Raw genomic sequence first — 285968 nt, 5'->3', positions numbered from 1 at the left:
TCTGCACAGGCTGGGGACAGGCAGCTGGGAAAGGACACACCCTGCTGCTCCCACTGGAGCTTCATCTGATGGGACATCCCCTGCCTGGTGCCCACGTCACCTCACATGGGGTAAGGAGAGTTCAAGGGACATCATCAAACATCACTCAAACCCAGACAGCTGTCCTGTGAATTCCAAGCTGCAGAAAACACATGGATGTGGGATGTCCTGCTTGATTTTCCCTTTCCAGGTTAAGGGATGCACCACAGGAAAGTGGAAGAGCAGGCAGAAGGCAGTGCCCCTGGTTCTCAGGGCAGGGTGTCCTTCTCATTCCCAGTGCTGCTCAGGTGTTATCATCTCATGCTTTCTTTTTGTAGTTCCACCCACCCAGAGGGTTCTGAAAACATCATCCTCGGACAGCCTGGACCCAAGAGAGAAATGCCCTTTTTTTTTTTTTTAAACTATTTTAAAATTCCATTATATTTTTAACCCACTCATCTGGAGCATGAGCCATGATCACTAGGTGCTGACAGAACCAGGAATGAGCACACTGGCTGTGCTTTGGGAATTGTCCCTGCAGCTGAGCTGTGGGGAAGAGGGCACAGCTTCAAGGGAAAAGAGGAAAGAAAGAAGGAAAGCAGACAGCAGGGCCATGCCAGTATCCTTGGAGGAACAGAGGATACCTGTGAGTCCACAAAGAAAAGGAAATTATAGGACTTTCAAGGATGGAGTTCCATTCCACACAGATTAAGACACAAGAATGCTGTTCCAGGTGCCCAGTCCTATTTCAAGAGAATCACGATGGAGGAAGCACTGGGAGAGAGAAAACAACAAGATGAAGGGAATTCTCCATCCAGTGGCGTTCCCATTCTGGGCAGGGTTGTTCTACATGGCACCAACTCCTTCCTGCAGTGCCAGATCTGCAGAGGGAGTTTGAGGAGGCCAGCAGAGAGCAGGCATGGCAAAGGGGACAGGGTGGCACGGGTGACAGCACCGTCAGGATGTGCTGAAAGGTCTCACACAGTGGCAGTAGTGTCCCATCTGCAGGAGGAGCTCTGTCAGGGTGTGAGGTCAGCCTGCCTGAGTGAGCTCTGCCCACCCAAGAGGAGTGACTGCACAGCTCAGCAGCCTCTCACCACTTGGGGACTGTCCCAGAACCAGTGGTGGGTGGTGACAGCCTTGCCTTGGCTTCCAGATGCTGCTGTGTCACTGAGGCAACCTTTCCTCACTCACTGGGGTTTTGGTTTCAGGCTGGTGAGTCAGGAGGAGATGCTGATCATCATCATCACTGCAAAATGAGTTCTCAGTTGTAAGTCAGCCAAGTGTGATTGTGCCTGGTCAAGGACACCTTACAAAAATGGAAGCACACCCTTGAATGGATGAAGCAATGCCTGGTAGAAGGGTTTGGGCTGGTTGGTCAGACTTGGTTCACAGGTGATATTTTACCCTCACCAAGTCCTTGTTGTGATGTTGTTGTCCTTCTGCTCACAGTAATTTTCCCCTCTTCAAAAATAAGGATAAAAATAATTCTGGATGACCTCAGGTCTGGAGTTCTGGCTCCAGAGGATCTTCAGAAATGACTTGGGATCACATAGTGTGCAGTTTTGATCCAAACTTGACATAATCATAATTTGAATGTCTCCATTAGCTTTGTTGTTTGCTAAGAGCAGTCTCCTGACACTCCTGTCTTCCCATCCTCTTTGTGCACCTTCAATCCCCTTTGGATCTAAACACTCAGCTTCACATTCCTCCTTATTTTTTTTAGCTTAAGATCATGCCCACTTGGCTTTTCTTTGGGTAACTGAGTTAAAAATTAAAGCCACAAGAGGTCCAGTCAAAAGTGCATAAATCTCTCCTATATTAAAGTTTCTAAGGTCATTCCAAGGTGATTATATTGAACCTCTTAAAATTCTACCTATTAGTAACAAAATATCATCGTGTTTGGTAAATGTAGTAAACCAAATATTCTTTTTTTTTTTCTGTACCTCCACTATGTGACTAGAGCTAAAGGCAGAGCTGACGGGACCAAAACATTTCCAACCTTGGAAAAAATAAAAAATAAAAAAAAAAACAATCAGAACATTCCATTTCAACAAGTATCTCAGTGACAGATGGGGCTTCCCATTCCAGGCCACTTCCTCCGTGAGAGGGAATCCACAAGAATCGGAAGCACAACGCACGGCCTGTGCAGCCTCTTGTGCTCATCTGGTCCCCTTCATGTGTGGAATGCGCAATTCCATCTGGCAGCCATGAGCACTCCGAGCACATTTGTGGGGAGAGGGATTGCAGAGCTGTGGGAGGCACTGCAGAAGCTCCTGGTGCCACCAGGGGAACGGGCACAGAAAATAGAACAACACCAGGTGCACGCTGGTATTTATGGGGCTGTGAGAGGTGGAGGTGGGGAAGGAATAAGGTTTTGGTTGCTGTGTTCTGTCGCTGAGCGTGGTTACGTCCTGCCCAGCAAAGGGCAGCTGTCTGCAGGCTCCTGAGAGCGGAGGTTGTGGCACAGGGCTGGAACTCCAGGAGGGACTGCACTGGTACAGAACTCTGAGCTCACCCCTCTTTGATCTGCTGCACTAAACGTGATCCCTTTGGTTGAGCTCCGTGCTTTGATTACAGGCTAAAAGCCGCGTGTGTACTTAAACGCCCGAGCAAATAGAGTGAGCTGTTCTTGGAAAGCGAGCGCTCGCAGTTTAATTTATCTCACTTATCCCTCCAGTCTGGCAGCTTATAAGTAACTGCTATGATCAGAGACAAGTTGTTTCCCATTCTATCTGGAGGCAAATAATAGTTTCACAGAAAGGGATCTGACACTCTCTGTACCTAAGTGTTTCTCACACAAGGAACATTTGAAAATCACGATTCAAGTGCCGGCTGTCAGGCGAGGAGTCAGCCCTGGCTTTTTGTGGGGAAGCTTCTCCCTGGACCTGAGCCAGCCCGATGTGCCATGGATCAGGTACATCCTGAGGGTAATGAGGCAGCAGCAACACAACTACCACTGTGTTCTTCATAATAGGGACTAATGGGGCATTGCTGGAGAGTGACTGATGCCACGTGTGTAATTGTGAGACGGATGTGTGAATTTAATAGGGCACAGATTAGAAAGTAATCAATAAGTCTGGGCCAGAGCCTTAATGGAGCTGATACAGTGAGGAAATGCTGCATGGCAGATCTTTGGAAAACAGCTAAAATTCCTAAATGTGGCCTTCAGGAGTGGTGGAGGAGGATGCTGTACCCCCGAGGATGCAGCCCCCAGGGGAGGGATTTCTGGATGTTCCTGAAATGCTGGCTCTCCCCTCAGATAAGACACGCACTTTTTACTCAGAGACCAACATCTTTGGTGATGCTGCAGCTCAAAGCTGAGCCCCTATCTTCATACCAACTAGTCTGGTGCTTGCTGGGCTCCTGACAGACCCACCTGCTCCTTTGGGACTTCCTCAAGAGCTGACACCAGAGCAAGAAACATTGCGTGGGTTAAAGCCCAAGCTCTGTTTTTACAGATGGATCCATTGGCTACAAAATTATGTGGGTTTTGAGTGAAAGCCCAGCCCAAAGGGTTTAACAAACCATGACTCAGTGATGCCCCAGGGCTGGGGGAGGGTTGTACCACGGGAGGGTATCTCCATCTTCTGAGAACACCAAGCTAGAGTGGATCTGTCCCACTGTGCACGAAGGATTCTTTATAAAACAAAATGGAAAGAGGCACGTTACATCCTTTTATCTGAATGACACCAGCTTAGGTAATAGTGTTTTACTCCCTGTGGTGCTAAGCAAGGCATAAATCCTCTGAGAATTGAAGTAATAGGCATAAACCCTCCCCTCTCTTCTTCCCCCTGTGACTCCACTCTTCTCCACTCCTGTATTAATGGATATTTTATATCTGGAAGGAATTCAAGAGTCTGTAGTAGGTAGTTAAACATCCAGATGTATCAGTAATAATTATGCTCAGCTTGGGGAGGCGAGGCACTTGAATAACAGGCATGGTTTCCATGGATGGCTACAAGATTATAAACATAAAATTTATAAGTGGAATGGGAACATTTGGTTTATTTTCTCTTCTCTTTACAATCACTGCAGTTTAAATTGAAAACAGTGAAGGGTAGCAGAGCCAGGCAACAACCTGAAGACTGTAAACAAAATAATTCATGTCTTACTGATGGGATATGGTCATATAATCAGTAAATTAATTTAGCCTACTCTAGTTTCACCATTAACTTTCTATTTTCTCATTTCAATGGCATTTCCATGCCCAGTTTATGTCTCTCCTCAATACATATTGTGCTATAAACCAGAAGCAAATATCTTGAAGGGTAAATAAAGAGGTAACGAGTCTACAAAAAAGATGTTATTGAAGTACATTAATTTCTACTTACTATCTTTTAAAATTTTCTTCATCCAAGATTCATTTTTACTATTTGATAGGTTTCCAATATAAAAGTAAAATGCCAAGATATTTGATTTTTACACTGTGTCCTTAGTACCTAACAGCACCAAATGTTTCCCTGAGACAAGACAAGTATTTATGACCTGGGAAGGAAGGAAAGAAAGGCTTGGTATGAAATCAGGATGACTCAGAACAGGAGCTGGAAAATCACTTCAAAAGGTCTTCCTAGCCCTGACTGGGACAGTGGTTGATCTAAGCCATGGTCTGGCAAGAGAGGAACCAATAATTCATATTGATTTAAAGCTGTCTTTGCTACAAAACAAAGCATCCATGATATCCATGTGCAAACCCTGTCTGTGCAATAGCGCATCTGTGAACGTGTGCAATTAGTGCAATTAGACAGCAATTTATATGTAAATGCCCATCCAGTCAAATGTGCCTTCACTTAACTTGTGAATGCACTGGAATATCATTTCAGAGGGGTTTTCTGCATTTTCAAAACCGGCCATTGATAACTGAATTCAAGAATCCCACAGTGCCAGGGCTCTGCCATGGCAGGAGCTGTAGCCAGAGAGGTGCCAGGACACGGCTCTGTCCTGGGCATGACATTCCCTGGGTGGTGCCAGGGAAGAATCCTGGAAGAGTGGCCTGCACTCTGCACGAGCTGCTTTCTCTCCTTGCATGGCAGAGCTGCTGTCTCATCCCCTGGAGGACCTGAGGGGCTGGAGCACCTCCAACTGCTGCCTCATGTGTGAGCTCAGGCTCGTTTCAGGAACCCCCTGATGTGGGTAAAACCCACTTGGTGGAAGTGTGATCTTCCATCAGCCAAAACCTGGGGCAGATCTGGGCTCTGGTCTTGCACAAGAACAACAATTGGGTGTTAAATCTGGGAGCTGTGCACAGGGATGTGGCTCATTGGCCATGATTGTCCTGAGAAAGATTAGGCTGTCACTCAAACCTCAGCTCTCACCCACTGTCCTCAGGTGACCATCAATTCCTCTTAGGCCAAAAACCCCATGGTAACAGTTCTTTGTGCCCTTGACATGGCCCTGAGCACAGGAGGGTCTCAGCCTGTCCAGCTGCCAGAAAACCACAACCTCTCCCCTCACCTCTGCCTTGAGCTGGGGAATTTCCATGGGTGGGACCTGTAGCTCCACGAGAATTGAGAGTGCATCTCAAGAGTCTGTTGGATGAGGTAAATAAAGCACAACCTCTGCCCCTGACACAGGTTAGAGGAGGCCGCTCAAGTCTGTGCTCACACAGCAGCACAATATGCAATGTGTACGTACAGGTTTACCAAGGGGAGGATAAATTTTAATAGCAGGAATATTTTAACTGTTCAACATGCAAACAGGCTGCTGTGCTGATCTGATCAATGCTGCTTTGCAGACCACATTCGCCATGGTGCTATATATAGTGTTCCTGGAGTTTTATTTAATAGGATGCTACATTTGATCCTAATGTGCCATCTCAGAAATAATGAAGCAGAAAAGATCTTTATCTTCTGTGAAAGTTGCAGTTATTGGCAGCCATTCAGAAAAAAAATAAAAGTAATTGCACAATCTTTGGAGATATTGTATTGCTAACTGATTTCAGTGTGAAGCTTGGGTGGTTTTCATTCTGAGTTAATCAGGCAATGGACCATATATGTTGCAAATACATCACATTCAGACACTCTCCACATATTGACAAATACAATTGCTGGGGCTGCTGCCTGAACCAAAGCTTTCTGTATCTTTGGATCCTCCTTTTGGGGCAAAATAAATAAATAAGTGAGCAGAAGAAGGAGGACTCTTTACAGCGTGCCAAAGCACTCCTCTCTCCGGAGCACAGCATCGTTTGCCACTCAGTTGCATTATTTTGGAGCAACTGATGCAGATGGCTCAGGAACTGGTGTGTTTGGGATTGCTCAACATGCTAAATATAGAGCTGGGAGTGGAGACAGGGCCCTAAATTCAGCAGGACTCAGTGATGCAGTGATTACATTTTAGTGCTGCTACCGGGGCACCTTGTGAGGAGCCCCCAAGGGGCAAGCAAAGAGCAAACCAGGAGTGCTGAAGTGGCAGGAGGTACTGGGGAGAGCTCTGCAGGGATAGCAGACCCTCTGAAGATGTGTCTCCACCACTCCAGCATCATGAAGGCTTCTCCACTGAGTGGTGAAGTCCATTCCCCAAGGACCTAAGGCATGGGGCTGTCTCCATGTGAGAGGAGGAGGCAGCCCCAGGGCCTCCAGTGAGTTCCCACTGCACCCTCAGTCTCCAGCTCAGCGAGCATGTGGGGGGAAATGCAAGGAATTTGAGGATTTGAGAAGCTATATTTTGAGTTTGTGCCTCAGAATGCAATTGAAGCTGCTTGAAACCTTGTGAATCTAGTTCCACAAAACCTTTGAACACCAGGCTTTCCTGAGGGCTGGATGAGCTCACCCTTCTCTCCCTGAGGACTTTTCATTTTCTGAACAGCAGAAGCCCAGGATTCTGTACCCACATCCATGTGAAATTAGGTACTGTGCACACAGATGTGTGACAGATGTGGGCATGGAAAAGCAGGAGCAGGACACCCCCAAGTGATTCCTGGCCCTGGAGTCCCAGGGGCAGCTGTGGGGACAGCTGCATTTGTCACAGAATCAGCTGGGAAACAATCAGAGGTACCAGTGGATGGGTGGTTCCCTTATTGCTGGCAGTGATGCCTTAGGATTTTAGCTTTTATATTTCTCAAATCTTGCTCTGCATTATTGCATAACTCAGAGCTCCATGTAGAGCACCAGCTACTGTCCTCACATTTTGGTCAGACAAAACAATCCCTGTAGGCCTGAAATTCAAGGACACTGCCTCAGGCGTTGAAAACAAAACAAAAGTGAGGGGGGGGAGGAAACTGGGGGTAAATTACTTCATTACCTGCAGCTGTAATTGGAGCATTAACCCCTGATATGTAAATGGACCAAACTTATGTCTGTCTGAAAAACTCCTGACCATCACCCACCTCGAGTGTAGCCCCTCGGAGGCTTTTGGCTGCCCAGGGTGTACCTGTTTGAAGGCCTTTAATAAATACCCACTTTTTAGTCTCTTAATCTTGCCTAACCTCTGTCCTAGGTAGGCACTCCAGGGCATCAGTAGCAGCTGCAGAGCCTCTGTCTCCTCTGTGTTCTGGCAGGGCTGGTTTTGCCACCATTCCTTCTGTTTGTGCAGGAACCTAGGAACGTTACCAATAATCCATTGGTACATTGGTACATTGAACAGGAGGATTTGTCACACTTTCTCCCAGGGTCATGGTAGAAAGCCCATCTGTTTCCAGCAATATTCCCTAAAGGGTATTTGGAACCAACCTGGATCCCTTTGTGTACCTATAACTCATTTGAAAGCTTCCTGAAAGCTTTCTGTGTCGCTCACAGCTCAGAGCAGTTCCCACCTGAAAGCTGGGTGAAGTTGCTCATGGTCATATCCAGTCAAGTTTGGAAATGTTTTAAACATGGAGATGCTGGGGGTGTGTTCTCCTGTGCACACACGACATATGTAACATGAAATCTTTGTGTCTTTACGTGTCCTGATTTACACAGCCCAGAATTCCACCAAGAAGTTGGTAATTTGGGTTGATTACAGGCTTTGCTGATGCTGTAAAGCCAGTGGAAATAAGACAGAAACTGCCCCAAAAAACATTACAAAGGCTGCATGCAGGAAGCCAAGCAAACACTGCAGCAGCATCCTGAAAGCAGGGACAGCCAGCACTGGCACCAAGAACAAGGGCCCAGCTCAGAACATGAGGCCATGGCCTTCAGGGCAGGAACCTGCAGAGCCTTGCCCCTCCCCAGGCTCTATCACAAGCTGGAAATATGGGGTTTGTGACTCTGCTCCACCGTCTTTATAAAGAGTTCATCATGGGCTGCAGGTTTTTCTGTGAGTGCCCGTGAGCTGCAGCGGAGATAGAAAATAATTTGTTTTACAATGGAAACTTTCTGTAATGAGAATGGTGAGGCTGGGCTGTTTCTTAGCAGCCTCCAGGTGATGAGTTAACTTCCCTGACTCTGTCTCTTCAAGAGATGTCCATCCAGTGGCGTTACCTGCCTTCATGTACGGTCCTGAAATGGTAAGTGAAAAACATCCTAAAAGGAGAAATGACATCTCACATGTTAAACCCTCTTTTATGATCTTTCACATCCCATTAGCAGCTTGGTGTTCATGGTCCTGGACACCAGGTACCTGCACTCAGCACCCAACAAAAAGGAGAGTTCAGGATGGGCATGGAGCTCATCCTCCAGAGAGCTGCCAGGGGATGTAGCTCTCTACTGCCTGCTCAAGATCTCCTGCCTTTGTGAGGGTGTTTCCTGGGAGCTCTGGGGGCTCTGCTGGCTTGAATCCTGTTACTGTGAAGAGTTCCACAGGCTCAGTGATGTGTTCAGCAGCTTCCCCTCCTCTGCTTGGTCATGTAAATGTCAACCTGAATCATCAGGACAGAAGCAAGAGTATCAACAGCTGAGTTTCCTGTCCCAGCAGTGACATTTAGAGCATTACTCAAGCCAGTGATGGTGATAGGGAGGACTTGCAGGCGCTTATCAGAAGATCCAAATCACTCATGAGGAACCTCATCAGAAGATGTGTGGTAAAAGGCACCAAATAAACAAAGCTGTGCCAAAATCTGAGGTGTTTCAGCCTCAGTCACAGCACACACATCCTCCCTGGGCTGTTCCCAGAGATCTCTCACCATTTCCCTGCCTTGGGCTGCCTCAGTGCTTTGGGACAGCTTGGCTGTACCTCCAGACACTTTGGGCTGCTCATGGATGCTCCATCCCTGGGAGTGTTCAAGGCCAGGTTGGACAGGGCTTGGAGCAGCCTGGGACAGTGGGAGGTTGGACAAGATGGTCTTTAATGTCCCTTCCCAACCAAACCATTCTGGGATTCTCTGATTCTGTGGAGAACTTTGTGAATACTTGTGGAGGGTGGGCAGAAGCCACCCTTTTCATTGTACTCTCACCCCAGGGGCTCCAGACACCACCCCAGCCTCAGTCTGTGCTCCCCAGCACTGAGGTGGGCAGGGATTCCCCTTGCAGTCTTGATTTTCCATTGGGAGAACATTTGTCCCAGTTAATCCTCATATTTAGCAGGAAGGATGCTGCTGAACTGGTAGAGCTGTTTCCTGTTTTCTTTGAGTGAATAATGTACAGGAGCCTCTGTGCTCCTGCTCCCTGATTCCAGCACTCAAGCTTTGATTCCCATCTCAGTGGTCCCAGTGAAACTTGTTTTTCAGGGATTTATTATAAAAAACACTGAAATTCCCTTTGGGGCAGTAGCTTGGCGAACACTTAATCAACACAAAAATGGGAGCTAAGCTCTAAGTGATCCATTTTCAATCAGCTTCTCCCTCAGATACACTCCTGCTTCCAAGATTTAAATGAAGAAAGACTTTTTAGGGAAAATAATTAAAAATAAAAAATCCTCCCTCCAGCCCCCATGCTGGCAATTATTTCTTCCATCCTAAAAAACCTGGTACAGACACTCACTGGAGCGAACTGATCTGAGCAACACAGTCTAAAATCAGTAAAAGCCCCCTTAGGCAATATCTTTTAGGTTCCCTATTTTCTTCTCTGAAACTTCTCACTGTGATTTGTGGCGAAGGAATCTTTCTCTATTTTTAATCACCTTCATCACAATCCCTGCTCTCTCCTCCTCCTGGCTCCTTGCTGGGAGCTGCCTGGCTGTCTGTCTGTCGGTCACGTTTGGAAGAGTGACAGATTGCCAGCTGGAAGGGAGGCACAGTCTGGGAGTGCAGTCTTTAGCTGATAATAACTATTTCATCAACATCAGTTCTCCTGTTTTACAAAGCGTAATTCATAAGAAGAAAACCCTCTCAGAGGTTCTCACAATACATAAAAGCATATAAATAAAATATAAATGAAGAAAACAAGACACATTAATTACATACAGCAGAACAGGCTCATCTAAAAAGCTTGCTTGTCAGTTTTGATCTCAAGTTTGCTGGTGATATACTGCTTTTTATGGCTGGTGGAAGAGAGCTGGAGAATAATCCTGTCCAGGGATGAAAGGCCAGTGTGGCTGGAGCCTGGACAAGAGGGCCACACACAGGCCCCAGGCTTGGGTGAACAAGAGAGCCAAGGGGAGCAGAACTGAGCACACTGAACTGCAGGGCAAGAGAAATGATGGATCCATTTCAAGGTGGGGTGGAGACTTTTGAAATTTGCTGGGGTCTGAGCACAGAGGAGGAACAAAGCAGGGGAGGTGGGCACATCCCCAGCCCTCCCAAAGATGATCAGCCACCTTTGTGCACACCAAGAAGAATGTCAGGAGGGGAGCAGGAGTTTAATTAAGCCTGGGAACATTCATGGGTGTATGAATCAATGTCTCTGTGAGACAGGGGGAAGCGCTGACAAGAGCCACAGGGGCCAGCAATAATTCATAAGCAGAACAAAATGAAGCTGGTCGTGCAATTGATCCAGAGGCACAGCACGTGTTTGCTCTGGGAGAACACGATGCCAGGGAAAGCAGAGCTCCTGGGGGCTCTTCCCCAGCTCCAGCCCTGCTGGCAGGGTGCTGGGATGGGCAGTTCTGCAAAAGGATATGGGAAGAAGATAAAGAGAGAGTGAAAGCAATGAGAGGGACTGAAGTTTGAGTGGCAGAGGGCTCACTGCAGCCAGTGCCACCACTCCTGGGGAGATGGGAGAAGTTCCTCTCAACACACAAGGTTGCTGCTGGCTTGTTTTCATGCCCTGGGACTGAAGGAACACTGTGATGGGGCTGCTTTGGACTGAGAGCTCTCAGCCAGGAGGGTTTGAAGACTGTCTGGGTAAAAAATGTCTGGTCAAGCAGGCAGAAATGCTGTGGGGCAGATCTGGACTAGGGAGTCACAAAGTACAGACTTGACACCATTTCTTTCACAGCAAGACAAAACCTGTTGTGTAAGCTCCATGTCTTGGGTGCCAGCAACATTTGGAAAGTTCCTAGAGCAGGCAGAGAGGCCTTTGAAAAGCGTGGTGCCATCATTTGTAAACCTTGCGTGCAGCACAGAAATTCAGCTGCTCGTGCTTTGTGAGGGCAGACCCAGGGGCTATCGCTGTGCCTATCAGTATGTGAGGGACATGTGGATAAACATATGATCAAATGAGTGTCACGGCTCCCTGGTGCCGTGCCAGGCAGCATCTGTGTCAGCTGCTGGCAGGGACTTCTGCAAACTTGCGTCTCTCTGCATCCCGGAGTTTATCAAAGATCACACAGCAGCCAGCAGCCTCTCGCAGCTGAAAGACCAAATAAATCTGTGCCTTGTCTCCCAAGGTCCTTCCTCGGGGTCTGTGCCAAGAGGAGCAGGGATGTGGGAAGGCAGAGGGTTCACACACACTGTCCGCCCGGCTCCAGGCTGTGGAGGTGCTGGAGACACCTGGGGAGGGCTGGGGAGGCTCTGCTTCTCCATAACAGCCACGGGAGCCTCTGGGAGGGAGTTTTCCGTGGAAAAGTGGGCTGGAGTATTGCTGGAGTGGAGGGAATGAGGGCAGGTATTGCCCTACAAGCTTTGCTGCCTTGAGGGCTGCTAAATGCAGGCTCAGTGCTGCTTTGGCTTCATTCCTTTGGGTGTTCAGGATGTCACCACCCTGCTCATGGAGCTTGCAGGTGGATTTAGTGCATTTTCTCTCAACAGGAACACTACTGTGTTGGCAGCCCCACTGGGGAGCAGGTTTTGAGAAAGCCTAATTTGGGTGAAAAAATTGCAGGCATCTAAAAACACGGAATGCGTTCAGGCTCATTATGGTTATGTAACCATCTTTAAATTCTGCAGAATATAAAATGCATCCCTTTCATGATTTGAAGTTAATGTAGTTTTACTGAAAACATTGTTAAAAACAAAAAATAAGAAAAAATTTGAAGCGAACAGCTCTATTTTGGTTCAAAAAAAAGCATTCATTTTTCCCCACAAAGAATTTTTTTTTCCCTGATGTTTACTGGTTTCATTACCTCTGGGTGGCTTCAGTCGTGGATCCCTGTGCCATGGGGGCCTGCTGGCACAGGCACTTTCTGTGTGCTCAGGATGTCAGTGCAAGGCTGGGGCAGCTGGGGAAGGACAGGGTTGATGTGCTGCTGGCTGTGGGTGTCTCTGCTGGGCCACCAGGGCCCAAAGCTGGGCAGTGCTTGTTCAGTGGGGTCCCCAACAGGAGAAAGGCGTGAACCCATTGGAGTCAGTCCAGAAGGGGCCACAAACATCATCCAAGGGCTGGAGAAGCACTGCTCTGGAGCCAGGCTGGAGAGCTGGGGGTGTTCAGCCTGGAGAGGGGAAGGTGAAGGGAAAACCTCAGAGCTCCTTGCAGGGCCTAAAGGGGCTCCAGGAGAGCTGGAAAGGGGCTGGGGACAAGGGCATGGAGTGACAGACAAGGAGTCATGGCTTTACACTGCCAGAGGGCAGGGTTAGATGGGATATTGGGGAGGAAAATCTTCCCTGTGAGGGTGGGCAGGCCCTGGCACAGGGTGCCCAGAGCAGCTGTGGCTGCCCCTGGATCCCTGGAAGTGTCCAAGGCCAGGCTGGACAGGGCTTGGAGCAGCCTGGGACAGTGGAAGGTGTCCCTGCCCATGGCAGAGGAGGGATTGAAATGAGCTTTAAGATCCCTTCCCACACAAACCACTCTGTGATCCAAGGATTCTGTGATCAGCTGCTTTTATTCCCCCAATGCCCCACAATCTCTGCTCTGAAGGACAAGCCCAAGATGGGAAGCTCAGCTGAGCTGGGGATGGCACAAGCCATCCTGGGCCAGCAGCAGTCCCCAGCTGGGCTGCATGTGGCAAAAGCTTGTTTAAATGCTGTTAAACTACTGCTGGTTTGAGAAACCCCTCTGGGTCTCAGGTTGTGAGTGCAAAGCCTCCCTCAGCACTGCCTGCTGTCAAATATTAATGCAGTTCCCCTTCCAGCTCTTATTCACAACAATTTTCACTGCAGCAGGAAATGTTGCTACCCACAGCTAGTCTGAATAGCAAAAATGTGGGATTAATTGACAGCTGTAAGACTAAACAAGGAAGCTCACAACTAAGATATCATTCCCTGCCATGGAAAATGCCGTCAGTCCTGGCACCAACAGCAGTGGGGGACAGGGAAGATGCCTCCAAGGAGAGAGCCTTCAGTGGGATGGAAAGGAGGCTTCTGTTAAAAAATCCCATGGCCTGTTGACAAAACTGAACCTCTCCTGCCCGGGTCAGAGGTGACAAGACACGTGCCCCATGCTGGATGACATGGTGCTGCCCACACTGCAGCATCTCTTCCCTCCCTTCTGCTCCTCCTGCCTCCCACTGAGGTTGCCCTGAAAAGTGCAGGGCTGCAAGGAGCATGAAGAGCTGATCAAAACAAATCCCAGGGTTACTCTTGCTCCTGGGCACCCCAAACCTCTGGTCTGGTGTCCCTCTGGCTTGGCAGGCTGCTCTTGTTCTCCAGCGCAGGCACTGAGCCTGGCAAGGTGCTTGGGGAAGTAAAGCCTCACCAGGAGCCAGATCCAGGCACGGTGGCAGCTCCTTGGATCAGGACCTGGTCTCATCTGAGTGCACATCTGAGCCTGCCTTGCTACTTTGCTCTGGAGCTGAGGGGCAACAGGCATTTGTCACCAGCATGGCTCTGCCCCCGAGGATTCAGCCCTTCCTGCCTGGCCTTGTCCTCTGTGTGTGCTGGCTCTGCTTGGCCACTGCCACGTCCCCTTCTCCAGCCCTGTGGAGGGATGGGGATGTTAAAAAGGTGTTACTTTGCCAAAGGGAGAACAAATTGTGCTGAAGTCCTGCCTCCACCAAAGAGGAGCAGCAGCAGATTCTGAGCTGAAATGCTGCCACAGGACACGGGCCAAGGCTGGGCAGATGGAGATGCTGCACAGACAGACCTTTTCTGCAAAGAAGCAAGCCTGAAATAACAGAGTGCATGAGTCCATCCTCCCTCTTTGCACCAGCCTTCATTTCCTTCTGACTCATTCAGTCTGGGTAATGAATTTTCTTTATTAGTCAGAAATCAATTCCTCCTACTCCTGACCAGTAGACGAAGCACTGTGCCACTCCATGTTATCTGCACTTGTGTCTGGCCTGCCCCAGAATGTGGCAGGGACTGGAAATTTCAAGCTGAGGGGGCTTGGGAGGCAGTGAGAGCAGGATGGCCTGTGCTCCACAAGCACCAGAATTCCCCAGTTCAGACTTTGACTGTAAATTTCAGATTTAATCCCACCTGGTTTTGTAGAGTGAAGCACCATTAGTGGGAAGGAGACAGAATCTCAGAATCCCAGAATGGTTTGGGCTGGAAGGGACCTTAAAGATCATCTCAATCCCTCCTCTGCCATGGGCAGGGACACCTTCCACTAACCCATTGGATAATATATTTTATCCTTGCTCCAAGTCTCATCCAACTTGGCCTTGGACACTTGCAGGGATCCACAGGCAATCACAGCTTCTCTGGGCACCCTGTTCCAGGGCCTCCCCACCTCTTGGTGGAAATTGGGAAGAATTTCCACCCCAATATCCAATCTAACCCTGCCCTCTGGCAGTGGGAAGCCATTCCTCATGTCCTGTCACTCCATGTCCTTGTCCAAAGTCCCTCTTCAAAGCATTTTTTTTAATATCTCCTGGAAAATGCACACAAAACTTTTACATTTTCAGTGGCTGTAATTGCATATAACCAGTGAATATCTTTGCCAAGCATGACTTCACTCCTTTTGCAACAGTCAAAAAAAAAAATAAAATTCTGGTGTTACAATTCTCCATATAATGTGCATTTGCACTTTTCCCTGAGCGTGTGTGTGACTCAGAACGCCAGAGATATTCACAGTTTCCCTGTATGTGTAAATGCTGAAATGTAGGAATGATATAAAATCCCAGGGAGTATCACAGGGGTTTGTTGAACACACACAACTGTCCTGGGGAGGATCTAACCGAGCCCTGGAGAACATCTGACACCACAATTGCCCTGGGAGTGATTCCTGCAGCGCTTCCTTCTTTTTCCCAGCAAACTGCTCCTGGTTCCTGCTGCTGGGTGTCAGCAAGGTTGGGAAAATACTGCAAAAATTGAGTGTAATGTGGGTCTGCAAGGCCAGCAAGCCTCTGCTTTTTGGAAAAACACAAACTGGTTCAAGGTTTTCTTTTGACCACAGTGGAAACAGGGCTCAGGAAAACAAATGATAATGACAGAGAGAGAAATGATAAATTCAGCTAGTCCTACTCAGTGCTTTGCACTTCTTCACAGTAAGAGCTATGAACTTGCACAGTTTTCACGTTCAAGGTACCCAAAATTCTTGCAGAAAGCAGGAAATGAAAGGAAGGGTCCTAAATACATATTGAGTGCTCATTAGAAGGTTACAGCTTGGGACCTAAATACTGCAGCAGCTCTGCTGGAAAACTCTGGTGACCTGGGCCACTGCAGTCTGCTTTGGGAAGCCAATCCAAGCAGAAGCAGCAGCAAGAATAAGTTCAGCCCTTCTTTCCCAGGAAGGTGTTGTTAGGAATGTAAAAGGGGGTTATTTGTACTAAATTTTTGCTGGTTTCAAAGGAATGCACCTGAAAAGCCTCGTGAAGGATGAATATGGACAGAGCAGCAGAATGGAGAAATGCAAAGCTCTTTTCTGCAAAAGAGGCAATTTTGGAAAGGAGGGGGAAAAAAGAAACAAAATAGAAGTTCTAAAGAGTTGGACTGACTGAGGGAATGTTTTTTTTTTTGCAGGCAGTAGTGAGGGGTCTGTAAGCCTTTGCAGTAAGGAAGAAAGAAATCCCACTGCTCTACAAACAGCAGCAAAGGTTTCCCAGGAAGCCCAGAAGACTGATAATCCTGGATGGCACATGGATCCAGCAGTGCCCTGCTGTGCTGGGATAACCAGGTGCCATTAAGGCATTAACAGGGCTGCAGATTATGAGGTCGGGGGGAACACTCTGATCAGAACGAGATACTCGAGGAAACGTTCGCTGCTCAAGGGGAATCGCTCTCAAAAAGAGAATTAATGCTAAGGAAGCACTGAAGACCTCTGGCAGAAATCATCTCCAGCAGCCTGGTATACGAGGATAGTAGGAAGATTTTATTTCCAGAGCTCAGCAGAGCAGCTTTGCCTGTGATTGATAATATTGTCTTCATGGATGAACCTGGGTGAAGAATCTCCTCCTGCTTCTGGGCTGACCAGGGGAAGTGCAGAGCCTTGCTGGGAGCAGTGAGAGCCAGGGAACAGGAGCTGTTCCTCCCACACACCATCCTGCTGCTTGTGCTTGGTGCATCTCCCATGTCCCAGCTTCTTGTAGGTCCTGTTGCTCCTTGTCCCTGTCCCAGCTCCCTGGAGCTGTGGGAATACAGAGACCCTCACACCCTGTGCACCTTCCCACTTGGAGAATGTGACACCCTGTGACTTCCCCTTCATCCTGGAGGTGACAGCTCTGAACCAGTCAAATCCCAAGCCTGGAAGAAGAGCTCCCAACTCATCCCAGGCCATGTGGAACGTGGTCCTGACAATGAGGAAAGGACATTGAGCTGAGCACAACAAAGCCATTCACCAGGGGAAAAAGGGCTGCCAGGATATTTGGAAGCTGGCAGTCTGAACTCTGCTGTAGATGTTCACCTACCAGGCAGCCCCACGGCTAGGCAAGGCATTAAAACATGACCCTGAGAGGTGTCTGGTGGGCTGGGGAGATGAAAGCAGGTCCAGCTGCAGTGAAGTCCATGCAGGTGCATTCACACAGGCGGTAGGAGGTTCTACACCTGGTAAAGATTTTCAGTACTCACTTCCATCTCTGTGGCATTATTTCATTCCATCTCATCAGAGCTGCTGCTATAAATTTCCCAGTCTCTGATACAAATCTGAGAGATACACACAGACAGCTGACAGTGAATTCAGTTTTGAGTCTTTAAAGATTTACTTCTTTCTTTCTGTAAGCTGGTTTTCTTATGGACAATCCAGGAAAGGTGGGACATGGACACACACCAGAGTTTTCAGCAAAGGCAGGATGTAGCAGCATTTGAGTCACAAGCTACCCCTAAAACCAAAGAATAACAACATTTTCTGAAAGACACATCTGTAGGAATGTTCTAAAAACATTTCAAAATAATTTAGTTTTATTGACACCTTGATGACAGCATAGAAGCTGAGTTTCCAGATCAGATGAAATTTAAGGTGAGATGGTGAGATCTCAGCCATTCTTTATTCTGGCTTTCTGAGGCTCTTGATTCAATGGGCATCTCTTGGACAATTAATTTGGGGATATTTTTCAGAGGTCATCAGAGATGAAAACAGTGTTGGCCAGTGAATGGCAGCATTCAGAACAGCTGAACCCTGGCACCAGGATGGTTTTGGTGGCTAACAGGCCTTGAGAAATCTGTGGCAATGTTAGAAATCACTAACAAGCCAAGTGGCTTTATATTTACATATTTAGATCTCTGACCTGACCAGGGCTTGCTCCCAAGTCCCCATTCCTTGGCAGAAAATTAAATCTGGGTTGATTTTTTTTTTTGCTTTGACTGGAGCTGGGGGAGCAGAGCCAGCATCCCAGAGAAGGCAGCTCCAGGCAGGGCACTGCTCATGAAGACATTTTGTTTTTCCTTCACAAACACAGTTCCTGGTGCAGGTATTTAGGGAACAAACAGTCCTTTTGTAGACCAAATATAAGTGGTTTGTCATTATCTTGAGAACAAACTGTTTGTCTCTCCAGCTGTAAACACACTGAGGACAGCTATTTAGTCAGGACTACAATTAATAGTAATTTAGGTCACTTTTGCAGTGTATACTGGCTGCAGATGTAGTCTCCCAGAGTTTCTTGCTGTCCTGGTAGAAAAGATAGAAGGAAAAGAATTATCTACCATTTCCTCTCTACAACCCACAAGTCATAATGCAGAGAAAATGCAGCAAACAAGCAGCTCCTTTGTGTCCATGTGTGTGTGACAGAGGCAGAAAACACATCTGTGCCTTCCTGACAGAACATTTCTTGTCAGGCACCAAAGGGGCCAAGAGCTGATTTAACTGAACATGAGAGGAATTTGCAAACCACGTGGGTTTGCCAGCACTCCCAGCAGCCTCACAAATGCAAACTCTTCCTTCTCCCAGACCCTTCCCTCTCTGAGATCAGACAGTGCCATGCATAATGTCCTGTGCTAATTTTTCTCATATTATTTTCCAGCAGGAGCCATGTGTTTGTGGGAGAGAAGAACTCCTAAGTGGCAGCATTCTTACTGTCTCTTGCTGTGTTTCTGGGTCATCTGATTTGATCTAAGGAAGAAAATAAGTCAAATTGGGACTGGAATTGAACTCCTAGGCTTTCTTGGCTGCCCCATTATAAAATCATGGAATATCCTCAGAGGGAAAGGACCCACAGGCATAATTCACTCCAGCTCCTGGCCCTGCACAGACACCCCAAAATCCCAGCCCGTGTCAGAGAGAGTTGTCCAAATGCTCCTGGAGCTCTGTCAGCCTTGGAGCTGTGATTGCTTCATACCCACCCCCAAATTTCCTGTGAGGAAAGGCCCCTTCTAGGCGAATGTGTTTGTACCAAAAAAAGAAAAATCCCAGGGTTTCAATACCATAAGGCTGCAACATTGACCCTGGCCCTCACTGACAACACAGACTCAGCACTTCCATTCATCCATCTGTCAAAGTTTTGGGGCTGCTTCTCTTCCAATCAATCAGCTCCAAAAGACTGGGGAGAAAAGTGGTGACACCCTGACCTTTTAGGTAGGAGAAGAGGCAAAATATCTTTTTTTGCAGACTGCAAAAAGCAAAGTTTGGCTTTTCCAGTACCCCTTAGCCCCATATTTTATGCCAAATGAGAGGTAACAGGAAAGAGCTAAAGAAATAGCAGATTTCAAGGGGGAAGAGGTTTAGTGCTGGTGCAAACAAACAGAAACAGAAAGGATGTACAACAGGAGTGTACCTGGGAAAAGCAAGAAGAGTTTCCCAGTGCTGGTGGATCCCCAGGTGTCCTTTGTTGTCCAGAAAGGTCCAGGAGAGAAGGGACTTAAAAGAGAGCTCAGATTGAAGCCCTAGAATGGACAGATTAAAAAAACTCTGGGAAAAGTGTAAAAAACAGAGATTATTTGCTCTGCACCTCTATCCCCTCGCCTGTTGCTAGCAAAAGATCACCCAAGCCTTTTGAGAGAAATCCAAGGGCTGTTGCTTGTACTCAGACTAATATTTGACAGTTGGAGAATAATAAATACTCAGCTTTCAGACAAGCAAAATGTTATTGTTTTACAAAATCATAACTTGAGTGTGGTAATTAAAAGCATTTTCATTAGGCATTGCCAATTCCGCCTACATGTCAGCGCTCACAACAACTTGTCATCCGCGTGGGAATGGATCCCAAACAAGAAAAGGGCTTTTACAAGTGGTTTTTCCCTATTATTTTTAGACTGTTTCCTACAGTTTTCTGGACTGATGGGGAGCCACAAACCTACATTTGATCAAACCTGTCTGAGGAGGGGAAAAATGGGGAAAATGTCCTCAAGTAAAGAGTTGTAAAGAGGAACATAACCGACCCTGGTGGTGGAGAGGCCAGAATTTAACTTCTGTCGTGGTGGGAAGGGTCAGGAATGCTGACAAGAATTAAGGAGAAATGGCTTTTGACTCCAAGGATAGTGAAGCACTGGGATGGATCAGCCAGCAGGGCTGGGCAGAGAGGAGGAGGATGTGAAAGGGAGGGTCCATTACTGAACTTTAAAAGAAATAGTTTTTTTTAGGTTCCTGTCAGAAAGAACACATATGAAGGTGATATTGTTTGGGATTAACTCTGTGAGGTCCCTTCTAGCCTTACTCTTTGGGGTTTTTGCTAAAAGGTAAATCTGTGGGACAGGTGCCTGATGCAGGGCCAGCTCACACAGCCCACTGCTCCTCTTACACCTTCAGCTCACTCCGTGGCATCCAACAGGCAAGCCCTGGATTCTGGGATAATAAAACCTGCAGGAGACTCCACAACCTGCACTGGGGCCTGGTCCCTCACCTTTAAAATGCAGGGAAATTGCAGCTGGCAGGGCTGGCATGTCCTGTGCAGCTCTGTGAGGGAGCAGCAGGCAGCTGAAGTGCAGAAATCCCCGAGGGCTGGCTCAGTGTGTCACTCAGTGCTCACAGAAACATTTGCCATTTGAGTCTAGTTTATGATTATCCCACTCACTTCAGAAAATCCTGTTTCTTTTTCCAAGACATTAATTCTTCTGAGCACACAATAATTTTTAACCCAGTTTGTAGTCGGATGCCTGGAGTGCTGCTGCTGCTCCTGGTGAGCACTTGGCACTCGTGGGACACGGGAGGATGAGGACACAAGGACAAGCTCCCACCAAGCCACCTGCTCCCCTCTGCTCTGCCTGATCCATCCCTGTCTCGGGCTCTCCATCCCAAGAACCTCCTGTGCTTTTAGTGGGAAAGTTTCCCATAATATCAAAACTTCGCGTTGAAGTGGTGCCTCATAGAGGAGAGAGAAGCAGGACAGATCACTTTGCTGGCCACTGTCCCTTGTCACAGAAGCTCTGGTGGCACCACTCTGGGCTAACCCTGCCTGACTGAGGGCTTTGCCTTCCAGAGCACTACAGGGCATTACATCCATAATGATATTCCAGTGGGCATTGTCTTGTTCCCAAATTCCTGTCTTCATCCTCAGAGCAAGGCTGGAGTCCCCACGAGCCTTTCCATGCCAGCCTGAGGAAGTTTTAAACTTCCTGGTGTGGTACATTTTGCTATGAATAAATTTATTATTTTTTTTGTGTGTGTGAAGACTTTAATAGTCGGCCCAGGCTGTTCTCCCCTCTGTGAGGAGATCACCATTACAACCTTTGTATAATTTACATTTTCATACCAGGAGGTGATGAGTGAAAGAGGTGACATGTAGGTGACCACCACTGCCACTTCCACACTGCAGCCTCAGCACTGGAAAGCAGTTGCAGCCAGCTCTGGGCATTCCCTGATAATCAATTTATCCCACTTTAATTAAAGCAGAAAATGGATCATCAAGCACCCATAACCTGCTACAATTAAAAGATCCCTTCCAGTCACTTTTTTTTGGCAACAGATGAGCTGATAAACTTAAAACTTTTAGGCTGGGAAGATGAAATTCCACAGTTCCACACCACCTGTGGGGTCAGGTTGGGATTTTAACAAGAGCTTCAGTGCTCTCTGTGTGCCATGATTTCTGTGCCAGTTTGCATTGCTGGCATAACTGAAGGCAATGGCATTTCTTTCAAGAAATGTTTTCTGCAGCTGAATATTTTATTTTGAAAAGTCAGTTATTGTTGTTAATACCAGTTTTTAGCTGCAGAGAGCAGGCTTATTATTCCATCTCAGGGGAGATGAAGAAACAGCCTTTGGGTGCAGTTTTGGAAATGCTGTTGTTTGCCCTCACCACTTCTGGCTCTTGAAGATCTGTGACCTCTGTAGCAGATATCCCAATATCCAGTTTTCAGAACATTTTATTAGGCTGGAAAACACCCAGCACTGGATCCTGCAGGGAGCTGCAAGGAAGCCAGTTATTCCACACTGGGCTAAGGAGCTAAGGACATCCTAGGACATTAGTTTAATCCATGGATTGTAATCCAATCCTTCTGGGCTGGTTTGAGGACAGGACTCCTCCTCCACTGGGGTGGGGGAAAGAGATACCACTGGCCTCCCCTCCTGGGGCTGCAGGTCTGGATGCTGGGCACTGCCCAGAGCTTCTTTCCCTGCCAGAAGAGAGAAAAATCTCCTAATTCCAGAGAGAGATAATTATCCCTGACCAAGTCCTTGGTCTCTAATCTGCAAACAGCTGCCAGTACATAATCACCCTGCTCATTAAAAGTGACAGTGCTCCAGCTCCTTGCTTCCCCCACGCCCTCTCCTCCTGCACTTGCCTGACATTCCCTCTCATCTCCTCCTGCTCCTGCCTAGGGGAGCTGAGCCCTCTCCAGCAGCACCACGGACAAGGAGAAGCACTGATGGCTCTTCCTTCTCTTGCCCTTTCTGGAAAATAAATCCAGAGCTGCACCCATGAGCCCCAGATCATCTCTGGCTGCCTTTTGCTGCTGTTTGGACCCGATCCTAAGCCAGGCCCAACTGCATCCAACTGCTCCCCCCATACACAAATGCTCCTCACTTGATCCCAGTGCCAGAGCTGGTATCAAGGCCATCATGGCAAAAAGGATGGATTGTTTCTGTGGATAATGAGAAAAGTCACTACAGGGGAGTGAAGTTCTCCTGGTGTTGGGACTGAAGCAGAGTGCTTGGAACAGAAGTTTCTCATCAGGGAGCCACTGGTGTCTCAGTGGCATTGGGATTGTCTCAGCTCTTCCTCCTTTGAGCCTGCTCCTGACAGACACTGCCCAGACACAGCACATCTGGGCACCTCTCCTCTTTTACTCAGCAATACCTAAAAGAGTTGTTCATCTGGGGTGTGTCCCAGCCTCTTCTGTCAGCACAGTTCCTGTCTGGCACAGGCTGAAGCTGCAGCCAGCACTGATGTCTCCCAAAAAGCATTTGCCTGTCTAAATTGCCCTGTTTATTTTGCAGATATTCTCGTGTTATTCTGAATTAAATGGGACACCAATTTTCTATTTGGAGCAGGTTGATCTCTCAAGCTGCCTGCTCCTTTTGGAGGAGAAACTAGGAAAAAAACCAAACCACCTGCTGAGTGGCAAAAAACCTCACTCTGTCTGTCTCAGGTAGAACCCTGTGTGCACATGTGTGTGTTTGTGTGTGTAAAGCTATGTGAACTCCACCTGCCAAGGTGGAAATGATAACAGAAAAACAGAGAAAGGTCTTATTGGCTCTAAAACTTAAGGCACCTGCAGGACTCTTGCGTGAATTCCCATGGGAAGTGGGTTTTGAAGTCTCTGAGGTCAATTTTAGTCTGACTTTGAAGCAGCTCCAGGCTGTGTGGAAAAGGCTCCTGGAGAGCTTCTGTTGGAGCTGTCTGTGCCTGCTCTCCCTCACCCCTTCTGGGGCCAGCGCTGGGCCTGACATCCTAACAGCTGCAAGATCCAGCTAATCCCATTGCAAAATGGCCCTAAATCATCCCTGTCTGATTCTTGACTCCAAAGAGACATTTCATGGGTGACTGTGAGTGATACAGTGTGTGGTAATGGATGTATTTAAAGGGGATTTATGGGTGACACCTGTCACATAGACCCTTCCATCAGTGACAGGCTGCAGAGATTTACGCAGTGACACTGAGATGTGAGTGGCTGCAAGAGCTCCCTCGGCAGTGTTGGAGCCTCACAGGGCTTGTCAGGAGCGCAAACCGGGCTCCTTTGGCCACTGGATGATACAGCATCACAAAAAACCAGTGGCAAAGGCTTCAGTGCATCTTGGCAATCCTCCATAGAGGATTTCCTTAGCCCCAGAGCTCTCTTTGCCTTTTCCTCAAACATTGTGGGAGGTGTTTCAGTGAGACCTTGGTCACAAGAGCTTCACAGGAGCAAGCAGCGTCCCAGAAGAGCCAGACCACGCGATTTCTCTTCGCTCCCATGTGCTTCCCACAGTTCACAGTGTCCTAGAATAGATTTCAAAGCTCATCCAGTCCCACCCCCTGCCATGGCAGGGACACCTTCCACCATCCCAGGCTGCTCCAAGCCCTGTCCAGCCTGGCCTTGGACACTCCCAGGGATCCAGGGGCAGCCCCAGCTGCTCTGGGCACCCTGTGCCAGGGCCTGCCCACCCTCACAGGGAACAATTCCTTCCCAATATCCAGGGTGAATCTACCCTCTTTCACCTTAAACCATTCTCTCTTGTCCTATCACTGCTTGCCCTTGAAAAAAGTCCCTCTCCAGCTTTCCCATAGGTTCCCTTCAGGCTGCTCCTACTTGCTAATGACCCTGGCTAAGGTGTGGACACTGCCCAGCTGTGCCACCAGTCTCCTCCATTCCTGCACAGACCTCTCAACCCAGATTCCTTTCTCCAGGTTCCCCTCTTCTCCCTGGATCTCCAAGCTGTGGTTCCAAACATTCTCCTCCACCTCCTGATTTCCTCCACCTCCAGCAGACATCTCTGCCAGCATCCAGAAGATCCTTCCTGTCCTTCCTGTGGAGGATTAGTGAGGATCTCTGCAATGAGATTATTTCCAGGAGACGGCTGGCACTGGTCTGATGTTAACTCACGGTGTCAGCTCCGCTCAGGCACGGCCAGGCTGTGCCGAGGTTCCAGGCGGGATTTCTATTGTTTCACATTTTATTTGGGGGGTGGGGAGGGCTGGGAGACTGATTTGGTTTTTCCTCATTGCTTTTTCCCCAAGATCTGTCCTTGGCTGTTTACATGAGGCAGTTCCTATCACAGACACACACACAGGCACGGATCAAACAGCTGAAGTCACCAATCAGTCTAAACATGCCTGATATTCACAATATTTTGCTCCCTGAGCTATCAAAGGCAGCTGGATACTACCTTGAATTGACCTGTGGGAGTTGACTGTGCAAGAACATTTTCTCAGCAGCAACATGATACATTTCTTGCTTCTTGGGACTTTGTTTTTTTTTAATATATATCTTTATAATTCTGCCGTAAGGCAGCCTTGGATTTGTAAAATTAGCCTGTCATAACAAATTCACGTCCTCATCAAAGGCTGCTGTTATACTTCCTCCCAGACTGGAGCATTCACAGACTAAAGCTGCATTATCACAGTAATTTCAAAGTTCAATAGTGTATTTTCAAAAGCAATTGCTTTTAAATGCAGTTTGTTACATAACAGCAAATTTAGACTTACACTTTTCCTCAAAACGAAAATTAAATTCTTTAAATAGTAAGTCAGCTCCTGTTCACTCTTGTCTTTGCTTTTCTTATTCTAAAATGATCCAGCTACACTTGGTGCCCCTGAAAGTGCAAGGTTAGAAGGACTACATAAAGCCTTTTTATTACAAAAAAAATGGAATTTTTAAGCCCAGAGAAAAGTGGATTCCACATCTTAAATCTCTCAAAATTCTCAAAAGTCTTTCACACTACTCTGTGGCCTGAATGAGAACTTTTTGTGCAGAGAGGTACAAGGCTGACTGGGATTGAGATTTATGGATGGCTGTGCTGGAGGCTGGGGTTGTTGAGAGGGGAATATTGATGGAAACAATTCTGCTCAGAAAAAAAAAAACACTCAGCAACCCCAAACCCTTCTCCTTCTGATGCAGGACACCACCTTTATTCTTCTGGATGAGTCACAGCCCTCTCTTGGCAGGGTGGAACAAGTTCATCTCCTTCAAATCTTGTCTGCTCGCGTTTCCTTGTTGGGATTTTTCTCCTAGCTCCACAGCTCCTCTTTCATTACACTGGTCAGGACACTGCCTCCTCCACAGGGTATCCATGGGAATGCCCACTTGGGCCATTTTTTGCCCACTAAGAGCAGCCCAGCCTTTCTTTCCACGGCCACACAGCACATCCATCTCTGCCTTGGATGGTCTTGCCTGAGATCCATCTCATTTTTTGGTGAGGTGCAGGGTTTGGACACACCCAAACCACTGAGCCACTGAGAGCATCCTAGGCTGGCAAGAGAAAGGAATACCTTGAGAGCCACAATTAACTTGACGTCTCTATTTTATGTAATTGTGTTCAGAAATATCCTCAAAACCACCTCGATATCATTCTGCAGACCCATCCTGAGGACTTTCCTTTCCCCAGGCAGGCACCCACAGGTCCTAGCTGCATTAAAAGCGCCATCAATCACATTCACCAATACAATCAGGCTGTTTGATTGTATTCCATCCTCTTTCTGTACTTCCTATTTTATTTTCCTTTGGTTTATGGTTAAATTGTAAGTCTTGGAGGTGCTGTCTTTTGATCAAATTCTTTAAAATTATAATAATAACAATGATAGTAATAATTTGGTGCTACACATTTCTAATTAGTTGGGACAGATTTTGATTGGTGAATGTACACAGGAGGATGCTGGCTAATAAATGTTTAGGTTACATCCCACTGGAATCTCAAGGAGATTTTCCTTTCTTTTCCACAGGTGCTGCCTTGTCTTGTAATACAATTTGGGGACACAAGCGCTGAGCTCAGTTACTGCAGAATCAACACTGCCACATCCATCGTTTTTTCTGAGAGCTGTGGCCTAAATTGTCAGCTTTGGGAGCCTAAATACTCCTTAACTCAAGATGCTGATCATCCCAAATCACCATCCATGTGCAAAGACATATTATAATTTATATGAATGTGAGCTGAAAAGCTGCAGGAATTTGAGCCCGTAAGTCCAGTGCTTACTCTGCCATTAATTAATATTATCTCTGTATTAGTCATTTCCCTTGGGAGGACTCAGCATCAGTCCTAGTGAATAGAAGATGCTCTTAACCTTGCTTTTTTGGCAGTCTGGGAAATTAAGAGTTTATTGATTGCAAAGGAGTTCTAACCAACTGGTGCTCTGAGTTCCATGGGTAAAGAGATGAACTGCAGCAGATCTGGAGCTCTCAGGTCTATCTGTGTGCTGGGGACAGATTTTATCCAGCCCTTTGCCATAAAACATGCTCAGTAATCAGCAGAGATAATGTGAGAAGTAGCAGGTGGGCTTTCCCAAGGAGCAGGCATGATTGATGTGGGGTTTGGGAAGGGTGGGTGTGGAGCAGCAAGGAAATGAATAGTAACATGCTCACTTCTGAACAGTGATTTCTGGGCTTGAATGATCAGAGGTGTCAAGGTGCTCCTGGCTCAACCCAGCTGTGAGAAGTGGGAAAAGTGTAAAGAAATGGGGGCAAAAAGGGTAAAATTGGTTCCTGAGGTCACTGTCACCCAACACTGCTGGACTCTTGTGTAATGGTGACTGTCACCCAAAAATGTGCTTGCAAATACAAGGAAGTTGCCCAAGAGGCTTCCATGTCCAAGGAGGACCTGGCTGCTGTGGTTTGGAAACAGAGAAGGCTGAGAGCACCCGTGGATTTGCCACCAGAGTCATCAAGTTGGCTTCTCGTGACAAAAAGGCAACTTGGCCATTCAAAGAAAGTTCAAGGGCCTCTCAAGGTTTATGTCTTTGTTAAAGGCTGATTTGATTACAGAAGAAATAAAATTTTGGTTCTTGGCTGCATGTCATTCCTTGCTTAGTCATCTCAGCATCCAGATACGTTGGAGCAACCATGTTACAACAGAGGTGAACCAAGACCAAGTGAGTAATGAAGAGCAAAGAGTGAAAGCAAAAGGCTGAGATAAAGGATAAAGTTCACAGGATGAATTAATGAATGATTTTCATAGAGAAATAGGATCTATGCTCTCCAAGGAGATAAGGAGATTACTCACCATGAACAATTTGATCAGCTCCAGCCTGAAGAAAGGAAAAGGGGAAGAATAAATAGTCCTTCTCCAAAAGGAAAGGCTATTAATACTGCAGTGTCTTAATGGCTCACACGAGGACCATTGTTATCAAGTGTATTTATTAATAGCCTGGATGCCTGAGCATTCATCTCAGTGCATGAGCAGTGGAAAGAAAATTTGTGGATAGATATAAAACTACATGAAATGGTCAAGTCTTGAAAGCTTGGGTAGGAAATTCCACAAGTTCCACGATGGGGCAGCGCAGTGGCTGAACGAATTTGCATGAAAGGCAAAGTAATGGGAATTGGAAGGGACAATCTGGACTATTTATGCCCATTAATGGGCTCCAAATTGACTGTAACTGCCCAATAGAAGCTTGTCATCAATGTGAAATGCGATGGGAACATCTGCCTGGTGTGGTGTGCAGAAGCCGTCGAAGAGCAAACAAAATTTGTGAGCAAAGAAAGGGAACAGGGAAGAAATTAAATCAAGCAAAGTTCTGGAGGGTCACACTGCCAGAGATCTCTGTGCTTGGATGCTTATCCCCTGGTCCCTCAGCACTGTAAACCCACTGCTGTCACCTCCCCAGCTCAGAACAGCAGGAGCTTGGGGGAGACAGCCCCAAGGGAAAACTTTCCAAACCTCAGTCCACCAGTGTCTGGGAGAAGTCCCTGTTTTCTAGCATGTAATCACTGCCCTAAGGTCAGACTCCCTCCTACAAAGGAGGATTATTCATACAATCATTTAGGCTGGAAAAGACTTCCAAAATCATTGAGTCCAGCCATTAACCAGCACTGCCAAGCCCACCACTATCCCACGACCCCAGGTGCCACACCTGCTCCTGGTGTTTCCCACCCTGACTTTCCATAAATGAGCTCAGGACAGCAGCCATCAGCCCTGTGCACTGTTAGTACCAAAACAACATCCAACATAAAGGGAACTGCCCCAAGACCTCTTCCAGACTTGGAGATTCTTCCCTCCCTCTTGCCACTGGCCCCAGGACCCAGCAATGTCCTACAGCAATCCAGTTTTCTTGTCTTCCTTTAACAGCACTAATTACCTGCTCACGCACTGGGCTGAACCATTTTAATGTTTTAATCCCACTTCCCCATGCTCCTTCCTTTGGAAAATGAGTATCTGTTGTGGGGAGGGAATTTTGTGATTCTTGCATAAAATCCCTCCCTGTGCAGCAGCAAATCCCAGGCTGTAGCATGGATCTTGTGTCTCACCCCTTTCCACATGGATTCCTCCAGCACCTTGTCTGCTTCTGTCGCTGCCTTCAGTGTTTTCACAAGTCTTTTCTTCCCCTCACCTCAGCCAACAATAAACTTCACATTTTCTGTAGGAGAAGAGGCTCTTCCCTCACCTGCCCTGACCCCTGATTGCCCTGGGGTTGCCTCCACACCCATGAGATGTGTTTGATTTGTGTGTTTGCAGGTGTTGGGTGATTTGGATTATAAAACTTTACATACGATTTCATCCAACCCTGAACTCAACTGTTTGAGCACCTGTCAGCTCAGAAACTTCTCCAAGCTTCCTGATTCAAAATTTTCCCTTTTCCTAAGCCTACCACGGTGGACACGGATGTTTGGCAGAGCATTTTCCTCGGAGTACATCTTGTCTTCAAACACCTTCCACATAGTGCAGCACTTAGTACACGTCATGCAGCTCTCTTCAGCTGCTCCATGCACCAAGTTAAAATCCAATCTTATGCCAGTTCCATAAACAAGCTTCCAGCTAGCATTTTCTCCCTAATGTCCTCTACTCCCTGCCTGGGCACTTAAAATCTTCCATTATTCTGCTCTTTCTACATATTTTATTGTTTGCACAAATCGTCTTACAGTCCACTCTTTTTCTCCTGTAGAGGAAAGGAGAGATGGTTTTCCCATCTTCCCATTTATTGCATTTTTATCTCATAAAGTTTGTGGCTAAGCAAATACTCATGGTCAGATCCTTCAAGTAAAACTGATGTATATAAAATATTGTACAAGCAGCAGTGATAACTCCATTAAGGAAGGCCCCAAATCTGCATAATTCCATTGGCTTCTCTGGAGTAGGTCTTCATAGGAACCAGGGTAGAGGGAAAGTGTTTCCAGCACTGGCCGCATTAGAAATTGTTATTTTCAGGTCCTATTAATAAGCTTGCAAAATGTTGTCCTTTGGGCTGAAATTGTCCATAATCAGCACCTATCCCACAGTGATTTCTCCCTTGTTTGGAAAGTTTGTGCAGAATTAGGAGATCTGCTTTTGAATACAGTTAAGAGGAAAATTCTTTTTTTTTTTTTTTAAGTCTTTCTGACCTTTTTTTCTTGGCAGCTTTACAGCTGAATTGGCTGTGGTTTGAAAGATGCAATTTGGCAGGAAAATAGCCCTCATTGGGGAGCAGTGCAGGGCTTTGTATTGCAGGAAATTGGGTTTGATTTGCCCATGCTACAAGTATTCAAAAATTGCAATCCAACCATATGCAGTGGAGGGCTTTTGCTAAGCTGATTAGAGGACATGGAGACCAGGGAATAGGAGTCTGCATGAGCCAGAGGAAAAGGGAGTTCCTGAGGGATGGACATGGGGACCCCAGCGTGGTGGAGAGGGATGCTCAACTCCTTCCACCTTCAGCACAGAATCCCAGAATGGGTCAGGCTGGAAGGGACCACGGTGGGGTCATCTGGTGCCACCTCCCTGCTCAGGCAGGGCCATCCCAGAGCCCAGGGCACAGGATTGAGTCCAGATGGCTCTGGAATATCCCCAGGAGGAGACTCCACAGCCTCTCTGGGCACTGCCCAGGGCAGAAGTTGTGCTCCTGTGCAGGGGGAATTGCTGGGCTCAGCCCCTGCCCGGGGCTCTGGTGCCATTGCTGGGCCTGGGGCAGAGCCTGGGGCAGAGCCTGGGCCTGGGGCAGAGCCTGGGCCTGGGGAAGAGCCTGGGGCAGAACCTGGGCCTGGAGCAGAGCCTGGGGCAGAACCTGGGCCTGGGGCAGAGCCTGGGCCTGGAGCAGAGCCTGGGCCTGGGGCAGAGCCTGGGCCTGGAGCAGAGCCTGGGGGAGAGCCTGGGCCTGGAGCAGAGCCTGGGCCTGGGGCAGAGCCTGGGGCAGAGCCTGGGGCAGAGCCTGGGCCTGCTCTGCCCCTCCCTGTGCCCAGGGATGGACAGGGACAGACAGAGATGGACAGGGACAGACAGAGATGGACAGGGACAGACAGAGATGGACAGGGACGGACAGGGATGGACAGGGACCCACAGGAACACCCAGAGACACGCAGGGACACCCAGGGACACGCAGGGACACCCAGGGACATCCAGGGCCAAGGGCCCCTCTCAGCTGGGGCTCCTCTCCAGGCTGAACAGCCCCAGCTCCCTCAACCTTTCCTGAGCACCGAGATGCTCCAGGCCCTTCCTCAGCTCCAGCAGCTCCTGTCCCTGCTGTGCTGAGGAGCCAGGGCAGGACACAGCACCCAGAGGTGCCTCCAAGAGTGGACACAGCACCCAGAGGTGCCTCCAGGGCTGGACACAGCACCCAGAGGTGCCTCCAGGGCAGAACACAGGGCAGGATCACATCCCTTAAAGCACAGCAAAAGCAGTGGCCCTCCAGGGCTCCAGAGTAGCCAGGGGTTCTGAGCCCAGGGGGACACAGGCAGCAGCAGAGACGTCTTTTCCTGTGCTGGACACAGAGGGATGTCCAAGATGCAGTCACAGTGGTGGGGCTGTGTGTCACAGCCCTGACAGAGGGACAGAGGGACAGAGCTCTCTGGGCACACAGAGCAGGCGCTCTACAGAGGGCAGGAGCTGCTCCTTCGTGTGAGGCCGGGCTGGAGATGGGCACGAGGCAAAAAAGTAGCACAAGCTGCCTTTAGGTCCTGATGCCCCAGCTCATAGCTGTGGTTTGATTTTTTGTGTTGAACAGTCCAGTCTCTGCACCCCAATTCCTGTACAACCATGTTATTGCCATGCACAGGAGCCATCCTGCTATTTTCAGTGGCTTTTTCCTGCTTATTTGAGACCTTGTAGGATTAGATCCATACTGCATGATGAAATAAAATTTCTCCCTAGGCTGCCTTGAACACTGGGAAAACTGAGTCTGCAGCAATAAACAGAATCCATATTTCTAATCCATTTTAAACCGGAAAGGAGATTTTTCACAAACTTCCTCAGCTATGAAGATTCTTCAAATCCTCTTCAGTCCCTTTAAATATTAAATCATTCTCATGCACACACCAGGCACAGCCCATCTCAAAAAGCAGGAATACCAGCAAATCATATTCACATGCACATTCTTCGGAGCAGTTGTTAAACTTGTGGGTGAGCTGACTGAATTAGTGGAACAGAATATTTGACTAAAATAAAAATATCTTTGGATATTGGAAAACTGGAAATCAGTTTGCAACAGTGATTTCTGATAGACAGTTGTACTGCATGGGCAAATTCCATGCTTTGGGAAAAAGAATCAAGAGGGGGGATGAATAAGAGGTACAGTTAATAATAACCAAACATTGAAAAAATTATCCTTCTGAAACATGGTGCTGGCCATCCTGGACTGCTCTGCTGTCTTTGACCCAGAACTGTGTTTTCCTAGCAGAAGTAATTATGTTTTAATTCAGATGTAGTTTCAACAGCCTTCTTTCAAGCTGGCTTGTAGCTTACTCTGAAAATTTCCCAGCTGAAACCAAAGTGTGGGGATAAACTAATGAGTGACCATATAAATATATCCACATAGAGGGAGGATTTGATTAAATTGAGTTCTTTGCATTACAAACACCTTCTACAGTGATTTGCCAGGGAGATGAGGATGAGTTGTTGCAGGACGAGTTTATCTGATCCATGCCCTGCCCATGGAGTTCATCATTCATGGCCACTCACTGAGATGTGCAATTCATACTTTTTTTCATTCTGCTTACCAATACTTTCCTCCTTCTTCACAGCAGGAGACCACACAAAGCACAAAGAGGGAGGCAGTGCTATTCCTGCCCCGCACTGCAGCACAAAACCCATTAATTGCACTTTTGGCAGTGAAGCCCAATGAGGTACGTGCATATAGGGCTCAGAGCTCTTTAAATATGCAGGAAATGTTCCCCTAACAAGCCTTCACTACTTGGGAGCTGCTCTGCGAAGTTCCAGTGACAGAGGAGTGGCTTTTCTGAATTCAGTGTCATTGGGATGGGTGATTGTGCTTGGGGCAAAGGTGGCAGCAGCTGCTTCAGCCATGTGAGGGCTGCTTTTTAATCCAGTTCTGAGGAAATCCTGCACCTCCAGGAGTACTGAATATAGTGGCAAGGAGGACACAATGCAAGGAGGATAATGTTATGCAGCTTGATATAACTCAATGAAAAACCCACTCCAGGACCCTCTGAGATTACACAGGTGGTCATTGAGGCCCTCCTGTTAGTGCCCCGTGGCTTTGCCGTGTGGCTGCACTGCTACCATCTCACAGTGAATCATATCCATGGTTCTCTTCCTTGGCAACCTCCTCCCCCATGACAGTGGACACGTGGAGATAAAGCTACAGCATCATTTCCTGCCTCTCCACCTATATCCTTTAGTGTGGACCTAAAGTTGTCTTTTACTACTTGTCCTCAGTCCTTGGGGCACAGATGAAGAGCCCCAGGCTGGGATTCTGAGAGGAGGTAACTGGTGCTCACAGCAAGCAGGGGAAGAGGAGCTCAGATCACCCAGCCCAGCTTCCCATGGCCACGCTGTGCTTTGGGATCCAGATGTATTAAACAGAAGGTGGGCTCAGGAATGAAACAGCAGCTCTCAGGACCAGCTAATCCAGGTTATATCAAATTCAGAAATGGCTGCTGATCCAGAGGAACTGAAAGAAGAGCCCTCAAGAGAGTGAATTTATATTCTGAGCTTTTGCTTCTCACTCACAGCTGTCTGAAAAACATCACTCCCCCCCACCCTGAGCTACTCAATGAGGGGAGCACCAGGAGAAGGAACAGCTCAGATCTGGATGGGCTGTTTGTCAGGTATGAATTCTCTCATCCAGCCACTCTCACTTCTATTCAGCACATGTAATGAATGTCTGAAAAATCTGGAAATTTATGTTCAGATCAATGGGAGCTGATTAATTACCTAAGATGTATTCAGATAACAGAGTTGAGAGGAAAAGCAAAGGCAATGCTTTCAAAAATGCTCAATGAAGTAAACCAAGTACATTGCGAATATGTTTAAAGGATAAGTGCAAAGACGACCCAGGCAAGCGAGGAATCAAAGAAAGGAGACATCCAAAAGCCAGTCTTACAATCAACAACATAGACATGAAGAGAAAAGAAATCTCTAAAGCTATTAAAAATCTGGAAACCTATTAAAAATGGATTAAAAAAGGTACAAGGAAATCAAATCAAGAGACATGGAGTGGCACTTGCGAAAGGAACCTTTAACAGAGTGGAAAAATTACTCTGTGATCCAAGTGAATTTAAATAGTGGCTCCAGTCACGATGGAGAACAGCACTTTCTGATTTCACAGGCCAACAACTAACAGATGGAATGTGGCTGTGCCTCCAGCCCATGGGAGCACTCCAGGGGGTTCATCCTGCCTGTCCAGCTATGGTGTCCCCACTTCAGCTGATCAGTGATTCCAGTGATATTTAAAAATCCAGGCTCTGCTCTGCCTCCTGCTCCGGCAGCAGCAGCAGCCAGCCCTGCCCGTCTCAGAGGTGTGTTTGGAGTGGGAAGAGCACCAGACAGCCAGAGCAAGGGAAGGACAAGTTAGAACTGCACCTGTCTCCCAACTCCTCCCTGCACAATTAACCCTCTCAACACCAGGAGCTGCCAGGGGCCCTGCAGAGATGTTGTGCCCAGCCTGCACTGCTGGACACAGCTCTGCACCATGAGGATTTAAGCTCTTTGTCAATGGAGCAGACTCTGAGCCATGCACATGGCAGAAAGCCGAGTCAATATTCACACAGAGAAAGCTCATGGGTTGATGTCCAGTCTCAAAGCACAGCCCTTCTGCAAAGAACTAAATTTTTATCCAAGATGTGATGGGGAATCTCTTCTGCTCCAGCATCGGCTGCCTTCTAGAAACGCCACAGCCAAGCACCAGTTCCTGGAGTGAAAGCAGATCCTTGTGGAGGTTAGAATGGACTTTACCAGCTCTGCCCCTTCCAGGTAAATATTGCCCAGATCTGGCTTTCTTGCCTCTCCCAGATGAAAATCTACTGGCAGCTGTAATTTTCCCCACTTTCTCACAGTTTTATTTTGTCTGTACAAATATGAACACTAACACCCAAAACATTACTTCAGTGGCAAAGGAATAATAAAGTTCCCACAAACCAGGTGATTTTCCTAAGAGAATCATGTGAAAGGTTGAACATTCAGAGATACCAGGGGCACATGAGTGGTGACCATCATTGCTGAACCTCCAGAAGAAGCAACCAGGCAAGTCTGGCTGTGCTGCAGGAATGCTGAGCCACATCTTTCACCTCCTGCCCATCCCCTTCTTTCACATCCCCCTTCCCAAGCAGAGGATGAGAAAAGACCTCGAGCACCCACACCCCACAGCTCACCAGGAATGTCTCCACCTCTTATCCAAGCCAAGGTTTAGTTTCCTCCTTCCCCTCATCTTCAGAAGACTTTCCCAGATCATTACTGCTCTTCTATTAAAAATCCTCTCATAACTTCCCAAATGCTTTCATGGCCTGCATGCTACATTTGTTCTTGTTCCAAGACAGTCCTTTAGCTTAAGTAGTTTTCTTCCTCCTCTGTTTATTCCCCCTTCTCTCATTGCACTCAGGTCTCTTTTGGTCATTGTTCCTCCCTCTCTCTGGGCAGATGAACTCAACCCCTTCCAGAGCCTTTCCCATTGCTGTCCCTCAAGGGGGGAGAGGTGTGCAGAGCTCCTGGCCACACCTGGGCAGGGATGCACTACTCACACTCTCCCATTCCTACTGGGAAAACATTGCCTGGGATAAGCCTTTCCCAGAGCTGCACCATCCCCTGCCACAGATGAGTGGAAACAACTTTCTCTCCTGCTCTGTCATTTCCAAGTGATGAGGCCCAAGCTCCAAGCAGAAGTTGTGTTATTACTCACAGCTCTGCACTTTGTACTATTACATTTCATTCTGCTCCTATTACTTCCCTCATCAGGATCATCCAAGTGTTTTATTTGTTATATTTGATCCGATTTTCCATTTACCTTCGGGTCTTTAATTATTCTTTCCTTGCAAATTTATTCTGAGCTTTGCATACCGTTGATGTCTCTAGTTGCCTGGATCATTTATTTCTTTTTTAAAATAGGAGAACTGGGCTTGTCATTTTCTCTGCTCAACTTATGTATTAAAAATCCTGGAGAGTGGACTCATGATTTCATGTGCCAGTTCTTTTAGGAGTCTGGGTTGGATTATTTGTTCCCCCTGGCTTCAGTGCATTAAAGCTCTTTCAGTTTTGCTTTCACCTTGGATGCTGAAATTTCCATTTTTATAAGTCTCATGCCCATTACTGATTGTCCCTCTGCCCTTGTGTCTTGCAGCAGCCTCTTTACTAAAAATTTAATCAAAGTATGCATTTAGGAATTTTTTTTTTCTGCAACTGCTTTTGTTTTTTTATTTCATCCATCTTGCTTTCTTTATTTGTCTGTGTTACTTAAGTTGTTTTTTTTAATTTAAAATATATTTGTGATTTGTAACTCAGCTTGAGTTTTGGCAAGCCTCATTTTAGTCTTGCAGGCTCTGCACTCTGAGGGAGTTTTTTGATTCATCTCTTCCTCTATCCCTTTCAGGTTCTCATCCCACCCCCTGCCATGGCAGGGACACTTCCCACTGTCCCAGGCTGCTCCAAGCCCTGTCCAGCCTGGCCTTGGACATTTCCAGGGATCCAGGGGCAGCCCCAGCTGCTCTGGGCACCCTGTGCCAGGGCCTCAGCACCTCTGAATAAAGAATTTATTCCCAATATCCCATCTATCCCTGCCCTCTGGCAGTGGGAACTCATTCCCGCTTGTCCTGTCACTCCAGACCCTTGTCCCAAGTCCCTCTGCAGCTCTCCTGGAGCCCTGTGAGGCTCTGGAAGGTCTAAGGTGTCCCTGGAACTTTCTCTTCTCCAGTGTCAGGAACATTTGCCATAAATTTGATGGAAGAACCTCTGTTCCCAGGGTCTGCAGGTGACCACGGCCCCTCTCCCCTGGGAATACTCTAAATTCTATTTTTAACATCACTGGGTAGCTGAAGAAAAAGCAGACAGATTCCCTTCTTCTGTTCTTATTTTGTAACAATAAGAACAACCTTGTTCCCCCCCTCACCCAACAGCAAAATCTTAGGGCAACATTAAAATAAAAACCAAAACAAGAAACTTTTCTGAGAAATCAGCAACCTTTTCCCCTCCACACGTGGTTCCTGTGGTTGGAGTATTATTTAAAAGAGCTTAGGTTACTGATATTGCAATTTAGATTTGACAAAAAAAAAATCCTTCTGCCAAAAGCTGAGGTTTGTTTTCTGCATTTCTTCTAGCTGAAGATTCCTCAGGTGCCTGCAAGTGCAGTATCTCTGGATGGGCTCTAAATAGCCCAACCAAAGAAAGAAAAAGCAGTTTTAAGTAAGTTTTAAGAGGACCAGTGTCAGGGAAGAGAGCCTGGAGAGTCTTGTTCCACACAAAGATTTTCTGCAGCAAAATGGGGCATCCTACACCAGCCATCCTCATCCTCAGTTTTGTTTGAGAGATGTTTCTCCTCTGGTTTAGGTTGTTTGTTGGGGTTTTTTTTTGGTTTTGTTTTTGGTTGGTTGGTTTGATTTGGTTTGGTTTTAATGGGATTCAATATTTCACTGAAATATTAAGGCTGGGAGAGACAGCAGGGCCCACTCATTCTTAGTGTCCAGTGGAAAGCATTTCTCATCCCAGTGAAAAGTGTTGACATGTCAAAGACTTTCCCAATTTATACTGAGATGAAACCATTTTAAAAAACACTCTTTTTAAAAAGAAGAAAGCATTATATCCCTGAGTTTAGGGCCACACAAACCTGGACCCAGCTCTGGCTTCTCCTTGAGCTAATCCAGCACCTCATGTCCATCCCAATCCCATGCTCCCTCAGGATTCTGCTGTCCCCAATGATTTTTAGATGTTCCAGGAGGGGCAGGAGTCTCCTCGTGTCACACAGAGCCAGGGGAGCAGAGCTGGGGGTGGCACCAAGGAAAGAGTGAATTGCAGAGGGTGTGGGACAGGGATGGGTGGGAACAGGCAGCTCAGGGAGAAGGGGAGACTGTGGGAGCAGCAGAAAGAGGTTGCTGAAAGGCAGGGGAGGATCCTATCAATAGAGAAACACATGAACTTGCCATCTCTGGTGCCCAGAGATTCCCCAGCTCTTCATTTTCCATATGGGGGACCCTCACTGAGGATCTGGGGGTCCAGTCCAACCCCAGCACTGCTGATGGTCCTCAGGGTCCCCTGCTGCTGCCTCCTGCCAGATCCATCCTGCAGATCCCTCTGTGGATTTCCCAAAGGCTGAGCCCAGCCCATGGCACAAAGCTGCCAGGACAACCTCATAAATCTCTGTCTTTGGAACAACGAGTCAGCTCTGCTGCAAAAGGGAGCAGAAATGAGTTCTTTAAATGCATTTGGTTGAGAAAAGAGTTCTAGTTTTTGTTTGAACTGTTAACTTCCTTCACAGTGAAATAATTCCTTTACTAATGAGGTCCAGCCCAACTTAAGAAAAGAAAGTGAGTTCATTCAGCATTTGTTATTCTTCTGATTAACCAAAAATGTGATTTTAGGCAGCGATTTTTCCCTATCACACCTCCCAGATGTGATTATTTGCCACTCAATACAAGCTTTTTCTGATGAAATCCATCGTGCACTAATAAAGACTGGATTGGCCTTGACAACACCAACTTTTGCTCCAATTCATGCAGAAGCTAGCAGAGAATGATCTTAGGAGCACAGGGAAGTTTTGTGGGCGCTGTTGGTGGAGCCTGTGGCGCCCCTTTGTGTGGGATTTTCCGCAGGCTGCATTAGTGCCAACGCAAGGCTCCATCTGAGAACTCATCACTCTCTAATTTACTGCAGGTCCTGCCATAAATAATGCATCCAGTGGGGAGCTGAGCAGCCCTTAGTGGAGTAATGCACTCAGGCTTCTTCCTCCCACAGAGGGCAAACCTCGTGTCTGTGCAGGAGAACTTTTCCAAACCACCTCAGTGACTTAGGCTAGGATAGGAAAGACTCTGGGATTTAGATCTTACATCTCAGTCAAGATATTTATATCTCTGTCAGGCTATTCCTTCCTCTATTTTCCGGAAATGCTGGCTGAAAAGCAGAAAGCAGGCAAAAGATTTGTTTAGATTTTCCATGGGTGTGAGACGTGGGGTTTTCCAGTCACTCCAGTGAGGACCAGCAGTGGAGGGGAGGACAAGAATGGTCACAGCTGCTCTGTCCCCAGAGAGCCTCAGGGCAGCAGCAGGCTGCTCTTGGCAGGGATGGGGATGAGGACTCATCACAACCTTAGTCTGACACCTGCAAGACGTCAAAGTCAAAACTGGCTTGGAGAAATGGGGCCAGAAGATTTGCTAAAAATCCATTTGAACGCCTTCTTTTCCCATCCAAGAGGATCCAGGTGATCCAGTCTTCCTGTGTAGTGAGGATGAAACCTGGAGCTCCTCCCACAGAGCTGAGCAGTCTGTGCCTCTCCAGGTTTGCAGCACAGGGGCGGTTTTAGTGACAGACTGGATATTTTTGGTGTCTGTTCCACCTCTTCTCTCTCAAGAATCTGAAGAGATCTTGACTGACACCTTCCCTGCCTTGGGTGTTGTTTTGCTTTATTTTTTCCATCCTTATTCTTTCAGTTAACCCCCTCTTGTGTCCCCTTACAAAACCCTGATGGAGCTTTGGCCTTTGTACCCACAAACAGGCCACAGCTGTGTGGGGTTTGTACAGTTCAAGATGAATAATGGAGATTCCTTGGAGTTTTCACGCCTTTCCTTCCCTTCACTGGCATTTCAACGCTGCCACAAATTTCTTGCAGCCTTCCAGTCTCTGACACAACAAGCTCTCTTGCTGCCTGTTTCACTGGGGGCTGTTTTGGCCTTGAGTCCCCTCACATCCTTCACAAGGGTGGTTTGTTCTTTCTGTTCACGAAGTTTCCATGGGGAAGAAGAGGTATTTCCCCAGGCCAGGGACCAGCTGTGGATGTGAGGACCCTGACACCTTCAGAGTGTCCCCAAGGTGCGGAGGCTTCTTCTGCGGAGTGAGCTGAAAAAGCAAATCAAGCGAGTTCTGTTGCATGCTCTACTTTGCCTTCACCCTGGAAGGTGCTGTGCCCATGCCTGGGTGTGGAGCAGGGATGTGCTGCTGAAGGCTCCACGTGCCCAGGGATGATGTTGGTGGCATTCTTGGGCAGAGATCCTCAAACCAGAATAATTTTTGCCCAGCATGGGCTGTAGGGGTGAAACAAGGCCATGCCCACACCCAGTGAGGCAGAGCCTGAAGGCTAGTCAGACATTCAGAAGCTGATTTTTGACAGCTGCTCCGACAAAAACCCTTGAAACTCTCCTAAAAACTACCATAAAGTTGGTGTAGCTCCTTGGGACCCTTGAGATGTGTTCTCCTGTTTGTATGACAGCGAGTTCAACAACAACATCTCCACAGGCCCTGAGAGCCAGCCCCTGGAGGTTGCCCTTGGGGTCTAGTTTGAGATCATCAAACATCAGGGGCACCCTCAGCTTCCCCCTCCAGGCTCCACACTCTCTCCCACCTTGCCCATGGCTCTGCTGCCCCACAGATCCCCCATCCCCAAGGCTGAGCCCTCCAGCTGGGGCTGTGGGGCAGGGTCCCACTCTGGGACCAACTGGTATCAAAATTCAGCCACTGGAAACTTGGGTTGGGATCAAATCCCTGGTTACACCATGAGAGCCTCCAGCTTATTAAGCAATGAAGGAGCAGCCCAGCTTTGTTTGAGAGGGGATTTAGGAAATGTAACAAGCTGTTTTGCTGTTAGATGCTGAAAGGGGAAGAACAGAGCTGTAGTAGTTGTGTTGGTTGTTTTTTTATTTTTTCCTGCGTCCCTTTTTATCTTTTGGCAGCCCTTTGTACAATTAAATAGCTCCATGGGGATGCCATATGTTGCCAATAGTTTTACACTTCTCAGTAGTGGGAGGCTGGAACACTTTCCAAATTGACATGATAGGAACCCATTACAAAATCCTTCCCTAACAGGAACGGCTAAATGTTCTGTCAAGGAACTGAATTAAAAATAGACCAAGTGCTATTGTTATCTCTCCTAAAGAATGCACTTGGCATCACCCACGACGTGGTACATCTGGTGGTACATCTCTGTTCCTGGGAGCCCCAGCAGGAGCCTGGAGGGCTGTAAGGGGTGAGGGGCAGGGCTGGGGCCATAGCCCAGGGGCAGAGGGTGGGTTTGGGACCTGCCTGCCCTCCCCCACAGCAGCTGAACCTGCCAGACCCGCTGCCCTGGGCAACGTGCTGTCCCTGAGATGTCCCTGCCTGCCACCATGGGGGACACCACAGCAGGACCTCGTGGGACTGTCTGCACTTGCCTAAGCTCCAGGACTCTCCACATAAGCTTTTTCCTGGTGTGCTGGAGCACAGTGTCACCCAAGTGCTCTTTGGCTCAAAGCTGGGAAGTGGCAAATCTACTTCAGTGCTGTCTGCTGGTCCAGCACACAAAATCTGCTCCAGATGGAGTTTACTTCCCTGTGAGGGTGGGAAGGCCCTGGCACAGGGTGCCCAGAGCAGCTGTGGCTGCCCCTGGATCCCTGGAAGTGTCCAAGGCCAGGCTGGACAGGACTTGGAGCAACCTGGGTGTCCCTGCCCATGGTATTTAAGGTCCTTTCCAACCCAAACCACTCTGTGGTTCTACAATTCTATTAATTTATTTCCTCACAATTTGATGCCTTCATGAAAATAGACATTTTTGCCCTCCCCCATCTCCCCCTTATCTCTGACTGCCTTGTTCTTTATTTGTTTGCTCAGTGACTCCTCTCTGCAGGGCTGGCTCTGCTGTGGGACCCGTGGTGACACATCCAGCACACAGCTGTGGGCGGTGCAAGGAGGATCTCTTAATAACTTGATAACAGCTATTAAGTAAATACCACATACTGGAACAAAATGCTTCACTTCAACCTCAAACAGGGTGGGGTTAACTACCAGAACTGAGTTGTTTACCTTGGGCTGAAACGCCTGAGTAGGGGGACTTTGAAAATCTGCTCCCATGAATTACTGGTTTCCACAAGGGCTTCTGTTCCATGGAAGTGACAGATTAAATAAGCAGAAGGATTTTCTTTTTGTCTCAGTTATGACTCTCCTACAATCACAGAGCATCATTCACACAATCAAAAATTGCCAGTGTGCCAGGTACTACAATTGCAGTCAGAGCTGCCCCTTTATTTACTCTGGTGCTGTGCTGATATTGAGTTAGATTAAAAAAAACACAGATTAAAAAAAAAAAACCTCTGTGATTTTTACTTGAAGTTTGTACCGAGAAACAATAAATCAGCAGTAAAATAACCAGGTGGCAATGTTGGGTCAGGGTGAATTGATCTGGTTTTGTTGCCTGTTGCCTGGCAGTGAGCCATGCCAAGGGATGAACCTGCTCTGGGGCTGTGTTTGTGGAGCCTGTGCTGGGCACAGGGGAGCTCTGCTGAGAGGAAAGGTGTGTTAACCTGACTGCACATCTTAATGGGGTTTGGACACCTCTGTGAGCCCAGTGAACAGGTGTCTGTGCTTCCAGACCTCTGTAGGTCTCTCTGGAGCCGTGGCCAGGGGCCAGATGCACGGGTGTGAAATACAACCAGTGGCCTCCATGTGATCCAGACACTTGGGCTATTAGAGGGTCAGCTGCCAAAACAAGGGATTTCTCATGAAAAATCCCCCAGAGTTCAGTACCTGGTGGGGTAGAGCATCTCCAGAACTATGCTGTAGCAATGCTAGTTGGATAAATTAAAAGTTAGAGGATAATATGCTCCATTTTTTTTTTTTCCTTTTTTCCCTTGGAGTCACTTGATCAGACGCCACCTCAGCTCCTTCTCCTCCATGCATCCCACCACGACAGCCCACAGCTACAGGGAGGGCTGGTCCCCAACCTGTCCCCCTACTGCAGCTCCCCACGGAGCCTCTGAGGGCTGAGGAGGCCTTTGGGTCACCCATTTCTGGGGGGTGCCTTGGGTGGGAGCAGGTATGGACCCACCTGGCCCTGAGCCAAGTCTAAGCCAACATTTTGCCTTCCAGACAGGAGTAAGTGTCTGTAGGCTGGAGTAAATCAGCATTTCAGCCCCTGAGGCCAAATCCAGCCTCAGGCAGTTGGAGGATTTCAGGTCCCCTTGCGGAGGAGCCTGGACCTGGCTGCTCTGGCTCCCTCTGTGATGCTGCCAAATTTGAGCTGGGCAGAACCGAGCTCTTGAAGGGCTGCACAGAATTGGAGTTACTTCCCCCTCTTCTTTCTGGGCCCTGAGTGAGGCCAAACATGGGAGATCGAGCTGCCCCTGGAGGAGGGAGACCCATTGTACCTTTCCTGGGATGTGCAGAGCTGCTGGGATCTTGGAGGGGCTGTGGGGGAAACCTGAGCTGTCTCATGCAGGAGCTCAGGCTGGATCATCGAGTCCTGTCTCCTGTGAAGCTCAATGAATCTAGAAAACCATCTCCCCTTGTCATCTGTGCTAAGAGATTCACAGCACCTGCACAAAAGTGCTTTTATGTCTGCTTCATGCATATTGAGAGTTGACATTAGAAGAGGGGGGAAGAAAGAACAATCCATTAGGCTCTGTGCACTAAATCCTAGATTTCAAACTGACACATCTAAAAATACCCATGATATGAAAGCAGATACAGCATGATAATTATATACTGCAGGTCTATTGTACCACGGTGTTCTATATGGGATTCCAGGAGCAAACCAGCCTGGTTCAAATGAGGAACCTTGCCGCTGGATGGATTAATATCAGCAGCAGCTAAAAAGCTCCAGACCCTGGACCAGGGCTCTTCAGTGCTGGGAGCTGGCACTGGGTGCCTCTTCCTTGCCTAGGTTCGATTAATTTCTTTCAAGAATCCTTTGGTGGTTGGCCTGAAACCACCAATCATTTTCTTGGGAGAAGTGGGGAGCATCTGTGCCTTCCCACTTTCTGGAGAGATTTCTTATGTCCTTGGATGTGGTAGAAAGAATGTGTCATGGAACTACTGACCTCAGGTTGGCATGGGGGAGCCACCCAGGCTCTGAATCATATAACCATGGCAAAGGATGAATTTTGTGTGTTTCTGGCAATTTCCTTGTTAGTTAAAAACATCAGTGAAAATTAAGATTAAATTGTAGTCTCATTAGTTAATGATTTAATTTTATATAAATAGAACCAGTAAATCATGTTCATTATTGCATAATAACAAAATAATGTGTTTGTTTGTGTTGAAAATGATCTCCCATCCGTATCTCTGCATATGAAGCATCTCCCAGCTCTCCCACTCTGACTCAGTGACAACACGGGACAGATTTGCCTAAAAATCAAGTCTGCTGCTAGAAGTCTGCTGTCTGCCTGAGGAAACATGGAATATCCTTTTCATCCAGGCAAAACAGCAAAGGATTGGTTTGGAACCAACTATTGAGGGAGCAGGAAGGAGGACAGACCCATGCTGCAAAGTCCCTGGTGTCACCCGAGTGTCCCTGGTGCTGGGACCTGTGCTGGCATTTTGCAGTTTGCAATGATTCTGAAAGCCAAATCCTGGTCAAGTGGGGTTGAAGAAGGTCCCATTCCCTTTGCAAAGGTTTTTTGGGAACCTCTGGCTAGCTCTGCCAGCCTCACCTTCCACTTCCAAGTGGCCTGGTCACTGTGATGATAGCTGTGGGTTTAGCTGGTGGAGCTGGCTGGGATCCCCCAGATGAAAGACTCTATAAAAAGGCAAGTTATTCCCTGTAATTTAAAAGTATTGCCAACCCCAAATGTTAAAAACTTCTGAGGTTCCCAAACCATGAAACCAACCAAACTGTCATGAGGTTTTCACTTTTAATTGGAAATCCTTCTTATTTTCCTTCTGGCTTTTGAGTCAGGGTTTGGGACCTGTTCTCATTTGCAGTGAAAAGTCACAACGAAGCACAAAATCTCTGGGTTTCAGAAGCGAAACCCAAATATCTCTCCATCACGTGTCCCATTTAGAGATGGGGTTTCTAAAATGTCAAAAGAGGGGGGAGCATCCTGACAACAGCCCCAGAGTGGAGCAGGTGCCCCTTTGCTTCCCGTGCGTGTCTCACACGGCTCCTCGCAGCTCTGCCCCCCTTCCAGAGGGGAACACGGACCCCCAAGGCAGCCTTGTCCTTTCCCAGGGAGAGCCAGGGCAGCTCTGTGGGAGGAAATCACTCCTCCTGCTCTCTGAGAAAACCACGTGTGTTGAAGTGGGTCGGAGAGAGCTGTGAAGTTCACACGTCCCTGCTGTGAGAGCAGGGCATGTGTGACAGGGAAGGTGCAGATCTCACCTCTGGTGCTGAGCTCTGCTGCCAGCGGAGGTGTCAGGACAGGGGATGTGATTGATACTGGTGCTCAATGCCAGAATTGCTAGAAACCCCTCAGGAAGAGCCTCAGAGGGAGCTGATTGGTTTTTGGAATTGCTTGTTGCTTAGCAGGGATGGTCTCTCCCGTGTCCATCCCTCTCCTGGCAGTCACTTCTCCGTGTTTTAGGGGCACTAAAAGCAAACACCACCCAACCATGGTGTTTCAGAACTGAGCTTTGAGCCTCTTTGTGTCTCTTCCTGTGCTCAAACCACAGGTCAGGCTCTCAGCTGTGCTTCAGGAGACAAGCAGATCTTTGCTCCCACAGACCCACCAGCTGGGACGTACAAGCAAGGGTTACGGTCCCCTGCCAGGGAACTGAGCCTGGCTCACGTCCCTTTCCTCAGGAAATGTGGGAAAGCAGGTCCCAGCTCTCCTGAATCCTTGTTTCTAGCAGTAACTCCTGCATGAGGCATGGCCACGTGGCTGGGATGAATATGTGGTGGGAGCATGAGTTGAAAATGGAACCTTCAGGCACTGAGATGGGCAGTGCCACATTCCCAACGATGAAAGGGCTGGAATGGGATCCCCCAACGTGCTGTGGGACAAGCTGCACCTCCGTGCCTCATCTTCCCCCTCTGCTGCTTCTGGAGACAGGGCTCTGACAGGCATTCCTGGGAAAGGCTGGATGAAAGGCAGGAGTAGCAAACCTGAGAGGACAAAGCAAGCCCAGATTAGCTCAGGAACCCCCCTGGCAGCACCAGGACCTGCAGACAGCTCTCTGAGGTAGGCAGCGATGGCCCTGGGGATGGGATGCCTCGGCCTTTGGGGCTGCTTTACCATTACAGCTCTTTCTGTCAGGCTGCTTCAGCATCTGCCCAGAGCAATGAGGATTTTTCCCCAACAGAGACCCTTTCTCTGAGCACTGACAAGTCCCAGGCCTTGAAGGAGGAGTTAGGGAACAAAAGGCTATGAGGTGGGTGAAGGCAAAACACAATTTCAGTGACTGTATAGCCCTAGCTCTCTCCATATGTGCTTTCTCTTGCTTTTCCTCCCAGGTTTCAAGAATCTGTTACAACAGTTTTTCCACTGAAACATCTATCCTGGCAGAAACCTGACTTTAGATACCATTATTTGTACAATTTCCTAAGAATACACACTGCTGTAAGGACTTCCCCACTTGTTTAAGGTCACTGACTCTGCAGTGCATCTCCCTGCCAGTACCAGGTGCATGTGTAACACAGAGAGAGAATTTCTCAGGAACAGGAGCTTTAAAATCAGTCCTACCAGGAAATTAGGACAAAGGGAGATTCTTCACCTTCCACGTTATTTTGCAGAGAGAAGAAAGAAGTTGCAAAGCAGGAAGAGAAAAGGAGTGGTGTGAGTAGCAGAAAAGGAAAAATAAAAAGGGGGAAAAAAATAAAAAGTGCATAGAGAAGGAAGAGAAGAAGGGGTAGAGGTGGGGGAAAGCAAAGCCACCTGTCCCCGTGGGTGGTGTTGGGGCTCTGTTACTCGATGGCTCTGCAGCAGGTGCTGCTTTGATCCCACATCCTGCCCTGCTCCGCAATAACGGCCCGGGGACCCCTGCCAAGGCCTCATCCCGGAGTTTATGGCCCCTTCCTACCTCCAAAGGATCTCTGGGTGTGCAGCCCCAGGTACACCTTGTTTGTAAACCACCTGTGAGGACAGAGGTGTGCCGTTCTCCTGTGCTTGGGCTGGGAAAGGAGGGAAATGTGGGAGATAAATGGAATAAAAATACCCTGTGGGTAAACTCCAGAAATCCCATGTAGCTTGGCTTGCTTTTTATAGGATTAGCTATTCCTCTGCATCATCACACAGGGATAGATGTGTCAAACGAGCACAGATTACTGTCGCTATTAAGGTCACCTGCAGGAGCTACTCCGGATTCCCTCTGATAGCACAAACCCCGAGTCTATTCAAGCAACATAAAGTAAGGACAGGCTGTGACAAATTTCTAAGCTACTTCCCCAGCGTTTATCCCACCTCAGCCATGAATCCCCTCTGTCAGTGTGCTGAGCACATGGAGCAGGGGCTGCCAGGGTGGGCATGGCCAACATTCGGGAAAATCTGGCGTCTCCGGTGTTTGCCGACGGCAATGGAAATTATATTTGTTTTCTGATAAAAAGGTTGGTACTTTGCTCTTTCATGAGGTACTTTTAAAAGCAGGTACTCTGGGGAGGGATTTAACTCCTTCCAATAAGGTCTGTGTCTGCCCACAGAGATGACATAAAACCTTGTGAAGCTCCTGAATACTCAAAGACATCCAGATGCCCTGGCTGAGGGGAAGGAAGGTCCATCCCAAATTAAAGTCCATTCCAAATGAAAGTCAGTACAGCTGAAGCTTTTAGGAATCTGGCAATGACTGTGTCTCACAAAGCATCTCAACCCTGAGAAAAGTGCTGATGGGCCTGGTGGCTCTCTCTGTTCTCACATCTCCACAGTGGCAGAAGGATCCTGGAAAGACCATTTGGGATGCAAAGCCCAGCCCCACGTGGGGACTGGTTCCCTGGTGATTCACATGCTACAGGGGGAGTGGTGGTCCCCAAACCACTTCCTTTGGCTGTGGCACCAACGAGTTAATCAGAGAAAATCGACTAGGAAAGGATTATATTGGTGAGCAGTCTTTGCCAAATGACAGAAAAGAGATGGTGATTCATTTCAGGGGGTAACTGTAGTTCAGAGCTCCTCAGAAAAGGTTAACTACTTGTGACAATATGCCCAGAAATAATTTATTTGGCAGTGGATGAGAAAAGATTGAAAAAAAAAGTTGAATAAACTATTTTTGGATAGTGCTGGTGAGCCAGGACCAAGGAGCAGAACATACAGATGGGTCCATGCAGCCAAACCCTGATGGGGTGGTGGGTCCCACACGCACCTGCACACACAGAACATTGCAGGGACAAGCAGGAGCTGGCCCTGCCTGGATCCTTGTCCCTGGAGTGCCCAGCCCTGTCTCCCTCCCACCCTCAGTCTCCCCGAGTTTCCATGCTCCGTGGTGGGCACGGGGCCAGTTTGCTGGAGGAGCCTTGGAGAAAAAACCCTTTGGTCAAGGGGTAAAATTCCTTGGGAAGTGAGAGCTGTCATGCCAAGCAGCAGCAGAGCCGGAGCAAGAACCCCCTGATTAGTATTCCTAGAGCTCTGCACTTCTTCAGGAGAGAAGCACCTACATTTAGCAGCCAGAGTAAATATCAGGCCTTAATATTGTGTGTTAATAGACTCGCTTCTGCAGCTACTGATGACTGTAGTTTTGGAAAATTTATTGTTGCTATAAAACGAGTCTCTCTCTCTCTCTCTTCCCTCTCCCTCTCTCTTCTGCTAATTGACAAAGAGGCCCAGTAATTAAAGGACAATAAAAGTTTTCCAGTAATTAGTTTCTGTTGTTTGGTTACAGGCCATCAATTGTTCTTTAATAATACCAATCGTTAGCATGCAGTAGTCAGTGGGCTCTCAAAGGCTTCTGGGGCACAACCACTTACCAACACTACACATTCCATTCCCATGAGGGCATCCTGCATCCAGCAGGAGATTAACCCTCTCCTAGGATGAAGCACTCCTACCCTGCCTTCGTGTTTTGGGGTAAACAGCTCACATAGCTAATGACCAGGAGATGGCAATTAGGGGAAGGGAATTATCTGTACCTGGGGAGGAGCAGGGGGTAGAGCAGCTCACATGGCTGTGGGGCAGGGCTCTGGCAGCCTGGGGTTCTGCCTCTGGTGGGAGGCTGCCCTTCAGCATGCCCTGCCCTGCTAAAATTGGTGGCAAAATATTCTTTTCAAGGTCTGATTTTGCAGAGGGGCGTTCCCACTTCATTTCAGCGGGATTAAAGGATGAGGTACTTGTGGGGGTTCTATAAGGAAGATGGGCACAAACTTTTTGGCAGGTGCTGTTGAAGTAGGACAAGGGACAGTGGTTTTAAAGTAAAAGAGGATCAATTTGAACTGGATATAAGGAAGGGATTTTTTTACAGTGAGAGTGGTAAAACTCAGACACAGGGTGCCCAGAGAAGCTGTGGCTGCCCCTGGATCCCTGGCAGTGTCCAAGGCCAGGCTGGACAGGACTTGGAGCACCCTGGGACAGTGGAAGGTGTCCCTGCCATGGCAGGAGGTGGAATGAGATGAGTTTTAAGGACCCTTCCAAGCCAAACCACTCTGGGATTAAGTGACCATATAGGCAATAAACAAATCCCAGCTTCATATCTGCCTCTCTGAATGTTGCATTTTAAGCTTGAGGCTGAGCTTGTTTGTGAGATTTGGCACCCATCTAGTGTGGGCTGGAGACAGCATTCCCTGTTGGCCTCTTTCCCCTTGCTGGACCCAGCTGAAGCTGAAATGAGAGCAGGTCCAGAGAGGCAGTTTCCAGGAGAGACCTCAGCCTGCAAAGATGTCAGGCTCTGACCATCCTACATCAAACTTTACCATAAGATGAGATGCTAGTATAGAATAGGTGCTGAGGATTCCCTGATGGTGGAAGATCCCACATCCAGGAGATATTGCCCCTGACAGCTCCTCCTCTCTACGGATGGTGCAGGTTCCTCAGCAGACCTGGGTGTCCAGCCTGGACTGAGATCCCAGCCAAGCTCCTACCACTCACCTGCCTAATTTTGGGACAGATGAATTTGAGAGAAGTATTTAACAGGCAAAGAAGAAAGTAAATCCTTCCCTTCCACAAGGTTTTTCACAGGCACTCTATTTATACACCTGACTCACAGTTCATTTGGAAGCTGTCTCTCAAATTAAATCCTTCTTTGGTTCTGTGAATGCTGACAATCTCCACTGGTGTTGCTGTTTTTTTCATCACAAGAATCCTTTGGAAGCTGTGGTTCCTGGAGCTGGGCCCTGCCCAGCAGCATCAGCCACCAATCAAAAAATAAACCTCAGCATTGCAGAGCAAAGGTTTAAAATATGATCCTCAAAATTCAGAAAGAAAACTTAAAGCCCCTTCCCATCCTTTATTCACACTGAGATACAGATAAATACTCATGGATTGTTTTTGTAAGGCAGAGACCCAGTTTGGGGAGATAGAACTCCCAATTTCTGAATCCTCAGGGCTTCTGTAGAGGAGAATTTTGCATCACCTCCTCAAGCTGCAGCTTTTCCCTAACATTCACAGCAAGCTGGATTTATTAGTTTGTTCTCATATTTCATTTTCTTCTCCTTGCCTCCAGCAGCAGGTCCAGTGGGAGCTGGAGAAGTTCTCCAATGGTGTGATCCTCAAACACACCTCCCTGATGGAGCCTGTATGGACAGCTGCTCTCAGGGATGGGGTTGAACATCAATGGAATCCAGTGGAAGCTGTTCCCAGGGGGTAAAAAGGATCCCTGCTCCCAAGCTGGAGTGCTCCCTGGCCTGGAGGAGCTCCTCTTGTGCAGGCAGCTCCTGCCCTGCCTCTGCCTGTCTCTGCTTTCCATCAGAGATTCCTCACGTGCCGCAGCTGAACCGCCCCGTAGGCTCCCGTGAATAAAACCTTGATTTTGCCTAATCAGAATTTTCTGACATTTCCTGGAAGACTCCCAAAGAGCCCTCAAACCCTTGAGGAGCCTGGATCCTGGATATGATTCCTGTCCATAAATAGCCAGGCTGAAGTTCAGTTAAATAATCATGGCATCCAACCGTGTGGCCCCTGCCAGAGCTTGGCACTGGATTGTCACCCTGAGCCAAGCACAGCGGGTTGTGCTGGGGCATCTCAGCCTTCCCTTGGTCTCTCTGGCCACCATTTCTGCCCAGCACCTCTTCTTCATTGTCTCCTTTGGCTCCACTTCCTCCTCCTGGGCACACTCTTGGCCCAGGAGGTGCTAAGGGACACCGGCCCAGATTTCCCTCAGCACTCCAAGGCTTGGGGAGGAGCTGTGGAGCTGCTGGGGAGGCTCCAGGGTCTGCAGAGACGTGGATGAAATGTAGGCAAGTGCCATGAAAGTGCCATGAACCCAAGGCTGGTTCACCTTGCTGCAGGGCAGGAGGGAGATGCTGCTGGTGCTCACAGGGCATTGCCTTGGGTCACGGGCACTGGGCTCTGCAGGCCCCTCTAGTGCAAATGAATACTCAGCAAAACCCATCTCCCACACAGACCCCAAAACCTTTTCCACACAGTCCTTGGCAATGGATTTGCCTGCAGCAATTCCAGGTGAAGCTGCAGGACTACACCAAGAGACCTTGTCCATAAAAGCTTGTTTCAAATTTAGTTACAACTTCTCCCCTCCTCGTTTCAGGCTTCCCTTGGCCCCACCTTGGCACAATCTTCTGAGGGAGCTGCTGGTGTCCCCAGGGCTCTGGGCACCTGTCCCAGCCTGGAGAGCACTCGCAGGTGGACACCAGGAGCTCTCTGGAAGGACTACTCAGAAATGAGCCCAGGGCCACTGCAGGGGACCCTCCGTCCTCCCTTCCTGCTCCAGTCCAAAGAGTGCAGAGGTCCACAGACACCTCCCAAGGGACTGAGCTGCTCTCCCTCAGCCATGGGAGACTCTTCAAGGTCCTCTTTAAGCACCTGCTTTCCTATCTGTCTCCTACATACTCTGGATTAGACAGGAGCTGAAAATCATAAGCAGAGAAACAACTCTTTTGGAGCATCATTCCTCATTCCTCCTCTTTCTCAGCCTCCAACAGCCGAGTTTTTCAAGGAATCAGTCTAGCTCCATCACAGTTGGTGTTAAGGCATGGAGCACACCCAGCACGAGGGATAAATCTGGAGTGTGCCCTTCCTTGTGCTGAGATGGATCAAGCCAGTAAGATTTTTTCTCTGTTTGTCACTGTTTTCCTCTGTGGCATCAGATTTTGGGTCTCTTCCAGCAGTTCACTAATGGAAAAGATATAAATGCAAGGGAACATGGATAATATACTGATGTCTCTGCTTTTACCTAACTCCCTAAATGCTCCCTGGCAGGAGCTCATCAGGAATAAGGGTGAGGATTCTCTTTCAGGCATCTGAGCAGCAACATCCTCTTCTTCTGTAACTGGTATCTGCTTTAGCAAAATGCTGAGTAGCCTCAAATCCTGCTTCAACCAGGCAGGATAGGGAGCAGCTTCTGCTGCCCAAGTACCTGCTATCACTTCACCTCTATTTTTTCCAACAAGAGGGATGAGTGTTATTGGACAAGTTTTGCACAGGCAGTTTGCCCAGTTCTGCCTGGGTCTGGCAGAGGTGGGGAGATCTTAGAGACACAGCGTGAATTCTTCTCTCCATCCATCTGGTGCAGCCCTGGCTTGAATCTGTACCCCATCCTTGGCTTCACTGATTGCAGACTGAAGGAAGGTATATTTCTTTATACCTGTGTGTGTAGAGAAAAATTCTCTATTACCTGCCAGTCTGGATGATGTGATGTCTTCCTGTGGGCAGGGTTGAGTCCATGCACCCTTCCCTACATCTTTATGGAATTCTTTTAACCTCTGTTTAGTCTGAGGGGTGCAGGTTGAAAGGAAAAAAACTTTGGTGCATACAGTTCTTATTTCATAGAATCATGGAATATCCTAAGCTGGGAGGGACCCACAAGGATCACTGAGTCCAATCCCAGCCCTGCCCAGACCCCCCAACAACCCCACCCTGGGCATCCCTGGCAGCGCTGTCCAAACGCTCCTGGAGCTCTGGCAGCCTCGGGGCCGTGCCCATTCCCTGGGGAGCCTGGGCAGTGCCAGCACCTCTGGGGAAGAACCTTGCCCTGACATCCAACCTAAACCTGGGATGTTTATCAATATGACAAAGTGATAACTATCAAAATGCTGTGGGAAAAGCTGGCAGGGCAATCAGGGCATGAGAAGCTGCTGGCTCAGTGCAGGGGGGCTGCAAAGGGATTACATAAATATTGGATTTCCCTGTTCTCCCTGTCAAAATGAGCTGCCCAATGTCTGGGTTTGGCCCTGCTGCTGGAGCCCTACAAAAAGGCTGGACAGATCCTCAGACTGTGCAGATGTGGTGGAAAGCCAGGGGAGGAATGTTTTTGGCAAAACCTGAGGCGTATCAGACAATCCATTTCTGAGACATGGGTCTTAGGGAAAATAAGTGTAATTCAGAGTGTTTGAAGCATCTCCTAATGCTTTTTCATGTCATAGCTCAGAAATGGCTTGGCCTAGAAACTTCAGATTTGTTTAATTCAAGAGCCCTTGACGTAATCTAGCACAGATGAGGGCTTCTGAGAGGCTGCAGTGCTTATTTGGAGTTATTCTCTTCTGAATTACAAATATATTAGTGTTTCACCAGCAGCTGTGACAGTGAAAAGTTAAGACAGGCTTTCCAGACTTTGTAAAGCAACCTTGGAGTCCTTTTCCAGGATCCCTGTGTCTTGTTTCACCCACAAAAATGGTGCAGCAAGGCCTGGTGAGAAGCACTGGAAACCAAAGCCAGCCCTGATGTCGACATCTGCCAGACCTCCTCAAACCTGCTTTTTTCCTCAGCTAACAGGAATTCCTTTCTTCTGACTTCAGTGCCCTACTCTCAGTGTCACTGCTCCCTTGCCAGGTGTATGCACAGCATCATCCCAGAATGGCTTGGGCTGGAAAGAACCCTAAAAAATCATCTTGTTTTACCCCTGCCATGGCAGGGACACCTCCCACTGTCCCAGGCTGCTCCAAGCCCTGTCCAGCCTGGCCTTGGACACTGCCAGGGATCCAGGGACAGCCACAGCTGCTCTGGGCACCCTGTGCCAGGGCCTGCCCACCCTCACAGTTTAATGATGGCAGTGTGCATCCATTCCCCCTTGTCCTGTCCCTGCAGGCCCTTGTCCAGGAAATGCTGGAATACAAAGGTTCAGTGCTCAAGCAGAACCCGATTTCCCTTCTCCCAAATGCCCTCAGGAGCCCTTCCCAGGGATTGCCCACCTCTACTCCCCTGCCAAGCCTGTGGCACTTTCTTTTTGTGGCCCAAGGGTGGGCTGAGTTTCCACTCATCACCCACATCCCATTTCAGCCAAACCTAAATAAAACTAAAAAGTGTCAGACAACTCCTGGCAACAATTCATCTTAGAGAAGGAGGAATGAGCCAGCATGAAGTTTGGGAAGAGATCTATTTGTAGTAATAAAACTAGGAAAAAAAACCCAACAAACCCTACTGAAATTCATTTCCTCTCTAATGGCTGGGGTGGCTGGGGGAGAGTGGAGATTTTTTAAAAATTTTATAATTATCAGCTAAGGAGAGATGTTGCGGACAGAGTGCTAATTAGACCTGATAAACTTGGGTATATTGCATTTCATTAGGAGAGTAAATAACCCCAGCAGATTTTAATCCTGCTGGCAATTCACCAAGTGCTGCAGAGGGATTATCTGTGAGGGTTAAAAGTAGGCCAAGGAGCTAAAAACACCCTTTCACGAAAGAAGGCGGCCAAGGATCCAGGTTAGGAGTGGTAGGCCAAAGCTCTGGGATAATCAGATTGAATTCCTGGGCAGAAAGTACACTAAAAAGGAGATAAATCCCAATTGCCTCATTTCTGCTGGTGAGCAGGAGGGAGGCGAATCTGGGCACTTTCTCCAGCTGGAAGGGAAGCGTGGCCTGATGTTGTTTGTCTTATCAGCCCCAGAGTGATGGAGCTGCCTGGGCTGTGGGGGCTGAGGGTGACCCAGCACGGCTGCCAAGGAGTCCCGGGGGCAGCAGAGACCCCTCGGCTCAGCCACAGCTGAGGGTGAGGCCTTGAGAGGTGCCTGGAACAGAGGCTGGACAGAGTTAAAGCGGGGATTTATTAAAAGGCCCTCAAAGGATGCACCTTGGGCAGTGCAAGAACCCAGCCAAGGCTGCACCTGAGATGGATGACCAGTCACGAGTTCAAACTTTCATCAGTTCTGGTCCATTGCCATATTGGGGTCAATTGTGCTATTCCAGCTCCAGGTGATGCAGTCCCATCCTCCCAGGCTGCTCTCCTCACTCAATTCGCTGTTGTTTGCACTTTTGGGGCCCGAAGCTGCAGCAGTTTCCTTGGTTCTGGGGCTGGGAAAGGATTGCCTGAGCTGTGAGGAGAACTTGCTGACACTTTATCAGAAGTTCAGAGTTATGTACCAATGCAGTGCAGAGTCTGGAAAATATGAAAGCTAAAACTTGAGGCATCAAGGGGACAGTGGTCTTGGGGTGCCACAACACCTCTGAGTCGAGGGAAGAGCTTTCCCATGGAGAGGTCACCCCAAAAGCCTTCTGGTGCCTCACAGCTCTCACACATCATGTTTGTGACCCCCGAGGGGTGACACTCATTCTCTGGGGAGGTGACACTTGGGACAGAGGAGCAGAGTGACCCTGCTTTGCTCTGGGTGGGATTTTAGGGCAGCACCAAGCAGCCAGCATTCACTCTACAGGGATTTAGTTCTCTTGTAAAGGCACATGTGGAAATGAAACCCAGAGGTGAGGTTTTATATTGACAGGAAATAGGAAAGAGCTCCCAGTCCTACCTGGTGCCTGTGGTGCAATTGCTCAGAAATTGACCCTATGCTCCCCCAGGTTTTATCACAGAATCACAGAATGATGTCTGGGCAATCTAAAAAAGGTGTCAGTCCCTCCTGTGGCTACTTCTGTGCAGTTCTCTGCAGTCACTGGAGAGGAATCTGGGTCCCTTCTCAGCATTCAACTGCATTTTAATTGAATTAAGCTCTGTCACAGCAACCCAGCCATCCTATCACCAAACTCCAGGAGATTAAAAAATCATCTTGTTCCACCTCCTGCCATGGTGGGGGACACCTTCCACTAGACCAGGTTGCTCCACCAGCCTGGCTTTGTTGACTGCAGCTGCTGCTCAGGAGAGATCAACGTACTGAGAATCAATGGAAAAGGTGCAAATAAAAGGTAAAAATGAGACCTTCTCAGAGCCTTCAGGAATCAAAAAGAGTTGAAGGAAGGCAAGAGGGCCTGCCTCTGGGTGAACAACCATGTCCCACTCTTCATCTGCCTCTTTACTTCTGGCAAGTTTTGAATGCAGAAAATCAGTGATGAAAAAAAATCAAGTTTCAAAACTTTCAGCCTGGAAATGAGGGAGAAATTAATTTTTGTCCTTTTCACTTGGGAGCATGACTTGTAAATCACTCGGAGAGCTATTTCAGGGCAGGACTGGAGTTTGGTGATAGGATGGCTGGGTTGCTGTGACAGAGCTTAATTCAATTAAAATGCAGTTGAATGCTGAGAAGGGACCCAGATTCCTCTCCAGTGGCTGCAGAGAATTGCTCAGAAGTAGCCACAGGAGGGAATGTCACCATTTTATGATCTCAGCTGTGACTAAAGCTGTTCCTGTGCCCACAAGTCATGACAGTGCTGTCCCACAAGGATGCCTTGGTTGGAGAAATCATGGAAAAAACAGTTTGCTAAACAAGTCAAAGAGCTGGAGAAGAACACAAACATCTGCACATCTCCATCCACTGCAGTGGGGACGAGAAGAGTTCCCTGAAGAATGAGTCTCAGTGGTATCTTTGGTGTCTGTGGTTCCTGCTGTCCTTAACTGGGCTGGAAATCCTGCTCATGGGTCCTAGCCTTTAATATTTTAACCAATACTTCCAGTTTGGATCTTCTCCTCCATCTCTGATGTAGTGAGCCTTTGGAAATGAGAGCGGAATGAAGCCAAAGGGAGGAGCAGATACCAAGGATGAGTTTTGCATTTATTGAGGGACCAAGCCTAGGAAATTGTTTCCTTCCCACATGGCTGCTTGTAATTCCCCTTTGGAATTCCCTCTTAATGCCCAAGAGGCTTCAGTGCCATAGGTGGATGTGAAACAACAGCAGAGCATCTGTTAGGAGGTCTCAAAATACCTTATGTTTCCACATAATCATTACTTCTAAAGCTGAACAATGATTTCAAATGTTAAAATTTAGGAAAATAAATTAAAGCTAGCTTCAGCTATGGGAAAGGCCAAACCTCAGTGGATGAGAACTCCTACACTGTGCCTAAGAGCATGGCTGATCAGTTCAAGAGGTGTTTGTTATTTAACCAGAGGGGACAATATTTCTAGAAACAAAATTTATTTTGTTGATTTTATTTATATTTATTTCTTTCCATCCGTTAATTTAATTTCTTCTATATATTTATTTGTATTTTGCTCATATGTTCAGATATGAAAATATCTATTTATGTTTATTTATAACATTGCTAGAAAGAAAATCTCCTGTGTCATACCTGTTACATGTCTTATTCAGGAAAACAAAACTTGATTTTCATGGTAGTTTTCAGAAATCACCATGATTTAATCACAACCTTAAGACAGAGAATATTGAAGTGTTTTCCTGTGCCTGACTTTGGTGCTGCCCGTGCCCAGCACTGCTCCCTCCAGCCAAAGGGAGCAGCTGTTGGTGCTAAGTGGGGCTAAAAATGAGAAAGCAACAGAGCTTAAATGACAAAATCTCGTTGATTATCTACAAGGGACTAAACTATTCATAGCATAGAGCTGTTCCTAAAAGCCCCAAACTGAGGTGAAGAGGTGATGGATGATGAAACACAGAGAAGAACAGGAATAAAACAGCAAGAAAGAGATGTAGGGGCTTTTGTGAGTGGATTTCACCTGTGAGCCCTGACCCATCTGCTGTTGGGGAGAACTGGGTGGGTACTGAACAGCCAGCCCCAGGCAGAGTCTGAAAACAAAGATTCTAGCAGTGTCTGCATGGAGGGGATAAGGTGTTTATTGCCCAGTGTTTTAAAAAGACTCCATCCTTTAAAATATAAAGGAAAAAATATAAAGTATTAAAGGGGCTAGCTCTCCAGCTTTGTCAGGTGTGCGTGATTCCCTCTCCTGGATACCAGGTAGGTGTAAGCTACTGATCATCTGTTGTTTTGGGACTATTTTACAGCTTCTGGGTTTGAGGTCAGGTGACAATACCTGGTCCAGAGAAGAGAAAATCAGGCTGCCATGTGCCATTTAAAAAAGAAAATATATTAGGAGATGCAGCAGTAAGTTTGGGAGTAGAGAGCTGAGAGGATAACTTGTTCAGTAAGAAGGCCATGGAAGGGAAAGGCCTTCTCCCTCATGGAAGGGAAGAGGCCCTGAAGAATATCAGGAATGTTTATTCCCTGAAATGTCTGGTTTGGAAGAATTCCTGCAGCCAGCATGCAAAACTCTCTCTGCTGTTACTATCAGCCACACATCAGGTTACTACTGAACAATTAATATTGTTTGCAGGTAATTCAAGAGTCGAAAAAGTTCTCCTGATTAAAGAATTTGGGGCATCTAATTAGAGAAAAAAAACAAATTCCATGTGATTGAGGTGTCCAGTCATAAAGCTCTTAAAAACAGTCAGAGAAATTCCTCAGTGAGGCTGCCTGTGTGTCCAGCCAAACCCTCCAGGCTGGTTCATGTCCAAATGGCTTCTGGCCCTACCAGGGTGACAGGAGTGACTTCAGAGTCAGCTCCCACCTGATACCAGACAGGCTTGAAGCTTTGCTCAGTGGTGGAAAACTCTTCTTCCTGTGGCCTGGCTGGGTTGGTACTTGGGGCACGCTGTGGCAGATGGGCTAAAATCAAGTTTTCCCATAATAATCTATTTGAAAAGGATGCCCAGGAGGAGATGCTGCTGGAGATGGAATGGGAATGGGATGGGATGGGATGGGATGGGATGGGATGGGATGGGATGGGATGGGATGGGATGGGATGGGATGGGATGGGATGGGATGGGATGGGATGGGATGGGATGAGAGCACAAGCACAGGTCATTTGGTGCCCAGCTTTGCTCAGTAGGAAGCAAATCCCACTTTGCTTCCATTAGTTTCAGGATGCAAATGAAGAAAAATGAAGTCAGCTTTCAGGTTCCTGGGGATAGATGACATTCATTCACTCTGGCATTCAGCTATTTTGTTGTTTACATTTGATGCCTCTTACAAATACTCTGTTCTGAATAAGAAGAAATATTTTTCTGAAGGTATTCTTAATTTTTCACTTCAAAGTCAATCTTTAAAAACCTCCCTGCCATTATCAAGCCTGCAATGGTTTCATCCTAATCCCTCTTACTCTCTCCATTCTTATCCTTTGCTGAGGGGAAATGATAAAATTTTTTCTGACACAGAACTCGGATCCAGTGCTGAAAGATAAGCTGTTTCAAAATAAAATCATGGATTTCAATTTTAAGCATTGGTTAATATTGCCATTTTTATAGATCCTTTCCTACTGCAGATTGAATGAAGCACATTAGCTAAAAGGCCTTCTCCTGAAGTAAGAGCTCATACTTTTCTAACCCTTCTTCTTCATTCTAAGTTTCCATTTCTAAGCATGGTCTTTCTACAGTAATGAACATCCAGAGATCAAACCCAGCTTTGTAATTAAAAATTCAATCAAAAGTAGGTCTGGGAAACTTCCAGTGGGTGAGAAAGCTGTAGGTGAATTTAAGTTTAATTGGTAGCTGGGTTTGTTCTAAGACTATTTTAAGGTGCTTAAAGCTTCCCTGTCTTAAAAACAGACACACTGACAAAAAGAGATCGAAAAAGGATGCACAAGTGGCCTTGAGCACCTTTCTTTGGAAATTCCATTATTTTAGTGCAGTTTGAATTGGAGTAAAGGCTGGGAGTGTTTCCAGGTAACATCCAAAAAGGTCTGCCCAAGGGTTCAGAAGAAATTGTCTTTTCTACTGGAATAAACTGGCCCAGCATAGGTTTTTTGGGGGGGTTTTGTGATGGGTATGACCTGGAATAGTTTCACAAGAGTCAATAGCATCACCAGCTGGGGAGTACTGAAGCAAAAATCATAGGAAAATGTAGGTTCATAGCACAGATTTACTTAAATGTGCGTGTTCTGATGGAACCATAAGGTGGAAGGTCTGCTCTGTTTATGCTCTGGTTGTTTTACTTAATTTTGGGGATTAAAGCAAAGCTTCCCTGACTATGTGTACACACACCAGCCATGAGCTGGGCCTACAGGGTAGGATACATGGATTAATAGGAAATATTGAGTTTGCTGCATCCTTAATATCATCAGGGAATTGTTAACCCAAGGAGGGAGTGATGGTTCTGGGTGATGGCTCCACTTTCCCTCACCCTGTCTCTCCACTAATATGGAATTAGAGCAAAGAGCCAGAGACAAACCCGGTGCCTCTGGGTTGCTTCTTCCTTGTTCAACAGCCAAAAACCCTCGGCAGCAGCTGGAGTTCTCCCTGGCCCTCCTTGTTTTGCAGCAGGACCATGACAAACCACAGCCTGCCATTAAAAATGGGTCACTGCCACAGGATCCTGCCCACCTGGACTCATGGAGCCTCCTGAGCTGGAAGTGACACACAAGGACCGGTGAGTCCAACTCCTGGCCCTGCACAGGAGAATCCCACCACGTGCCTGAGAGCATTTTCCAAGTACTTGTTGAGCTCTGCAAGGCTTGGGGCCACTTGTCCATGGCTACAACCACTAAAGCACTTCCATCAACCAGTCTCCAGCTACAGACTGTGATTAGCAACATCATATTGCAAATCCAAGTGGTAAATAGTCCTGGAAACTCACAGCCAGGCTGGAAGCTCTTTTCTTTAAATCCAAGTACAGCTGTGGCCAACCCCAGGTCTGTAAAAAGCTGCCAAAATCCTGCATTGCTGGAAGCTGTCCTGCTGAATGCTGTGCACCAACACTATTGTGTAGCTCTGAGGAACACCTCTGCCCCACCAAAACCTTCTGATGTCCCCAAAATGTTCCTGCAGGAGGACAAAAGGGCATCATGGCCACAAGAGAAAAGTGGGGTGTAACCAATTGGTGTATTCTACTCCCCTCTACCCATTTTCTGACAAATTATTGATGATGGGTCATTTGCAGGAGTTTCCCAGTGCACACCCAACCCCTCAGGCTCCCAGCTGGGTGTTAGATGAGAGAAGGAAGGAGGGACAAGCCTTCGAGGCAGGGCAGAGTTTCTTTTTCTTCACAGAGAACCCAGCTGTGATAACTCCCCACAGGGAAGCACCATCACATCCCACCCAGCCTGAGGGGTCTTCTCTGCTAAGGGGCCACCATGGACTCAGTGGCACCAGCACAATGGGCAGCTGCAACCACTGAGACCACCAAGGACTCCCAAAAATATCCTATGACTCACAGGATTCCATCATTCCATTGTAAACTCCCCACTCCAGCCCAAGGGCAGGTACTGAACATTCCTGCCTGAATTTGAGTGCATATAATCTGGAAGTTTGGGGTCTGGGGACACCACCACCATCACTGGATGGGTCCTGAGGAGGAGCAGAACTTCCACAGGATCATTAATTTCAACAGGACTGCAATCACCATTTGATAGGACTGTGATCACCACCCCCACTAAAAGGTTTGTGAATTTGTGTTTAAGCCACTTTTTCTGTATTGCTGCATTTATTGTAATCTTTCTATTGAATTGTAACTCTGACCTGAAATCTCTCTCAAGGTATTTGGGGTTCATTTCTCCCCTACAATTTACTTTCAAAGCAGCACGAAGGTCTTTGCCAGCATTTTGGGGTTTAGCAATGCTGAGGCAGGCAGAGAGTAACCCTCAGACCCCAGAAAAATCATATATTCCCTTAGAAAGTACGGGACACCTTAGGTCAGGTGTCTGACCAGGAACTTGGACCCATGTGATGGACAGAGCAGATGCATGAAGGACTCTGGGGTTGCTGGGGTAGGACCTGTGGCTGCAGCTCTTCCCGTAGAGCTTTATATTCAGGAGAGGTAAATCAGTGAGGGTGGAATGTCAGGACTTTCAGCCTCTGGTGTGGAAAATGAAGTCACAGACTCATTGAAGGGCTTATTTACTACGTGGAGGTGTTCACACAGGGGACATGGGTGGAACTGTACATCAAGAGCCCCCTTGTCCCATATTACAGTGCTGTCCTCACCCAGCATAATTTGTGCTGTGTGTTCCCATCTTTGATCCAAATTTTCACAGATGATCAGAGAAGCCTTTTCTCAAGCAAATTTTGTCAGAATCAATACATTCCTGACATTTAGATGAATCCTAAATGTCTGATTTTTACAAAGTGTCATCCAGAACCCCACGCCCAGGCCCAGCCTGATGTTAATGAGATCTGAATTGTTGCTTTCAAAGCATGAAATTGGTGGTGATATCTCAAGACTGAAAATGATACACAGGCAGCAAGCCCTGTTCAGTTTGAGAGGGGGCTCATGTTTCACAGCATTTACAGGTCTTATTTGTTGTGTTTTGTACATAAAACCTCTCCACCCTTTAATGACACCAAGAGGGGCTTGTCCACTCGCGTGACTTTTGGGTTTAGGGGTTAGAACCATCAGTTCATCTCCGTTTCCGCCACGCTCCGTGTTTTCTAGTAACCTTTGGGAATTGTTCACTTCAATTTTATTCACCAGAGACAAAATGCTAATCTGCTAGCACTTCACATGGTGAGGGAGAGAAGGAGGGGAAGGAAGGAAGACCTATGTGATCTATTCACTCATTATTCCACGGCACATGGGAAGTCATCTCTTTACGTGATTGACCTGCCTGGGTTTGATTACAACACACAGCTAACCTTTTCCAAATCTGCTTGTGTCATACAAGAGAAGGGTTGAAGGCTGTTGCCATGGCATTGAGGTATCTCTTGAGAAAGAGGAAGGGGGGAAAGAAAAGAGAGAGAGAGGAAATGATGCTTCTTTACTTCCTAGCCAAGTATAAACAAGAAACACACGCACATGTTTTTGTTTTGGAAGAGCTTTCAGCTTCTTATCGAGTCTCATCTCTCCCTGTGTTTCCTTTGGAAGGGAAGGAGGAATTGTCTGCTTTGCAGATCAGTGGGAGGGGGGTGACAATTGGAGGGAGGGAAAAAAAAAAGAAGAAATCAGTCTTGCCACCATTCATGATTTATTCATGAGACACGTGAGTTTTGCATTTAAATGTGACATTCTCATGATCTCAATATTGTATATGCAAATCTAAAGATTTCTGCATCTCTCCACATGCCCAGCTTAAGTCTCGCCTCAGATCCACAGCTCTGCAAATGTAAAACCAGAGAGGTTCATGCAGCTTCTGCTTCTCTCCTTGTTTGTTCTGTGCCTCAAAGACTGGAACCAACACCAAACCGCTCTTAATAGCAGAGTTATAATTTAGATGTCATTATTTTTTTGAATTTTTTTTCTGGTAGTGAATATTCGCAGTGAGAAAATTACCTGTAGGTAATGGTTTAACTTTCTGAGGTCTTGCCTTGCCTGAGCTTTCCAAGCCCTTTCCTCCTAAAGCTGATCACTTGGGATTAGCACAGAGCAGTGCTGAGCCACCCTGAACAAAGAATTTACACCTTGAGCAGTGCCTGCTTCAATGCTCCAACAAAAATGTGTCACTTGTCACTCAATAAATAAGGGGAATGACCTTGTTTGCAGGTTTTTGATTAAGATATGATTGACAGAGTAAAACAAAAGCATGAACTCAAGGCCATGATGAGGCTTCAAGCACTCTGGTCTAGTGGAAGGTGTGTGTGGCTGGGTGTTGGATTGAGATGAGCTTCGAGGTCCCTTCCAAACCAAATCATTCAGTGGTTCTGTGAAATGTGCTGATGGAGAGAGGACAGGCTCAGTTTGGAACAGAATCTGAGCCTTGGTGACATCTCTGTCCCCAGCCAAGGCTCTGACTCCAGGGCCACTCAACAGCATGCGAGCTGTGAAGGCAGAGCCACACAAACCCTGCTCCCAGCCAGCCCAGGATGTCCCAACTCCTGCCCAGGAGAGACCTTTGAGCCAGTGTTTGAGGAGTGATTTGTGTAGGGAAACCCTCTTCTGGGGGCTTGGCCTGATCCTTGTGGCTGCAATGCTGCTTCATGCTCTTCTTACTCGGTGAACCAACCAGAGCATAAGTATTTGTATATGTTTTTGGATCAGCTCTGATGCAAATATTTCTCAGTTATTAATGAACAATCACAGCATTCATTGATAAGAATTAAATTTGTGGTTTTTATAGCACTTTCCCACATTCATCACTCAGCACCTGTTGTCATATTGAAGCCAGAGCTTGCTGAAGCTTGTGTTCACTTTGAGGTCAGGGCCCATATCAGCAAAATTCTTCCTATTGGTTTCATTATTTCAAAGCAATAAATGTTTACTAGCTATCCATATAGCCTAATATCCCATCTCCAACAATGACTGCTTCAGGGAACTGGAAAAGAGACAGAGCTTGTATTGAATGACATTTCACAAGAGTATTAACTTAGATTTAGGAAAATCTAGATATAGAGACTTCCTGATGTCATGTGTTCAGGTCCAACTAATTGCTTTCAAAAACTTGTCCCTTTCAAACCCACCTGCACATTTGTTCCCCCAGCATGGCAACGAGTGTCACAATTTAATTTCCTACAGGGTGGACAACCACTTAAGTTTGGATAATTTAATGCTGTTGATGTCTACTGTTCTTTCCATTACAAGAGTTAATAAAATAGTTGTTCCTGAGCATCTTTCTCTACGCTCATGATCTTAGGAGGCTGTGTCACATCTGCCTCAACAGCCTCATCTCCAGGCAAAAATTCTTATGTATCTACCTATCCTATTAGGAGCTGCTCCTGTGGAAGCAGCTCACAACCCTGATGCTTTAAACCTGTCTCTCTAAATTTTCCGGTTCTCCAATATCCTTTCTGAAAGGGAGCATTAGGGCTGCCTGCAATATTTACGAAGATGGTGCAGCAGGAATTTATGCACTGGCAAAATGACTTTTTCTGTTCAGTGTCTCACCCCACAAACTCTGGCATTCATGTTACATTTCTGACCATCCCTGATTGCTGAGCTGATGAGGGTTTTGGAGAACTGAGATCTCTGTGACACAAACAGCCACAGCCTGTCTCAGGGCTGGAGTTGCTGTGCTCTCATTTGCAGTATGTGCCATTTCTTGCCTCTGAATTCCTTCTGTTGCTGCATCTTGCTCAGTGATTTGGGTGGCTGCCCCAAAACACTTCTCCTCCGGCAGCCAAGCTGGTCTAGGGAAATACCTGTGTACTCTTGTGCAAACATCTTTGTTGTGTTAATTGATCTCCTTTCCAGAGTGGTGATGACCACAGACCCCAGCCCACGTCCCTGTGAGGTTCCACTGGCCACCTCTTGCTCAGGTGAGACCACCCTTTTTTTCCTGTCTTTGTTTCCCATCTCCAAACAAATTCTTTATGTCCACAAGGCAACCTGCTTCTACTCCATGGCACTGGCTCAGAGCCCACAGTGTGACTGTGCTTTCCTCTCTCAATAATCTCAAACTTGCATTCAGCAGAAAGTCAGGGAAAGATTAACAGGGGGGAAAAAATATCTGGAATTAAATATATTTAGAAATAAAGGGTTTTTTTCCATCATTCTCACATCCTTTATGCCATGTCTTTAATACTGATACAAGCACCTGAAACAGCACAACTCAGCTGGCCAGACTGGCAGCCCTGTTTTAGAGGCAGGGAAAAGAAACTCATGCAGGGATTCCATTGTTATTTAAAGATACATTATCAGTTTTAGCCCCCATTTAAAAGCTGAGAGAGAAAAACATTTCTTTGCAAAGAAAAAACCCAAATGTGTTGTCCTAAATTCGGACTGAGTTTCTTCATTTACTCGTGTTTAGCCTGGATTTAGTGGCTGGGGTCTGCAGCAGAGCTGGAACAAAGTGGTTTATTCCTGAAAATGCCCCAGTGATGCATTTTCTCCTTCCCAGGGCTCTCTGCCCCTGAGGAATGTGAGAGATGTGTGCTGAGGGTACTGCTGGAACACCTTTGGACATCCTTTGGGGCTGCATTTGTGAAGAATCACGAAATCCCAACATGGTTTGGGTTGGAAGAGCCATTGAAGACGATCTCGTTCAACCCTCTGCCATGGGCAGGGACATCTTCCACTCACCCAGTTTGCTCAGAGTAAGGATGAGAGGGACAGGGGGAGTAAGCAGAGCTCACACCCTCAAACATGATTTAATTCATGCAGGTGGGATTCACCTTGCTAAAGGCTGCTGGTGCCTGCGTTCACATGGAGCAGGGGTGTGTTCTTCCCACAAGTGAAGAATGCTCTGCCTTGCAGACCTCTGTTCCTGCAAACGTGGCCCCTGTGAATGTAATCAACGTTGTGCAGAGCTGCTGAAACCGAAAACAAAGCCAGAACGATCATTGTGCTAAGTTTGGGTTCCTCATTGTTCATTGAATTACATCAGTGTTTTCTTTAGTTGCACAGTCAGCTGGCAAAGGTTTGTTTGAAATCTCGAGACTCTCCCCTTTCAGGGGAAAACATGAATTTCCGGAGATGTGGGCTCTGCTCTGCATCACGGTGCTGGAGCTGCCCTGGCCCAGGACACAGCCCAGCCAGACAGGGGGCTCAGCCAGCCCTCAGCCAGGGCTGAAAATGCAGCCACAGGAAAAACAGTTCTACTTTTTCTTTCTTTGTATTTAACTTGGTTTCATCTGCTTAAAGTAGTGATTACAATTTATTTTGTGTAGGATCCCTCTCCCCAGCTCATGGCCAGTGTTTTGTTTCACTGGCATTGTGTTAAGGTGATCCCATGGGGTAAAAATCTTGCTTTCTCCAAAGATTATTGGATGCAGTGAGTGAGCAAAGGCTGGACAGCCTCTGCTCCCAGGGCACTTCCTCCTGGAGCCTCGGTGGCATGTGAGGGACAGTTGTGTCATGGTAACGTGGGAACCCCTGAAATTCCCTCAGGAGGATCAGGATGGGAATCAGAGAGTGGTTTGGGTTGAAAGAGACATGAAAGATTATTCAGTTTCAGCTCCCTGCCATGGCAAGGACATCTTCCACTGTCCCAAGCTGCTCCAAGCCCTGTCCAGCCTGGCCTTGGGCACTGCCAGGGATCCAGGGGCAGCCCCAGCTGCTCTGGGCACCCTGTGCCAGGGCCTGCCCACCCTCCCAGGGAACAATTCCTTCCCAATATCCCACCTAATCCTAAACTCTGTCAGTGGGAAGCTATTCCCCCTTGTCCAGTCACTCCAGGTCCTGTCCCAAGTCCCTCTCCAGCTCTCCTGGAGCCCCTTTAGGCCCTGGAAGGTGCTCTGATGTTTCCCTGGATCCTTCTCTTCTCCAGGTGACCCTCCCCAGCTCTCCCAGCCAGGCTCCAGGGCCCTTGGAGCATCTTTGTGGCTCTCCTGTGACGCTCCATGACCCACTCCAGCAGCTCCATGTCCCTCTGGACTCAGTGCTACAGGGGGGTGTCCTGAGAGGGGAGAAGAAGGGGAGAACCAGCTCCCTGAGCCTGCTGCTCACAGCTGGACACAGCTGGCTTTTGGGAATGATGCCTTCACCTGGGAAGTCCTCCAGCAGTGCTGGGACAGGGAATGACTGGTTGCTTCAGAGCCTCAGTACAGATGGAGTTTGGGTGTTCTGTGTGTGGCACACACGGTGCTGCTGAATGGGATCCACTGCTCGTTTACATGAGCAGTGTAAATTCATGTCATTAACTTAATTTATAAAATATTTTTATAAAAATTTATATTTATTATTTTATTTATATTTGTTTATTTATATTTATATATATTTATTTATATATTTATATATATTTATTTATATTTATTATTTTATTATTTAAAAATTTATAATATAAATTATGTGATATTTAATATTATATATTTCATATAATATTTAAAATTATATATTTATTTGTATAAACAATTAATTAATTAATTAAATGTAAATTAAAACTCTGATTTTCATCATCCACATCCTAACTTCTCCCAGAATCATAGCCCATGCTGTCAGAGCAAACTCTTCTGGAAGGTGAAGTCGCCAGAACAAGAGCTGCTGAGCAGTGGGGTTTGTCTTTCTGAAAGTTGTATTTTTGTTTGATCCAAAGGAAGCTCTGAGGGGCTCAGCCTGCACAGCCCAGCTGATTCCAGCCTCTTTGCCTTGCTCAGAGATGGCTTCTTGCCTTTTTTAACCATGTGGATGAAAATAGTGATTAATAAAAAGCAGAATTTGGGATGAAGTTCATTAAGAATCAAAACAAAAAATCCATCTTGGAGGAAGCTGTACAACATCTGTGTTGTACAAGTTTCCTGAGGAACATGCAGAATTTAGGACACTGAGAAAGAAACTTTGTCAGGTGTTGTGATGCTGCTTCTGCCTGGGGGGAAGTTCTTGTACAATAACACAGAGAAGCTGGCCAAGGTGGAACTGCAGCCCAGAAAACCATGGAGAAGAGGCAGGAGTAAAAAGCAGGACAGAGGAGAAGGCAGTAAAGGCAGCAACAGAGAGTAGGGCAAGAAAACCAGGAGCAGAGAGTGAAAGGAGGAGTGTGAGTTGTATTTCACCAGGGTGCCCAGAGCTGGGCCTGAAGCAGACAAAGCTCATCCTGCAACACTGGTGGGAGGAGGCACCTTTTTAGTGAAATCTAAACTTACCAAGCTTAGCCAGCTTGTGATTTGTATTAATTTTGCAACTTCTTTTCTGTAGAGAAAGAGAGGTGGGGCAAACAAATTGAAAATATTCTAAACATCTCATTTCACATTTTAAAAATGAACCATTTTCAGTTTCCACTTGGAAAGAAGGCCTCTGTCTCCTCAGTAATGTAATTATCTCATGATAGAGAGGGCAGGAAGTAACCTGACACTGAGCTGAAAGTTCTGTGTCAGCCAGGGGACGTTTTGGGGTTAACCTGTGATAATTCCCCTCACCCTCCCTGGCATTGCTGCAGTCTTTAGTTGTGCCATTGAAATGAAAATCCATTATTTGTCTGGCTCAGCTAATAACACCAACCAGCATTTCCATGGGCAGCAGAAACCCTGGAGGAAGGCTGCCAAAAGCCCGGGGAGTCAGAGTTCCTTTTCATGTTCAAAGCTTCAGCCTCTGGAATGGTTTAACAATGCCATTACAAACCTAATGTCAGACCTGTGCCTCTCCTCTCCCTCTCTCCATTAGCCCTCCAAGGATGCTGACAAACCATCTGGGGAAGTGGGAGTCAGCCCAGATCAGGCTGAAAGAGCTAAAAACCTCTGATAATCTCCAGGTTCATTAACATTTTTGTTTTTAAAAAGGTAACTTTCTTTCACTAGGGATGTATAAAATATATATATATAGCAAGTGGAAGCTGGGATGTAATTTTAGCCTTGATTCTTGGTTGTTGAGCAGGGGTGCAGCCTGTCTTCATGTGTGGGAATACATGCAAAACCCTTTTTAAAGTGTAGTACTTCAGCTCAGAGGTTACTCTGGGAAATTCCCACCCTGCCCCAAAATGCCCAGTGATGATTTGTTGGGTGAAAGCAAAAGCGGAGATTTAGAAACACAAGAAAAAAACACAGCAATGAAACTGAGCTAAAATGCATTTTGACATTTAATCCTAGATCAATTGGCAAATCTCACAATAGATATTTTTTTTCTTGTCACCTTGGCAAAGCAGAGTCATGGGAATCTAGCTTAAAAAAAAAAAGAATTCATTTTGAAGACCAGCCACCAATCTACTCCCTGGGCTGAGGCCGAGCGCAGCAGCTCTCCTGCACTGTCAAAATATTGAGTAAGTTTAGAGAAAACCCAACTATTGCAAGCTCAGGAGATCATTTATAAAACAAAAACCACTCTCTTTTGCACTGAGGAGTCTGAGAGCTGCTCTGAGAAAGATTAATTTTCTGGGTAGAGGAGGGGAGCATTGGCTTCACCCCTCAAAATGAACCGACGAGATGATTCAATTGCTTCACTTTCCGAGCCCGAGACACTCACTCAGAGCGTGGTTATAAGAAATGACTCCTTTGCTTCGGGAGGAAGAAACTGAAGAAACTGTTCAACTTGGTCACAGTATGTGACATCCTTGAAATCAAAAGCAATACTTCTTCTCGGCGACTGCACAGTAAAATTAAAGATACGAAGCCAAATTCATCTCTGGTGTAATTCTCTTGCCAGTGGCCAGGGAAGCACCTGGGATTAATTTCCTCTATTATACAAGTGGCACAAGACCCTGGCAAATTATTTCAAATGTTTTCTGTAGCACTTAGTTAACAGAAACCTTATTCACTCTGTGTCCCACCCCTGGGAAATGGAGCTGCTCCGAATTTGCCTGGCTGAGGATGGGATCTGGGGCGGATTGCAGCTCCCACCCCCTTCACATGGGCAGAAAGTGGGGAGCCCACGTGAATTTACTGATTTCTCACAAAGTAAAAATGCCCCCACGGGGAAACAGGTGATCAGGGAGGGCATGAGGACCTTGGCATGTCTGCCTTGGAGAAGGGACAGTCTTTGACTGGATCTGGGCTGCACTGTTGCTCTTGCCCCAAACTCGTGAGTTATCCCATGGGACCTTTCCCAAAGAGGACAGAGCTCACTCACCTCTCTGTTCCTGCCATTCTTCTCTTTGGCTTTGGGATAGACCTTGCAAAACTCCATGTGAGATTCATTTCTGCTCCTGGACATACATTCCCATGCTTGGCTTACAATTTGCCTGTGACAAGTTTATGTTTTCCTTGAGGAATTCTGAACAGCAGAGTGGTGTGCCAGTGCTCAGCGTGCCAAAGTGAGAGCTGGGCTAATGCTGTCCCAAATTCCCCCAGATGGGTTCAGCCTTCATCTCCAAACAGTCCTGGGTCCTCCCAGCTCTCCTCTCTCCTCTGTGGACACCCTTACCTTGCTGCCCCAGCTTCACAGGACCATTGCTGGCCAGGCCAGGTGTAAACAAACACAAACCATTAAGATTTTCCTTCCCATGGAGCAGCACGAGAAAGGAGGGAAGCTCCTCCATTTCCCTGGGAGATGAGGATTGCAGGCAGCCAAACAGGCAAATAATGACCAAAGTCAAATGCAAACTCAGGATACATGTGAGCACAGAGCCCAAGGTCAGGGTGTTCAAGGAAGCCACCTGCAGCTGCCTCCCAAGGCTGCTGCTGGCAAGTAAATTCATTTTTTTATACATTTTGGAGGCTTTGATGCTTTGAATAATCAGGAGTGGCTCTGGATATGGGTTTAAAGAGGTGAGATTAAGGACAAGGTTCTCCCTTGTGTTGAAGGCTCTGGGCAGCAGAAGCAAATACATGTGACCTTGGAGAAGATCCTGAAGGTCAGGAGGAAGGTTGCCCAAATAATCTGTGATTGTCCCATCCTTGGGAGTGTTCAAGGCCAGGCTGGATGGGGCTTTGGAGCAACCTGGGATGATGGAAGGTGTCCCTGCCCACGGCAGGGGGTGAAATGAGAAGCATTTAAAGGTCTTCTCCAACCCAAACCATTCCACGATTCTATGAAGAATGGTTCCAAGGTTTGATGCATCAAGGTATCCAAGCACTTGTGTCAGCTGGAACACGAGAAGAAACTTGCTGATGTATTTTACAGTATTGGGAATTTTTTTCTTTAGCATATCCCTATTAATGAAGATTTTTTGGGGAAAATTATTTGCTTATGTGCATCAGCCAGGTTGGTGTTTGACCAAAGGTGAGATGTTTTCACTCAGGAAGAAGAAAATTGTCAGTCGATGTTGGGAGTGTCCTTAATACTTCCCTGTCATGTTTGAGCTTGTTTTGTTTTGTTATATTTGGGTTTCTAGAATGTTTTAGCCTATCAATGACATTAATTATGGAGTAATTGCCTTAGTAGCATGTAACAACTCTCTTCTGTTTTTTTAAAAGAGATTTTCACACAATGTGTAAACTTTGCTGTGTATGTGCTACGTTTCTTGTGTCACGAAATAACGTGTAGACAAAATAATGTTTTTCCTGTCAGAAATTCAATGGGCATCTAAAGCAAAGTGACAGGTGGTTAAATAGCTGCATTTAAAGGATGTCAAGAAGATTTTTTGGACAGGTACCAAAACCCAATGCCAAAAAGAAGGCCTAATACCATCTGTTTTGTTAGCAGAGAGATGCAATTTTACATTAGATTTTAAATGACATGAAATGCCAAATTCATAACCTTGATTTGTGGGTCAGATCTAGCTTATCTAGACTGTGAATGTTTCTATTTACCAGCACAGTTCCTGACCCAAAACCCACACAGGTAAACGGAGTTGTTTCCAATCAACCCCACTTTAAAGCCAAAGGATGCTCTTGAGCATTTAATTTTGTTTTGTATTACATGTAAATCCAGATGCAACGTGGATTTAATTAATCCAATTTCACTGCATTTAAATGTACACATTTGCATTGTGTTTATTGGCAATTGGCTTCATCCATTTGTTCAGCATTTTTTATGACCACTGAAACTACTGAATATTTAGAGATGTCTCTACCTCCAAGTGGGAATGAGGAGTGTAGATCTGAATTAAATCATTCTCAGACATAAACTGGGGATAAGACTAAAATGTCAAAATATAGCTGCATAATACAGCGGGGAAAATGATATCAGTATTTTAAAGTAATCAACTGCACTGTGCTAAATTATTTTAAAAATCATTTCAGCAGGCTTTTTAGATGGTTTGTTGGGAGGAGGAGGACTACCTTGAAACAAATAATGAAACTGATAGATTCAGAGGGTTTTTCCTGCTTCTGAAAGGTGCCTTTGAAATGATGATTGTTCAGGTTTAGCCTAATATTTAGAAATACTCACTGTAGAGTTTTCCCTTCTTTGTGAGGAGTCTGTGTGGCTTAAATGGGATTGCTGAGATAATCACACTCTGCTGTTTCTGTTCCAGGGCTAATGTTAGGCATGAAATGTGAGTTGTCATGTTGGGAGCTCCTCTTTCAGCAAACATTCTGGGCTTTTGGGGGACTCAGCTGGGACAAGAAAGGAAAAGATCCCCATGTTTTCAGTCTGTCTGGCTGCTTGGCTCAGCCCTGCTGGGGATCCTGCAGCTCCAGTGGGATTGCTGGTTCCCTTCAGCCATCCCAGACCACTCCTGGGATGTGGAAAACTGGGCAAAACCCAAAGTCTTGCCTTGTTGTGGTATTACAGCAAGCCCTGATAACAAGCCTGTCCCAATCTTTCTTACAGGCTCCATTCAGCACTGGAAGGAGCTCTAAAGTCTCCCTGGAGCCTCCTCCTCTGCAGGCTGGACACCTCCAGCTCTCCCTGGCTGGCTCCAGAGCAGATGTGCTCCAGCTCTGGGACCACCTCCATGGTGCAGTGTTGCTCCTGCGTGGAGAGGTGCTGGAGGAGAGCAGGAGTTCACTCAAATCTGCATCCCCTGGCACACCCACATTGGCTCCACAGCAAAGTGCCACAGGGACAAAACACATTGAGACATGGGGAAAAACAGCCAGAAGGAGGATTCAGCAGGAGGCACGAGCTGGAGGCTTCCTGGACACATGGTGAGGCTGGGCAGGGGCAGGAGCTGCTGCTGCATGGGCAGAGAACCACGGATGGAGGCTGGAGGCACCCGTGGCTCCCCAGGCCAGAGGGGAGGCTCAGCTCCACCAGGTTGTCTTCTTCTGACAGTCTGAGGAGGAGAAACACTGGAGACACGAGGTGAGCCCTGAGAACATTGCTCTGATGAGGAGCATTCCCTCTGCCAGCTTCCCTTGGCATGTACATGTATATATACACATATATGTATACATGTAATTATAGCCAGAAAAGCACTTTGGCTAATAATAGCAATAACGCTTCGTGATGCTGGGAGGCTCAGATCAGCCTCTGTTCGAGGTCTAACGGAGGCAGATGAAAGTGCAAAGTTTGACAGGGCTGAGAGGTGTAAATCTGAGAAAATCTGGGCTTCATTGGGGAAAAAATGAGCTTTGAGAGGGTCTGAAAGGGAGCCATGGGGTGGCTCAGGCACTGCAAATAAATCGGGTTGTATCTGCCAGGGGGATGCTGCATGTTTGGTGATGAAATGTGTTCATTTTTATAGGAAACAACAGAATTAAATCCTGCTTTTAGTGGGAAAGTAAACTCCACCTTAACTGCAAAGCCACCAGCAATGACTCCACAATATAAGAAATATAATAATTATGATAATTAATAAAGATAATAATACAGTCAAACCTTGCTAATGACTCAGAGGCTGGTTACTAATTACTGAATTTTGTGGATAAACAAGCCAGAATAATGCATCATAAAATACACTTTGTTCCATTATTTTGACATCTCTCATTTAGTTTCAATTATTTATACTTCATAATATACCAGTCACTCTACTTGGAAAGGTTTTACAAAAATAATGAAGCTCTAATAATGTGACATGTCAGCTCAGTATTTGCTGAAACAGAGAGACAGGAAAACCAGTCCTTTTTGGGGGTGTGTAAATCAGGAAGGGCACAGATCAGTGGAGCTCAGATATTCAAAGTTTTAATGCAAAATATTAGACATCTCTATTATGCCTCTGACTGGGAGCCCTCGGAGCAGCTTTCCTGGTGGAGAACTCCTGAAGCCAACCTGCTTCACTGCTAAATGCAGAAGGATCGATGCTGGTTCTCCAGAAAAATCACACACTTTGAAAAATAATAATAAATATGAAGTAGATTTTTGTGCCCAAGACAGTTTTTATCTTTAAATCAATTTTTTCCACCACCACGAGGGCTGAAAGCTTGTTTTTAATTTGAATGAGAGCTACGATTTTTACATAATCACTTGATTCCTGGAGCTGGCATTCCCTGGAAACCCCAGCCCGCCTTCCCCCTCCCTGGATTTGGCAGGAATTGGCCCCACTCTTGCAATGAAAGATGCTGGAGGAAGAACTCGGCATTCATTTAGCTCAGTTTTCTAGCTCCAGAGGCTCCTGAAGGTTGCATGTTGGAAATAAGCCTTCGGAGTCAGTCTGGAGGGGTTTTTTTCTAAGAAAACAAAACAAAAATAAACAAAAAAAAAAGATTCTTTCTTGAAGGTTTGCCAGCAAACTGACTCTACCAGCCCCATCCCTGCTCTTTGCCAGCTTACGAACCGGTTGTTGCAACTTTCAAGCGTTTCCCTCTATCTGGGCATGGGATAACGTACTGCAAAACCACTCTGTGTGTAATACTCTCTCCCACTGGGCTGCTTTTCCAGAGGGATCTGTTGGGAGCCGCTGGAAGGGAGCGGGAGAGCGTGGAGCCTGCACGTCCAGCCTCTGTCACCTCCGAGCATCCTCCCTCGCCACGGACACCTTTGGGTTTTCCGTGCTGCTGGAAGTGCCGGCCCGTGGGAGCTCGGAGGGGGATGGCCATGGATGGAGCTGCCTTCCAGCAGCGGGAATTATGGACTGGCATGTGTGGAAAGCCGAGCTGGGGGGAGAATGAGGGTCTCCGTGCCCTGGGGAGCGGGAAGCCAACGCCAGGTGCAGAGAAGAGCCTGGCTGTTCTCTCCAGGCTGGGAGAGCCCGTGGGGAGGCACAGGCCTTCCAGAAATAGGGCGTGCTTAGGGGTTCTAAACAGGGGACCTGTTCGGGGTTCCTGCTGGGGGCGGTCAGCGCGCTGGAGAGCATCCTCCATCAGCGGCTGGGCACCAGGAGCAGAGGGAAACGAAGCTGCTGGGCACCGTCCCGCGTCGGGAGGGGGCACACCGGGCACGGTGCGGGCTGCGGGGCACGGAAGATGCGACAGGGTCCCCGGCGGGCAGCGGGAACCGGCGGGCGGCTGTTGCAGCCTTCCCCTCTCCGGAGCGGCCGGGGATGGGAGCCGGGGGAGCGCACGGGGCCGCTCCGAGCGGTGCCCGAGCCCCCGGCGGTGGCGGCGGCGGGAGGACCCGCCCGGCCCCGCCGCGAACAATAGCGGCCCCGGCGCGGGGCGGTGCGGAGCGGGGCGGGCCGGGGCCCCCCCCCCCCCCCCCCCCCCCCGCCGCCCGCCCCCCCCCCGCCCTCTCCCCGCGCCAGAGGCACCGCCGCCGCCGCAGCCGGGTCCATGCCCGCTGGAGCCCCCGCCTGCCGCCGCCCGCAGCCCCGGCATGGACGTTCGGTTCTACCCCTCCGCCCCCCCCGCCGTGGGCTCGCTGCCCGGCGCGGACCCCACTTGCCTGGGGCCGCTGGATTATTATCACTGCAACAAGGTACCGGGGGCGCGGGGGTCCCCGGGCTCGGCGCGTCCCGCCGCTGCTCCGCGGGGACGGGGAGGGAAAGTGGCGGCTGCTGCGGGAGGGAATTTTGAAAGTGGTCTGGAAGAGGAGCGGGGGGAGCCGTCGGGTGGCCGGGCCGGGCGCAGCGGGCGGGGGGAGCCCGAGCCCGGGCGCTGCTCGGCGGGGCGGGCCGGGAGCGCAGCTCGGGCTCCGTGTGTCCGAGCCGGGCTGCTTTCAGCTCCTCCGCTCTGGGAGCGCTCGGCCCGGGGCGATGCGCGGGGTGGAGGGGTTGTTGTTGCGCTTGTTGTCGGGTACTTTTTTTCCTGTTGTTCTTCGCCGTGTTGTTGTTTTGCACCTTCTTCACGAGCTGCGGAGCCGCCGGGACGGGTCGCGGCTCCTCCCGAGCGGGTTCCGGCCCCTTCTGTCGCACCCAGCCCCGGGTTGGGGGTGTTCGTGTGCCCCCAGACCCCCAGCACGGCGGGGACACCTCCCTCACCCGCATCTTCCCCGCTCGCTGCAGCTGCGAGGCGAAGCATCCTGCACTTGTAACGGGAGAGGGATGCGCCGCGGACATTTGAGAGCGCGGAGGTGCTTTAGGAAATTTCCCTCATCCTCGAGAAGGCAAAGCGAAGGGGATAGATGCTACTTCGGGGATAAGGAGTTCTCTGCGAGTATCGCCTTGCTCGCTGTGGGTAAACAGCGCCGATGTTTCAGCTACAAAGCCGTGGGATCCAGATCCCTTTGAAGGGAGGGGGATCATCCCAGATGTAATCCTTGCTACCTTCCGGGCCAAATTCGGGTAATTGCGTTGAAAAAAAAAGTTAATAAAAGGAGAAAATGCTCTCCTGCGTCGGTACAGCAGCTCAGGATGCTCTCGGCTCACCTCACTGTTGTGATACTTTGGGATCAAACTCTTAAAACACAAGCAGAAGGAAATGTGTGTGGCTTCCCAGACGCGGCAAATTAATCTTTATTTATCAAGAGATGTATTTAACTGTTTCTCTGTCATTGGGTTATTTAGCTCTTTTGATTAAGTTGTAGCAAACCTAATAGTTCTCGTTTATTTTGAGACACCGGATTATACTGAAAGGGAACAACTTTCGCTGTTTTCGCTTGTATCTGCGTACTGCTGGCTTCAAAGTGTTTTATTATCATTGCCGTTGCTCTTAAAACACTAAATATGCTCTTAAAATACTAACGAGAGCCGGATGACCTGGGAGCAGGACGTTTGTCCTGCTGAAACCTCAGCCCGTAGCGTGTGAAAGCCGAAATTTGGGGTGGTGTGAGCGCGAGCCGCTGGCAGCTGCGGCTGCCCCCAAATCCTGCCGGCTTTCGGAACTCGCTTTTACCGAGAAGTTGTTGGATGCCGGCACCATTTACTTTGCCTGGTTGGGTGCGGGAGCTGGGGCTCGCAGGGGGCTCGGGGGTCCCGTGTGTCCCCGGCAGCGCCCGCCCGAGCCTTGGGGCGCGGGGCCCCTGCTCGGCTCATCCGTGGCCTGAATCCCTGAGATTAGTCCCGGATTAGTTGGTCGCAATTGATCCGCGGGTCCTCAGGCCGGGAGGCTGCGGGAAATCGCCTCTTCTGGGGGTGCGGCGAGCTCGGCCACGGCGGGCTGGCTGCGATGGGCGCTGGGCTGGCCCGGGTGGATGGGACACCGGAGAGGAGCAGCCCAGGTACTGACCACTGCCACCAGATGCTGCTGTTGTCACTGCTACCGAGGATCTTAAGGCAGCGGCAGAAGAAAGGATTTACCCTTTGCTGATATTCAGGGCGCTTTCCCCCTCCACCACCACCACACTTCTTTTCTTTTCTGAGTTATCAAATGACATTTGCTTATGCGGAGCCGTGCACGTCCGTCTGTGGCATGAGGCCGCTGGAATGAAGCCAGGGATGGAATGGGCTGACTCAGTTTCCCTGGCAGACTGCAGGTACAAAGGCTGTAACTTCAGCATCAAAGCGTGGCCCGGAGGGGTGCGGGAGGAGCTGTCTCCTGCTGCTCTGCCTTCGGATAACTCCGGCAGGTGCGGGGTGGGATCCAGCCCAGCATCACCGGCAGCGTGCTGTTCTCTTGTGCTGCCGTGGAACAAGAGCTCTCCTGCTACCTGGAGCCACACTGGATACTCTGGGAAACTCCAGAACCTCACGCCAATCCCAACCCCACTGCTCCTGTCCGGTGCTGGTGGCTCAGCCCAGGGCTGCCACAAAGCATTTCCACTTAAAAAAGCTACAAAGGAGGGTAGGGTGGACTGGAAAAATCGGAATTCTCCCACTATGGCACACAGATATCCCGGATAAAACCCATCTCTGGGAAGGACCTGGGCAAGGAGCACTTACAGGCTCTTTGCTGTCCTCCTGCTTCGCTGTGTTTCTGGAGATGCTCTAAAGCCCTTTGATTTAAAAGGCTTGGTTTTTTCAGGGTTTTTTTGTTTTGTTTTGTTTTCCCTTTCATTTATTTATTTCTTTCTTTAGGGGGAGGCAGCAGAGCTGGGCTGTGCAGTGTCACTGTGCATAAATAACTCGCTGGGAGCACGGCAGAGCTCTGCCATCGCCGTGAGCTGCCTTAGCCCAGAGCAGCCTGAAATGTTAATGGAATTGTTTTGTGCACTTACTGGACATGATATTGTTACTGGGAGGTCTCCTATCTCGCCTGCATGCTGCAGTCAGCCACAATTCCTCTCTGCAGCTACCCAGGGGCCTATTGCACATCAGCACTTCCATTTCTGAAAGGACGAGGGATGTTTAGAGGGATAATGAAACGGGAGTGTGTGTTCAGCCCAGCCATCCCCAGAAAGGGACAGTTTGGGTTTCTCCCCTTTCTTCAACGGCTTCCACAGCATCCCTGTTTTCCCTGGAAGGGCTGGCCACTGGGAGGGATGGAGAATGTGGTGAGGGGCTGGACACTCACAAGTGGGTAAGGAGAGCCCTCCTGCCCCATCAGGCAGGGTGAGAAGGAGCCCTCCCTGCTGCTGACTGCATTTGGTGAGGAGTTCTGATGGATCGGGAATATTGATGACATCGAAGCTGGGGAAAAGGGCTCCCTGTGTAAAACCAGCCCCTGTCACTGGTGATCCTGCATGGAGCAACCTGCCATGGCAGCTGGGAAGAGGAGCCAGCCCCAAACTTCCTGGTGCCCAGGGAGCTGCTGCTCGCAGCCTGATGCTCCTTGGCAGGATTTTTAGGGCTGCAGAGTGCTCAGCCCAAAGTGTGGGGGTGATAAGGAGCCACCTGAGAGGACAAGCTGGAATGAGCATTTCCCACTCCAAGTGCTGGCCCTGCCATCCTGTGGTCTGGATCCAGGACCTGCTCCATCACTGGGACAGCAGGAACACCTCTGGTGTCTGCACAGTGGCCACGAGGGACTGGGGAGGTTCAGCTTAAAATGTGAGGAGTCTTCATCCAAACTTTGACACCCATCGCTGTCATCGCCCACCTGAGCGCTGCTAAAGGAAACACCTTCCTCTGGTTTGGATTCCTTGTTTAAATTTGGGTCTAAACCCCTTTTTCTGTCCCCTCTGACCTTTTTACTGGGGCATTGCTGCTGACCCCTTCCTGCTCACTTGCCAGGAAAGCTTTCACAGGGTTTTGAGTGTGTGGTGCCAGTGTTTTGTGTGAGAGCAGCGTGTTCCTGCACGACCTAAGGGGGCATTTTCCCACCCCTCCAATTGCTTTGAGAAAATGTGGGATGTTTTTTTTTCCCATTTGAGCTCTAGGGAGATACTGCAGCTGTATTTCACAATAAGTAAACCACGGTACAGTAAAAAATGTGCATTTTAGTAACACCAAGGCTCGTTGTGCTCTTAGCGGAGCTTCAGCGACAGGATCTGGTGTGCTGACTGATACACCAGCATGGAAGGGTTTTTCCTAGATCCTAAATTGTGTGTGGGGGTCCATGAAGCTCAGGATGGAGGTTTTCCTTCTCAGCCCAAGCACAATTGCCTTGGCAGGGGAGGTCTGTGATGGGAATCCTGCCAGAGGCCGATACCCTGCGCTCCTTCATGCAGCGCGTGCAGGGATGCTGTGGTGCAGGAGGAGTGATCCTGCTCCCCAGGGACATCTTTGGGGAATGAGTTATCATCTCTACTCTTCCTGCAGAAATAGATTTAAATAGAAATTCTTCCTGCTTGCTCCTGGTGTTACAATGGTCAGACTGGGTTAGCACAATGCCCAATTTCCAGCCAGGGAGATTGATGGGGATTGATGGGGAGGAGGAGGAAGAGGAGGACCCAGCCTGGGAATACCAAATCCACACTGCTGGGAGACCCTGGGAGTGTCTGATCCTTGGGAACCCCCATGCTGGGGGCCCTGTTATTAACCCTGCAGCATTTCTGTAGGATTCATCAGCACTATCAAACCTTTTCCTGAATTTTCCTTGTAGGATCCTGTGGCTTTGCCTCTCCAAACACACCCTGACTCTTGCCTTTTAGGATGATAAATTGACAAAAACTATTTTGCCAATACACCATTAAAATCTACTAGTCATGTGTTGGATATTAATCTGCAACCAATGCTCTCTTCTTCTAAGAACCCTTCAGAAATGGGATCTGAGCTGGTACAAGCCCGAGTCGATGTAACAAATGCATTTCTATGAAATGTTCTGTTTTGACTTTTACAATAAATTGTACGTTTCAGTGATAAACATGGTCCCTTTTTCCTTGTTCCAGCACTGCTTCGCCATTCTGGAAGATAAAATGCATTCTTTCCCTTCCTACTTCCGAAGCCAACTCTGTTTTGAAGTAGCATAAATCTTTCTTTGGAGATGGAGGATTTTGGATGGAGAACAAAGTCCAGCAGATTTTTAATTTGGAGCCCATTTCATTCTCATTTGGCAGGCAGCTCCTATTGATTTGCAAATGTTGATTTTTCTTTAATTATTTTTTTGCTTTTAGGCCCTGAATATGGGCAAGGGCTTCCTCTGAAAAGTGGCTGAGCGACTCAGTGGGACAACCCTGCGTTCTCCAGAGCGGTCTTTGATGGGTTGCACGGCAGAAAGTGTTTGAAACTCCATTATTTTGCCTTGGGCCTTAAGTCAGGGATTGGCAGCTAAATAATGAATGTCCATCCATTCATAGAAAATGTTGTTCTCTCTGCATGCACGGAGGGGAGGCTTTAATCTGGTTGTTTTGGGAACAATGGGAGATGTTTTGAAGACTTGTGTGTAACAACATGTTTGTTTGGGCTGCTGCTGAATGACCTTGTCAAGGGCCTGATCCATGGAAGTCCTTGTAGCAGAGGAGACATCAAGAGACAAAAAATTCAGGATCGAAACTGTACAAGTTTCTCTGATTTATTTACGATTCTTTAAATCAGTGATTGTCCCGTGAATCGGTGTTCCAAAGGCTGTGGGTGTTACACCACCATAACTGCAGGGTAAATCCAGGAACAGCTCTGCCTTGGACCTCTGAGCCTGCAGCAGGCACCAGGATCAGTTTGTGCATCCACAACAGAGAAAACATTCAGTTAATAAACTGTATTTACTTGTACAGACCAGAGCTTCCAATAACTTGGAGGGTGCATGGCTGATCCTCATGCCAGGGCAGTGGGAGAGCACCTGGAACCTGGCAGTGCTCATCCAGCTTTTCCTCCTTCCATCCTAAGGATGAGCACTGCCAGCTCCTTTCCTGGGGGTCCTTGTTACCAGTGTGATCTTTCTGCAGCATTTACAGAAAAATCTCTATTTTCCTGCTGCATACAAGGAGCAGGAGGTGAGGATGCTCCACACCACAGACTGGCCCCACTGGGAGGGGGGAGCGTTTCCCCCTCGAGGTGTAATTTTTCCCTATTACCTTTGTACTCCTCTGTCGTTTTTTTTTTTACAAAACGAGCTCTAAATGCTTTTACCATAAGTTGGGTTATATCTTGCAGTATAAATGAAGCATATAATTGTGTTTTCCTAACAGCTCCACATTAAAAATAGGTTATTGTGTTGCTAATGTGTTTTTCCTGACAATTTTCCATCCGGTGAGTGCGAGGCTTCTGTCTGAACTGTCGTGTAGCAGCACCTCTGCCTCCTCTTGAGATCTTATTCAGTATTCTTCAAGTCAGGCTGAAGTGTTAGTGTCATTAGAGCTTTCAAACTATTAATTCCTAATTGGAGGTTTGAGCTCTAATGTTCCACCTTTGTGATTTTACACTCATTTTAATATAATTAAATAATGCATAATGTATGTTCTATAATATTGCACATAAATTATAGATGGCATATACTATATCCTATGGTGTACATAAATTAGGTATTATCTAATATATGATGTAAATTATATTATATATTATATATTATATATTATATATTATATATTATATATTATATATTATATATTATATATTATATATTATATATTATATTTTATATTTTATATATTATATATTATATACTATATATTATATATTACATATTATATATTACATATTATACATTATATATTATATATTACATATTATATATTATATATTATACATTATATATTATATATTATATATTATACATTATATATTACATATTACATATAATCTATTAGCTATTTTATCTATTATTTATCATATATTATATACAATTTATATTATATATTTTTTATTATTATTTATTCTATATTATATATTATATAATTATAGTGCATACTTGGGGATACACAGCTCAGCTTCAGCAGGAAAAAATCTCCCAACAAAACTTACTGGAAGAAGCACTGATCACACCGCCCTTTAAAAAACAGGAAAAAAATGATAGAAATCAACATTAAATCCCCTGATTTTGCAGCTGTATGACCAGATTTAAATATCTTAATTGTCTGCCTCCCCCCCCATCTTTTCCTATTGTTTCCCTCTGGAGGTTTTGTTCTGATGGATGCCATTTCTCCCCTGAGAAATGGCCCTGCGTGCCGCGGTGCTGCAGGCGCAATCTCTGCGCTGTGCCACAGAACCTCTCTCCGCCGCCCCCATCTTTTGCATGGATTGCTTGACCTCTGCAGATATAATTAAATCTCTTCCTGACGACTGTGAGATTGCAGCTCAGCTCCGTGGCGAAGGGAACTGGGAGGGAAGTGTTAAACAGGGGCCTGAGCCGGGAATTGTTCTTAGGGAGCGATTATTGGAGCGCTGGTTTGTGGTGGTGGCTGCACGTGGCTTCAGAGGAACCTGATCTGCAGAAATCAGCCCAGCCTTGGTCCAAAGCAGCTTCTTGACCTCTAATTCTGGGCTGGACCTGCACACAGGAGGTTGAATTTTGCCAGTGTTTAAAATGCAGAAGGTTTAATTTCTTTCTGTTTGTTTGAGGACTCAGCCCCTTGCTGTCATGCTGCCTTTTCCCCCTGGGTTTCTTAGGATCTCAGTACTTAGCAGGTGCTGGGAAAGGGAGGGTGACAGTATCAGGACCTGTAGGGCACAACTTGCTGCAGCTCTGCTCTGAGCCTCTTCTCCCCCTTCCCACTGAGCATCATCTGCCAGGCAGCAGAGCCTGGAGGAGAAGGTCTGGGACAGCCCTGGCACTGTGGTGGTGCTCAGGGGAGGTGAAGGACGAGCCCTGGCACGTGCCACCCTCCCCTTTGGTGACGTGCCACCATCCTCACTGTCACCCAGGTGGGATTTTCCCCATGACCTGTGGATCCTGTTCCACCTCCCAGTGGCAAGGAGCACTTTTTTATCAGATTAGCCAGATCACATTAGCAGGTTTCTCTTCCCACAAAACCTACCAATGAGTCAGAGTTTCCATCCCCATCTGGGCTCCTCAGGGAGGCTCCATCCCCTTTTCCCTGGCTGTCTGCATGTGCACGGAGCTTTTCCTCTTCACTTTAGAAAAAACAATCATCTTCCTCTCCATCTCTGCTCTTGCCAGTGGCCAAGGTTGGGAGATAAGAGCTGTGTCGTGGTTCTGCCTTTTATCCTCTCCAGGAACTGGCCTAGGTGTCCCTCTCCAGAAGCAACACCTCAGTTCAGGGGCCCCCTGACATCTGGGGGTTATTTTAGGAATAATTCGAGCCACCCTGAGCACTGAGTAGCCACTGCAGGAGATCCAGGTCTGTGGAGAAGTACAAGCAGAGCCTGGGACATCTGCTTCTCTCTTCCAAAGATCTGCATCTCCACATTTCTACCTGTGAAGGAAGTTTCACCTTTCCAGCCAGGTTCACCCAGCCATTTGTTCCTGGACATCTCCCTCTCCCTGGGGAGGTGGTAGGGCTGGGTGGCTCTTTAGGAGTTGTCAAGCCTTTTGAAAACCCTCGAATGTAACAGTTTTAGTGTGAAGGACAATGCTGGGAAGGGGAGGAGATTGTGATAAAGAGCTTGGCCTCATGTGGGGAGCTGGTGGAGCTCAGTCCTGTTCCAGAAGTGCAGGAGAGCTCCTTTCTCCCCTGAGAGCTGGTCCCTTGCTCGAGGATGAGCTGTTTGATTCCACCCCACCATCACCTCTCCTTTTTGCTGTGGGGAAGATGCTCCCAGGGACCTCTGTGGTGCTGTGGAGGGCACAGGGTGGGCTGCTGAAGGCCCCCAACATAAGAAAGACCTGGAACTGCTGGAGCCAGTCCAGAGGAGGCCATGGAGATGCTCCAGGGGCTGGAGCCCCTCTGCTTTGAGCCAGGCTGGGAGAGCTGGGGGTGCTCACCTGGAGAGGAGAAGGCTCCAAGAGACCTCAGAGCCCCAGCCAGAGCCTAAAGGGGCTCCAGGAGAGCTGGAGAGGGACTGGGGACAAGGACCTGGAGTGACAAGAAACAGGGAATGGCTCCCACTGCCAGAGGGCAAGGATGGATGGGATATTGGGAGGGAATTGTTCCCTGTGAGGGTGGGCAGGCCCTGGCACAGGGTGCCCAGAGCAGCTGGGGCTGCCCCTGGATCCCTGGCAGTGAAGGCTGGACGGGGCTTGGAGCAGCCTGGGACAGTGGAAGGTGTCCCTGCCATGGCAGGGGGTGGCATGAGATCCAAACCAAATCATTCTATGATTTTGTTGCATCACTTACAGTTACTAAACCCTAACATTTTTATTTCTTCTTTGTCAATAAATAACAGATCCATTCCCTGTTTCTTAGTTTTCTTGGGTGCTTCTTTGAGGGGTTTTATACATGGAGCCATCTCAGAACATTGTGCCTGCAGTGGAAGAATGATGTATTTTTAGGGAATTAGATCTGTAGTCTCTACAGTCATAAGAGGGGCAGTGTACCCTGGAGTCCTCAACAAAAAGAAGAGAAACTTTGACAGCGTGGAAATGAAATGTATGAAAACCTTAGTGAATTCTAACTGAATTATCTTGGTTTGTTTCAGCTTATGCAACGGCCCAACAAAGCATTAGAATATCGTATGAAGAAGAAAAAGCAGAAGTACTGGCAGAGGGGGGGACATAAAGAACAGAAACTGGGGCTTGTAGCAATGGAAAATATTTTCCCCCTGCTCTGTTTGTTCATTCTCAACCCAGGGAGGCAACTTTTCCCCTGCTGCATTATCTTGTCTCTAAATAGCGTTCAAAGGAGAAGAAGAATGTGCTGTTAAAAATATCAAACTTTTGGGAATGGCTGGCAGACTTTAGCACTGATAAGCATTGTTGATTGAAGATCAAACAGCCCTTGAAGGAAAACCTTCCAGCCTGGGTCCAGCCCTGCAGCCAGACACTGAGGTCAGCCTTCAACCCAGGGATATTTAGGGACTGACACTGGAATTATGGTCTGGGCTCCTCAACCCCAGACAGATGTTGGCAGCACTATGGTTTAAACTTGATAAATCTATTCAAGCTGAGACCAGCAATTATTACATGCCAAGAGTTTGCTTTAGTAGGTGGTAGCTTTATATATATATATATTTTATTTTTTTTCCCCCTTCACTTAAGATAAAGGGCTGCAGGTCATAATGTGAACTGAAGACTGCTGGCATTTGTTTTTTAATTAATTGACAACCTGCATTTCCATGTCAAGGTGGCAAATTAATAGTGGGTGGCCATCTGTTTGCAAAGCAGATAGTTCTGGCTGTGCCAAACATGTGGAGTATTTAACCATTTGATTTAAATCAGACCAGAATGGTGATTTTTGAACTCTCTATTAAGTTGGGTTTTCCATTTAAGACTTGGGCTTTGAAAAGGAGAAAAATATTGAAATGCTGTTTTTAACTGCATAAGCTTGCAGGTCTTTAAGTGAATTGTTTGGCATATTTTGCCTTCTTTTTAGGAGAGGCCAAATCCTGCTGGGAATAACAACATGGAGCTTCAATCACCTGTGGAAGTGAGGTACCAAATTTGTGTGAGAGCACCAAAGAAACAAATACATGTTAAAAATCATCAAGTAGCTGAGGCTGGAAGAGACCTCTGGAAGTGTATTTGAACTAATTTCAACAGCACCTTCTGGGATTGAGATGGCAGGAAAGAAAAATATCAATAGATTTTCTGCTCTAATACAGCGAGAGTCTCAGTGGTGGAGGCTGCAATCAAATGCTAAATAGAAAGTTTGCAATAAAAAGGGCTTTAGTTAGAATTAATAAAATGTGAAACGCCTCGTTCCTTGGAAAACATGTGGTATTGACTAAGATTTAGAATATGTCCTGGGAGCAGGGATCTGGATTGCAGGCTCCAGAGCTGGCTTTGGCATCCTTTCCCTGCATGCATTAATATTATTCATTTATTTATTATATTTTTTTAAATTTTATTTTTTGCCTGGAAAGGTCACAATGTGCAAGTTGGAGAGGAAATAAGTGAAGAGCTGGAATCAAAGGCAGCTTTGCACAAAATTATCATCCTCTTTTCCCACTCTTTCACCCTCCTGTGGTGTGCATGGCAGGGAGATGATCTTTCAGGTCCCTTCCAACCCAAAATGGGTTCTAAACCAGGATCCTTGTACCATAGGCAAATTCAAGTTTATCATGGAAACTTTCCTGATCAAGTTAGATTTTAAGTCCTGCTATCCAGAGCTGCCCTCCAGAAGCTGCACATGAAGCCACAGCCAGTTCCCATTTTCAGGAAAGCATTGCTTGAATTCTCTGTGAAATGTGGATTTTAACATCCTCTTGTTTTGAGGAATTGTTTTAGGATGTTCTGAATCCCAACTGGGGCTTCTCATTTGCCACCAGAGCTGGAAATCTTGGATAGCTCAGAGGCAGGAAGAGCCTGGTGCTGGATCTGGGGCTTGAGCTTGTGTCACTGTCATCATGCCATGAGCACGGGGACGGTGCCAGCTTGGAAGGGATGCTCAGCTTGGCACAAAAAGGTCTCGAGAACAGGCTGCTTCCTTGCTTAGCACGGATACAGCAGGAAGGCTGCAGGACCCACAGCTCCTGGAGAGCTGCTGGGGCTCTTCCCATCACTGGGACACCAGGCCACAGTGTTGAGGGACCAGATGTCCTCAGCAGCTGTGAGACAGGGCTGCTGGTTGCTGTCCTGCTCTCTGGGTGTGGGCACGTGCTTCCAAAAACACCAAGATGTGCTGCGTGGGGACATGGTTTAATGATGGCCTGGTGATGGCCTGGACTTTAGTGGTGGCCTCATGATGGTTGGGCTTGATCCTGGAGGTGTTTTCTCACCTTTAGGATTCTGTCATTCTCTGGTGGCAGTGTGGGACACAAAGCAGGACAGGGGCAAGCTGGGCCACCTGAAACTCAGGGCCTCATCCCTTTGGCCATTGTGGAGCCACTAACGAGGCCAGTGGGGAAACCCATCCTTTGGGGCTTTTTCTGGATTTGGTTTGGGGTTCTTGGGGCTGTCCCGTGCCAGGCCAGGAGCTGGACTCTGGGTCACTTCCAGCTCAGAATATTCTGTGATAAGCATAACCCCCCAGAGTGAAACCCAGCAGCACCAGGCCGAGTTAAAAATGAAGAAGTTGGAGTGACTGAGGGTTTTGGAGCCTGGTGCAGTGAGCTCCATGCCTTGGGACACTGCCTGGGCTCCTCTGAGCCCCACAGTTAGTGGGATCTGCTCATCCCTCACAGCCCTGGAGCCCTGTGAGGCTCAGCTTTCCCCTGTCACGGCTGAGTGTGGCAGGAGTGACTGGAGCGCCTTGGTGAAGCGCAAAGCTCAGTCCCACGCGGCTGGGGAGGAGGTGACAACGGAAAGTTTAAATCCCAGCTCTTCTCAGCCACTATTCAGGCTTGGTTCCCTTCTGCAGAGACTTCCCCTCTCCCTCTCTGCTGTCCAAGTGTTGCTTCTGTTGCATTTGTTATTTATTTTCTTCCTAGCCCGGGGGCTGCTGCGAGAGGTGTCTCTTTGCTCTGCCGGCTGTTCCTGATGCTTCCTTTTCCTTGCTAATACCAATTGTTTCTGCCAAAAGCGCTGGGTGGTGTTATGTAAACCTCGAATCACACGCTATCGCTCCGATCCGGGGGCTCCCAAAGGCGCTGGATCGCATTCGCCCCCGCGCCGGCTCCGCTGCCATCAGCCTCGCGCTGTGCCAGGGTCCCCTGAGCTGCTGAGCCAAGGGATGGGGTGGCACTGGCCACGACAACCCCGGCCATCTGAGCCAGCAGCGCTGCTGGCACTGGCAGCTTCAGTGGGAGGCAGGAAAGCTCCCTGTGAGACTCAGGGCTGGGATTGGAGCTGTTGGGAGGGCGCGGTACCCGCGGAGCAAAGCTGAGGTTCTGGCACACGGGTTCCTGGCGGGGCTGGTGGATGCTCTGGGAGGGTTCTGCAGCCTCTTGGAGCATCTCCACCTCATCCCTGCCCTCAGTCCAGGGCAGAGCAGTCCCTGTGCTGGCTGATGGAATTGGAGCTCCGGCAGCATCCTCATGGAGATACCATGTTCCTCCAAGGCTCCTGGGTGGGCTCCTCTCCTCCTCAGCCAGACAGTGTTCTATCCAAACCAGTTGTTTACCTGGAAAGTGATACTAGCAAAATCCTAATGAATTTCCATGTGCTGCTTCATGTGATTTGGCAGCTGGGATTCTCTCAAAAAAGAAAGAAAATATATATAGAGAGAGAGATCCACCATGGCTGTGTGCCCAACCTCTTTCCCCATCCACTCTACTGCTTTTGAGAGATTAAAAAGAGATTAAATCCTGCTGAGCTGGCAGGTGATGTTGATGAATGTTTGGAGGGGATTAGGGTAAATCCATTCCTCCTTCTGATTTAGCTCAAGATTTGAACTCATTGATAAAATTTGTCCAGATTTTACCTCTGAAACCTCCTTTGAGCCGGTGAAGGTGTAAATGAAGGCAGAGCTTGTTTTTGGAGCAGAAAGGATAATGAGCCTTTGTAAGGCTGATGAAGGCTTAAGATTGCTGTGCATCTACAAGTATTTCAGTGTCCAGTTAATCCCCACTGCCACAGAATTAGAGGATGCCCAGGCCGTTCCTTGGCTGGGGGAGCCTGGCCTGACGCCCCTGCTGTAGTGCAGCACAGCTGTGAGATGCTCTGCAACAACCAACCTGCCTGTGGAGGACATTGATGGCACGTGGCACTCGAGTTCCCACCAAAAAATGCCATTTCTCAGACTAGGGATGACATGGAATGGACACAGCTGTGGATTTGGGCTCAGGGGCTACAGCCAGCCCTTGTCTTGGTGTTCTGGCATTGTTTGGGTTCTGTGGTGGCACTGCAGTGGGACTGGAGGTAATGAGAATGTTCTGGCAGCCTTCAGCAGCTGTTGGACCTTCTGGGAACAGGGATGGTGGGACTCCAGAGGGTGCTCCTGTAAGGTGTCCCAGCATCCAGGAGATTGTCCTCAGAGGAGCACTGAAACCTGCAGTGTTGCCATTTGGGCTGAGGAGCCGTGCTGGGAGTGGCGCTGGGTGTCGTGCAGGAGAGGATTCCAGTTCCAAGGATGTATTTGGAACACGGCTCAGCATCAGCACTGACTGTCCTGGTGGTGGGAGGAATAATCTTCACTGCTCTGTGTTGCCTGTGGTCAAATGAAGGCCTTGAGGTGCAGGAAGATCTTCTGGGGGGGCAGGAGTGCAGGAGCCTCCAGCCTGGAAGAGTTTTACAAACCAGGGCAGGACAAGGCTGCCAGAGCTCTGCACTGCCCGTGGCATCCGTGGCAAGGCAGAGAGGGGAAAAAGCTCTGTGCAAAGCCCCTTGGGTGGTTTTGGTGAAGAGCTCCCACCTGTCTGGAGTCTTCCCCTGAGACTGCTCCTTCCAGAGGGCATGGCTTGGTCAGCTCAGCATTTCATCCCCCCTGTGCCCACCTCAGCTCTGAGTTTCCCTGCATGGAAGGAGTGGAAACTTTGGGATAGCAGCTGTGCTGCTTGGCAAAACTGACATTTAGAGATCACCTGGGTACAGGTGAAGGTGCAAGGTGGCTGAGTGTGACCTGGAGCTGCAGGCTCTGTAAAACAGGGCTGAAGTCAGAGATGGTCTGAGCAAGCAGAGTTGTGGCATGGAGGATACCAGGATCTGTTCCCTGTGGAGCAAATCTGCTTCCTCTGAGCTGCTTTGGATTTATGCAGCAACAGCAGCAAACACAACCCCCTCCCAATCCTTAAGGATGCTGGTGGGGTGGGTAGGAAGCCTGATAATGTCACAGACAACTGGGAATACTTTCAAGAACATAACTGGGAACAATTTAGAAATAATTTCGAAAGAAAGATTTTTTTTTTTCAATGTGTCATTGGAATGTATGCTTTTCTAGAAAGTAGGAGGAAAGAGAGCTTGAAATTAAATGTATTATTAAACAGACCTTTCTTAACTCTCATTAAGGAAGAGGATTTGGAGGGAAGTGTTTTCCAGTTTTTTTATTGCACAAGCTGGTGTTTGCCAAGCTGGTATTCTTGACTCCTTCAAGAAGAGCAAAAATGAAAGTTAAATTCCTTGTATATTGGAAAAGAATATTTGGTATTCATTGTTTGTGATGATGGTAGTCTGTTTAAAATAAAGTTACCTTTGTATTTGCTTAGTTTGACTCTAAACAGAAAAATAATGGCTTTTGTAATGTCTCTATTAGAGGAGTATTGTTTGAAAGCACTTTGGGCTTACATTAGTTGAGTGCAAAATGAATTTCTGCTCTGGAGCAAATAAACCCCAGTGGGGCTGGAAGCTGGGAGCTGCCAGTGTGATGTGGGGATGTGCATCACACAGGTCTCTGGGGGCCAGTTCTTGATGTAATTCTTCATGCTTCTCGTCTTTCCTCCTCCCTTCACTCACCTCAGTGATGCAGCATCTCACCCCAACAAACTTCTTTCACATTTGCATCTGAAACTGGGGGGTCCTGGGCAGCGTGGGGAGGGGTCCAAGAAGCTTTTCAGTGCTTTAAATAAAGCTTTTCCACATGTCAGCACAGACTTTGGTGAAACATCTTTTATTTTCTCATCTGAACACCAACAGACCCTTGCAGTTTGGGGCATTTCTTGGTTTTCTTTTTTCCTAACTGTGATGGGAAAATGGGAAGCAGTAGGGAAGTGCTCACTGCTGGTGCTGGGTGTGTCAGGAGCTGCAGGAGGAGCTCTGGGGTGTGTGAGGTGCCTTTGGGCACCCAGAGCTGTGCCAGAGCCAGCTCCCAGAGCTGTGGGTGCACACACGGAGCTGAGGCTGCTGAAAACTCAGCACAGCTTCTTTTGCCAGCAGTATCCAATGATGTGTCTGCCCTCATCCCAAGGCCAGGCTGGATGGGGCTTGGAGTAGCCTGGGGCAGTGGAAGGTGTCCTGCCCATGGCAGGGGGTGGCATGAGATGAATTTTAAGTTCCTTCCAACCCAAACCATTCTGGGATGATTCTGTGGGACACAGGAGGAATTAGGACAGCATCTGGGGGCTCTGCTGTCCCCATGGCCACTGCAAGCAGCTCTTCAGACCTAAATGTTCAGTTTGGTCACATAACAACACACACAGTCAGGACCACCTGCTCGCCCCTTTTCCTTTCAAATAAAATAATGAGGACATTTTTGTAAAAAGCAGCAAAATGCATTGGAAAGAGAAGCCAAAATCTCTCTGTGCAAAGGCATCAATGATTTTATTTTAACCTTAATGTTGCATTTAGTTTGTTACCTACAAACTATAAAATGTGGGTGGGGATGACTGATATGCTGCTGGAGGGATCAGTTCCCCACTGTGAGCAGGAGATGTTTTCTGGGCAGGGCTGGGTGGGATGTGCTGCTCTGGGCTCTGCAGCTCTGTCCCACAGCTTCCCCCAGGATGCAGCATCCAGTGTTGGATGTGACAATGCCCCTTTTCTCTCCCAAAGCAAAACAGAGCTCATAGCTGGTGTGAAGCCATGAATTTGGGTGATAAAATGCTGTGCAAGCTCCAGCTCTTCCATATTCAGTTTTTAAAAGGGGGACAACAAAGATGGGGACAAACTTTTTAGGCAGGGCCTGTTGCTACAGGAGAAGGGGTGATGGTTTTAAACGAAAGGTATTTTTGGTTTGTTTTTTTTTTACAATTACAGTGGTAAAACACTGGCACAGGGTGCCCAGAGAAGCTGTGGCTGCCCCATCCCTGCAGGTGTTCAAGGCCAGGCTGGGGCTTGGAGCAACCTGGGATAGTGGAAGGTCCTGCCCATGGTAGAGGAGTGAAACTGGATGGGATTTAAGGTCCCTTCCAACCCAAACCATTTGTTCTGGCAAGGATGTGCCCAGAGGATGCAAACCTCCCCGACTGCTTTGCAGGCAGATGTGCAGTGGTGGCTGTGGAGTCCCCCAGCTCTGCATGAGGATACAAATGAGCTCTGCTGGCTTCTTTTGTGGCTCCAGAGGGTACAAAGCTCTGTTTGAGCTTAGGGTCTGGCCTGTTGGGTACCACTGCAATGACGTGTGGCCCCGCAGAGTTTCGAGGCTGCAGCTGAAAAATGTCCTAGTGGGCACTAAGGAAAGGATGGCTCCTAAAATATATAGCTGAGGTGGGCAAAGAGTGTGGATATGTGGGTGTATAAGGGAGTGAGAAATCATACTGTCACCAGGGAATTTCTTTCCAGGGCTATTTTCCAGAAGAATTTCCGTGCTGTGGGTTCTGCATTTCCAGGTGTCTGACACGTGGTACCCCAGAGCAGAGCAGAGCAGAGCAGAGCAGAGCAGAGCAGAGCAGAGCAGAGCCCTGCCCTGTGTGCTGGGACAGCTGTCTGACACCACACTGGTCCTCCCTCTCCTGCTGCCAGGGAAATCCGTGTCCTTGCAAGCCATGGGCTTGGTGAGATTGCAGCTGGGGGCTGTGGCCTCTCCCTCTGCTTTGATAGGGAGTTTGCAATCATTAGATAGTCATAAGAAAGATGATGCAGGTGAGAAAGTGTGGTTTAAGCTCAGCTTTAGCTCCAGAAGACCTGAGAGCATCGATGCCATCAGCATCCTCCAGCTGTGTTACACAGGGGTTTGCACCAGGCTGCTGCCTGTCAGCAGCACTGACCTTGGAAGAGGCTCTGAAACAAATGGGACTGCTCAGACATCCCTGGTGGGCTGCAAAAAATGGGACTTCAGACATCAAAGAGTCAATTCCACCTCTGAACCCCTGGGCACTGTGGTCGATTAATTTGTGGAGTGGGTTCCTGGAGCACTCTGAAGCATGTGGCTTTGGTTTTTACCAAAATCATCCAAGTTGAAAAATTCATCAATCCTATTCCTTCCTCCCAGTGACCACAGGCTTGGCAAAATTCCCACATTTTTCCTTCCTCTTTCTCTGTGTGTGAGGTGTGCCACCTTCTCACATGGAGGGCTGCAGGGATCAGGATGCTGCCTGTGCTGTGGGAGCCCTGGACACTGCTCTGAGCCACGATGGGATGGATCCCCAGCTCTCCAGGATGCTCCCTGTTTAGTGTGTTGTCTGCTCCTTTTACTTTTGAAAAACTGTGTTAAAAAATGACTAGAAGAGGAACTTACCCATTTTCAGGCTCTTGCCTTGCTCCAGTGGTGAGAGGGTCAATGGGAGAGGTGGCCACTGGACTGGTCACCACTGTCCCTGTGGGTTTTGCTGAGTTCCTAGGCAATGAGTTTCCGAGCTGGACTAAGATCTGTGTTCTTAGTGACTCTCATGGATTGCACTGCTGTCCTGTGCCCATAAAACCCTGGTTTATGAGGGAGGGGTGGTGCTGCTAGGGGGAATTTCCCCAGAGAGTGGCCAAGTGACTGCTGAGTGGTGGATCAGAGGAGGGTCCCTGGAGCCCCCACAGGGACCAGGACCTGGGTGTTGGCTTGGATTGGTGTCTCTGTGTCTGCCTGGGCATGAGGGAGCCATGGAGGGGAGGAAGGGGTTAAGATCAGTGCAGATTGTCCAACAGGAGCAAGCACCTGGCTCTGCAGAGAGACTTTCCTGTTGTGCTCTTTCCATAGAAAGGATTGCAAAGATCAACAGTGCAGCAGAGCAGAGACCCCTCTCCTGTGCCCCTGGCCCAGAGGAGGTGCCCAGATCCATCCCCAGGCCTTGTCCTTAAAGCCCTCTCTGATACTTTGGGGCTCCAGCTCATGTTCCCACCTTCACTGACCCTGAGCACCAAGGAATGTGTGAATGGGAAGGAAAGCAGTTCCAGTTTACCCACCTTTGTTAAATTTGATATGAGCAGCCTTTAATAATGAAAAAAACCCAAAAAAACAACAACAACAAAAACCCAAAACAAAACAAGGAAAATCTTCTAGCATGAAGCCCAAGAGATGGGTGGATTTAAGTGCTATTAAGAGATTACTGGTAATGCCCAGCTGTTGGCTCAGGTGCAAGGCAGCAGCAGCACAGCCTCATTTCTCTGGCAAATGCAGCTCATCCCTGAGCTGTGGAGCCCCATCTCTGGTGTTCCCATCTTTTCCTCTCTGCTTGTCCCACCAGGAGCCCTGGCAGCAGCATCCACAGGGATGGGAAGGAAGGCTTCCCTGGGATGTCCATTCTCTGGTCAAGGTGCCCCTTGCTGTTGGACATGAGCCTGCAGCCCTAAAGCTCCTGGTTTTGAGGAGTGAAACAGCTCCTGGCACTGCTCCTACGTGTTTCAGGAGGTTGTGGCCTGAGGGCAGGGTAAGGAGCCTCAACTGCAAGGTTTGAGTTCACTGCTTTAGTTTAATCCCTTCACATTTCCTATCACAGCTCCTTGATGAGGATTATGAGTGCTTCTCTCCACCAAGTCACTTCTGGTGGTGAATTAAATCATTGCATTCCCCACCCCCCTTTCCAGTATTCAGTGTTCTGAGCTAAATTAGAATAGGAACCTTCTCAAACCGTTCCCTTAATAAAAGTATTTAGTTAATAGATGATGCATAGCTCACAAAGCTTGCAAGAATCTGACATGGGGTATCATAATATTATGATATTTAACAGCAAAACCTACTGCATTATCAACTTACCTCTATAGCATGGAGGAGGCAACAGCTGAGGCATAAAAACTAATGCTTCAGTGTGACAGAGCTAAAATTGAACTTGGCAATTACCGCGTGCCTGATTCGCAGCATTGTGAAGTGAAGCTACTATATAAATCAGCTCCAGTAATCACAGGGTTTAAAATTAGTCAGTTACTATTAACTCTGCCAGTGTTAGCATATGCTGAAGAATTATAAAAGTGAAAGGTATGGAATATCTAAAGTACAGGTTTAAAGTAAACCACTTGAACAAGCTCCCAGTGGGAGGATTTGAAGTTCATGCAGAAGTAAGGTTTTGGATACTCTGACAAAGGGTTGTGGAACACATTTAATTGCACATTGCTGTCTAATCTTTTGAATGCTTAACATCCTTTCCAAAGCACCTTTTCATGTTCCCAAGACTTTCACAGTTCACAGAGGGTAGAGTGATGATTGAATTTAATTTTTCCTCCCCTACAGGATTTTTTTTTTTTCAGAGCAGCGCAATTCAAATAGTTCGCAGAGCTCTTCAATGCCAGGCATAGAAAAAAGGAAACAGCAGGATAATGTTTAAAAATCATTATGGGGAAGTGAAAGGCTGCTCTGAGCACAGCACAGAAATTAGCAACCGCTATGATTGCTAAATTTTTATTCCATGCAAAATTCATGGAATTTGCTGCTATGAAAAATAGGGGAGTCAAGTTATTTAATAGGATTCTAAATTATGTAGGATGCACAAATATTTTATATGGGGCAGGGAGCTGTGTGTGTTTCTGTAGGAGAGTGGGAGCTGGAGCAGCTCTGCTGGGGTCAGGTGGCTGCTGCCCTGTCCAGTCCTGTTCCCTCATTCCTCTGCTTCGTATCAATCTTTTAGCTCCATTTTGGAATTAACGCTGTTTTGGTCTCAGTGACACCCGGCTGTGATGAGTGTGCTTGGGTTTGTCACCTCTGAAGGCTTTCTAGGAAGGGTGGGGACAGGCAGCTGCCTTGCAGGGGGGTCTGTGCCCCTTGCTCCGGGCTCACTGTGTCAGGGGACGTGTCACATGTGCCACCTCCTCTGATCACAGGCACCTTGTTGGGGCTGCACTGTCCCAGGGTGGTTCTGAATGAGTGCTGGAGGGGATGGCACAGTCCCCCCAGCTCTGTCAGCCTGCCCTGGGCTGCTCCTAAAGGATGCTCTGGCACTTGGTCTCATTTCAAGCGCCTCAGTCCCTGGTTTCTCCCTCTTGCATCCTCTCCAGGGAAGGTGGGCAGTGGTCTGATGGGGTTTCCTAGCTGGATGCTTTTCCTGCCAGTGGATCTGACTCCCTTTAAGGTTTCCTTACCTTCCCCACAGCTCAGGCTGAGCCCTCCTAGCCCACAGCATCCCCAGCACTCCTGCGAGGCAGCTCCACCCCTGGCCTTGCTCTTTCCGTGTCTGACCTTCAGATTTTCACATAAGTCACGATGACTTTTGTGGGTTTTCTTTCCCTGCTTGCCTCCTGTCCATACTGTTTTGTTCAGTCACAATCACATCTGGTTTTACAGAATAGGCACCTTGTGTCTTGTTTCTGACTCCAGTGAAGTGGAAACATTGCAGCAAATCTGTGCTTTAGTCTTTCTTTACTTTTAGTCCCCCCATGTGTCCTAATTATTTAGTGCAACTTGTTCAGCCAGTGGTTTTGAAGATGCTCCTGCTCTGGCAGGGATAAGGATCAGATGAGACTGTTTTTTCTCTCTATCTCTTTTTTTTCCCCTCTTTCTCTCTTGTTTTTAGAATAGAGAAACCAGAGGAGTGGCAGCAGCTGGACCATGCCATGCTCGTGGCAAAGAGCACACAGAAGATGCTTTGTTAGTCAAAGTGCAGCCTGATCAGATGGAATTACAGAGACACAGAATGTTTTGGGCTGAAAAGGACCTTAAGGCTCACCTCATTCCACCCCTGCCATGGCAGGGACACCATCCACTGTCCCAGGCTGCTCCCAGCCCCGTCCAGCCTGGCCTTGGGCACTTCCAGGGATCCAGGGGCAGCCACAGCTGCTCTGGGCACCCTGTGCCAGGGCCTGCCCACCCTCACAGGGAACAATTCCCTCCCAATATCCCATCCATCCCTGGCCTCTGGCACTGGGAGCCATTCCCTGTGTCCTGTCCCTCCATCCCTGGTCCCCAGTCCCTCCCCAGCTCTCCTGGAGCCCCTTTAGGCCCTGGAAGGGGCTCTGAGGTCTCTCTGGAGCCTTCTCTTCTCCAGGTGAGCACCCCCAGCTCTCCCAGCCTGGCTCAGAGCAGAGGGGCTCCAGCCCTTGGAGCATCTCCATGGCCTCCTGGAATCACTCCAGCAGCTCCACATCCTTCTTACACTGGGGCTTTACTGGTGGATGCAGCACTCGAGGTGGAGCCTCGTGAGAGAGCAGGAAAGGGGCAGAACCCCTCACTGTCCCTGCTGCCCCCGCTGTGGGATGAGCCACAGGGATGGAGAAGTGAACACCAAGGGCTGTTTGGGTGCCCTGCACGTGATCTCAGAGTTTGTCTCTGTGCTCTGTGATAAAGATTGAAGGCTGTGAAGGTCACTGTGCACTGATGAGCCTGTTTGCCATCACTCTGGGGACTGTGCATTTTGGAAATAGGCTCTGTTATTGGCCTCGTCCTCAAGAAAGCGTTACTTTATCAGTCAGAGTTAAACCTTGCTGTGTTCCATCAGAGGGTTTTGAAATATATAATTTTCAATTGACTGGTACAGGGTAAATTGCCCCCATTCTCCCTGCCAATAACTTTAAGATTCATGAAGAATTTATCAGTACATTTAACACTTCCACTGAAACTCTATTTCAGAGGTTATGGAAATGAGCTACAAATGAAAGTCACAATTCAGAAAGCAGGAAACATGCCTGTGAGTGAGGAAAAAGCTGTCACTGGCATTGTGAAGAAAGAGAGGTATAAATAGGGCACTGGGTTAGAAAGCAGGAAATCTGTGTGGTGTGGGTTTTACTTGGAATTTCTTCTGGTGACCCCAGATAAGATTGTTAACCCTTGTCTCTGCAGGCAGTTGTACGTGCTCGCTCCAGGCTCTGCTTCTGGCTTTTGGGCTTGTCTGCATGAGCTGACTGTTTGAAAGGGGAGCCACTCCATCAATCATGGGCGTGTGGTTTTCATGCTTGGGAAGGATCACTTCACCAAAGAGACTGGATTTCTCAATATTTCCTGTGCAGCAATATTTAGCCTTGTCCCCACACTGCACAGCCTGGGGGGAAGAGTCTGTCCTTGCAGGCAGCCAGGGTGGGTGTCACAGACATGAGGACAAGTCCTGCTGCATGAACTTGCTGCAGTCGATGGCCACAACTTCATGTTCGGTTTTATTTTGATAGAGGAGGTGAAATAAACACTGTAAACCAAGAGGGACTTTTCTTATCTCTGTGATGGGCCCCAGAAGAGCCTCCCCTGTGAGCCATGGGTGTCCCTGTGTGGCAGTCCTTGCCTGCAGCCTCCTCAGGACTGGGCAGAAGTGGCTCCAGTGACAAGGCTGTGTCCTGGGAGATGTAAAATTCCAGTTCCAGGTTTCTGCCCAAAGCAAGCTGTGGTGTTTCAGCCTCCTACCAGCGCTGCTAAGTGTGTAGTGTATCTACAGGACATGATCTGGTGTTTGTCATGTCCTGCAGTATAACTTTGTTAAAGTGTTTGGGTTTTTTTTCCCTGCATACACCAGATATGCTGATAGTCTGGGGGGATCCATCAGGGTGGATAGCTGGGATGGGAAAGGCACAGAGACAGGAGGGGTTATGGCCACTAAATAAGGCCCTGTGCAGGACCCTGCCCCAGTGAGGCACAGGGATGTTCACTGCATTGTAGAATCACAGAATGCTTGGGCTTGGAAGGGGCCTTTAGAGGTCACCTTGTCCAGCCCCCTGCCATGGGAGCCTTCCATGAGACCAAGCTGCTTGGAGCTCCATCCAATCTGACCTTGAACACTTGGGGTTCAATGGCTGGGGCATCTTCGTTCTCTCTAGGCAACCACTGGTTTACTACCCTCATTGTAAAAACCTTTTCTAATATCTCACCAAAATTGATCCTCTGGCAGTGGGAGCCATTCCCTGTGTCCTGTCCCTCCATCCCTTGTCCAAAGTCTCTCTCCAGCTCTTTTGGAGCCCCTTTAGGCCCTGGAAGGGGCTCTGAGCTCTCCCCAGAGCCTTCTCCAGGTGAGCACCCCCAGCTCTCCCAGCCTGGCTCCAGAGCAGAGGGGCTCCAGGCCTTGGAGCATTTTGGTGTCCCCCTCAGAGGAGAGGTGGCTGTGAGAACAGCCATCCCACCGTGGTCTTTAGTGCCTTAAAACCCATACTGAGACAAAACTAATCCTGTGAGAAGGGGCCTGGCCTCTCTGACAGCTCTGCTTTCAGTTCCTGGGCTGGCAGCTCCAGAGCCTGTGTAGGTCAAGGGGTCATGCAGGCCTTAAATAAAATGACAAGTGACTATGATAGCTCTGCCTGTTACCAGCTGTAAATTTGGCCTAGGGAGTTATTTCAGGCTTGTGCAGCCTAAAATTTTCTCACAGCCTGAAATCACATCTCCAATAGAAATAATAACCTCCAATTGCTGCCATCCCTGCATGCTCTGTAATAAACAAATGGTGCTTCCCTGGAGGTGTCACCCCGGGAGCGCTGGCGTCGAGGAGTGCTTGTCTCACAGATGGAATTCAGGAATTCTCCTGATTCTGGAGAAGCTTCGAGCTGTGGGTGTATTTTGGTCCTGGCTCTGTTCTCTGAAGGTTAAAACAAAAAGGAAAGGTGATGATTGCTTTGTACCTGGCCAGGGGGGCCTGATCAGCTCTTGCAAGCTAACTCTGAATCCTCCGTAGGAAAACATGAAGGATTCCCCATGTTTCTGATTTTTGATGTCCCTTGTCCCCAGCACCATCTGGCTGTGAATCCCAGTGCTTTCCCAGGGACATTCCTGTGCCAAACCTGTGAACTGGTGACTCTGTGCAGGGAATCCCTTTCCTGCCTCTGCCTACAGTGAAACCCCCAAACCCAAGCACAGGGAAAAGGATTTGCCCTACTTGCATGGCCCTTTGCAGAAGCTCTAGCTGAAGCTGGTGGGGACACAGCAGTCACACCCCCGTGCCAGCAAAAGCAGAATTTGTCCTGCCCCTGGAGCACACAAACATTTGTTCTGTGGGCTCTGCTCTTCTCTGTGCACAGGTTGTTTTGTTTCCTGCGGTGTCTGTGCTGCTGTTGAGGCAGTTCCACGAACCTCCTGTTTCTCCTAGGGCTTGTTTTCGTGGCAGGTGTTTGCTGTGATAAAATATTGATGGGGAGGAGGAAGGAAGGCTCAGTGCTCGGGCTGGCCATGCCTCTCGTTATTTTTCAGGTGGGAGGTACAAAAAGGGTCACATGGTGATTTAAAAATCAACCAAGGTCAAGATGGAGAGTCTGAATTTGTGCAGTTTGAATATAACTGGGGTTTGATGCAGCTCAGGATAACTCTGCTAAATGCCTGCCTTTGGCAGAAGTTGAAGCTGGGTTCTGGCAGGGATGATTTGCCGTGGACAGAGGGGCAGGGTGGCAGATGCTGCGAGGTTTCCTGCCACGATTTGGGGTGTACAGCAGCATGTGCCAACCTGTGCCACTGCACTGGATGTCCCAGCAGCTGAGGTCACCACATGGTCTTCAAATGCCCCAAAATGCAGCGTGGTCCAGCTCTTGCTGTCTTTGATGTCATCAAAGTGGAAGAAAAACTGAAAAGGAGGCCTAAAAACCACACGGGCTCTGCTGAGCTCCCGACCTCCAGCCTGCCCAGATCCTTCCAGGAGGAGACTCCAAGGTGATGCCAGCCCATGGCACGTGGTGGGCACGGGCTGAGCCCCAGCATGTGGCAGAGGGGCTGGCACAGGTGGGGCAGCATCACCAGTTTGGCAGCTGGGCTGAGGGAATGAGCTGCTTTGCACCCCTGTAGGACCCTGATGGTGAAGGGAGACTCGTGGGGCTGGGATGAGAAGCTGCATTAATTTCCTTCTAGACTCATTACATTGCTGCTTTTGTGCTCTTGCCCAACCCTCTCCTGCCTGCCCTTCCTGCCTGCCCTTCCTGCCAGTTCTGATTTTCTGCCCCAGCAGGCTGAGGCTTCCCCAGCTGTAAGTAAAGGTGGAGCACAGCGTGTGTAAAGTGCTTTTGTATTGGACAAAGATGCTGAGTATTTAACAACCAGCCTGGAACCTGCAAGCAGAGAAACTCTTCTCCCCTCCATTGCATGTGACAGGTTGGGCAGGTAGGACCTTGCTCCATCACATTTCTGCTTCTTTCTCTAAGTAAATATGTTGGATGATCCTTCTTCCTTCCCAAGAAAGAACAATCCCCGATGCCTCTGGACCTGTTTTGTGGAATATTGAGAAACATCAGTGTGAACATGGTGAAATCAGGAATGAAGGGAAGAAAACCAGATGAGACAAGTGTGAGGGTGGAGAGTTTCCTCTGGCAGTGGAGATGGGACCTTGCAGCACCAAATGCAAGACTGAATGGGGTTTTGAGGAGCTGTGGAAATGTTGCAGGGTGGCTTCCAGTGAGACCAGTAAAGTTCTCCCAGTGCAGGGCTCAGCAGCTTGGCCTTTGGTGTTTTATTTTTAATACAGATCTGAAAATAAACCCTGCTTTTGTCTTAATTGAAACAAAAACAGGAGGTGAGTGCCCCAGAACCTCAGTGTGCACAAGCTTGAAGTGGCTGTGGTTTTTGTTTCTAGATACCTATAACTATCTGATGAACCGTTTCTGTTTGGTTTCTTTTCTAGCTTATTTTTATTTTTTCTACTTTTCCTGCATGAAGAAAGGCTGATTTTTATTTTTTCTGGCCAGTTTGTAACTCTCTTGTTGCCAGCTTTTGCCATCAGCAGCTGTGTTCATGCTGGCTGCAAGCGAGTGTGCCCCAAATCCGCGTGTGTGTGCCAGGTCTGAATGTGAGCTCCAGGCAGGATTTTAAATGACTCTAAAAGCCTTTCTGCAGCAGTGCAGGTGTAACACTCCTGGATTTGCTCTAGCACTGATGGAAACAGCATGAGCTGCAGGGTGAGGGCTGCAGGCTGCAGTGCCAGTCAGCTCTGCTGGAATTCCCAAGTGCCAGTGGGAGTCAACATGGGCATAAGGTACTGTCCACTGCTCTGGGTACTGCTTTGGGCTGGGAGAGAGTTAATTTTCTTCTTAGCAGCACAAAGCAGTGCTGTGTTTTGGGTTTAGTGTGCCTGTAATGCTGATAACACACTGATGTTTTAGTTGTTGCTAAGCAGTGCTTACCTAAGTTAAGGATTTTGTGGTTTCCCAGTCTCTGACAGCAAGCAGCAGGGAGAATGGCCAGGACAAGTGACCCAAACTGGCCAGAGGGATATTCCATACCACAGGCCATCATGGCCAGTATAGAAACTGGGAGGAAATTGGCCAGGAGGGACCAGTTGCACTGGTCAGCAGGTAACAGATTACTGTACAGGGCATCACTTGTCTTTCTTGGGTTTCATTTCCTTCTCTCTCTCCTGTTCATTACAATTATTATTATTATTATTATTACTATTAAATTTTGCTTCATTTCAATTATTAAACTCTTCTTATCTCAACCCATAGGTTTTACTTCTTTCTGATCCAATTCCCCCCCACTGGGAAGGGGCAGTGAGGCGGCAGCTTCCTGGTGCTGAGTTGTTCTCTGGGGTTAAATCACCACAACTAATCACCTGTCACAACTAAACATCTGCCAAGAGTTAAATAAATGTTCACTCGCTCTTTGTACTGAGGAGAGACCTGTGCTCAACTCAAAGGGACAACCAGTAACTGATCCATGAGTCTGGGGTTTGTTTTTGCTTGTTACAGTGAACATTTCTGCTTCATAGGGTGTTTTTTTTCTTCATTTCTCCTTCCTTTGGAATTGCTGTTCCTGTTCCTTGTCACTCATGGGCTGTGCTGCCCAGGGACTGCTAAAATCCAGCAAGGGCTTATCAGAGCTGATCCCCAGAGTTGTCTCAGCCCTTTGGGGTTCTAGGCAATATGTGGGTTTAATTTGTCATTATCCAGACATCTTCCTAGATGGGGAGTTTGGGCTTTTTTAAGGTGTCCCAAAACAAGGGTTCTGTCCAAAGAAAAGGTATTGAGCTGATTGGTCTGATCAGATGCAGCAGATCCTACAGTGCAGGATTCTTTGAAACCAGACTGATGTGACTGCTTGGCTAAGTCAGCATTGGGGTATGGAGAGTAAAAGCTGGAGCAGGGAGGAAGATCTGCTTGGAAAATGGGAGACACTCTTCAATATTCTGCTATTAAATGATGATAACAAGATGATGCCCTTTACTGGAAGCAGAGGAAGTGCAACAAATGTTTACCTGGTTACAAACCTAGGTCTTGTTGAGAAAGGGAATCAGCAGCTTTTGGGGAGTGAAATTCCAGCTGGTTTTAGTTCTGTCGTCCTTGCACAGTCTCAGAGTCAATACCCAATACCAGCTTAATAAACCATTAAAAATGCCTAAGTCCTGTCTAAATCTTTGAATCTGGTAATAAGAGAATCACAGAATGGCTTGGGCTGGAAAGAGCCTTGAAGAGCATCTGGTTCCACCCCTGCCATGGGCAGGGACACCTTCCACTGTCCCAGGTTGCTCCAAGCTCTGTCCAGCCTGGCCTTGGACACTTCCAGGGATCCAGGGGCAGCCACAGCTGCTCTGGGCACCCTGTGCCAGGGCCTCAGCACTCTCTGAGTAAAGAATTTCTTCCTTATATGTAACCTAAATATCTTCTCTTTAATTTTAAAACTATTTCCAGCAAGTGATGGAGCACAGACTCAACATTTCCAGCACTTGGTTGTGGTTTCTGCATTGTTCTGTTGGGGCTGTGCTCAGTGTTGATCATAATTTGTGGCTGGCATTGAAACAGGCTCAGGGAGGAGCTGCTGGTTGGCTTGGTGGGGGTAAGCAGAGCCAGGTGCTCACCTTGGCAGGTGGGCATGTCCCCACATCATGGGGCCTTTGTGTCCTGCCCATGTCCCACAGCATGGGGACCTCTGTGTCCTGCCCTGTGCAAGGCCAGCTCAGCCCTGTGTGTTGTGCTGACTGCTCTCACCCAAAGAGATGCCAGCCCCCGCCGTCATTGGCATCTCCTTACGAAGAAACGCAGCCACGTCTTATCAGATAAGCAGGAGAACATTTCTGATAAAGATATGAAGACAAAGTCTTTTAGATAAGATTTGTGTGATTTATGAGGCCTCTGAAAACAGCCTGTTCTTAGAGGTTTACAGCCACTCCCGTGATGCAAGACAGAGTCCTTGTGCGTCAGCCCGGTGGCAGATGTCAGCTGAAGGATGTGCTGGGTTACCCCGGCTCCGTGTGCCACCACAACTGGCCAACCCTGGACCCTGGCTGAGGTTCCTGTGCCACTGCTCCTCCTGGCTGCTCACAAACTGGGTGTCAGTGCCATTGTGTGTCACTGAATGCGACGCCCTGGAGGTATTGTTGAAGGAGCGGCTCTGTGTGCCTTGCAGCCTGCTGCATGTCTGCAGGCGCTTTGCCGTGCTTATTTATTGCTCTTCCTTCGGCTTGTGCACGGCTGAGCAAACGAAAGCTCGTTCCTTCGAGGGTTTGCACGAAGCACCTCGGAGCCAGCTTGAACAAGCAGCCTCAGCCTTGCTCTGCACACTGTCAGGAGAGGGGAAAGCAAAGTCCCTTCCTGCAAAGGGAACTGGAAAAAATAGTTGTCTTATTAATAAGTTAATTGGCAATTGACTTATTAATGTAATTTTTAAACTTTATTTGAGGGCTCCTGGCACAGATTACCACTCTGTAGCCCTGTCTGTTTTGTCCTGAGCTGGGTCATGGCTGTTCCCCCTGGCCAGCTCGGGATGTGGGGTCAGCCCTGACAGATGTGGCAGGTCCCACTTGGGGCATCCTCCCACTCCCAGGAGCAGTGGCTGCATGTGCTGGCCCCGTGAATTTCTGTTAATGGAAATACTATTTACTACAGGAAAGTGAAAGACACGTAGGAGTAATAAGGCCATCAGGTTATGTCATGGTCACCAGGTGTTTGACCATCCTACCTAGTGGTGAGTGCCACCTTCCTCACGGCCACACAGATCTGTGTCCGGCTGACACAGCTCTGGTCCCCTCGCTCACAAACAACCCATGCTCCTGGTTCAAAGCTACCTGTGCCAGCCCTTCTTCTGTCCCTGGGGCACAGTGTGGCTCCCTGTACCCTTCCAGGGGGCTCAGGGGACAGCCCTGGCACAAGAGCTCTGTGGCCCTGCAGCCCATGGTGCAGAACCACGTTGTCAGCGTGCGGTCACGTTCCTGTGCTCTCTCTCTCAGTGGGAAGGGTGCACCCAGTGAGAGGAGCCAGGGTGCAGCACCTTCATTGTTCTGGCCACCACACACCCCAAGCACCTGAAGTCATCACTTGCAGATTGTTATCCTGCACTTCTGCCATGTCCAGTAGCCACCTGCCTCTTCTGATCCCAAGAGCAGAGTGAGACCCAGCAGGGAAGGGCCGTGGCTTCCCAAAGACAGAGGGTTTGAGGGTTTAAAGACAATTAGCCTTGATCCTTCTGTGTAGGGCACATGGCTCTGGTCCAGCGTGGGACTCAGAGGGCAGCAGCCCCCAGCTGGGCAGCGTTTCAGTGTTGATTTAAGCTTTTCCACCGGGCATGAGGCATTTGCCACGATCCTGTTAATTTAAAAAACGTTTGGAGCGATCGCTGCCCTGCAAGCCACGCTGGGAAAACGACATCCCCTTGGGCAGGCAGATCAGCATCCAGCCCAGGAGCGGCAGTGGAACATCCCTGTGTGAGCAGAGATGAATGAAATGATGCTAAAAGCCATGTGAGCCCGGTGCTGTGAGCGTGGCGGATCCTCCCTGGGCTGGGCCTCAGGTGAGCTCGTCACAATGAGCAGGGCTCTGGCTCTGCCAGCAAAGCCTACAAAGAGCACATGCATTACTTATTTATGCAGCCCTGGTGTGATGGTGTGCGGCACAAAAGCTCAAATGACAGTAATTAGAATGGATCTGCACTCAGTGACCCAGGGAAAAGTGAAAACCTGGGAAGATAATCGCGCGCAAAAGAGGCAACACACGCCGCAAAACAGCGATGCTTACAATTTGAATGAGGAAACAAGCTCCTAAAGCAAACTAGCTCCTGGAAATCCCATTAATGCTGACAAATATCCAGCTCCAGGATTGGGGAAGTATCACAGCCAACATCTGTTCAGATAAATAATGAGGATGAATCCAGTTGCTGTTTGGAAACGCTGCCTGCTCCCCTGCTTGAGGTGAGCCTGTTAATGTTCTCTGCCTGGTAAAACACCTGTGCTCATTACAGTGCTAACAATTATAATATTCTCTGTGCTCGGGGATTAGGGAACACCTGGCTCCCACATTAACTACAGCACTGACAATAATCCCCACCCCTCGTGTTAGGGATGATGGATTGCCAGAGGAGAGCTGGGAGTGGTTTTAAACTAAAGGAGGAGAGATTTAGATTAGATGTTAGCCCTGGCACAGCTTGCCCAGAGCAGCTGTGGCTGCCCCATCCCTGGAATTGTTCAAAGCCAGCTTGAACAGGGCTTGGAGCAACCTGGTCTAGTGGGAGGTGTCCTGCCTGTGGCAGGGGTAGGAACCAGAGGGGCTTTGAGGTCCCTTCCAACCCAAACCATCCTGTGATTCAATGAAAAGGGGTGAGATTGCAATACATTCGAGTCTGGATTCTGTTTTGATATGCTGACTGTTCCAGGTCAGGTTTTAAATCTGAACAAATTTTGTCCTGTGATGTCTCTTGAATCTGTCTTGGGTTTTTTTACTTTTCATAAGGAGGCTCAGCTCACGAGCTGAAGAAGTCCTGAAAGGTCCCCTCTGAAGACAACTTTTCCCTCAGTTGGCTGGAGAAGTGACTTATTCAGCATCACCACTTTGCAGGCATCCAGCATAAATAGTTTATAGCCATGAAAACAACCCTGGAAAAGAGCCCTTCTCATCCAGGAGTGCTGGAAGCATCACACTGGCTTTGGACATGGCAGCCCTGTGGACTCTCTGAGCTTTTCTGGCTGGCTTTGAGTTTTGTGAAGATAAGTGGAGATGGATCAGACTCGTGGCTCCAGCAGGACATGTGGGATGGTGTGTGCCTTTGGAGAGCAGCCTCTCCTCCTGCATCCTTGGTGACACCACGTGTCTCAGCTCCTTCAGTACAGGAAAATAAGGACAATTTGGCCCAAGCTGCCTCTTGGCCAGAGAACAAAGCTGTAGCTGGATGGGGAGAATGTTCCAGGCTGCTCCACATGCACGGGGAGTGGCAGTGGATCAGGGCTGGGTCAGATGCTGTTCCAGGGCTTTATTCATGTGTAAAGGAAGTTGGCAGCTCTGTGTGTGAGCCCAGGGGTCCTGCCCTGCTGGATATGAACATTTCTGGGACAAAACCTGCTGCTTTTCAGTGTACCAGTGAGAGCAAGTCCACCTGAGCTATCACCCAGAAGTTGACTCCTGTTGAATTTTCTCTTCATTAGTCCCAGTGCTGAGGGGATCATGGCCCATCCTTGTCCATCCCAGTGGTTTTCACCTGGGACAGGCCACTTGGGATGGTGGAAGGTGTCCCTGCCCATGGCAGGAGGAGGAACAAGGTGATCTTTAAGGTTTCTTCCAACCAAACCTTTCCACAATTATATGATAAACTGTGAGTGAAGAAGGGGCACAGCTAAAGAGGGAAGGCTTTTTCCTGGGTTGGAGTGCTTTGGCTGGAGCCTGGTGTGCAGAAACCAGCCCAGAGTGAGCAAGCTGGGATCACTTTGATCCCCAGAGCATGCAGAGCTGCATTTCCAGGTCCCAGTGCCACCCTTGCCATCCTCCATGGGGTTCTTTGCCTGCAATAGGACACCAGAATTTCTCTCTTGGCTCTATTTGCTCACCAAAGGCAGCGCTGCAGCGGGACAAACTGCAGGAAGGAAAAGCTGGAAGAGATCCTACTTATTTTCTATTGTTTTATCCTTGTGGTAGGATTTTATTTTTTTTTTCTTTTCATGTTAAGTGTGTTAAATGTTTCAGAAGTGACAGGGCTGGGCTGGGACCCAGCACATGCAGGAGAACAAAGCGTGTCAGCGAGTCCCTTGTCCCTGGGCTGGCTGACAACCCTCTGTTCTGGCTAATTTTTGGTGTCATCAATCACAAGCAACCAGACAGCAGCCTCGGTGTGCCCTGTGTGCACCGTGGAGCTCATTGAGTGACCTATTAGTGCTTCCAGTTAATTCTGGTGACATATTTATAGCAGGGAGATCTACAGCGCCCATTTCCTACAGGACACATCAGCCTTTGACACCAGATTAAGTTATAGAGTCCCTTTTCCTGGCTGGATCAATAGGCAGAGTCAAACAGAGCCTCGTCTATATGCAGATGAGGAGGATTAGATTGAAATCGGCAAATGTCAGTAATGGCTGTTTTTCCCAGTGAGGGAAGAATAGGCAAGGAAAAATTTCCATCATTAATAATTGAAGTTTATAGAAGGGGGGGAGAAAAAAAGAAATGAACGTATCATACACCGCTCCTGCAGATAACAGGGCCCTGCTTTTGCTGATAATTCTGTCTGGCAGACAAGTGCTAAAAAATTATTATGATTATCACTGGGTTTCTGAATCTGTTATGAGTCTTCTGCAGTCATGGAATATTTTAACAAATGCCCTTTTGTAGCAGAGCTGAAAATACTATCGGTAGCACGAAAGTGTCCATAGAAAAATATGGACAAAATAGTTGGAAAAGAGAGTTGGTTTAATTTGCCAAACTGAGGGGAATAACAAATTGTGGTGGAAAGCAGGGTGGCTGGAGTGGGTGGCTGTCTCCCAGCATGGTGGGCACTGGCCAGCAATCCCTGATCCCATGGGAGAGCACTGGGGCTTGCTGGGTGTCACAGTGCAGCTCCAAGGGGCTGCTCAGGGGCGACAGAAACCTCCAGAGGCAGTAAAAAAAGAGCCTTTTGTATCTATTTGCAGCACAATGTGTGAAAATGCAGAATTCTACAGGCTTGAGGAAGACTTTCCTGCTCTTTTTTGTGTTTTCAGGGAAGGCTCCCAGTGGTAGCCCAGGGTTTTCATGTGCAAGCCATACCTGTCTGTTGTGCTGGCAGGGACCCTTCAAGTGTCCATAAAGCATTTTGGTCCCCCTTTCATTGCTGCTACTCTTCCTGCTGGCAGTAATTTCTCCAGGCTGCACAGCACTAGAGGTCGTGGTGCTCTGCAGCAAAGATCTGTGCTCCCCTGGCTTCCATGAGCCTTAATCCCAGCAAGCATTCCAACAACAACAGCCCGTGCAAATCACGCAGGAAATATTACATGGGAAGGAGTCAGCGTGGATTTCTAATTAACTGAATTTGCAACTGGTGCACACAAGTTAAAGGGCATGTGATTTATCACCTGTCAGTAAAAATATTGGTTGTAGCTTGTTCTTCCCGTGCTGTGGTGTGTGCAGAGCTCAGCTGGGGAGTTAAAGGGCATCTTATTTGTCACCTGCCACGGGCCATACTGGTTAGAGCATCACAGCTGGGGTGGCACAGACACCACGCTCCCACTGTCACCAATGGCCGTGGCCTGGGTGCTGCTCCAGCAGGGAGATGGGGGAAAGACTTTGAATAAACAGGTAAGGAAGAGTGACAGTGGCTTTACCCAGCTGGGAGGGAGCAGCAGAGAGCTGTCAGGGCAAGGTGAGGCACCATGGGCCTGGTGGTTCCTCGGGGGTGTTGGTTCCATCCTTGGAAGTGTCCAAGGCCAGGTTGGACAGGGCTTGGAACAACCTGGTCTAGTGGAAGGTGTCTCTGTCCATGGCATGGTTGGAATGAGATTACATTTAAGGTCCTTTCCCACCCAAACTATTCTATGATAATTCTGTAAATTAACTCTTCTTCTTTGTCCGTGGAGGTTTGAGTTTGTTGAGACTGGACTTTAGGAAGACCTTTTAATTCCAAACTCCTTCCTATGTATTAGGAGCTCTGCTTGTGCTTCCTGGCCTGAGCAAAGCTTAAATTTTTAGTACTTTCAAAACCTAGATCCTTCCTATTCCCAGCAAAAAGAGGAAGGAGCTCAGGCTGTGTGTGGGATGGTGTGGCCTGTTCCCTGCTGGATTCCAGTGCCATGTGTTCTGATGCAGGAATTTCAGAGCCATTTTAGCATGACTGAATCAGCCCAGTTCTCTCCCTGTGTCAGATTCCAGTTTCCAGGGATTTGTGAAGAAATCTGTGGGAACCAAGTGTTGCCTGTGCATGGAAGTTTGGGGTTCCAGCCTTTGGCATCAACACATGTTGCTGCAAGTGTCACCCTGCATTTTTGTGTCTGTGGGCTCCTCTTTGCCACCTGCTAGACTCAAGGAAAGGTTTGGCTTTTACATGCTTTTCTCAGGAATAAGATGCCCTCTGAGAAGGCAGCTGTAGGTGGAAGTGGAATAGATGAGTTCCTGTTCTTCCCTGTGAGTCCACACTGCAGCAATGGCCCTGACAGGCACAGGAGCTGTGCTGTTGGAGAGGAATCCTGTGCAATGCTTCTTCCCAGCTCCTCATGACTTCAACAGGCACTTTGGGTAGCCCATCCCCTCCTGGGGTTTGCTGGGCTCTGCCACATCAGATTTAGGGATCAGTGGTGTGAGAAGCGAGGCCCACACCGTTCACACAGCTGGGGTCCACCAGAACATCAACCTGTTGTGCCTGGACCATTCTAACCTTGGCTGCTAAGGTAGACTGGGGTGAGGTTTGTGTGTGATCTGACAGTTCCTGGAGTATCTAATGGAAAATCCTGAAAACTTTTCTCTCCTGTTTGTGTGTGCAGTCATTGCTGTTAGCTGCAAACTCGGAGGATCAGTGAGAAAGCTCAGTGGACCACAAAAACCTCATTACCTAATGTCTGGAAATAAAGACAAGTAGGAGTTCAAGTAGGAGCTACAGTAAATCATGAGGCTCTTGAGGATGGAGGAAATTCTTTTAAGTGGGTTTTAATTACCAAGCTCAAAAAATCTCCCAGCCCAGTTGCTGAGTAGAAGTCGGTGCTGACTGGAAAGGTTGGATGCTGAACCTGATGTTTTCAACTGAATTGGTTCTTGGATGAGGCTTCCAAAAAGCTCTCAGGTGATGGGCAGCTCAGGATGGTGGGAAATTGTTCCTCACCTGGCTTTTTCCCATCCTGCAGGTGAGTTAGAGCAGGCCCTGTGAGGAGCAGGGGGTGAAGCCCTTCTCCAGCTCATCACCCAGCTCTTCTCCTGGGCTCTCCACTGGAGTCTTGCCCTAGTTCCACTTTTCTGCTGTGTCCATCTCACCTTTACCTTTGCTCCTCACAGTCCCTGTGACCTACATGCCAAGATTTAGTTGCTTTGGGGTTTGAATTTTTAAAGTTTTTAGTCTTCCTTGTGCTTTGTGTTCCGAGTGTTTCGCAAATGTGGGCAATTATTTTTCAGGGCAACCAAAGTGCCCTACTAACAAGGGAAATATTCCATCAGCTCTGAGTCTTTTCCACATAAAATAAAACTCTGGTGGGGTCTTCCACATTCCAGGGTCTCAGAAGGAGTGCAGGAATGCAAAACAGGCAATGCAACAGCTTTCTGCTGCTCCCTCAGCTGAAGGATGGAAGGAATCAAGGTAACATGTGTGCTTGACAGGGAATACTTTGTGTACTTGTGTAATCCGTTGATCTGAAAATTAAATCACTTTCTTCTTCATCTTCCGTGCCATTGATCTCGGAGCCATTAGTGGAGGTACAAGGTGTCACAGTGACACGTCCCCTGCTCTCACAGCCCTCACAGAGCACAGCCTGCAGCAGCAGCTGCTTCATTTGTGACTCAGCCTGGGCTGGGCTTGTCCCAAACCACTGAGAGAGAAAAAAAGAAAAAAAAAAAGAGAAAAAAAAAAAAAAAAAAAAAAAAGAAAAAAAGGAGTTGTAAGACTCTTACAGATTCAGTCCATCTTCCATAACAGTTCCCCTTTCCCTGGTTTTGGAGCTGGAGGGTGGTGGGCTCTGCTCTGCTGCCTTCGAGCTTGTGGTTTCACCAGTCTGGAGTTGGGTGCCTGTGGCTGCAGGCAGGGGGGAAGTGGGGTGCAGGAGGCTGCAGAGCAGCACCCACCTGCTCCCACAGCTCCTGCTTTCCCAGCCCTGTGTCTGCCAGGCTGCTACAGCTCCAGGGGAGCAAACTGAGCTCCCAGACTCAGTGTTCTGTGCATACACAGAAATGTGTGGGGCTCTTGTGTTAATTCAATATACAATACCAAGTTTGTGTGTGCACATTTGCATGTGTGTACAGTGTAAGTATAATTTCCAGAGTATTTTAGCTCGGCCTCACAGTTGTACTCTAATCATAGAAACACAATCAATTTGTGCTTCAGAGATGCAGACAAAAATGAAAATTTGAGAAAGTCTACCAGAGGACTTAAACAACTCCTTTATTTAAATAGTTGCTCTGTAAACAGGATTCAAGGTGACCTTATATTTAGATTATATTATATTGAGATGTTTAGATTTAAAAGAGGGGAGATTTAGATTAGATATAAGGAACTTTTTTACGCAGAGTGTGCTGAGGCCCTGGCACAGGGTGCCCAGAGCAGCTGTGGCTGTCCCTGGATCCCTGGAACTGTGCAAGGCCAGGCTGGATGGAGCTTGGAGTAACCAGATTTAATGAAAGGTATCCCTGCCTTGAGAAGGACAAAGGATGGCTTTTGGACAAAGCATCCCAACCTTGCCATCCATCAGATGGCAGAGTGCTGTGGGCACCTTGCCACCACCCTCTCCTGGGGCTGGCACCCTCTCCCAGCATGTCCCCACTCAGCTTTCCAGAGAGGAAATTTTGTGCTGGTAAAGGTGATATTTAAAACCCTCTTCTGCTGGTTTATTCCAGCTGTGAGTGATCCCTTAAAAACCACAGGCTGCTTGCCCATGAGTGCTTTTGGGATGGAGGCAGCATGAGACCTGAGCAGGGCCAGGGAGTGCTGTGCCATCGCTGGGAATGGATTAAAGGAAGGTGGGTGTTGAAAACATTGGGCAAAATAACACAGCACGTGGCATTTAGGATTGAATTCAGCTGCCTTCTGGTTGTTTTATTGCATGTAATCACTATCCCACAGGGGTGGACATGACCAAAAGGAATGGGCACTCTCCCCACCACGCTGCTCCCCCTACACCTTTCCCATCACCCTCCTCCTGAGCTCCCAGGTGGATTTGCTCTGTCAAGCAGGGTGCCAGGTAACCAGGGACAGTGCCAAGAAATCAGCCCCACGTCCCTGCCTGTGCAGAGCGTTGTCCTGGAAAGCAGAGCACAGGGCTCGGTGTCCCCCATCACTGGGAGGGATAAAGAGAAGGCAAGATAAAAGAAACAATATTTTTACACTTACTGTAACTCGGGTTCAGTTTCATGTTTCATTAATTATTGTTTTGTCACGTTAGGAGCCTGGGGAGGAAAATATTAATCATAGGTTTTGCTGAGTGTTGTTTCAGTAAGTAAATTAATTTCAGACAGGAAACTTGTTTGTGGATATTTGGCTCCTTCCCGCTGTCAGCAGGCGAGCTCGCCGTGCTTCCCGGCACCCTGCCCAGCCCCAGCCACCCCCTGCCCAACTTTTTGGCACAATTTTGCTTCAGGATTCACTGTCACCACAGCAAGAAGAGATTGCAGGTCCCCTTGGGTTTTCTTTTGCTTGTTTTTGTTTGGTTTTTGTTCTTTAATAACTTCTGGCAGGAGCCAAGACGAAGAGATGCTGAGTGTCTGGGGCAGGAGGTGATAGCAGCCGTGGGATGGTGCAAAAATCCAACCTGGTCTTTGCAAAACTCCTCTGGCCTGAGGCAGCTGTGTGACAGGAATCTAACAGCCAGGACAGAGCATGGCCCCCTGCTCCTGCCCCCTCTCCATCCCAAATCCAGCTCACCCTGGCTGTACCCCACATCCCTCTCCATCATCTTCATTTGTCCACTCATGGCACTGGGGAAATTCCAAAGACACTTTTCCATCTCTTTTAATAAATCAAAGCCGGCGTTTCTTTGTCAAAGAAGAGAGCCCTGAGGTAGATCTGATTAATGGCACTCAGCATGTTCCTCACCTCCCTGCCTTAGAAGCAAACAAGGAGCAGGGTTGGCTGAGCGTGGCTCAGAGCAGTTACACCTCAGCTCCTCAAGGCAAACCTCCCAGGTGCTTATTTTGGGAGAGGGCTTTGCATCCTTTCTCACTTGTGGAGTTTGTGACCCCAGACAAAAATAAATACCAGGTAACTGCTCCTGCTCTGGGTTATTTCTGGCAGCACCACCAAGTAACTGAATTTCAGAGGGCTGTGAGTGTGTGTGTGTATAAACCAGCAGATCTCAGTAAGATAATCAATTATATGCAAGAGGAAACCAGAACTTTTTCCATTGGTTTTATCAGATATTGTGGTCAGTTGAGGCAATTCAGAGCAACTCGGAACCCGATTACATTCATTCTTCCTATAATCACTCCATCTCTGTTTACCATATTCAGTTAAAGTGGCTTTTTTGCTACATCCGCTCTGCTGCCAAAATAACCTCATTTACTCTTGCAAACAGCTTCTGCTGCTGCTGCTGTAGTGTTCCTGCTCTGCAAACACACACTTGGCCACAGCCCTGAGGTTTGGATATACTGTTCTTTGAATCCTGACAGGGAGTTGATTGGCTGGCAGCTCATTCACTTTCAGATACCATTTGAATGACAGGAGGCTGGTTTGGGTTTTTCTGGAAACATGGGCTTTGCTTCTTTGCTGTCACCTGCTGTGGAGCTGAGCAGTCTCTGAGCTCCAGGCTGCTTCCTTGGGGTGTTGGTGCTTTGTTTAGTTTCTTGGGTTGTTTTGTTTTGTTTTTTGTGGTTGCCGTCGTTTTTGTTGGGTTTTGCGAATTTAGGCTTCAAACAGAAGAGTCTGTTAAAAATACTCAGGTTGCTGCTTGATGGAAAGTTGGATGCAGAACTGGCAGGAGCCTGCTGCAACTGCAGGGTGCAGGGAAGGGATTGGCTGCACAGCTGCCACCAGCTGCAACCAGCTGCAACCAGCTGCAACCAGCTGCAACCAACAGCAACCAGCAGCCTGGGCTCTGTGGGACTGGGTTGCTGTGCTGGTTTCTTCCTGCCCCTTGTTTCTGCTGGAATCACATGTGGGAAGTGCCAGTGGGATGGGCTGGTTTGGTATGAGGTGATGCTGGAAGAGCTGTCCTGTTTAGGGGAGTCCTGCCATTCTTTGGGTTGGAAGAGGTATTAAAGATCTTGTTTTAATCCCCTGCCATGGCAGGGACACCTTCCACTGTCCCAGGTTGCTCCAAGCCCTGTCCAGCCTGGCCTTGGACACTTCCAGGGATCCAGGGGCAGCCACAGCTGCTCTGGGCACCCTGTGCCAGGGCCTGCCCACCCTCACAGGGAACAATTCTTTCCCAATATCCCATCCATCCCTGCCCTCTGGCAGTGGGAAGCCATTCCCTGTGTCCTGTCCCTCCATCCCTTGTCCCAAGTCCCTCTCCAGATCTCCTGGAGCCCCTTTAGGCTCTGGAAGGGGCTCTGAGCTCTCCCCAGAATCTTCCCTCCTCCAGGGTGAAAAACCCCAACTCCCAACCTATCTTTGTGGGAAGGAGTGTAAGGAAACTTGGCCAAACCACTGAAACCCTGGATTTTTGCCTTGCATTCTCTCTCTTTGCCATGGCCCAGGCCTTGCTCCTGACCCTGGCATGCTGAGTGACCCTGCATGAGCATTGTTGGTCCAAGCACAGTTACCTTGGCCCAGCAGCTCCTCGGTCTCCATGGACCATTGGCCAGCTTGGACAGGGCTCAGGGCAACCTGGGACAGGGGGTGGAACCAGATGAGCTTTAAGGTCCCTTCCAACCCAAACCATTCTGGGATTCTGTGGTATCACCCTGTGCTGCTCCGTTTTCTGTCACCACACCTGGCATGGGGGAAGCAGATGGTGCTGGGCACCAGGAGCCTGGATCTTCTGGTGGGATTTCATGTGTCCCTGCTGGGCACCTGCATCTTGTCCTCTCCCTCTTGGTGAGGCTTTGCTCCCCCGTGTGAGGTGCACCATCACTCGGTGGGAAGAAGAGCTTTGTCTCCTTGAAGCTCAGGAAACCGCCGTGGAAACAAAGACCCCAAAACAGCCCGAGGGAGGGATGGTTTGATGGTGCTTTTGAGTTTCTCACGCCTCTTGGCTCAGAACATGATTTTAATGCTCCGAAACAAAACTGTCTTGAAAAGATTGTGGGGTTTTTTGGTTGTTTAGGTAGGTGGAGAGAAACTGCTCATAGAGAGAAATCTAAAGCCAGAGGTGAATTTGCCCCTTTCCTATAAGTATTACCTTCTGCTTCAAGATATGAAAGCATTTTTCTAGCCTAAAATTCTGCTCTTGGTGTACAGAGCCCTGATTTGTCTCACTATGAATCTTGGCTCTGACCCAGCCCTCAGTGGGAGCTGCATCTGCATTACAAAACTGGAGATGGGAGGCTGGAGGGGCAGGACAGGGGGATTCTCCTTTCAGTGAACTCAGGGGCTTTGCTCCTTGCAGGAGCATCATGAAGTGATTCATTGCTGTGCTGCAGATAAACACAATTATCTGGATTTCACATGTGGGGCCACTGACAGTTTCTAAATGAACCCATCTGGGGCAAGATTAGAGCAGCTTTTCCCAGGGCTCTGGCAGTCCCACCAGCTCCTCATGTGACCCTTTCCCAGGAATAGCCCCTGTGCTGGGGACTTGCATCCCTGCATTGAAAGATTTGCCAAAATTAATGATGTTATATATTGTCACAGGTCTCTGCTATGGGTTTTCTCCTTTTTTGAGAAAACAAGACCTTTTCCTTTTTCTCCCATGAAACACCTCCATGTTTCAAATGTCCTCTCTCACCCCAGGGCTTTGGTTTCCCATCTTTCTTCCCTTGTTTTCTCATCTCTTTCTCTGAGAAGGGAGGGAGTGGAACTGAATTCAGTACCTGGAGCAAGTGTGTGCTGGCAGTTTGGATAAGAGTGTTACAGGATTTTCTGTGTTCTCTTCTGACCTGTTATTTTTGCACTCTATCATTTTGATATTGCCTTGCTTTCGGTGTAGGTTTGCATGGGGAAGCTGGCATGATGACTGGTCTTACCACTTACTGCTCAGTGAATTTACCCCCTGCTAAAATCTAGAAGGATTTCAGACCCCTCCTTCCTGCATGGACTCTTTTGGATTTGTAGCAGGGTTTCTCCTGCTCTGATGTTCCCTTCTGCTCGGTTAGGTGGCTCAGAAATTCCCAAGACTTCGTCATTTTTTAATTAACCTAAATAATGTTCTTTTCATCTGCAAACTTTGTTTCAGCCTGCAGCCTAGTTTTCAGGTCATTAATAAAGATATTGAGCAACAGGAGACCTGGTTTAATACTTCTGCTGGTGTGTTATTAATTATTTTTCTCTCGAAAAACAAGTCCCAGGCTTAGTTTTTTCAAGGCCCTTAGCAGCCTCAGGTCTGTGCTCTGTGTCACCCACATCTAAAGCCCAGTTTGGTTAAACCAAAGCTCAGCTTGCTATGAGAACTCTTCACACAGTTGAGATCAGCCTGGTAATAATTTAGGCTTAAGTCAGCTGCTCACAGAGCAGCTGTATTGAAATGAAATTTCAGTTGAGAGCATCCATGGCAGTGGAAAACGCGCCTTCACTGAAAGGGGCTGAAACTCGAATGGAGGTGGGTTCAAAGCTTTGTGTTTTCTTTGTAGAGAACTCTGAGAAGAAACAGTGGAAAGCATCAACACACTGGTTCTCTCAAAACCCTCATCACTGAGGGTGAGCCCCGGGATGCTCCCTGGGACCATCGTGATCTCTTACAGCTCCTCTGGCTCTGCTTTGTTCTCACCTTCCTCACCCGACCACAGTGCTCCCTATTTTCAGGTTTGCTTTCCAAGTCTCTTAGGGCCAGATGTGGCATTTGCCAACCCTGAGATCTTTTTCAGAGCAGCAGTTTTTGCTGGTGATTTTGTTCCTGTCACATTTTGTAGGCTCCTTTGGGACTGTTGTGCTTGGAGAAGCAAAGCTAAAGATGCTCTTGCCGTGACATAAGCTGGAGTTTAAGCTGGTGATAAAATGCTTGTCCTAATGGGATGTTTGAGGTGGAAGGTCTGAATCTTTATCCCCCAATATCATCACAAACCCTGGCTGGGAAGCCACAGAGAAGGGCAGAGGGATGTGATTGCTCTTCCTTGGCTGATGGGACCGTGGCTTAGCAGTGGTGGGAGAGCAGAAACTCCCCAGGACGGGCACAAGGAGCCCGATTTCTGAATTCAGAGGAGAATAATTAAATGCCCTCAGGTGTTGTGCTGGGTCAGGGGGGTTGTCAGGTGCCATGGCCCAGGCTGCTCTGAGAGCCAGGAGATGGATGGAGGATGGATGGATGGATGATGGATGGATGGATGGATGGATGATGGAGGGATGGATGGATGGATGGATGGATGGAAATCATGTACCAAAATGATGGTCTCTGGGCTGCCTGCAGTAAACATCTCCAGCAGGCTTAAACTCCAGCCCTGGCAGGCAGCAAAGGTAAATGTGATTTGCACAGAAAGTGTTTGCTGGGGGCTCATCTGTGTCAGCACTTGCAGCTCCTTCAGAGCCAGCCACATTGCCTCTTGTTTCCACTCTGACTTGCAAAGATTTATAGATATATTTTTAGACTTAATATGTTAATACACTCTTTTCTGAGAAATATAAACTATGAGCTTCCTGCTTTCTGGGAGATTCATTAGGTTTTGCTGAAAGGAACCAAAGCTGTTTTCCTTTCCAATGAGCACACAAGTGTCTGGTCCCACTTACCAACTGGAGAAGGTGATTAATTCCTCTGGTCTGGAGATGCAGAACCACCCTGCAGCCTCGCTGGGGCTGAATTATCTGGCACAATGGAGCCTGTAATTAGCAGGTGGAGAAGATGCTACACGCGGAGCATTAGAGGATCACAGAGGGACAGGTTACAGGGCAACAGAGGGAAACAAAAGATTAGGCTCAGGCAGTAACAAATTAAGTGTTTTCATCTCTCCAGGATGCTTAAATCTCTATAATACAAATTCAAATAAAGAAAACCTTCATTGATGTAAAAGAGTTCAACCGAAACAGAGTCTGGGGCTGTTGTACCATGCACTGGTATAATTCCTGCTGCTCTCTGTCAGAACAAGGAGGATTCTTTCTCTTAACAGGAAAATTTTGGAAGGGGGAGAAAAAAAGTATCTTTACAGAGGTGCAGCTGAAATACAAAATAGGACATATTCACTGCAGGGCCTGAAATCTTGGTGTGACTTCCCAAATCAGGATGCAGAGTATTGGTGGGAATCACTTTCCCCCACTAAATGGTTTTGGAGAAAGTGTGGGATACTAATCACTACCTAGTAAATGGGATTTTTTTATGTGTCAGACTTAGGCATGGAGAAAACCTGAACAGAGAGTCCTTTCCTCTGGAAACACGGGGGTCAAAACAATCTCATGAGATGTCCAAGCTGACTCGAGTATCATCTCATTAAACCCTGGATTTGGGGGTGATGTGTCTTGATGTGTTTTTACAGCACATCTTGCCATGAAACTCCTGGGAATGTTTGGAGCAGTCCAGCTGTGGGCTGGTGCCCATCCCGTGAGGTGGTGCCTGTCCCCTGTGTGCCCCTGGTGGCATCACACCAGTTTGGGACACAGCAGGACTGGATACAGCTCTGCTGGTTGTCCCTGTTGGCACTGTCCTACCTCTGTCCACACTTTTGTGGGGTGGCATGTAAGGAGGTCCCTTGTCCCCCCTCTGCTGTGGTTTCTCCTGCCTGTGCCTTGACCTTGTGGGCAACTTCTTGCCCAAGGCCACGCTGCATGGTGGCACTGTGCAGAAAACTGCTTCTTTGTGAGCTCTTTGGTCAGTGGGTCCATCCTTCCTGAGCTGGGTGTGCCTTTGGACATAAACTCCTGATCCTGAAGCTCAGGAAGAAAATGCAACCAAGGAAGAGGGCAAAGCTGCTGGTGGTGCACTGTGCCAGCCTGTCTGGTCACCTGGGCTGGGCTGTCCTGGGTTTGACCAGCAGAACGAGTCTTAAAGCTGAGAGTATGAGCTCTGTGCAGGAGGGTTTGTCCCTTTGTGCAGCACCTGAAGTCTTCCTGGAGCCTGGCTGGAGTGGGGCAGTCCATGGACACAGCAGTTATGGGACAGGGACAGTGCCATGGACACACTGGATATGGGACAGGGACAGTGCCATGGACACACTGGATATGGGACAGTCCCTGCTGCTCAACCCCACTGCCACAAAGAGGGTGGACATCCTGGGAGTTGGGCAGTGGGGCTGGGCACCCATGTCCTCAGGCTTTCAGCCTGTTGGGAGGTGTTGGCTGCAGGTGTGCTCGGGGCCAGGATCCATCCCAAGGATAAAACTGTGCTTATGTGGACGAAAACCAGACCCAGCAAGTCCATACACAGCATCCCTCACGTGAGCTGAAGTGCCCCATGGTGGGGAAGCTGCTTGCAAGGACTCAGCCCTGGAGTCCCTTTGGCTCATCAGGTGATGTTTTCTCCTCTGGAGAGGGGATGAAGCCCATGCAGATGACTGCTCTGACAGCCCAGCCCACATGGTCATGGACAGCAATATTCCATAATACCCTCACAATTGTTCCTTTAACAGGCGTTGCTTGGATTATGTAGAGGAGTTAATAAATATTAGAGTGGATTTAAGAAAGTGGATTTAAGAAAACCCTTTGGTGTTGGTAATTGTGACTGGCAGGCAGCAGCACCGAGCACAGCTCCTCTGTGTGTCCTGGCAGGCTGAATGTGAGCTTCTTTTCTTTTAAAGCCCATGCTGGGCTCCTCAGAGCCATTCTGGTGGCAGCTCCAGTGTCACCTTTGTGGTTTCCCAGGTGCTGGAGCGCAAGGATTTCAGCAGGGGTTAATGCTTCCTCGTTAGTGTGGCTGTGCTGATTAGTGCCTGCACCCACACAAGTGACAGCTGCCAGGCCTTGGTGTTCCCTCCCCATGGCAAACCCACAGCAGGCCAGTTTGGGCAGTGTCACCAAGCCTGGAAGGGTGGCACAGCCATAAATGCTGTGTGATCCGAGGGTGAGGGCTGTGGGAGGAAGATGGGAGCTCAGCTTGTCAGGGCAGCTTTCACATTTTCCCTTTGTCAGCGTAAGCTGATGTTGAACAGGGCAAATCCTTCCCCCAGAAGGAGCCTGGCAAGACCTTCCCTGTGAATATATGAATAGCAGTTGGGTAAACAGTGCATCTGAATTTATGAATTATTTGACACCAACAGGCTGGAACGAACTCTGTAATTTTATTGTGGTAGATTTAGTGGGTCAGACATATACATGCCAAGTCAAAGTGACCTAGAAAACCTTTCTAGGTCAAATTATTGCTTGAAAACTTCTCTTTTTCAAAGGCAAGACCATAAGTTTTCATGCTTACTCTGACACATTTTCCTTCTGAAAGTGCAACATGAGTCATCAGGACAGGATTTGTTGTGTTCTACACTGAGAAGAGAGAAAGAAACCTGAAGAAGGGGGATACTAATTTCTTAATGAAACAAGGCCTTTTCTGGCCACCTCTGTTGTCCTGAGATAGGATGTTGGATACCTGGCTGGCAGGAATTTAGGACAGAAGTTGCAACACTGATTGTATTCACACTTTGCTGTTTCCAGTGGTGCTAAAATCTTTCAGACTCCTGGACCCAGCAGCAACCAGCACCTGCAGCCTGCTTTTGGAGCCCTAATCCTTCATAAGATGGGGAATTATTTATTAGGAGTTTTTTCTCCCCTGAAGAAGTTCAGGAGATGCTGGTGAGGTTTGCAGGTGATGGTTCCTCACTGGAGCATTGGGATGGGGCAGAGCCACACTCTGCTGCCCTGGACACCCCAGCCTGGGGGCCACAAGGGTGGGTAAGGCCAGAAGGACCCAGGATCTCAAAGTTGTCATCCTGAAGCTCCTTCCTGCTCTGGTAACTCCTGAGTGTGAGCAAAGGCAGCTTTTGTGCTGTTGGGAGGAGGCTTGAGCTGCTAATAAAAGCTCAGCTCTTCTTTTGGGTTACCTATTTCAGAGTGCAAACAGAAGATAACAGAACCAGGGATTCAACAAGAAGTGCAGGGGGCTCCCCACCACCCTCATTTGGTTTGGGGTGGGCTGAAAGGTTTTTGTCCTGTGGTGCTTGTGGCCATGCTGTGAGATGTGGCTGGCCGAGGACCTGGGCTGGAGCCCAGCTGTTGGCAGATGCTCGGCTGAGCTGGCAGCATCCTCAGAGGTGCCCAAATCATGGAATCTTTAAGGCTGGGAAAGACCTCCAAGATCATCAAATCCAACCTTCCCCCGAGTACCACCGTGCCCACTAAACCATCCTGGGACACTCCCCATCCCTCGTGTTTTTAACACTTGCAGCAGTGGTGATCCAGCTCTGCCCTGGCCAGCCTGCTCCCAGAGGAACTCCCAAGCAGGAATTCTGCTTCCCAACTGTGGCCAAGCTGTTGGCACATCACCCACTCTGGTTTTACTCCCTGTGAAGAGCGGGAATCCATCCCATTCCCCATCCCACCCCCAGGGCTCCTCCCTGCTCCCCTCCACCTGCCCAAGGTGGGGGTGTTGGAAATAAATGTTCTTTAAAGGCTTCCCAAGCCAAACCATGCCATCAATCTGTGCTTAACCCCACAACAGGGCTGGCTGCAGGTGGGAGCCACCACCGTGGGCATCCCACCAGCTCCCTGCCAGCACTCCCAGAGCAGCACAACCCAAACTCCACAGGTTCCAAAGGGATTTTTCAGCCCAGCCCTGACCTACTTGAAAGTAGCTTTTGCCATCCCAGGGAAGTGGGTAATGGGAGGCTGCAGTGCCTTCGGAACAATTACAGCTCACAGCAGTCCAAATGAAAATGTTTGTTGAAAACAACATGTGCATAATTAAGGCTTAATGAGCCCTTGTCTGTTTGGAATCTGCAATTAGATTTATAATAGAAAATACCAGCAAATGCCAAATAGCTTTAAAAGAAGACGAGATAAAAGATAATTTTGCTGCAAATCTATAGTAATACTGTAATTTAATGAGCTGGAAGTGGTGCAGAGAAAGACTGTAAAAGCTTTGGACAAGTTTGTATTGTGCATGTTTATCTTATCTGCCCATTTCCCTATCTATAAAGCTGTCAGTCTTGCTTTTAACTGCTTGGAAAAAGGCAGGACTTTGCTAAAATCAGGAAGACTCCCTTTGTTTATTTTTATTTAAGTCATTAATTAGTCAGGCAAAGCTGCTCTTTTCACTTTCTCATCAACATGCTTTAAACTTCTTCTTAGGGTTAATAATAGTAATAATAATAATAATAGTCATAATAATATCTTTATTCAATTATTTACAGTGAGGCAGGGGCATAATAATAATAATCAGAGGTGCTTTTCTCTGATTAGTTTCATTAATTTTAATGAGTTTTTAACTGTCTTTTTAAGATGTTGACAATTTTCAGCACTTAGGAAGATACTGAGCAAGTAAACCCGAGGCCAGCTTGGCTGCAGTAAGCACAGAATACCTTTAGCCCTAATGAAAGAGTTAGAGGGCAGTAAAATCTGGTGGAAAGATTAATAAAGTGAACAGAGAGGTAGGAAAAAAGGGAAAAGAAGCTGAAATTAGAAGTGCTCGAAGGAGAGGGTTGGGTTTTTTTTCATATTTAATAATTGAGGTGGGGAATGAAGCTTTGGGTGCGACACGTGGCCCAAGAGCAGGGCAATGGGGTGATGGGGCTGTGACGTGCACAAGCTCCAGGAAACACAGCTCAGCAGCTCTGTGTGACCAGCCTAACTCAGCATTCACCAAACAGGGCCACGAGGATGTGGTGGTGCTGCCTGGGGAGGCACCTTTCCGATGCGCTCTTACGGCCGTGGGAAACGCTGCTGAGCTTCAGCTTCTGTACAACCCTGCCTTGGCATGTCTTGGGCCTCCAGCGTGTGAAGTTCCAGCCCTGGTGCTGTGTTTGCAGCTTGGGTGGTGCAGCTCCAGCCCCAGCCTTGCCAGCAGTGATGGGAGCCCGTGCATCCCACAGGGTCTGCACCTCCCGACCCCTCCATGGAATCACAGGATCACAGAAGGAACCAGGTTGGAAAAGACCTTTGAGATCATCAAGTCCAACCTATGACCCAACACCTCCTCATCAACTAAACTGACTCCTTAGGATTTTAGCTGTTATATTTTCCATCTATTTGTAACCCTGCAGTTCTCAGTGTATAACTCTAAACTCCACACACACTGGGAGCTGCTGCTTTCCCAGTTTGGGCAGACACAACAATTCCTCTCCAGGCCTGGCAGTCAAGGACACCTCACTGCCTCAGGCCCCCAGAGATGGGAACAAAAGGGAGTTGAGGGAGCAAACTTGGGGAAAATGACTTCATTACCTGAAGCTGTAATTGGAATATTAACCCCCCAATATGCAAATGAACCAAGCTTATAAAAGTATAAAAAACCTGTGACCAGTCATCCATTTTTTGGGCACAGCCCCTGGGAGGCTTTATCTGCCCTGGATGTACCTGAAGGCCCTAAAATAAATAGAACTGGTTTTTATTCTCTTAACTCTGTCTGGCCTCTGTTCTTAGGTAGTCCCAAAAAAGCATCAAAACCACCGAGTGCCACATCCAGGCATTTTTTAAACACATCCAGAGACTGTGACTCCACCACCTCCCTGGGCACATTCCAGTGCCCAATCACCCTTTCAGAGAAGAACTTTTTCCTGTTGTCCAGCCTAAACTCCCCCTGGTGCAGCTTAAGGCTGTGTCCTCTTGTCCTGCTGCTGGTTGCCTGGGAGAAGAGACCAATCCCTACCTGGCTGCAGCCTCCTGTCAGGGAGTTGTAGAGAGTGAGAAGGTCTCCCCTGAGCCTCCTTTTCTCCAGGCTAACCAGCCCCAGCTCCCTCAGTTGTTCCTCACAGGGTTTATGTTCCCAGCCCCTCACCAGCCTCCTTGGACATGTTCAAGTGTCTCAAGGTCCTTCCCAGACCGAGGGGCCAGAGCTGGACACAGCACTCGAGGTGTGGCCTCACCAGTGCCCAGCAATGACCTCCCTGCCCCTGCTGGCCACACCATTCCATCCACTGCTTCCCTTCCCAGGGACATGGAACCACATGGTTCCTCTGGGTCAGGCTGCCCTGTCCAACCTGACCTTGCAATTTCAGAACCTTCCTATCATCCTTGTTTTAAGCTTGGGTTTTATTTAGTCTTTAAAGGCCTCGCTTTTCATTAGTTTTATTCTTTTTTGAGTCAGGAACGTGTCCAAACATTGTGAAATGGATTGTATTTTGTCAGCCCTTGTTTTATTTTTTTTTTCAAGTCATTCTAAGTACCACTGCAAGAGTATGTTTGCATTAAAAGTGGAGTGCAGAACCACAGAAAGCAGGTTTTTGCTGGTGCCAAATATCTGTGTGGTGGAAACTATTTTCTAAATGACTAGCATGGAAGATCTCTGATTTATTTTTTTTCCCTCCCAACTAGCTGGTTTTGCATAATGTTCCTTTCCCCACAGTGTTGAAAAATCAATTATTCGTTCCCCTTATGCTTTACAAGAGAAGAAAATAGACAAGATTTCAAATTCTGGGGGGCAGAAATGCACTTTTGCTTGGAAAGAGGTTTGGGTTGAAAAGGACCTTAAAGCTCATTTGGTTGTACCCCCTGCCATGGGCAGGGACACCTTTCACTATCCCAGACTGCTCCAGCCTGGCCTTGGACACTTCCAGGGATCCAGGGGCAGCCACAGCTTCCCTGGGCACTCTGTGCCAGGGGCTCACCATCCTCTGAGTGAAGAATTTCCTTGTGCTATTTAACCTGTGCTGAAAGAGCAGGGGCCATGGGGTGAATTAAAGCTACTGTTTTTCCTTTGTGAATATCAGTTGAGTAGCACATGTGATTTTAGGAATTAGTGGAGTGAGTTAGGAGCTACTTGGGACCCAGGCTATTTACCTGTGCTGCTGCCAGCAAGGCATTGGGATTGGAAGCAAAATTCATGGTCCTTAAAAAGTGCCCAGCTTTGAGGCACCCCCTCCTCACCCCTCGGACAGCTCTGTTCCTCATTTCGTTATTTACTCCCTGTGCAGTCGGGAGAAGACAAATAGAGATTTCCAGACCCGTTCCTGCTCCGTGTACATCAAACCCAACATCACCCAGCCGCTGCTGCTGCTGGCAGCTGCCGCCTCTCTCCCCAAGGAATTGCTTTGATTCCATCCAGGAATTCACCTCAGAACATCACTGCCTGTGCTGCACACTCCCTGGGCGAAAGGGACCAAATTATAGGGTGGGAAAGCTTCCCTGCTAAAGGTTTCTTTATTCCCAGCTGCTCCCTTGCCTCCTTGGCTGTTCCAGTGCCATGTGGAGCCCCTCTCCAGTGGTTCCTCTGGCTGCTGTTCTGCTGTGGAAATCAGCACCTCCATTAAAGGCTCCCAGAGCGGAGCCAGGCTGTAGCTGCTTCCCAGGCACACAGGTATCAGCTCTATTTTTATCTCAGCCCCGAGGTTTTATCTTGCAGAAAACAATGTTTCTCAGTGCCTTTGACGCTGGCACTGTTCTGGCACAGAGTGCTTTTAGATCTTTGTGTGTTTTCTGCCTCTCTCGCTTTGCTGTGAATTACAAGTGTTGCTGGAGGAGCAGGCAGTGCACTTATTGCTCATTAGCACGGATTGTATTTATTTAACACACACCAGGCCAGTGCCAGGATGGTGCCGCATCCCTGTGCCCTCCTCCCTGCCCTCACCAGGTTCCCTCAGCTGCTGAAGGGTGAAGGACCAGCTCAGCAAGGGCCTGTTATTTCTATTTTTTAGCAGATAAACTCGTGGAGCAGCTGTGATAAACAGCTCCAGATGTGTTGTTTGGTTTTGAGAAGGAAGCGATGTACACGCCTGAGCCTTGCAGCGGCAGTGCTGCGAGAGAAACAGCACTGAGCTGGTCAGCAATGGGCTGGGGAGGTCCTGGCTGAGGGCAGTGGGTGCTGCTCACCTCCCAGCAGCCTGAGTTCCATTTCCAGAATTGGAGAGAAATGGGAAAGGATTTGGTTTTTGGCTGCAGCTCTGATGAGCTGTCGGTGCCACGGAAAAGGATGGAGATCTGCTGAGCGCTCGGTGCACCAGGGCAGCTCAATGCACCAGCAGCATTATTACACCAGGCTAAAAGCTAAACACAATCATCTGAGCACAGTCAAAATGTATTAGATCAACATCTGCCCTTAGGAGCAAAACCTGCTCAGCTGAAACCCCAACCCCTCCTCCACGCACCGCGAGGTGTAACCGTGAGTGACTTTGGCCTTTAAATTAATCACCCTTTCTCTGAGCATCCTCAGAGCAGCTGGGAGGAGGAGGATGGATGGATGGATGGATGGATGGATGGATGGATGGATGGATGGATGGATGGATGGATGAAGGATTAGCTGCTCTGTGCTGCTTTCCCTTGTTTTTGGAGGCGCCCGAGAAAGGGTTAAGCAGAATTTTGATCTCTGCAATATTTTCATGCTTATACATTCCGTTTCTCATTTCCATGACAAAGATGGTAGGAAGAGCAGAATAAGGTACAGAATTTGCAGAGCAATTTTATGACTGTAATGAGAACAGAAAATAGTAGGGGGAGAAGAATTGTAATTAGAATATGAAATGGGAAAAAAAAATTAATCTATTTCCATGTCAGTCTTAAGACTAAATTCTGCTGCTCCCTGTAGCTTTCAGTGGACGGGTTTTTTGTGTGTATGTGAAGAGCTTGAACTCCTTTGCAGGCTCTGAAAGATCCAGGTAAATGAGTTTAAGGCCTCATTCCCCCCCAAATAATGTAATAACAATAATTTTGTGTGCAGCGTTGACAGAAAGCCAGCCAGTCTCTTAGATAAATGAATGCTGTCACTCGAATAGTGGTGGCATTTCAGGAGAATAAAAGGGGATGCTGGAGATGCTCTTGGGGTGGAGGTCTGTGTGAGTATCACATATTCCAGAAGCCCCCAAACACCAAATATTGCCAGTCCTGAGGGACGTCTGTGTGTCCTGAGCCCCCCAGGCAAAGCTGGGCCACCCACACGGGGCTGTGCAGCGCCTGGTCCAGCTGAGCTCTGAGTATCTCCAGGGATGGAGGGCCCACCATGATATTGGATCACACATATGCTGAAAAATGAGATTATATCTGTCCACAGAGCTCCCAGGAGACCCACAGGTCAGGATTTATTACTCACCTCTCATTTACTCAATTGATGTTCTGGATCCCTCTAAGCCACAGTGTCCTGCAGCAAGAGGTTTTGGTTCTGAGTCCAGTATGAAGAACTTCTCTGGAGAGATCTAATTTCACTTGCTGATAGTGTCTGTCTCCTTGCTTTTAGGCTGTTAGAACCCGGCTCTCATTTCATTTTTTCAGGTACATCCTCCTTGAGTCCATCTAACACCCTTCTATCCCTTCACCACCCCTTTTTCCTCATCCACACATGCTACTCCACACCTTGGATCCTCCTTGCAGCTGTTCTCTCTCCTTCTAACAGCACAGATGATAAAATAATACTTGATCTTTCATTTTTTGCTCTTCTCCTGATTTCTCCTAAAATCTGAATGGCGTTTTTGGCAGCTGCTGAGGACTGAAAAAACCTTGGAAGTGAACTCTCCAGAGAAGTTTCTCTTCTGGACAGCAACATCTATTTTAAGGCCCATTGTAATGTCTGTCGTTGGGATTGCTTTTCTTCAGTGCATTACTTTGCATTTATTGACATTAAATTTAATCTTCCATTTCCTCAGTGCCACTTAGTGCAGCAAGAGTCCTAATGCAAAGCTATTCAAAGTCGCTTTTAGTTTTGGCTGGCCTGAATAATTTCTGTCTCATTAATAAACTGAGCCCTTCCAGATCAGTTGTATGATGAGCTGGATAGAATTTAGTGCAGATGGATCACGCACCATGATCTTCTGCTTGCTAAAACTTACTGAGTGTCTTGCTGTGAGCAAGAGAACCTTCCCCTGGGCCCATGACGTGTTGGACTTTGGGATTTAGAGCTGGTTTTTGAGGAACCTTGTGAGAAGTTCAACCAGGGAGGTCAGTTCATCTTTCCTAGAGGCTTGCTGACCCTTCAGCAAGCTCTAAGTGGGCTGTGAGGCACAAGGTCCCTTGTCTTGGCTCCCTCTGGGCCTCCTTGGGGTGTGTTGGAGTGTGATGGGCTCACACTGAGTTGGATATGCTGGTTTGGAATCTTCCCCTTCCCACTCCTGAGTGTTTGGGAGCAGAGACAAGGGTCAGACATTTAAAATCACTGAATCATTTAGGCTGGGAAAGACCTCTGGGATTGTTGGGCCCAACCATTGACCCAGCACGGTTAAGGCCACCTCTAACCCACATCCCCAAGTGCACATCCACCTATCTTTTAAATCCCTCCAAGGATGGTGGCTCCACTACTGCCCTGGGCAGCTGTGCCAGAGCTGGACAAGCCTTGCAGTGGAGAAACTTTCCCTAATCTCAATCTAAACCTGACCTGGGACACCTTGAGGCCGTTCCCTCTCCTCCTGTCTCTGTTCCCTGGGAGCAGAGCCCGACCCCCCCGGCTGTCCCCTCCTGGCAGGGATTGTGCAGAGCCACAAGGGCCCCCTGAGCCTCCTTTTCTCCAGGCTGAGCCCCTTTCCAGCTCCCTCAGCCCCTCCTGGGGCTCCAGACCCTTCCCAGCTCTGTTCCCTGCCCTGGACACGCTCCAGCCCCTCGGTGCCTTCGTTATCATGAGGGTCCCAAAGTTCCCTCACATTGTTTTAGAGCAGGTGGGTGAAAGTCACTTGGCCATGGGGGTTCCTTAGGATTTCTTTGGCTGGTTTTATGTTTTCCTTCTGGCCATCCCAATGTGAGAGATTCTCAGATGGGTCTTTCCAAAGGGGATGCTCCAGTTTAGGAGTTTCTGAATACTCACTCCACCAGTGTCCAGGTGCAGGTCTTTCCTTTCTTTCCCACCTGGCTGTAATTCCTTGACAGCTTCTACCATACCCTGTCCCCACCAGCTCTGCAGGTTTCCTCCTCCTAGTGTATTTGAAAAAAAAATCCTGCCAGGTTTTTATCCTCCTTGTAAACTCTTCTTAAAACAAACAAATCAACCAAACAAGCCACTTTTCACTGTAAGGCTTTAAGCCTCAAGACTTCAACCGTATCAAGCTGAATTTCCCCTGGGATAATGTGTGAGAATACTCACTGTTTGTAGAAAACTCAGCCCCTCAAAGCCCCTGTGGCTGCTGTGGATGCTGTGTTTGTGTTGTGCCTCTGGCACCTGCTGCAGGGCCGTGCTCCTGCTGATGCCATTTGTCCCCAGAGCAGTGGCAGTGGCAGTGGCCAGGCTGACTGGGATGGACACACCGAGCTCCCCTGGCAGGGCACTCCTGGGGGAACCGTAAATCTCCTGCTGAACTCCTGACCCTCCCTGACAGCATCAACCCAGGGGCTGCCCAAGCATTTCAGCACACAAATAAATAATGCTAAGTAGATCACTCCGGGCCAGAGGTTGTGTAAAGACCTTAATGGGGGAGCTGCAGTTAAAGAGATTAAGCTAACCTCAGCTGTGTATTCCCTGAAGAGGTGGGATGCTAAATTACTCCTGCAGGAATTTGCAGTGGCAGCTCAGCCAGCAGCAGCGCTGGCAGGGGCAGGGCTGAGGTGAGGATTTCACACTCCAGAGATGTGTACAGAGAGGATCCTTACCAGGACCAGCATCCTTGGGTGTGGATCCCTCAAAGGGCTGAGCCTGGTGTGCAGCAGCAGCACCAGGGGCATGCAGGGCTTGGAAGTGCCATGGCCAAAGTGCACTGACAGCAGAATGTGCCACTCTGATAATACTGATAAAAACAAATTGCAGATAAAACCATTTCTGGAACACTTTCTAAAGAAGAGTTATGTTTCCCCATGGTGGGAATGGTGCCCTTGGAAGCAGCTGAGTGAAGCCCAGCATTGCATGGGCTGCATTTTTATTTTATTTTTTATTTTATTTTTAAGTCAGGACTATTTAATACAGATTAACTGTGTCACACAAGTTTTCTTGAGTCCTAACTTTCACTCACTAAAAACCTGAAGGCTTTCCTTGCATGGCATTACTTTGGGTCTCTCTGTCTTGCTGCTGGTGTAGCTGAGGTGTATCTTGCTGGGGAAACAAACCTAGATGCATTCCAAGGATCTCCAGTGAAATGTGGCATCCCCAGGGCAGCCAGTTTGGAAATGAGGTTGTCATGAGAGGGAACCCACTGCCCATCTCCTGTGTCAAACCAGAGGCAAATGTTTATAGCTCTGAGCAGTAGGAACCACTGAAAACATCCAATTTGTTCTTAGCTGGTCATTTAGTAGCTCCTTGATAGTGATGGCTCTTAAATACTGCTGGATTTGTATTAACAGGCCACATTTTCAAGCTCTAGAACCTCAGTGGACTTGCAGTTTAGGTGCTCTGGTCTAGTATTGCCAAAAATAAGTGTTAAAAATTTAGGTAAGACTCCTCCAAAAAAAACAAACCTCAAATCAAAAAAGCCCCCAAACTCACCACACATAAAATAAAATTAAATAAAAGGTTTGGAAGGCTTTTGAGGTCTTGCAGGTATCACAGAAGGTATTACTGGTATGAATTTTGCCCACACTCTGGTCTAGTGGAAGGTGGCCCTGCCCATGTCAGGGGAGTTGAACTGGATGATCTTTAAGGTCCCTTCCAACCCAAACCAACCTGTGATTCCACATTTTCTTACGGAGCTGAAGTTTCCATCTCAGTTCGTGGCTCTCACAAAATAAAAAGGATGTGATGAGGTTCATAATAAAACTGTACAAGCTGGCAATGCCATCCAGGAAAAAGTAACACCTTCTTGGAATCTTGGCAGGAGGTTGTGTTTCTTTCCACTGGGCCCTTCCCAGTTAGCAAACATTTGTTCTCCCTGTTTGCACAGAGCTGGAGATCCCACAGCTGCTGCACTTTGGGGTCTGTCCCAGTCTGCTGCCTGCATTTGTTTTTCTTTTTCATATTCATCTGGCTAACATGAGACCTGTGTGACCTCTGGGCACATTCACAGGTTTGAAAATAATGCTGTGGAGCAAAAATAACAAACCAAAGTGAGTCTAGAAAAGCAATAAAAGTTTAAAAAGTGCTTTGTACAACAACATCTGAATTCAACTCTGTGTATGGGCCGACAGAGCAGTGGCAGCTGCAGCTCCCCTGGAAGAGCTGTAGTAAAAAGAATTATATTTTTAATTAAATTCTCCATGAAAAACTGAATTTCAGAGGATGTTTTCTCACACTTTTACCTTTTGCTTGGACCCAAAATTCTCAGTAGGTTGTCCCATGGAGGGGGGTCTCCATCACCTTGATGTCCTTGGAATTCCCTCTCTGAATGGGGTTGGCAGTGTCCCCATCCTTATCCATCCGTGCCAGGCAAAGCCACCTCCTGTGGCACCAGATGGAATCTTGCCTGGCCTTTGGCTTGGAGTTCACCTGCAGACCAAGGCAGTTCAGTGGTGTTCATTTGACTTTGTTACCAGAACTGGTGGAATTTGGGGCACTTTCCCTTCTCTCTCACCCTTTCCCTTTACTTCCCCCTTTTTTTTTCCCTTCCCTTTTTCTTTCCCTCTTTTCCCTTCCCTCCCTGGCTTTGTGCTCATTTCATGCAGGAGAGAATCAGCCACAGCCACTGATTTGTTTAATGGGCTGCTCCTATTAACCAAAGAATAATAAAATTAAGTAATTGCAACCAAGCAAAAGGGTGATTAAGACAACACACAAGAGGATGTTCCTTTTGAATTAGGACTTGAAAATTATCCCTGCCACATCATTCAGTGCAGGCTGGATTTTGGGGTAAGGGGGGTGATGAATGGCTGTATCCAGGTCTGGAACAGGAGCTGGAGTGGAGGAAAAAAGGGAGGAGGCATTTCTAACCAAAGGGAAATATTAAAATTTCTTTTTCTACCATAAATCTACCTGGAATGATGGGGTTGATTGTTTTGAAGTGCATTCCGTAGCAAAACAATAATGAGAAGAGGGAGAGCACATTACTTATCTGCTCTACCTGGCTGCTGCATAACTGGCAAACATCTAATTGAAAAAATATCCTGATGGGAGATTTTCTAATAAATTTGTTTGCACCTTCATAGCCTGGAGGAGAGGGGAAAAAAAAATCCAATCAGCAGTGGGGAAATTCCAAAGTTTCCATTGCATTTCAAGTCTTGATTTTCAGGCTCACTGCTCAGCCTGGCAATCAGAGAAACAGTAATTTTGAAGGCAGGATTCATTACAGTTGTTATGAAGGCATCAAGGTTAGGAGGAATTGTGGAATGGAGGTAGAGGAATAGTAGAAAGCCATAAAAAAAATACATCCTGACAAACAGAAGGATGTGGAGAAAGGGGAAGGTTTGTCCTGCTCTGTGCCTCCCCACTGAAGGATACTTTTGGTTTGCTGGATGTAATTTTCAAGGTAATTTATTTTCCTGGAGAAAAAGGTGGTGGCCAAGTGTGGGTCGGTGTCTTCTCGTGGGTAACAAGGGGCAGAATGAGAGGAATCAGCCTCATGTGCACCAGGGCAGGTTTGGATTGGATATCAGGGAAAATTCCTTCACTGGAACGGTGGCCAGGTACCAGAAGAGGTGGCCCAGGGCAGTGGTGAAGTCTCCATTCCTGGAGGGATTTATGAGAGGTGATGTGGCACTTGGGGCCATCATTAATTGGTGCCTTGGCAGTACAGGGGGAATGTTGGGCTCAGTGATCCTGGAGGGCTTTTCCAACCCTGGAGATTCTGTGATTCTCCAGCAACCTCTGGCCCCTCTGCTGCCAGCCCAGGTGTGTCTGCTGGGGTGGCTGGGGTTGTCAGGGGGTATTCAGGCTGTACAGCTGGTTGGGTCTGGGTTCCTGGAAGCTCCAGCTGGAGCTGTGCTGCCAGGAGCTGGCTGTGCCAGGGAACATCTGACAGGTGCTGCAGGGAAATGCAGGCTGAGGTGGATGATGTCCAGCTGCCTTCTGGGGAAGTTGTTTGTCCCAGTGCTCCTTACGTCCCACAGCTCCTGCCTCGCTGATGGATCTCACAGAACCCAGCAGCTGCACAGGGATCCTCTCCCACCCTGCTGCAGCTGCTGCTGGTGTTGCTTAACCAGTGCCACAATACCTGCTCCAGTTTTGCAGATTTTAATTGGTTTGCTGTGCCAGAGGACAGTTTGGCAATTAGAGGGTGTCTGAGGCCAAGCAGAGCCGTGTTACCCCCACTTGGCTTTACTAACTCTGCTGACTTTAACAGCTAATCCTGCAGCACTCTGAGAAATGGAAGTGTAATTAATTGTCCAGGCTGAAAATCTTCACCCAGTTTTATTTAGATTTCACTTTTATTGCTCTTAATATGGCCAATTTCTGTTAAGGCATAACTGGAATCAGCTTCATATCAGAGAGTGAGAGAACAGGTGAGGGGTGAATGATCTCCAATTCATCATGCTGCTGGTAAGGGCAGGAGGGTTGGCTCTTCCCCTTGTTAAGTGCAAGGTGTCACTCACAGCTGGTACCTCCATCCTCATCTCGGGAGTGTTTTATGGCACAGCCCGTTTTTATTGCCATAATTAATTTGTGCACTCAGCCTTGAGGCCTGCCCCAGCTGTACTTCCAGCCAGAGACAATCCTGGAGGGCTTTTTTTCCTTCCTTTGGAATGGAGGGAGTGAAAAGCTCCCGTTGTAGCTAATTAGGGAGAAGAGCTGTAGTTCTCCATGGGGGTTTTGTGGCCTGATAAGTGAATTAGCAGCTGGGAATTGTGTGTTGGAGCTGTGGGCACTCAGGAGGATGGGCTGTGCTCGGGCAGAGTCCTGGCAGAGCAAGCAGGAGAACAGGAGATGAGGGGATGGATGTGTCAGGCTTTGCACAGAGACTGAATGCTCCAGAGTGATTCTGCATTGCTGCAGAATTTGGTGTTGAGGGTTATGCAGAGGTCTGTAAGAGGATAGAATGGGATCTGTCCAAGGCTGGACATTTCCATTGATTGAAGCTGGTTTTTCATATCAGACTGATGGCCTAGGAGGAGTTTTAGCAACAGCTTCTTTGGGGAGATCTTTGCTGCATCTGTGGGTTCACACATATGACATTTATCTGGAGTGGTTCATTCCTTATTTCACTGACAAAATCCCATGTCCATGCTATGTCAGCATATCCCACTGCAATAACTGGGGTGAAGGTGTGCTCCTACACGCTGAAAAGTGTTCAAACAGCAGCTCAGGGTTTTCCTTTGGGAATTCTGGCTCTGGGTGTGAAGAGCCAGGAAGGCATTTGGGATGCACAGGAGATGGCATTTTATTAACTCTTCCTTTTGCCTTTCTAGTTTGATGGGGAGAACATGTACATGGGGATGAACGACAACGCCCAGGAGTTTCTATCGGCCAATCAGGTAAGTGTTGTTTTCCTGGGGTGAGATCTTTAAGGGACTAAAGCACAAATTCTAGGAGTTCTCTGTGAATCTGCCCTCCTGGGACATCCATGGAGGAGGTCAGAGCCCAGCTGCTGCCGAGGAGCGGTGGATGGTGGATTGGGATGCACTTCCATCCCATTGCCTGCCACTGGAGCCTGGCTCTGCTGAAAAAGCTTTGCTGAAAAGCTTTGCCTCAGCATCCCTCACTGAAAATGAAGGTGCATTTGGTGTTTCTGGACACAGTGAAGTTTCCAAGTATTGTGTGCAGTTCAGGTGTCTCCTTCCCTCATGTGGAGTATTTCCTGTAGCTAAATAGATTAACAGGGAAGAAAAAGGAATCAAAGGGTTCCTGTTTTGGAGCTAGAAACCCACGTGTGGGGGACCAGAATAGAAGTGTTCATATCTTGCAGGTGCCCAAACCATGGAAAAAAACACAGAGTGGGGCCCTAGAGCTGTATATGGGTTGGAACATGATCTTTAAGATGATCTTCCAACCCAGTTTGGTGATTCTATACAGTTAAGCTCATATATTGGTCCTGCTGGGACAGGAGGACTTCAGCACATGCTGTTCTATCCCTCTGTCCTGGAGAAGATGAGAGCTGGTGCCCTGTGCACCCCTCAGGGGTGGCCTGGTGTGGTTAGAGGAGCTGCAGCCTCAGCATGGAGCATCTCCTCACATGCAGCCTTGGGAGGGAGGGTGGCAGTTCCTTGCTGACACATCCCAGTTTTGGTTGTGTTGGGCTGTTTTGGTGACCCCAGACACCCTCCCACAGAGTGCCCCTGGGGTTTGGGACATCACAGTGGATTGCAAAGCTTGAGAAGCACGGGGCTCCAATAGCAGCAGGGGTTAAACTCTCTCCACTTTGCACTGGGAATGGGATGGAATGCTGTGTTTGCCTCCTTGGAGCAGGCAGTATCACTGCTCAGGAGTCCCTGCTCTGGCTCTGGGAGCTGGCACAGGAGAGGAGCCATCACCACCACGGCGTGGGGAGAGGTTGTTCTTGCGTGAGGAGGAATTCCAGGGTGGGGAAGGAACAGCAAACTTTGTGCTCCTGAGTGATTCAGCAGAAACAAATATGTGTTCCAACAGCAGAGTGGGGTTGAGCCAGGAATTGCCAGAGGGTGAGTAAATATGGGAAGGATCCCTAAGAGCCCCATCCAGGCCAGCCCTGTCCTGTCCCCCAGGCTGTGCACAGCCACAGGCTCTGCAGGGCAGCTGCTGTAGATACTTTGCCTTTAAAAACTCCTGAGGGACAAGGATTTCACTGGGAAGGGCTGGCAGTGCTGGCACAGGGACCAGCCACAGTCCCTGGCCATGATGTGCCTGCAGGGCCAGGCTGGACTTGGGCAGAGTGAACCATTGTGTTTCATGGCCAGCATGAACCATTTGTGTTTCCTTCTTAGCAGCTATCTCATCCCATTTCCCTCCAGGGTGGGCGTGAGAGGGAGGTCAGAAGGGATGCTGTGGGGTTGGGAGTGGTTTGCTGCACCTCAGGGAGGGCTGGCTCCCAAAGGAAAGCAGGGATTACCTTGTGGTAGAGGATTGACGTCCTGAGTTTGATCCTGGAGAAGGATCAGCCAAGCCAGCTTAGACCCCTGTAACCTGGGCAACAGGAGTCTACTCTTCATTTGCTCTCTGTTTACTTGCTGACCTTTATTTCCCATTTTGGAGTAGCAGTTAAGGATGGAGAGGGAGGAAAGTTCTTTCCTTTGGCAGAGGGCAGGAACCCCCCACTGCAGGGATGGCTTTGTGCACAGGGGCTGTGCTGCTCTTTCCCCACCAGCACTATGGAGAGTAAGATGGAAAATAAATGGGGAAGTTTGCCTTGTTTTGCATCCCCAGTCCCTCCCCGTGCTGGTATGGGACAGTCAGAGGGGAGCTGGGAGTATGGGGGTGCAGGGTGGGCTCTGGGGGACTCCCCAGGAACTCATCTGGGTGGAACTGGGAGGGAAGGTGAGGATACCAGTTCATGCCCTGCAGGGATGTGGGCTCACACCCAGCCTGAGCTTTGGCCAAGGAGGATGAGGAGCAGCTTCCTCCTCACCCTCCTTAGTGCATCATCTCCCTTTATTTACCTGCACATCAGAACTTGTTTACTGGTTTTACAGCCCCAGCCATGACTTCAGCACTAAGGACACGACTCTGCTATTTAAATGGGGGTTCCAGATGGCTTTTTATTGTTTGCTAAACCTGTTGTAACCCGAAGGAGTACATTAACCAGCAGGAGGGGGGTTCCACAGTCTCACCTCAGAGGCTGCTGAACCACCAGCCACCTTTACAGCCCATGAGGGACATCCAGCAGCCCTTGGGTTCCTTCAAGACAAAGGAAAATTTTTCAGACTCAGGGCTGGAACCATCACACTGCAGTAGATGAGCCTGCTGGGTTGGGTTTTTCCTCCATCATGATCCTGCAGCTCCCTGGCAGCAGATTTGTCTCAGCTCCTTGTCTGGTTTTTGATCCTAAGGAAGTTCTGTTCAGCCCAGGATAGAGGGCTCCAGGGAGAGCTCAGAGCCCCTTGCAGGGCCTGAAGGGGCTCCAGGAGAGCTGGGGAGGGACTGGGGACAAGGGATGGAGGGACAGGACACAGGGAATGGCTCCCACTGCCAGAGGGCAGGGATGGATGGGATATTGGGCAGGAATTGTTCCCTGTGAGGGTGGGCAGGCCCTGGCACAGGGTGCCCAGAGCAGCTGTGGCTGTCCCTGGATCCCTGGAAGTGTCCAAGGCCAGGCTGGACAGGGCTTGGAGCAGCCTGGGACAGTGGAAGGTGTCCCTGTCATGGCAGGGGGTTGGAAAGAGATGAGATTTAAGGTCCCTTCCAACCCAAACCATTCTGGGTTTTTACAGTTTCTCCTGGCAAGAGAGTGGTAAAGGCAGGATCAGGGTCCTCCTGCCTCTCCTTCATTATCCCCTGCCTAGCTGCCAGCTTGAGGGGAAGAAGAAACAAAACCCCAGAACAAAACCCATATAAAACCCCCACAAAACACCATCCATATGGAAGCCAGGTGCCCTCTTCCTTCCCCCCATCTCTCTTGTTGGGATGGCTTTTGTGCCATGGCTGCAGCTCTTGTCATCTCAGAGGGGCTGGACTCAGCTGAGGACAAAATGCAGAAATAAAGGAGCCTCAAACATAATGAGAGCACTGACAGCTCACGCCAGCACAACCTGCTTGGGGAAAATAATTCCTCTTGTTCCATCAAATAGGAGGGACATTTGACCCCAGAAGTGAGTCAAATGTGAAATGTAATTCAACCTCCAGCAGAGGCCAGGGTATAAATGCAAGCTGACATCTGATCAAACCATCGTGGACATTTGACCCCCGAGATGAGTGAGGTATCTCTTGTGTCTTGTGGAGTCAGCAGAGCATCATTCCTCACCCTTGTCAATTCTCCTTCTTTCTTTCCCACCCTCCTCCACAAACAAAGGCAAGGAATTAAGTAATGTGAAAAATCCTGAGGAATACACAGCTATGAAGTGCTCTGAAAGATTAGTAAAAATGCAATGGTGCTGGTGAAAGAAATAAAAACTCCTGCAAAATCGGTGGGAAAAGATATTTATTAAGGTCTTTGTGATAAGTAGAGTAACACCAGGAAAGGGAAAGGTTGGGAAATTCCAGGACAGGAATGAGGTTGGTTTTATTTGGCATTGAGACTTTTGCACTTGCAGCAAAAGTCCACGGGTGCTTTAAAAACATGGATTAACTATGCCTGGGAATGCCCTGTGAGAAGGTATCATCATCCCATGTGCTGGCTGAAGAAATGCAGGAGCTGCCCTGTTGTGGAGCTGGGGTGATGTGAGAGGTTGTGGGGACTGCCAGGCCCTGGCATGGCTTTGGGGACCACTGTCCCTTGGCTTTTGGGAGCAGGGATGGGGCTGTGTACCTGGTCAGTGCAGGGACATTATGGAAAGCTTTGGGGAGGGTGTTTGCTGCATTTCCCCTCCCTCCATGAATATCTCTGGCTGCCAGCAGCGCAACAGGCAGCTTGAAGGAGGAAAGAGCTGATTATTTATCACTGGACAGCTTGGATCCTGTGCTCTGCCTAATCCCAGGAGATTTCAGTGCATGGCTTATTCCAGCTGAGCAACCAGCCAGTTTTTGTCCCTGCAAGTAAATTTGTGTGTCTCCTCGTGGAAAGGCTGTTCAACACCACTGTGGTTTGTTCAGGCCAGGGAGACTCAGCTCTTTGCTTTTGGAAGTGAGGGCACAGGCTGGACCCACTGCTATAAAGTGTTGAAAATTTGAGAGTTCAGTTGAAAATAGGAGAGTTAAATTGACAAAGTTCTCTGCACATCAATTCCTCCTCCTAATGCTGTTCCTGTGTGCTGCTCTTGCTGGCAGGCTCATGCTGCCCATCAGTGTCTAAAGTGTCAGCTCTTGGCTGCCAGGTTTGCACAGCAGCCTGGGGTAGTGGAAGGTGTCCCTGCCCATGGCAGGGGTGTGGAACTGGATGGTCTTTAAGACCCAACACAAACCATTCCAGGATTCTACAGCTGAAAAAGCAGGATGCCTGGAGAAGCTGTGGCTGCCCCTGGATCCCTGGAAGTGTTCAAGGCCAGGCTGGACGGGACTTGGAGCAACTTGGGATAGTGGAAGGTGTCCTGCCCGTGGCAGGGGTGGAATGGGATGAGCTCTAAGGTCTCTTCCCACCCATCCATTCCAGGATTCTGTGACTGAAAAAGGCAGGATTTCACCCAAGCCTGGTGAGACACCTGCTGCAGATGATGTCAAGTGTCTCACCTGATGTGTAGAGCAGCACCAGGGGCTTTGACTGGGGCTCTGGGCTTTAGGGTGAGACTGGGTATCTCGTGGATGAGCTGTTTACACTTACACTGCCAAGAAAGCAATTCCATGGGCAGGGGGGTGTTTCTGCAGGGCTGTGGATGTGTGTAAAGCAGAAGGTGGATTTTCCCTGGCTGTGTGTGAATCAGGGAGCCCTGCTGGGCACAGGGGTTTTGCTGACACCCCAAGGGAGATGCAGCTGGGAGAGCTGATGTTTGTCATGGGGACACACACATCCACAGCAGCTGTCTTCAGCTCCAGCACAAACAGGAGTGTGGGGTTAGCCACGGCCGCCCCTTCCCGCACACGTGGGATCCGTCTGCGGGTGTCCCCGCGTGCCTGCGTGTGTATAAATCAACATTTATCTACTGTATCTATTGCCCTTTATCTCCCTGCCTCCATATATCTCCACGCTGGGGTCTGTATTAGCCATAATAGATACAGTGAGTCACTGATCTGGTGGGTCAAATGGTCAGGGCTCTTTGATCAGCCGTCAGGATCCATTACCACCGGGGCCTCCACTGGGGCTGGAATTACAACTTACATTTGACTCATTTCTGGGGTCAAAACGTCCCTCTTATTTGATCGAATGACAGAAATTGTATAATTTGTATATATCCCTGAGCCATATGTGCTCTGAGTGCCACTCTAATGTGTTTTATAAAGGCACAGCTGTCTTGGTGACTTATTTAAAATGGGATTTTGAAGTAGTGTTCTTGCCGTTTAATGTCCTCATTCAGGGTTACACAAGGTTTATCAAATAATAAATAACATTTAGAACATTTGTTTTAACATAACAATGGCTTTGCTGGTTATAAGGAACTTGGCGGTCCAGTAAAGCTGTGTTTGGTAAATAAGTGATAATGCAGAAAGCAAAGATAGGATAATTAGAAATTAATGATGTGTGGGAAGCTATGGATACCTTCCTCATGTTCTGCTAACGCTCCAGACGAGACAGGGCTCGTCTTGGCAGCCTCTGCTATAAAATATGCCTTCAAACCTTGTCATAATACTGGCAGACGTGTTGTTGCCACCAGTCTTGACTGAATCACAGCAAAATGTCAACACTGGATAAAATAAACCTGGGGCTGGGGCAGACCCACATGAGTGCAGGGTTCTCCATCCCTGCTGGGGACCATGGGGCCAGGACACAGTGACTGATGGTGGAACCCTGGGCAGAGTGAGGGTGATTGGGTGCTGATGAATTTGTGCCTCACCCTGCCCTCATTCCTCCTCCCTCCAGAGCAGGAGCTGTGAAATGGAGCCAAGGTGGCCTTTGGTTTCCAGTGCATCAGTGGTGGGGCTGCTCTGCCAGTGACAGTGAAGCAGCTACAGGCAATTGCTCAGGTGTGTGATGTTCTCATGGCAGCTGGCTCTGACCACCCAGGTGTGTGAATTTGGAGGAGTTTCCAGCACTTTGTCCTGTAAGGCACTGCAGGTTGCTCGTGGTCACCACAGCCGCTGCCTCAAACCCGGGATTGCTCCAGAGGAAAGGCTGGAAGAACCCAGGAGATCATGGACATGGCTGAGCAATTCCATGGAGTGATCCTTCTCTTGAGTCTTATAAAAAAGCCTGCACAGAAAATTAGAGCCTATGGTGAGGTTATTCTTTGTGCAATTTCCACTCAAGTCCCCTAATGAACTTTGGTGTTTCTAATTAATCCTTTGCACATGAAGAAACTTGTTTTAACTTTCACAGAATCACAGAATGGATTGGGATGGAAGTCACCCTTAAAAGTCATCTAATTCAAACCCTCTGCAAGGAGCAGGGACATCTCCAAGCACATCAGAGTGCTCAGGGCCCTGTCCAAGCTGACCTTGGATGTTCCCAGGGATGGGACATCCACCGCTTCTCTGGGATGTGAGAAGCTGTGCCAGTGTTTCACCACCCTCTGAGTGAATAATTGAGGGGACAGGGTTTGGGGTCTCCATATTCTGTTGATTTTTGGCTTGATCTGTTGATCACAGGAACAGATGGTATCAGAGGTTGGTCAGTGTTAAAGGAAGTCACATATAAGTGAGGGGTTTAAAAAGGGGAAATATGGTTTCCATTTTTAAGGGGGGCATGGAGAGCTCTGGTGCTCCTGAATCTCCAGCAGTCTTGTGCTCTTTGGGTTTTATTCTCTTGTGCTGTGTGGAGTCTTGGTCTCTTCCAATCTGCAAATAATCTGTATTTTTGAAGTCTGGAACCGGCCCCATCAGGGGCAGAGCACACCTGAATGTCAATAACCAATGGCTCCCCAATCCCTTTCCAAGGCTACCTTGCAAATACTGCAAGAACATACAGATATATGCGTATAAAAGACCCCTAGGGAAGGGAAGGGAAGAGAGAGGTTTGTATAGACTCAGAGTTGAAAGAGGATTACACAGAGTTTGGGAGTGTACACTGCAGGCCCCCATGCTAGGATACAGATTTTGCTCTTTCCCTGCTGTTCTTTGAGTAATACTGTATAATTTCATATGTTGTGCTGGAGAAGAAAAAATAGAGGGGAGACATTGATAGATACTAAATGCCTTTCTCAGCAGACGATTCAGGAGGAATCTCATGTACTATTTTAGAATGAACAATAGAGTGTTCCATGTCATTTATTATAATCAGCAGCTAATGGAAACCCTTCCAGGAGGGGTTTGGGAGTTGAGCACAACTACAGCTGATGATCCAGGCTTGTGAATTTTGCATGAACTCCTGTGTGACAGTGAAATTTTTGAAAGGTGCAGTCAGGAAGTAGCTTAGTCATAGCAAGGGAAGGTTTTACTGCTGGTGCAAGGCCAGCCATAGTGTTTAAATAAAACAATAATAAAAAAAACCTTTGTATTACAAGCAGAGTGAACATCAACCCTCAGTCTCAAGGGACTCCTAAGTTTTTAGCAATAGGGTGTTTGAAAAACAGCCACCAAGCATCCCAGAGTGAACAGCTAATGAAATTGAGCCATTCCTAGAGCAAAATGGATGGTCTGTGCTTCGACTGCACTCAGTCTGGGGGAAAAAAGGGAAAAAGAAACAGCATCTCAAACAGCTGAGGACACCTGTCAGAGCACTTGGAAGGGATGGGAAACACTGAAACAGTTGTGGTGGCTGAATTTCATGTGTAGATATTTCATCAAGGAGATTGCTGATAGGTTTAGGGCCAAAGGCAGGAGGGAGAAGGAAATCCTCAGGTGCACTGGAGGACACACACCACACTTGACAGCATGAGGGCTGGGGACAGCATCCACCACTCTCCAAGGTCCCCTGGAGACCATGGCTCTGGCCAGTCCCAGCAGTTACCTTTCCTTGTCTTTCCTGTGCCTTTCCAAGCTTTTCTGGGATATGAATCAGCTCAGAGAATGGTTTTGACCCAAAAAAGAGTGAATGTGTTAAGCAGCACATCAGGCTCTTGTTCTGTGAGGTGTGGAATCAAAACATGCCTGAGGAGCTTCAGCCAGAGCTGGGATTTCTTTTGCAGTGAAAAGGTCTGTAAACAGTGAAACATTTAAAAATTAATAATAAAAATCCTCTCTGTGCAGGAGTCTGGCCCAGGGCTGGGGGGAGCAGAGCTGCAGCTGGGGAGGTGGTGGGAACCTGGGAGTGCCAGAGAAGGAGCAGCAGAACCATGTCCATCCCCCTGAGATACAGCCTTTGCTGCTGCTGCATCTTCATCTGAAGGTTTCTACAGAAAACACTGATACCAAGATGAGCTCTGACAGTGGATTGGACATGGGTGGCTCCTGGTGCCGAAATGCCATCATGCCCACTGGTGGGGCTGAGGGAAAGGTGTATCCCAGACCCCAGCAATGCTCCCTGTGTGCTGGAGGTGAAGGAGATGGAGTGTGCCCCATGGGACTGCTTCAGAGCCCCATGGGGCACAGCTGAGGTCCAGTCAGACTGACCAGGATCTGCTGGTGTGCAGGGTGGCTCTTGTGGCGTGAGGACACATGGCCTGGCTGTCCAGCAATGCTGCTGGGCTTGTAAAGCCAATGGCTCATTAAATGGTAGAGGAAGGTGGTGTGCTTTAGCCAAGAAAGTGTTGCTTTATCAAGGATTTCCCATGTGCTTTTACTGCTGTAAAGGGACTGCACAGGGTGTAAATCATCTTTGATGGTCAGCATGGCCCAGGGTGTAGTAGTTTACATTCTGGCTAGATTTTAGCCTGGCTAATTATTAGCTGGCTAGCTATCAGAACTGACTAGCTATTGGCCTGATCTCAAGCAGAGAAGAAACTCCCAGCAGCCTCTCTCAGAGCCATCATTTCCACAGGTGTTTTCCACTTTTCTTTCTTAAATGCCAAACTACCACATTGGGCAAGGTGGGGACCTGTATGTGGGACAGCCTGGAGCAGCTCTGGAGAGAGCAGATCCCCTGTAAAGCACAGCTCCCAGGTTGATATGGTGCTTATGTGTGCTTTCAACCCTCGCCAGGGCCCTCTGGTCAGCTCCTGCTGCTCCTGGGCTGGCCTTGAGCGGTGGCAGTGGCTTCAGCCAAAGGCAATCCCAGAGCTTTTATCCACAAGCTGTTTGTGCCTTCGGCTCCTCCAGCTCCCTGAGCTAATTCCTCAGCAATGTCCCGAATTCCTGCTGTGACAGTGTGACAGGGGCAGCTCTGTGCATGCCAAGGATTGATGCTGAGCTCTGACAGTGCAGCCCCATCGCTCTCGGGGAGCTGTGATGAGCAAGGATTTCCTCCTGTGTCCTGCTGGAGGGGTTGGGTTTGGCTCCTGCAGAGGGTGGTTTGCTTCCCTAACAAACCTCTGGGGAGTCCCTCTGGAAAACTCTGCTTGTGGAAATGCAGCTCCGTGGGCCTCAGCAGTGTGGAAGAAAATTCTCAGCCCATTGCTCCTGGGATTTCCTTTCCCAACTGGTTGACTACTTCTCCCCTCCTCATTGGAGACCCATCCTGAGCTGGTGTTTGGGTCTGCTGTCACAACACAGTGATTAACTGAGGAGCCACTTACTCCCAGCAGGAAAATGTTATTTTTCACTTCAGCCTTTGGATGAAGGCCTGGGCAGAGAGGAAAGCCCCTCTGTTGCCTTGGCTGATGACAGAACGAGCCCTTCTCCCTGTGTCAGCTCTGAGGCTGCCCTGGACACGTGCAGGGTTTGGCTCCATCCCAACCCCACAAGGGCAGGACCATCAGCAGAGCCTCTGTATCCAAAACAGAGTGAGCAGGAGCAGCAGGACAGTGATTGTCCCCTGTGCTGGCACTGCTGGGGCACCCCCAGAGCTGGGCCCAGTTCTGGGCCCCTCACGAGAAAGGCACCGAGAGGCTGGAATGTCCAGAGGTGGGAATGGAGCTGGGGAAGGGGCTGGAGCCCCAGGAGGGGCTGAGGGAGCTGGAAAGGGGCTCAGCCTGGAGAAAAGGAGGCTCAGGGGGCCCTTGTGGCTCTGCACAATCCCTGCCAGGAGGGGACAGCCGGGGGGGTCGGGCTCTGCTCCCAGGGGACAGCGACAGGAGGAGAGGGAACGGCCCGCCATGGGAGATTTAGATTGGATGTCAGGAAGAATTTCTTAGCTGAAAAGGTTATCAGACATTGGGGTGGGCTGCCCAGGGAGGCAGTGGGGTCCCCATCCCTGGAGGTGTCCAAGGAACACCTGGCCATGGCACTGGGCTCTGCGCTGGGTGACAAGGTCACAGGTTGGACTTGATGGTATTGGAGGGCTTTTCCAACCTGAATGATTCCAAGGTGTCAGGGCTCTGCAGGCACTGGAGGATGATGAGGGCTGTGTATCCCAAGTGCAGCCATCCAGCTCCTCCTGCTCAGAGCCAGGGGTTCACTCCGACCTCCCCTCGCTCCTGAGGCTGGGCAGAGCAGGGCACCTGAGAATGCCACCAGCCCCTTGTGCTCCTCTGGGGAGGGCTTAGATCTCTCCAACTCAGGTGACACACCAGGCCACGCTGGTCAGAGCCATGGTGGGAACCAAAAGTCAGTTGGGAAGCTTTCCCAGAGGGCTGAGCTGTGGCCCAGGACCCAGCTGAAGGATGGTTGTGACAGCAGCTCCGTGAGTTCCCCCTGTGGTCCACATTCCATCACCTGCTTGGCAGCTCTGCCGAGGGCTGCGCTGGGTCTCACCCATCACTGCCACCACTTCCATCAGCAGCAGCCTCTGACCAGCCTGAACCCAACTTATCTCAAAGCAGCAAATCCATCAGCTGCCATCAGAAGTGCCAGTGATGCTGTCTAGCTCAGGTCTGTACATCTGTGTACACCGTAAAGGGCAAAATATGACTTGGCTTTTATTACTTTAATTAAAACATGAGTGAAGAGTATGAGATTCATATTAAATTGTATTTTCCTGGCTTCTGTGGGAAGGAGCTAACTGATCTGATTACCATGAAGATTACAAACTATCAAAGTGAAAAAGAGCTTTTTGCAAGTATTTCATATTAAACCTTCAAACATAACACTTTAAGAATAATTATAGTTGTATTACTGGAAAATGATTCATGAATTCTGAATAAATATAAGACCCTTAAAGGGAAATGTTCCAAGACCACAGTTTTCATTCCAATCTGATGAAATTTAGTATCATTTTGCAGCTGTAGAATAGAATGAAAAAAAATATGTACATAGACTGTATTGAATATATGTCAGACTAAACTAATGAGATTTTTTACATCAACTCTGAGCACGAACGCAGACAAATGGAATAGCCATCCTCATTTTCTATAATAAAAAGCACCGAAAGGGAAGGCAGAAAGGATCTTACAGCTCACAAGTCTTTATTCCACCCTTGATTGTTAAATAATATATTTTAAGTTCTCATATCTCGCCCGCAGAATGTTTGAACTGACACTAATGGGTATGTAAGAGAAAAGAGTGAGCGCTAAAAAAAAAAGTGAGGAAAGGCTAGGATTGGGAATTTTATCAGTATTCCCAGTGGGCTGTAATAAAGATACTTTTCACACAATGCAGTGAATGTTTACAGCAGACAGTTTCGTTTCCTTCCAACAATTATGAGAGGAATTGAATCTCAGGAAATGTTAGTTTTTGCTAAAATTAGACATAACAATAAAGATATCCCTGAAAGTTTATTAAGGAGGGAAGAAAAAAAAAAAAAAAGAAAAGCCATCAGTCTCTGGAAGACAATTTAGCAATTTTATTTTAAGAATTCCAGATGACTTCTAAACAAAACCACACACCTACGTGGCGCTGAGGGCTCAGGCTCCCCATGGGAGCTGCTTTTCTCCTGAGCAGCTTTCTTTCCCAGGCTTCATCAATTCCTAGTGCATTTTGGAAGCAAATATCCAAAAGGTGCTTGTTTCCAGGCTGGATCCAGCTGGGGGATGATGCCCATCACTTCTGCAAGCGGATGAGGCACCAGGGAGCAGCAGGTCATGTTTTTTGGGTACAAGTCAGGGTGCTGCAAGCCTGGGAACCCACACTGGTATTCAGAGCAAGTTACTGGGCGCTTGAATGCAACTTTAGGAAGGATCTTAGCATGCTCAGACAGAGATGCTGGCAATCCAAAAACAATTAAAAAATAAAAAAGGAAAGATGCTCTGTAAAGTGCAGGAAACTCTGGAGTGCTCTGAGCAGCTCATGTGATGCTGTTTAATTTTTGAAACACAGCGAGTAGAACATGAGAGGAATTCTGCCTGTCCTGATTTCCAGATTTCTGCATCAAGGAGTGCTGCAATGTCCCTGGTAGAGGCACCTGTTTTCCTCTCCTTTCATCCACACAATCCTTGATTTTTGACTTCTTTCTCACTCTGTTTCAGCCTGGAAAGAGATTCCTGTTATTTGATATCAAGAATAGGGATGGGAGGAGAAGTGGTGAAAGCTGCTGCAGCTTTGCTTGCAGACAAACTTCACTTCTCCCTCAAAAGGATGTGTCCCATTTTGGTTGTATTTGGGGTCAGACTGGGCTGATGCTTTTTGGTAACACCAAGTGGGACTCGAGGTGCCAGATTTGGTACTAGAATTGGCAACAGAAGCACTTGGCTCTGAGTCATCCCAGGTTTATGGAAATATCTAAGCCTTGTGTGGGCTTGGATTTGACAGATAGCAGCTGCAGCCCTTGAGTACGCTGGGAAAATGGGAATTTTTACCATGGAGTTGATGTTTTGGCTTTGTTATGTGCAGCCCTGTTGTGCTCAGAGCCTCCCCCTCCTCTCCATCAGCATCTCTCCCTCTCATTTTGACTCTTCCATTTCTGCCCAGTATTTTGGAAAAGCTCAGGCTCTACCTGGTGTTTCTAAACCAGTGAAAAGAACAGAAACACCTCTCCAGCTGCTCAGTGAATGGAGAGTTTCAGGTGGTTTGGCCTCTGGAGAGCTGGGGATGGGTTTCTCTTCTGACCTCATGCCTTGGGTGTTTGGTTGGGCCCTCTGGTCGCGTGATGAGGGCTGGGCTGGTGTGGGTGTGAGCCCTCTTGCACCTTCTTTTCCTCTTCAAAGCCATTCCCTGTGTCCACAAATGTTGTCCATGGCCTCTAGATCAGGCTTCTGGCTGTGAGCAGCAGATTGATGCCCTGGCTGTCCTCCTAGTTGTCCTTACTTTAGGGCAACATGGCTATTTTGATTATTAATGTGGTGGTTTTCATTTTTACCTTCCTTCTGAAAGGATGGTTCCTACTCTCACTGCTCATTTTTCCCAAGTTGCTTAATGCTTTAGAAGGAATTTGATGAGTGTCTGATTTAGGGCATAGATGAGCCTCTCCCAGCCATGTGTGTGTTCCTGCCTTTTTGTAGACACCATATATAAGCCTGGTTTTATTAAAGAAAAAAAGAAAAAAGTTGTTAAAATTGTTAAAGATAAAATCTGTTTGTTTCTCGAAATTCACATATTGGAGGCTTAAGGCTGAGATTTTCACACCTACACTGGGGATTTGGATACTTGGCCATGCACCACGTTCCAGTTCTCACAGTTCTGTCATGAGTCTCTTGGTGCTTCCTGCTTTCCCTAACAGCCCAGCACCTTTGTGCTCCTGTGACATGGCAGCTTCTGCTCTGGATAAGGGAGGAAAAGAACAAAATTCTTGGAGCTGTGGTTGTGAAGGAAGTCATAATTGTGGCTCTCAGTGAGTGCAAAGGAGGTAGAGAGAGATCCTGTGGGGTTATCATGGAATGCCTCGGGTGGGAAGGGACCTTGAAGTTCACATGGTTGCACCCCCAGCCATGGCAGGGACACCTTCTATGATCCCAGACTGCTCCAAGCCCCATCCAGCCTGGCTTTGGACACTTCCAGGGATCCAGAGGCAGCCACAGCTTTGCTCACCTTGACATGGCACGGACTGGGAGTACCGGGAGTACTGGGTTCAGGGGGTATGGTCACTCAGAGGCTGGCCTTGATGACCTTGGAGGTCTTTTCCAACCTCAGTGATTCTGTGACTGGCACATTGCTGAGCTGTGCCTGTTTAGGCTCTGCACAGTGAGACATCCCAAGCCCGTGGTTAATCTGTCACAGACCTCCCTTGGCCAACCAAACCCCGTCACTGTCACTGGAACTGGCTCGATGGTCCCACCTCGGGGTTTGCTTTGGCAGAGCTGACTCACAAGTGTTTGGCTTTGGCACATCTCCCACGTGCCACAGCCAGATTTGGGGGCTGAGGGTCTTTGGGATAATGTGGGAAGCTGATTTATCACCCTGGTGATTTCAGTTAATTTCCTTTCCCCATTTCACCAACTTCCTGGCAGCTGGAAATGTTTGGCAGTGGATGGATGGGTGATGAATTTCAAGCTGTTCTTGGGGGTAAAGAGTAGAGAAGGGAGGGAAGAAGGTGGCATTTTACAAAGCTGTGGTACATTCTTAATTTTAATAAAATAAATGTTGAAGAAAAGGTAAGCATCACCTCAGCTGCTGAGACGACAGGCGCTTAAGAAGCACTGAATAAATACATAAAACATATTTGCTGAAGGCATTTGTTGTTGGAAGTTTAAACATTAAACATGCCTTCTTCGTCTGATACCATAATAAAGCAGGGATGTTCAAAGAGCCATTAGTGGTGCTCTGACTACAGCTTTACATCTTCACTCATGTACCAGGGAACCTGCATTTCATCAGCAATGCCTCGGGGAGTTCTGCCCCCAGAAGGGAGGGATTTCAGCGTGGGCTCGTGGGTTTTTCTGTGGTGCATTTCCCTTTTCCCAGCCATCCATGTGGATGTTTTGGTATTGTTTCCCTTGTAAAGTGCTGGGGCAGGTCCAGGGGAGGCAGCAGCTCTGCCTTTGTCCCTCTGTCCCCAGGCTCACTAAGTGCTGGCTTGGGGCCTGATGAGACAAATAAACAGGTTTGTGCATTTAGGTTTTTAAATTACAGGCTAAAGAGGAACACAGATACTCAATCCATTAAGAAATAACTAGGTGGGTGATTCAGTACCATTTGTGTAAATGGCACTAACTCTGGTCTGCCTGCACAATTTATTAATACTTCACAGGATGAAAAAAAAAATTATTTTAATCTCATAATGGATGATGAGCTGTGAAATTGCTTCTGCAGCAGCTGGGCACCCTGGGGGAGGTGCTAGATTGCACCACATTATGCAAGCCATCCCCACATCCCTGCCTTCCTCGTGCTAATCACACACATCAAATCTGGGTGATGGGGAGGCGGGGCACTGCTTCTGCTGGGCTTTATTACTTTTTGATTTTTTAGTATCTATGGTTTTCTTGTTAGTTTGGGGTCCCAAGCCTGGCTTGGGAAGCGTGAGGGCTCAAATCTGAGTAGGTTTGTGGTGGTGATTTGTACTTCAGAGGTGTTGGTAACAGGAAATAACAAGAAATTCAGCAAAAGTACCGGGTCTGGCCCAGCTGGTGATGATTTCATCTGGCTGATACCCACACTTAGAGGGGCACCAAGAGCTGTCACTGCTTTATAGGGCTGGGACCATGAGCAGGACCAACATCCCAAGTGCTGTGTGGTTCCCACACTCAAAGCAGAGCCCAGGTTTAAGGACTTTGGTTCTGTGTGGGAAGATGGAGCAAAGCAAGGGGTAGTGTGGGGCATTCAGGAAAACATTGTGATTGTCCTTTTAGCTCCAGCATGGCATCCTCAGCACATGGGTGATGTGCTCCTGGTGGTGTCTCTGGAGCCTTGCCCACACCACTGCTCTGGGTGCTGAGGGCCATGCAGGGCTGCTTTGGAAAATGTCTCTGCTGAAAACCCAAACAGGTTCTATTTGGGGGAAAAAAAAGACAGGTTCTATTTGGGGGAAAAAAAAGACAGGTTCTATTTGGGGGAAAAAAGTCTGGGTTGCAGCTGGGTTGTGTTGCCATTGTTGCTTTGCTGAGGGACCTTGCTGCAGACCACAACACCCCAGAGCAGAGGATGGCTGTGAATGCCACGTGCCACGAGCAGGACATGTCTTTTGAGATGAAACTCTGGAAAATGTGGTGCAAAAAAAATCATCTATGTGAAGTGTGTCACAAAGGATTTGTTTAATCCCTAAACTCTACTCCCTCAGTTTTGAGCACAAGGGAAATACTCTTAGACAAAATCTGAAAGGGAGCAAGCATGGTACAGAGTGGAGTTTCCTTCCTGCTCTGGGCCCTTCTGGCTCAGCTGAAGCCAGGTTGAATTAATTTCTTAGAGTGCTTTTTGCTAATTCTTCCTTGCCTGCGCCTGTTTTTGGGCTGCCTTATCTCCTGACCTGCTTACAGTGCATTATACACCATTGTGTAACACACCCTGGGCTCAACACCCTCCACCAAATCCATCCAACAATGGATTGCTGTGAGTGCACTGAGCTCATTATGCAAGTTCAGTATGCCATGAGACAAAAAAGCCAATTATGTAAAACCTGTACTCAAATAATTCCCTGAAATGTTCTTGAGTAGAATATGATATTCCTTGTATTCACTTCGGGGTGAGATCCTAGGAAAGAAAAGAAATGGGTTTATATTTGTCTGGCCTAGTCAGTCTAATTTTAGATCCCATTGGCTGCTGTCTCACTGTGGATGTACAGTGCCTTTAATACATTTTAAAAGCAGGCAAAAATCATTATAAACAATTTTAAGGAGGCTGATTGTGAGGCAGATGACAGAGGCTGCTCTTTGCCAGCGTGGAGCAGAGTTTGCACATCTCCCGGCTTTGCCTGGAGCGCTGCCACGTTTGCTCTGAGAGACTGGGGAAGAACAGCCACCAAAACAGAGAGTGAAAGGAAACACTTCCTTCATCAGTGTGGGTAGGAAAGGAAAAAATAGGTGAGGTGAGCTGCTACTCCGGCTCACCCAGGAGCAACTGTGCACCAAACGTGCCCCCCGGCCCCGGCCCTGCGTGTGCAGGTGCAACAAAGGCTTTTCAGAGCCCTGCTTACTGCTGATGTTTGTGTAAACCAATATTGAATTCTTCTGAAAACGCTCTCAGCAGGAATTGAGCCTTAATATCCCATCTGGATAGGGCTTGGAGCAACCTGGGATAGTGGGAGGTGTCCCTGCCTGTGGCAGGGAGTAGGACTGGATGAGCTTTGAGGTCCCTCTCAACCCAGAGCACTCTGTGATTCCATGATCTGCGTATCTGGGAGCTGCAGGTCTTTGTTCCAGGGTGTTGCCATGCAGAGGTGGCACCTGGTGGCATGAGAAGGTGGCTCTGGAGGGACAGCTTGCCCAGCAGGCTCACCTGGAGCTCCCTCTGGGACATGGGGGGCTCTGGCAGGGTCCTGCCCTGCCCTCTCCTACGAGGCAGCTGCTGCCTTGCCATGAAAGCAAAAACGGCTGAGATGTCTGATTACATTTTTCTTCCTCTTTATTCCTGGGGGGGATCTACTTCCAAAACTCATTTTTGTCTGTGTCACCAGGGAATTAGGGGTCTGTCTGTCTCTCTTTCCTCAGGAGGATAAACACAGCAGTCCTAATCCTTTCTGCACCCCTGCCTGCTGCACTGCTGCCCCTTCCATCTATATCTGCCTTTGTGGAAACCGTAACCTTTGCTTGAACCAGAGATTTTCCTGAACAAGAGCCCTTTGGGATCTGAGTGGGCTTTCCTGGATACATTTTTAATAAACACAATAATTTGACTGCAAACCCATTACCTATCCCCTGTTTGTTCTATGGGATAGTCATTTCCATGCCTGCAAAAGCCACTAACTCACAGGGCAATCAAAGGAGGAATGACAACCAGGATAAAATTGGTCTGTGTTGTGATAAACCTGTCCATCTTCACGTCGTGCTCTGGAGTTTTATGTACTGCCTATAAATAATGGCCTCAAAAAGATATTAAATCTTTAGAAAAAAAATCAAGCCTAATTGTAACTATATTTTTGTTTTCCATTTTGGTTTATGTACAGTATATGACTTCTTCAGAGACATTTTTATTCTAGGAAAATGACAGGCCAACAAGAAGCCATAATTGCACTGATTTTTAGAAGTGCCTGCATTACTACAGATCTGATGTACTGCAAGACATGAATCAGAAAAATTCTATTAAAAAATCTCTTGAATGGCTGACACAGGAGTATTATCCACGATGATTAATTTGACTTGGTCATTATGAACACAGACAAGTCTGACAAAATTGCATTTCATTCCCCACTGAATTCATAAAATCACTATACACATAATAAGAAGTTATAGTTCTCTGCTATCCACTATTCTTGACAGGATTCCAGTTCTGGATAAGATACTGATTAAAAAAAAAAAAATAAAAAAAAAGAGGGAGAGAGAGAGTTGGGAGCCTTTTTAAAAGCCTACAATAAGGCTGATTTCTTTTGCTATAAATTGTTCAGAGAACTCCATTATTTTCAGCTTTTTTTGGTGAAGTGGTGATGCAGGTCAAGAGCAGCTTGGACAATATCAAACCTGAGCTTGTGGTGCTGGGGGAGGGTGCAGCAGAATGGCCAGGCTGAATCTCAGGGATTTTCCATCCTTCAGATAATTATAAATAATTGGTACCTTATTCTTCATTTCCTACCCATACAACAGACAGGTTGAAGCCAGAGGGTCCTGACAATGTTTTTTCTGGCCTTAGTAGCATGTAAAACAATCCCCCAAAATGCAGAATTGGATGCAAGCCTCCAAATATTTATATTTTTTTTTAATTTTGGTCTGAACTGAGGTTTTCTGTTCCCTGTGGATATTGGGCCCTCCACAGCCCCATCCTGCTGAGCACCACATCACAGCCTTCCCTTTGCCACTGTGGCAACTTCCCAAGGACATCCAAGGTTATTAGGACAAGCAAGGATGTTTAGGACCCTCTGTAGACAAATGATTTTATGAAACACACATTTCTGTAAAATGTGTAGAAAAGAGACTTTTCTGAGCTGTCAGATTGGGTTGAAACCATCCAGGCTTTGGGAAGAGCTGTAAGTCCAGGACTGTATGGGATCTACAAGAGATGGGAGAAGGTCCCATGTAAAGTTTAAAGATATAAACATCCCACTGAGTGAAAGCTGAAGCCACCCAGAAGAGCTGGGATTGAGCTGGGAATGGATTTGTGCTGCAGTTGCAGTGCAGAGTCTGCATCAGAGCAATGCCCACAGAGTGGGAGAAATGGGGAGAATCAGGGACTGGGGAAGTGTGGGTTTGATCTCTGGGACAACCAGCACTTGCTTGGGGTTTTTGAAGAGAATAACCTTCGGTGTGGGGACAGGCTGGGAGAGCTGGGAGTGTGCAGCCTGGAGAAGAGAAGGCTCTGGGGGTGACCTCAGAGCTCCTTCCAGCGCCTAAAGTGGCTCCAAGAGAGCTGGAGAGGGACTGGGGACAAGGCATGGAGGGACAGGACACAGGGAATGGCTCCCACTGCCAGAGGGCAGGGATGGATGGGATACTGGGCAGGAATTGTTCCCTGTGAGGGTGGGCAGGCCCTGGCACAGGGTGCCCAGAGCAGCTGTGGCTGCCCCTGGATCCCTGGAAGTGTCCAGGACCAGGCTGGACAGGGCTTGGAGCAGCCTGGGGTAGCAGCAGCTGTCCCTGTCTGTGTCAGGGGGTTTGGAAAAATATGATCTTTAGGTTCCTTTCCAACCCAAACCATTCAGTGATTCTATGATTTTAAACGCCTCTACTCTGGATATGGAAGAGGAGCACACAGAGGGAGGAAGACCCCACTTTGCCACAGGTTCCCTCCTGCTCTGCTGTGCCCCCAACCTCTTGCTGAATATTGTGTAGGCACTTCCAGGGCACATTTCTGTTCATGCAAGAGCTCATTTTTCCCTTTTCAACAGCATTGCCCTAGTAAAAAATCTGAGCATGTGAAAATTAATGTAGCAGGGGCTGAGAACACTTCAAAGACAATTTGTAGATTGCATGTGACTGACTGTTAATAAATACTTCTTTCCAGTATTTATCCACCTCTCCCCCCATAATCCACTGACCCTGTATTCACACAGATCTCTGTGGGCAAGGATGAGGCAAATCAATTTCCATTCCTGAGACCCATTGCTGCTGACACTGAAGATCAGCACTGCCTCACTTCTTGGCACGGGCTTTGGGAATCACAGGTGTGAACAGGAGCCCCCTGCCATCCCTGCCTGGAGAAGGGGTGATGGAAGTGGCCACCCCACAGCAAACCCATCTATTTCCCTTGCTGGCCACAGAGCATTTCTCTGGAGTTTGCAATGTCCCAAGTGACTTCCACTTTCTCCTGCCCCCACAGCTGATATTTCTGTCCCTGTGGCTTCAGTGCCATGAGATGAGCAGAAATCCCCTCTGGTTTCTGTCCTGGAGAAATGTATCGAAATCCTCTTCCAGCAAACAGGATCGTGCCCGTGTGAGTAAGGGGTGTAACTGCGAGAGAAGATCAAAAGCTTTTGAGGAAACATGGGCAGCTGGTCTTCAGGAAGCTTCAGTTTTACCTTTTTCCTTGTGTTTGGACTCTTTCTGTGGCTCAAAGTGTTCTCTCAACCTGTTGTTCCCTGCAGTTGTGGTGACCAGTGGCACGTGGTGAATCTTTGATGTGTGTGTGTGGCACATCCATCCGTGTGCTTCTCTGTCTCCTGACTCCATCCAACACATCATCCAGCTTTGGGAAAATGGACATGCTCCCAAAACCTCCTGGCTGCTTGTCTGCAGCTCCTCCCCTGTGTGGTGCTGGTGGGAGAGTGAGTGCTCTCCCTGGGATGCTGCCCTCAGCCCTGGGATTGGGGTCCTGCTGGGATTGTTTTGGGGGGATTGCCATCACAGCTCGTGGGGTGGTGGGGGCACCCCATAACCTCCCTGTGCACACCAGGAGCCCAAGCTGTAGCACCTCTCAGCCTCACAAATACAAATGTTTTCCTCACTTTGCAGACTTGCCAGGCTGGTTTGGGTCTCTTTAGACCCATCTCATCTCTGAAGTGTCAGGAGGGTCACAGAGCTTTTGCATTAGCTTCAGGAAAACCCAGTTAGATGAGGGATGGCAGAGAGTCCACGGTGGTTTGTGTCACCTGGATAGATTGCACCAGCCTTTTTCCTTGTACCTTCCCAAGAACAAATGTTCTCTCTCAGGCTCGCATTTACTGTTGAATGCTTTTTGACAGGGCAAATATTTACCTGCAATAATACTGCAAATCTTTATCCTTCTCACCGTGAGGAACATTTCTCTGAATCAGTGCTTGGCTCCAACTCCTGGATCCTCACAGATAATCACACAGAACATGACTTAGTGGAGAATTGGGGTCACTGGACATTTGCCACGCTGCCAAGGAGGAGAATGGTTTCCCAGGTGCTTGGTCAAGCCATGTCCTCTGTGATTAATGCCAACATGCAGTGCAGAGATGGTGCTGCCTGGCTCTGGAGTGTTTTGTAAAGGAGGGCAGCGCTTTCCTCCTCTTCCAGGAGAGAAAGGCAGGAGGAAGCTAAAGGCATCATTTATAGACATGCTCAGCACTTGTCACTCCCTGCTGAGTCACCTGCACGAGAATCTGTGGAGTCTTTCAGAACAGGGCTCTCCATGGCTTTGGCTGACTCACAGCTGGGCCCTACGTGTTGGAGGTTAATTTTTCACAAACAGGACAGGCCAGACGACACATCACAAGATTTTATTTCAGGCACCAGTCTCAGGTACAGACACAGGAGATGGCACAAGCTCATGTCTGCCATGAGCAGCCCAAGGTCTCTTTGGTACAGAACATTTTATGAGGTTTTCAGCCAATAACATATTGCTAAAGCTTATAGACAATTGTTCTATCCAATCACTAGAAACACACACACACACCTTCTTCAGACAATGCTTGCTTGTTTGCTTTCTATTAACAATACACAATACTCTGTTGATAAGCTTAAAACTTTCTACTATCTTGGCAAGCATATTTTTCTTCAATCTTAGGGTGTATCTTTGGCCAAGCCTACACCTCAATTATTGTTTCATGTCCTTGCATATTATTATTGTATCTTCTTTACTTTCAAGCCTTGCAGCTGCAGCTAGCTCTAAGTTCTCTGGTTTTTCTTTTCTGAGGCCTATTTTAACAGCTTCTGAAAGTTCTTACTTTTACTGTTTCCCACACCTAAGAGCTGCATGGCATTCAGACATCTGGACGTCCCATGGCCCATCCTCCTCTTTGCTGCAGTGCTGAGAATGCTCCCCCAGGCTCAGGGAGGTTCTCTCAGGGGATGGCTGGGGTTTGGCTTTATTTACAGTCCAGGAGGGGCAAAAGGTGAAGCAGCAGCAACATCAAGGGTGCTTTTGAGTCCATGGCAGAGAGTGATTAGGGTCACTGTGTCCATCAGGCCATAACCCCCAGATGTGCTCTGTGTTTGCTGCAGAGGAGCCACCTGCCATGGACAGACTCGTCCCCAAAGCTGCCACCCTCTCCTGCAGGTCCCGGCCATCTGGGATGCCTCCCATCCATCTCTGTCTCCCTCTCCTGAAAATCAGGGAATACAGCAAGTCTGGGAGATTTGGGCACATTGTCCCTGTGGTGGAGAGCAGTGTTGGCAGGAGACCACATTGGGGTGTCTCCAAGACCTGCAGGTGCTTTTGGCAGCTCAGCAGTGGGGCCTGGCTCTGCAGACCAGCCCCTGCTCGTGCAAGGGGCTCAGGAATTCTGCCTTTCCTCTCAAATGATCCTGAAGGTGTCCCCAGCCCCGTGCTGGGAGCTGGGAGGGAGCAGCCAGTTACCTGTTCTGACTCCTCTTGGTCCTGGACATGGCCCAGGTGTCACCTTGCCAGGAACCAGAGCCTTTCTCCCCATTACCATCCTCCCACATCACCTCCCCTCCAGTCCTCTGACCCTGAATCTGCCATTGGTGGACATGGTGCAGGGACTCCTGCTCAGATGTGGACTTCAAGATGGAAAAATTGTTTGAAAATCCAATTGTGCTGCTGTTGGAGGTTGGCTGTACCTGCTGTGATGGCATCCTGTGCGAGCATGGGGCAGAACCAGCTTTATGAGGTGCTGAGGCCCTGGCACAGAGAAGTTAGGGTTAGAGAAGTGTCCAAGGCCAGGTTGGGCAGGGTTTGGAGCAACCTGGGCTAGTGGAAGATGTCCCTGCCCACGGCAGGAGGTTTGGAATGAGATAATCCTTCAGGTATCTTCCCAGACTGTTTTATGATTCTGTGATAACTCCAGGGCCATGCTGATAGTCTGATCCTATACAACCCCTATAGCTGGTGCACAGGGATATCTGTGGGGCTGAGGGCAAGGGGGGCACTCAGAGTAGGGACACTGTCCCCTCTCTGACAGGACCTGGCTCCATCCCGTGTCTCCACCCCACTGCAGGGCTTCCCTGCTCCAAGCAGCACCCGGCATCTGCCCGGCAGCACCGGCCACGAGAGGGTTTGCAAGAAGAGGTTTGTTGTTTCAGCTGATTTCAGTGTTTTAATCTGAAGAGGAATAATGTGTAATCACAACAACTGTCATCTGTTTGACAGTGGAAAATCCTCGATCTTTTTTTGTGCACAGTAAATGGGCAGCCATTCAGCAGCACGAGTGCTCGGAGTCCTGGTGGGATGAATGCTTCAGACCAGCCCCTAATCTAATTTGTAATGTATCCCTAGAATGTATAATTGGCTGTTTAATTTAATTCAAATTAACATAAGAATAGGAAATATAATCTGCCACAGAGCCCACATGGTGGTGGAGAAGAGCGTTGGGTGTTGCTGCAGAGGGGCAGGGGGACGGCTCTGTGCACACTGAGACCGCTCCTTGTGGGGACCGAGGGGACACTGTGGACACATCAACATGCACTGTGTGTGACAATAAATCACCTTTCCCCGGCCTTCTGAGTGTCTGTGTGCCTCATCTCCCTTCCTTATCTCTCTGACCATCTATTTCAAACACACATAGAGTGAGGACAGCCTGCTTTGGGGAGCTCGGTAGTGACAGGGTGTGAAAGCTGGCAGGCGCCAACTCTGATTATGTTGATTGGATATTGTCTAATCTGATTTTGATTGTGTACAGCTTTGATTGTAATTTTGATACGTCTGCAAAACGTTGTAGCTATTCGGAAAGCTTTGCAATTTAAACTGCTCTATTTTTTTTTTTTTTCTCTTTTTTTTCCCCCCCTGGGTTGAATAGAACAGAGGCAGAAATGTGCCCGGGGGTGAGCAGGGTGCTGGGGCTTTGGCACTCTGTACAAAACCACCTCAAAGCCCTTGGGTGAGCTGCTCTGCAGCAACACAGGGGACTCGTAGTTTTGAAGAGAGCTTTAGGAAATTTTGAGTGGGTTTTACATAATTTAGTTAAGTACAGCAAAGCCACTTGCTTATATACCTGATACCAAAATAAACCAGCTGGAGGAACAAGTTTTCTGTGTGATGATTTATTTAAATCCCTTTCTGTAAAGCATGGAGAGAAATCCTCTTAAATAACTGGGAAAGAATCAGTGTACCTCGAGGAGCATAGCCCAAATGGAAACCTAGCTACCAGACATATTAAATGGGATCTCTCTGTCTGCCTTGAGTACATCCCCTCAGCCTGCTGCCTTCCCTATGTCATAACAATGAGAGAAGCTGACTGGAAAAAGAGCTGGGCTTGAATTTCCCCTGAACAGTAACAGTGTGTACAGAGCTGTCATGGCCCAGGCTCTGTCTTGTGTTTCTGTCGTGCTCCTGTTTCCCTACAGCCAGTGGGAATCAAGCAGAAAGGTTTGGGTCAGATATGCAGAGCCTGCTCTTGAATCACAGAATCATCAAATGGGTTGGGTTGGAAGGGACCTTAAGGCTCATCTCATTCCCATTCCCTGCCATGGGCACTGTCCCAGGGTGCTCCAGCCTGGCCTTGGGCACTGCCAGGGATCCAGGGGCAGCCACAGCTGCTCTGGGCACCCTGTGCCAGGGCCTGCCCACCCTCACAGGGAACAATTTCTTCCTGAAATCCCATCTAACCGTGCCCTCTGTGAGTGTGAAGCCATTGCCCCTTTTCCTGTCTCTCCAGCTCCTGCAGCCCCTTTAGGCACTGGAACGGGCTCTAAGCTCTCCCTGGAGCCTTCTCCAGGCTGAAAAACCCCAGCTCTCCCAGCCTGGCTCCAGAGCAGAGGGACTCCAGCCCTTGGAGCATCTTTGTGGCCTCCTCAGGAGCTCCAAAGCTCCCTGTCCTTCTCCCTGCTCAGCCCTGCAGGGGGGTGTGCTGAGAGGGGGGAGAGAGGCAGGGTCCCCTGGCTGCCCACACTGCGGGGTGAGCCTGGCACACGGGGGGCTCTGGCTCCTGTCCAGCCTTTCCTCCACCAGAATCCCCAAGTCCTTCTCTCACAGGGCTGTTCTCAGCATTTACCTCTCCTGGTCTGTCCTCCTGCCTGGAGAACCCCGGCACAGGAGCGGCTCCTTGAACACTAAATTCCTGTGGCCACACTTCTCCAGCTTGTCCAGGTGCCCCTGGATGACATGCTGCTCTGCTCTTTTTATTCCTTTCTGCATGGGGTGAGGGAAGGTGAGAGGTTCAGCAGAGGATGAGCCTATTCCAGCCCCAGCTGTGGGATGAGGCAGGAGTGACCCCCTGCTCTGACACCCCACAGAGCCACAGTTCTACAATTCACCAATGCACAGATCCCTCCTTGCTCCCTGCTGCCTCTCCCACTGACTTCTGTACTCCAGTTAAACACAGGCTTTATTTTATTTTATTAAGGACTTTCTCCCCACAGTCTGTGGTGATGAAGAGCATGAATCCGGGGGCGAGCTCTGGGACAATGGATTATTAAAGCCTACAGTGCTTAACTGGCTTTTTAATATCTGGGGTTTTGCTCTTAAATCAAGTATTAAGTCCAAATCCAACCATGAAACTAGGTGATCTGGGAAATTTAGCTTTAGCATGTGTGTAATACTATAGCTAATCAGAATTTCATATGCTATAATATGTGAAACAGTAGATGTTTAGAATAAGCCTCCTCTGCCAGAGACTCATTATATTCTGTGTTGGTAATTAATAATTTTGGATAGATTCATATGTTATGAATAAAAAATGGTTTTGTCTGAAGTGAAAATGATTGCACAGGTGCAATAACATATTTTTATATAAATGGGAATGCTTAGAAGTAAACAAGCCGTGAGAAAACATGGGGAGCAGAGAGAGTTCCAACATCTCTGCATGTTTGTGTCACCTCGAGGGAGTGTTAGTAGGGAGGTGAGGGAATGCTTTTCCAGATGAAATTCGGGAGGGGATGTAAGAAAGGACAAATCTCCATGTGTGGTGAAGTCATGCAGGCTTTCTTTAAAGGCTTTTTAAAAAGTGATGTCTGTGTTTCCAAATCCCCCTCCCTGGTTGTCGCTTCCATGCTGGAGTTTTGGGGATTCTGAGGGAGTTAGGATGAGAGAGAGCGGCTTTAACCTGACAGAGGGCAGGGTTAGATTAGATATTAAATGTTTTACTGTGAGGGTGGGCAGGCCCTGGCACAGGGTGCCCAGAGCAGCTGTGGCTGCCCCTGGATCCCTGGAAGTGCCCAAGGACAGGCTGGACAGGGCTTGGAGCAACCTGATTTAATGGAAGGTGTCCCTGCCATGGCAGGGGGTGGCACTGGATGGGCTTTAACATCTCTTGTAACCAAACCCATAATTCTGTGAATTTTGATCCCAAGTAATTGTTATTTCTACAGCTCTAATTCTCACAAAAGCTCTTAAAAATACCAGCTGGAGGCTGGGAGCTGAGCCAGGTGCCCAGAGAGAGACTTTGACCTAGGAAGGCAGCAGCTGCTCGAAGCAGCCATGCCCTTCCATGGCTGTGGTCCAGGTGTGGAAGCTCCTGCTGAGGTTTTTGGGACTCAAAGATGAGCAGGGATGCAGTGAGGGAGAGGGGAGCAAGGGGATGCCTCAAGTGGCTCCATGGTGTGTTCCTGCTGGATGGTGCAGTGCTGCCACACTCACACCCTGGCTCCTACCTCGTTACAACCTGGTGTGTGGGACCAGAGATGCCCTTTTTTATTACAACAAACCCATTTCCACTGGAAATCCATATTTCTTAGAGAAATGATCATTTTCCTTTGCTGAAGCAGCAAGGCAGTGACACGTTGCAAAATGTCTCTTTGGTGTTTCAGACGTACAACAGCCAGAATGAGAACAACGAGGACTACGAGATCCCTCCCATAACGCCTCCCAACCTCCCCGACCCGTCCCTCCTGCACCTGGTGGACCACGAAGCTGGATACCACTCGCTGTGCCACAGCCTCCCTCCGAACAGCCTGATCCCAGCCTACCCCTACCAGAACATGGACCTGCCAGCCATCATGGTCTCCAACATGTTGAGTCAGGACGGGCACCTCCTCTCCAGCCAGCTCCCCACGGTCAGTGCCTTTCCCCTCTCTCTCCCTCCCCTGCAAACCCCTCCGTGTTTCCCGTGAGGAGGTGGCTGAGCAGAGGATGAGCTGTTTGCTGTGAGGGTTGGGATGAGCTGGGGTGTGGTGGCAGAGAGCGCGGTCACCGTGCTCGTGGTGCCAGTTCCGTGCTTGGTGTGGTGTCCTCCTGAGCCTCATGAGCCACTCAGGATCAGGGCAAAGGGCTTTTCCCCCCTGGATGGAACATCCTCCTGTGGCTTTTTCACTACCTGGAAATGGAGCTCGAGATCATTTTAGTAAGGAAGGAATACAAGAGTGGATCTTTATTTGAAGGCCTTCAGGGGCAGTTATGGAAACATTTCCACAAAAGCCCATTCCCACGAGGGGGCAGAGGAAATTAGCATAATTAATAAAGAGCACTAATTAGGAGCACAAGTGGTGATGCAATTCCCCTCCAGGTCAAGCCCCTTCTCTGGAGCCCCCTCTTGGCTCTAGTTGTACTTTGCCCATGAAATGTATCTTGAAGAGTTCTTCTCAATCTCAGTAGCCTGGAAGACCCAAGATAGCTTTGGAGCCTTGTTCCCTCCGGGGCTTGGAGCTCTGGAATTTGTTTTGGTTTTCAGCCTGTGGAAAATTACTGGGAAAACTGGCCATTGATAGGATAGGCTACAGAGCTACAGATAAACGTGTGAAGAATACAGAGAACATAGAAAAAAGGCAAAACCCAAACAGCATCACTACCCTGAACCAAGCAAAGTGCAGGTGCCCCATCCCCTATGGCAAGGTGACCAGCCAAAGCCCCAACACCCTGTGTCCTTCCTCTTCCTCCCTGTCACCCCTGTCCCACTGCCAGGGTGGCACCAGCAGGAGGAGCACGGATGCTCCCTGAAGGGAAAGCTCTCCTGTGGGTTCCAGGGGGAACAGGATCCCTCCTTGCCCTCACTACCTCCAGTCGCCTCCTGGCTCACGCCGTGGCAAGGGGATACCTTGCAAAGTTTCAAATGACTCGTGCAGGGATAAACAAGGCAGGGATAATGAAGTAAAGTGAAGCTCTGGGAAGAAACTCCAGGGCTAATTAGAGCTTATGATCCTTCTGCATCAGTAGCACCGAGGAGAGGTTGTGACTTGATTTTGACAGTGATATTGAATTAATACTGCTGCTGTTTAATATCATTTTCCTCCTTAGCAGCTTTAGCCCCGTGGTTGCTTTCTGACATTGTTTCTCCCTAAGATCATTGATTTTGAGTGACATTGATATCAAACAGAGTTAATTTTACTTTAAGAGCATGGCTGGGAGCCTGGTCCTGCCCATCTGGGGAACGCTTGGTGTTGATTGCTTCAGTAGATAAGGGTCTGAAAGGTAGTGATATTTAAATATTTAAATGGGATATTATCTCTTAGTCTAGGAAAATCCCAAGGCTTTCTGAAGTCCTGATGAGTCTCCAAGTTTCATTGTTAGTGTGTTTAAGAGAAATATCATGTTCTGCCCATCAATATTGAACAGAGGCATATTTCTATGGAATTAAATATTACTTAGGGCTCTCTGTTACCTTTTAGGTTCTTGGGTGATTAAAACATTCATTTCTGAGACAGAAAGAGTCAATTTCAGATGAAATATTTCCCCCTGGTTTAATTTAAAGCACAGCCTCTTTGCCTGACCCCTATTTTCATAACACGATAATTTTATCCCGTGTTGATTGTCTCATTTTTGAGAGGTGATATTGCACTTATAAATCACATTCTAAAATACCTAAAGAAAAAAAAAAAAGAGGGGGATTTATTAAGCAGCTTCTCTGTGTCTGAAATAATTTATTTTGGAGTAGTCCTTGGGAAATGTTCTATTTCTTACTTTATGGTACTGTTTTATAAATGCAGCACGGTGACAATAAATCAGGGCCGAGCCAGAGAAGATAAGAAGGGGACTTAGTGGGCTGTAAACACAGAATAGAGAGATTAAGATTTGTTTGCCCCTTACCACGAAAATAAAAAAAAGTCCAGTGGACCCTGAATTTCCCAGCTGAGAGTGAACTGAAACTGTTGAGTTTTGGAAATTCTCGGAGCTAACACCTCCAGAGGTCCAAGCAGCAAAGGGATCAGGAAGGGCTGTGCTGCAGCTTTAGGTCAGAACTAAATCCTGCCTTACCCTGCCATCACAGCCTTTTCTCCACTGAAGAGTAACACCCTGTGTCCCTTTGGGTGGGGAATCAGGGCTCCCTGTCCTGCAGCAGCTGGTCCCAGAGCACAGCTACAGCTCCTGCGAGTGCTGACAGGAGCAGCACATGCACCCCAGGGCTCAGAAGGATCCTGGAGAGAAAGCACATTTTCAATCCTCTGGTTAATACCTAATAGCACCTTCCAGTGCCTGAAGGGGCTCCAGGAGAGCTGGGGAGGGACTGGGGACCAGGGATGGAGGGACAGGACAGAGGGAATGGCTTCCCACTCACAGAGGGCAGGGTTAGATGGGATTTCAGGAAGAAATTCATCCCTGTGAGGGTGGGCAGGCCCTGGCACAGGGTGCCCAGAGCAGCTGTGGCTGCCCCTGGATCCCTGGCAGTGTCCAAGGCCAGGTTGGACAAGGCTTGGAGCAGCCTGGGACAGTGGAAGGTGTCCCTGCCATGGCAGGGGATTGGAAAGATGATCTTTAAGGTCCCTTCCAACCCAACCCATTCTGGGGCTTGTTTGCCAACACTTGCAGAAAGAGAGGGATTATTTCACCCAGGTAGTGATGGGGGGCCAGTGTGGGAGCGAGCCTTGCCTGCACAGAGCTCGGAGGAGGTGGCTCAGCGTGCAGAGATTTTGGGTTTGTTCCAGGAGCAGCATTGCTCATGCAAAAAGGAGCCTCTCTCCTCCCTGCTGCTCTTTGCTGTAGCTCACACAGGTTTTTGCATACACAGCTATTTCCTGCCTTGGTTGCCATGTTTGAACACAATGAGAAACAACAAGCAATTCGTGGTAAAATGTTTAGACATTGGTCAGACTTTTGCTCTAAAAATGTAACTTGAGCCTTAGGATTTTTTTCAGTCAAAAAGAAAAAAAAAAAGAACAAATCTCTAACTGCTGATAAGACATGAGCCAGGACTCACCAAGAGCCATAGGAATGGTATTTTTCCCTGAGTGCTCAGAAGTGAATAAAGAAAATCCAGCTGCCCTGTGTGTCTCTTGTTCTGGGATGTCCTGACATTACGCTCAGACTGCATGAAAGCTCCCAGTGCCTCCCAAGGGATGCCCTACTGCTCCCATTGTGCAGCTGATCAGCTCAGAGGGAGTTTAGTCAGCACAGGAATTCCCATGGCAGGACAGGAGCTGGGGAGTGAAGGTGGGTTTGCTGTGTGCTCCAGCTCAGCCATGGGCTGTCAGTGGAGACCCTCGTTTGAGCAAAGCAGCTGTGCCCTGATGGGGAAACCCCAAACCCAGCATCACTTCTGTCTCCTCACCCAGAGCACCCTCCACACCACCACTCTCCCACTTTTCCATTCATGGCTCTTCACTGCTGTTTCTGTCACTTATTTTCCCCGTTTTTTCCCCCACCCATGAGTTTTTAGAAGTTCAGGGAGTTTTCAATCCCTGAATGGGGTGCAGGGAGCTGCAGAGCAGGGAAGCAGGGATGGGTGGACAAGAGTAGGCAAGGACATGGCACAGGATGGGGTGTGTGGGATGGGGAGGAGGCAGGGCTGGCTCGTTTGGGGGGATTTATTATTTTTTGTGTTGATGACAGGAAACAAACAGAAAATTCTTCCTGCAGTGGATTTTTCTTTTCTAGTGATCTCTCTTTTCCTATGGGAATAAAGAAAGGGAAGAGAAAGGAAAGAGTAGGGGATGGCAGGAGGGAAAGAAAATAGGAGAGATGTGACTGTCACTGAGAAATGGGAGCAATTAGGGAAAAGTAATCAAAGAGGAAAAAAAAACATGTTTTCCTTGGGAAGAGAATAACTTTGCTGACTGTGAACATCCCAGCAGCAGCTGAGCCTTCCAGGGATCCACAGGGAGTCCTGCTGGGCTGGGATCACACTGGGGCTGGGATCTGGGGATGTGGGGAAAGCAGGGGAGGGGGCAGAGATGTGGATCAGTGGGGAGGTGGGTGCCTGCTGGGTTAAGGAGGTGCTGGGAATAAAAGAGATTTCAGAGTGGATTTGGCAGAACATTTCTGACAGAAACAAAGGGCAATCAAGGTCAGAGCCCTGGAATCTCCAATGCAGCACAAACGTATTCCCATAAATATCAGATAGCAGCCAAGAGGGCTGGGGGTGCCTCTGCTTAGCAGGTGGGACAGTGCTGGGGTGGGGGGAGCCAGGAGCCCCTGACTGGGGGGACAGCACTGCCCAGAGCCCTCCAGCACTGCTCCAGCACCCCAAAGCTCTGCTCCCCCAAGCCTGCTCACAGGATGCATCTACACACTCCAAAAAAGCAGCCACCCTGCTTCCTCCTGCCCTGCCATGGCTGGGGGCAGTGTGGGCACAGCCATGCGTGTCTGCATGAGGGAAACATCCTTTTGGGCATGTGGCTGCTCTTGTGAGCCAACAGGAGCTTGCAGGTGTAAAGAGTTGGTTGGAGAGACTGACACCTCTCCCTGAGTCTGCATCTTCCATTGCTTCTCGTGGTGAGAGATCTTTGTGACTCCTCTAAAGGCACTAACATTTCCTTCAGCCCGCTGGGGTGACTTTTTTATGCTCACATCAAGCTGCTGCAAGGGCAGAAAGGCTTCAGCCAAAGCCTGAAAGGTTTTGTTTCTGTTTGTTGAGCGGAACGGAATTATTTGAAAAATATTTAAAATCTTCCGAGGCAAAAAGAACATCCATGGTGTAAAATGTCACATTTCCAGTGAGCTGTGCAACCTGTTTAGGTAGAGGTGAGAGAGTAAAATGGTAAATGGGGGTGAATTGTAGAAGAAAGGTGAGTGCAACCCTGAAATTCCACAAGTTTTCAGATGACTTTGAATAGCTGCTTCCCAACACAACGGGGCTTTGGTGTGGAACAGAGAGGAGAGCACTAAAACAAAGCAGCAGCAGCCCTGTGTTCCACATGAGAAAGGAAGAGGAAAAGCAGCCCTTTTCCAGAGCTGGGATGTGCATTCCTGGGATGCTGCAGGGCTCCAAGGACAAGCTTGGTGCTCTCCAGGCCTCGAGTGAGGTTGTCCTGCTGGAGGATTGCAAGGCCAGAACCCAGATTGCTCCAGCCTGGCCTGGGACACTTCCAGGGATCCAGGGGCAGCCACAGCTGCTCTGGGCACCCTGTGGCAGTTTTTACCACCCTCACTGTAAAAAACTCAATTGAATATTGCCACAAAAGCCAAGTAAGCTGTGCCAGTCTTTCCTCCAGGCCACTGGAAATCCACGATCCCAGCAGGCAGAGCAGTTTACATGCTGTGGGCAAATACTTCCAATGCTTCAATATTTCAATAATTCTAAATCACTGCCTGTTAAATATGTTATCCATATCCCAGTGCAGTGCACAGGCAGCATTGCCCTTCAAAGAAAGGTCATGCTCTTCAGAAGAGCCTTTATAAATAAACAAACCAACAAGAGCATTGCTTGGGTCACCAGCAGCAAAAACTTCCCTGAGCTGTCCTTGTTTCAGTCCTGGATAAGTTTTCACTGCCAATTTTGTGTTGTGAGCTTTAAGGTTTTGACTAATTCGGCTTTCTGCTTATTAATGGTTCAGTATTTAGAAACTAAACTCCCAAACATGAGGTGGAAAAGAGTAATAACACAACCCTACATGAAGGGTTCTTTGTATTAAGCAGGGCCCTGTTTGCAATTCCCTGCTAGTGTTTTTCTCAGAGGCAATAAATGAAAGAAATATGTCTTTTTAAATTTTATAAAACTCAGAAAAATGGTTTTAAACAGCTTTTCTTCACCTCCTATAATTATTTATTTTCAAACAGTCCTTCAGGGTAATGTTCCGTTTTCTTATTTCACACTCCTTTTTCTCATAAATGAACCATCACTTCAATAAATCATTATGAAAACAGAGACTAACACAAACCCTGAAAGGTTGAAAGATTTATGTAACACATTTATGTTTTCCATTTTCTCATTCTGGTACTCCACTGCTAAAGCTAAGCTAATAAAAGCTGCTATTAATATTTCTTGTTGCCTGGCAACCACAGAGAGGGAGTAATAGCTTTAGCTAGAAAAATAGATGACCGATAAGGAAAAATTCAATTCTTTTATTATCTCAAGGGAAAATGGGCTTTTACTGGAACATTATGATGTACGAGTGTGAAGTTGAATACAAAGGATATTTTTTCAGTTGTTTTTCTATTTTTAATGAACATTATTTTACCTTCACAAACTCGTTTAAGGCATTTGCCCCACCTACTTGCGAGCTTAATTTAGCAACACCCACACAAGCTTCTGGCTTTAAGTATCTGTTGGCATTTTCATTTGGAAGCCCCTTCCCTCCGCGCCTCCCCCCGAGCTGGAGGGCTTGGTCATAAAATTTCGCTCCTGGTTGGAACCTGGGAGACAAGATCCCCAATCAAAGAGTAAATTGTTCTTGTGTATGTTCAAAACTTGCTTTCTCAGAGGAAGGGGCTTGTGTGGAGAGGTGTTTTATGAAGTTTTAGGCGTCGTGGCTGGGCTGTGTGTGCTCAGGGAGAGCAGGAGCTGGTGCTGGGGGTGCAAGGGCAGAGCTGCTGTCTGTGGATCCCCCTGGGAATGCCAAGGCTGGGGATGAACAGATCAAAAACAGCCCTGGGAGAGGGATGGGGGTGCTGGGTGCTGGACATGTGTCTGTGCCCAGAGATGCCCCCAAGCCCTGGGCTGAGCCCCAGTGTGGGATTCTGCCCCTCTTCCCCCCTCAGGTGAGATCCCACCTGCAGAGCTGCCCCAGCCCTGGGGCCCAGGACCTGGAGCTGCTGGAGAGAGCCCAGAGGAGGCACCAGAGATGCTCCAAGGGCTGGAGACCCTCTGCTCTGAGCCAGGCTGGGAGGGCTGGGGGTGTTCACTGGAGAAGGATCCAAGAGACCTCAGAGCTCCTTCCAGGCCCTAAAGGGGCCTATAAAAAAATACAGGGTCAGACTTTTTGTCAGGGCCTGTAGCAATAGGACAAGTGGGAAAAGTTTAAACTTGTTTTAAAGTTTTTTTAAAATTAGATAGAAGGAAGAAGTTTTTTATTGTGAGGGTGGGCAGGCCCTGGCACAGGGTGCCCAGAGCAGCTGTGGCTGCCCCTGGATCCCTGGAAGTGTCCAAGACCAGGCTAGACAGGTCTTGGAGCACCCTGAGATACTGGAAGGTGTCCCTGCCATGGCAGAGGGTGGGACTAGGTGGCTTTTAAAGGTCCATTCCAACCCAAACTATTCAGCAATTCTGTGAATTCAGGGGGAGGTCCTCCCTGAATTCCGCAGTCATCCTGGACACCAGCAGAAGCTCTCTGTGGAGCATCAGTCCCTCCTTTCCATGGCTGAGGCAGCCTCTGCATGGTCCCTTGCCAAGGACTCACATGGGAATCTGCCTTTTTTCCTGAAAACCCCTCATAGGCACCTCCCTGCCAGAGAACTCCTCCTCAGCAGGAGATCCCTTCCAGCCCAAACCATTCCAGGAGTCTGTGTCCCAGAGCCAGGGGAGCACTCAGGTGTGCTCTTACCCACAGCACCACATCGTACCTGCAGGAAGGGCCCTGCACAGTGAACCACAGTGTGTATGAACACACAGTATGTGTGTGTGTGTGTGTGTGTGTAAGCCTGGCTGCTGAGTTGTCTCTGCTGCCTGTGCCTCTTTTGGTTTTAGGCTGCAGGGTTTTAGGGTTTTAGAGGTGCAACCTCTTTAGGGTTTAGGCTGTTTTAGGGTCCTTATCTCCCCATACTCATCTCTTGGCCCGAAGCCAGCAGGTCCCATCCCAAGGTGTACCTGCTGCTCTCAGTGAACCAGCATCTCTTCTTCACTGCTTGCATTCCCCCTTTTAACTATTCCATGAAAATTCATCCTCCTAAACTTTTCTTCCCTCTCCTTGAGTTGGTCACTCTGTCTCTGATAAGCCAGTAGCCTCAGCACAGTCCCAGCAGGGAAAGTCTCCTTTCCAGCCATGCAGTCCTGGGGAGGGCACAGGCAGACCTCCACAGTCCCTCTTGCTCCTTCTGTGCCTCAGCTGGCACCAAGTGACACAATTTGCTTTGCTTTTACAGCACTCCCAGGTAGCCCCGACTGCACTTAAGCCTGCGCCTAAGCAAACTCGCGTGGAGCTGAAAGGAGCGCGGTTTGCATAAGGCCGGGAGGGAGGAGGAGGAGGCTGGCTGTGTGTAATTAAAATATCAATTACACCGTGCTGACAGTGCTCCAGAGAGCTGCCTCTCGCGTGCACACCAAACAGAAGCACTCCAAAGTCTCCTCACAAGACCTGACGCAATCGTGGTGCCAAGCGCACCGCGAAGCCGGCTGAGATATTACTTTGTGTAATGGTGCCGCGCTCCAGAGCTGGTATCATGTTCTGGAAATTATCTTTTAATGTACGATTTGTATTGCTGACAAATGTCACTTACTTTGCAGAACGTCTCGCTGGCATAAAACCTGAGATTTATTCCTGTCTTTTTTTTTTTTTTTGTCTCCTCTGCCATGTTGATAATAAGAAGTCTACTTTATGTGCGTAATGCCTGTGTCAGTTTTGAAATTTGGGGTTTCATAAAAGACAGTGGTATAAATAAAACATGATATAAATTAAAAATATAGTGGAAAATAAAATCTCTGAATTACGGGAGCAGATGAGATGAATGCAGCATGAAGGAGGTTTTCAGAACAATATCAAATAACTCCAGTAAATATGTTCAAGGAATGGGATGGATCTTTTTTAAGACCTGATTCTGATCTCAGATGTGTTTGTCTCTAGTGCACAGACATGCAGGTGGATGCCTGTTCTTAGCTCAGTTTTAACCCTTTAGGTTTAAGCCGTGTCCACCTTTGGGGTGAAAGTTTTTTCTCCTTCTTAGCAAAAAATCCTACTTCAGCAATTTTTTCTGGGTGAAGTCAAAAATCCATTTTGCCCCCATAAAAAAGTCCTGCAAATGAGAAGATGCAACATGCTTTGCAAAATGAACTAGAGATTTGGAAGAGATTCTCTGGAGTCTGGGACGTGGCTTTGGGGAAGGAGTGTCCCATCATGGGCAATTCCCCATTTCCTGGTGGAGGATTTGTCAACTCAGCCCCAGGAGCAGGGTTGGTGCCTGGATGGGCTTTTCCCCAGCCACTTGAGCTCTGATGTTCTGTGGGACCATCTCTGCCATCTTCTTCCTCCCCATAATAATTCATAAAACCACGGGAAATCATGTCAAAAGTAGGCATGAGGAAAGATAAAAGAATTGAATAGATATATAACAGTTGGAAAGTGTTGGGATTAACCTTTTTCATGCTGAATAATCTGGGGCATTGTGAAATGTCTTGCCTTTAGTTGCAGCATGAGATAAATGATGCCAGATCATCTCTGCTTTAAGATTGTTTGTCTTTGATGCAACAGTTTTAGGTGTGTTTGAACCTCAGGGATCCCAATCCCTTTGGGAACAGTAGGTAAAGTGAACAATGATGTGTTTCCAGGAGTTTCCCATGTGCTTACCAGGACATGGATTTCAGCAGCAGCAGCGTGCCAGAACTGCAGAAGGTTCATGTGAGAGCTGCAGGCAGGATCTTTCTGCTTCCTTGAAGTGTTGGACAGGGCTTGGAGCAACCTGGTTACTGGGAAGTGTCCCTGCCCATGTCAGGAGAGCGGAACTAGACGAACTTTAAGGTCCTTTCCAACCCAAACCATTCTGTGATTCCTTTGCCTCTTGCTGAATGTACTCAGCCCTCTCTCAGCTCATTAACCAGAAGCTGCTTCACCCTCCCCAAAATGCTGCCTTTGTGCCTTATTTTTGCACATGTGACCCGTGGCACAGGTCATCTGAGGACTTGTTTTTGTTTGGGTCACACACAGGAAAACAGAGGCAGAAATAATCCCCAAGGCACGTGTGCCTGCACCTTGTCCTGCCTCCCATTCCTGCTCCCTGACTGTGCCAACAAAGCTGGGCTTTCATTGCCACCTCTGGACTGACAGCAGGGGCCTCATGTGAGGAAGGTGGTTTTGCCAAGGAGATGGAGCTCCCTGCATCCTCCTGGAGCTTGCACGATCTGCCCACCTTGTTTGCTGTCCCTTCTGCCTCATGCTTCTCCCCTCTTTCCTCATTTCCATGGGAATAACGAGATGTGGTGGCTGTGGGCCTGTGCCAATGCAACGAGCCTCCAAAAGACAGGCAAAGGGTTTTAATTTGCATCATAACCTCTGCCACACCATCAAGTGTTCACATTCCCATGTGTGTTCACACCCCACATCACAATGTGACATAAAGTCTTTGAAGTGCATCAGGCAGCTGTAAATAGAACAATTTTTTGCCACTTTTTTAACCAGCATCACCCCTGATACAAGAAAAACCAAAGTAAAGTGTCTGGCAACTCTTTGCCATCCATCTTGTGCATTTTGATCAATGTTGCAGCCCGTCTTTAATTGCCCTTATCCCTTAGATCAATCATATTTATCTCACAGCTGTCACTGGCCTCCCCTTTGCACGTTACAGGGTGCATTAGCCTGCTCCAGCAATCACTCACTGCCCCGGACAAGGAGAGCCTGTGGAACTTTGAGGTTCATTCCCAATCTCACGTGCTTTGTTTTCCATTGCTTTTCCAGAAGTTTCAGCACCAAATGGCCTTGCAGTGCCTGGTGTTGGTCCCATTCCCATCCTGCCCGGGGCAGGAGAGCACAAAAGGATGGAAATTTCCACGGCTTTTGTTTCAGCTGTAGAAGTTATGATGACTGCTCACTGCTGTAGGTGTGTGCACGTTGAGTGAGTCCCTTTGTATTATTTCAATGGGCGCCGTTTTTAGAGGCGAATAACAGAAAGTGCTTACAATAAAAATAATGGGCTGTAACAGGCTTTGTTATGCAATGAGGAGATCAAAGAGCCACATCAGCCACTCTGCTGAGTGACAGGAGGAATGGTCCCTAATTGGTAGGTAAGATTTCCTCAGCTGGTAAATAGAAATGGTAATCCCAGCCCTTTCAGAGGACTTTTCCCCTGGCGGTGGCCTCGGTGGGGTTTGCTGTGAGTGTGAGTGATGGTGCAGAGCAAGGGAGAACACAAACAGCAATCCTCAGGCAGATTTCCCTTTCTTCAGCAAAAACTCCCAATCTCTACCTGCCTTCAGGTGTGAATCTGGGAATCTCCAGCTGCCAAATTTGCACCCCACCCCAGAAGACTGAAAGCTCTGAATGTGGGAAGCACACCCTGGGAAAAGCCCCTGCTTCCGAGTGGTACAGTCTGAACCACTTCACATCCCCATAGCCCCGAGAAATCAAAGTTACCATTTAAATGAAGAGTGCTACTTGAGTCCTGTCTCTGAGAAGAGGTGTGGGATGCAATGTCAAGAGAAATTATAATGATTGCTACAGATGCAGCTTGTCACAGAAAGAGAAAAATGTTTCTGCCTCTGATGCATGGCAGCGAGCCAGTTGGTAATGTTATATGTCCGAGTGTTCCACTCGGGCTCTGCTGGCTGGAAAGCATTCCTTAATGCTCTGCCTGGCTGTTCCATTTGTCTCCCAGCTCTGCAGAATCCCATTAGGAACCTTCTGTTTACACCGTGGAAATTGTTTGGTCTCTGCTGAGGGCGGCGCGAGGAGGGAGCCGGGGATTGCTGCAATCCTTCACCATCCGCAGGAATTGCCAGTGCTGTGTTTCCCACTTACCTCTGCTGAGGTGGGCATTCCTCAGCAGGGATCCAGGTGTCCTGGAGCCTGCAGCTGTGGGATACCAGGGTGCTGGTGGAGGGAGATGCTCCCTTTTCCCGGGGCTGGATGTCTTTTTTGTCCGAAGCCTGGGTATCGATTTGGAGTTAAAGAGTCCAAAGGTGAGTAGGCAGTGGCCAACATGGGCAGTCCTGTCCCACCAGGGCTGTGTTGGACATGGTTCCCCCCATGGAAACCTGTCTGGTCCCTGTGGAAATGGGCAGCGAGACAAGTGGAGCTGATGGAAGTGGAGGTGGCAAACTGGGAGGAACATTCCTTCTCCTTGTGCTCCTCCTGAGGCACAGGTGGATGAAATCAGGGCAACTCGAGGTGTTGCCACAAAAAAAGAGGACTAGCAAAGTGTCAGGGAATTGCTGCCCTGAACCAGGACATTTTCTGTAGAGGAGAAGTGGTTTTTGCCAATCTCTTCCATTCTTGATGTTATTTGCAAGCACTAGAAAAAGCAGTGATTAAAGACTCACGCACCTCATGATTTGTGGGGGTCTCTCAAGGTTTTATCATTACCCTGGATGCTCTGTTGTTTATGCTTTTGTATTAATGATGCTGAATGTAAGCAGTGAGGGATAAAACTGGAGGGTGACACAAAGAAATTGGACATATTTGGGACAGGAGAAAGGAAATTCATAGAGTTGTAAGCATAGGAGGGAAATGGACTGCAAGATTGCGAAGGCAGTTTGTTCAGCATTGATAAATGTGAAATTAATGCATGCTGAGGAGAAAAATATTCACTATTCATAAAGCTTGCAGTGCTCTAGACTGACTGCCAGAAAGCACCTCAAAAAACCTTGTGCAGGGATAGAGGACTGGAGAAACTCATGGAGGGGATGGTTTGGAGAGTTGTACACTCTGTGCTGTGTTGGTCATCCCATCTCAGCCAAGAGGGAGAAAAAAAAGAGGCTCAAAGAATGGAAACAGGAATTATTACAGGTATAAAAAGATACTCTGCAATGGCAGATGCTCAGTTTGAGAGGGAGGAAAATAATATATATTTATTATATATGATGTTTATATTATTATATAACATAATTATTAAGATAGAATATTTATTATATATTATAATATATATATTACACAAATAAATAATTGAAAGCATAAAAGTGTATGGAATACACAAGTGAGAGCAGCTACATCAGGAAACTTCATGGGCATTGAGATTTGGAGTTTCTGAGCAATAAAAGGGAATACTGTCCACACAGGTGAGAATAAACTCTGCAACTTGCTGAGAGTGAGGGTGAAAATAAAAATACCAAAAAGGTATTTTTTAAATGATTTTGGATCTACCAAAAACATGAGTAGTCACTGTAGTAGATGTTCAAATGTATGTTGGTGGAGAGGTGGAGTGGCTGTTAGATGTAGAAAATCCAGAGGTGATTTTTGGCTGGAATTAGCCTGAAGCTGGCAGCACTGGGTCCCACCTCACCTCTATTGTGTCTCATTCCAGGGAAGGTGTGGTGGAATGGGACCATCTCTGCTTTGAGCACTTTACATATACTGGTTTTGCCACAGAATATTGTCAAAAATAGTGATTGAATCAGCTGTGACTCCACTGTTACACAGAAATGCAAGCAACGTGTCATTTCCCTATGCATCCAAACCCTGGATCCTCTTTTCCTTGGCAGGGTAGGGGTGGAGATTTGGGCACATTCCCAAATTAAACCTCATAATATTAGTAACTCCTTATTACTCAATTTAATACATCTCATCAACATCACCTTCTCTAACACAGAGAGAAGGTCTGTCCCAGTGCCTTTTTTACAATTCCTATTGCTGCCAACCCCCTGGGACAGACCAGCCTTCCCAAACCACCACTTTGAGGGTGCACTTTGCACGTGCAGGACTGGCCTCTGGAAGAGCCCAGCTCCAGTTGTTAGCACAGGTTTTGTCCTCTTGGTGCAAAACATCCATCTGCCTCTGCCAGCCCACCTGGTGCAGCACAGGAGGTTTCTGCCCGGTGCTGGAGACAATCCCACACACAGCTACAAGTTTCACACCGGTTGGGCTTTTTCATGGCACGTTTCCAGTTCTGAATCCGTTCTCTGTGTCTGTCCTAGAGACTCTCAGATGATTTCAGCCTGTGTTTTTTAGCAGCAGTCTACAGACAGTTTGCCATCTGGTTGGCGTTAATCTGGGGGAGGAGGAGGCGCGTTTACCTGCAGGAAAATCACTTCCCTTGCAAAATGAGTTCTGTCAACGTTCATGTTCCTGTTGAGCTGAACCAAGAACATCCAGTTCTGGTGAGAGAAGAAAATGGGATAGATGGGACACAGTCCCTGCCCAGCTGTCCCCTGCACAACCCAAAGCTGGGATCAGTAACTGAAGTTGAGCTTTTGCTTGGATTCCACATCTTGGCACCTCAGTGAGGTGGAAGGTTCCTTCCCCCTCACCCAGCATGGTGAGACAGGGCCAGGTCACTGCTCAGCCTCCACAGCCAGCTGAGGTCACCTTGGTTGGTGGTGTTGGCTGATTCTCTCTTTTGGAAAATCTGCTCCTTTTTAAGCTCATATCTCATGGTGGCACAGGGTGGGATTCTTGGGGTTGTCCTGTGCAGTGCCAGGAGTTGGACTTGAGTGATCCTTGTGGCTCCCTTCCAGCTCAGGATAGTCTGTGATAGGATTTGTGGCTACCACAGCCTCACAGCCCCACAACTGCCCCACAAGAAAATACATTTGGGGTTGTTTTTCCTCTAACAGAGCTGAGGGTACAATTAGGCCCCTTTGTGGGATGTGGGAGATGAAAGGTTCAGGAATAAAGCACATTGTGGAGATTAGAGCTTCAGTGGACATTGACCAAATATTTGCTGGTGACAGAACTTTCTTCATGGCCCAAGAGGTTACTCCAGGGCTCTCCTGGGGTGTCTTAGAAGCCAGGCAGCTGCAAGTGGAGGTTAATTTTACGGCCTGCACACTGCAGGCTGAAGGATAGAAAGATCTGTGATTATGAGTCCTCCTATTGCCTCCATCCCATCAGCTCACTGAGAGGACCCAGCACTTCTTGCTCCTCTTTGTCCTCCTCAGGGGGTTCATTTCTTCTTCTTCTTCATCTGCCTCTTCCACCAGAATTTCAGCCCCCTCATGAAGGCCAGGAGATGCTCTGCAGCAGCATCTACAGAGAATCTGAGAGTTGTTCTAAGAATTAAACTCAAACAGCAGAGACCAAGACAGTAAAAAAAGGGGATTAAATCCTTCCACCAAAGCAAATACCGAATTGGTGGAGTTCTGGTTGTGCCAGGAATCCCTACAACCTGTTCCAAGGACATCACGAGGCAGATTAGACAACCTTGTCCCACCTGGGGTACGGCTGATTTAGAAGGTCCTTTTTTATAATGGAGCATATGTAGTTCTGCCATGGCCATGCTGGTTTACCAGGCAGAAACGCAGCTCCTGGAGGGCTGGAAGCCCAAGTTCAGCACGGAGTGTTCTGCCCTGGTGAGGAGGCTGTATTGATGCCAAGTGGAAGAGCTGCTGATTCCCGGGATGTGTGTGTGGCTGAGCAGCATGAGGTGAACATTTCCCTGCTCGTCCCGTGGCTCCTCGTTTTACAGTCAAGGTCTGTAACATCAAGCTCCTTGTGGAAGGGCTCCCGTGTGGAATTCTGCCAGCATGTCCAGAGAGTGGGACTTCTTTTAAACGTGGTTTTTCTCTGGCTTCTCACAGTCACAGACATTGATGAGATGAGACCTGATAGAGCCTCCCTGATGTGGATTTCCAAGGAATTTGATGGAAAAGAGCCTGGATCCACTAGGATCACATAGAGCTGCATTCCCAAGCTCCTTGCACGTGCAAAGACTGTTTGTGTGTGCCTGTCTGTACACGTGGGTGTTGTGCACTGATTTCAGGTCTGCACAGGAGAACTTCTCTCTGTGCCAATCCTGCCTTTTGATTTCATGCTTTGCATCTTACGCCTCAAAAATCCAGGACTAAATTGAGGCCCCTTTGACAATTTGTATTTCCTGATCCATGCTTGATCGGAGCTGGAATTCTCCTGAGTGACAGTTTGCTTCATTCCCTTTTGCTTTGCTTTCTCACTGAAGTAGAAAAGTCATATACAGTACAATGACTTTAGTGCAGTCAGCAGCAATTCAGCCATGTTGATTTATTCGAGCCATTCACCGAGAAGTTCTGCCCTGCTCTGGAAGTGCTGGTGCCCATGAATTTCATGTTGATTTTTACTGTTGCCCGTGAGTGGTCAAAGGTTTTAGTTATTACAACCAGATTTTTTGCTGTTGTGTTCCCTGGGTGATGCTGAACTCGGTTATCCAGCTGTGCTTGGAGGATTGTATGGGTGGAAGTGGATCTGGCTGGAGGTTACTGCAATTTGGGAGTGGGGCTCTTGCAGTGATTTTAAATCATGTTCCATTGTATTTATATTCCTGAAGTGCTTGTGTTGTTGCTGCCACATGATCACTATAAATAGGTGTGAGGAAACAACCATTAACATTTTTAGCACCCAATCGATCACTTGGCACACTCGGGTGCCATGTACACCATGAATAATAACAACTGGCCCTCAGTTATAGCTCACATTGAAGGTTCACCAGGGACAAATTAGAGGAATAACTGCAATTATGGCTGTAGTAAGATGGTTTCTTTGTAGTCCATCATCTACAGTAATTTAAAATCATGGATCATTAAAATCAATACATATTGCAACCAGACCTTAGGAGCTTGATTCTCCCTCACACAGACGTGTCAGTCTTGTCAAAGCTGGGGACCAGAGTTACAGGACACAGCTTTATCTCAGGGAAAGTTGGATTTACTCTTTCCTCTAAGAAACCTTTTCCTATTGACTCCTTCTCTGTGTTTATCATTGAATAGGAATGCAAGTATTTCATATATAATCATAGAATCCTTCAGGTTAGAAAAACCCTCTAAGGTCATCAAGTCCAGTCATTAACCTGACACTGCCATGCCCACCACTAACCCATGGCCCAAAGCACCTCATCTGTATGGTTTTGGAACACTTCAGGGATTATGATTCCAACATTTCCCTGGACAGCTTGTTCTGATGCTTGGCCTCCCTTTCAGTGAAGAAATTCTTCTTGCTGTGCAGCCTGTACCTCCCCTAGTGCTTGAGGCTGTTTCTTCACCATGGGGAAACTGGGGCCACCTGGTCATTGTACATTTAGGTGACTTCTCCAGTGCCAAAACAAGGAACATAGAGGAAAGAAGGAGAAATCCCCTGTCCTGATGGCAATTGGGCTGGAGGCACTGAGTCCAGACAGGGCCCTTTTTGAGTTATGAAAAGTGTCTAAGAGTTAGCAGCTTACAGAGTCCTTAGAAAAAAAAAATCTCACTGAAAAAACAGGGTTTTCAGTCAAAGTCAAGAATAAGATTCCCAAGTGCAGAGCACTGTCAGTGTTTATTGTAGACCATAAAACTACTAAGTACTGAGCCTGGGTACTTTGTTAGAAACATTCCAAAGGTGTAAAACACCACATTAATAAGCTGACTTTGTAGAGTGATACCCAGGGTGAGCCTGGATGAGTCCCCCAGGTTTCTTTCACTGTAAGAAACTCTCCTGGAGTGTGATTCACTGAAGTGTCTGAAATACCTTCCCTGGGATGAAGCAAATGTCTCTGCAGGGATTCGAGGAGGACCAGACCCCCAGCTCAGACACATTAACCCACATTTTGCTGTGTCTGTGTTTGCACACAGAATGTAATTTTTCCAGGAAGAGTTTCATGTTGGAAGTGAAGGTTAGTAAAAAATTCACATTCTGCCATTGCAACACACGGAAGAGACGTGAGTAGACATGAACATGGCAAGGAACAGGTGGAGTTGGGAGTGAAATGATGAGCAAGGGCTGAGGTGCAGGAGGGAAGGGGCTGAAGGGACAGAGGATAGCTGTGATTTGCAACCTCTTCACTTGTTACACAAGAAAGGAACTTCATAGAATCATGGAAAATCGAGACAACATTTGCCAGCTTCCAGTCAGCTGGCACCTCACTGGATTCCCAGGACTGCTAAAAAATCATTGAGGCTTTTTGATGACATCAGCAACAATTTGAGGATTCTCCCACGAATTTCAGCAGGTCCCATGGGTTTGTACAGATCAAGCTGGAGCAGCTGATCCTGCACTATTCCAGATCAAGCGAGAGGTGATCAATCTCACAGTCCTGATCCTCTGAGACCCACCTTGCTCCATCATCTGTGCTGAAGACAGAGGCAAAGAATGCATTAAACACCTCTGCCTTGTCCATGTCCCTGCTTGTGAGGGGATATCATCATCACCATCCTGGAGTCCACTGATGTTATTTCTACACTGCTTTTTGCCATCAACATATTTGAAAACTCTTGGCAGCATTCCTGCTGGTGTCACACGAGGGGACATTCCTTGGTGCATCATCCCCTGCAGCATCGACTGCAAAGGCAAAGCAGCAGGGAAGGTTTCCTATCTTCACCTCATGTTTCTGAAGGGTTGAGGCATCCAAGAGCCTCATCCATAGCAGAGTGTATGTGTTCCAGGTGTGCCTGGAGTTGTGCATCAATCCCATCCATCTGAGGGAGAATTTTAAAGGGCAACATTGACACTTGTGTTCACTAAAATTTCAAGAACAAAGCGTTTCCGTGGATCAGGAGTTTCTTTCCCACTTTCTCCTACATTTAAAACCTGCCAGATTTTACTTTCAATGGACTGTCTGTCCTGCCTCTGCTGATTCTGCTTCTGGGGTAGAGGTAGCTCTTAAAGCCATCAGTCTCACTTGGGCCACGAGAGGAGGACATCCAAAGGGAACACGGTAATGACCCACCCCATTTAGGGTGCTGGATACAAGGACCTACCCACTCCCAATCCTCTGGGTTTCAAGCTGAGCAAAGTGGCTTTTCCCAGTGTATCTGAGTGCAGATTCCAAGGCTGGGTGAATGATGGCAGAGTCTGTAGGAGCTCAGCCAGCTCCCCCTTTCCCAGAGAAGCAGAACGAGCCCTGGATCTGGGAGCATAAAGGAAAACATGTCTGAATCATGCATTGACATCACCGGGAGCGCTGCAGCTCTCCGACTCACGTCAGAGCTGGATTGATATGGTTACAGCAGAGTGCGTGGCTTTTGGTATTCTGGGAGAGCTGCTGCTGTGGCAGAGAAAATTATTCGTGGATCAAAGAAAAGAAAGGCATTAGCTGTACCAAGTGTCAGGATTGTCTGTGTTCCACTGCGAGGCTGAAACGAGATGCCAGCTGTGGTACACGAGAAACAGCTGGAAGAAACACCAACAAAAATGCACAGATTAGTCTTGAAAGACTCTTGCAACTGAAGCCAAGATATCACTTACTAATTTATGGGGAAGTAGAGCGGGTGCAGAGCCCTGAGCTGACTCACAGGCGGGTGATCTGGAACAAGAGGGATCACAACAGAGGAGCGGAACAGTCGGATGCTTTCTGTCACTGGAAATAAAGGTTGAGGTGAACAGATGATCTGCCAGCCACAAAGCCGTAATTAAGAGATGCCAAAACAGCCTTTTGTCCTACAAGGGGGTGGAAAAAAAGGAATGCAAAGATCACAGAGGAGACAGTCGTTCCTGCCGTGCACACAGGGGAAGAGAGGAGGGAATAATCTTCCCCACGAGGAGTCACATTCAGATTCCAGCAAGCAAATGCTGCACAGAACGTTGAGTCCTATGGCAGAGGCACAACATGGAAAAAGGAGCAGACTCAAAATTACCTTAATGCCGAAATCTTTTAGTAGGATCAGTGGTGGAGCATTAAGTTTGGCAGGGTGAGTAGGGCCAGTGGAGCCATGGGTGGTCAGTAACAATCCAGTCTCCACTGGTGGAAGCAAAGCTGTGTGTAAATACCTGTAGGTGTCTGCAGGAGCTACCATGAATGCATTTCAGAGTTAGGAACACCCAAATACGGTGCTGGAGGAGAAATACGTGTGGTCCTCATTTTCCTTGAAACTGGGTCTAAAATCCTTCAAATGATCCCAAGCCACAAAAATGTGTAGGTGCAGAAAAAACCTTGCAGAAACGTTGTTTCATTAAACTTCTGCCTTTTTGAAGTTGTTCACTCAGCTGAGCCATCGGTAATTAGCGTTTAAACACTCTGTGAATATTCATTAGCTTTGCCAACCCTCCTGGCAGAGGCAAATCACTCCTGGTATCCAGGAGGGGCCTGGCAGGGGTGTCTGGACGGACTGGGAGCTGCTGGGGACCCTCGGCCGCCTCTCCCTGTGCTCACCTCGGGACACGGGAGCCACAGAGCAGCTCCTGGGCACAGCAGCCATCAGCCAGATCTCCTGCTGGGATAAACTGCTTGGCCTTTGGTCTTCCCTTCATCCACCTGCTAATGAGATTACCCCACAGGGCACAGGGACAGCGATATTATCCCCTGAGCAAGGCAGCAGGGTTTGTTCTGTCCGAGAGAAAGTCCTGGCTGGTGTTCTCTCCAGAAAGCATTCCTGGTTTTTTCAGGAAATAAGGTTTTATTTCCCACCTGGCAGCTCCCATCTGAGAGGGTGGAAGTCAGCACAGAGAAGGGAACATTTGGGTCCGGGGGTTTTCCTGGAGCTCACCCCACTGCCAGGAACACTCAGCAGCCCTGGGAGAGCCCAGACCTCCGAAACCTTCTGTCTCATGTCACCAACCCTGTTTGCAGGGAGGGAATATTCCCCCTGTTGGCAGGGGGGGAATATTTTCATTTCTAAACTAACCTTGTGCTGCTGAGAAGCCGCAGCCACCGAGAGCCACGATGTCGTTTTCACAGTCTCTGGTCAGAGCGGGATCTCGCTTTGAAATGAAAACGTTCAGGCTTAAAATAGAAACCCACATGGAATCGTACAGCCTCTTGAGAATGACTTTTTAGGGCTGCTGATAAAAATTCCCCATTAAAAGCCTATAAGGTGCTGCAGAGCCATCAGGCTGCCACACGTAGGGATTTTATGGTGGCTGCATTTTATTTCCTAATTTTGTCGGGCCAAAGGCTGGAGACCAGGGAGCAAATATTCACAGTATCTCCAGTTATCTCTGTGTTTCCACCTCCTGTGCAGTGGGAACAGGGCACAGCACAGCTGCTGGGGTGCCAGCCACCCCACAGGTGTCACCCAAATTGCTCTGGGCAGTGGGGAAAGCTGCGGAGCCAAAGCTGTGACGTGGCCACACGTGCCAGGCTTTGAAATCCTGCCAGTCCACGTGTTCAAGGCAACCAGGAGGGAAAGGAGACCCGCCCAATATTAATTATGACTTTTGAAGCTTTGCCTAATTACATTGTGTGTCTTCAGAAAACGACACAAATATTTATGAGTGGGACTTTTTATTCTCATTGTAATCAGTGACATAAATAGGTAACACCTTTATAAAGAGTTAATGAAAATGTGTCAACACAAGCTCCAGCACAAACTATCGAGCAGTGTGCAGTAAAACATTCCAGTGTTTATTGTATTGATTGAATATTCATGAGATGCCAATTTAAATTACAGTTCACAACTGTTGCTGTGTCTAATGAATAATTTAAACAAGTGTGGCCAAAGAGATTTCAACGCTGCATTAGCAAACTGCAAGGGATTAAGCAACAGAGAATTTATAATTAGCTTTGTATATCCTATAATAAATTCATTGGAAAGATGGTTTTAATTATCCCACATGTTAATTCAGAATTCAGTGCATTAATTTTCGATTGAAAAGTAACCCTTTCTTCCCAGATAATATATTTGGCTCTTCTTCATCTGCTGCATCTCAAGAAGAGAGAATTGCAAGTATGGAATGGCTTAATTTTTGCAAATCTCATCCATCATGACACAGCATTTGTACCTGCCCATCTCGGGAATGGAGCAATTCCTTTTTTCTATTTCTGGGGAAGCTGAGACCGATGAGATCAAATTCCTTCCTCCAAGCTGGATCCCAGAATCCTGCTGGAGCTTCTCCCAGATCTATGTGCTGCTGCATATCCTCTTTGATCCACTCCTGGCTACTTGGGCAATATTGTCTGTTCCTGGCAAACAAGTCTGTGACAGTGATAAAAGTTTTGGCAGTCATCTCCTATAAGCAGCTTTTGGGTTTTGTTTCAGAAAGGAGGATGTGTGTAGATAATAAGTGCAAACCCCAGACTTGGAGCTGAGATTGCTGCATTCTTCAGAGCCAAACAGGGATGGTTTTTTCTCTATTTGGCAAGTTTATAAAGGGCTTTTTCTGGGTGAGATTGGCCCTTTTGCCCATAGGGACAGGGCTGCAGAGTCCCTGCTATTTGTCCATATCCAGGGCGAGGAGGGCACCAGCCCCGTGCCTGTGAGGGCTGCAGTGACAACGTGGCTTTGAGCTCGGGTAACAAGGGGACAGCAATGTCCTCAACAGCAGAGGGGCCTGAGCTCCTCATCAGTTGGTGCTCAGCCCTTAGAAAGTGTGAATATTTTTTGTGCTTTCCCTTCCAGCTGCTCCCCCTAAGCCATCCCTTCACCTTGCTGGTTGTCCCCAAAGCCTGTCCATATGTACAGACACAGTTGTAGCTCTTGCAGAACCTCAACACTTGTGCTGAAACTCCCTGGCCAGAAAAAAAGCTGGGAAGTATTCCAAGGAACATAAATCCTCACACCTCCGTGCAGCCGCCCGTGCTCAAAGCCTGTCTGGGAAGATCCGAAGGTGTCTTGCGGTGCACGTCGGGGAGGAAAGCGCTGCCTTTCCAGGTGGTTTTGTTTAATTCCAGGGCAGCAGGTTAATGAGATTGCTGGGATATGTGACTTTATCTGGAATGTAAACACGAGCCTGGCACGTGTCCTCGGTGTCTGATCAGATGGGAATGCAAATGCGTGGCGCGCCATCCAAAATGTTTTGGTGACACAACGTGCAAGACAAAATAACGATCACTTTTTTAATTGAAATGTCTTCTGTTGCATTTGAGTCCTGCCATATCCATCTACTCAACAGCCTGGCAGCGAGGGGGATGTGCCTGAGCTGGAGGTGGAAGCTCCTTTGGGGGCGTGGAACACCCAGGGCTGTCCCAGGAGCCACCGGCTGCGTTCAGACTTCCCCAAAGACTTAATTGCTGCTTTAGTGCCTCTGTCTTCTGGGTGACTGGAGTTACTTAAGGTGATGAATGGAGAGCATGGCTGGAATGCAGTAATGTTGTTGTTGGCACGTATTGATTAAACCTCAAGGCTCAATTGATCAAGCTCCCCAGTGCCAGCGTGTAATCCCAGGGGAAAAAATCAAGCCTTGAATGGGGTTATGCTTTACTCTTGGTTTACCACTTGGGGTTATATGTTTTGGGAGGGAAGGAAGTGTTTGTGATGGCCTGAATCCCTGCTGTTACCAGGATTAAATGAGGACTGGCAGCAGGAACACTTGTTATTGTGGCAACCCAGTCCTGGGCAGACCCAAACCTCATTTAATACAGCATATCTCACCTCCAGGAACCGAGTGTCTGTCTGGGTGTTAGAAGGAAATAAATGAATCTCTGAGGTGTTTGTTATCCATCATGAGGAAGCCCAAGAGGACAGAGATGCTGCTGGACTGAATATTCTTCCCCTGGTCTCCCTTAATACACTACATTTAATCTAATAAACTGCATTGCACAGCACAGGCAGAGCTGCAGCTCAGGTTAATGCTGCTGCTGGAACCTAAGTGAGCACTTCCTATATCTGTATGGCTTCAATTCTGCATTTATGTAGATTTTGGCCTGTCTGTAACTTGGAAAAGCAGCTGCAGTTGTATTGGCTGGCTCAGAAATGAGATGGGTTTGCCATTGTCAGGAGTCAGAACAGAAGTTACAGCATCTGGCACTTGTTTCCCTTCCCTGCAATTAATTTTGTACATACAGAGTCATTTCACACCTATTTTAAGAGTGTCCAGCTTTTGCTATAATTAAAGGCAGGAAGATAACAGACTGTGCCTCCTGGTAACAGTTTGTGTGGTGCAGCAAGGTCATGGCACATCCTGCAGTCCTCAGTGGTTCCCCTCTTCAGGGCAGGAGCATCACTGTGCTGGTGGAGAACTGGTCTGCTGCAGGTTCAGTTTTGTCTCAAATTGCTCCAGCAGAGCTGGGCTTTGAAAATCCTACAGTTTCCCAACACATATTTATCCACAGAGCCATCCTCCTTCCCTTCGTGCTTGTATTCCTGGTAATAAGAGACTCTTATGAAACACTTATTACAAACTAACACAATAATCCCAGCAATATCTGGCTGCAGAGGGAAACCGAGTGGGGGCAAAAAGGGGGCAGCTGATTGCAGATGTGCAGAGGAGCTGTGGTTTGTGTGCAGAGGCGGGATCAGCACTGGGGACCCAAATCTTTCTAATGCTGCAGCGTTTCTTATGGTGCTTGAAAAGTGGGCTGTTGGACTTTGCAATAAAAAAAAAAACCAAAGAAACCTATTAAAATTCATTCACAGAGTTTAATCCCACTGGGATGAGTTTTCTATCTAGTCTTCCCAGTTTCCTGTTGTGTTCTAAAATTGCTTCTTTTTGCCTTCTTCTCCTTCTTCTTTTTTTTTAATGCTCCATGCAATAAAACGTGGAGGTCTCTCATTACCTGTGAGTCTATTGCTTTATGTGAATGCAATATCTAAAATGTGTGAAAAGAGCCAGGAGAGACATAAAGCAAAGGGAAGCTGGGAGTGCAGAAAGGCTTCAATCAGCTGCACAAGCACAGGGAAGGGGCAGTAAATGCTGGGGGAGATGAGGGGGCCAGCATTGGGATGGGGGAGTGTTTGCGCAGCCGTGGGTGAGATGTGTCCCATGGGAGCCGGAGGTGCTCTTGCCAATGTTAGTTTTTATCCCCCTGAGAAGCAAAACACCTGGATTTACACAATCCACCATCTTCTCCAGCCAAAGTGAAGCTTCTTGCTGCCCTGCCAGGCTGGGCACAGCTCCATGGTTATCACCAAGTGGTGCCCAGGGGTGTCCCAAGGTGCTCTCCCTGGGGAGCAGGAAGGGGAAGGCTCAGTGTGATCCTGCCTTGGATCACACTCTGGCCCTGCCCATGCTGCTTCCACAAAAATTAAATTAAATTCTTGGCCCCAAACCCACCTGGAGTACAACTTTTGTGCATCCCAGCCATTCAAAGTCCTGTAAAAAGGAGCCTGAGCTGTAACACAGGCTGTTAAACATCTAATAGCATCAAGGATGTGGTACTCCACCAGGAAAAGCAAATTCCCCAAGGAATCTCTGCCAAGCTGAAGATGGGAAAAACTTTCTGTCTCTAGTGTTTTCCTGCTTTCCCTTTTGTTTTTTAATGCCTAGAGTTATCTACATGACACCAGATCTCTGAGGAATGCATTTGTGTCTCAAATCCTGTCCTTGACCTGTGGGATGGCTTTGCTGGGCAGGTGATGGTCCCATGGAGTGCACAGCTTGGCAGGATCCTAAATTCCCATTCATGAACAAAAAGGCACCTCAGACACATGGCCAGGGACCACCTTTAGCCCCACACCACTTGTGGTGTCTCACCCCAGCCTTGGGAAGCAGCAAGTTCCATTTATAGAGAGATTTATTGTAGGAGGTTTTTAACCCTGGCCTCTGACTCCATGTTTCACCAGTGTCTTTGGGATTAAAAGGTGAAAGACAGAAATTGAAGAAAATCTGATGGATAAACAGGTCTGATACTGAAATGTATTTTCCTCTTGCTTGGGATGGCTTTGCCTCACCATTACACTCAAATAATGCAATGAAAATACTCCATGAGACAGTTTGTCTGCTCCTCCATCCACCTCGAGTGTGGAGATAGAAATCCAGATTAAGAAAATTGTTCTGGATGGGCTCCAGGGCTGGTGCAGACCCTTCTCAGCTCCCAGAACCATCTTGGCCCCCTCACCTTCACCCATGACAGTTTTATCATCTGCCCCTTTTGCTTCTCTTCCCCTCCACTGCTGGTTGTCCCTGTCTTTCCAATACACATCTAGGGGGTGTGACAATTTTATTAAGTTTTATACCCTCCATGGGCTATAAAAGAGGGGGGTCAGGGTCTGCTGCTGTTTAATTACCTCCCAGTGCCCATTCCAGGGAATGCTGGCCCCAGCTTTTGGTGATGGTGTTATGCCTGGATGAGCATCAATTCCCTTCCTCTACAAATGGGTTCTGCAAAATCGCTAAATAATGCATTCAGAAAACAGGCTGGAAATTAATGGCATAGATTATCTGCAAACATGTTCACTGAATTATCAGGCTTGTTCTTTATCCGTAAAATAATGTCCTTAAAAAAAAAACAAAAAAACAAAAAAACCAGGGGGAGTTTATTGAAGATATTATTTACAGACAGTTCTCCAGCTGAGAACTGCGGGAGCACCGATGGAGCACATGCACAGCCCAGCTGCTCTTCCAGTGCCAGGGGCACCCCTCCTCCCCCAGACACATCACTGAATCCTGGAATGGTTGGGCTCAGAAGGGACCTTAAAACCTGTCCACTTCCAGCCCCGTGCCATGTCACCTTCCAGCAGACCAGGGATTTTCCCACTAGAACCAGAATTTTGCTTGCATTTTGTTGGGCTCATCCCTGACCCTGGAGAGTGAGTTTGACAAGGACACATGGGAATAGTCACAGCAGTTCCTTCCCTTCAGACATTTCCCCCTAAGACTCAGTGGTGAAGAGGCAAAACACCTGAAAAAAACATCAGTGGAAGGCTCTGAGCAGCCAGGTGTGGTGGGAGGTGTCTCTGGAAGGTCTCCACAGTGCAGCTGAGGTGGGGGTGCTGGAATGCAAGAGCTCAGATGTATGAAACAGCCTCAGACTTCACCAGGGAAGGCTCAGGTTGGATATTTAGGAAAATTTCTTTACTGGAAGGGTGGTCAAGACCTGGAACAAGCTGCCCAGAGCAGTGGTGGAGTCACCATGCCTGCAAGGGCTCAAAAAACATGTAGATGTGACACCTGGGGACAAGGTTTAGTGGTGGGCCTGGCAGTGCTGGGTGAAGGGTTGGACTTGGTGCTCTCAGAGGGCTTTTCCAGCCTCAGAGATTCCATCATTCTCTGCAGGCCACCTTCCCATCTCAGCCATGGCTCTCCACATCACACAGCTGGTGGGATTTGGGACTCAGGATGGGCCAAGCCCTTACAATACTTTAGTCTTTCCCTTAAGAAGGAGCAGCCCAGCCAGAGTTGCAGGTCTGCAGCAAGGATGGAGGTCAGGTCTGGAGCTGTCACCGACACCTCGAGGTGCTTGAAAACCATAACCTCTTGCAATCTGTGTGATAACCCAACCAGGAGAAGGGAGAGGGAAACACACCCTGAAGCACAACTCCTGCCTCCCTGCCACTCCCTGGGGCTGGGGGAGCTGGGATTTGGGACCCTCTGGCATCTCTGCTGTGATTGTTATATTATTATTATTATAATATATAATAATATCTATAATAATATATCATATCTATATAATATATATTATATAATTTATATTATAATATATAATAGAGATCTAATATATAATACATATCTTATAGATAATAAATATAATATATAATAAATATCATCTATATAATAATATAATATATATTATATTATATTACATTATGTTACGTTATGTTATGTTATATTATATTATGTTATGTTATATTATATTATGTTATATTATATTATATTATATTATATTATATTATGTTATATTATATTATATTATATTATATTATATTATATTATATTATATTATATTATATTATTATTGTCACAATAATTGTGACCACAGCGTGGGGTGAATCCCAGGAAAACAACAACATTCAGTTCATGCCATGCTGAGTTGGTTCCTTCTGGCCGTGCCCTCCCAGCCCCGGGAGCAATGACAATATTAATGAGGAATATTCCCCATTTGCCAAGCAGAGTCTCTATCCTGTTTAACACCACTGTTCTCACCCAGGATTTACAGTTCTTTATGCTCTGGTGAAGTGCTAATTGTGTTTGGAGGGTTCTTTCCCCTGCAATAGCAGGATATCACAGCACAGGATGGTGGGCTGCCACCCAGCTCAGTGTGTCAGGCAGGTGCTTCCCAACACCAGCCCTCGGTCATTCCCTCTCCTGCCTGCCAGGCCCTGGGGGCTGCTGCTGCTGCTGCAGGGAACTCCTCTCTGCAGGGAAAAAACATGCAGAGGTGCCCAAGGCTGGAAAAGACAAGGAGCAATTTGCATGGTAACAGATGTGGATGGAAAGATCTCCAGAGATGAGGAGACAGAGTCATCTACAACCAGAGAATGGTTTGGGGTGAAATTGACCTTATAAACTGCCTTATTATAAACCTTATAAACCATCCCTGCCATGGGCAGGGACACCTTCCACTAGCCCAGGTTGATCCAAACCACCTCCAGCCTGGCCTTGGGCACTGCCAGGGATCCAGGGGCAGCCACAGCTGCTCTGGGCGCCCTGTGCCAGGGCCTCCTCATTCTCCCAGCCAGGAACTCCTTCCCAATATCCCATCCAGCCCTGCACTCTGGCAGTGGGAGCCATTCCCTGTGTCCTGTCCCTCCATCCCTTGTCCCCAGTCCCTCTCCAGCTCTCCTGGAGTCCCTTTAGGCACTGGCAGGGGCTCTGAGCTCTCCCTGGATCCTTCTCTTCTCCAGGTGAGCACCCCCAGCTCTCCCAGCCTGGCTCCAGAGCCGGGAGGCTCCAGCCCTTGGAGCATCCTTGTGGTCTCCTGGATCACTCCAGGCTCCACATCTTTCCTACTTTGGGGTCCCCAGAGCTGGGGCAGCTCTGCAGTGGGGTCTCACCCAAGCAGAGGGACAGGAACCACCCCTCTCTCCTGCTGCCCTCCCTGTGGGATGAGCCCAGGACACAGTTGGGTTTCTGTGGTGCCAGTGCACATGGACAGGTTGTGTTCAGCTCCTCATCCACCCAAGTCATCCTCAGAGCTGCTCTCAGCCCATTCCCACATAAACACAACTGGGAGAAGCTCTGGGAGCCTTGTCTGGGGACACTGTGTGGCTTTCAGGTGAAGCTTCATGCTTGAGAACATTGCATTTGAAACTGCCAACATTCATTGGAAAGATCGGGGTTTTATTTAAAGCACTTAAACCAGAAAAGTTTCTTTTCTCATATTTGTCTGCTCAGGTTCCCTCTAAGCCATCAGGCTGAGCTTGTCTGTACATGGCTTCAGATGACTGACTGAGGAGTTCTGCTAATGCTGGTATTTAATAATTCCTGGAATACTGGGGAAGCTCTAGAGGACTAGAAAAGAGCTAATGTGCAAATATTTAAAAAGGGAAACAGAACAGCCCTGGTAATTACAGACCTGTCAGTCTGGCATCAATCCTCAGCAAAATAATGGAGTGGCAGATCCAGCCCTCAATTAATAAAGAATTAAGGGAAGGTAATATAATTAATGCCAATCAACATGGGCTGATGGAAAACAAATCTTGTCAAACTAACTTGATATCTTTTTTGATGAGATTACAGGTTTGGGTGATAGAGGTAAGAGTGTTAACACACTTAGACATCTGCAAGACATTTGACTTGGAAGCACAAAATCTGTTGAGGAAGTTGAACAATAGGAACCCAGTGTTGCACAGGTTTGGTGGGCTGGGTTGTCACTCTGTCTTGCTGGAGGGTTTTTTGTGTTCCTGCCAAAGGAAGTGGTAAATAATTGCCAGTGGAGTTGGCAGATGATGGTGCAGTGAGCAGGAGGGTGGCAGAAGGCAGAAATCCAGAGCTTTTGGCATGGCCTGGTAAACTGATCCCCAGTGAAGAATGTGTGTTTGGGAAAACAGTGTTGCCCCCCTTGCAGGAGCACAAAAGTTCATTCAAGGTAAGGAATCCTCTCCTTGGATGGTGGCTCTGGAAAAAGGGTGTGAGAAGCTTTGGGTGGGCACTGCTGAGATGTCCAAAAAGCATCCAGAGCAACGAGCAGGGTGGGGAACAGAGAGGGCAGAGCTCTGTGTCTTTGGCCAGAGCAGGAAGGGGCTGATGGTGCTCTGCAAGTGCTCTGGGGAAGGACAACCTGTGAGAGCCCTCCAGTCTGGCCAGGGATGAGCTGTGAGCTCCAGGCATGGGTTCTGAGCTCCAGGGCTGTGAGCTCCAGGGATGGGCTGTGAGCTCCAGGGCTGTGAGCTCCAGGGATGGGCTGTGAGCTCCAGGGATGGGCTGTGAGCTCCAGGGATGGGCTGTGAGCTCCAGGGATGGGCTGTGAGCTCCAGGGATGGGCTGTGAGCTCCAGGGATGAGCTGTGAGCTCCAGGGATGGGCTGTGAGCTCCAGGGCTGTGAGCTCCAGGGATGGGCTGTGAGCTCCAGGGCTGTGAGCTCCAGGGATGGGCTGTGAGCTCCAGGGATGAGCTGTGAGCTCCAGGGATGAGCTGTGAGCTCCAGGGATGGGCTGTGAGCTCCAGGGATGAGCTGTGAGCTCCAGGGATGGGCTGTGAGCTCCAGGGATGGGCTGTGAGCTCCAGGGCTGTGAGCTCCAGGGCTGTGAGCTCCAGGACTGTGAGCTCCAGGGCTGTGAGCACAGGCTGGCCATGAAGGCTGCATGCTGGGCTTGCTCCAGGGATCAGCCACAGGGTGATGTGACAAGTGAATCCACCCCCCTGGGCAGCTTCTGAACCCCACCTTCAGGGAGCACCTTGCAGCCCTCCTCTCTCCATCCCCTCCCTGTGTGGTGCCCCACAGGCTCACAGAGGGGCTTTAGATCCCCTGTGTCACAGCCACCACAATAAAAGCAGGAATGCTCATGAGACCCAGGGCTAGGGAAAGCTGTGCCTTCAAACCTGCCCAAGGGCATGTCTGGGTCTCAGAAATGCTTTTTTTAAATCATTGATGTGGATTCTTCCTCTTTGCTGCCTGACTCTGAGCTCAGAGGTGCTCCTTCAGATCATGTTTGCAAACTTGAGTCTGTAAAACCCCTTTTTTTTCCCCCACTGTGTTCGATGAAGACAAACTGTAATTTCAAAATAGATCAAAACAATTTTTCTGTGTGCCCAAACCCCCAAAGCTGGCACCAGCAGTTCCCATGGGCTCCTGTGCTGCTGCTGCTGGGCCAGCAAAACCCCCCCATGGCATCCTGGTGGGGGTACAGCCCCCCAGGAGCTGGCAGAGGGATGCCTGATCTCTCTGGGAACTGGATGCATCCAGGAGGGAAGTGACAAGCACAGCTGGGAATGCCAGTGCACAGGGAAATCCTCTGCCATGTGATAAATGCCCCCCCACCTCTACCAAAATAAATTACTTCCTTTTAAAATCCTTTCCAACTGTTCCCCTCGTGTTCGTAATAGGATGATCGGTGGAACCAAAGATGTGGCTGTTACTTTAAAGGATAAATTAGTTTGACTCTTAACTCAATAATTAAAACTGTTATGGCTATGAGCCTGCAGGGATAATGTACTATTATTATAGTCATTTGTTTCAATTAAATGCTTACTGATTTTACAATAGCAGCTGGGCACCTGTGTGAGATAGCTATTACTCTGAACAAGACATCTCAAATTCCAGCAGAAATTTGTCACTGCACTAAAGCATTTTACATAGACCATGAAAGTTTATTAGGAGCAGTTACAAATCGGGAAGAGGAGGGGTGGTAATTGGGGATATATTTTCTTATCAGCTCCTCTCTCTCCAGCTCTCTCTCTTTTTTAAGTAAATCATCTTTAAGTATTTCAGCTATGGTGATGCGTTTACATTGAAACTTCAATACAGAAAAAGCCTGCTGGGAAAACTTTGCTTCAAAGCTGTTCAGCAGATAATTCCTCTCCCTGGTTGATTGTGATTATAATGGCTTGTTCTTGGGAACAAACCCAAGGAGAGGGAAGCTGTGCTGTGCATGAGCCTGGGGGCTGCCCCTGAAGTAGCTGCTTGCCCTGCCTGGAGAGGAAGACCCTGGGTGAGGAAGGCTCTGACAGCTCAGCTCAGCCTGCCTGTGCTAACTGGTTAACCCTGGGAGGGGCGGGAGTCACGGAATCATGGAATGGGTTGGGTTGAAAGGGACCTTCATGACATCTCATTGCCACCCCCTGCCATGGCAGGGACACCTTCCACTGTCCCAGGCTGCTCCAAGCCCCATCCAACCTGGCCTTGGACACTTCCAGGGATCCAGGGGCAGCCACAGCTGCTCTGGGCACCCTGTGCCTGTGTTTAACACCCTCATCATAAAAAGTTTCCTCCCTATATCTACTTTACATCAACTGTCTTTCAGTTGAAAACCATCACCCTTTGTCCTGTCACAACAAGTCCTGCTAAAAAGTCTGCCTGTTCCATCTTTCTTGTAAGGTCCTTGAGGCATGGCAAGGGGCTCTCAGCTCTCCCTGGAGCCTTCTCCAGGTGAACACCCCCAGCTTTCCCAGCCTGTCTCAAAGAGGTGCTGCAGCCTTTGGAGCATCTCTGTGGCTTCTGGACACTCCTCCAGCAGCTCCACATGCTTCTGATGTTGGGAACCCCCAGGCTGGAGGCATCTCTGCAGGTGGGGTCTCACCTGAGCAGGGCAGAGAGGCAGAATCGCCCTGCTCTGCTGTGGCATGAGCCCAGGACAGGTTGGATTTCTGGGCTGCACATTCCCAGCCTCTCATCCACAGCATCCCAAGGTCCTTCTCCTTGGGAAGCCTGGTGGTCCCCAGGTGCTGGTGTGCCTGGCACGTGGAGAGATGGCCCTCGGTGGGGTTGCCCCAGCTGTCCTGCCCTGCCCTGCTCTCCTGGCCCTGTGCAGATCCCACTTTAGCTCAGGGGGTCAGGGTTGTGTGGAAAATTCCAGCCAAATTTCTCCTTTACTGCTCCTTGGGTGGATCCCCCCCAGGACTGCAGCCCAGGCACACAGGAGCAGGGCTGGAGCACCTGGAGCATCGCTGCTGCAAGGGAGAGCATTCCAGGGGGAATAACACAAAACCTCTGAGTTTGTCCTTGTGCCACCAGAACACGGGGTTTGTTCAGGGTGTGGCTGACACCGAGGAAGGTGGGAGGAGGAGGAGGAGAAAAATCCAAAGGCAGAAGGTGGTTTTAGGGGTGGGACCTGCCTCAAGGCTGCAGCAGAGGGTTAGGATTTAGCAGGAGGACGTTCCATGACACAGCCATCCCTACCAGATCCTGGGACCCGAGCCCCAGCTCTGCTGGCTGGTGCTCTACCCCATACTGCTGCAAAGAGCTGCTTTTTACACTAGAATTTTGGGGAGCAGTTCAGTTGAAGCTGGGCTTGACATATTTGAAACATTATCTGTTAGCAGAGCACCCCAGTCCTCAACTGGGCTCCTCCTCATGGCATTTGTCACTCACTGAATTCCCCTTCCCCCCAGAAACAGGGAACATGGACCATGTGCTATTTGTCAGCCTGTTTTTCTCTCCTTCTCTGGATTAGCTGGAGCCTTTATGGGCCTGATATGCATATTCATTAAAAGAATTGAAATATTGTGGGAAAAAAGAAGCTGTCTTTGAGTTAGCACAGCCTTTGGGAATCTGCTAAGTAAGATGCACTTAATTACTTTAGCTATGACTACATCACATTGCACTCTGGGTTTCCTCTGAGATGCAAAACATCTTTTCAGCACAGGCTGCAAAGCCATCCCCAGCCTTTTGCAGCACCTCGTGGTGAGCTTGTTGTGCTGAATGCCCAGGATGGAGAGGGGATCTGACCTGGCTCTCACAGCCTCTGCTCCTGGGGAAGGAGCTGATCACATTTGCAGGGTGGTTATTTAATCCCACCCTCCAAATTCCACCAATTCCACCTGTTTCCATCAGGTTCTGTGGGTCTGCTGAGTGCTTTGGGGTGGGGAAAGGCATGACCAGCCCCACTGAGCCCAGGGCTGGGACTGCATCCCACAGGACCAGGTTGTTTTCTTTCACACAGGGAACATTGCATTCATTACCTCCTTTCACTTTAGTTTGCCGTGATCACAATTTCATTCATCATTTACTTGCCTAATTAAGCCATTTGCTGCAGGGAATCATCTCAAAATCCTGCTCCTGGGTCTCTCCTTCCTTAGGTGTTTTTTTGGGGGGTATCACCTGCTCCTGGTGCCCCTGCAAGAGCTCAGTGTCAGCAGGATCCTGCAGTGGGAAGCAGGAATAACCCTTTCCCTGGCTTGACTGAGAGCCATCCTCACCCTTAATCCTATTTAAGAAGCTCCAGTGCTGCACACAAACAAGTCACCTTCATTTTCACTGCAACTCTTTTACAGCTGGAAAACTCAAGTGGCTTTTGCACCACTGCTGGGGACACCAGGAGTGATGGGGAGGTGGCAGCCTGGCGTGTTGCTTCCAAAACTGCATTTTAAAAATAAAAAGGGAAGGGAGAGAAATGCAGTGAGTGCCAAATGGTGGGGCAGCCCCTGCCTGTCCAGACTGGTCAGAGGGTGCATGTGAGGAGCTGTGCATGTCCCACAGAACCTCCTGGACTGGGGGAGAGGAGATGGAGAAGTGGGAGAGAGAGAGAAGAGCCAATATTCAACTAAAATCACTTTTTTATCATAAAATTGTAGAATGCTTTGGGTTGGGAGGGACCTTTAATCCTATCCACAGCCACCCCCTGCCATGGCAGGGACACCTTCCACTGTCTCAGGCTGCTCCAAGCCTCATCCAACCTGGCCTTGGACACTGCCAGGGATCCAGGGACAGCCTCAGCTGCTCTGGGAAACCTGTGCCAGTGTTTTACCACCTCCACAGTAAAATACTTCTACTTTATATCTCACCTAAATGAACCCTCTTTTAGTTTAAAACCATTCTCCCTTATCCTATCACCACAGGCCCATTTTAAAAGTCCGTCCCCATCCTTCTTATGGGGTCCCTTTAATGATGTAAAGAAACTGGGAGGAGGCATCTGGATTAAGATATCCTTGGAGAAGGATGTCCCAGGAAAAATGCTGTCTCTGCTACTTGAAAGGGTTCTGTGGTGGGGTTGTTTTGAGCATGGGGCTTCTGGGGGGGTCCTCTGAGCCAGGCTCAGCTTCCTGGTTTTTCTACAAATTTTCAGAGGCATTTACACCATGTGGCCCATATCCATAATTGCACTTCTGGTCTTGTTCTGCTCTGGTGCATAAATAACATGCACTCTAAAGAAAAAGCGCGTGATTACATATTTAATGGATAAACAGAGCCGTTGTGGTCCATTGGCCACATAATAAAAGTTTCAAAAAAATTGTCTTAATTCAGTATTTTCTCAGGAGACTACCGTGGCTGAAACGTGAGCAAGCTATTTTGAATTTTTGAATTTTTTTAAGCCACATCTCATAGCCTTCCCCATTTCTCCAACACCCGTCTTCTAAACTTTCCCTTCATTTAAATTTAAAATAAGGACAATAAATTATTCTTTTCCTTAGCAGCTGGCAGATCTTCTCCAACATGAAAGGTCTGGATTAAACTGACAAAAACCAAGACAAATGTGTGGTTTTTTGGCTGGAGTTTGGGAAAGGCTGGCTGCTCAGCAGATGGGTGCTGTGTCCCCACCTTGCATGGTCCCTGTCACCTCCTGTCTCACCCAGGCAATTCCCATGACTTTTGCAGATTCAGTTTAAATGCAAAAATTGCCTCTCTGGTGCCCAAGCCTGGTGTCCATCCCCATGGCTGCATCATCCTCGATGTCTTTATGACCAGGGCAGGCCAGAGCTCTGCAGGAAGACACATAATAAGGTTTCAAGGGCACATTATAAGGTTTTAAGACTTGTCATAGTTAAGCTCTGTGCCCCTTTGCCTCTAAGCAGAGCCAGCCCTGCTCCCTCCATGGCACCACCAAAGCCAAGGGCAGCAATTCAGTGTGGCCACTAAGTCAGCCTCAGTCAGACTTGAGCTGTTGAATATATTTAATTCCTGTGAGCTAAATCCCTTCACAATTAATACAGAGAATGGGCAGATCCAGGGAAAGCTGTTCCCCTGATACTGCTTCTCTACTGCTGAGTCCAAAGGAGGGCAGAACATTCTGTCAGGTGTGGTGTAAAGCTCTTGATTCCTGACCTGCAGCAGTAAATCTGGGTTTGTGTTTGGATTTATGTCCTCTGAAGTCTGTGGAGCCCTCACAGGTCTTCCCTGGGTTTCCTTCTGTGTGTGCTGCTGATGGAGTTGGCAAAGCTCCCCTGCTAACGAGGGATTGCACCTCAGTGGGCTGATCAGGAGCTCAGGTCTTTAAATTCATGTTAGCATTAATCAGATTAATCTAAAAGGGAAAAAGTCTGGCAAATGTTTCAGACAGGGTTTGCCTCCCTCCCACTCCATGGCTGGATGAGGCTGTGCAGGAGCCAAGTTCTGCTAGATCAGCAAGGGTGGATCCTGGGGGAAAATGATTCAAACTGGAAATGGGGTCTTGATGCAGAAAACAGCAGGGTTTGTCCTCATCTCATATCTCATCTCATCTCATCTCATCTCATCTCATCTCATCTCATCTCATCTCATCTCTTATTTGCTTCTTGGTGTAGAGGGGCTGGAGCAGCTGGAGTGATTCCAGAGGAGGCCATGAAGATGCTCCAAGGGCGGAGCCCCTCTGCTCTGGAGCCAGGCTGGGAGAGCTGGGGGTGCTCACCTGGAGAAGAGAAGGCTCCAGGGAGAGCTCAGAGCCCCTTCCAGTGCCTAAAGGGGCTCCAGGAGAGCTGGAGAGGGACTGGGGACCAGGGATGGAGGGACAGGACAAGGGGGAATGGTTTTAAGTTATGGCAGGGGTAGGTTTAGATGGGATATTGGGAAGAAACTCTTCCCTGTGAGGTGGTGAGGCCCTGGCACAGGGTGCCCAGAGCAGCTGTGGCTGCCCCTGGATCCCTGGAAGTGTCCAAGGCCAGCTTGGATGGAGGAGCTTCCCTTCTCCTGGTGGTTTCACCATTAATTGCTTGTTATGAACCTTTTCTTCAGACCCCTGAGAGGTGCCAGCCACCAGCGCCACCTGAGGCAGTCAGGGACACTTTGTGGGCACACAGCCCCACACACAAAGCTGATTTAGAACCTTTCTGTCGGGCTCACAGGCACAGCCACGGGTGCACAGTGCTCAGATCTTGCCTTGCTGGGAAGGGAGCGCGGGGAAGACTTTCCCAGCCGCGTAGAACAATTTAAATAATAAATCAGTCCTAGAGCGATTAGGCAGTATGGCAAATAATAAGTAAATAAATAAATACTCAATAAATAAATACTAAATAAATCAATGAATCGATTTTGTGGTGACAAGTGATCTCCTCCTCACTCAGATCCAGGAGATGGTGCACTCGGACGCCGCGTCCTACGAGTCCAACCGCCAAGTGCCGCTGCTGAACCGGCCCGGCATGCTGGGCAGCCCCATGGGTGCCCTCAGCCAGTCCCAGCTCATCTCCCAGATGGGGATCCGGAGTGGGGTCACCCACAGCTCCCCCTCCCCTCCTGGAAGCAAGTCTGCCACCCCATCTCCCTCCAGTTCCACTCAGGAAGAGGAGACCGAGTCGCACTATAAGGTACGCGCGGGCGTTGGACGCGGGATGGTGCTTCTGGGGAAGGGATAAATTGTGCTAAATAAAACCACAGACTTCTGGTCTTATTTTCACATTTATAGTGGGAGACTTTCTCGAGGATGAGGGTGTTCCCAGCCTGGGGTCAGGTCCAGCACTCACACAGCAGGTGTGGAGATCAAAGCTGTGCTTCTGCCTCCACGTTTTTCCAGGTCCATCAGGCTACAGGATTTCCTGGGATGATGATTGCCGTGAGCAAAGCAGCTTCAGGGCTAAGAGTCTGCAAATGCTTGGAGCTAAATTAGATTTCTGGTGGAGACTGAAACAGGCAAGGAAAATAACTCATGGTGGGATTTAACTGAGCTCACTGGACATAGCTTGCTGAGGAAAAACAGGAATTAAAGGAGTTATTAATTATTATAAATAATATATAAATATATTTTTATTATATAAATAAATTCTGCCTTTTAGTTCACCAAAGTGGTGTTTTAAGTAGTCAGCAGTGCCTCAAATGGTCTCTACAGACAACACAACTGCTGCTGAGTGTAGCACCAACAAAACTAAGGTTTTGGGGGTTTGGCCACATCTTGGTTGTTGTCCATCTCTCTCCAAATGCACCAGCAAAGCCAAATAACATGTGCCATGTTCCAGGAACCTGTGGCTGTTATTTACTGAGGGCAAACCAGTGCCTCTGTGCCTGCAGGTGAATTGCTGGGCTCCCTGGGGACTTGGATTAAAGCCTTCCATGGGAAACCTTCTCCTGGAAGGTGCTGACCCAAGGCACTGGTATTGTAACCTGTCCCACCCAAAAAGACCTTTGTGGCAGGGTTTGGATGTAAAACCAGAGCAGCAAACTGTGCATGGGCTGGAAAATTAGGAAAATGCTAGGACTGAGCAAAAACCTTTCCCTCTTCATGGAAATCCAGGAAAATGGATTCCCATCAATGCTGTAGTTTTTCATCCACTGGCAGATTTCACTTCAGATTGGGGTGCTTCAAAGCGGAGTGCACATGTGGGTGGAAACACAGCTTCAGTGGAAAAACCTGTAAAAAGGAGGGATACCAGAGGTTAAAAACAAATGGAATTTTTCAAACCCTGTGATTCCATGTTGAGGGGACACTGTGGGAGGGGTTGTGCTGCTGGATCCCACAGCACAAAGCCTGTGTCACAAAGCTCCAGGCAATGACCTGGGAGCTGAAATCTTTCATGTCAGGAGAAAATTAGTTTCAGTTTAGTGACACACCAGGCTCTGTCTCTCTGTCTCCATCACCCAGCTTTCCTGTCAGCCCCCAGGAGTCCCTGAGGAGGACACAGCTTTGGGGTTAGATCTTCTGTTTTCTTGAGCCAGTGGTGCCCATGGGGTAGGAAGAGTTTGGAGATGTCCAGATGATGACGCCTTGCAGAGATTAGAATTTTTCCTAATCCTTAAGGCAATCCCTGACATTCTTCTGCCCTGTAAACCCCCAAAACAGGTGGGAGTGATGTGTTTGATGGAGAATGAGATGCTGAGCGTGGGGAAAGTAGCAGACCCACATTGTGGCCTGCAGGTTTCTGTTTGCTTTCTCTGTCTGCACAGCTGCTGCCTTCACCCATCAGTCACTTTTTCACGTGACCATTAAGGGCTTTGCTGCAACAAGTCACCAAAATGACCAAAACAACATCTAACAAGCAGAAATTAATCTTGTGAGCAAGAAGGTCACAGAGAAAAAGAAAGAGAGTCTGATGCCAGCAGGTCCTTCAGGTCCTCTGAGCCAGGGAGTCTATGAATTTCAGAGGTCTCTGAACCTCACTGGAGTATTTACCTGCTTCATAGCTGGGGGGTTGGTGCACATGAGTGGGAGGGACAGGTGGGTACAGCCCAAATTCCAGCTGGATTAGTGGCCACTCTCCATAGTTATTAAAAATCATGGTCTCCATGAGGTTTCAGCTCTTCCTGGGTTCAACATCTAAGAAGGCATCGAGTTTCTGGGATCACATCATTGCCCCAGCCCACGTGTCCCACCAAACAGACCTTCTGCAGCCTCTCCAGGGCAGGTCCTGTGCCGGTGGCTCTTCCTCCCCCTGCCTGAGCTCCCCTGGTCCCGTTGAGCACAGGGCTGACCCTGGGGGTTCAGACACTCAGGGGCAGTGAGGCACTGGCTCAGTGGGGGTTGACTTTAGCCAGGAATGTGGTTTGGGTTGGTCAAGACTCTTCTGAGGTCCAAGCCCAGGCTGCTGTCTCATCCCACGTGTGTCACACCTGAAAAACCCCATGAATACCAAATCCTGATCTCCCTGCTCCCTGCTGCAGTTTTCCCTTAACCCCACATGCTCTTTGGTGCTGCCTGAGCTGCAGATCCAGCTGGGGCTGTGCTGCTGCTGTTCCAGCTCCTTGGCTTGGTCAGTGCCTGTGTGGGAGCAGGTTCCCCACAGCACTCCACTGAATCAAATGGGATCACAGTTAGTTAAAATACCATCTCACTTCCTAATGGGCTGAAGCCCTGACATGCATTTTTTTTCCTCCTAATAAGCTAGCCTTTCACCTCCAGGCCTCCCATTCAAGCCCAATTGGGCAATTTTAAATTAAATGCAATTTTTGTGGTCTCTCTGCTCATTCACTAATGGTCACTGTCTGTTTGACAAATGTCACTGCACTGATACCGAAATTAATGACCAGTCAAGAGCTGCAGAGCGGAGAAGAGGAACGCTGCTGCCCTTTTCCTCCCCATGCCTGGCCTGTGCCAGCTGAAGGGAAGCCTCTTAAATCCTGGCACTGCCAAGCACATGCTCAAACTGACAAATCCATCAGGAGAAGAGGCTGTTTGTCCCCAGCTCAGCTGCAGGCACAGTTTTCACAAGATCTTGGTGTTCAGAGCTGTGTCTTTCCAAGTAACTCAACAACCTGTGCAGCCGATGGCTGTGCCTTGAGCTCGGGGCCTGCAGGTGGAGGGGCTGGTGTCCTGTTTGTCCTCAAGGATGCAGAGATCCAGCCAGTCCTTTCATTCTCTGCCATCTGGTGTATTTAGGTTTTTCTTCACTATGAAATAAGGGTAATGGTGCTTCCCTGTCGTGGGAGCTTTCACTGGCCACAGTTAATGCGGTGAAAGCTTTGATGGGTATCCAGGTGTTTTCCAGGGGTCTTTTACTTTGCACATCCTCCCATGGATGATTCTGCAGTCCCCTGTGTTCATAGACTCATTGAATACCCTGAGTTGGACCCACAGGATCAGCCAGCCCTGCCCAGACCCCCCAGCAACCCCACCCTGGGCATCCCTGGCAGCGCTGTCCAAACGCTCCTGGAGCTCTGGCAGCCTCGGGGCCGTGCCCATTCCCTGGGGAGCCTGGACAGTGCCAGCACCTCTGGGGAAGAACCTTTTCCTCACACACTGCACAAGGTATCCCAAGGGAGACTGATACAGGATCTTCTTTCCATGCTGCCTTCAGTGGAAGCATCCCTGTTTCCAGCCTTGCTGTTTCACTTCCCAGCCCAGTGGCAGCATCTCGTGCTGAGCAGCCACAAAGGCCAGCTCCTGCTTCCTGTGTCCTGCTCCCCTGAGTTCCAACACCCCCTGGGCACTGGGTGTGGACACAGCCATTCCTGGTCATCCAGCTGCACCCAGAGCAGTGGGAAGAGTGAACAGCACGGGCAAAGCATTTCATTTGTGTGATTAAAATAGCTCAATTCTTGGATATTTTGCTGGATAGGGATACATATATGTTAGCAGGATGGAGCAAATTTTGGATGGCCCTGGTGTGATGTTTAATGTGATGATGGTGTTGCTTGGTCAGTGCTCACAACGCTCCTGGAATGGGGAGGTGGGGGAAGTCAGGAGCAGCTTGCAAAGGGGATGGAAATCAGAAACCATGTGGAAGCCAAGTTTGGAAAATTCATGGACTGCTAAAGCAATCTAGCTGGGAAGCAAGGCATTTGGAGAGGTTCCAGAAGAGGATCAAGGAGTAAGTGAGCTGGCAAGGAGGGTGGGGAAGGGGAGTGACTGAGGACTGGAAAGCCCCAGATTTGGAGCAGGGACAAAGAGATGAACCCAAGCTATGAGCTGGTGTGAGGGGAGGCACCAAAGCAGGCTCAGACACCCACCAGCAGTTTGTGCAGTGATCCAAGAGGCTCCTGGGGGACAAAGAGACCCCTGGGTCTGCTGCTTCTCTCTCCACACTGGGACATCTCCATCTTCCCATTCCCTCTCTCATCTCCTTGGCTCAGTAGCTGTAGCAGGAGCTTGTCTCTGACCACTCCCAGATGACTGCTAAGGTTCATCTCTTGGTTTTGCAGGCTACTGGAGAGAAAAGACCCTCAACAGACCTGGGCAAAAAGCCCAAAAGCCAAAAGAAGAAGAAGAAGAAGGACCCCAACGAGCCCCAGAAGCCTGTGTCAGCCTATGCCCTGTTTTTCAGAGACACACAAGCAGCCATCAAAGGGCAAAACCCCAACGCCACCTTCGGGGACGTGTCGAAAATCGTGGCGTCAATGTGGGACAGTTTGGGAGAAGAACAAAAGCAAGTGAGTTATTGGGCTATTTTATTTTTATTTTTGTCTTTCAGCTGTTGAAATGTGTGTTTCCACGTGCAGGGCATCGCCCCAGGCATGTTCAGGGCATGGCCAGGGGCTTCCACAGGCTGACATGCAGGACCAGAGGCTGTTTTTAGGAGCAGTGCTGAAGTGCCCACTGTGCAAAATTGCTCTTGTTGCGTGGGGAAGAGCAAATTTTTATGACAACTAATTATTCTTGATAAGCTCATACTCTGCACAGCCATCAGTGGCCTTTCCCTGACGTGGGGTTTTACAGCTTGAGATGGGAGATGGGTTTGTATTTGCTTATTTGCTTACAGGGAGTGACAGCCAACCGGCTAAACACTATTAACTCTGTACTGCTGGCTTCAAATCCAACGTTCAGGCTCTAAAAGCTTCAGAAGGAGATGTCTGAAGTGGCCTCACAGAGGAAACCTTGCTGCCCCAAAGCTGTCAGCCACTTTCCGTCTGCTTCACACAGAGAATTCCAGGTCCTGCTTTCCCTCCTTGGTTGCTGCTGAGTCAGTTACAAAAGCCTGTAATTGCTTGTTGCCTCTTGAGAGAACCCCAGGGAACACTTCCCGGAGCAAGGATGGTTTTTTATCAGGCAGAGTGAGATCTGACACGATGTGTGATGTGTCCTGGACCCAAACAGGAGCACTGGGAGCACTTCTGGAGAAGCTCCAGCTGGGTGTCCATGGCCAGCACTGGAAGCAGCATCATCTGGGGAGAGAGCAGCAGGGAGGGGAAAAGCCATTTAACTGGGAGTTATACTGGGAAATATCCTTGATTTCCACCCCACACTGTGTCAGGAGTAAGAGCAGAGGATCTGCAGGGATGAAAGCCCTTTTGCTGCTCCCCTTTCTCCTCTTTGTGTGGATCACTGTAGGATCATGCAGGCAGAAATTCCTCGCCTGAAGAGAGGAGGAAGGTCAGGAGGGTGACCCCAGCCCAGGGAAGATGCAGGATAGGGGCTGGGTTTGTGCTGCTGGTTCAGGGTGTGGGAAGTTCTCTTTCTCCTGGTTCAGGGTGTGGGAAGTTCTCTTCCTCCTGCTGGCACCCCCAGCATCTCAGTCTGCCCCTCCTTTACTCCACCTGGTTTCCAATATTGCCACACTGTGGGCACTGAGCGTGGCTCAGGGTGGCAGTGCTGCTGCTGACCCGGCACAGTGCAAACGCTCAGCTCTTAATTAACAGCAGGGATTAAACCAGCCCGTTTATCTTCCCTGCTAACTCTCCCTCCTCCTTCTCTTTCATGAGCTCGCAGCAGCCTCGCTGTCTCTTTACACACGCTTTCTAAGTGGCTCCATTTCTCCCCCTGTAATTGATTTAATTAAGTCATTTGTTCCTTGTCTGAATGCTTAAATATTAACTTCCTGGCTTTGTCTCCAGCTGGATACTTCACTCCCACAACAGTTACCTCCCTGCCCGGGACTCTGGCTGGAGGGACACGATTTCTCTTTGGCTCTGGGACCCTGTGGCTGGTTTGTGTGATGTGGCACGTTCACTCTGGCTGGAGGAGAGTTTATTTAGCCCCTGTTTGCTTTCCTCTACCAACATCCCTGCTGAAGCTTTTTTTAGACTCATGAGGCAATGCAATGGAAAGGGAAAAAGGAAAAGAAAATTTTAAAATGCCTTTAATATGTGAAAACAAGTGCCTGGGCTGTCCTGTAGGTGTTTCCTGGCCAGGGCTGCAGGATATGGTGCACACATTCCCCGTGAAGGCAAGCAGGCATTCCAAGAGTTCTCCTGGCACATCTGGAGAGGAGATGCTGTCCTGGCCAAAGCCCTGCCACAGCCTGGGAGTCCAGCCTGCCACATGGGTCTGTGGGTCAGCCCAGCAGCAGGCAGGACTGTGCTCTGGGAAGGGGTGGAACAGCTGCAGAAGGGAAGTGTTTCATCGGAGACAAAAAGTAAAGGACTAGAAGTAGCTTTGTGAGCAGTGGCTTCATGTGCTCACTGCAGAAAGCAGTGCAGAGGGCAGCCTGGGGAAAGCAACACAGCAGGCAAGCAAGAGCCAAATCTGAGTATTTTGGCTCAATTATGACCAAAGTTTTAGTTAGTGAACACTTCCCCTCTTCCTGGCTTAAGAAAGGGTGGATTTGAGGCAGTAGGATCTGCCCTGGAGCTGATCCCACATTTGGATCCCCAGGAGCAGACCCCAGCCCCACCATGTTATTAAGCAATTCTTTACATCACTGGAGTTTCAGAGAAGGTTTACAAACCTTATCCTGTGCCTTCCAGTGGGCCCAGGGTGTGCCCAGTCCTGGGGGTGTTTTGGGTCCCAGGGAAGCTGGTCCATAAACCCAGGGCATTTTGTGATTCTCCTGACACGTTCCTGCTGTGCCTGCCCCGTGTCCATCCATCCCCCCAGCTCCACCCTGCACACAGGGGGTGCACAGAGGTGTGCCAGGGCAGAGGGCTGAGGGGAACCCAGTGCTGGTGGCCTGTAGCCTTCCTGGCTGGGAAGGGTGGTCCTGTGCCCCCTCCAGAGCCACAGCCCCTCTCCACAAACACCTCCCCAAACATTTCTGCTGGCAGCAGTCACATGCCAGCCCTTTGCCAGGTAGCCCTGGCCAGCACACAGGGGGTTAATCCTCTGCCATTTGTGCTGCTAATGATTATATGCACTGTAATATCAAAGCTGGAGCTATTTATTTGCCATTGAGCAGGTGCTGCTGCTCCCACAAAGCAAATTTGCTTTCTCCTCCTGATGAAACAAGGAAAATAAAGGTTGCTCACGTCCCATTTCAGATATGTTTTTTTTCCCCTGTGCACCAGCTGAAAGACAAACACAGAGAGGGAACCAGAATGCATATTATGCAAGAAACCATATAATCTAGCAGCATCTTTGATTTGGCTGCTGCTGTCACAGACATGCATTTCACAGAGAGGCTTTTTTCTCCCCCCTTTCTTTTGTTCTTACTGGTTTATCATTTGTGGCTTTGTCATTTTGTTCCTTCTTCTTCTCCTCTTCTCAGCTTCTTCACAATGAATCTTCATTTTCCCTCTGACACACTTGTATCTAAATTTCCTTATTTCCTGCCTTTTTTTATTTATATCTGTTGCCTGGTGATTTGATCATGCTGTGGAATACAGGATTAGCAATCTCCGTGTCCTTGGGTACTGCTCAAGGACACCTGTTCAGCAAAGCACCGTTTTCTTCCCCATTTTAACCCCTTCCAGTGTGCCTGTAGAATAGGAATAAATAACAATACCTTAAATATCCCCAGCGCTGCGTTAGCAGGACGTTGTAATCTTCATTCTTCAACAGCTGGCGTGGCCCTTCCTAAGGAGCTTACAAGGGAATCTGAAGAATGTGACTCGGGGAAAAAAAAAAAAAAAGAAAATATTAATACATCCTCTTTGAACTTTGCAAATAGTTTAGCAGCTGTTCCTGTAGAGATAGCTGCGGCTTTGCTGCAGAGTGAAATGCTAATTCAGCCATTAGCATCCAATGGGGTACCTGACAGAGGAACCCGCCCGCAGCTCCAGTCCCAGCTCCAGAATCCCGTGCCTCGGTGGGAGTTTTTTCCATTAGCAGATCTCAAGCAGCGTTCCCCAGCAAGATTTAAAGGGCTGTCTGATTTGACAGAAATTAGAAGAATCTGAGTGCAAGCTCTGCTAATTCCCTAGGAGGATTTTCCCCTGGCACGGGCAGCCCGGTCCCAGCCTGTGCCACCCACAGCCCCTCCTGTTTCCTCAGGGCCACCACGGGTCAGATCTGCTCAAGAGCAGGTGGCACCAACCCTGGCGACTGTCCTCCCTCAGGGGGATTTCCTGGGGGTGATAAGCCTGGAATTTCCCCAGAGAAGTCGCTGGTGGGATTCACTCTCCTCTGCCAATTTCTGTTCTTCCCTCTCTGAGCATCTCCCTATTCCCTGCAGTATTTTGGTGAAGAGGAGGTTGGATTGGAGCCAAGCAATGATGGACACCACAGAGATCAATGCCAAGGTGGCAGCTGCAGGAGTCTCTGGAAGCAGCTTCTTTTTGTCAGCAAGTCCAGGCACAAAGTCAAAGCCCTGGGCAGGTGTTTCCACAGGACCCCAGGGACTGAGAGCAGAGGAATCAAGGAGCTCCCAGGCAATCTGCTGGGTGATCCCCAGGCTAACCCAGAGCTTCCCATCTGAAACGAGCAGAGATTGGGCAAACCCAGCTTTTTCAGTTGAGTTTTTGAGTCTGGCACACAAAGGTAGCAGAGATGAGCTTTTGCTCTGCTTCACCAGGACCAGTTCAGTAGTGCTGAGTGACTCCATGGCCAAATACAAATGTGATTTTCCCACACAAATGCATAGCCTGGAGAACAACACAACTCCAGGGATAAAGTCACACTCCAGGGGTGGTTTTACCCAGCAGAAGAATTGCCTGCTCAGCAGTAATAGATCACCCATTTAATCAGATCCATCTGCTCATTGAACCTGATCCATCAGCGGCTGACAGGACACTGCAGGTGTCTGCAGTGGGACAGAGGCACCGTGGGCCAGCTGTAAAGTTGTTTTATGGAAGAGCCACCAGAGGGGAAAGATCCCATGGGAACAACCACGCTACAAACTGCCCAATTCCAGCTTTGTACCAAGCTGTCAGCACCAGAGCCACAGCAAGATGCACTTTCCTCCTGCAGCCCCAAAGGCCTGGCAGCGAGGGGCTGGAAGGGTCCAAGCAGTTGCCCTGTCCTGGAAGGAGGTTTCAGCATCTTCTGGGCATCGAGGAAAGCCATGCACCAGAGAGGGATCAAAGCACTAATCCCAAACAAGGCTTCAAGGAAAGTCTGGTGGAGGGCAAGGTAATGATGGGGAGAATATGAAGGGTCAAATCTGCTACTGCCAGCAGCTCCATGAGTGCTACTTTTCTTCTTGGAGAGCAAGATCTGAGGTTTGGAGGGTGAATGGTGTGTGGTTTTCATTGGAGGTTAGGGTTTGGATTTGTCACCCTCCCATTCCCTTTGGAATCTTCAGTGGAGTGTCCTGGGAACACACTTGTGCCCTCACATGGAGCAAGGGATGACTTCCACCCCATGAAGTCGAGGCAGTGGAGAGCAGGAATCTCTCAGGATGCTTTAACCAGTGGCAATTCCTGCTTCATTACAGGCTCTTCCATTCATTCTCCAAAGGAATTGCTTCACAGCACTGTGTCTCCACCAGGATAAAGCAGGAACTCCCCTGAAACCATGCAAATACTTCCCACAACCAGGGCCTTCCCTGTAGGTATCCTCAGGGATGTCGACCTCCAGACTTACAGTCCAGACCACAGGTTTTATTCTCGAAGTGTAGCTTGGCTTTGTTGGTTTTAGTGGTGGGAGGGAGAGAATAAGTCCTGTCCAAGAAGGGGAGACAGAGGGGATGCAAGGAGGAAAGGAGGAGCTGAGAAGGAATGAGGATAAGCTGTCCATGTTGTGGTAAGGATGTGTGGAGAGAAGGGTGAATGTGGCAGGGACGACGTGCTTTGAGTCATCTCATGAATAAGCCATAAGTTATGGTGATTTCAGGACATATCTTGTAGGAAAGTGTATAATAGCTACAAGAAAAACCCTGCAGATTTATAAGCAGAATAAAAACCAAATTTACACATTTGAGAGAAGAAAAAAAACAGTCATGGAATCATAGAAAGGAGGGCAAGGAGGGACTTAAGAGGTCAACCAGACCATACTGATGCCTGAAGTCAGGATCATCTCTACTTAAGCCATTCCTGATGGATATGTTCCTAATCTGTTCTTAAGCTCTCAGTGGTGGAGATTACACATTTCCCCAGGCAATGTCTTCCCATGCTTAATTATCCTTACTGCTCCCAAGGCTTCCCAGTGCTTACCCAACATTTCCCTTGGTGCAATTTAAGCCTATTTTGCCTCATTTCCTACATGCAAAGGATCACTCCATGCCTCCTTTGCTGCATTGTGGTGGCTCCTCTTGGTCTTCCCTCCCAGCTTTCCTCCTGGAGACCTTTCCTGAACTACCCATCTCTCCTCTCCTGATGTTCTACCTCTTTTTTTAAGCAAAACATCCCAAACTCCACCTGGGATTGCAGCAGAGACCTTCCCACTTGGGGTCAGTGCGCCCCTTGATTTTTTTGGGGGAGAGTTTGAGTTCTTCCCCTCGTTCCCCAGGCTTGGGAAGCGGGGTTCCTGCTGGAGCAGGAGGGTTGGGATGCAGAGCTTACGGATAACAGCTCCGGCTGTCACTCAGTGCCTGCGCGACACGGAGCCGCTCGTGGGCGTCAGCGGGGTTTGCAATAATTGTCTTCCCTAATTAACTTGTTATCAAACAAGAACATTTCATTACAGTACAATTACTGGTTGCTTTGCTGAGACACAGAGGTGTCAGGATTATGATCCCAACATATGCTTCTCACAGCTCTGATTTTTTTTTTTTGTTTTGTTTTGTTTTCATAATCACTAACCATTTTTATTCCCTCCCCACCCCCCCAACCCACCCACTTACTTAATGACTAATGAATCCTCCTGGTAATGAATAAGGAAAATAAATCAGTGGGCATGGCAGGTTAAGAAGAAAAACATGCAAAATGTTTTGAGGATCCTTAAATCTGATAAATTACTTCAAAATTAAAATCCCTGGGAGAAAATGGGATTTAATTAGAAAGTAACGTGGTTTTGTCAATGTTTAAATTAAAATTTTAAAGGTTGCAGGTGCTGCACTAGAGCTGCCTTTACACAGAGGATTTGTGAGGAGCTTTGTTCAGATCCCACATCAGCGTGGTGATTCCCTGGGGACAGCCAGCTCAGTGTCCTTGATGGAGTCCTGAGTGGGTACAGGGCAGAACTGCAAAATTCCCAACAGGAGACCCTTAGGGATGGTTCTTTACAATGAGAGTGGTGGCACAGGTCACCCAGAGCAGCTGTGGCTGTCCCTGGGTCCCTGGCAGTGCCCAAGGCCAGGTTGGATGGGGCTTGGAGCAGCCTGGGATGGTGGAAGGTGTCCCTGCCATGGCTGGGGTGGATCAAAATGGTCCCTTCAACCCAAACCATTCTGTGATTCTATGATTAAAACCCAGATAATCCACTGGGAATCTTCCAGGACTTACAAATCAGCAGAGAGCTCAATCCCCAGCTCCCCCCATCACCCTTCTTGGCAGCCCTGCTGGTGGCCAGGCTGGAGCCAGGGCTGGTCCAGCAAGCACAGAGGCTCCTGCCTGGAGTAATCCCCACTCCCTGCAGCAGAATGAGCCACTGGCTGCCCCTGCCCAGTCCTGCTGCATCAGAGCCCAGCCAGCAGCACATCCCAGGGAGATCCACATGCTCTAAAAGACACAAGCACAGAAGAAGAGTGGCAAAAAAAAAGGGTTTAGCAGGAAAAGTGAGTGATGGGGATGAAGATAGGCACAGACTTTATTGGTTATTTATTTATTTGGATTTAGGTTTAGGAAGTCTCATTTACCTGTCCAGAAATTGCAGGTTTTTCTCCAGACGAGTCTTGCTAATAATTAAATTTGTCACTGCATAGCTCTGAATACTTTGTTTTCCCATCCTGGGGAAAAAAAAAAAAAAGGTAAAACCATTCTTGTATTTTGCTGTTACAGAGGAAAAATAATGAAATATGTTCTCCACAGATCAGGATCCAGCTGTGGCCAGTCTTAAACACTGGCCTGAGATACAGGAATTCCTATTCCATTGCTGTGAGGGCATCAGGTACCACATTTAAGAGCATCCACCAGCTCTGCTGCTGAGCACAATAAATTCTGTGGTGCTGTGATGGGCACAAACCTGCTCCAGTGGAAGGTGTCCCTGCCTATGGCAGGGGGATGGAACTGGATGAGCTTTAAGGTCCCTTCCAAACCAAACCACTCTTTGATTCTATAATAAAAGATGTGGAGATTGTAGTGAAAGGTAATAGCTTTTATTAAGGGAACTGATACAGTTTGAAGAAATAGTTACTTTTCACAGGAAAACTCTTCTTCAGGCTGACATTTTGAAAAGTAATTTTGTTCTGAATGGAGCAAATGTAATATTTTCTGAATACCATAAAGCCAAAGACAAACGTAGGGAAATGCTCCTTTTCAGAAAATTGCCGTCTGAGACCTCCAGTGTGTCGAGTCAAAACGTTTCATTACAGGACCTGCTGTGATTTAGCAATGAAAATAAGGCTTTCAATCCATTTTTATTAGAATTTATCTGTACTGATTTTAAACTTGCATTCAGTTCAACTGCTGGAAGGTTACTCTCCCTTCGGAGGTCAGTGTTGGGAGGGAGTCTGCCATGGCCATGGAAATTTGTGGGGGAATGTGCTCAATCATAGAACTGTGGGATTGTTTGGGTTGGAAAAGACCTTTAGGGTCATCCTGTCCCACTGTCAGCCCAGCACTGCCATGGCCACCACGTCCCCAAGTGACACTTCAATGGGTCTTTTAAACACCTCCAGGAAAGGTGACTCCACCACTTCCCTGGGCAACTCCTTCCAGGGTTGGGCAACCCTTTCCATGAAGAAATTTTTCCCAATATTCAACCAAAATCATCCTGGACAGAGAATGTGCCCACAAGGCTTCAGTGTTTCAATTGCTGAAAGCTGTTGTCAATTTTAAAGCTGAATTAAATGCATGCAAATCTGTTCTAATTGAAATCAACTTTGAATGCATCACTTGAGGAAGGCTTTGGGTTTCCAGTGGAGAAGAAGGCTGGTGGGTATTTTTCCTGGGAGTTTCTGCCTTTATCCTGAAATTTTTATTCCATTTCAAAATACTCCTCTCCCTTACTCAGTTTAACATGTGCAACCCTGCAGGGACTCGCTGCTGGGGACAGGCTGGATCACACCATTGTTTATTGAAGGTCCTCACCTCCATGTGGAGCACCAGGATATAGGCTGGAAGGGGACCAGCACTGACACGATCAAAAGGCATCTCTCGTGATGAGGAAAGATGGAAAAATAAGCCATAATTCACCTTGCAAAGCTTCATATTTTTTTTATTCTTAGGGAAGCAAACTCTCCTGGTACTTGCTGCTTCCCTGCAAGCTCCAGCTCACCAAGTCATAAGATGAGGCAAAAAGCTTTTTATAAGATGAGAAAGCAGTTCCCAGACTGCAGGGAAGAGCTGGAGTTTTGAGCTCCGAAGAATTAATATTGGGAAATCCAAGAAAACAAATGGATAGTTTAGGAATTCTGACTGGCTCACATATTTTTAAGCTGGTCATCATCACAGAATCAGAATGGATTGAGTTGGAAGGGGCTTTAAAGATAGTACTGTCATTTGAGGATTTTGGGTTTTGTCTTGCTCTTCCAAGAGCCTGGATCACTCTTTGCTTCCTGTAGGGAAAGGATTTCACTGTGTTCACCCTATAAAATCAGATTGTGTCTCATATAAAAGCTTGTCTAAACACACAGACCACTCTGACCAGAGACACCTCCAAAATTCCCAGCATGGTCCAATCCAGGGGCTTCATTTTCTTGGTTTGGCACAAATTCCTCTGCAGCAGAACTGAGTTTTCCATGCCCACAGCCCCACAGCCCAGCAGCCCCCTGTTCCCTCTATTAATGATTATCCATTCCTTGGTCCTTTCAGGCATACAAGAGGAAAACAGAAGCTGCCAAGAAGGAGTACCTGAAAGCCCTGGCTGCCTACCGGGCCAGCCTCGTCTCCAAGGTACAGCCGCGCTCACGGAAGGGTTACAACTCACAGGAGCCCCCAGGGAGGAGCAAATGTATCAGAAATGCTGGATAATTGTGATATCAGAACTGATACCAGCACTAGGGCCTTCCCAAGGGGCTGAAAGAGGGGCTCTGCAGCACAGTTAGGACAGGAGCTGGGCTGTCACCTGCCTTTAGCACCCTGCAATGGGACCATGCTTTGGGTGGCTTCAGCAGCAGGGGAGGTTACATCAGTGTCCCTGGGTGGGGGGAAGGGGTCCCTGCTGCCTGTCCCCACTGCTCCTTGCCTGCTTTTGGGGTGTGAGTGCAGCAAAGGGGTCAGGAGGACAAGGTGACACCAGGGACTGGCCCAGGGGAAGGTGACAGCCAGTACTGGGCTTGCTCTGGTACCAGCATCCTGCTGCACCCTGCTCCATTGGGGACTTGGGCTGTCCCACCTGTTCAGGACCCCAGATGTTGCTTCTCCTGTGAATGCTCAGCCTAGACCAGAGTTTTAGGGAGTTTTAGGGAGTTCTTAAGGAGTTTTACGGAGTAAAACCCCCATAACTGTGGACTGATGAGATGTCAGCACGTTTATAGACCCATTTGTACTCAGCTGGAAGCAGGAGGGGTTTGTCACCCACCCAAAGCCGTGAGCGGTTTGCACTGGTTCGTTCCCGCTGCTGCTCCAGGCTCTGCCAAAGGCACGGTTGGGTCACTGGGCTTTAGGTTCCCAGGTATGGGTGCTGCACCCAGCCTGTGGCCACCCCGCTGCTGCAGGGCTGGGGGCTGGCAGCTGGGAGAGGAGCAGCATCCATGGGGAGCTCATCTGCACAGATATCTCGGGATGTGATGTTTCCTCTTTTCCTGCCTCACCACCTTCCACTCTGTTTCCCCACAGAGCTCTGCCGACCAGGGGGAGACGAAAAGCACCCAGAGCAACCCCCCTTCCAAGATGATCCCCCCCAAGCAGCCCATGTACCCGATGCCTCCTCAGGCTTCCTCTCCCTACCCCGGCCTGGGCTCCTTCTTGTCCCCGTCGGACCTGCAGAGCTACCGCGGCCACCCGCACGCGGGGCTGTCCCGGAGCCTGCCCTCCAAGCCCCTGCTGCCCAGCATCAGTGCCTCCCCCCCGCCCTCCTTCCAGATCAGCCCCCCGCTCCACCAGCAGCTGTCCTTGCACCACCCGCAGAGCTCGCTCCTGCCGCAGCCCCTCAGCATGCAGCAGGTCCCCCAGCAGCCCCTCCTGTCCCCCCCCATGGCACTACAGGTACAGCCCCCCATGAACGCCTCGCCTCCCGGCCAGCAGGTGCGTCCTCCCGGGGCTCTGCGCTCCTTGGGTGGTGCTGTGTCCCCAAGGGAAGGGAATGGAGCTGGGGAAGGGGCTGGAGCAGCTGGGAAAGGGGCTCAGCCTGGAGAAAAGGAGGCTCAGGGGGCCCTTGTGGCTCTGCACAATCCCTGCCAGGAGGGGACAGCCGGGGGGGTCGGGCTCTGCTCCCAGGGAACAGAGATTGTCACTGTCGGACACAAAATTATTCACACGGACACAGCTCGAAGTGAGATGAAAGAAGAAGAAGGAATTTTATTTGTTCTTTCAGTATTTATAAGTTTTTGACCACAACCAAGGATTGGATAGTCAGGTTAACACCTTCCCAACCACACTGGCCATGACAGACATCCATCAAAAGGCAAATCTTTAATGGAATGTATGAACACCTGTGTTTATAGTTATTGTCCCGGGAAAGTGGCTGGAAATCATGAAAATAATATGGAAAGGCCTGATTCTCAGGGCAACAAGGGATGGGACAAGAAATGGCCTCAAGTTGTGCCACAGAACTTTTAGACTGAAAATTTAGGAAAATGTCTTTGTTGAAAGGGTGGCCAGGCAGTGGAAGAGCTGCCCAGAGAAGTGGTGGAGTCACCACTCATGGAGTCACCATGTGGCACTTGGGGACAGGGTTTAGTGGTGGGCTTGGCAGTGCTGGGTTCATGGCTGCACTCAATGATCTTGGAGGTCTTCTCCAGCCTAAATTATCCTGACTTCTCCAGCACAGGATTGGGATTTAGCTCTGCACAGGGAAAGTAGCTTCTGTAATTTGGTGATAACATCATAGGGGATCCCCACAATCCTCATTGGCATAGGGGCCGTTGATGAGGGCAGCATTTTGTGAAATTTCATTCCACATAGTTGGTGAATAAAATATAAAAAATATAAAATATAAATATTTTATATAAAGAAAATAAATATATTATATAAATGTAAAAATTCAAAAATATCCCCCATTGCCCTAATTTGGATATTTTGAAAAAAATCATGTTCTTTGCCAGGTAACTATCATGAATCTGGTTTACATACATATGGCCTAATGTATTTAAATTTAAATAAACCAGTCAGTATTCAGCTAAAGCAGCCCCTCAGTGTCCTTGCTGCATTGCCAGTGGTGGCAGCTCACAGGGTCAGTGTTATTTGTGTGGCTGTCCCTTGTTCCTGAACCCTGGGGTGGGGAACTCAGCACTGCACAGGAGCTGAGCTGCACTGGACACTGACTTTTGTGGCCAGACTGCAGAAAACACAAAAGATTTTGTGGCTGTGCACCCTCCACAGCCATTCCCAGCCCTGAGGAGGGAGGTCCTGACAAAAAGAGCAGGAAAAAGGGGTGTAAAATGTGCTTCTGCACTGACACCATGGGCTGGGTGAGCTTGGACCCCCCTCTGTCCCTGGGGCTCCTCCTGTGCCCTGAACTGACAGGTTTTGGCCTGTAAAGGTAGTTATGCACTATTATTAAATCTGCATTTCTCCTGCTTTGTATGCTCCTGTAACCTTCCTTTTCCTCTCCACCCCGCAGGACTTCTCCCATATTTCATCTGAGTTTCAGAACAGTGTTGGACCCCGTTCGCCTGGTGCATCAAACCCTCCAGGAAGCACTGAGTGGGACAACGACTACCCCAGCAGGGAGTGTGGGGTCAACCACTGCAGGCCAGTAGACAAAACAGCTCATTGCTGGTGCACATCTGTGCTGGGACAGTGACCAGCAGCTCAATGTCTGCCCTAAAATGTATGGCCAGGTGTGCTCAGGGGCACTCAAGGCTCCGTCATCTCTGTAGGCTCACTGAAATGATGCTATGGAAGAAGGTGGCTTAAAAATCATCTATAAATTCTTCACTGGACATGAAAAGATTTTATTTTTTTTTTTTTTTATTTTTTATTTCCATTCTGTGGAAGGGTTAGACACGTTTCTTTCTGGAGCAGTCCCCCCCAGCAGAGTTCCTGGAGGTTTGATAGCAGCCATGTCCATAAGGCTAGGCCTCAATGTGGCCTTCCAGTACTTAAAGAGTCTTACTAAAAAGTTGGAGAACAACTAATTGCAAAGGCAGACAATGACAGGACAAGGGGGAATGACTTTAAACTGAAAGAAGAAATTTAGATTATATGTGAGGAACAAAGTCTTCCCTGGGAGGGTGGGCAGGCCCTGGCACAGGATGTCCAGAGCAGCTGTGGCTGCCCCTGGATCCCTGGAAGTGTCCAAGGCCAGGTTGGACGGGGCTTGGAGCACCCTGGGACAGTGAAAGGTGTCCCTGCCATGGCAGGGGGTGAATTGAGATGGGCTTTAAGTTCCCTTCCAGCCCAGATGATTCTGTGATAAGCAGTGTTCTTCTGTTCCTAAAGCAATTGCTCTTATCACTGAGGCCACAGCCTCCCATAATTGTGTCTACCAGCAGAACCCTGACCACTCCTGGGCTTAGTGTCCAAATCCTCCATCCTCCCAAGAGCCACACAATGCTCCATCCCCCTGCACCCTGCAGGAAGGCCCCACTGATATCTGCACAGATCTTCCCCTTGTGCCCTACAAGCTCTGGCATGAATGTACCAGCATGAAGGTCCCTTTAACGCTGCTTGAAGTCCCCAGTAAATGAAAACATCAGAGTAGTCTTAAAGCTGGGGAACAGGGAGTGTGTGGAAGCCATTTCCAACCTCTGCCTAGCCTCAGCTCTCAGAGTCTGGAGACTTTGTTGTCTCTGTAGAACATTCCCGGGGTTCTCTGTGGGAGCAGGTTGGGAAGGAGGCTGGATATGGTGGGAGTATTGATTTCCATCAAGTGCTGGAACATGGTGCTTTCACCAGAAATAATAACCAGCTCCCAGTCTTTTCAGAGCACAGCTCCTGTCTGTGCCAGCAGAGCACTTACAGCTGCTGGGCTGGGCACAGGCTGTACAGACATTTATTTCTCCCAGGGAAATAAATAACTGCCTGATCCATTAGAATATCCCTGCTGCCCGTCTGCCCAAGGGGGCTCAGGGACATGGATAGGTCTGACCTTTGCATGCTCCTTCCTGAAGTCTCTGCAGGCAGCCTGAAAAAAAAGAACATGATGGAGATCTGATTGTAAACATCACTTCACATGTGGTGGGCAAAATGCTAAAGGTGCTGGGCAGATCCCAGGAATGAGCTCCCCTGGAAATAAGCATCACTTCTTAAGGGATCAGCTGGGAAATCATTTGATTCCCTCTGCAAATCCCAGTGTCTGGATCCCATGCAGAAAGTCCAGGGCACTCCAGAAACAGGTGAAAGGTGTTTTTCACCTTTCACCACTCCCATAGCAGTGGGGCCTGAGCTCTGTGTTGCTAAAACAAGCTTTGTGACATCTGGCTGGAGTGCCACACTGTAAGCAGAGGGCCCATGCAATTCATGGTCAAAGCTCATGCATTTCATGCCTTTGTCACAGCAGAAATATCAAATTTCATGGGTTTATCACAGCTCCCTGGAAAAAAAAAAATCTAAAACCAGACAGATTATGCAGAGACTTCCAGATAATTATTGGAGTAGATTATAGCAAGGAACTCAGATGGATAGAGATCAGTCCTGCAGAAAGTGCTTAGTGCACTGAAAAATATCATAGTGTCTGCTGAGGAAGGAGCCATCTCCTGTGACTAAAGGCACAGGAGCTGCTGGCAGCCAGTGCTCAAAGCTGGATTGTTCTTATTTATTGTAAAGCCCAGTGTGCCAGCAGTGCCCTCACCTCCTGCTTCTGCTGCCCTGGGATCTGCAGCCTCAGTGTCCCTTTGCAGCACCCAGAGCACCCCCAGACATCTGCAGCTCCCTGTGTCTCAAGGCTGCTCACAAGCCGAGAAAGGAGATGATGATGAAGGATCTCCTTGTCCAGGGCAAGGAATGATGGGACAAGGGGCAGAGGGCAGGGCTGGATGGGATATTGGGAAGGAATTGTTCCCTGTGAGGGTGGGCAGGCCCTGGCACAGGGTGCCCAGAGCAGCTGTGGCTGCCCCTGGATCCCTGGAAGTGCCCAAGGCCAGGCTGGACAGGGATTGGAGAACCCCGGGACAGTGGAAGATGCCCATGGGAACAAGATGAGCTTTAAGGTCCCTTCCCACCCAATCCACTCCAGGACTCCATGATCTTCCTGACTCTTCTCCTTTCTCCAATGCATTTTCTACTAATTCCCAAGTGACATTCAGAGCTGTCATTGGGCTCCTCCATGGCACCTTTTCGTTAGCTGGGTGGGTCCAACCATCAACAGATCTTGGGCACAGCAGTGATAAAGGGATGTCTCCATGGCTTTGGTTCATCAGTGCTGCCCTAGGCACATTGGGAAGTCTCTGCATCATGTAATGGCCCATTTCAACCTCAGAAGTTCATTTGGCTTGATTGCAATTAAAGCAGCACTGTGAGGAGTCAAATCTGGCTGGAAAGAGAAGGGATTATTCCTTGATGGGAAGTGACTCAGCTGTAGAGTCCCAGATTCCTGGAAGAGAGGATTGTCCCAACCTCCCCAGCACACAGACGGCCCTGTTGGGTTATGAATTTTATTTCATGTCTAACCTTGATATTTCTTTAGCTTCCAACATCTGTTGGCACTGGGTTAGCTGGGGTAAAACCTCCCAAGCCTCGTTTTCTTTTGTGTTTGTCATCCAGATAACTTCTGAAAAACTGACAAGGTTGTCTTTCTCTCTGTCCTTCTCTATCTAATGAGGGAACTGCTGTAGGGATTTTTGTTTCCCAGCCTATCCTTGCTAGTTAAAATGCCATCAAATGACACTTCTTCCCTCATGCCCTGCAAATTCTGGGATCCTGTGAGCAGACACTCCTTAATTCATAACTCAGCCATGCTGGAGAGAGAGTTTTAAATGTTTCTTACCTCCTGCTCTCCCTATTCTTAATGACTTTTTGTGTACTGACTTCCATCCAATTTTCCTGGCTCTTTCTGGGCTGGAGCCCAAGCTGTCCTAGATTGTGAGCAAAGACATGGGGAGCATTTCTCAGCTCCTGCTTGGTGTTTGACTATCACTTCCCACAAACGACTGCAGCACACAATTTCAATGCTTTTTTGCCACCACATCACAAACTCCTTTCCTTGTCCCCTGTCTCCCTCACCTGACAGCCTGGTTCTGGCACTTGCTCTTTCCCTGGCACGAAATTCCTCTGTTTCACAGTGACTTTCTCCAAGGGAGCTGCCTCACCTCCACCAGAGGTGCGGCTTGGTTTACAATCACATGCAAATCTTTCTTAATCCTTAATTCAGTCTTCACTCCTCCCTTGTTTGTTCTGCCTTGCTTTCTGATTACAACTCTCTCCACACCTTCTTCAGGGGTTGTGTCCTTTCCATCCTAAAACATCCTGTGATTTACCTTTGTCCCCTCACACTCAGGTATTTTTGGGATAATGCTGAACTGGATTTCTCTGTCCCTCCTCTCATTTGCAAGGCACAGATTAGGTTCTTTTTGGCTGTCATCCTTTAGCAACTTTTCCCCCCTCTTCCCACTCTCCTTTAGGCTGAAAGATGGGACAGTGTCCATTATACCTTGTCCAGGCACAAAAAAACATGCAGAGCCACTAGATCCAGACATGTATAACCTCCCTAATTCCTTCCAAAATGAAATCCTTCCCTCTCCAAAGGCGGGAATTTTCCAAATCAGGAGCTAAATGAGCAAACACTATAAAAAGGCAAAGATAACCCATCACAACTGCACTTAGTTTGGATTCAATTATTTATGGTAATACTTTGTAATGAACTGGGAAATGTTCTGTAGAGTGTTGTGTAAAATTAATGAAGTTTTAGGACTGGAATACCTCTCTGCTGCTCATTGCAGCATTAAATCATTGTAGCATTAAATCTTTTTTTGAGTGCAGGAGGGAAGACTCTGCATTTTAAATGCAGATTATAAAATGTGGAGATTAGCAGAGGGTGGGCTCTTGCCTCTGTCAGAAGACAGCTCTATCAACAGCAGCCCTGCTCTGAAAAAAAACAAAGTGTTTGTCACTCACAAACACACCCACACCAGAACCACCCAAGACTTTTAAAGTTCCCCACCACTTTTTAAGGCCAAGATGTCTTTATGGAGCTGTTTCCATCGTGTATGTGGAGGTGATAAACCCCTTTGAAAGTCCTGGGTCTCAGAGCAAAACCTCCACAGGTTATCAGCCAGGGGAAAGGGACTTCAGCCACTTCTCTCCCTTCTACGTCCTAAAATAGTGTCTGGGCTCCCTCTTTGGCCTCTCCTTATGTAGTGTCAGAAAGAGCACATTTGATCCAAAATTAACTCTCTAAACCTCCGTGGCTCAGCCTCAGGTGTGGTGAAGCAGGCTGATCCCAGGCAGAGCATTCCAACATCCTGCTGGTGGGATCTGCAGGGACCCCCAGAGCTGGCCCTGCCCTGCAGCCCCACCAAGAGCAGTGATTGAGCCAGAGGGAGAAACTGATGTTGTAGCCCTTATAGCTGAAATTCAGGAAGAAATAAAATTTCACCCAGCTCTTACTCTTAGGGGGCCTTCTCACTATCTACAACTACAGCCTGAAATTTAGGGTTAGAGTTAGGGTTAACCCCTGGGGTGAGGTTTAGGTCAGGGCTGCCCCATAAGAGAGGGTGTAGCCTGGTGGGGGTTGGACTCTTCTCCCAGGTAACAAGGACAAGATGAAACAGCCTCAAATTGCACCAAGGGAGGCTTAGATTGGGTATTTGGAAAAAAATTCTGCAGGGATGGAGTGGTGAAGCATTGGAAGAGCTGCCCAGGGCAGTGGTGGAGATAAGAGCTGCATGGATGTGACACCTGGGGACATGGTTTGGCAGTGCTGGGAGAATGGCTGGACTTGATCTTAGAGGGCTTTTCCAATCCAAATGATCCTGCTGTGGTCCCTCTGTGTGCAGCCCCACCCTGTGTTTTGTGCTCTTGATGCCTTTTTCAACCTGTAAATGAAACTACACACACTTTGGAGATAATATTAGTACAGGAGGTAGTATTAAAGCTGATCTTTATTGGAGGCCTTCAAGGGCAGTTACAGGAAAATGTCCACAAAAGCTCAGCCCCCACAGGGGTGCAGTTTTATACATTTGGTAAATTAGCTTAATTCTTAATTGACAAACAGCACCAATTAGGAGCACAAGTGGTGCAATTCCCCACCCTGGGTCAATCCCCTTCTAAGTCTCCCCCCCTCACATGGGACTGGTGCTTTGTTGATGAAAATGTGTCTGAAGAGCTGTTTTTTCACCTTGGTTCCAGGGAGAGCCAAGATAGGGCAGGGGCTTTGGAAGATGTTTCGTCTTTCTGCCTTGGGAAAGGGCATAGAAAAGCACTGGGAAAGCTAGCCACTAATACAATAGGTTACAAATATATGTGTAAAGAATACAGAGAACACATTGGTGCCTTGGAGTGGCTGCCTAGAACAAAGGCTAGGCAGAGTTAAGAGAATAAAGTTGGTATTTATTAAAGACTTTCAGTAGCTACACCTTGGGCAGTGCAAGATCCTGGCAGAGGCTACACCCAAAATGGACAGAGGTCACCAGTCTTTCACCAGATCTAAGTTTGGTCTAATTGCATATCAGGAGTTAATTGTCCAATTACAGCTTCAGGTAATGAAGTCACATTCCCCCAGTTTGCTCCCCCCATTCCCTTTTGTTTATCCTTTTTGGGGCTGAGGGTGAGATGATGACCTTGGTTCCCATCTGCAAAAGGATTGTTTTGTCTGACCAAACTGTGAAGAGAGCTTACTAACACTCTGTACACTAATGCAGTGCGGGATCTGGAAAACATAAAAGCTAAAAAGGCATCGATATGAAAGCAAATAAAAATAAAAATAAATTTAAAAAAAGGTAGAAACCAAAAGCGCATCACCCTAAAAGCACCAACCGTGTTCCCAGCCCCTTCCCTGCTGTCTCACGCCGTGCCTCTGCTTTCTCTTACAGCATGCTGCCAAGGGACAAGGCACTCTACCTCACCTAAGGCTCTGCACCCCTTTGGGAGGAGGCTCAGACGAAGGACACTTGAGAGGGTCAATCCTGCAGCCCACGCGGGAGGCACGAGCGGCTTGGACGGGCGGGACAGCTGCCACCGCGCCTCGGCGCTGGCTTCGTTTCCAGGCTCTAAGAGCAGTTTTCTCCTTTTATTTTTTGAACTCTAAAAATAATTAAAAGTCTACTTTCCGTGGAAGCCCCCACCCCCTCCAAAAAAAAAAACAAACAACCAAACAAAGCCACCTCGTAAATCACAAAGAACAAAAAAATAAAGAGAGAAAATTCAAATAAAAATTAAAAAATAAGTGCAAAACCAACAAAAAAATAATTAAGTTAAACTAAGGACACCGTTTTTCTGCTTGCCATCAGCTTAGCTACAGACTATTTTCCTAGTGAACTGCTTTTAGACGCAGCATAAACCCAGGTCTGGTGTCCTGCAGCATTAGGCCAGCTCAGTAGGAGGATGCACTCTTTTGACTTGCTAACAGCACTAAACTTTGTGCAAGAAAAATGTGAAGTTTGTGTGAATATTGTACATGCAAAGGCCTTGGACGGTCTGGCGAAAAAAAAATTACAAAAATAAATAAAAACTATTGATAGGTAGGTGGGGGAGAGAGAAGAAGGCAAACTACGAGAGGACACAAATGTGAAAGAGATCATGAAAATATAATTTGTTGGATAGTTGTAAGTAGTTTACTAAGTGTTTTAGAGCTGTGCTAAAGACATCTTTAAGATTTTTTTGTGAAAGAAATTAGTAGTTTACTTTATAGTAAAAGCATTTTATATTAATTGTAGCACATTTTTTAGTTATACATAGAAGGGAGATGTGTATAAAAAAACCAACAAAAAAAGCCTGCCAAACTTGTTTCTATTATTTGTACAGCAAGAAATGGACAATTTATATCCATGTTGTATGGCATTATTATTTTTTTCCGGCCATATGTCCATCTATTTAAAAAAATTGCTGACAATGATTTTTGTCTATTTATGAAAAATTAGAGAGCATAATTACAGTTTCTCATAAGGTGCATTTTTGGGGTTTCTTTTTTTATTTTTTATTTTGTTTTGAGGGCGCTGCTTTGGCAGCACCTGGCACATTCAGTTCACAATGCTTATCTTACCTTTCTTTATAATAAAACATATGAAAAGTAGAGCTGAAGCAGTGTTTCCTTATTCTGGGGGACACCCTGGAAGTGGCTTCTGCCTTGTCCTCCTCAGCTTTCCAACAATCTCTCCTCTCCCACCACATTCTCACCTGCCCCATCCTCTTCTCACTTTGCAATATCAACATAATTCAATTCATAATAAATATGCAATGGTTAAAATAAGGGGAAATGGAACATTCTGAAATCCTTCCTCAAGTTCTCACAGAGAGGAGATAGGATTTCCTCCAGGGACAGCTTAATTCTTGTGTGTGTGGCAGGTAAGTGGCCTTGAGACTGGAATGGCAGGGAGGAGGTTTCCAGCCCTGGGAGGTCTGGAAGGGATCATCACTTTGGTGCCACCAGGTGCCCATGGTTTGTCCCCTCTGAAGGAAGGTGCCACCCATGATGTCCATGTCCCTGCAGCCCAGCTCTGTCACCCTCAGGTCGCTGTGACAGTGGATTTGGAGCCCTTTGGAGGCCTCCACTGGGAAGGTTTGTGGGACAGCTGTGCAGGGAGCCACTGAAAGGTGAACTCTCCAGTTTAGGGGGAGCTGTGCAAAGAAATAACCACATATTTAACAACTTTCTGGCCACCTCCATCTCTGCAGGGCTGCCTCTGCTTCCCTCAAAGGGCTGGTGGCTGCTCCACGGAGAGCACAGTGACCCATCTCCAGCTCTGGGGATGTGGAGCCATCTGGGGAATGGAGGGCAGTTGGCTATTAGAGAGCCCAGAGCATTAATGAGAAATTGTGAGGCTTTCCAAACCACTTTAATCCCTACTAATCTCTAAATTTGCATGATGGCAGCTGTGCTTAAATGGCATTCCAGCTGTTGGCTAATTGACATGGACCTGGAATTGCTCCAGGGAAGCGACTGGGAGCTGAGCCTCCCATCCACCAGCACTGCTGGCTCACAGAGTCACAGAACGGTTTGGGTTGACAGGACCTTAAATCCCATCCCATTCCACCCCCTGCCATGGCAGGGACACCTTCCACTGTCCCAGGTTGTCCAGCCTGGCCTTGGACACTTCCAGGGATCCAGGGGCAGCCACAGCTTCTCTGGGTACCCTGTGCCAGGGCCTGCCCACCCTCACAAGGAAAAAATCCTTCCCAATATCCAACCTAAATTTATTCTCTTTCAGTTTAAATCCATTCCCACTTGTCCTGTCCTGCCTCTGCAATTAGCTGTTCTCCATCTTTATCAGCCTCTTCAAGTGCTGAAAGGACACATCCAGCATCCCCAACGAAGGGTTCAGCCCAGCCCAGAGGGTCAGGACCTGGGGCTCTGGGCCAGGCAGGGATGGTGTGGCTGGGGGAGCTTCCCCCTGCTCTGAACCCTTGGTCTGTCATTAACAGTGACAGACATTAACATTAACAAGTGGAAATTCAGTAGCCAGGTCTCAAGAAGCCTCAGGGCAGGGTCAGCTCTCCCTAAACCCTGCCTGTGTGCCTAACCTCCCTTTAAAAACCTTTAAATTCCAGGCAGATAACCTAAATCTCTCTCCCTACAAAGCAAATCCCTTGCTTTTGAACAGAGGGGAAGAATTTATTGCTTTCCTTGTTGCAGTTATTTTTTTCCATATTTGAAGAAGGATTTTGGCTGTCCTTCACCTCCTCTCTGCCTGCCCCAGCAGCTGTGAAGGCAGAGGTGATGTTCTGGGCCAGGATGGGCTGTGGAGCTCCCAGTTTTAGTCAAAGAGCACCAGCTGGATCCTCCAAAGGCTCTGGAACAGCTTTAGGGCAGGGTTTGCAGGACAGGGGGGCAGGACCAAGGCAGGCATTCCCAGATTTTGGGCTAATGATGGAGAGGGATGTGAAGAGGCAGGAGCAGGGAGAGCCCTGGTTAATTGACTTTGGTTTATGAAGACATAATTAGCGGTGCTGCTGGATGTGATAAAGGATTTAACAAACCCCAGCAGCAGCATCTTGGTGCGTTAACCCTTCGAGCACAGCCCCAGGTGCTGCCTCGGGACAGCCACGCCTGGCTCCCACAGAAATTGGGAATATCCACCAACATCCCCCTGCCCCACCAGGACACAGCCTCCCACACAGCCAGGGTGTGTGGAAGGAGTCTGCTCCCCACCTGTGGATCTTCCCGTGGCACCACCCTGAGCTGTGCCCACGGCACAGGGCCACGGCAGTGCTGGGAGGACACTTTGTCTCTGTTACATCTGTGCTATCATCACTGGGATGATGGAATGGAAAGGAAAACAGCCCTGACAGGCAATGCTGAGAGCTTTATGCAAGAGGGATCAAATGAAAGGACTTCATCTGACAAATCCCAGGTTCCTGACAACTGCAGCACGTGCTGGGAGCAGGGGCCTTGTGCCAGCCTTGGTGAGGTCCTGGTCCCCACCGAGGGCAGACTTGAACCTTGGCAAGTGTTCCTGTTCCCAAAGGCCCTGTTCCCAAAGGCCCTGTTCCCAAAGGCCCTGTTCCCAAAGGCCCTGTTCCCAAAGGCCCTGGAGTCTGGATGCAGAACGAGCCTGTGGTGAAGGAAATGAGCTGGGAGCTGGCTCTGGGCACAGACCCCACACAGCACCAGGACCCTGCTGGGCAGGGCCAGGCAGAGGATGGATGCCAGACCCAGCACCTCCAGCTCCTCTTCCCAGACACTCCTGTGCTTCAGCAAGGTGGGGACACATCCCCACTGCCACCTGTGGCATGGCCCAGCCATGATGCAGGCATAGGATCACTGAATGGTTTGGGTTGGAACCTTAAATCTCAGCTCATTTCACCCTCCTGCCATGAGCAGGGACACCTTCCACTGTCCCAGGCTGCTCCAAGCCCTGTCCAACCTGGCCTTGGGCACTCCCTGGTGTCTTCTCTGGGCACCCTGTGCCAGGGCCTCCCCACCCTCACAGGTCAGAATTTCTTCCTAACCTTTAAGTTTCCCCTCTTTCAGTTTGCTCCCATTCCCCCTTGTCCTGTCACTGCAGCTCCTGAGGAAGAGTCACTCTCCCACTTCCCTGGAGCCCCTTCACACCCTGGGAAGGTGCTGGGAGGTTTCCCCACAACCTTCTCTTCTCCAGGTTGAACAGCCCCAGTTCTCTCAGCCTGTCTCCACAGGGAAGGTGCTCCAGTGCCCTCAGCAGCTCTGTGGCCTCCTCTGGAATTGCTCCAACAGTTTCACATCCTCCTCATGTTGCAGGTGCCAGAGCTGTACCCAGTAATCCAGGTGGGCTCTTTGCTGCATGGAACAGGGGCTGGGATGGGAAGCTGTGCTGCTCCTGCCCTCTGCCCACTGCTGTCCCCAGGGGCTGGAAAGGCTCTGCCCACCAAGCAAACATGACATGAGGCACCTTTGCCATCCTTCTGCAGACTGAAGAGCCCAAAAAAGAGCCTGTGCCTCGCAGGGATGAGGCACAGTCAGTTTGCTTTCACCTCCAGTGGGGGGTTTGTGAGTCTGAGTCCCAAAAACTCAGTACCCCCCCTTGGCAGCTCATCACAGAGCAAAGTGCTTCCTCCAAAACACAAGGAGTGCAAAGCTCCTGGCTTGAATGATGATTTTTGAAGAAGAAAAGAGGAATAATAATTCCTCTGGATGAAATACTGTGCTGGCCAGAAGGGTAATTTAGAGTCAGAGTTGAGATCAGATGTTTTATCACTGTCTCCTCAACTCTTCTTGACTTTCAACTGCAATTTGATAAATCAGCATAATACCTGGCACGGTAATTGCTGGAGATTTTATTCCCAGTGGGGTTACTTTATTACACTGCAAGCACATTAGAGAACTTTCTGTTGCTCTGCCATTACTGTTGTGTGGACAGAGGCCAAATAAAGCAGGGCTCAGAGGTGGTGTTTCTGCAGGTGATACTGGTGAGCACCTTTCAGGTGTTTGTGAGCTGAATGCCCTCAGCAGGGTTCAGCCCCTCACTCTCTGCACCTCCACAGCTCCTGCCCACACCCTGCTTTGCTCCTCTCCCTGTGGTTGTGCTCCCACTGTGGCTCCAAGGCAGCAAAATCTGGGATCACACAGGATGCCTCACCTGACAGCAGAAAGGACCAGGAGATGCTGCAGTGCTGTTCCTCCTCGTGGCTTTGAAGGCCAGCCAGGTGGGGATCTGCAGCTGCCTGAAGTCACTGCCAGCACTCAGTCACAGAGGCAAAATGCAACTCCCCGTGATCCCATTAAAATTTTATGATGAATGAAGCTCTTGCACTGCGAGTCTGTGGGAAAGAGTAACACTTCTACTTCTCTTCAATATGTAATTAATGCACATTTCATTGCTTCCCAGGTGAATTTTTGGTCATGGCAGGTAGCTATGACTATAAAATGACACTTATTTTAGATGGGATACAGACCAAAGGTCAGTGCCTTGTGCAAAGCCAGGGAGCCAAGCGTGCCCTGGGCCATCCATCTCCCTCAGAGCTGCTGCTTGTGAAGGGAAGGCAGATGGAAAACGTGGATCCATCTGTCCTAGAGGGTCCTCTGGAGTTTGATGTGACTTCACCCTCCTCTTACACCCCCCTGTCCCATGGCTGAGCATCCCTGTCCACATTGCCTTTGGGACACCCTTTGGCCAAGCAGCTGTTCCACAGCCAGGTTCCTTCAGCTCCTCAGCCCTCTCCATGGCTCCTGACAGAGGGGGAAATCTGAAATGCCACCTGTTAGCAACAAACAAGCTAAAAATCCTGCTGTTCTCTGAGAAATTCCCAGGCAAAACCAGCAATTCCCCTCTGGATTCCCTCCTGATCACCCACAGGCTGGTCATAGCTCACTGTGTAGGGGATGTGGCTCCCTGCACCCCTGATTTAATCCCTGCACCCCTGATTTAATCCTGCACTTCAGCCCCATGGGGAGCAGCAGCACCACTGCACACCCCCTGCAGCTGATGGGGGTAAAATTGAGCAAGGAAGGCTGGCTGGAGGGAGCCACCTGGGCTTTCACACCCACCTTTGTTCATCCAGCAGGAATCTGGGAGCTGCATGTCCAGACTGCCTCCCTCCATCCCCTTGAGCACATGGAGCATGTCACCATTTCTGTCTCCTGAATAGGAGGCCTGGAAGAAGTCCTAGGGATTTGGGATTTCTCCAGGAGACAGACCAGCTTGGGGGAAGTTAGCAGAGAAACAGGATAAAGGCATTTCAGATCATATTTTTTTTCTCTTTCTGGAGTGCACAGACTGTCAGAACACAAGATACCATCTCCAGAAGCACTACACTGCAAGGAGATTTTTTTGGCTTGGAGAACAGTTTATACTAAATTTTTTCTCAAGCAATTTACACAAAATATTTCTGTAGTTATGCAGGGGAGTTTTTATAATTAGAGCTTTATTTGAGTGCTTTAATTGTGGCTGGTCTTTTGAGTAGTCCAACCCTTTAGGAAGCTCATCTTGTCTCCCACTCACCTCAGTCAATGTGGGCTACAAAGGGAAAAAGGCCACAGTCACTCCCACAGTTTTCCTACCAACACTCTGGAAATGGGGAGACTCTTCCAGCTTCTAAAATTACCCAAGGAAAAAGGTGGAGCAGGATGGATTTGAAGGCCTTTTCCACCCTCAAATCTCCTCTCCTGGGAGCTCCTGATATTGCTCCTCTCACTGAGCCTTGTGAAGGACCTAGGGAGAGCCAGCCTGCACAGTGAGGATGGGCTAATTAAGCAAGTCACGCTAATTGCCCTGACAAAGGGCAAAATGAGTGTCAGCCCATGGATCCTCACCCAGCTGGGCAAGTCCCAGCTTCCCTCCTGGAGTGCCCACAGGGACTGTCCCCTTCCCTGGAAATCAGAGGGAAATAAAAGCCAGCCACAAAATAAAACCCCTAAATGTTTGAGGGTATTTCTGCCAAAACACCACGGGCATGCAGGGCCTTTTTCAGGGCTCAGTAATTCCACTGGAAACACTCATAAAATTTACACCAGGCTTGGGGTCCAAATATCAAGAGGAAGAAAGCAGATAAATATCTTATTTTGAATAATTGAAAAGCAATCTGAAGTCATGTTGTGAAACAAATGCACGGTTCCCAGTTTACAGATTAGAAAAATTTGATTTCTTGACACACCCCACCCCCAGCAATTCAAACTCTCAATCAAAAGTTTCATGGTTTTATGTTGTTTTTTTTTTTTCCTTTGACCCCTTCATAACACTGAATGCATTAAAGCAAGAAATGCCCAAGAATTTATTTCTTTTCTTTCCTCTGCACTGAAATGTCTCAACACTTCACTTTTTCCCTTTCAAGCTGCCATTTTTACACAGTTTCAGGCATCATTTTGAGTAGAAAAAACTCAAAAACCTGGAGAAAGTACATCTCCTCTTCCCTATAAACATTTGCCATCCATCCCTTTGTATTCTCATTTTTGGCACAGAGGAAAAGAAAGAGAGAAATGAGAGAGAGCAAAGACAGGAACTGGAGACATGAATAATTCCTTCTTTCTCAAAACCCAAAATGAAAGGAATACAGAATGAGACATAAACTTTAAATTTCTTTCTTTCATCTAGGAATTTCCCATGAAAAGATAATAACACACCTCCACTGCATCCTTTTTGTCAGCTCCTGAAGGGAGGAAGGCAGAGGAATATTGAGCTTCTGAGGGGAGTGACCAAAACCCTTTGGGGGTCTGTGGATTTGCAGGGACATCAGCACCCTGGAGATCTGGGTTTTGCAGGATGTTCCAGAAAGGACAGCAAATAACCAGTGCAGCTGTGTGAGGGTGGAGTGAGCACAAACTGGGTCATTTCTCCCGTGCTGGATGCTCTCCCTGGGGACACTTTGCTGTGTTGGAGTGAATTCAGTGTAGTGTTTCCTTTTGGAGGTGGGAATAGCCAGATCCTGCTGGATGTCGGAGCAGAAAGGTGTGGTCCCAAAGGGTTTAGCACAGAGAATGGTTTGGCTTGGAAAGGACCTTAAAGCTCAGCTCATCCCCCTCCCTGCCATGGCCAGGGACACATTCCACCATCCCAGGGTGCTCCAAGCCCTGTCCAACCTGGCCTTGGACACTTCCAGCCATTCTGTGCCAGTGAACACCCTCCAAGGAAGGAGTTTCTTCCTAACTCCTAAGCTAAATCTCCCCTCCTTTAGTTTAAAACCATTCTCCCTTGTCCTTTCTGTGCTGGTGTAAAGAGCTGCTCTCCCTCTTTTCCACAAGCCCTCTTCAAGGCTGCACAGTGTCCCCAGAGCCTCCTCTGCTCCGTGCTGAGCAGCTCCAGCTCTCTCAGCCTTTGTAGGACCATCAATAAAAGCAAGTGAGGGTTTTATCAAAGTGTCCCAGGAGGAACAGCTGATCCTTAATGCTTTTGGAGGGCTTAGATCAAGCCAGCTTTATGTTGTAGCATGAAAAGGTGGGTTTTTTTAACTCTGTTTTTTAAACCACCAGGCAGGTTTATTCACCTGGTCACAGAGTAGGTCAGCCCATGATCGAGCCACACTCAAGCCACCAAAGCACATCGGTGTTTGAGGGTGTCTGGGCTGGGTTTCATGGCAGTTGTGGGTCCTGGAGCTGAGCACTGCTCAGCATCAGCTCATGCCAGCACACAGGGCAGGGCATGGCATTGATGGCTTGGCCTCGATGCCCACAGCTGAGTTCTACAGCTCCCCTTGGCATTTCTGCACAGCACTTGAGGAGAACTGGTTTCTTTGGGGAGCAGAAGGAGTTTGTCTTGTCAAACTGGCAGCTGGACTGGGCTGACAGCTCCCCCTGAACTCTGTGTCCCCAGGTGTGGTGATGGTACCATGCCAGAGTTAAAAAGGGCTTAAAGCCCCGTTATCCAGGCTGGAGGAGCAGAGACATTCCCACATCCATGCTCAGCGCTGCTGCTGGGGCTCACGGGGAGTGGGTGCAGCATCCAGCCAGGCTCTCCCAAAACAGCATCACCCAGCACTGCTCCTGGAGGCACAGCCCATGGCCCTGACCCTGCCCAGCACAGGGCATCAGCTGCAGAGAGCTCCAGTGGCACTCCAAGCTCCTTGGGAGCACTACCTTCTCTTATCAGGACCTAAGTGTTTGCCCTGGGATAACCTCCAAGAACCAAATCCCATTAAGAGCTGCCTGTCTGGGAACTGACTTGACTTTGCCAGGTCCCAGGGAAGAGTTTGGCTGTGAAAAACCAACGTGAATGAAGGTTTTCCTCGAAGCTGAGCGATGCAGAGCTCAGCTGGCAGTTCCTGGAGAGCCACAAGAGCCTTCTGTTCCTGCATCTTTCCACCATTCCTCCTAATTACGATGTTTTAGGCATGAAATCTGCTCTGGGGTTTGAAGCAGCAGTGAGTATCATCCACTGCCAGCAGGCTCAGCAGGACAGGGCTGGGGGCCATGTGGGACAGGACTCTGGGTAACACAGCCCACATGGTCACCAGATGTTTCATCCCCACGTCTCTCCTGTGCTCATGGGGGCAGAAGTGCATTTCCAGCCCCAGCAGTGCATGTGGAGACACCTCAGAGCACCTGGTGCCACCACAGCAGGGTTTGTTGGTATAAATGGTATTTATAGAGCCACGTCACAGAATCCCAGAGGGGTTTGGGTTGGAAGGGACCTTAAAACTCAGCTCATCCCACCCCCTGCCATGGGCAGGGACACCTTCCACTGTCCCAGGGTGCTCCAAGCACAAGAGTGACCATCCCTGTCTGGTGGCTGTCCAGGGCACAGTGTGTTTTGGGGCTGGGAGCAGAGCATGAGTGAACCACATCTGTGCAAACACGGCTGCAGCAGTCTCAGGACGAAGCCTGGGAGATGCATTTAGCTCTTTTTTTTTTTTTATGGCCTTGTCTCTGTGAAAACCCCGAGGAGTTTGTGAGGCTCCTGTTAATGCTCTTCCTTCCACGCAGGATGGAGAGGGACCAGAGGAACACAGAGACAAAATGCTTTGGCAGGACACCTGAAAACTGTCACTGTCCCATCCATGAAGGTGTCCAAGGCCAGGATGGACAGGTCTTGGAACAGCCTGGTCTGGTGGAAGGTGCTCCTGCCAAGGGGAAGGAATGAGCTGTGCTTTAATGTTCCTTCCAACCCAAACCACTCCAGAGCTGGATCAGAGGTGGCCCAACAACAGCTGGGGGAGAGACAGGACTTCCAGAAACGTGAAAAAAAACTCTTTACTAAAATAAATGTGAGTGAGAACCCAGTGAGGAGCTCCCAGGAGCAGAGGAGCCCAGTGCCACAGGTCCCACAGCGAGGGACACGATGACCAAAGGAGGCTGGGCAGGGTCAGGGGCTCAGGCCAGCGCTGCCCTTGGGGGATGAGCAGCCCAGCCCCACTTATGCAAGAGGCAGGACAGAGGTTTCCGGTGATATTTGCAGTGCCCAAGGCTCAGGGTCCACCTCCCCCCGCAGACCTTTGCAGCCAGAGCTTTGCTGCTCAGCTCATTATCTTGCGGTTTGGAACAATACAGGAAGGATGTAGGTGTTTGCAAGAAGACAGAGGAGGAGGGGAGCCGTGCTCAGAGCTGCTCACCCACACACACTGCTGGAGGTGCTGACATCAGCTGGGGCAGAACAGAGCACAGAAGGGTCAGGTTCCCACCAGAGCTGATCTGGGAGGGGCAGCTCTCCTGAGAATGCTCAGGGGTTGGATGGATGGATGGATGGATGGATGATGGATGGATGGATGATGGATGGATGGATGGATGGATGATGGATGATGGATGGATGGATGATGGATGGATGGATGGATGATGGATGGATGGATGATGGATGGATGGATGGATGGATGGATGATGGATGGATGATGGATGATGGATGATGGATGGATGATGGATGATGGATGGATGGATGGATGATGGATGGATGGATGATGGATGGATGGATGGATGGATGGATGATGGATGGATGATGGATGATGGATGGATGGATGGATGATGGATGGATGGATGGATGGATGGATGGATGGATGGATGATGGATGGATGGATGGATGATGGATGGATGGATGGATGGATGGATGGATGGATGGATGGATGATGGATGATGGATGGATGATGGATGGATGGATGGATGGATGGATGGATGGATGGATGGATGGATGGATGATGGATGGATGGATGATGGATGGATGGATGGATGATGGATGGATGGATGATGGATGGATGGATGGATGATGGATGGATGATGGATGATGGATGGATGGATGGATGATGGATGATGGATGGATGGATGGATGATGGATGGATGATGGATGGATGGATGATGGATGGATGGATGATGGATGGATGGATGGATGATGGATGGATGATGGATGGATGATGGATGGATGGATGGATGGATGGATGGATGGATGGATGATGGATGATGGATGGATGGATGGATGATGGATGATGGATGGATGGATGGATGGATGGATGATGGATGATGGATGATGGATGGATGGATGGATGGATGGATGATGGATGGATGGATGGATGGATGGATGGATGGATGGATGGATGGATGATGGATGGATGGATGGATGGATGGATGGATGGATGGATGATGGATGATGGATGGATGGATGGATGATGGATGATGGATGGATGGATGGATGGATGGATGGATGGATGGATGGATGATGGATGGATGGATGGATGGATGGATGGATGGATGATGGATGGATGGATGGATGGATGGATGGATGATGGATGGATGATGGATGGATGGATGATGGATGGATGGATGGATGGATGATGGATGGATGGATGGATGGATGATGGATGGATGGATGGATGGATGGATGGATGGATGGATGGATGATGGATGATGGATGGATGATGGATGATGGATGGATGGATGGATGATGGATGATGGATGGATGATGGATGGATGGATGGATGGATGGATGGATGGATGGGTTCCTCACAGCACGATCCTCTGCTGGTGAGATGAACTGAGAACGCAGCAGACAGGATGAGGATGGCTCTGTGACTCTAATTAAAGAGCTGGCAGCAGGATGAGGTGCAGGCAGCCCCCAGCCCACCCCCAAGGTCTGTAGGAGGCCCAGCAGTGTGCAGAGAGCCTGGGCAAGAGGCTGGCAGCAGCTCAGTCCTGCGGGAATTCCATGGAATTGCCATGGAATATTTGATGACAAAGGGATGGAGCTGGCTCATGCAGCCCACACAGGTCCCAGAGAACTGTGTGTGCCCTGCACTGGACCAGAAGGAGTGAAAGATACTGAGGAGCAGACAGATGTGGGCACTGCATCTCACCTGGTAACAGAGAACATCATAGGAACAGCAGCAAATGGGTCTGGAGCAGGGGCATTCTGGTCAAACCCTGCATTTCCCATACACAGCGGTGTTCTGACGTTCCTCCTAAAGCAGAATTGTCCTGCTTCCAGCTGGGATGGAGTTAACTTTCTTCTCAGTAGCTGCTCAGTGCTGTGTTTTGTGCTCAGGATGAGAATAGTGCTCCTAACACTGATGTTTTAGTTGTTGCTAAGGAGTGCTTACCCTAAATCAAGGACTTTGCAGTGTCTCATGCTCTGCCAGCAAGCAGGAGAAACCAGGAGGAACCAGGAGGAACCATGGCCAGGACAGCTGACCCCAAGAGGCCAGAAGGTTGTTCCAAACCATCATGGCCAGTACAGAAACTGGGGAGGGGCTGGCCAGGAGGGGAGATCACTGCTGGGGAACGGGCTGGGCAGCACTCAGTGGGTGGTAAATGGCATCACTTGTCTTTCCTTGTCTCTGCTTTTATTTCCCTTTTAATTGTAGTTGATATATTATTATGTTACTTTTTTTCAATTATTAAACTCTTTTTATCTCAACCCCTGGGTGTTTTATTTTGCTGATTCCCCTCCCCATCCCATGGGTGTGGAGGAATAAGTGAGCAGCTGTGTGGTGCTGAGTTACCAGCTGGGGTTAAACCACAACAAGAGTAAAGCCAAATATTTGGGGTTGTCTATTTTGTGTACAACAAGAAACCACACCAGACCAGTGTTATTTTGAAAACTTCACTTTGGAAAAGTACTGAACTGCCTTGTGGAAAGATACCCTCATTTTAAAAGTATTTTATGGCATTGGCATGACGTTACTGTCATATCTAAAGTTGGGCTTGTAACAAGACAGCAACAAATGAGCAAATAAGTAAGTCTTTTTGCCATGGAAACCCTTCTGGACTGCACAGGCCACTGTGGCCGATCTCCAAAGTGCCAGGCACGCCACCCCTGTGCCCCTGCCTGGCAAAGCTGAACCCAACATGATTTTCTGCATGGGGTTTTGTCCCAGCCTTACATCAGGATCACCCTGGATACCTGCAGTGCCTGGGGCCAGCACACAGCCCCTGAAACCAGGGGACAGCTCAGCCCTGCCTCAGCATCCCAGGATGCTGCTGAGGGCCCCTGGCACTGGGAAGGGAGCTGGCAGCAATCCAGAGTGGGATCTGAAAGGTGTATCTGCTTCAGTGACAGGAGAGCTGTTCTCTTGAGCAGAGTTATCTCATCTATTTTGCAAATACAAATGTGATAGAAATCTGCAAAATAAGGAATATGCATTAACTTCTGAAAAGTTTTGACTACATATCATTATCTGTAATTTCACTGCTTTGATTTGCATATTCATAAAAGAAACATGCAGCTCGAATGTGTCAAAGGCTTTCAGATGAGCACAGAACAAAACCAGCAGACTTGCAGGCTCAGTGCTGAAGTAATTGCCAAGACACCTTCGCTTTCCCCTCTGCCAGGGTGATTTTGTGTCTCTGGGCTGGCAAAGCCCTTCCTTGGTCCTGCTTGGGTGAGCTCAGCCCTGGGATGTGACGAGGAGCTCTGGCTGGGCCTGGTGCCCTCTGGAAAGGGAACACTGCTGGAGATCACATGGGCCACAAGCACCAGCAAAATGGCTCAGAGGGTTTCCAGCCTGGATGCTGTTTGCCCAGAGCAGCTGTGGCTGCCCCTGGATCCCTGGAAATATCCAAGGCCAGGCTGGACAGGGCTTGGAGCAGCCTGGGACAGTGGAAGGTGTCCCTGTCCATGGTGAGGTTTGGAACGAGCTGAGCTTTAAGGTCCCTTCCAGCCCAAGCATTTCATGATTCTGTGCTGTTCTGGCTATGATATATGCTTTATATAGCTATGGTGCCAGGCAGGTGGGCTGAACCCAGCAAGGTTTGGGTGCTCAGCTTGGCCATGCCTGTCCCCACCTCTATCCATGGGCATGTTCCACAAAACCAGGCACACCTGGGGCTGTCGGTGCAGGCAGAAGGGAGGTGGCAGCACCTGTAGCACAGCTGATAACGAGGTGATGGAAAGTGCGGGTGACTCGGCTTTTAACTCCTTTCCACGCTGTTAAACTGCTGAGCAGCTGAAGCCACTGCACCCAGCCAGCCTCTGGGTGACACAGAGAGATCCCAGTGCTTTGGGGCACTTGTGACTCTTACCTGAGTGCTTCAATCCTTTTCACACCTCAACTACACACTTCCTTTTCCTCATCCCGTCCCTTTACAGAGGAAGAACTCATGGAGGTGGGGTCCCTGGGGAGATGCAGCGCCCAGGATCCCAGCCAAGCCCTTGTACCCAGTGGCTCAGACATTGTCAGGACGCTGGAGCAAGGCCAGTTGCTGTGGAAGGAAAGCAGGTGTGGCAGCGGGAAAAGGGGAAAATGTTATTTTTCAATTTCCCTCTGACATTTTTTCAGGCGGGGAGCAGTGGGGTTTTTTAACAACAGAGAGCAAAGCAGAGCTGACAGGCTCAAATATACCCTGGTCTTCAATGTTGGTTTGGGTGGAGAGTGTGAATTTTTGCTTGCAAAAATAAAATGTTCTGGTTTTGAAAGTTTAACCCTTCCCCTCTCCCAACCAGCAGAGAGTTAACCCCAGCTTGGGTTGCCAAAGCATCTCCTGCCCTAAGGGCATTCCCTGGAGGGAAGTCTGGACTGGCATCACCTCAGGGCACCCTCATTCCACTGCAGCCCCCCAGCAGCCCCAGGAGCAGCTGGGACCCCCAAATCAGCAGCTGGCAGCAAAAATGTTCCCAGAGGCTGCAGAGCTGAGCCCTGCAAGGGAAAGGGCTGAGCTGGACCTGCCCTGCTCCAGCTGCAAAGGCTGAACCCATCCCTGCAGGGCCCTGTGCCTCACAGGGCTCGGCTCTTTCTTCTTCCATGCAGCTGCAAAGTCTCTCCTCTGGCCAGTGGCCACTTGCTTATGTGAGGCAAAAAAACAAAAAGGCTTTAGTTTTAAAGAGAAGGCTGAAAATGGAAACGCTGCACGCTCAGAACGCAGGACCAAGCACTCAGATCTCAAGATGTGAGACTGTAAATACAGGCTTGTCTAGTCATTCACACAATGAGGATTTCTGAACATTCATCAGCTCCAGGGTACAAAGCTCTGCCTAAAACTGCTGGTTCAGGGCCTGGAGGGTCATTGAGCAGTGAGAAACTGGGCCCAGGGATGTGCCCAATGCAGTGGGGCTGACTTGGATGCAGTAGGGCATCCCTTGGCTATGAGAAGGAAGTGGAGGGGTTGGAATGTGCCCAGGGAAGGGTCTGGAGCCCCAGGAGGGGCTGAGGGAGCTGGAAAGGGGCTCAGCCTGGAGAAAAGGAGGCTCAGGGGGCCCTTCTGGCTCTGCACAATCCCTGCCAGGAGGGGACAGCCGGGGGGGTCGGGCTCTGCTCCCAGGGAACAGCGACAGGAGGAGAGGGAACGGCCTCAGGCTGGGCCAGGGGAGGTTTAGATTGGAGATTAGGGAAAATGTCTTCATTGGAAGGGTGGTCAGGCATTGGAACAGCTGTGCAGGACAGTCCCCAGCCCTGAGGTGTTCAGAAGATGTGTAGATGTGGCCCCTGGGGATGTGGGTTAGTGGTGAACACCATCCTGCTGGGTCAGTGCTTGGACTGGATGATCCTGGAGGGCTTTTCCCACCTGGGTGGCTCCGTGAGGCAGGGAAGGGCTACAGGCTGCACATCCACAGCCAAAATCTGCCCTCCCTGGCCCACTGTAGGACCTCTGTCTGGATCAGCTCCCTCAATACCAGCTGCTGCTGTCCCCCTTTTCCCACGTTCTATCTTGACCTTTTCACCTCCTTTGGCCCTTGGACAATGCCCAGGTTCTTTTATTCAGTCCCAAATTTCCATAAGAAGAATTCTTCACCCACTCCTTCCTTTTCATGTGTCCCTGGTGAGCAGCTCCTCCATGGGCTCCACAGTGACAGGGACACTTCCTTGGCACCCCTGGCAGTCCAAGGGCACAAATGTGGCCAGGTGCCACATCCAGGTCCTCCCAGTCTGATCCCTGCACCTATTTTGGCCACTCACCTGTTTCCCTAACAAATAATCACACATTACATTTGGCAATAAATTGCAAAGAAAAGAACTTGTTAAAATGAACCATTTCTTTCAAATGAAAGAGTGGTGTTTCAATTGAAATTTTCAGCAGCAGAGGGAGGAAAAAAAAAACACATTCAAGAGCTTTTGAAACCAAGAAATTTCATATTAAAGCAGCAAACAGACCAGGGTCTGGAAAGTGGCATCAGCTGAACACAACCTCCAATCCATGGGCCCATGCCAAGGATGCCAAAGGCAAAGGTAAGGATTTGATGTGTAGCTACATCCTGCAAGCCAAGGGCTTGGACAGCCGGTGCTCCTCATTCCTGCCTGGAACCAGCATTCCTGGGTGCACTTTCCAACTATTTTTGCTGGTCTTTGTGTTCTCTGAAGCTGCTTGAGCCTCCAGCACTTCCATCCAGGGCTGCAGTTCATGCAGCAGAAGGAACTGGTCCAGCTGGCAGTGGGAACAATCCAAATTGTCATTTAAAAAATAATTTCCAATTTATTCCCTTCTCTGTGCAGCTCAGATGGGAGTTAAATTGATTTTTTTTACACTGCCTTCATTTAATGTACACAGCTCTCTCACTCTCTCTGCATCACTGGAAGGAACCTATGAAAATCAGTTAAATAAACACATCTGTGCTCAGAGCCCTGGAAACACGGAGTGAGCGACTCCTGGGGGAAACCAGGGGGCTTTGCAGAGCCCAGGAACAACTCCCAGCTTGGAGGAGCTTGAGGATCACACTCAGAGGAAGTGATAATCCTAACCCTAATCACCTCCAGGGCTGGGATCCACTCTGCTGAGACCCCACCTGCAGAGCTCCAGCTCTGGGGTCCCAACATGAGAGGGATGTGGAACAGCTGGAGCAAGTCCAGAGGAGGCCACAAAGTTGATTAGAGGGAAATGAAGAAAGGCTGAGGGAATTGAAATTGTTCAGCCCGGAGAAGAGAGCTTTGGGGTAACCTAATTGTGGCCTTCCTGTGCCTGAGGGGAACCTGCAAGGAAGAGGGAGAGACTTGACAGGACAAGAGGGAATGGCTTCACGCGAACAGAGAGTGGGTTCAGTTGGATATTGGGAAGAAATTCTTCACTCAGAGGGTGGGCAGGCCCTGGCACAGGGTGCCCAGAGCAGCTGTGGCTGCCCCTGGATCCCTGGAAGTGTCCAAGGCCAGGCTGGATGGGGCTTGTGAGTGACCTCAGAGCTCTGACAGTCCTCTTGGAACAGGATAATGCCTGGAACTGCTCCCAGTGCCCTGGAGAATCAACCAAAGGTTTCAACCAAAGGCTTATGGACTTCTCTGCTTGGAGAAACACAATGACACTTCCTCCTTGGGGGCCAACCTCATGCCACAGTGCCAAGTGCTCTGTGCCCCAGGACCAGGCATGAGGGAAGGGAAGGGAAGGGAAGGGGGAAGGGGGAAGGGGGAAGGGGGAAGGGAAGGATATTGATCTAGCAGCTCCAGGGGCTCTCCAGACACTGTGCAGCCTCCAGGGGAGCTGGAACAGCAGAAACACCACCTTGAAGTGGAAATCACCCCTGGATTTGCCCCCCTGGAACTCCAGGAGTTATACAGGCAATGATGGATGTTTAAAGGGAGTTGGGAAGAGCACAAAACTTCCTTTTTGGGCCAGTTTTCCATACTGACTCTAAGTGTTTGTTGGATGAAGACCACGCTCCCGGAGGTCCCATTCCAGACCCTAGTGGCTCTCAAGGAGCCACCATCTCTTTGCTGATGGCTCATCAAGCTCAGCTATTCAACCACCAGGAAAACATGAACAGAAACTTCATAAAGGCACTTTTCCAGTATACAAAAATATTAATGAATTTGTCCAGTATCCTGCCTACAAGATACATTAATTTCAATTGACGGCACTCAAGGCTTTAAGAGCCAGTGCTGCAGAGGGTGGACAGAATGGAAGCAAAGGAGAGTAAACAGAGGAGAGATTTCTAAGTGCCCATGACATTTGTTCAAATACTTTATTTCAATCAGCTTAAAAGGGAAACATAAAGCTGAGCTTGCTCCTAGGAAAGGGAATGAAATTGAAAACCAAGTAATGCACTGAAAGCAATTCAAAGGGAGCCGAGAGGCACCATCTGCTGCAGAGAGGGCACAAGCAGCCCCAACAAGGGCTGGGTTTTGCTCTTCTCATGATATTTTTGTCTCCAAACACCATCTCCCATTGTCTTGTCTAGAGAAGAGAAGCCACTCCAAAAAGCCAGTGTCTGAACACTGCTTGGGAGAGTTTCACCTGCACAGACTAAGTGATTTCACATTTATTTTGCCAAATCCTAGGGGTGAGGGTCCAGGCCAGACCCTGCCCTTCAGGAGACAATCCAGGGTTCAGAGCTCATGTTCGATTCAGTCTAGAAACACCAAGAGCCATTAGCAGGAAAAAGCAGGAGGGGAAGGAAAGCAAGAACCAAAATATCATCTCAGAAAAGGTGTGAAATTCCACTTCAGTGCCAAAAATTCCTTTTTCCAATTCTCCAGCCTCTTCCATGAGCACACTGAGGGGATGAGCAGCATGTGATGTCTGATCTGGGTGTATTTTCCTGGGCAAAACCATCTGGTTCCACTGGGAAGCAAGATTTGGTGAAAGCTGCTCTGATTCCAATCACAATCCCACAACGTCCCCTGTCCAGTTCCCATCCCAACCTCACCACACCAAGGCATCAAACCCCAGCTCCAAGGGAGATAATGAGGTGGAAAAGTGGAATTTGGGGCAAAGTGATACCTGTGGCTTGGTTTCCAAGGAAATTTGTGATTTATTTATTTTTTTGTTTCAAAAATAGGAACTCATCAAGCTGATGAAGAGGGGAGGCTGTTTGTGACCACCTTCTACAGTAGCCTGTGGGGTAAAAAAGTGTATTTATTCAGCAGTGTAATTTACTTTTAGTAACAGAAGAGAAAGGTGAGGCTATTGATTTATCATTATTTTCTATTTGTTTGCTCCTTTTTTACATCCATTTAGCTCCCTGGGTTTCTTTTATCTGAAAGCTGTCTCTGACAGGACGCAATACATTCAGCATTTCTATAAATATGTAAATATAAGATCTGTATGTGTAAACACACCCGCATAAATCAAATGGTAATGATGTGTGTATCTATATTTGTGTACATATAAAAGCTGAATTATCTCCAATTTATCCAATGCCCTTTCTATCTCCTATGTGCTTTAAGTTCCTATGTACATACAGTCTTCATATTAATATGAAAACAGCACCTATGAGGAATACAGATAAAAGACTAAAGAGCCTTCCTGGTGGATAAGTCACTCCTAATTCCTTAATTTCTTTCTGCTTGTTCCCCAGAGCATAAATAAGTCTGCACATGTTTATTTAACCTCCTTGTTTAGCCAGTTTTCGTGGGGTTTGTATCCAGGATACCTGCACTGATGCCAAGAGGAGTCTGTGGTTATCCCAGGAGCTGGTGCTTCGGTCCTGATCCAGAGCAAACCTTGGAATTAGGAGCAGGAAAATAAGGATGCACCAGACAAGGTGAAGACTGAAAGGAATTAAAACAGAGCAAACCTTGGAATTATGAGAGGTAAATAAGGTTACCTCAGAGGAAGCGAAGGCTAAGAGGAATTAAAACATCCCAGGGAGATCTTGAGCTGAATTTTCCTTGAGCTGAATGTTCCTTGGGCACAGGAGGGTGGGATGCTCACACCTCTCAGCTGGGGGTTTGTGGGTGTCCCACTGACTCCAGCCCCACTGCAGCATCCTGGCACCTTCCCCCCTGCACAGAGCTGGTGCTGAAGGAAGGAAAGGAAAGCAGAGGAGAGCCTGAGATCCAGATTTTCTCCCAAAGGGACTCTTGGGGTCACCACGGTCTCTGCTGCCCCCTCCACCCTGTGTCCATCTCCCGGGAAGTTTTTACTGGGGTGAGGAGGAGAGCTCATCCCATAAAGGGTAGCCCAGGGTCTGGGGTGTCTTGTGAGTGTCAGCAAATACTCAAAGGGCCAAATGCTCTGGAAATGGGCACAAGAACCCAGAAAACCAGAGAGATCAGCTCAGATGATGCCTGAGCACCTTGAGCCCAGAAACTGCAGCTGGTTCTGGCTGATTTCAGGATTTAGCAGTGCCCCAGCCTGGCTGAAGCTCTGGATTTATCACAGAATAATCCCAGAATGGTTTGGATTGGAAAAGACTTTAAAGATCATCCCATTCCACCCCTACCATGGGCAGGGACACCTTCCACTGTCCCAGGCTGCTCCAAGCCCCATCCAGCCTGGCCTTGGACACTTCCAGGGATCCAGGCTCTACCACCCTCACAGGGAACAATTCCTTCCCAATATCCCATCCAACCCACCCTCTGGCAGTGTGAAGCCGTTCCCCCTTGTCCTGTCCCTCCATCCCTTGTCCCCAGTCGCTCTCAGCTCTCCTGGAGCCCCTTTAGGCACTGGAAAGGTCTCTGAGCTCTCCCTGGAGCCTGCTCCTCTCCTGCCTTTCGCAGTCCCCAGCTGCTGCCCTCCCGTGCCGCTTGTCCCGCTGGCAGCGAGCCCTCAGCACCACAATTTCCCCTCCGGTAGCTGCGAGACACCAAAGTCGGGCTGAGCGAGAGGATTTCCCGTGGGCAGAGGCCGAATCCCGGCGGGATGAGAGGGATGGAGCTGGCGCACAACACGAGCTCCCCCTGCAGCGCCCGGCAGAGCCATCCCTCCCAAACCCAGCCCAAAAACTGCCCCTCGCCACTCACACCGAGCACGGCGTGCAGGGAGATGCTCGGAGGGTCTCCAATCCCTCCTCTCCCTCTTTATCCCGCTTCCCGTGCCCGTTTTTTGGCAGCATCTAAAGGAGAAGAGCAGCCAGAGCTGCGGGCTGTGCTGGGGGGTGACAGTGAGGGTGACAGGGGGACAGAGCATCCCCACATCCCCCTCTGCCTCCAGCAGCCAGCTCCCACCTTTCTGCTCGGGCCAGGAATATTCTTGTAAACTGCACTCTGTGTCGATAGATCTAATGGAAGGAAAAAAACACACTGATATTTTGGGATGCCTGAAAAAGACCTTTCCGAAATTTCCGGAGCCCTGGGAGCATTTTGGCCAGGGAGCTGAGCTCTGGCCCATTGCTGGTGGCTTTGGATATAATTTTGGATTTGCTCTCTAATGGAGAGGGGAGCTATTTATGTATTTATATATTTATAACTCTGCTGGGCTGTGCTGGGCATTAACACCATCCTGGAGCCAAGAACTTCAATTCCTGCTTTGGGCTAAAATGACATGGATATCATCACATGGAAATCAGCCCACAAGGGAAAAGGGGCTGAGGAGATTTGGAGTTGTGTCCAGAGGACATCCCCCCTTGGCTGCAGGACATGGAGGAGGGGTTTTGAGCCCAGGTTATAGGGCTGGGATTGCTCAACTCCCTGGTCCCAGTGTTTTGGTGGGAATATGAGCAAAGCCACAGCAGCACAGGGGATGCTGGACACGCCACTGGCTGCAGTGGCACTGCCAGGGGCTCTGCAGGCAATTTCTGCTTCTCTTGCTGCCCTCTAAACACAAAGGTTATGGGAATTAACATCTCCTCCACTCTCAGTGCCCTGAGCTGGGATAGCATCCCTGGCATGGGGATGTGCTGTGGGATACTGCAGTGCCCAAGTCCTGTGTTATCTCTGGGATGTCTGAGATCCGGGATATTTCCTCCAAGATATCCAGGGGATGACTTCTCCCTGCTGCAAGGATGCCCATGGAGGGTTTTCTCTGGGCATCAGATTATTTCTGCCCCAGGTCTGCCATAGAGTGCTGGCAGCATCCAGGGATGCCATCTCCCTTCCCTCAGCACTCAGGTGAACCCAAAAATATTTCCAGGTTTTGCCAGGAGAGATTTCCTGGGATTGCCTGGATGGGTGTGAGCATGGCAGGGTCAGCACAGGCAGTGTGCAGGAGGAGGGAGAAACAACACTTCAGATTCACAGAATCACAGAATATCCTGAGGTGGAAGGGATCCACTAGGATTATAGAATTATATTATAATATATTATTAAAATGTTATCATATAGATTATAGAAGTCCAGCTCCTAACCCTGCACAAAACAACTCCAAGAATCCCACCATGTGACCCACTAAGGCATCCCAGCAGCAGAGAGGTCACAGCAGGGAGGACACAGCCTGTGGGTTTTGGGTCAATTTTTTCTCTTTGTCTCTCCATTCCTAGGTCAGGTCCCCCCCTCCACATGGCAGAGAGCACCCACAAGAAGGATTCAGGCTGGGGTACCCCAAGGGGGTGTTTTTACCCCACACCTCAGTGCTGTCAGCAGGCAGGACCCTGAGATGCCCCAGCCTGAACCCCAAACCCAGAGAGAGCCATGAAACAGCCCCAAAGCGCTGAGCACAGGCTCCTGTGGCTGCCAGGATATCCCTCCCTGCCCTGGGCTCCAGATCTGCTCCTCCATGGACAGTCCTGCAGCCACCAGGACATGGGGACAGGGAGGTCCAGCCAGGTGCTCCACACCTGGAGCAAGGTGGTTTTCCCAGGGTATCCCAGCCCTGCCTCCCACCCCAGGCAGGTTCAGACACCTGGACTTTTCCACTGAGGTCACCCCTAGCCTCTCTCTGGGTCCAAAACCCTGGGTATCTTGTAGGGAAAAATACAGCTTTTTCTTCTCTCTCTTTTTCCAAAGTTTTCTGCAGACACATCCCTTTTTCACCACTGGGGAAATGCTGACTTGACAGCATTGTTTTTCAGCCCGTTTACAAAATTCAAACCCAGGAAAAGTTCAGCCAACATGTTCTCCAGGATTTTCTCTTTGCCAGAAGCTCAAAGCTTTCCCCAGAAACTGCTGCAGCTCACAGGACTGCATGTGTCCCTCCATGTGATGCCATGAGGATGTTCCTACCGACACCAGACCCCAGCAGGGTCCTGGGGCTCCCCTGCAGCCCACCCTGCCCTGCAGCAGCACAGCTCCTCCATCTCCAGCCTTTTCCAGTGGATGTGCATCACTCCAGCTGCACAGCAGGGTTCAGCTCACCCTCAGCACAGGAACGTGGAGGAGGTGGAGGCAGCCGAGTCCTGGAGCAGAGAACATCCCGAGCTGGAAGGACCCCAAAGAGACAGCAAAGGCCAGCTCCTGGTGGCCATGGGATGTCTCCCCATCCTCCTGCCAGGGCTGTGTCCCCATCCCTACCTGAGGAAGGTGGCAGAACTGCCAGCATCGCTTTCTGGGCTCCTCTGGCTTGTTCTTCACTTTGCTGCACAATATCTCATCATCCACCCCACTGAAATGTATATTTCCCTTTTAAGAGCTCTCCTAGAATAATATATTTTTTTATTATCGTGACAGTGAGGGCTCCTGTTGCCATGGCTACATGCCCTTTGCTGGAGCAGGAGCTTTCTGGGTATTGGAAATTCCGCAATTTTTCCTGATCTACATGGTTTGATTTTATTTTATTTTAATTTGATATTTATTCCCATTATCATCTGCTGAAACAACAGGTCATTTATATTGCATATGGATGTGTCACCACTACAGCAAAGCCTTCAGAAACAACCTTCTGCTTTCAGAATGAATTATTCTGGGGAGGAAAAAGTCTCCCATGCAGCATTGATAATATATAATATAACAAAAACACGGGAACTCTGAAAAGGTCTCATCTGTATCTCACCACATCAAACATTAAATCCCATTCCTGGACTCCTGAATGAGAGTTATAAAACCCAGTCAACTTTTCTGTGCTTTTCATCCCATTGCTGTAAAACAAACCTTTATCTTCTGGTTGTCAATTGAGCCCCACTCTGGACCTGAGCCTCTTGAAACCTCATCTGTTGGAGGACACACAGAGGGAAATTAAATGGATGTATTAAACTGAGATATAGATGGATAGATGGATGGATATGGATGGATGGATGGATGGATATGGATGGATGATGGATGGATGGATGGATGGATGGTGGATGGATGATAGATGGATAGATAGATAGATAGATAGATAGATAATAGATAGATAGATAGATAGATAGATAGATAGAATAATTCAGTTTTTTACTCCAGCATTTCCTCACAGACAAGTGTCATAACATTTACATTTGGAAATGGATTGTACATGGGCAAGGACATTAGAGGAACTTTCCCAAAGATTTTCATTCCTTGGGCTATTTCATGGTGCAGGATTGTGCTCTTCTTCTGCTGTCAACATTCACTGGGAGGGAACAGGGATGTGTCCATTATACAGGAAGTGAAACTGAGGCACAAAGCCAACCCATCCCTGCTCCCAAACATGAGACACAGATCTGGGGTGAAAACATCTGAATTTCTGCTGAATTTTTCCTCAATGTTTTTAGTAGCAGCATCCAAACCACTGCCTCCTTGTTTCCTAGTGAGAAGGATGATCCAGGTGTCACCTGTGGGTTCTTTTCCCTGTTTCATCAGGACCAGGGATGCTGCATGAGACCCATTTGCTTCCCTCCCTCGCTCAGCTTTTATTGCTATTTTATTTTTAACTAAAAATAGTAGAAATGAGTGAAAGCAGACTAACATCACATAGAAACTCGAGAGAAAGCAAATTGTCCAGAAACTCAAAGATTTGCCTACAGTAAGGCAAAAAGTTTCTTACTTAAGTCTTAAAAGGAAGCAGATGAAGTGAGGTAGTGAGTGGATTTAGCTGGAGCACACAGGAGAGTCCTGGGAGGGGAGGTGAAGCTCCTGGAGAGTGTTTGATGGCAAGGAAATGGCAGCTGGGGAAGGGAAATGGGGCCCAGCCCAGGAAAAAATGGGAATGTGATGGGAAACGAGGTAAAGGGTGTTTCTGTTCCCACCTCAGCCTTGTGGAGAGCCCAGCTCTGCCAGGAAGGGAGGCAGGGAGAGGCAAAGGGACGTGCCAGCGCTGCTCAAAGGGACTGAGAACAGCCCCAGCAGGACACAGATCCCACCTGGGCACAGCCTCTCCCTGCTCACACCAACCTGCTCGGTGTCCCCCTGACAAGGAGACTCCCACCCAAGGACACAGCTGAAAACTTCCCCCACCAGCTGCCCTGTTATTTTGGGGGAAGTGTCTCCCTGAGAATGTCACAGGTTCAAACATCTTCCCCCAATTTGCTTTACCTCTAATTCCAGCAGGAGAAGAGGGTTATCCATGATTCATTTCTCCTGCTGTCCATGAGATTCCACATCATGTCCTGTTCCCATGGAGCTGTCACTGAGGACAAGGGGATGGATGCAGGACCTGGGGGCTCCCAGGGGTGTTTTGGCTCCCAGAACACCTCAATGGTTTTTATACTCACCAGGCAAACATTGGGCTTGCTTCCCCTGGAGAAAGGTCTGGAAAAGCCCATCCCTGTCCAGGGATGTGCACAAGAATGGCACAGCCAAACTGCCACCATGGGGCACATGTGGGGCTGTGGATGTTCCACGGGATGCACTGAGGGATGTGCCACAGGATGAGCACTGGAAATTGCTCACTTTCCAGGCAAGCCTTCAGCCGAGGCTGAACGAGAGAAAACATCCTCATTACAGCCTCAGATCCCTAACATTTAACACGGCTTCCCCACTCCCCCAGGGCTCCCTCCTGGGGAAGATCTCTCCTGTTTACATCCATCAAATGCCAAATCCCGTTTCCTCATGCCCTGATGGGGCAATGTGGGTGGGATCACACAAACTCCAGGTGAATATTGACTTTCCAATGACACTGTTCTAGCCCGAACACCACCCGCTGCACGGGGCAGCCAAAGAGGGCCAGCGTGTCGGCGGTCCAGCAGAGGAATTATTTGATTCCCCTGCCCTGCAGCAAGCTGTCTGCCAGGAAATTTTCATTTGGTCTCTCCAACTCGAGAACCAATTGTAAATGTCAGTGCTAAACACTCAGATTTAAGTGTTGGGTTGTCTTGTTTGATTACGGCACTGAAAGGTCAGAGCTGACTAATGGAAGTACAAGCGGTGTCGGGAGGGAAACTGTGTTCTGCCGGGGGAGAGCAAACACCTGGGGACAACCTAATCACTCTTCCCGCTGCATCTCTCTCTTCCCTCTCCAGCTCCTTCAGTCAGGGCTGCTTTTACAACCTGGAAAAGCCATTTCTGGGGAGAATTCCTGCTTGTGACGCTGCTGGGGATGCTGACAGCGCTGGGTATCCCTGTGGAGGAAACTGCTCACCTCACCATGGCCTGGCTGGATTTTCTCCCAAAAGGAAAGGGATTGCACCAGAACTGGGCTGCTGTCACCCCCACTGGCATCACCCACCTCTCTCCATGCGTGGCTGGGGCTTTGATGCCAACGTCGCTGAGCCTCCACTTCCATTCCCCATTTTGCTCAGGCAAGCAGCATCCCAAGAGCTCCATGCAGGGAGCAGAACAGGGCTATTTTCCCTTCTCCCTTCCCATTCCCCACCACTCACACACCTTTGAATTCCCCTTCCCCTGAGCTGTTCCACTTGTGGTGACCAAATAAAACTCCAGCTGCCTCAAAGTGACCGAGCTGAGGAAATCTGCTTTAACCTGAGCCCATTCCCATCATTCCTGCTCTGTAAGCAAAATTCATTATACTTATTATAAAGCTGCTTTTAAAAATATTAGTCCATCTGCCTGGCAGAATAAAACCTTTAGGAGCTTCTACTCCTCTCTAAGGGAACAGAGTGGTGGTCCCAAGCAGGAATGTTCATCACTCCATACAGATGCCATCCTGCACCGGGATCCAGTGCTGACAACCCCAAAATCTTCCCTGGGCAGAGAAATCCAGTGATTCCAGATGTCTGAATGTTTCTGGACATTTACATCAATGAGCACTGGAAATTTTAGGAAAATTAGGAGTGTTAGGGAATAATTGCAATGTCTTTTCCCCAAGACTCTGGGGTCTGTGGTGGCACTGGCCTCGATTTTATGGTACCAGCCTGGAAAATTGCCAGGGTCCCCAGGGTGCTCACAGCACCTCTCCAGACTCCTTCCCAAGAATCCAAGATCCTGCTGGGCTTAGGGAGAGATCTCCAGCTACCCGAGCCTCCTTTTTCTCCAGGCTCAGCCCCCCCAGCCCTCTCAGCTCCTCCTGGTGCTCCAGAGCCTCATTATAGGAGGCTTTTGTTTTATTCACAGGCTCCTTTGCAGGAGCATCTCTGGGGAAAGGATCCTGTTAAGTGATGGACAGTGCCAGAAGGGTGAAGAGAAACCACCATAAAATGTAGAAGGGGAAAAAATCCAAACACCATCACCAAATGCAAAGAAAGCCAAGAAAAGAAATATCCAACTCCAAACTGAGCTGTTTCCTCCCTGGCTCAGGCATGGAGCAGCAGCACTGGGAAAGTCAAAGCAGTTTGTGGTCCATAAGATTAATAGGAAATCTGCTCTGGATTGGGAGCGATTCCCTCTTTTATTGCAACGAACCCCAAAGAGTAATGGCTGCAGGGCAAGAAGAGGAAGGTAAATTGCAGTAATAATGTGTTTCCTTGTGCTGACATGCTTTTGATCATAGAAAAATACACCATCTGTTTCTAAATTACTTGTTGTATTGATTTAACAGTTAGGAGTGGGGGCGGAGGGGATTTCTTTTTTTTTTCTTTTGCAAATCCATTTTGCAAAGTCTCCTGGAAATCTGACAGTTATGTGCAATAAAAAGTAAGGGCTTGTTCATCATAAAAGATTCCTGCTGCCAGCCATGGGGCTGTGCTGGGAGGAACAGGACATCCCCTTCCTCTCCATCACCCTGTCCTGCCAGGAGCTGTGCAGCTGAGTGCTGATGTACCCCATAGGAACTATTCTTACACCAAATAAACTCTTACTGTGCTGCTTCTTCCCTGGGAGGGTGGGCAGGCCCTGGCACAGGGTGCCCAGAGCAGCTGTGGCTGCCCCTGGATCCCTGGAAGTGTCCAAGGCCAGGCTGGACAGGGCTTGGAGCAGCCTGGGATAGTGGAAGGTGTCCCTGCCCATGGAATGAGACGAGCTGTAGGGTCCCTTCCAGCCCAAACCTGTGGTTCTATGGCTCCTCCCTCAGACCACACACACCTCACTCACTGCCCTTTTTGCTCTCAATTTCTATGGATTTCCTTCCTTTTATTGCAACTTTTCCCCCTGCACCCCAAAGGCTGCCACAGCATCAGAGTCCCTGCCCTGGGAACCAGTACAGCACATGGCAAAACCACGTGTCACCCCAAAACCTCCCTCAAGGCTTCCCCCTTCACAGGGCAGCAGGATACCTGACATCATTAAAACCCACAGAATCAGAGAAGGTCTGGGTTGGGAGGGACCTTAAAGCCCAGCTCATTCCACCTCCTGCCATGGGCAGGAACACCTTCCACTATCCCAGGCTGCTCCAAACTCCATCCAACACTTGGACACTTCCAGGGACCCAGGGGCAGCCACAGCTGCTCTGACATTATTTTGCTGCTAATCACTTGTTGTTCCTCTGCCTGCAGCCTCAGTGTTTTAGTCCCTGGCTAATGGCTTTCCTGGGAGACTCCAGGTGCCCCCATGACAGGGCCAGTCCAAAAGGAGAAGGTTAACCCAGAACTTGGCACTGCAGTGATGCAAACAGAGACTTTTCCTGTTGTCCCAATAACTTTCCAAGCCTCTGCTGCTGCTCAGCCAAGCAGCTGCTGCTAGAAAAATATAAAAAACAAAATACAACTTTCTGGAGTTTGGAAATGATGCTCACCCTCCTCTAACCATCCTAAAGTGCAGGGAATCCAAACCAAAGCTGCTGCTGGCATCAGCCTGTCCCTCTGTGCCATTCCCAGCAGTTGGGCACTTTAAAGACTTTTTGTCCCCACCTGAACCCCTCACAGTGTCCCCATCACCACCAGCTCACAGCAGCCTCCAGGCAAATCCCTCCCTTCCCCTGGTGGAAAACACCCCAAGGCTCAGCCCAGGCAGCACCCACAAACTGATTTTCGACTTAGCAGAGTGAAACCAGGAGACAGATCTTGGCTCCTGCTGGTTGTGGTCTGCACAGTTTATTTAACCCTCCCAACAAGGCGTTTTCATGCAGAATCTTTTGGTTCATAAAAGTCATTCCGCAGCAGCCACCTGACAATCCTCCCCCAAACTGAGAAATAAAGTGACCCCAGAGTGCACAAAACCAAACGAACCGTCCAACTCCAACAGAGAAAAGTGGTTCCTGTCACTCCATACAATACAGAAAAATTTGGCAAATACAGCTGATCTTGCAATTCCTGTCCCTTAAGCATTTTAGAGCTGGTTTGGCCTCCAGCCCTTGGGCTGTCTGTCTGGAATACAGACACAGGTCCTTGTGCTGCAGGACCTGGGGACTCTCCGAGGGAACCAACCCAGGTGCGGAAGAGCTGCCGCATCAGCGTTTTGAAGTGGGCAATATAAATATAAAACGTGGATACAAATGGGTTCTTTGTACAGAAAATATCATCTCTCAAGGCACTGGGGTGATGGCCATGTGTCCACTCGTGGGCTCCCAACAGGCTTCTCCAGCTGCTGAGGAAGGAGGGGGAAGAAAGCACCGGAGAAGTCCTGGTGCTGCCATCCAAGAGGGGGTTTCACCCCACCGCTGCCCCCAAACACCCTGAGGGGTTTTCCCTGGCTGGATGGTGCTTTTCCTTGGTGGAGGTGATGTGATCCCATGGGGGCTGCAGTCTCCTTGGGATGGCTCAGGGCTGGGTTTGGCCAGGAGGGAGGTGCATAGATGAGCCCGGGGTTTGGGCCTTCTCTGGCCAGTGCTAGGCTCCCTCGTCATGCCAGCAGTCCCAGCCGGGTCACCTTGGCCGACAGGAAGGAGTGGATGATGAAGACGATGGTCTTGGGGCAGGAGTGAAGGTCCAATTGCTGCAAAAAACGAAAGGAGGGATGTTTGTAACGGGGAGGGCTGTTCCTGCAGCAGCCAGCTTTCAGCTAGGGACCATCCAGAGCTCCCCAAACCCAGCACGGCTTTACTGGGGCCCTGGGAAGGGCTGTGCACCCTGGCTGGGGTGGGCAGATGGGGCCATGTGTCACCCCCATGCCAGGCAGGAAGGGTGCTATGAGCAGGGCGGGTGCTCTGCTCCTCCCCTGCCCCCAGAAGCGTGGGTGGGGCTGCTGAAGGCAAAGCCAACTCACGATCTCTCCCTCTGGACCACCAAAATCCAGGTAGAGCATCTTGGTGCCATCATCCGAGGACATCTGCAGCTTCTCAAAGGGCTGCTGGAGCAGGATGGTCCTGCTGAGCCCGGGCTCGCTGGTGGAGATGGTGAAGCCCTTGTCGATGTGGACGGTCAGAGTGCAGTCCTGCCCCTTCCACGTGCAGGCTGGGGACAGACACAGGACAGGGGTGAGCAGGGGATCCCACCGCACCCCCCGGTCCCCCCGGGCCCCCGCTGACCTGCCGACACCTCCTGGGCCAGCTCGGCGGCGCCGTGGGTGCCGTCCACCAGCAGGCGCGTCCACAGGGCGAGTTCTCGGGGGCTCTCCAGGCTGAAGAGATGGGTCTGCACGCCCAGGCGGCCGCCGGCACGCAGCGCGAAGGAGCGCTCGGCCTCGTACAGCGCCGAGCCCTTGGCCGGCCCCGAGTGCACCAGCCTGCGGCACGGCCAGCGCTCAGCACCGCGCCCCGCACGGCCCCGGCACCGCCACAGCGCTGCCCCGCACCGCACCCTGCACCTCACCCGAGCGCTGCACCCCTGCACCGTACATCATCCCAGCGCCAGCACAGCACTGCCCCGGCACCTCAGCCCTGCACTGCCCCGGCACCACAACGTCCCAGCACCTCGCACTGCCCATCGGCACCGCACCGCCTCGGCACCGCACCTCAGCGGCGCTACTCACACAGCTCAACCCTGCTTTGCATCCCGCACAGCCCCAGCACATCCCGCACAGCCCCAGCACATCCCGCACAGCCCTAGCACATCCCGCACAGCCCCAGTACAGCCCCAGCACAGCCCCAGCACAGCCCCAGTACAGCCCAGCACAGCCCCAGTACAGCCCCAGCACAGCCCCAGCACAGCCCCAGTACAGCCCCAGTACAGCCCCAGTACAGCCCAGCACAGCCCCAGCACAGCCCCAGTACAGCCCAGCACAGCCCCAGCACAGCCCCAATACAGCCCCAGTACAGCCCCAGTACAGCCCCAGTACAGCCCCAGCACAGCCCCAATACAGCCCCAGTACAGCCCAGCACAGCCCCAGCACAGCCCCAGTACAGCCCCAGCACAGCCCCAGCACAGCCCCAATACAGCCCCAGTACAGCCCAGCACAGCCCCAGCACAGCCCCAGCACAGCCCCAGTACAGCCCCAGCACAGCCCCAGCACAGCCCCAGCACACCCCCAATACCTGCCCAGCTCAGCCCCAGCACAGCCCCAGTACAGCCCCAGTACAGCCCCAGCACAGCCCAGCACAGCCCCAGTACAGCCCCAGCACAGCCCCAGCACAGCCCCAGCACAGCCCCAGCACAGCCCCAGTACAGCCCAGCACAGCCCCAGCACAGCCCCAGCACAGCCCCAGTACAGCCCCAGTACAGCCCCAGTACAGCCCCAGTACAGCCCAGCACAGCCCCAGCACAGCCCCAGCGCCCCACCCCGCTCCGCGGCCGCCAGGGGGCGCTGCAGCCCCGCGGATGAGGCCCCGCAGAGCCCGCGCTGGAGCCGGCCCGGAGCCGCCCCCGGCCCAAAATCCCGCCCCGAGCCCACGGCCTGCACCCTGAAACCCCGCACGGATCCCTCCCTCAAAACCCGCCCTGAAAACCCGCCCCGACACCCGCCCGAAACCCCCACCCCAACCCCGCGACTCAGCACCACTGTGCCCACTGCCCTGACACCACCCCTCGACACTGTCACCATCCCCACTGCCCTGACACCACCCCTGGGCTCTACCATCACTTCAAATGCCTCTGCCACCATCCTGGAGTTCTGTCCTGACCCCCAGCCCCTGGCACCACCCCTGGTCACCGTCACCACTCTGGGTGTCTGACACCAGCCCTGGGTTCTGCCCTGACTCCCAGACCCTACCACTGCCCCCAGGGAGTGCCACCACCCTGTCCTTGAGCGGGGCGGGAGGGCACCGAGCTGGTGGCCCCTACCTGGTGGCGATGAGGGGGTAGCTGTGCGTGGGCTTGCCCAGGGCGTCCCGGCTCTGTGGCAGGCTCCCGTACAGCAGCAGCTCCTTCTCTGTCAGCACGGCCAGGAGGTTCCTGGTGCCGGCGCTGGGGAGCTGCAAAGAGATGGGTCAGGGCCACCGGCAGCACGGTGGCACGGGGTGCCGGGGGACCAGGGGGTACCTGCTCGGTCAGCCAGCCCACGTGCTTGACACCCCGTCCGGCCACCGTGCCAGCCCCCGCCAGCTGTGCCCGCAGCTCCTCCTTCACCCTCGGCAGCAGCGCGGCCGCGTTGGCCTGGATGGCGCCGAGCCACGACTGAGCCGTGGCCTCGTCCTTCGCTCGCAGGAAGAGGGCAACTCGCCCGTCCGCCGAGCAAACCTCCAGGTACCTGCAGGGACATGGCCCCGATGAGTCCCCACCCGCCCTCGGCTCCCCGGGGCACCGCGGTGGCGCTGCCGGCCCCGGTGCCACGTGCTGACCTGTGCTCCGGGTCGGTGGGGAGGCACTTGCGGGACACGTAGCACATCTTCAGAGGGACACTCCGGCTCTCCCGGAGCTCCCGAGGGGACAGCAGCGGGGATGATCGCTTCTGCTGGGCAGCAGGAGAGGGGTCCCAGCTAACAGTTGCCCCCGCCGAGGAGTTCTTGAAGTAGGGCGAGATCTCCTTCATGTACTTCACTGGAAGAGAGACAGCAGCTGCTGAGGACATGGCACAGGCCAGGGCAGCCTCATCCTGCCCTGCTGAAACCCCCTGTGCTCTCTGCATCAGGGCTGGTGACCCCTCCATTAGCTCCCCAGAGCTGTCACTCATGGCTGCTGTGGGTCCCCTGCTCCTGTGGGTGCAAGGGTGGCACTGGTGGGGAGCTCACACAAGGGGTGACACAGAATCACAGAATGGTTTGGGTTGGAAGAGACCTTAAAGATCAGCCCATTCAACCCCCTCATTCCATTTACTGGGGACTTCAAGCAGCGTTAAAGGGACCTTCATGCTGGTACATTCATGCCAGAGCTTGTAGGGCACAAGGGGAAGATCTGTGCAGATATCAGTGGGGCCTTCCTGCAGGGTGCAGGGGGATGGAGCATTGTGTGGCTCTTGGGAGGATGGAGGATTTGGACACTAAGCCCAGGAGTGGTCAGGGTTCTGCTGGTAGACACAATTATGGGAGGCTGTGGCCTCAGTGATAAGAGCAATTGCTTTAGGAACAGAAGAACACTGCTTATCACAGAATCATCTGGGCTGGAAGGGAACTTAAAGCCCATCTCAATTCACCCCCTGCCATGGCAGGGACACCTTTCACTGTCCCAGGGTGCTCCAAGCCCTGTCCAACCTGGCCTTGGACACTTCCAGGGATCCAGGGGCAGCCACAGCTGCTCTGGACATCCTGTGCCAGGGCCTCATCACCCTCACAAGACATCCTGAACCTCTTCAGTACCTCAGCCCCACCATCCCAGCTTGGGGTGCTCTGCAAGAGGGATAAAAACCAGCCTTTTCCCCCTTTTTCCTTCCCTTTAACCCAGATCAGTTCATAGTTGCAGACCTGAGCAGTTCCCTCGGACAGCACACACAGCCAGGGGTGGGGAATGGGAAAGAGTCCCAGGCCAAAATTACACGGTCCAAACTGTGCTGGTACAGCCAGTCCTGCTGCCAGCTGAGGAACAGCTCTCAAATACCCTGGCTTGGCCCCAGGAAAAGCCTTGGAGAGTGTGCTCTCTGCTCACACAGCCCTGCCCTGTAAGTCACAAAGCAGGGGCAAGAAATCAGTCCCCAGTGAGCCTGGCTCCAGAGCCAGAGCCCTCAGAGCCACACTGGGATGGCAGCCGACTCCAGAGGTTTGGGGGAAGGGAAGGGGGAGATGAAAGGCACCACAAATTGATGGGGCCCCACAACCACATCCTGAAAATGAGTTTGGCAATGCTGGCTGAAACACTCCAGCTGAGCAGGCGGGATGCCAGTCCTGGTCCTGCCCTGAGGCAGCACGGGACCAGCTACTGACTCCAGGGAAGGGCTTCCCTTTGGAGGCCCTTAGGAAAACACTGCAGGACAGACACATGCCTGCAGCCACGTCCCCAGTCATCCTGGCTGGTTCCACTCCAGGTCCAAGCCAGCAGAGTGGGTGGCAGGACGGGGGACATGAGCTTGGCTTTGCAACCAACACTTGTAGGTGGCTGGATGGGCCCAGCTCCATTGCTGCAGCCAAGCCACAGCAGCCTGATGTGCTGCCAGAAAGGAGCCCTTTTCCCACCAGGAAAGAGTCTGCACCAAGAGCCACCCACTCCCAAACTTCACCTGGCCACCACCCATCTCCTACCCATCTTCCCCCCATCAGCCCCAAGGCTGCCAGAGCTCCAGGAGTGTTTTAACAATGCTCTCAGGGATGTACAGGGTGGGATTGTTGAGGTGTCTATGCAGAGCCAGGGGTTGGACTGGATGATCCTGGCGGGTCCCTTCCAACTATTGTGTGCTCTCCCCTTTCATTCCTATCCCAGTGAGCCCCCTAAAACCCCTAAATCCTGATAGCCCGGCAGGAGCTGCAGGGAGCCAGAGCCCCGTGGGTGCTCTGCGGGACGGGCTATAAATGGCCACGGTGCTGTGCCACGCGGGCCGGGTCACCCCGCGGTGGCCCCGGGGCCAAGGAGGCGGCGGGGGGCCACCAGCCTCGTGCCCTGCACCTCCCGTTTCAAAAATAGCCACGTTCCCGCAGGCATCCAAGCCGCGCTGGATCTGACTCGAGCCATTAATCTTGGCAGCGGGGACCTGCCATTATCCCGGTGCCTGGGAACTAACTGGAGTTCAGAAAGATGCCATTGAGCCGCTGAAACCCGAGCGGCGTCCCTGCGCCAGCCCCTGGCTCCCCGGGCACGCGGGGGACGTCACCGGCATTAGCGGGGCGGTGGCGGGGTCACGTCCCGAGGGAGCCGCGGAGCACGGGAGCAGTGCCCAGTCCGGGACAGGGCACGGAGAATGAGGCAATAGGCAGGGTGTGTGTCTCGGGTACGTGGCTTTAAGGAGGTTTTCAGGCTGGTAGCGAAGCACGGGGGCTCCTGAGCCAGCACGGGGAGCTGGGAGGTGCTGGAGTCTGTGATGCTCCCCGGCCAAGGCCAGGTCACAATCCCATGGGAGCTGATGTTCCCTCCAGTGACTCCAGCACTGCCTTCACAGCGGTGACTTACACCTCTGCCAGTCCCTTCACCACAGTTGGTATTGAATGGATGAATTCATTACCTCCATCTCTTTAAAGCAAACAACTCAGACTGTGTCATGCATCACCTCTGCTAGTGGTAACTGTAATTCTTGAACTGTCTTTTCTTTCTAATTAACACCTTGCAGTGCTGGGGCTCCTGCCTGCTTCCTGGCAGCCTGCACCCTCCAAAAACCACTGGGCAGCAAACACTGCCTGGCTGCTGTTGCCTTAGAGCCACCTACAGCAGGCACAGAGCCCTCAGTGGCTGCTGGGCTAATCCACATGTTCTCCAAAGCCACGTGGGCTCTCCAGGGAAAGAGCCTGTCCCTCTGATCCTCTCCAGAACAGGGGACAAATAGGACCTCTAACTGCTCAGGGCTTTACACTAAGGAAAACTTTATTTTTTAGGGTTCTGGGGAACAGCAAAAGTCTCTGGGTGTGTGGCCACCCATCCCATGCCAGGGCAGTGCCTCTGCAGGGGGCCAGGTGGTGGCACAGGGGCTCCCAATCACTGGAGCATCCCACGTGTCCTGAACCCTGGAGTGAGCTGCACCAGGGACACGTTTAACCAAAGGCCCTGGGTCTTGCCTCTGTGTTGCAGCTGTTTTGGTTTTTTTCTCCCCAGCATTCCAGAAAGGGGCAAAACCATCAAAATTTTGTGGTTTTATTTCTTGGGTAGAAATTCTCCCTCTCCAACAGCCCATCCCTGATAAGGCTGGAGAACAATCACAAACCGCTCCTGGCATCCTGGATCCTGAGTCAGCACAACCTGCCCCACGCATCCCCACGGCTCAGCACTGCTCAGAGCTAAGCCTGACCCTGCAGAGCTTCACTGAGGAGCCACAATGCTTCCTCCAAACAGGAAAACAGACATGGACACCCAGAGCAGCTTCAAGAACACCGTCCCACTGCTTGGGTTCACCAGCACACCCTGCTTCAGCCTGGAGATCACAGTGTGGATTCCAAGAAGTTCCAGACTCCATTTCTGGTCAGGAATAGGATTGTGCTGCTGTTTCTCCTGACAAAATCTTCCCAGCAGCATCTACCCAGCTCAGCAAGGCCACCCCATCAGGAAATCTTCCAGAGAGCTCCTGGAGACTGAGTGCTGGCCCTACAGAGATGCTAACCCCACCTCCAGCTGGTCCCTCTCTGCCTCAGGGTTAATGAGGCAAAACTGGCATGTTAAACTGGGGGGCTGAGCAAACACACTTCCCAAAGAGACACCCTGAAATGACCTGCCAGCTCCAACCCAATGCTCTGATGTGCTTCCAAAACAGGTAACAGTCCCCAGCACCCCAGCCTGGGACCATGCCCTGTCCCTGGCTCCAAGCATGAACACAACAGCAGCTCCTGTCCCAGCTGCCTCAGCTCAAGTCCTTCTACCCCAGGGAGGAAAACCATGGGATGCTACAGGGTGAGGCACCACTGCTGTCCCTCCTGCCCCAGGATCCCATCCCAGCACTCAGTGCCACATTCCATGCCCCAGCTCTTTGTTAAACATTCCCCTGTGCTGCACCGTCAGCAGGGAGATCATGGGACAACCCTCCGTGTTTCCAGGGAGGAGAAACAAACCCAGGAAACTCCCCAGAGAAAGCAAAGCTTCAGAGCAGAAAGGTGTGGAGGTGGCATATGTGCCCCATCACCTCTTGGCATCATTCCCAGGGCAGATCCAAAGCCTTCCTTCCCACGGTTATGGAAACCAGCACTCCAGAGAATCCCCAGCTCCACTCTTTCCCAGCACCCATTTTTCTGAATTTCAGACTTCCAAGCAATTATTTAGCTAAGCAAGTCCTAAAGAGCAGAGCCAGCCCCAGAAGCTTCCCTGTGGCAAATAAATCGTGGATGTGAGATGCCCACAGCTACCCCAACTCCTCCTCCCCACTGCTTCCAGTTCTCCCCCCGTGACAATACAGCCTCACCAGGAAAACCACTCCTGTCCCCAGAACCCTTCCCAAGGCAGCTGGAAGGATGTTTATCAACCTTCCCCTTGCCATGGAGAGTCTCTGGATTCCAAGCAATGAAAATAAAAAAAAAAAAAAAAAAGAGAAAAATAAGGCAAGGGAGAGCAACTCTCCCCAGAATAACAATGTAATATAAATACAGTCCAACTCCTCCTGCAAATACCAAGAGAGTAGTTTGGCACATCCAAAAAAAATCTTGGCAGGACACACAGAGAGGTATCTGCGTGTCCTCACGCCTGGGCAGCAATGACACCAAGGAGCCTGAAGCCAAGCTGAGCAGCCCAGGGTGAAATCTGGCACGTGGAGCCACTGCTGATACTCACATTAGAACGCATCACCTCCCAGCTCTGCCACTTTGGGAAGTCTCAGCCCAGCTCACTGCCCTGTGAGGAGGTTCCAGCTCTGCCAGTTTTGTTACCTGCTGCAATGCCACCTGCAAACCATCCTAAAATCTCCAAATCCCAGGAATAACTGCAGCCAGGAGCAGCAAGGAATGAACAGACACTGGCTGTGCCAAACACTCTGGTTTAGCACTCAGAGCACCATAAGGAAAACATGCACCATGCAGGGACCAGAAAATGTCTAAGTAAGAGCTCTTTTTTAAGCTCTGTCTTCTCTATGCAGGAGAAGGCAGCAGAGAACCCCCTGGTTTAAAAACCCTTCAGGCACTTTAAGGCCACTCCCTGCCCCTCAGCCCTGCCACCTTTCCCTGGAGCAGGGTGTTTGGCCAGCCAGCTCCTGGCGAACCACAGGAGTGGCAGGTACAAGGCAGGGCCACCACCTCCACAAGGCAGTGACAGCCTGACCATGGCACAGTGCCAGCCCCACCACCCCCACAGCAGCACTGCACTGTGCCAGCACACCCAAAAACAGGGAAGGGATGGAGATGTACCACATTTATCAGTGACATCAGTGATCAGATGAGAAGCAGAGATCCCTTCCCTGCTCTGGGTGGACCCCAACAACATCAGACACAAACTCATCCTAGAGCTCCAGAGTGCTGTAGCAGGAGCCAGCCCAGCCCCAGCCTCCTCCCAAGGGTACCTGCTGGGAGTTTTAAATAATTAAGAAGCCCAGCAGGTCATACCTGAGCTCAGCAAGCTACAGCAAAGTCCCTGCCTGCAGCTGCCTCCCAGGAGGGGGACCTGGATCCCAGGGAATGGAGGAGGAGGAGGGGTGCAGGGGGACAAATTGTTCTCTCCAGAAAGGGCAGCTTCTCTCCACCTCTGGCAGGAGCTCTGTCAGAAAGGAAACCCACACTAAAGAATGGACAGAAAATAACAGAGGGAGGGTGGTCTGAGAGCAGTGTCTCCAGGCAGGAATTTTGTAGACTCACAAAGAAAGAAGCTCTTGTATTTTTCTTTGGTCAGAAAAAAAACAACAAAACCACCCCACCACCAACCCTATCTGCTCCTAGCAGCTGTGCAGAGCAGCACATTCCTCCAGCTGAACCGTAGTCCTGAGGCTCTCAGGAGAGGAGGAACCCACAGCAGAAAGGGCTGAGCAAAGCTAAAAATGAAAATCTGGAGCTGAGACAATCTGGGGAAGGCACAGGAAAGCCAGAACCATGGTAGTTGCTGGCAGCACAGCATATAGAACTGCTTTGTCCAAGGACAGCCCCGAGCACTGTCCCCAAATCAAACCTCCCTCTGGGATCTGGGAAGGGTCTGTGGTGCCAAGCCCCCCTTGTTAAGCAAGGTGACCCCAGGGACTGGTTGGAAGTGAGGGGAGGGGAATGCTCTTTTTCTGAGATTTGGGATGCTCATCCCAGCCTGGCCAAGCTGGCAGAGAGTGGGCATACATGGACAGATGTGATGTGAAGGGTAACCAGAGAAGAATGGGGTCTCTCCCTCAGGACTCCCATGGTCCCAACCCATCAACCCTCACCCAGTCCTCAAGGAGGGCTTGAGGGCTCCTGCAGTGTGCCAGCCCCCTCAGGGCTGGGAGACACCAGGGACCACCTGCCTGGTACCGAGAGGGAGCCTGTTCCCATGGAACAGCCTGCTCCAGGGTGGTGAAGGCTGCATCCCTGGGATGTCTGTGGCCTCAGCTTCCAGGGATCCCCTAGGTGGGCAGCAATCCCATGGATGGGTAGTTCCTGAGCAGGCCCTGCCTCACCCTCCACCTGCCCAAAACCTGCCCAGCAAACCCCAAAGTGCTCAGCGGGAGTCGGGGGCCAGTGCACCCCCTCCCTGCTGGTATAAACCTACACCAGCCAGGGATGTGGGTTTAAATTAAAAACATGGGAAAAGCAGAAAATGTTTTCTCTTGCCCCAGGAACTGCAGACGTGGGGGTGATGCTGTGCAATGAAAGAATCCCAAATCCCAGAAACTCGTCCCACGCCTCCCACTGCTGCCTGCCCAAGGTCCCACAGTGGGGAGACAGAGCCCCTGGGCATGGAGCACTGGCACACACATCCCTCCCTCTCCGGAAGGAGACTGGGAGATCCCAGCAGTTACCTCCAGCTCTCCGGATGAGCAGACAAATTACTCTGCATATGTTGTTTTCCATTTGAAAGAGTATGCAAATGCAGCTGCAGATGATATGCCACCCCTGTGTCATCCCAGTACCGAAGGACCCTTCTGCCCCCATCACATCCTTGTCTCCTACCTTCCAAGATCACTTCCTTGCCCGTTTTCTTCAAGGCCTGCACGGCCTCATCATGCGTGGCCTCGGACAGGTCGGTGCCGTTGACAGCGAGGATGGCATCCCCCACGTACAGCGCCTCGGTCTGATCCGCTGCCAGCCCCTTAAAGATCTTGGAGATCAAGATGGGCATTTTATTCTCTCGGCCACCTTGAAACAGAAGAGACAGGGAGCGATTGTGGCTGTTGGAGCACTTGGAAGCGTGGGTGGGGAGGGGGATGCTCTGGTAGCAGATGGTCCCAGCAAGGCTGAGCCTTTCTGCTGGCACTCAATGCACGGTGCCAGGTCAGCCCACTGCCCACTCCCCCAGATACCCACAGGACACCTGTACCAACCACAGCAGCCAAAGCACCATGAGGCTTTACAGCTGATGAAGTGATTGCTCCAAAACCACTCAGATTGGTCACAGATTATTCACAGAGCGAACACATAACATGGCCATCTCCCCATCGGTTTTGGCAGGAAAGTGTATCGTTATTTGCATTATTAATCATGTGTGCTGAGCAACTATCCTGGCTCCAAGGACTTTATGATCTCAACAGATAAGACAGCTGAATGTTTTTGGAGAGGCCAAAGAGCCAGGGAGAGGTGAACTACTCCGGCTGCGTGTTCCTGTCCACACAGCAGCCCCATTTACTAGCTGCTCCCCACTGTCCCGACTAAAAGAATGCTATTCAAACCCCTGGCGGCTTCAGGAGATCAATTTGCACATTGACTTTTGTAACCCGAAGGGAGATCCGAGCTGCCTCCGTGCCAGGGCGCAGGGATGCAGCAGCCACTGCCCGAGGCAGCCGGGGATCAGCAGTGCCCGATGTGCCCTGCGCCCCGGGACAGCCTGTCCCGAGGAGTGCCCAAGAGATGATCCTCATCCCAGAGGGAGATGCTGAACCCAGCCCGCTGTCACTGCCCGCCCCGGGCTGCTCCCAGCCAGTGCCACAGGCATTTCCTCGCTCAGCCGCCTGCCAAACCCTGCGAGGGCTCCGGTTATCAGCTGTCAGAGGCCCCGGCGGGGGCTGCTTCGTCCTTGAGGCAGCGGCTCCTCGCACGGCTGCCAGCGCCGAGAGCCCTGCCAGGCTAAGAACCTCTGCCAGCCCAGCTCTTGCTCGGCTCCCCGCTGTCCTGCCAGCCCCAAGCCCCGTCCCGTGGCAGGACATTCACCTGCGGGTGGCACCCAGTGTCCCTGTGTGAAACACGGCTGGCACATGAACACTGACATGCCATGAGCCCGGTGAGCAGTGATGTCCTGCCCTACCAAGGCTGCCCCACCCTCCACAGCAGCTTCCACTACCCGGTTTTGATGGCAACTACTTCTTTTCTACATACGTCACTGCAAAAATAAAGTTTTAACTGAACCAAGGGAAGTTTCTCCTTTCCTGGGAGAGCCACAGAGCAAGCAATAACTTGGCAGCCAAGGGGAGTTACGAAAGGGGGTTTGTCCTTCCCAAAAAAAGGGCTGAAAGGCGGGGGCACCCCGCAGACACGGCCAGCAGTGTCGATCCAGCTCCAACACCCGCACATTCACATTGCAAATCCCCCTCACTTCCAGAGGGAGCGGGAGGTTGAGGCTGTGTCCTCTCCGAGCTGGGAGAAGCCACGTCAGGAGGCGAGAGCTGCCCTGTGACTGCGCCCGGGGCTGCCGAGCCCGCTGCCTCTCACAGCCACGCTCCGTGACAGCCCCGTCCCTGGCTCCCCGCTGCCCTTTTCATCCCGCTTTCACAGTTCCCAACTCGCTCGGAGCCTCGTGAAAATTAAAGGCAGGAAGAAAGGCAGGAACGCCATCCTTTCCCCAAGAAGTTTCCAGCCTGAAGTTCAGGCGAGTCACCAAGGAGCGGGACAGCTCGGGAGGGAGAACAGACATTTAACAGGGAGGCTGCCCGCGCTTCTCGGGAGCACACATCTCCAAACCCGAGTGCGCTGTTAAACACCCCCCACCCAGCGCCGGCAGATCTCCAGGGCCTTTACATCGCTCCCTTCGTTCTGCTGACAGTATTAAAGGGGCATTTCCCAACTCAGGAACACGGTGGGACAAGGACACGCCGGCCCAGACCCCCCTCTGGCTGCAAAAGGGCAACTTCCGTGTAAGCGGGTGTCCCCCTGCACCTCACCTGCCCCGTGGGACAGCACCGTACCCGGGGGTGCGGGGAACAGCGGGAGCCCCCTCCGGCTCACAAACCGTGGGGCTCCTCAGCCCGGCCGGGGCACGGCGGGCCGGCACTGCCCGTCACTCCGCACCCCAAATCATCGCCCTTTCCGTAGGCTGGGAACGGTTCGGGTCCCGTCACTGCCACGTGTGTCCCTCCCCGTCCTGAGCTGGGGCTGGGGGATGTGAGAATCCCGATCTCAGCCCCGGTCACCGCGGGGCTCGCTCAAAGCGAGCCGCGGGACGGCAGCAGCAACAGGTCCCGGTGCCCCTCGCCCCCCGCCGCCCCGGGATCCCCGGGCCTCACCTTTGATGCTGATGCCGAGCCCCCCCACGTCCTGCTTGACGACGCGCACGGTGCGCCTGATGTTGGCGAGCGCCTCGGGAGCGGCGGAGCCCGGCTCGCCGCCGTTCAGCTGCGCCGCCGGGGCCTCGGGACCGGGCCCGGGGCCGCCTGCGGGGCTGACCCCCAGCACGTCCTCGGCCAGGGTGAGCAGGACGCGGAGCCACTGCCCGCCGGGGCCGCGCAGCTCCAGCAGCCCGGTGCGCGGGGCGCGCCTGCCCGCCGCCATCTTCGCGCGCTCCCCGTCCCACACCGCCCCGCGCCGCCCCTCAGCGCCCCGCGCACCGCCTGTCCCCGTCCCACACCGCCCCTCACCGCCCGTCCCACACCGCCCCTCACCGCCTGTCCCCGTCCCACACCGCCCCTCACCGCCCGTCCCACACCGCCCCTCACCGCCCGTCCCCGTCCCACACCGCCCCTCACCGCCCGTCCCCGTCCCACACCGCCCCTCACCGCCCGTCCCACACCGCCCGTCCCCGTCCCACACCGCCCCTCACCGCCCGTCCCCGTCCCACACGGCCCCTCAGCGCCCCTCAGCGCCCCTCAGCGCCTGTCCCACACCGCCCCTCACCGCCCCGCGCACCGCCTCTCCCTGTCCCTGTCCCTCACGGCCCCGCACTGCCTCTCCCTGTCCCGCACCGCCTGTCCCTGTCCCGCCCCACTCCGCCCACCGCCCCGCACCGCCTCTCCACAGCCGGCACAGTTTCTCCGCGCTCCGCACCGCCTCTCAGCGCCCCGTCTCGTCCCGCCACGCACCGCCCTGGGAGAGACCGGGACCCCGGCCCTACCCATTCCCTATGGGGACGGGGCACCGAGATGCTCCCCAGTGCTCCCCGCAGCAGTCCTGGACGGGGCACCGGGAAGGGACCCGGCTCCCCGGTGTTCCCCATTATGGAATGGGGCACAGGGAAGAGCACAATTCCCCGGTGCTCCCCACTCCATCCTGGCACAAACACCGGGAGGACACGATCCTCCCCAGTATTCCCTTCTCTGGCATGAATGGAACAGCACCAGAGGGACATGGTGCTCTCCAGAGCTCCCCATGCCTGCTCACGAGGGACACAGCTCTCCTCTCCATCCCAGGATGGGACTCTGGAAGGGCCTGGTTCTCCTCTCCATCCTGGGATGGGGCACCAGCAGGGACACAGCTCCCCAGTGCTCCTTGTTCTGGCCTGACACAGGGCCCCAGGAGGACCTGGTGCTTCCCAGCGCTCCCGCTCCATCCTGGTACCAGCATGGGGAGGGACACAGTCCCCCAGTACTGTGTTGCTTGTCCGAGGTCTGGCCCTGGACATTCTGGGTGTGCCTGGGCTGGGCTGTCACAGGAGGAGCAGAGGGAGCTGAGCACAGAGTTGTGGCTCATCCCAGCAGCCACAGCCAGGGCAGGAACCTCCCAACAGTGCCAATGGGTGTAAACAGGAGCCAGGCAGGGGGAAAGAGTGTCTGCAGACATTCAGAAGAGTCTGCATTGCTTTTTCTTTACTTGCCCTGGATCTTGAAAATGGGAATATTTTTGCTTCCTTGGCAGACACCCATTTTTACTGCATTAATTAGGAGTAGAAATACCTCCAGGAGCAGCAAATCACTCTTGGCACATCCCCTCTGCCCCTTGCAGAGTGCTTCAGGCAGCTTCAGGAGCCTCTGGGACAGAACTATTGAGCTCTCAGCCCCTCTGGAAAGCATAAGGATTTATAAGATTTGTAAGAATTCTTTATGGCTGGCTGGAAAGGAGATGGAGAGAGGCTCTGAGCACCTGAGGCAGGGGGGCTGCAGCATGTGCAGCTCAGCACAGCCCTTCCCAGCCAGGGGCAGCCCTGAGCATCAGCCTCGCACAGAGGAGAAAAATGCTCCCTGGGCTCCCTCCCACGCAGTAGCAGCTGTGGAATTTCTTGAGGTTGCAGCAGAGGAAACCCTGAAGGTTTTCTTTATGAAACAGATGCTTTACATATTCCTGATTTTCTCTTCACTAAAATGTCCGGGGTTTAAGTGACACTTTGCCTTTGCAGTGTGGTGCTGCTCACAAGCACTTCTACAGCACCCCAGGGATATTCCCCTCTGATCCCATCCCCTGTCCAGCCCCACTCTGGCTGCCAGTGCCCCTCGGTTTGTGAACAGCAAGGGGAATTTGGTCCTTTGGTCCTCGAGTGGACACAGAGCTCATTCCCCCTGTGCCACATGCCCTGGGAAGCACCCACTTTATGTTCCAGCCAGGCAGCTGCAATCAGCAATTTGCCCAGCTTTTTTTCATTCCCAAGAACTGCTTTTGATAATTGCAGCCTCTAAGGGCTCATTCCCATCTGAGCCAGCAGTGGGATCACTAAACACCGAGCTCAGTGCAGCAGAACAGCACCGTTTGGGTTGTTCCCTTTCATTTCTCAGCTCTGTGCCCCAAGGCATGGATGCTGATAAGCATGGCCTGGATGCATGGAACCCATCCAGATGGTTGCAATGCCTTTCCCTGTCCTGCTGCTGGGATGGAGAAGCACCATGGTCCTTGGATCCAGGTCACAGCACTCTGACTTCACCTCCTTTGGGGAAACAGCCTCACTCTGTGAGTGCAGCGGGGCCGATGCTCTCACAGATGCAGAGAGCACTTCTGCCTGGCTGTGGGACCCCCTGCTTTGGCAATTAATATTCCTATGACAACTTTTGTGGGATAGAGACCCCAGACAAGTACTACAGGTGGTGTCTTCTAATGGACACAGGGAATACAAAGTGCCCTTAAAACCCTGGTCCCAAACTGGGAGGCTCACTCTGAGCAGAGGGTCCATCAGGAGGGGACAAATAGGGCTGACAGACTGGCAAAGTACTGGGGGCTTGGCTCCAGATGTAATCAAAGACAGAAATCATTTGCTGGCTCCTCTGCACAGCTTGGCCTGGCAAGATCTGTGGCCTGAGAAATTGGGACATGCCTCCTTCTTAGAAATCTCAGTGCCCCTCAAGCAGAGATGCTGCTGTTTTGGGGTTTTCCTGCAGGCTTGGCTCCCCCAGGCTTCCCCACTTCTTTTTAGCCCTCTCCTGTCCCAGGGCACACAGTGAGCACCAGGAGCCCAGCACACAGAGTGCTCCCAGCTGGATTTGACCCTCATAAGGTACCATGAGCGTAATTCCTGTGCCATGGGACAGGCGCTGGGATGGCAGGCGGAGGGCGGAGGCTCTGGCCGGGGCTGGCACACAGGAGTGAGCCGCAGCTTCCAGGCATGCCAGCGGCGTTCGTCAGGGCTCCCGTGAAAGCGAGCAGGCGGGGGAGGAGCTGCTTGAAAAATTGCTATTCACAGAAATAGAAACTTCCCGCAGAAACACGCGTGCGTCGGTGACAAAAGCCCAGCTGGGAATTTCTGCTGGCAGCAGGAGCAGTGGGAGGCGAAGGGGCTGGGGAGTGCAGGAGGCTGAGGTGCAGGACTGGGGGTGCTGCCAGGGCCCTGACCTCGGCTCTGAGGGAAATTGCTGGTTTTTTAGCTGGAAAAAGCATCTCTTGGCTCCATCATCCTGCAAACGGTCCCCAGGAGCAGGACCTGGCAGTGTGGCAGCGATGGGCTCCATGCCCCCCACTCTGAGCCATCCCCTCCAGCAGAGCTTCCTCGGGGGCTGTTAGGACAGCACAGAGCGTGGGCAGGCCCTGGCACAGGGTGCCCAGAGCAGCTGGAGCTGCCCCTGGATCCCTGGAAGTGTCCAAAGCCAGGTTGGACGGGGCTTGGAGCAACCTGGGATATTGAAAGTGTCCCTGCCATGGCAGGGGGTGGAATTGAATGAGTTTTAAGGTTCCCTCCAACCCAGACCATTCTGAGATTCTGGGATTCCACACTTCCCCAGATGATTTTCATGGCAGGTTTAAGCCATCCTGGCATTTTGTCTGCCTATTCTCTCCAGTCCCCTGAACCCCATCGTTAACCAGCTATTATTAGTCCCATTTCTTGGCATAGCCAGGAGCTGTGTCAGAGCCCACCACTCTATTTATAGAGTTCTGTGAGCTGTTTTGTTACTTGTGTTAATTGAATTAATCCCTTCTGAAGAAAAGAAAATACTTGAAGAGCTCAAGTTCAGTCCCTGGGACAACATTCCCAAACTGTGGGGATCCAGGCAGCATCTCAGGCCACTGATAATCCTTAGCCCTTAACACCAGGGAAAGGCTGCCCTGCTCAGTGTTCCTGGGAATTCATGGATGGGGATGACACCAACCCTGCCCTGCAGAGCTGAGACTCATGAAACCCTACAAGGGGATGGAAGGGAAATAGCTTTTATTATCTAGATAGATTTTACTCTAGATATTAACAGATTTAGATGTGCAATATGTACTTAACAGATGGATTCATCCTTCACTATGCAGGAAACACAGCAATAAAGTCTATCTGACTTTAGAATTACTGGGATCTCCAAGTCCTTTAGAGTGTTTCTGTCTGCTTTGGGACATAATTAGTCCCTACAAAGTTTCTTCCATCTCATGCAGGCTCTTCCCTTAGGGACCCCTGTAAGATAACCACAGTCAGCTGGGCTTTCACAGTGGGAAAATGCTTATTGGCAGCTCATATGTTATCAGGGCAGGATCATTTAATCAAGGAACAAGCATGGATGGGAAAAAGCAGCACCCAGAAGCTAAAATAATTCTGGAAAAACAAAATTTGTCACACATTAAAGCCTAGCCACTACCTCCTGCAGCTTTGGCTCTCTGATGCTCTGAGACCAAGTGGTATCAGTGGCAAGGGTGTCAATCAGATAATGGACATAAATTAATATTAAAATCAGCACATGAGCTGCAGATTGTAAAATCCACTGTCGTGTTTGCAGTTTGACTGGGCCATTTTTTGGTTAATTTGCAGCTTGCAAATGAAAATGCTGTTTCCTTCCTGCCTGGCACTGGAAATAAGCGTCTCTCAGACTGCAGAGTTGGTGCTCACGATTCTGGATTCTGCAGCTCTCTCTGACAGAGATTCAACAGCTCTGTTGAGAGCTGTTTCAAAGCTCTCAACAGGTAGAGCTTTGAAAAATGCCACTTCTCTCCACTGCTGCCACCTCTCTCTGATGGCCTGTCAATGTGACACCACCAAGGTTGTGGACACCCCATCCCCAGGAATGTGCAAGGCCAGCTTGGATGGAGCTTGGAGTGACCTGGTCTGGTGGAAGGTGTCCCTGCTCATGGCAGGGGTATTGGAATAGGGTGAATTTTAAGGTCCCTCCCTACCCAAACCATTCTATGATTTATGATTCCAGGAGGTTGTCCTGAGCACAAGGAGACCTTGATGGATGTGATTTCATTCCCTGACTCAGGGGATGCTGCAGGAAGAGCTTCCTGTACTAAGCCCATAACAGAGGCTCAGGAGGGATGGAAGAGCCTTGTATCCCAGGAAAAGGCTGTGTTTGGAGCCTGAGGGATATTTTCCCACTTCTAGCTGGAAAGACACCTTCAGCATCAGGGTTTTGAGCTAAGTGCATCCTTCTGTGTGGCTTCACCTTCTCTGCAAGAGCCACATCCCTGCGAGGCGCTCCTGGCAGGGGCTCTGCTGGCAGACCCCCGCTCCCGGGGACCTGCTCCTTCCCAGGAGCGGGGCCAGGGCCACCTCCGGGCCGAGTTTCGGTGCCGCTCCCTGGGAAGAGCTGCAGGATCTCCCGCTGTCAGCAGATGCCAGCAAAGAGCCGCTCTGCAGCCACCGGCGCTGCCGCGGGCTGGGGGTACCGGGGACCCCCACCCTGGGCTCTGGGGCACCTTCTGCCCCCACCCTACCGTCCGGCTGGGCGCTGCCTGCCGGGGGACAAAGCCTTGCGGGGATCCGGGGGGGCTTTGCCACCAGCTGAGAACCCCCAGGCTCAGCTCACGAGGAACTGCAGAACTGCAGAGCTGCGCTCCTCTGGTACCAAGCAGAGGATCGGGACCCTCTGGCTCATCCTTCGTGCCACTCGGGGGGCAGGGGACACGCTGCCCCTCAGCCTGCTGGTTATGAGAGTCACAGAGTACTTTGGGTTGGAAGGGACCTTAAAAACCATCTAATCCAACCCCCCTGCCATAGCAGGGACGCCTCTGCTAAACCAGATTGCTGGAAGCCCCATCCAACCTGGCCTTGATGTCCCAACTCAGGGGCATCCACATCTTTTCTAGGAAACCCTGTCCTGTGTCTCACTACCGCCACTGTACAAATATTCCCTCTTTATCTGGGCTAAGAGGGCACTGGGGAGCAATCCTCACCTTTTCTCACTGCTCAGTTATCCCGGGCTGGCCCCAGCGCCGGATTTTGGCAGGCGGTGTCCAACAGGATCCTCCCACATCCTTGACTTTCTGCTCAGCACCCAGGGCACAAACCCCACCCTCCTCTTACCCACCTCCCCTTCCTCACTCAATTCCTCTCCTAAGGACTTGGGAGGCACCTCCTGCTCCCTCCCAGCTTGGCAGGCGTGTGTGACACCCCTGCTCCACAACAAGAGCTATTTTTACCCTTAAAATATTCATGTTCTCCCGGCTCAGCCTCGTGCACTCCCCGTGTCCGCAGTTCCTGGCTGGGTCCCAGCTGCAGCTGGGATCAGACTGTGTCCCCAAGCACCCTGCAGCCGGGAAGGGATGCAGGAGGAGCCCATCCACTGCCCCATAGAAAGCTCTTTTTCCAGCCCGACCTCCAGCTGGAACTTCTTTGATAGGAGGATGTACACATATATATATGATTCCTGCTATTTCCCCTTCCCTCCCTGCTATTTTCCCCTTCCTCATGGTCTTCTCAGGTCTCTCAAGTGAGCTCAGGGCTGCCCAGGGTAGCAGTGCTGGCAGCTTTGCCAGGTCTTTTTGATGGTCAGGGAAGGGTGCTGGACCTGGAAAAGCCTCAGGTCCTTGGATTTGGGTGCCAGGACGGGTCTGTGGTCACCCCCCATCCCCTCCTGGCTGCTGGACCCCGTGTGCCTCGAGGGAGCCCAGCACTGTCCCAAGCCCTGGGGTGCTGCTGCCCGCAGGACACACACTGCCCATTTCAGTGCTGTTTTGAGGGGTGCTCTAAACCAAACACCAGAGCAGCAGCTTGAACCCACAAGGCTCCAGGAAGGCTGAGCAGGGGCATCCATCCCTCTGTGTTCTAGAGTGGATGCTGGATGCTCTGGGTACGATCCTTAGAGGGCTTTTTCAGGGGCTGGAGGGGCTGCAGAAAAGGAATGGGGGGCATCATCCCTGCTGTGAGCTCCCCAGCCAGCTCATGGCACCTCCAAAGGAGCCCTCTGCCATGAGGGGGATGGCAGGGATGGCAGCAGTGACTCCCCAGGGGAAGGGCACCCGTAACCATCCCCTTGCCCCAGGCTGGCCCCCGCTCACCACTGCTACAGCCCTTTGCTCCTCCCCAAAGGGAGGTTTTAATTTACCCTCTTGGCTGGCGAAACCCTATCCCGAGCAATTCCCCAGCCGTTCCTCCGAATCGCAGTAACTACCTCATTACTTTGATATTAATAGAATTCATATGGCCTGGAGAAGATAATTGAAATTAGCCCCGTGGTGAGGGGGAGCGGAGGGGCCGGGGGGGCTGAGCTGTGTCAGGGGGTGAGCCCTGACCCCTGGCTGGATTCTGGCCTCCAGAGTGGGTCCTGGGGCCAGCAGTGCCCACAGGGATGAAGCATTGCCTGTGGTTTGTCCAGTTGCACAAAACTGGGAAGCAGGATGGATGGACACCCATTCCAGTGTCTGTCAGACTGCGAGGATGCCCGGCCAGCCCCTGCCCCGGCTCTCAAGCCATTGACCCTCTCGTTATCCCCTGTCTTGTCCCCAGCTCCAGGCCAGGCCATGCAGTAACCCGCAGCAGCATCTCCTGCCATGGGGCCATTGCCATTCTTTCTGGGAGAAAAAAAGGGGGGGAAAAAAGGCTCATTATGTGCAAAAGCACAAGGGCAGACAGCAAATGGCTGTCCTGGGCAATGCCACTGCCCAGCAGGACCATGACAGAGCCATCCCACCTCCCCTCCAGCCCTGGGTTCCTGCAGCTCCCACCCACCTGCTCCCCATCAGATGGGAGTGACCCCCACAAAGGGGCCATTCTGCCACCCTTGGGCTTTGCCCTGACACGTGTCACCTTAACCTCTTCCTTGGGACCAGCTGCTGCCAGGGGACCCTCCTTTGTGGCCCTGGCGGACAGCAGACGAATCTCCCCATCTGGCCTCGTCTGTTGGAGACCCCCTGCCCCGGCTCATAACAGCATTAACCTCACTCCCACCCCCTCAACTGTCACCGACAGCCCCAGGTCCCCAGGCTGGGGACAGACTGCATCCCACAGGGACTTATCACATCCCTGACCCACCCCTGGCACCTCACCGGGACCTGGGCATCCCTGGCTGCCCCTCTGACCCTGCCTGAGGGTATCCCGGGCATCCCTCCCTGCCCCTCCAACCTCTGTCTGCACAGATGAGCAGGACAAGGCAGGACAAGGAATTTTCCTCCAGGGGCTTAAGAAATTCCCACACACCTGTGACTGCAGGTGGGGTGAGTCCAGCCCTGGGGCTCAGGACCAGCACATGGGCTCCATCCCAACCTCCTGCCACTGCACCACATCTCTCTGCCCCTTGTTTGGTCCAGCACTGCTCCCACGGGCAGTGGGGGATGCTGCAGCACCCTGGGCTGCCAGGCAAGCAGGAGACCATCGGGGATGGGATGTGAGGAGCAGCAAGGTCAGGCCCTGGAGCACCACAGGTGAAGGAACAGGAGAGTGACAGGATGAATTTGGTGAAGGAGGCTGGCATTCCCTGGCTGCCAGATCAGCGAAGTCCCCGGGTCAGGACAAGGCAAGGCAAGACTCCCCCAGTGCCTCTCCCTCCCTCCCCAGCCAGCCATCCCCGAGGAGGCCTTATCTGCCTCTAATGCTTCGCAGCAGCCTCCCTCCCCAAAGCTTGTGGGCTTGGCAAGATGCTCCGAGACTGCATTTGCTCCAAATGGATTGTATCGAGGGGAGAACAAAGCACTGGAGAGTTTTCAAAGCGGAGCTGTGATCGCAGCCCGCAGCAGAGGTGGCCGGTCCCTGGTGGAACCTCCCAGGGGACCCTCTGGGGTCCAGGCTCGGCCCCAAAACCCAGCAGGCAGTGGCTGCTGCCCCTCAGCTCCACGTCCCAGCCCCGGCTCTGCCATTCCCCACTGGTGTCCGGGCAGGGGCCATTCAACAAGTGCTGGCCAGAAGACAACAGCTCCATTTTCACCAAAAAAATGTTCTGCTGCAAAATCTGGCCTTGCTCCAGCTACAAATGAAAAAATTAGGTGGTTGGTTTTTCTTTTTCTTTCCTGCTGCAGAGTTTCTTGGAAAGCTGGTGTGGGGCAGGCACTGGAGCAAACACTGACCTTGGCATCACGCCCTTGCCCACTTGTCTCCCCATCCCTGGTGCAGGAAGCTCCAGGCAGAGCAGCTGGCAGAGCGGATTTTTTTCTCTAATACACTCAAGAACGTGGGGAGAAAAAGGGAAATATTCTCTCCTCTGTTGATCTGAGCACAAATTGCAATCACAGTCAGGAAGGGGTGATGGTGTGGAGCTTCCCCTGTCCAGCCTGTGCTCCCTTTGGAAAGATGGGAAAGGTGATGCCAGGACTGACCCAGAGCACTGTGGGCTGCATGAACCAGGGTGCTCTGTGGTGAGGTGTTCCCAAGGAAGCGCTGGCACACAGGGAACCACCCCTGTCAGGAAGGGCTGGAGCAGAAGAAGGAACCAAGGAATGAGACCAGAAAGTTGTGTTGGCTTGGCTTTCCCTCAGATCCTCAAGAAAGATGGTGTCAGCAGTGAGTCAGCTCCTGGAGGTATGTGAAATCATAATTGAAAAATGCTGAGAAAACAGCAAAATCCCACAGGAAAAAAAAAAATGTGGGGGAAAAATATCCCAAACAGCCTTCAAGCAAAAGAAATTGTGGATCCTGGAGCCTCAGTGCTGGGCAGAGTCACAAAAGAGAAGGGGTTCAGCAACTGAATACATTTCAGGGAGCAAAGGGATAACTGCAGGATTGTATCAGGGATGGGGAAAAAGGAAAACCAACCCTGGGGCAGTGAGCCTCTGCTGTGGGACAGTCACAGGGCCCCACATGGCCCCGCAGCAGTGGGCTGGAGGGACACACAGGAGATCCCAGAGGCACTCCCAATACATTCCCAACCCGTGGGAAGTGTCACAGGCACGAGGACTCCTCTGGACAAGTGTCACAGAGAATCTGGGGAAACAATAGAGCTGCCCAAGGCCAGGCTCTGTAAGTGCCTGGCTCACACACTGTCACCTCGTGAGGGACAGAATCATCTGTGCCACTTTAGCAGGAGGGACAGGGCAGGGACTGAGCCAGGAGGGCCCAACATCCCCACAGCCACGGCAAGAGAGATGCAGAGCAAGTGAGGAGCCTCCTGCAGAAGGCATGGGGTGGTTCACAAAGAGACAGAGAGGAAAGAGGGGGAAAATCAAGCAAAAGGTCACAAGTTCAGAAGCTCAAAGGAAAAGGAGGTCTCTATTTCCTGTGTGGAGATGCTGAGAGGGGAAGAGAAGCTCGGGGAAGACAGTGCTGGCTGGTGGGACTGGGGAGAGGGGTTCTGCCCATCACTGCTGGGATCAAAACCAACCCCTCCAGCCCTCCTGGAAAGGCCCAGACACCTGACCAAGGAGAAGAGCTGGGATCAAAGGCTGGGATGCACAGTCCTGGTGAAAATGCAGGGAAATGACAGAGCCAAACTCCAAGCAGCAGAGAAATGGTAGCAGAGTGAAGTTTGACTGTGTGTCCATGTAAACAGGGCTGTGAAACCTTCCCCTGCACACTGGAGAGAGCCAGAGGGCAGGGAAAAGCCAGATGGAAACTCAACATAAACCCAGCCCATGTGGGTACCACAGGCACCAGCAGGGCCTCAGGCTTCTGCCCCATCACAGCACCACCACGAGCCACACCAGGTGAGATCAGGGCACAGCTGGGGATGGGAATTGATCCATGGAGACACAACCTTCCCAGCCCTCTGGGGCAGCACCTCATGCCTGGCAGTATCCCCATGGGAATGCAAGCTGGGCACCAAACCATGGCTGAAGAGGCCCAGGTGGGAACAGGAACTCTGTGCTGGGAGCCGAACAAGTGTGAAACAGCAACAAAAAAATGTTATTTTGTTAACAGGGATAAATCAAACAACCCACCCCGTTCAGTGTACCCTTCAAGGCGTGTGCACTCATCAGACAAAAACGATGGCAGGAAGGAATAGCCGTGTCAAAGGGGCTCCCAGCCCACACAGCAAGCACAGGCAGGAGCAGCATCAGCTGCACTTCCCATGGGTGAAGGCACTGCAGGGGTGGTACTGCACAGCTGGCATGGAAGGGATGCTGCTCCACAGGCCTGACACATTCCCAGCGCTTCCCTCCGCAGCTGGGCACTGCCCACAGCTCTGGGGAGGAGCAAAGCCCCTGGGCTAAGCTTTGGCCTTGCTGCTGATCCTCGCTGGGCTCCCAAGAGCTAAAAGCACTGAGGAAATGCCTGTAGGGACTGACAGGGAGTCAGGGGATGTTCTCCTCTGGTGGCTGGAGCCCCGGTGTCACCATCTGTGTGGCTGCAGATTTCCTCCCCAAACTGTCCTGGCCCCACAGAGCTCTTTGCCCTTGACAGGGAGGATGAACAAAGAGGTTTTACATAATCCCACATGATCTGCATAATGCACAGCCCCAAAACCTGCTGCTCTCACCCGCCACGGCACAAGGAGCTGCTGGAGGTTCCTCTCTCCTCTCAGCCTGATTCCTCTTCCCTGGTGATGTATCGCTGCCAGGAGTGAAATCCTGTGTTGAGCAGCTCTGCCAGGCCCCCAGCTGTGGGTACCCACAGCCCAGCATGTTTGGGGTGCTGCTGGAGGCACCCACATCCCAACAGGAAGCTTTTGCTCCAGCTGTGAACACCACACAGTCAGCTGGGGAGAGAAAAAACATGGAAGTGTGTGGAGATATTTTCACAGGGACACTTTGAAGGTGCCCATGGTTTGTCCTGAAAGGTCTCCACCTCCAGTCCTCCCATCACCTCTGTCCCACCCCCAGGGAAGGGAAATCCTGCTGGAGCTCAGGTGCTGAGCTTTAGCTGGAGCTGAGCATTTCAGAGCCACAAAATCCTGCTGCCTTGAGCAAGGAAAGAAACCATCTCCAGGTGATTGCTGATTGTGCTTAAAAATACAAAAGTAAAGCAAAAATTAAGGCCTAGCAGTCCCTGCAGCCAGTGGCTGTGGTGCAGTGCCTGGATGTGTTTGCAGGGCTGGGAATGGCATATCCAGCACAGCCCTTTCCCTCAGCACCATCCACAGTAACGCTGTGACACATACACCATGCGGTGGTGCCACACGGAAGTGGCCAAGCACAAAATCACCCAAAAATCACCCAAAAATCACTCCAAAGGAAGAGCCCATCCAGCTGGGAATCACCCTGGGATTCTCCCAGTCTCCTGCTCACCACAGGATGGGCACGAGCAGAGCCGGCAGCGTCTCAGCATCTCCAACCGACTCCAATGACACCACCCGTAGGCTCCAAAATGTTGGGGAAAAAATAAATATAGCTCAAAGGAGACTCAGAGATCGAAGGGAAATGGCCATTAGCAACCCTCCATCTGCAGTAAAGAGCCAGCCATGTCCGGCACTCCAGATCTAATGGGTTTTTAATATTCTCGTGGCACGCACTGGGGTATAGATGGGAAGAGACACTTGGAGGTCTTGCATGAGCACCAGTACTCGGGGGGCTGCTCACAGAGTTCAGGCTCTTCCTTTCCCTGCCAGCTGCCTGAGAGATGTAGATGTTTCAATTATTCTGTCAAGCTGTATATTCCAAATTGAGGCCAGGGAAGTCTCTCTGTCTTATATAGAAAGAAAGGGAAAAATATATCCCTAAAAGGAAAAGAAATGAACTCAGAAATTAATAAGGCTGATTGACAATGCTGCTTTGGAAACTCTGGTACCATATGGCATCCTTGAATGGCTGCAGTGCTGTTAGGATGGAGCTGACCAGCTGGAGAGTTACTGTGGGTTGTTTGTAATTGTAATAATGGATATCAGATGGCTGGTGTGGAGCAGTTTATAAATGAGAACAGACAATGAGCCGCACTGTTTGTCAGGAAATCATTGCTGATATGGGCTTTGTGCTCCCCACCACTCCTGGGTGGAGTTGGCTGCTCCCAGGGCACCCTGTGCTGCCCCGGGGTCCGGCTCCGGCCGGGAAAGGCACGATCCTGGGGCAGGTACTGCATCGCTGAGGAGGGTGGTCCAGCCAGGAGAACTTCCAAAAAAAACCTCCTGGTGCTATGGGCAGAGCCCCAGATGCCACTGGGAGATGGCAGCAAGGCTGATGTCCTTCTGCAAGAGATGTGGGGTGCAGCCAAGGAGCCTCCCTGAGGAAGGCAAAGCGAACAGGAACCTATCTGGGATCCACCAGAGCCTCTGGACCTGCTGGGGGCTCAGATACTGACACTTCCAGATTGGTTTTTTGTGCTGAACAGCCAGAAAAATCATGACATTTCAGAACTTGCCAGTTAATGGATTTTTTTTTTTTTTTTTTTAAGTCAGTAACAGTGAAATTCATTATTTCAATTTCTGCTGATCTCCAACTCCACAGTTTAGCACATAAAGCGAAGCCTGACTTTGGAACGAGTATGTCACACACTTGTTCACTCCTCTTTTTCAGAATGAACTTTCATCCAAATTAACACAGGACATTGCCCAGTTGGAATGTCCCCTTGCTCCAGCTGAAGCCACCCTGTGCCACATGGCCCTGCAGCCAGAGGACTCCAGGCAGGACAAGGCTGGGAGAGAAGGCTGCCTGCAAGGCTCAGCTATTACAACTGTTGTTAATTCCTTAGTGGTCCTGGATTATTTTTTACCCCAAAAGCTATTGAAAAAGAAGTGATAACCAAACTGTGTTGTGGATATTCCCTCATCACCTGAAGCCCTTTGGCAGTGCCAGGTGATGTTGCAGGGCAGGACAGGCACAGCCACCTGTCCTTTCACACTCAAACCCAAACACAGCTGGGCGCTCCAGCAGGTCTTATTTTGGGCTCACCAGCCCCTGGGAAGGGATGGAAGAAGCCCTGGCACTGCTGGGCCTCCTCCCCTCTCGCCTTCAGGCTGATGGCATCTCTGGTGAGGGGGCCAGGGCACGGCGGGTGCTCCGGGAGCAGCCAGCCCGCAGCAGGCAGAGCTTTCTAGGAAAGGCAGCTCGGTGGGAAGGAGGCCAGGCCTGGAGCTGCGGCCACCGCACGTGCCAAGCGCCGGGCAGAGCATCCACGAGCTGCCATGCCCCTCTGCAGGCCATCTCCACAGCCTGGAGATGCTCCCACTGCTCCTTCTGGCTGCACAGAGAGACTGCAGTGCTGCAGGTGGGCTGGGAACCCCCCAGTCAGGACAGCAGCCTCCTGTGTCCGGGGCACAGGGAACGGTGGGCACAGGTGCTAGAAGTGCAAGAGAACAGCCTGGGGGGGAATCATATCCAACTCATCACCTTCAGCAAAGCCCTTCCCTCATCATCATTTTCAGCCCTTGCTACCTGTAACAGAATTGCTGCTCTCTGGTTTGGTTTGGATGAGAAATTAAATCTCTCATGCATATATTCTACATAAATTATATAGTCATATTTAAATGTTTTCTATTCTTATATATAAAGATTTCTTTTATAATATTCTTCTGGAGTATAAAAATATTCCTTGGAAACCCCAGGGTGTACAAATCCTCACAAAAAACCCTTGGTGAAGCTGGACATGGGCAAGGCAAAGTGACTAAAGTCCATGGACAAAATCAGCAGGCAGGAAATCTTCCTCTAATCCATTACCCCTAACCAAGCTCTGTGATTAATTCCCTAAAGAAATATGGAGTCCTGCTCCCTGCCAGTTCTAAAAACATCCCTGTTTATATGGGGCATGGCTCTTCCTCAAAACTCCAGTATGTCTTTTTTCCAGTTCAGAGAGGATTATTTGAATCTGCCTATTTGCAGCCTTGATTTTTAGGCTTTCATGTAAAATGCAGTTTACCTATTCATTTTAATAGCACAGATTACAGGTCTGTCTTCCATATATCAGCCACTACTTAGAGAAAATTGGCACCCATTACCATGCACCAAACATCATAATTAAGTTTTAATTTCTTTGTAAAGGGTTACTGAGGTGTGGTGCAGACACAAGGGTGTTTTGGACACCCCCTCTGGACGGATGTGGGAAGCAGGAGGGCTGATGGCATTCCCCAGACCCACCCACGGTGTCCTGTCCCCACGTCCCCACAGACCTGCCAGAGTCCTGATCACATCCTCCCCGTTTTAGCCTGAAGTTGTCACTCAGTAGAAAAACTCCTTCTCTTTCTCCAGCTCAACTTTGGCTGACCTTATCAGCAAACTGAGCTGTTTGTAGGAAGGGAAGTCAGGGAACAGCCCAGCAGCCCATCCTGCCGGGGTGCCGGGGTCACAGCGCGTTGGTGGCACCAGCAGCCCCGCTCCCCAGCACTGAGCACAGCTCCCCGTGTGCGGGACAGATGAATTTCTTACCACTCACCATCACCTTTTAAATCACCGTGACTGCAAGCCCTGACAAGCACTGTCAGCAGTTTCAACACAAACTGGATTCAATTTCAAAAGGAAGAGGTATTCAACACGAACCTGTGCACAAACACCCTCGTTTTTCTGTTCTTCCTGCACAGCCACTCTGGAAACACTGAACGGCCCAGGCTGGGCTCAGCCCTTCCGTGGCACCTGAGCATCCTATACTTGATGTGGTTGAGTGAGCTCAGCCTGCCTGGCTGTCACTTTTGGGGTGCCATCTGTTTGATCAGTCCCATCACCCCCGTGCCCATGGCAGGGGCCCATCACAGCCAGGCTGGCGTTGTTGGTTTTGGTTTTATGGGGGTAACAGAGCCCCACCACATCCTCCCTCCCACGCACAGTGTCCGTGGGTTTGCTTTGTCCTACCTGGCAGGTAAGGAACCCAAAAGCGCTGTCACTTTGTCATCCCTCGGTGGCTGGCACCGTGTCCCCTCACACAGGGTGCAGTGTTTGTGCGATCTGTGTGCTCCTGGAAGGGTGGATTCGGGATTTCCAACACTGCTCCGAGCCCTGGTGCATCCCTGGCCCATCAGCATCTCATGTCTCCTTTCTCCCCTTCCACGGGAGGTTGAAAAATCACCAAGAATCTGCTGGAGGGAGTTGAAAATGCAAAGTAGGAGCCAGCTGAGCACCAGGACAGGCACATGGTGGCTGTGAGCATGGACCCTGCACAGCCACCCCAAAATACTCTGGGAAAAATGCACCCAGAGTCAGAGACAGGATCATGAGGGGATCAGCACCACAGCCAAGAGGGAGGAGTCATCCCAAGCTGGGAGGATGAGGATGGAAGCACAGCGCCAGGGGTAAAGGTGCGTTAGGAGCAGAGGGCTGAAATAAAATCCAGCAGGGAGTGATGGTAGAAGTTGTGAGCTTCAAAATGCACCAAAAACTCCTTCTGCTTCAGACATCTGCAAAAAATATTTAATGAAACCCAAAATCCTACCCCAGCTTCTACTCATTCGCTGTTTACTGCCAAACACCTCCACGGTGGCAGCTGCCTGTTGCTTTGTGTCTGTGGCTGCTCACATCCCATTGATGGAAAATGATGAAATATGTTTTAAAATAACATAGCAAACATCCAAAAGTGCTGGGTGCTCACATGAGGATGGGGATGGCTGCTTTGTCTTCCTGGAGGAGCAGCAGAAGCCGGGGTGTGTGAGCACCGTCCCCAAGCCTGGCTGTGCTCCGACAGGGCCTGTGGTTGTGATTTGCAGAACGATGGCTCCTTAGGGAAATGATGGGATTTACCCCACAGGTGCAGGTCTGGCTGGAAGGGGAGCACAGCAGCCAGGCTGGTGGCGATGCTGCCACCCAAGGAGCCACCATGGAACAGCCCTTCTGCCTCCCCAGGGCCCCTCTGGACAAGGGACCGCTCCGAGCATCCCCAAATCCTTCATCCCCAGCCCATCTGCCGCTCAAATCCCGCTCCCCGGCTGCGACGTCAGGGTGGCTCCCACTCCTCATTAGAGGTCGCAGCCCCTGAGCAAAGATTAATCTGGCACTTGTGCGAATTTATCTGCTTGAAAAGAGAGGGACTGGCTCTGACCTCGCAGTCTGGAGACTGGTGGGGAGTTTACTGTCCCCTGAGCTGTCAAGCCAATTCCCTGCAGTACCAAGCTGTTGTTCTTGGCATCTGCTAGGCAGAAAGGCTGTGAAACACCCCAAATATCTGTTTGTTTTAAAAGGTAAATATTAATTTCAGGATGCTGTTTACATAAGCAGACTCTTGGAGCTTGAACTCACTGCCTTTTGCTGGTGTCACATGGCATTAGTGTGTATTTAACATTTATTTAACTCTCCTTGGCCCTGCTCGTGCCAGATGGCAGGCAGCCTGCACGGACAGACAGGGCTCAGCTCGGGGCTGCTCCGAGCGTGACAAGGGGCTGGGTTGAGGCTGCAAAGTTAAAACTTTGTGGCTGCAGGTTCCTGAATGACACCAAAACACACTTTGGGTTTGTGTCCCCAAGGCTGGGTGGTGTCCCTGCCCCCAGACACGCAAGGCAAGCACGGAATCATCCTCTGACGAGTCCATGCCAGAGCAAGGGCTGGGCTTTCCTCAGCTCTTGCCAGGCACTGGAGTCTGATCACCTTGGCCTGATCCTGCTGGCACTGAGCTCCCTCACTGCTCCCTAGGGAGCAGATCTGTGGATCCCAGCAGCCATCCCAGTTTGCATGCACTGGGTGGGACACCCAGAGCTGAAACCCTGAGCTGCACAAGCTGGGGGTGCCTGGACAGCCGGTGACATGGACGAGCTGATGACATCGCAGAGGAGCTGGTGACATGGCACAGGAGCTGGTGACATGGCACAGGAGCTGGTGACATGGCACAGGAGCTGCTTGCTGGCTCCTGGGGTCCTGAGCAGCGAGTTTGCTCCTCTCAGTGGGCTGCTGAGAGATCTCATAATGTGATGCACAGCCCTGATGTGCAGCTCCCACTGCTGAGTGCTCACACGTCTCTTTTCTGCCTCTCCAGTCACTCACTCTCCCAGCACAGGGCATTTTTTTGGGTAATGCAGCACTGAGAGTGTCACTGCTTTCCCAAACAATGAAGAAATGCAGACAGATGGCCTCTAGAAAACAAATAAGATATTCAAAACAGTATCAGCCTCTTTATGGCTGCAGGCATCCATCAGCTTGAATATCCAAACGAGGAAGATCTGAGATGGTTTCAGGGACAGGATTACAGCTTCTAAGTTTGGCTGGACACCTTCCTGCTCAAACATTAGTGTTTGAAGAAAGGGACCTGCATGGTAAATAATGTCCCAAGATGATATCACAGAATTATTGCCTATTTGGGCTTGACAGCCACTGAGTGCTCTGCCTCCCACCTGCTGAACAGGTCTCATCCCACCCATCCCCTGCTCCAGAAGTTTTTGCTGGATGAGATCCCATCCCCTCCCCCTGGACACAGTGCTCTGCAGGCAATGCTGACCACTCACACCGTGCCAGGAGAAACACTGACCAGACACCAGGACTGACCTTGGGAAACCCCACTGACCTCCAGACCTCCCTTCTGGCACCATCTGCCTCACTCTCCTTTCACTCAGTTCTCACCCTTGTTCACGATGCCTGTACTAAACTTTCTGTTTTTCTTGTTTGGAAAACCACATCTCAGTGAAGGAAGCAGGCAGGGTACTCTGGCCTGCCCTGTGAGAGAAATCCTTTATCTCATTTCCCACTCATTTCTATGACAGTAATATCTTTTTTTTCAGCATTTTTAGAGCTACAAATACCTGTGAGATGAGAGATTTCCAAACCACATTCCCTCTTGCTTTTGTGTTTGCTGTTCTTTGAGCAAAGCCATTAATCTTTGCCATCAGATGTGCCCTCACTGTGGAGGAAATGGAAGGACTGAGCTGCTGTGGGAACAGGGAGGGGTCAGCAAAAAGGTGAGGAAGAGGCAGGACAAGGCTGTGGGGAGCAAGGCTGGCCATACATCTTTTCCTGAGAGACCTTGCTCTATCCAGGGCCACAGTCATCAGCTGAGACCTCCCCTTCCTCTAGCTCAACAGCCTACTGACCTTTGTCATGTTGGTTTTATTCAGAGGGGGACTCCAGGCTATGAGGTCTCATTAGAAAAGGTTTGGGTTGGAGGGACCTTAAAGATCATCTCATTCTCATCACGTGCAGGGACACCTTCCAGGTTGCTCCAAGCCCCATCCAGTCTGGCCTTGGACATTTCCAGGGATCCAGGGGCAGCCACATTTTCTCTGTGGCCAGGGCCTCACCACCCTCACAGGGAGGAATTTTTTCCCAATATCCCAATGTAAACCTATTCTCTTTCTGTTTGAAGCCATTCTCTATTCCCCTGTTCCTCCAAGCCCTTGTAAACAGTCTCTTCATCTTCCTTGCAGGCTCCCTTCAAGTACTGAAAGGACACAATTAGCTCACTGTGAAGCCTCTCTTATTCCAGGCTGAACAATCCCAACTCTCTCAGTCTTTCCTCACAGCAGAGCTGCTCCTTCCCTCTGATCCTTGGTGGCCTCCTGTGGACTCACTCCAGCAGCTCCATGTCCCTCCTGCCCATCCTCTTCCCTTCAGCAGAACTTTTGCATGAGCTGAAGGAGCACCAAACCCAGAATAGTGCCTCACATCAGTGCTCAGGTAGGGGTAAAGACGTGGCAGGACAGCAAACAGAACTGAAAAAAACCCATCCTCAGAGCACAGTTCACTCAGCATGGCACGAGCTGAGGTGTGGGAAGGCAGCAAATAACCAGAGCAGAGGCCAACAAGTACCTGCTCATACTGCAAGCACCATTCCCTGTGCACCTGACAGAGAATTCACCATGGAAAACGTGTCTGTGACCCAACTGACATCCAATTAAATGTTCTAAACATCTCTTGACTTCTGGAGGGCATGTATGAATGTTTTGGTGGCTTACTGGCCATAGATACATACCACAAATCGTGGCTGTGTATTTATAGTCCTAAAAATGTTGTTTGCAAAACTGTGGCTGCTCACTCGGGTGTGAGAAATGTATAAAAATACTGAGACATATATATCTACCTCTCCAGCATGTGTGTCCCCACACACTGCACTGGGCTGAGAAGCCTTTTTCTTGCCCCAAATACATGATGTGTTCAAGTGATAAAAAGAAAAGGGTTCCAAATGAAGTCCACATGCCTGGAGAGCCTCCTCTCTCATCCACCAGCCTGTTTCAAGGACATACAGCAGCATCAGCTGAGTGAACAGGTGTTGCTCGGTTGGACGCAGCACAGAAATCCAGACTCATAAAGACTGGGTGGGTTTTTTTCTCTTGGAGCAAATAAACCTTGCTCTGTCTACCAATGTACCAGCAGAAGAAAAATTGCATCTGACAGCTTCATTTGATGGCTGCTGTTCCACAGGCCACAAGACAAGCTCAGCTCTCTGTACAGCTTAAAATCTGAGGGGGTGGAGGTGGGGAAGGAGAGCTCCCTGCAGGGCAGGCTGTGGCAGGGGTTATCTCCATGTGACATGTTCCCCTTGCTCACAGAACATCAGGGTCTGGAGCTCATCCTCCCTACAAGACCATGCCCACGTCTCACCCACGATCCTTGCACCACTCATCTCACATCTGACAAAGAGCACAGAGCCCCCATTCCCTGCTCACACCATTTCCTCTCCCTAGAAGAGGAGCTGGAGGAGCAGCAGGATGGCCACTTTCAAACGTGATCCTGCTTCTGTGGGCAAGTCACATAAACCCATGGAAATGTCCCCAAAACTGCTGTCCTGAGCAGCTCCACCTTTCATCAGCATTGAGGCCTGCCAGACCAAGCTTCATGTGTACCTTTTCCTGGTATTCCAGGGGTATTATTTAGACCATCCTCTCCTGTTTGGGGTTTCCAAAGCAGCTGTTTCATCTTTAGAAACCAATCAGCAATGCAGACCCTGTCATGG

General features: G+C 49.4%; 2 protein-coding genes across 3 annotated transcripts; one reads left to right on the top strand and one right to left on the bottom strand.

The window, feature by feature from the left end:
- The first annotated feature begins 75396 nt into the window (after window positions 1–75396).
- Window positions 75397–223665, top strand: TOX2 (TOX high mobility group box family member 2). Of its 2 annotated transcripts, none has more exons than XM_005532864.2 (9): window positions 75397–75572; window positions 134892–134957; window positions 162051–162296; window positions 199017–199256; window positions 203518–203745; window positions 213259–213339; window positions 214225–214632; window positions 216170–216300; window positions 222519–223665. In XM_005532864.2, the coding sequence occupies exons 1-9, from the start codon at window positions 75471–75473 to the stop codon at window positions 222553–222555; spliced, it is 1539 nt and encodes a 512-aa protein (XP_005532921.1). In that variant the 5' UTR covers window positions 75397–75470; the 3' UTR covers window positions 222556–223665. The 2 variants fall into 2 exon arrangements, with proteins under 2 accessions (XP_005532921.1, XP_087920899.1); XM_088064773.1 differs by lacking the exon at window positions 75397–75572 and adding an exon at window positions 134294–134504.
- A 28043-nt stretch (window positions 223666–251708) lies between these two features.
- Window positions 251709–265322, bottom strand: SNTA1 (syntrophin alpha 1). The gene is made up of 8 exons (XM_005532865.3): window positions 265057–265322; window positions 262574–262759; window positions 255299–255497; window positions 255000–255207; window positions 254802–254932; window positions 253112–253308; window positions 252850–253037; window positions 251709–252579 (listed from the first exon to the last, which is right to left on the bottom strand). The coding sequence occupies exons 1-8, from the start codon at window positions 265319–265321 to the stop codon at window positions 252487–252489; spliced, it is 1467 nt and encodes a 488-aa protein (XP_005532922.2). The 5' UTR covers window position 265322; the 3' UTR covers window positions 251709–252486.
- Between the last annotated feature and the right edge of the window lie 20646 nt (window positions 265323–285968).

The sequence above is a fragment of the Pseudopodoces humilis genome, chromosome 19, assembly GCF_049639895.1.
Source record: "Pseudopodoces humilis isolate 2021_Gansu_Grassland_sample_001 chromosome 19, ASM4963989v1, whole genome shotgun sequence".
NCBI lineage: Eukaryota > Metazoa > Chordata > Aves > Passeriformes > Paridae > Pseudopodoces > Pseudopodoces humilis.
Note: the sequence above shows the minus strand (reverse complement) of the source record. Positions and strands in the feature narration are given on the sequence as shown.

Bases quoted from the DNA above. Each gene is read 5' to 3' on its own strand.
- SNTA1 (XM_005532865.3), bottom strand. From the start codon at position 265,321: ATGGCGGCGGGCAGGCGCGCCCCGCGCACCGGGCTGCTGGAGCTGCGC. The intron at 255,498-262,573 runs GTAGGAGACAAG...TCTCTCTTCCAG, and splicing joins CAAGGAAGTGATCTTGGAAG to TGAAGTACATGAAGGAGATC. The intron at 255,208-255,298 runs GTCAGCACGTGG...ATGTCCCTGCAG, and splicing joins CCCACCGACCCGGAGCACAG to GTACCTGGAGGTTTGCTCGG.
- TOX2 (XM_005532864.2), top strand. From the start codon at position 75,471: ATGGACGTTCGGTTCTACCCCTCCGCCCCCCCCGCCGTGGGCTCGCTG. The intron at 75,573-134,891 runs GTACCGGGGGCG...TTGCCTTTCTAG, and splicing joins ATTATTATCACTGCAACAAG to TTTGATGGGGAGAACATGTA. The intron at 213,340-214,224 runs GTACAGCCGCGC...GTTTCCCCACAG, and splicing joins GGGCCAGCCTCGTCTCCAAG to AGCTCTGCCGACCAGGGGGA.